Genomic DNA, 288,358 nt, shown 5'->3' with positions numbered 1-288,358 from the left:
AACAGACAACTGACATACCGTTGTCCTTTTCTCTGTTTCACTCGAGAGGCAAAACGGAAACCGAAGGAGATCTACCTCGACGGAAACCCGACAGAGGGCGTAGAACTGCATCTGCCGAATCAGGGATCCGGAAGGCTGCGAGAAGCCGTTCACCACGAGGAACGTTAACTACCCGGAAGAAAAGCTCAGACTCTCTATATTCTAAAATAAAACCCACAAAGACTAAAATTAGCGTGTTGCCTATTCCTCCCGCACCTGTAACACTAGTTTAGTGAAATATGATAATGCAGATACTTTGTGAACTAAATTGGTGGCAGTGAGCAGTCAGTGCTAGGATGTGGAACAGAAAAAGACAGAAGATGATCCTTGGTAAATTCTAGTTATACTTGCCAGTTCTTCTTTGCACCATGAGTGGAGGTAATATCACAGTGTGGTAGCATTGTAGCCCAATACATTTACAGGCGAGTTGAATTATGGCTGAAATAATGCTTTGTCAGGGATCCTCTATTATATCAAGTTCCTGTGATCTAGAAATTACCCCATCAATAGCTGAATTTTCAAAGAAAGCGTCAGAAGTGCCGCTCAGGGTTGCTATTGGTTTTGTTTCCTAAAGGATCTGAAAAAAACCAACAAATGATTCAAGTTGTGACTCTATCTCACTAGGAAGAAGTAGATCTTGCATACAGATTTTATTATCAATTGACAATATCATAAGGCATTCAGTTCTGTAAAATACCTCTCAGCAGCTTCCTAAATGATTTTTAAGCACATTATAAATCAAGGAACCACAATAATTTTGTAGCCATTACATTGGTAGCTAAAACAAAACTTGGTTGAGGGCACTGTTGCCCCTTTCGATGGCCCTGATTGATTGTGCATGGGAGGGATATGAGGATAGTAACCGTAATTTCAAAGCATATATGGTGATACAAAATACTTTTGTGGTGAATGCTGGGATGTTGCACCTGTACCTTCACGTATTTTAAGATAACCTGAGCAGTTGGAATCATTTGTATCTACACCCACAGGAATCGAGAACATATATCGACCACAAGCAGAAAGCATTTGTTCTACTTGACTGGGAGCAATGGCCTGATGTGGTCAAGAGAACTGATATCAAAAGGTCCTATTTAGCAATTTTGAAAGGATCATGTCTTCCAGCCCAGAGACCCCTTATTCAGGAGTGTCAACCTGAATGTACTCATCAGTCAGTGTCATGGCCAGAAGCTCCTGAAAACTCTGGCAAACTAGGGTGGCCTTAAGCACTGTATTGCAGAACTATTGCCCTTGTTCTGTTCAACAGGACCACCCTTCCCCTTCTTTTTTTAGCATGTTGCTGTTTCTTAATGCCTAGTCAGCCACTTCATTGGGATGAAGTGAGCCTTTTGAACCCACTTTTTTTTATCGAGTTTACCACTCTGATCAGAGATACAGTAGCTGGACTGCAGTTGGTCAAACTTTTTGTTTCACAAGCAACCCTCTTTACTCTCATAATCAATAAGGCAGCTTCTCTTTTCAGATTTGCTGTCTGAGTATGAGTGACAGCTATCGCCTGGTGCCTGAAGATAACAGTAAAAACTATCATCAGATTGCTAAAACATATTAGGAGCCTTCAAGTGTGTAAGGTCCCTGATTAGGTATCTCCTCACCCACGTCCTTTAAATCTCAATGATAAAAATCCCATGATTGCAGTTGTGGTCATTCAGTCCAAGAACTGTCTCCCTCTTAGGGTTCTCTCTGTCTCAGCTTTTAGTTTGAGTTGGGTTTGGTGAGCATGCACCAAGTACATCTGTGCCCATAGATGTATAGATTTCCAATATCATTTTGGTAGCTCCAACTCTCTCTGGTCAAGCTGTGTAGCATGGAGATGCTGGTGTACTGAAAGGAGAATTGCTTCACTCTATTGTTACTCGTATCACTTTACGACATTTTTTCAAAGCTCCTAATCAATTTCGTCTTTAAATGTACACCTAGGGAAGTTTCATGTTCTTCCTTAGTGCATTTCAGTACCTCTCGCAGACCCACAATAAAGAGGGTCTTATGCAAAGCCAGATTGGAAAGGAGACCCTACAAGACCCGCTCAACAGCCTCAGGGATGTAAAGATCGTTCCAATCTATACCAATCTAGGCATAACAAAACTGATTAGAGGCTTAAGAAAAAATTATTTATGCTCATAATTTTTTTATTGTAATATTAATTATAAAGAATGATGCACGCTGGATTAAATTACAGTTTCCAAACAGCCAGCCATGTTTTACTGCAAATTATATTTGAGTTGTTGCTTCATCAAGGCTTTTGTACATATTTTTTTTAGTATTTTTTAAAAATGATTTGCCAGCAGGTGAAATAGATTATTCATTCAGATATTATAACTTTTTCTTTTAGACCAGTATTGGCTGTGGCCATTGCTTGTTAAGAATCAAATAACAATGTGTGATCTGCAAGCCCATTTATTATATTGCTCATCACATTGCTCTCGGTGTTGAGACATGTGACGTGCTGGCTAGCTGTTTCTTTATAAAAAATAAAAAAAATGAACACATCTTCCATCCGTTTCATGTTTGTGCCTCTGTAAGTGAGGAAAAACGCTCTGATCAAATTGTTCAATATTTGCTGGAGTTCAAATTTGTACAGATCTCATTGTTCTGTTATGATCAGGCTGCTTTGTTGTTTCTGATCTCTTTTCAGCTTTCAAAATGATAATACATAATAATGAACTGTGGTCTCTATTGATTTCCTCTCCTACTACTTCTACTGATAAGAATTTTCATAGTTCTTCCATATTTAAAAAATAGACAATTATGCAGGCAGAGTAAACAAAGTGTGTGCTGCCTTGCGCGGTTATCCTTATTTGCTCTCCCATTTGACCATCCTATATTGCATGTGTGCATCAGGTTCACTAATAATAATGTAATTGCTATGTTGACAATGTTTTCCTCTTCTTGGTATGTTTCATGTATCATTGCCAGCAAGCAGTTCTAATTCAGCTGGTATATCCACTGTTACTGTCCCCTGCAAGAAGGAACAGTGAGTTGGATATGCTTCTTGCATTCTTCTGTCCATTTGTTCAAGATTTCTTGCCTTGACCTACAGTCATATACCGTTGTTGGGGAAACAGGAGAATGTATTTTTATATGGATCATCATTCATTTTGACTTTTTCATGGAATTAATTCCCATTAACGGAAGGATTTTTCATGTATTCACAACAACACTTCTCCTTTGGTGCTAGATTTGACTACGCATGGATTTTCTTTTTACCAAACACTTCCTTGACTAGCGAGGTCTCTTTTCTCAACATACTACCTGCCTTTGATTAAAAAAAACAAAAAAACGTTATTTCATCCAATAATGTTGGTGTCTTTTAAGTCAGCTGCATTCCAGTAATGGATAATTTCTGTTTTCTAATCAGTTATTTTCCTGCTTTCCATACAGTTCCTACAAATATTGCAGGAATGTGTATTAAACCAACACAAACTTCATAATATAGGGACTCAGTCCGCATATATCATCAGTACGTGTTGATGGGTTTCGGCTAGCTCACAATCCCACATCTAACCTCCAAATTGATCAGGGTAACAGATGTTATCAGCGATATTGAACATGACACTCTGATTCTCAGTGGAAACAGATCTAACCCAACTGTTTAGTCACTCTTGCATGTCCAAGGTAAAAAAAAAATAAGATACTACCATGCATTTTCAAACATTTGTTGAAATGATTGTAAAGAGAGCAGGAGCTGCGATTATTAGAAAGATGAGACATGCTTTTGTAATCAGCCTTATTAGAATGGCAAGGCAAACAATATGAACAATTCAAACATATTAATTGTTGCTAGTGTTTGCTTACTCCTATCTCATCTAATAGTATACTAAAGAGAGCATAGCAGGAGTACCCTCTTCCAGTTCAACTGAGAAAGCGTAACCCCCTTAACTTGGTCTTAGGTGCAAGGAAGCCAGTTGCAGTGCACATGTTGTCTTACTTAGCAGGATGGAGGACTGAGTGGGAAACATCGTTTACAATGCACGAGTTACAACGCGTGTCATTACAACACATTTTTTACAGCGCAAAATCCTTTACAACGCATGTCATTACAACGCATAATCCATTACAACGCATTCCCCAAAGTAACACCCTAGTGGAGTTAGAATAGTAATTGTGTTGTAATGAATTATGCATTGTAATGACATGCGTTGTAACGACATGCGTTGTAATGTATTTTGCGATGTAAAAATGCGTTGTAATGACACGCGTTGTGACAGGTGCGTTGTAAAGTGTCATATTTGGTCAGAGTCAGCCTACTTCTTTGCGATATAACGCAGGGGCATGTGGAAGAGCCATTCTGTGGCATACACTTCTTTAACTTCCTATAGAACGAGAACGAAAAAGAATGATAATATTAACCCTCCCTTGTGGAACTTTTCTAACAAACTCAGGTGGCCAATTTACTTTAGCCATGAGAATGCCATATGAATTTGTCAAATTCTGTCAGAATATTACTTTAATAATACACGATATATCACCCTCGATTTGGATGTCCAAATCATAAAGTCTCTCAGGAGGGCTGAGCACCTGATCAATAGTTTCAACTTGAATATAGTCACTTCTCAATCTTGCCACCAGAAACTCTTGAAGAGTCTGGTGAACTATTGTGACCTCTGCTGGGCTGTCTAAGCAGTGTTTTAGCCCAAATCTTGTTCAGGAGAAGTGTCCTGAGTATTTGTGGCATATTTAGTGGAAATTCCTGCATCTTCTTCTCCTCGTCCCACTCTCTATGACAGTCTTTCTGAAGTGTCCTGAAAGGAACGAGAGGGACATGTATCAGAATACTGATACCTATCAGGCTATTCAATTCTCTCACGGTTATGTAACTTATAGCGTTTTGGCTGTGAACTCCTGTTGGGGAGATCCACTCCGTGTTTTACGATTTTCTTTTTATTATTTTTACACCGCATTTTTTATAAGACTCCGGAGTCTGCTTGGTGGCATTAAAATCAGATTTAGTTTTAAATGGTGGCTTAGCAGGCCTGCTTCCCAAATTATCACTACCTATAGAAGCATAGATTTTAGAAGAAAGAAATTGGTAGCTTGTGTGTTGGCACAGTGCTCTTTAGATACAACCTTGGAACTAAATGTACAGACTACAGGGTGTCAGGGCCCACCAGAGATGGGCATTTAGCACATTCATGCATTAGCAGAAAGTGTTGCAAAAGGAACCATGAGTAAGAGATGTCAACCTAAGGTGTTGAAGCTAAAATGGATATGGATATATTCTCATGTTGTTTTTCTTTAACCATTTGGTATTTTTGCATGTCCATGTTAAACTTGCACCTAGTCTATATTTGCTTTTCTGACTTATTCAGCCTTGTTTTCACATCGGCGACTAAGAAATAGATATTACATGTCTCTTTTCAAAGTCTTCTCTGTCCTTCTCATGATAAAGGCAGGCATCTGCTGAAACTCCCACTGTCTTGAATTTAGGCTCTTGTCACGCGTGTCTTCCAATACAGCTTAGGACTTTAAAAAAAGGCTTATGCGAGAGTACATAGTGGTAGGAGTTAGCATTGCAGATCTCACTATTTCTGTAGGCGGAGTGCTGTCTGATTGCTTATTTTGACATTTTTACTATTTTGCCTTACTAAATATTGATTTTAGAAGATGGTGCTTTGGACAGGCAACTGCCTCCTCTTTGTCTGAGATGTCAAAAGAGCTGTACTAGGCTCTGCGTGACAACCAAAAAGGTAAGAGAGAGATTTCTCCAGGTGAACTGTGGCTGGCGTGACTAAGCAGTTGACCTGCTAATCAGGTCAGACTGCATTAGCACTGCTGAATTATAAGGTGGAGTCGATACATGCGTCTTTTCTGTTGATTTGTTTGTCCTAAAATAGGCACGAGTCGTCAGGTTAGGAGGCAGTGGGTTTAAAGAGGTTGGGTTGGTAGAATGGAGAGGTCCCTGACAGAACACTGGTGTGTGTGTCTCCCACGAAAAGAGGTAGCAGGCCCTAGAAAAGGTGCGGAATTGGGAAGATAGATTCTAACAAAAGGGGGGAGAGAGAGAGTCATTGGATTCAGTCTCCCTAGTTATATGAATAAACAAAGTAGAATCCACTCAAAGTGATGGTGATCCCTAAAGTGATGGGGAACACACAGTGTTGTTTAAATGCCCCTCACACACCAACAGGCCCCTTGGTGTCATGCTTCATCATCGGGGCCTTCGCACCCTTCTACGGGATGCGGCGTGCTACGACTCGCGGATACGCAGGAGCACTTGAAAGTGAACTATGTGAGGGGGTGTGTGTTTACCAAAGTGTGAGTGAGGTGAGGTGAAAAAAAGTGAATAGTTAAAAAATACCTGGCACGTGGGAGGAAAAAAACTTTTAAGTAAATCCCCGGCTGGTATTGTTAAAAGAAGTGCAAGGCGTGGTTATAAGGATACATATTAGGGTATCGTAACCACTATTTAGAGTGCCAACATGTTTCGGAGCTCGGAGGCCCCTTCTTCAGGACAAAGGATAAGCACTTACCCTCCCCTTACTCACATGTAAAATGTAAAAGTGTGTTTAAAAATAATTACAACAATGTGTAATGTTCCTAACTGTGTTTTTATGTTAGTGAATGTAGTTGCGCCCAGTTGGCGATTGAACCTGTGGAGAGAAAAGCACAGATAAACACCTAGATCTGTAATGTACAGACCAGTGGAGAAGAAAAAAAGCTTCTCTGAATACAACAAGGTCAAACCAAAAATAATGGAACCCTGTAAGAAAATAAAAAACACAAATGGACATAGCACAGTACTTACAGACATATATACAAAACACAAAATTACTCTCTGCTCAGATGGAAAGAGAGCAGACAGTAGAAAAGATAAGTCTTACTTAGAGTTCTCAACTATAAGACCTCATGAGCCTATGCGTTTATTGGGGGATCCTTCCTTTCTGCTCAGAAAATGACCTATAAAACATTAATATATGGGGTTCAGTTGGAAAAAAAGGTACCCAATGCACCAAAGCGACAGAAAAACTGCTCCTCTTTATGACCAAAACTCACGGTTACTGCAATGGCTATTCACCTGCCTTCCCTCAACGCGGCTCCGATGAAGTGAGCGTGGATCGCGTCAAATCCCTTATATATACTCTCCCTGGAAGTAATTAGTAATAGTAAATTGATTAATGAGGCCCGGGGGATGCCCAAATACGGAGATCGTAATCCCTGAGGGTCCGGTGTTGCGCCATCGGCTACCACTAACTGACGCGCATGCGCATACTAGCTTTTCAAATGCGCATGTGCGGCACATAAAGCGACCGCGCACGTGTGAAACAGGAGCACTACGCCGCTTGTCAAAGAATGCAAACAAGGAAAAGGGGGTTGTGCCTAGGGCAAGCGCACTGCGACTAATGAAACAATAGCGTGTTTAAGAGTAATAAACTACGATTAAGAACGAAAACAGAATTGTTTTCGTGTTAAATGTAAGAGGGGTTGAAAGGTGCCCTAGTTTATTGAAAAAATCGTAAACGAAATGTACCCGCAATCGGGTTGAAGTTTAAAGGGCAATAAGGCTCATTGATAGCTCACAAGTTGATTTCATAAAAGGGCTCATCATATGCAGAGTAATATGGGGAGCGCGTGGCTTTAGAAACAGAGAGAATAATTCGCTCAGTGAGTTATTTGTCATAGGGGACCCTAGATGTGGTGAAAAAAGGTCCCTGTTAACTAGTGAATAACTTATCTATTTGCATAGATACTGATTGAATAGAGAGAGCAGTGGGAATGACTCAATGGAGGCAATATGACCTAATAAAACCCCAAAATAATGGTTTAAGATGTGGCCCAAAATACGCCAGCTGTCAAATACATTGACCGAATAGAGTTTATCTTAAGAGGTTCCAAGGAATGGAATCATTAAGTCCAGTGGTGTCGGTTCCGAGCCGGAACACCCACCGTTGTTCCTTTTCCAGAAGGCCCGTTTCTGAGGGTAGTTGTTCTATTACCGTCCACTGTAACTCATTCACACAGTGTTGGTGTTCAATGAAGTGGGCTGACATTTTTGTTGTGAGTTTTTTACACCTGATGTTACTTTTGTGCTCATTTAGTCTCACTTTCACAGGTCTTGTGGTCATTCCCACATATTCTTTTCCACATGGGCACGTGATCAAATAAACAACATTCTTGCTGTTGCAATTTGTGAAGACTCGTTGCTCCCACTGTGTCCCATTTGAGAAAGTCAGAATCAGGCTTTTTTTGGTAAGATGGCAATTGTTACAGTTGCCACACGGATGGTGACCATGTATGCCCTGCAGTCTTGGCTGGTCCCTTTTTGGAGGGGGTGGTCTTGTGTGGACGAGCATGTCTCTCAAGTTCTTACCCCTTCTGTGTGCGAAAAGCGGTTTCTCCAATGTTAGGCCGCCACTTGTTAAAGTGCGCCAATGCTTGTTGACCAGTTTTGTAACTTGGTTTGTTACTGGGCTGTACGTGGTGACACAAACTGTTCTTTTTCCTGCATTATCACTCCGTGGATTATCTTCCAGGAGGGCCTCACGGTTATTATTTCTAGCCCTCTTTAACGCTTTTTGGATCACAGTTTCTGGATACTTTCTCTGTCTCCGTTTTATGCTGAGATCCTTGGCCTGAGATTTGTATTTAGCAATGTCACTGCAGTTCCGACGTAAACGTAGGAACTGTCCATAGGGTAGGTTCTCCCTCAGATGACGAGGATGAAAGCTGTCAAATCTGAGGAGACAATTCCTGGCCGTCGGTTTGAAGTGGGTTTCTGTTTTAAGGATGCCTGCTTCATGATAAATATTTAAGTCCAAGAAAACCATACTTTTGTTTGACACCTGGTGTGTAAATTTGAGAAATGCATTCTGGTTGTTAAGCCAGTGAGTGAACTCAGATACCGTGGTCTCATCTCCTTCCCAGATAACCAATATGTCGTCAATATACCTTCGCCAAGTGCGAATCCTCGCCCTGTGTGGATTGTCTGGATGAAGGATTCTTGTGGATTCCAGGTGATGGACATATAGTCCGGCCAGACTCGGGGCAAAAGTACTGCCCATACTAGTCCCATGTTTCTGCCAGAAGAGAGTGCCCTCATACTCGAAAAAGTTTTTTGTGAGGGCCAATGAGATGCACTCCAATACTACATTCCGTGGGGTGTGGTATTCCCAATTCATAGAGTGCAGTACCTCCTCAATAATTTGTAAGGTCTCATCTTTGGTTGGAGTAGGAAGAGGCACTTGCACACGATTGGATAACCAAGAAGGAGTCCGAGTTCTTGATACAGAGGAATCCACGCATTCCATATTTTTACACCATACCCAAGGTGCACAAAAACCTCGAAAACCCTCCAGGTCGCCCCATTGTCTCTGGCATCTCATCTATTTTGGAACCATTGTCCAAGTTTGCCGATGCGTTTCTGAGACCCATTGTACAAGCCACTGACACGTATCTGAGGGATGCAAAAGCAGTACTCCAACTGTTACATAACCAGACTTTTGATCCCACTTCTCAGATGCTCCTCAGCCTAGATCTGGAGAGCCTCTATACGAGTCTCCCACACGATGAGACCTTACAAATTATTGAGGAGGTACTGCACTCTATGAATTGGGAATACCACACCCCACGGAATGTAGTATTGGAGTGCATCTCATTGGCCCTCACAAAAAACTTTTTCGAGTATGAGGGCACTCTCTTCTGGCAGAAACATGGGACTAGTATGGGCAGTACTTTTGCCCCGAGTCTGGCCGGACTATATGTCCATCACCTGGAATCCACAAGAATCCTTCATCCAGACAATCCACACAGGGCGAGGATTCGCACTTGGCGAAGGTATATTGACGACATCTTAGTTATCTGGGAAGGAGATGAGACCACGGTATCTGAGTTCACTCACTGGCTTAACAACCAGAATGCATTTCTCAAATTTACACACCAGGTGTCAAACAAAAGTATGGTTTTCTTGGACTTAAATATTTATCATGAAGCAGGCATCCTTAAAACAGAAACCCACTTCAAACCGACGGCCAGGAATTGTCTCCTCAGATTTGACAGCTTTCATCCGCGTCATCTGAGGGAGAACCTACCCTATGGACAGCTCCTACGTTTACGTCGGAACTGCAGTGACATTGCTAAATACAAATCTCAGGCCAAGGATCTCAGCATAAAACTGAGACAGAGAAAGTATCCAGAAACTGTGATCCAAAAAGCGTTAAAGAGGGCTAGGAATAATAACCGTGAGGCCCTCCTGGAGGATAATCCACGGAGTGATAACGCAGGAAAAAGAACAGTTTGTGTCACCACGTACAGCCCAGTAACAAACCAAGTTACAAAACTGGTCAACAAGCATTGGCGCACTTTAACAAGTGGCGGCCTAACATTGGAGAAACCGCTTTTCGCACACAGAAGGGGTAAGAACTTGAGAGACATGCTCGTCCACACAAGACCACCCCCTCCAAAAAGGGACCAGCCAAGACTGCAGGGCATACATGGTCACCATCCGTGTGGCAACTGTAACAATTGCCATCTTACCAAAAAAAGCCTGATTCTGACTTTCTCAAATGGGACACAGTGGGAGCAACGAGTGTTCAAAAATTGCAACAGCAAGAATGTTGTTTATTTGATCACGTGCCCATGTGGAAAAGAATATGTGGGAATGACCACAAGACCTGTGAAAGTGAGACTAAATGAGCACAAAAGTAACATCAGGTGTAAAAAACTCACAACAAAAATGTCAGCCCACTTCATTGAACACCAACACTGTGTGAATGAGTTACAGTGGACGGTAATAGAACAACTACCCTCAGAAACGGGCCTTCTGGAAAAGGAACAACGGTGGGTGTTCCGGCTCGGAACCGACACCACTGGACTTAATGATTCCATTCCTTGGAACCTCTTAAGATAAACTCTATTCGGTCAATGTATTTGACAGCTGGCGTATTTTGGGCCACATCTTAAACCATTATTTGGGGGTTTTATTAGGTCATATTGCCTCCATTGAGTCATTCCCACTGCTCTCTCTATTCAATCAGTATCTATGCAAATAGATAAGTTATTCACTAGTTAACAGGGACCTTTTTTCACCACATCTAGGGTCCCCTATGACAAATAACTCACTGAGCGAATTATTCTCTCTGTTTCTAAAGCCACGCGCTGCCCATATTACTCTGCATATGATGAGCCCTTTTATGAAATCAACTTGTGAGCTATCAATGAGCCTTATTGCCCTTTAAACTTCAACCCGATTGCGGGTTCATTTCGATTACGATTTTTTCAATAAACTAGGGCACCTTTCAACCCCTCTTACATTTAACACGAAAACAATTCTGTTTTCGTTCTTAATCCTAGTTTATTACTCTTAAACACGCTATTGTTTCATTAGTCGCAGTGCGCTTGCCCTAGGCACAACCCCCTTTTCCTTGTTTGCATTCTTTGACAAGCGGCGTAGTGCTCCTGTTTCACGCGTGCGCGGTCGCTTTATGTGCCGCACATGCGCATTTGAAAAGCTAGTATGCGCATGCGCGTCAGTTAGTGGTAGCCGATGGCACAACACCGGACCCTCAGGGATTACGATCTCCGTATTTGGGCATCCCCCGGGCCTCATTAATCAATTTACTATTACTAATTACTTCCAGGGAGAGTATATATAAGGGATTTGACGCGATCCACGCTCACTTCATCGGAGCCGCGTTGAGGGAAGGCAGGCGAATAGCCATTGCAGTAACCGTGAGTTTTGGTCATAAAGAGGAGCAGTTTTTCTGTCGCTTTGGTGCATTGGGTACCTTTTTTTCCAACTGAACCCCATATATTAATGTTTTATAGGTCATTTTCTGAGCAGAAAGGAAGGATCCCCCAATAAACGCATAGGCTCATGAGGTCTTATAGTTGAGAACTCTAAGTAAGACTTATCTTTTCTACTGTCTGCTCTCTTTCCATCTGAGCAGAGAGTAATTTTGTGTTTTGTATATATGTCTGTAAGTACTGTGCTATGTCCATTTGTGTTTTTTATTTTCTTACAGGGTTCCATTATTTTTGGTTTGACCTTGTTGTATTCAGAGAAGCTTTTTTTCTTCTCCACTGGTCTGTACATTACAGATCTAGGTGTTTATCTGTGCTTTTCTCTCCACAGGTTCAATCGCCAACTGGGCGCAACTACATTCACTAACATAAAAACACAGTTAGGAACATTACACATTGTTGTAATTATTTTTAAACACACTTTTACATTTTACATGTGAGTAAGGGGAGGGTAAGTGCTTATCCTTTGTCCTGAAGAAGGGGCCTCCGAGCTCCGAAACATGTTGGCACTCTAAATAGTGGTTACGATACCCTAATATGTATCCTTATAACCACGCCTTGCACTTCTTTTAACAATACCAGCCGGGGATTTAATTAAAAGTTTTTTTCCACCCACGTGCCAGGTATTTTTTAACTATTCACTTTTTTTCACCTCACCTCACTCATTCTTTGGTAAACACACACCCCCTCACATAGTTCACTTTCAAGTGTTCCTGCGTATCCGCGAGTCGTAGCACGCCGCATCCCGTAGAGGGGTGCGAAGGCCCCGATGATGAAGCATGACACCAAGGGGCCTGTTGGTGTGTGAGGGGCATTTAAACAACGCTGTGTGTTCCCCATCACTTTAGGGATCACCATCACTTTGAGTGAATTGGGAAGATAGGCAGGAGTGGCAGGAGTCTAGCACAGACCCTTTAAAGATGAATACACATGTGAAAGTGGCCCATTGATTCCATCACCCGGGCTTCTTTATCGCCTTTCAGTGTTAACTGACAATCAGCCAAGCGCATGGGGGTCAGTGACCATGTGTAAAAGATTCATGCCTCCTTTCACATGATGTGCTGCATCACAGCGCCTGGAGACACATAATGCACCGCTAGAGTATGGCGTGCAACAAGAGACTAGCTCTACCACATAACCTTTCCTCTCCCAACCCAGTTTTCGTTTGGCCACCAAGTGGTGCAAACATACCAGGACAGTAGCCCAACAATCACTCAAGAGAATCTGAAATGCACTACAGAACATAGGGCTAAAGGCCAAAATCAGCATGACCAGGACGATCAGCCCACCCTACCTTCTAGTGATGCTGAAGATGACAGTCTCTTACAGCTACTCAGAATACTCCTTCCCCAAATGAGAACAACCCTGGCACTAAAGGTAGAATTACCATTCACTTCCCCTGGCCCCAGATGGTTTAAAATATATTAAAAAACACAAGTGAAAACCCAGCAAAATTCAGTATTAGTGGTGATGAGATTGGTGGTGCTGAGTGAAGTAGGAGATGGACTGACAGAACAGAGCGAGTGGCCAAGGCAGGATCCTGTGAATGATGTGGCTTTGGCAGCAGGAAGGGACAGGTTATTGTACAGGGTACTAAAAGTGTATTTAGTCAAGAAAGATTTGACCCAAATCTCTAACTGTTACAGGACAAGGGGAAGTCCCCAGGGGACTTCGTAGACAGACTGAAAGAGATATTTGAGCGATATTCAGGCACATATTGTCCCACAGAATCTACACAAGAAGATGTGGGGTTGAGTTTGTACAGGGGTTGTTGCCAAATGTTCAAAACCCATTACGTTCCCTATGTGCCAGGTGGCAAACTAAGAATGTAGCAAAACTGGTCACAGTGGCCAACCACTGCTTCACCATACAGGACAGAAGGAATCACATTAATAAAAATTGATGTCTTTGTAGATGCAGAACATCAAGCAAACAATAAAAGTGAGGGTGTAGGATACAACGTGGAGAATGGGCATGTTCACTGAACGGAAGGGGTAGAGGTGATCAAATATCTTGTGGATGATCATGCTTCAATTTTGGCCATTTGGGAGATTGAAAGACAGTCAGCCATAATCTCAGGTGTCCCCTCAGAACCCAGCCCTCCCAATTTTACACAGCTTGTTCAAAACGAGTACCCATCTTACTAGGGCAGCCTTGGAGATGCCAACTGCACCAATAATACCTTGATTCACATATATCAGAATGGCCCAATATTACAGTGTTAGACTTACTTGTGCCCATACCACTGACACCGGATGGAACAACACAGTTGTAAAAGCATTCAAGGGGAAGAGAGTCTGGACCAACCACCAGACTAAAATAATTTACTAAAACAATAAAGTTGAAGACAAGTTGCATGTCTCCCTGTTAGAAAAGTAGAGATACGTTTTAAATTCTGCTCTTTGCTGTTAGCACGTAATCCTCTCCTCTCTCCGTGAGAAAGTATCAAGTAGCACCTACCTGGGAAGAGTTTTTGGTTGGACTTGCACCTTATTAGTAAATATATTTTGGTTTCTCTCATTCTTGGGGATTCTTGCTGTCCCTAAAAATGAAAGGACTGGTCAAATTACTCTTCTCTGATGCCTTAATTTCTTAGGATATTAAATAAGCTATGGGACTTCTCTAACCCAGTTGTGATACTCAGTATTCCTTGATCTTAGTGTTTACATATCCTTGGTTAAATACACAAAAACGGCATGAACTTTGGTTTCTTTTCAAATCCTTCTGGCTGTCCTACTGTGTTCCTTCACACATTATGTAAAGAAATTCCCTGTTAGTTATTCAATTATCAACAACTATTTTTCAAGAATCACACTATGCATACAACTATCTTCACATATTTAAACCTTAAAATGTGTTACTTCAATATTCTAAGTTGAGGAATGTCTAAACCTTTATAGGCAAAACCAATCCACAGACAGGTTAAAAAAAAAACATGTTTTGGATGTTTTTTAACACATTCCACTATTACACACTTGTTCATCAAGAGATGGTTTAGAAAATCCTGTCATATATGTTCTTATACCGTTCTACTGACACATATTGTGAGCAATGTTTACCGATCCATCGTAAACATTTGAGACCATGTGAGTTATTTTATTTGAGTAAGTTATTCCTGTTTTACTGATATAGATAGAGAATCAAATTGATATCATTTATTGAGACCCGTTATTTTATTACAGATTCTCTGGCGCTACCATAACCTACACCAAGTCTTCACTATTGACTTTAGGAATACAAGGTAAGACATCCACATGAGGTGTTATTTCTCTAAGATATTCGACAATGTGAACTGTTCCTGATGTACTATTAGGATTTTGGTTGCATTTACAGAATCTATTGACATTTTTGTCTGCTTACCTTCCTTGGTACCTTCTACATTACCATATTTGGGCTTTAAGATAGGTCTTGACTAGTCTCTCATGGGGAGTCTGATTTTGTTCCATTGCCCCGCGGCCATAACCAATAGACCACTTAGTGGTGGTACGGGAATATTGCACTGTTATTTGGGAGTAAGAACACCAGTTGCGTGCTCTGCACTTTTGATGTGGCACCCCTTACTTATATTTACGGTATGGACACAAATAATACTCATAGACTATGAGATTATAGTATTTACATAATTTTTTCCGCTTTTCTTTTATTTCACTTGTCCCCTACTTTCTATATTCACTTTTAAATTATCAGCTTATGGATAAGGGAATGTGAACACATAACAGGTGTATTTTGGGTGACTGACCCTGGTGACGGGATTTGATATACTCCAAGAATCTTTCTTTTGCTACATCATCATCTTTATATCCCATCCCTGATGAAGTCTGCGGTTAACATCACAGCAACAGACGAAACACGTGTTGGCAAGGACTAAAGAGAGAAGCAGTTATGGCAATGACTGTTTGGATGTTCTAATAAAGGACAGTAGATACCACAACCTTAACATCACAAGTGATTTATTCAGTGCTCTGAGAACTTTTTTCAATTTGTTGTGAAAAAGCCTTTTTTCCAACTGAGAAAGATCGGGTGGCTCTCCCTCCTCCTGAGCACCAAAAGACACATGGACATTAGCATTATGGACATTGTGTCCTGCCTTTCCAGGGTCAGGGCTGGGCTGAATAGACCTGGGCTGCATTCAGAGTAGGGGGAGATTTCTTTCACACCTGAATGGGCCTGGTCTGCCATGGGCAATACTGTCTCTGCCTCCTGCCAGGAAGCTGCACCAGAGGGGACGAAATAGGTTTTGGCTGGGCAAAAAGCTTCTCTGCCACAGAGAACAAAGGATTTTAGATTATAACAAGAGGGGCCCAGACTCCAGACTTTTAGATCACTTCTGTGAAACAAGAAGAACCTTTTCCAAGGAGAAGAGCTGGAGAAACTGAGGAGGAATACTGCCCCTGAGCTGTTTTCTGCCTGGGGTTGGCCTGCAGTGGCTACTTTTCACCAGGAAAAGAGAAGGACTTTGCTGTTTGTTGTGCCCCTTCTTGAGGAAGACCTCCAAGGGCTTGAAATTGAGCTTGCCTCCTGTTCTGAAGTCCCCAGTCCTCCCTGAACTCCTTTGCTGGGAGTTCTGACCTGCTGAGATGTGCCTGCCAGTGTTCTGGGCCTCTAGAGGTTGTTTAGGGACAGGAAAGTACAAGAACTGTGAAAATCAACACATCGTCTGTTTCCGACGCATTGTAGACGTTACCAGAAAAATTTTCCGCCGCATCGCTTCTGCCGAAGAAACAACGTAGTGCCTGCTCGCAGCTGAAGTGTTTGCCTTGTGACAAATCTTGTGCAATGATCTCCGGTGTCCGAGGTCCTCACACCGATTCTGACGCAGTCCCTGCTGGAGAAGAACCCACACATCGAGGGGACGCTGTTGAAATCATCACAGCGCATACTGGGTCTTCACGCATCGCATCGTACTGGATTGTCACGCATCGAAGCGTCAAGTTTGTGGCATCGTTGAAGGATGCAGTAAAAAACGACACATCACCTCCCCACGCAGTAAGAAACCGATGCCACTCCTCTCCGGCAAAGACCTGACGCATCACCTCCCCTGAGCAGCAGCAAGGAACCGACACATCACCGTCCCTGAGTGTAAGGAATTGATGCATCACCTTCCCTGCGACCCTTTTTGCTTGCATTTTTCGATGAAATCAAGGTACTTTGTATAAAAGAGTTGCATCTAACATTTTCTTGGAACAGAACTGTTTCTACTGTTTAAGAATCATATTATTAGTACTGTATTGTTGATTTTTGTCGTTTGGTCTTGTTTTGGTTTAGATAAAGATTACTTATTTTTCTAAACTGTTGTGGCGTCTATTTGTAGGGTTTTCAATGTATTACTGTATGCGTTCACAAATACTTTACATACTGCCTCTGAGATAAGCTTTTCTGCTAGTGCCAAGCTACCAAGGTTAATGAGTAGGGGTTATTTTAGAAGTATATCCCAATTACCCTGACTAGTAAGAAGGGTTCCTACTTTGACAAAGGTACCTACCTCTGCCAATTACAACCCCCCATTTCTAACAGGTAGGGATCTACTAAATAGGCATAACAGAATCACTATCTGCAGCAGCGACAGAGCCTTCCTGTATGTTCCACAAGTCAAAAAGGATGAAGTGGTGGCCGTACTTTGTGAGTCAAATCAACAAAATGCAATGTGCGTTTCTGAGGCGTCTGAAATTTATAAGTGCCCTCTACTTTGTGTTATTCACATCCTAATCATGGTTGTATATCATTGATCACAATATTGATTGAACTAGTTAAGGTTAAATTTAATCCAAGGAGAAAGTTACTTTGCATTACAACGTACTTATGCACTGAGGCTTGGAAAGGGGCCTGTTATTGCTGATCTCACAAAAGAAGGAGTTATACAGGCTACTAACAACATTTGCAATGCACATTTATCCTGTTAAAAAAACCGGTAAAGAACAATGTGCACCGATTTTGTTCAAAACAACTGCACAGTCCATAATGTGGGGATTCCCAGTTTCTTAGTAGTGCCCAACTCTGCCACCAACCTCTCTTGCATCCCAGTCACTGTCTGATAGTTCACAGCAGCATATATGTCCTCTGCCTTCTTTTCCATCCCCATCCCTGAAGACAGTCTGCGCCTTTTGGCCTTTAAATTTGTTGGAGCTGAGCTAGCATGGCAAGGACTTCACCACTGAGTTATATAGATTCTCCTTGCATGCACTACCAAACCCTAAAGTGAGATTTGAACATATTTTTCTCGCAAGAAACATCTACACTGGTTTAGTATGAGGACTATCTTTTGATTGCCTTTGCCACTTTATAACAATGGAAGATACATTCTCCCTATGTCTGATCACCAAAGTCGCTAAGAATAGACACACCGGTTCCATAGAGAAACTACAATTTTGTTTCCCATAAGTATGAAATTTAGATCATGAAATCTCTGCTTGAGAGTGTCACATGTGTGCCAATTGGCTTTAAGCCAGCCATACGTTGCTTCATCCCATGACTGTATGCTCAGACATGAGTCCCTTGCTCACTTTGCCACTGGATTCAAGCAAGCCGGGATGAAGAAGGCTGGAATGCCAGAAACCGGTCCTCGGAAGCTTGTTTCCGGCCCAGGGAAGGCATGGCGTGGCAGTTCAGGCAGGACTGTTCCCATGAGGCACAGGGTCAGACTGATTTGCATATGGACATGTATGAACTGGGGTGGCAGAGTGGGCTAAAGAACGGTGGTGGATTAAACCCAGTTCTTTTGACTGGGTGTGAGTGTTTGATTGATTCAGATGCTCCGTCCATCACCACCCCCTTTTGTACCAATGTTAGAGGGATGGCAAGATTAGTGCTGCAGCAGCCAACTTGCATATATCCTTATTTCATTGTTTTGCACAGAACTATTGTCATGTCTCCTGTCAGGCTCACAACAAAGAAAAAGGGATCAAGCCCACCCCTGTCTGAATGTCCAACAGAAATCTACCATGATCTGAAGCTGGGTAAAAGTCCTCTCAGAAGCCATGCTAGAAGGGGCACTATCAAGTCCTGCTGATCAGGAAATATTAATAAGTATGACCCACTATCTTACAAAGAGCAGAGTGAAAATATTACCACCAAGGAATGCAAAGTTATGAGTGTGCAAGTTGAACAACAAGTACATGAATCACCGGAAAAAACAAAAATTGAAATATAATGCTATAGACACAAACCGGCCACAGAAAGGATGAACATGAGTGGATTGAAGAGAAAAGCCCTGTTGTACGAAGCCCATAGACCAATACGAGATGGGACCGTCCGCACGAATCAGGATACACCTATTCAATCGAATAAACTAAAAAGATTGAAATACCAGCAAAAATTGAGGAGGTACAGTGTGAGGATACAGACAGATATACTATTAAAACCCAATACAAAGAACAACTAAGGGTCAACAAATTCCAAAACATTGTTATAGGAAAACTATAGTGGACATGCATGTGGAACCAACTTGACTGGTAGAGTCAACAAACCTGCGGATACGTTTGTCAAAAAAAGAATATACAACCATCTCAGTAGATGAAAGGAAGAGAACAATCAAAATCATAATGATGGTAAGATCCAACTTATCTTTAAACCAGAATATCAGTCCAGTGGTAGGCACAAAACTCTGAATCGGGAAAAGATTTTAAGACTTTTTAAAGCAATCCCATTGCTTGAAAAAATCACAAGTGAAAACATAGAAGCCATTGAATTCCTACCAAATAAAGAAGACAAACAAGAACTGACATTAGTATTCTACCAGGCTATCAGAACGAATCCTTCATGAATAGGAAACATTTCTAAACTGGGGTAAAAAATATCAGCATGGTTGACAGCGGCCCTTCATGGGGTAATACAACCTTGACAGGAAAAGCCTACGAGTGTTAAGGAGAAATCAACTAATCAAAGGGAAACAATAAGATTATGTTCTTGGAATATAAATGGGGTACAAGCCAAAATACAAAATGAACACCTAACTTCTCTGTCAAGTAACTTTCAGATTATACTCCTGCAAGAAACCTGGGCAAACCAATCTCTGATGTTAGAAGGTTTTGCAGAGTATTTCCTACCGGCAAATAAACTAAGCAAATATGGGCGTCCCAGTGGGGGTCTAGCAACTTTTATAGCAAAAGACAAAAATTGGAGTGTGAACAAATAGTCACAAATAACATTAATATCTTAATACTACAATGAGACCAGAAGGAAAAAAATAACTATTATTACTTATAAACGTATATATACATCCTGACGCAAGAAATAGAAAGATTATGGCTACTAACCTTACAAGCATTGTATTACAGCAATAGAATGAAGATCTACATACTGAAATTATTTTTCGGGCAACTTTAATATGAATCTGCTATGGCCATAAACCAGAGACGATGCAATATTACAACAGGATCATCTATGGGCAAAAATCCAACAATGATTACCCCGCTGAATGAAGCCCCAGGAGGAGTAGTCAGAAAAAACCTTTTAAAGGATCTGGAATCCATGGACTTGAGAATATTAAATGGGAAGTTCTCACAGGGGATACCGCCGGTATGGACGTATCATGCACACGGTTAGAAATCAAGAATCGACTGCAAAATAGTACCCCTGAACTTAATCCAGAATATATCATCCTTCCAGATTGCAAAATCAAATGGAAGTGATCACAGCCAACAAATAGTGGAGATAACGCTCCAATGTACAAGATACCAAAAATTTAAAACACTTCCTGGAAAGACTGGAACAGTAAACTATAGGAGACTATACAGGAAAGAAGAATCCAAAGCACCTACCAGTAAATTGGTACTGGTTGTGGAAAGCTTTGAAGGGTATTCTATCACTGTAATTGAAAGCTGGGCATTTTTTATAGAGAAATTAGTTTCCACCTATGCATCGAAACATTATAGCAAACAACAATTTAGCAGTCAAGTTGAAGCAATAAATAGAATTAATCTATCCTTTTCAAACTGCCTCCTAAAAAGGAACTGCAACAGACTACTGAGAAGGTCAAAGAAATAGCCAGTTCCAAATTAAAAAAGTATTAACCTATGGCCTGAGAAGGTTAATTTGGGAAGAAAAAACTCAATTAAAACAAACACTCTGGGCATAAGCACTATAAACAAGTAAAATGAGCAGCTCAAAAGATTTCTGGAAATTGATAAACGGCTTATCTAGAACTAGCAAGACAACTGTAACATCTACTTTAACAGAAGCCATATGGATAGGATGTTTAACAACTCACTTGAATAGTAACCCAGAAGTAAAACAAAACAAAAATACACCTAATTACATAGGAAAAGAATCAAGCATTGGCATTGCCAATAGGTCTCGCTTTTGGGACCTTATAAGTGTTTAGTTATGCAGCACAATATCCTTGGTGCAACAACATCAACTGTTGCATGTCTAAACACTTATAAGGTCCCAAAGGCGATACCTATTGGCTATGCGAATGCTTGTTTTTCAATGGATTTGGTACTTGTCCTGTACAGCAGAGCTTCTTAGGGCATGGACCATTCATGATAGTGTCATGTATGCGAACACTTTCAGATCTGTGGTCCGGGAGGAACTGGTTGGTTGATGTTATGATCACCTCATAAGTTGATGAATTGATTAGTTGAGTAAAGGTCAGGCTATCGATGATGTCAATGATTTCTCTGATGTAGGTGTTTATGGTGTTGTCGGCACACCCATTAAAGGTTGCTTACAACGAACACTCACTCTGTCAAGGAGAGGATGTGCTGGGCACAATCATTGATATCCACAAGGAAAGTGTGAGGGATTTTCTAGGGTCATGGTATTGATATCATAAGATGAAGACAGCTAAATTTGCGAAGAATTATTTCACTTCTGACCTTATCCCTCTTCCTATATAGAATTGCTGGTAATGAGTACCACTGGCTCTTATTGCGCTCTCGCTTCGGCTAAAGGTAAAGGTGCTCACCTTGAGAATGATGCACACACATGGACAGGGCAGGTTTAATACAAAGGAACCCTAGGACTTTGTCTCGAGCCCCCTGAACACATGTGGTGCTGGTGGTATAGCTGGGACCTTGTGCCATCCCCAAACTTCTGAGCGCTGCTTCTGAGAAAAGGCACTCTTGTATGCTTCAAAGTGCAGTGGTTAACCTCACCTCAAATCATCTGTAATGTCTCTGAAGAGAGTGCACTCTTGCGGATTATGGGGACCACTACACTCCAAGTCATTAGGAATACTGTGTCCAGTCTTACATTTTACATCTACAAATCACCAACTTAAAGTGTGTTAGTCTAATTAGTTCAATGGAAGCAAATCACAAAAGCCCCTGACTGGACACAGTAACCATAATGACCTAGAGGGAGGTCGTTACTATGGGGGGAGTTGTCTTTGGTACGCCCAACATTTTACAATCAAATGAGCCATAATAGTACCAAAGAAAAAACACGCACAGATTCTGTATCACAAGATCTAAAACATATCATTTGCTTCACTTAATTTATTTATCTCCCTCAGCCCGCTGTTAACTTGGTGGATCGCCGATCACAACCCTGTGACTGTTGATTCAGAGCTTTATAAAGTGATGTTCACTCAAAAAGGGGGAGAGGAGCTCAGTGGCAGGCGAATCTCACACTGAAAATAAAGAAATGGTGAACAGAATCTCTCTCTGTCTTTCTATCCCAACATTTCACAAGTTTCGATTTCCTAAATTCACCGCCATTCAAGAAATGAATCAAACCTGGGGTGGAGGAGAAACGCGAGTGAAACTTACCTCGTAGCAAATAGCGATGGTTTGGGACAAAGGGAGTAGATTTCCATTAGCCTATCAGAGAAAGGCATGCACCTTTGTGCATCACAGGGAAGGTGCTATAAAGCGCTGCAGTGGGGTTTTATCTGGACATTCGATCGAGAAGACGGAGACAGCTGGAGGAGGGAGGACGTAAAACAATAAAAGTAATAAGAAGAGGTTCTGTAAGTTTATACGTTGTTTATTTGCTTACTGTTTTTGCACAGATGTTTCTTAGAATTGCCAGAGAGACATCCTGTATTAGTCCTGGGTGTTTAATTAACAACGTGAGGCATTCTGGGGTTTGTAGTGCGAGTTCACCTCAAGCATGCCAGTAGGAGGAGGTTGTAGGTTACAGAAGAACCACAACCACCAGTAAGTGGAGGTTCTGTAGCTATTTGAAGCAGGAAAAAGTAGTATCAATATGACATCTCTTTTGACAGTGAGTAAGGAGTATGAATTTGGATGCTTTAGACAATTGATCCTATAGTAATGTATCTGTTACTCTATGTTAAATAGCGAAAAGCAGAGAGACGCACTAGTGTGTTAAAATACGAGATAATGCTGCATTTTTAGGGTGCTTTATGCCTCTTGCTATGCCCGAGGCGCGTTATCCGACGTTACCCCGCAGGGTGGGCGAGTGCTTGGTTGGAGAGAACTGTACTTGCAATGGAATCTATGTGAGGAGAGTTTTGGTGTTACTGTTTGGGGTTGATGACGAGTGGTGCTAGGATCCTGTCTTAACTCACAGCGCCTAACAGTGAGCTGGAGGAAAGAAGCACTTGGGGTGTACACGGGTCAGCAGGTATGAGCTACTCAGGAGGTCCCATAAGATGGTTTTTAGTTAACCACCAACCATCACACACCTCCTGTGCGGAACGCAGCAGTAAGTAAACGTGACCACTCCATGTATTTTTCGGGGGTAAGAGGGGGCTGCTGGGAGGTGGGGGGGGGGTCTGCATTAAAGCCCCCACTGGAGCGAGCTTTGAATCGATGCTGGAACATAGGCACGTGACAGTGTTCTCCTCTGCAACTGGTGATAGGCACGTGCTGAACCTGAAGGGATGGGCTACATTAACTTCACCCCCCATGGCAACCGTATTACATGGAATCTTCCCAGTTATGGTGCTAGGTGAACATTAGATGTGTGTCCTCACAGGACTGAGTGAACTGGCTTAGGACTAATGGGGCCTCTCTGTTTGTACATCCACATCATATTGCTTTGTCTGTTGTTACCAGCACCCGGGTGTATTTTAGGAGACCGCTCCCTTCAGAGGGCAAGGCTAATGCAAGCCCTGCAGTGTCTGGAGGCGGTCATGGAGCCCACAAGCAGAGTAGACTTTGTGAATTCCTGGAGGTGACCTTGTTCTGGTGTCTGGCTCGGAGCGCACTTGGGTTGGGGGCTCTCCTCCGACTTGTGTGCGTAACAGCAAGCTGGTTGCCGGAAAAAGCTAGTGGGTAGCACTTCAAAAACCCACTTACTAAATGTCTCGCCAGAGCAACGCATGCGCTGGATGAGGCGAGATCTAAAAAGGAATCCTGAAAATTAACTAGATGTAACTAAAGATCAAGTATGTAAACCAATTCGAAATAAAACAAAAGATGGAGCCCCAGGCCAAAGTGGATTCCAATGGCTTTATACAAAGTAAACCCTGCTCTTTGGGGAAAATATCTCACAAGAGTTTTTAAGAAAGCAGTTCAGTCTTCATCCATACCAGAATCATGGAGGGGTTTCAATAATATCACCTATCTACAAAAGTGGCAACTGGGCACAGCAAGGCAATTATCGACTATTCACATTACAAGACACAGACGCCAAACTCTTTGCAGGAGTCCTACTGTCAGAGCTATCTAAATGGGCAACTCAGTAGCAGACAATCCTGCCTAATCAATCAAGTTTAATGCAAGGGCTGGGAACAGCGACTAACATACTAGTCCTCTCAATACCCATAGACAAATATATAGCAAAGAAGCAACCACTATATCTTTGTTTTGTGGACTTTAAATCTGCCTTTGTTTGTGTGCACTGGCAAAATCTCATGGAAAAGTTGAAGAAGCAAGGAATACCATCTTCCCTTCTAAACCAATTCAATCATTATATTCTAACATCTGGGTTAGAGTCCGAATAGGCGATGGCTCATGCTTCGCAAGAAAAACAGCAACCTACTTGGGCCCAAAAGAAGGGTGCGTTGTTGCCCCATGCCTTTTTAACTTGTTTTTATCAGACCTAACATAAGCCATTGACGAGGTGAATGCTTACGCTCCTAAATTAGCCAGAAAACACATATCAAATGTATTATATGCAGATGATGTTATCCTATTAAGCCAAACAAAGATAGGGTTACAACGTCAGAAATAGTATATCAAATTATTCCTTGGCAAATGGCATGGTAATAAATGAGACCAAGACCAAAGTAATGGAAGTTACCATTAAAACATTGACAAAATAAAAGCACAAATGTTGTCTCCAAAATTGTCAACCAGAGCAAGTAAAAACATACAAGTACTTTGGTGTACTTATCGTAGATAAGTGATAATTTCAACCACACGATTGATCTACAAAGGAGAAGTAATATCTTATTTACTGCATTTCGATCCCTCCAGAAGTCTTTTGGGGGACCTAGCTATCTTCCACTTTTTAGGTGATAAAAGCAAAATTATTGCCAAGCATAACATACAGTAGTGAAGCATTGCGTGGAAAGGACTATACAACTGTAAACAATGCTCTCACTAAAACCTTCAAGTTACTTTTCCAGCTCCCAAACAATGCATCACCTGCATAAATTTGGCTAGAATTCAGGCTACCTAACCAACTCATTGCTAGGAAAGGCCAATTCATAAAAGTGTGTAAAAATAATAAAAGACACCACAAACCAAATATGCCAATTGTTATGGCAAGAAATACAAATAAACCAGGAATCTCAATTTTGGAAGTATTTACAAGCTGCCTTAGTGCCTTAGATGAGTACCCAGTACATGCTATTTTGGATATGCCAATAACGGGAGAATCTTTTCAAAAGACTATCAAAAAAATAACAAAACAACTATTAATGCAGAAAGACAAAGAATACCTTGCAAAAAGATTGCATGCATGGATAATCATGAACAAGTACAAAATGGCCACGTCACAAACCTTTTTATAAAACCCTTGGTCCACAAAACTAAAAAAATGCTTTTTTTAAAGCACGATTTGACATACTCCCAGGATCATCTCACGCAATGCCATGGCTGAGCACAACAGAACCGATGCCTTGTCGATTATGCAAAAAAGAAGAAGAAAACATTATCCATTGGTGGAGAAGTGTGGCTCACTGGTTAGAGCAGGCAGACCCTGAAGCAGAGGTCAGACCCGGGACCAGGGTTCAATTCCCGACGCGGCAGGGTCTTGAGCTCAAAATGTCCACGGACTCGATAATTCTCGCTTCGGTGCCTGACCTAATCATGGGTTCACACTCTGCAACTCTGGGCATTAAGCTTGCTTAATCTCCACAACGGCCCCCGGCGGCGGGATGCCTGGCTTTCACCTTGGGGATGCCCTGTAGGGGCTATCTCACAGGGAAAAGCCAGGACGGGTTCCCAAGGCAAGCGCTTAGAGACCCCTGGGTGATAAGCGCTATATAAATCCAATATACAATACAATACAATACATTTGCTTTGTATGTTCCCAGAGTTGAAGGAAGAAAGAAAGTGACACTTAAGAGGCATTTTAACACTTGCAGAATTTGATCATGTAGACAAGCACTTATAGCATATGCAAAGAACACATTCTTCAACTTAAAACTACTCAACAAGGGGGGGCGTGGCCAAGATGGCGACGGAGTAAGACGTGCCTGCGAGCTCCTCCGGCACCCCGAGCCTTTCATAGCTTTGTTTAGCGGCACTGGGGTGATTTCAGCCTCGGCTTTGACTCTCCTGGGTTCGCGGAGGTGTCCTGCATTGGTTTGCTCCTTCTCCCGTCGAGCTACGACCTGGGACGGCGGACTTAGCCGAGGTGTTAGTTTGGTGACGCACGAGTACCGGAGCGGCCTACGGGGCTTCGTCTGGGCGACATCGACTCTTCACACGAGGGGACCCGGGACTCTAGCAAGTTACCGAGTGAAGCGCTTGCTTTGCGAGTCCCCCCCACTGGGATTGTGGCGAGCCTGCCTGTGATCCCGGCGTCCTAGCTGGCTGTTGTCGCCGAGCGGAGGTGACGAAGAGGCGCCGGCCTGTCTGGAGGTTTGCTGGACAGCGCAGAAGACTAACGGACGGAGAGGTGGTGCCATCTTGCCTCTCGCCATCTAAGCTGAGGTGTCGCATCATGTCGACGAGGAATCGCCTGAATAAACCGGGGAAGGATGGTCCTGGTAAGGGGGCGTCTGGATCGCCCCCCGGCCCTAGCAAGTCGCCGACCAAAGACGATGCTGATGGCCCGGTCACGAAGGCCTTCCTGATAGAGCTTTTTTCCTCCATCAAGGAGGATATTACGGAGCTGAAAGCACAACTAGCCTCCGACCTCCGTGAGGTCCGCCGAGATGTAGACGGCATAGGCGAGCGTGTAGCGACCTTAGAGGACCACGACTTGGGCCTCAGTGGGGATGTCCATCAGCTACAGCAAGATTTGCTCCAGCTCCGCGAGCAAAATCTGGATCTCCAGACCCAATGCGAGGTCTTGGAAAACCGGTCCCGCCGTAATAATATCCGAATACGAGCGGTGCCGTGGGATGGAGACGGTGGGAACCTACGGGAGTATGTGGAGGCTCTCTTTTTGCAAATTTTGGCGGAGGACGATCGCACTGAAGTCAAGATGGACAGAGTACATCGGGTGGGCCTGCCACGTGGCGCGCGCTCGCCGCCTCCCGACATCTTGGTTTGTGTCCACGACTTTCAGCTGAAGGAGACGATCTTGCGGAAGGCGAGGGATACCAACAACCTGCTTTTTCGTGGGCACAGCCCTCAACTTTTTCAAGACCTGGCGGCTTCCACCTTGGAAAAAGCGACGGGACTTCCGCCCGATCACGGCCTTCCTGAGGGAGCACGGGGGGTCCTACTCCTGGGGTTACCCCTTTCAGCTTATCTTCAGGTGGCAAAATAGACTGGTGCAAGTGCAAACTCTAGCAGCCGCCAGGGAGCTGCTCGGAATGGAGGAAACATCTGCGTCGGCGGACGCCAGCGCCTCTCCAAGAAGACGTCGCCGTTCCCGCTCCCCAGCATGGCAAAGAGTGGGCCGACATGGCGTAGCAGAGGGGCCATTTCCATCGGCAAGCCAGAGTGAAAGGGGAGAAGCTTTAGCCTCGGTGGCCCAAGTGACTGAGTCGAGCCGAGTGGACAGCTCCTCGGCGGCCTAGGCCCCCTCAACAGCGGCCCGTGGGAGCCGGGGGGGCTCTACCATCTCAGGTACTCTGTGGGACAGTTCTCCGCTGGAGGGTTACCCCGACCCTGGACTCGGGGGGGGGGGGGGCATTACCAGGGTCTTCTACCCCCGACCCTTATGGTCATGTCCGACTTTCATTGTTCTCTTTCTAGTTCTCGCTTTTCCTTTTTTAAGTTTTGTTTTTGAGGCTCCTGTGGGTTTAGGTAGGGTTGCTGGGGATGGGTCCCGGTGGTGGTGGCTGGGGACCTGGTGTGGCTGTGGTGTGACTGGTTTGTATCTGGCGGTGGGCTGCATTGATTGGAGCGATGGGGGGGGGTGTTGGACTCGATGTCGCCTGTTACAATAGGCTCCTGGAACGTTAAAGGCCTTAATTCTCCTCAAAAGCGCCAGAAAGTGTGGAAGTATATTCTTGATCATTAGCTGGATGTGGTGGGCCTGCAGGAGACTCATTTGGCCCGTAAAGATGAATCTAGACTTAAGCACAGGCAGTATCCCCTGATTTATAAATCCTCAGCCGCTACTAAGCACCGAGGGGTTGCGCTTTTGTTCCGCTCTTCACTTCAATTTCAGCCTGTGGGGGTGCGGGGGGACAAGGAGGGGCGGTGGTTGATGGTGAAGGGGATGCTCATGGGTAAGCTTTGCACGTGGGTGGTTGTTTATGCGCCAAACACGGGCCAACATGGGTTCCTTGAGGCTCTTCTGAGAGTGGTGGGGGACTTCGGGGAGGGAGCATTGATTGTGATGGGGGATTTCAATTTGGTTTGGGATAAATGTCTTGATTGTTCACATCAACAGAGGACGGAGACGGGTCTCTTTTCCCCGGAGCTGCGCAACACTTTGTTGAGTCTGGGCCTTATTGATAGCTGGCGCTCCCTCCACCCCCGCACTAGGGATTACACGTTCTATTCACAGGTTCACCACACATATTCCCGTCTTGACCACATTTTTGTGCATCAATCTCTACAGGGCGACTTGCGCGATAGCAAAATTTTTCCACTTTCGGTTTCTGATCATAGCCTTTTGGCGATGTGCTTGATCTGGGCCCCAGAGTCGTCCCCTCACCGCAAATTGTATTTCCCGGCATCCCTTACACGGGATGAGGAATCCTGCAAGAAGCTTAGGGCGGCCATTGGCGAGTTCTTTGAGCTTAACAAGATTGGTGACACCTCAGTCTTCACCCAATGGGACGCTTTCAAGGCGACGACACGGGGCACGTGCATTGCATTGAACTCCGCCCTGAACAGACTTCGGTGCGAGGAGAGGGAGGCGCTGGAGGCGGAACTGGCGACGTTGGAAACTGCGCATAAGCAGAATCCTTCTAGAAAGACCCTTCGCCCTCTTGCTGCGGTGCGAGGGAAGCTTAGGGCGCACTATAATAATCGGGCTGAATATACCCTCTTGCGCCTACGGCGCCTCTCCTATGCTCAGGGCAACAAAGTGGGGAAGCACCTAGCACGGCAGCTCCGTGATAAACGTGAGAGGGAATATGTGGGTGGCATTCGGACCCCCTCCGGGGTCGTGGAACACAGGGATGCGGTTAAGGCAGAGCTCTTCGGCGACTTCTATGCCGCATTGTACTCGGCAGATCGCCTAGTGCCGGCCGCTCAGCGAGCATACTTGGAGGCCCTGTCGCTTCCACAGGTTTCCAAGGAATGGAACGAGCTCTTGGAGGCCCCCTTACTAGGGAGGAGGTGCTGTCCGCCATTCGGTCCCTTAAACCCCAAAAGGCCCCGGGCCCGGACGGCTATACGGCATCCTTCTATCAGACGTTCGCGTCCGAGTTGGGGGACCACTTGGTGACTCTTTTCAACAGCATGAGGGAGGCGGGCCATACTACGGGCACTATGGCGGAGGCTATGATCTCGATCATTCCCAAGGCGGGGAAAGACCTCTCTAAATGCGAATCGTACCGGCGCATAGCCCTATTGAATGTTGATGCCAAATTGTATTCCTCTATCTTAGCCACCCGGCTCCAGGACCTTATGCCTGCCCTCATCCATCCGGATCAATCAGGCTTTATAAAGGGTCGCCAGACCCATGATAACACTAGACGGCTAATCCATCTGGTCGAGAAAGCTGAGCGCTTTAAGATTCCAGCTGTTCTGCTAGGCCTTGACGCTGAAAAGGCGTTTGATCGGGTGGACTGGGACTTTCTCTTTGGTACTCTACATGCTTTTGGCTTTTCTCCCAAATTTATAGATATGCTTCGGGCCAATTATCATGGCCCGCGCTCGAGGGTTATGGTGAATGGTCATGTCTCACCCTTTTTTGCACATTCCCAGGGCACGAGGCAGGGCTGCCCCCTATCTCCCTTACTTTTTGCGCTCAGCATTGAGCCTCTTGCCATTAGGGTACGAGAGGACCCGGATATTGTGGGCCTCCCCTTTTCGGGGGAACAGCACAAAATATCTCTGTTTGCTGACGATGTCCTATTGTCGCTAGCTGACCCCGGGACTTCCCTCCCGCGGGTACAGGACGTGCTATCCCAGTTCGAGGCGGTGGCGGGATTTCGGGTGAATCCCGGCAAATCATACATTCGCAACCTCACGCTGCCACCCTCTGAGGTAGCGCGCATTCGACCGCTTACGCCCCTGTCCTGGTCTAGCTCCTCCATACAATATCTCGGGGTCCGGCTGACCTCCTCCATCGCCACCTTGTATGCAGCTAACTTCCCTCCTCTGCTGACTCAGATACAGGCTGAGCTGAATCGCTGGAAGCCTATGTTTATCTCCTGGCTGGGACGCGTGCATGCCGTCAAGATGACGCTGCTCCCCAAGCTGCTTTATCTGTTCCAAGCCCTCCCCATTACCTTGGACGGGGTTTTCTTTCGACGTCTAAAGACTATGGTTCTGCGTTACATCTGGAAGGGGGGCCGTGCTAGACTCTCCTTTCTTACGCTTCGCCGGCCGTTGAGGAAGGGCGGGGCTGGCCTTCCAGACATGCTTCTTTACTACAAAGCGGCACAACTCCGGGTGCTGGCTGAATGGACCCAATTGGAGTCGGAGAAGCACTGGCTGCATATGGATAGGAGTGTGGCGGGTCGTTCTATATGGGACCTGGTTTGGAAGGCGAAGGGGGATCGGCCTCGCAACGCATACATTAGCACCCCTACGAGCACCACTCTGAAGGTCTGGGATTCGGTCTCTAGTGATGAAAGATGGACCTCCTTTCCCTCCCCCTTCACACCTATTCACTTTAACCCAGCGTTTCCGCCGGCTCTTGTTGAGGGGCCCTTTGATGGGTGGAAGGCGGGGGGCTGCCACGCACTTACACATTTGTTCCATGGCTATGAGCCGCTCACCTTCCAAAATTGCATGCGTGACTATGGGGTGCCACCTACTGAGCGTTACCGGCACGCCCAGCTGCTGCATTGGGCATTGTCTCCTGGGGTACGCGACGCCGCGACGAGGCCTTCCACGGATTTCGAATCTTACATCACACGCACATCATCTATGAAGGAGGTGATTTCATTCCTCTATGATTTACTATTAACCACGGCTATCTCACCTCTCCCTAGGTACATGGGTTTGTGGGAGGAGCACCTGGGGCGGGATATCTCCGACGAAGAGTGGTCTCATCTTTGGCGAGATCTGCACAAATTTAATCATTCTATCGATCTGCGAGAAGCACATATGAAGACCATGCTGGATTGGTATCTGTATCCGACCCGGTTGAAAAAGATTTTTCCTTCCGCGTCTGACAGATGTTGGCGGGGCTGTGGTCTCCTGGGGGACTTTCGCCATATCTGGTGGGATTTCCCCATCATACGCCCCTATTGGGAGGAGATTCTGTCTCATATTAGGGAGATCCTGGGCTACCCGATTCCAGATTCCATTGGCTTCGTGCTCCTGGGCCTCCGGGACCCGCTTCTGGAGCACCAAACCAGGGCTGACAAACACATCCTTTGGCTCTGTTTGGGTGCCGCCAAATTGACTCTGGCTGCTGCATGGAAAAAGAGGGAGGCCCCAGCTCTTTCCCTTTGGTTCGCTAGGTTGTGGAAGTTGCTGAGTGTGGATCGTATGGCGGACATTTTCAGAAATAACTTTAAGAACTTTACTTTCAGATGGGGCCCACTGGTCCGCTTTCTCTCTCGAGGGTTGCCGTCAGCGGTTTGCCTGCCCACCATACGCGCCCTACATCTGTTTCAGGTGTGAACTGTGCTTGTGTGAATGGTTGTTATCAGGCTGCCACCAACGGGGGGAGGGAAGCACCGGGGAGGTTGGAGCCTCGGGGGGGGGGGGGGGGTTTGGTTTGTTTTTCTTTTCAGGAGGGGGATGAAGACGTTTGATTTTTCATGATCGTCTTTGCCGCGTTGTCTTCCTTATGGCCGGGCCGCTTGGAGGCGTGCATGGACTTGGTCGACTAAGCCTCTGACTTGGATAGCTTTGCCCGATGCCAGTGCGGGCTTTCCCCTCCGGGTCTTCTCGGGGGGCTTGACATTGTCCCAGGCGGAATTTGAACTCTTTTTTTCCTGCCCTGAGTGATGGCGCTGTACGGCCCTTCATTACTGTTATTGCTGCTCGGCCTTTTGCATTGGCCCCTGCGAGGGCACTTCTTTGTTTTGCAATTCATGTGCTTTCATCCCTTCTCTCTTCTGTTTTTTCTATCTCTCTATCTTCTCAATAAAAATATCTTTAACAAAAAAAAAAACTACTCGAACAAAATAAAACCCTTCATCCCTCTCAATGACCTTAAAGAAGCCACAGAATCCCTGGTTCTGGCCAGATTGGACTACGTGAATGCAACCCTCACAAGCACAGCAAAATCTCACTTAGCTCCCTTCAGATCAAATCTAAATGCAGCTGCCAGGATGGTCACTGGAGTAAAGAAATACAACCAAATATCTCCCTCTCTAAGAGAGCTAAAATGGCTCCCAATTAAAATGCGTTCCAACTTCAGAACTGCTTGTCTCACATACAAAGCTCTTCACACTGGTAAACCTGCCTACCTAGCTTCCAAACTCAATAAGGCAGGCCAGACAAGGATTCTCAGGAGTACTAACACTCTACTTCTCATTCCCCCGAAAATTCGCCATCAAAAAACCTTATCACGCTCATTCTCTGGAAATGTGCCAAAAATTTGGAACTCGAGCCCAGTCCATATCAGGACTAACCCTTTCTTCATAAACTTCAGAAGTCAGCTCAAAGACCTCTTCCTCAACCGAACTCACTACCGCCCAACAAGACCGAGTTCCTCTGTCAGAGGAATCTTGCCCAGTGCAGAATATAACGATTCAGAAAAGGGGGTGGTGATGAACAGAGTGTCTGAATTAAGCAGACCACTCTTACCCAGTCCAAAGATCAGGGCTTGATCCATCACCGTTATTTATCTCAATGCACCATCCCAGCTCAGAACCCGGCTATATGCAAATCAGTCTGTCCCTGGCCCAGTGCATCATGGGAACAGGGCAGACTAAACTACCAAGCCAATTCTTCACCAGAAAGGAGACAAGCTACCGGGGACCGGTTTCTGGCATTTCAGCCTTCTTCGGCCCGGCTTGCTTGAATCCTGATGGTGCAGTGAGAAAGGGACTCATGTCTGAGTATACCCTGCCACACCTATAGTGGCCAAAAACGATTCAGAAAAGGGGGTGGTGATGAACAGAGTGTCTGAATTAAGCAGACCGCTCTTACCCAGTCCAAAGATCAGGGCTTGATCCATCACCGTTATTTATCTCACTGCACCATCCCAGCTCAGAACCCGGCTATATGCAAATCAGTCTGTCCCTGGCCCAGTGCATCATGGGAACAGGGCAGACTAAACTACCAAGCCAATTCTTCACCAGAAAGGAGACAAGCTACCGGGGACCGGTTTCTGGCATTTCAGCCTTCTTCGGCCCGGCTTGCTTGAATCCTGATGGTGCAGTGAGAAAGGGACTCATGTCTGAGTATACCCTGCCACACCTATAGTGGCCAAAAACGATTGTGCAGAATATAGACACTTCAATATGAAAGCATTTACATCACCAGCCTTTTGACTCGCTCCCTTATCCCCCCACCCGGAACAGGATTTGACACAAGAAAATGCTGTTCATTTAAATACTTTGTGTTCGATTGCATCACATTAAATATTGTAAAGCGCCCTGATACCTTCAGGTCTGGCCAGCGCTATAAAAAACTCTTAAATAAATAATAAATAAATAAGATGTCTTAAATCAACTGATATAGAACTGCTTTTGTAAAATTTATAATAATGATAAAAAATAAATAGGACTCCGGTGGTTAGACGTCAGCAATACTGCAGTGAAACTCAAAAAACTATTATTAAAGTGTACAAATGGGACATGTATGATAGGGAAATTGCATAATAAGATTTGCACTTACCAGGTATCAGTGAAAGGGAAGTTTCAGTTCATAAGTGGGATTTTATCAGATATATGACGATCTGTTACTTTTTTAAAATGTCGAATCTCCTACCCAAAAAATGAGTAGCATGTTTTGAGCCCTAAATGCAATTTTTTTAAATATGGACTTGTTGCTTTTATAGGTATTGTTAGACTTGGCATCTTTTGGCGTGTTTCCCCTGAGTTTTTGCTTTCTGACCTCCAGGTTTTGACTGTTTGCGCTGGCTTAGTTTTTCTGCGCACTTTTCTCACTGCGGATCAGTGGTAAAGTGCATTTGCTCCTGTGGGAAAATGTATTGTGGATTGGTGTTTCCATGATTGGACTGTTTGATTTATGTGTCAGTCCCTAGTAAAGTGCACTGCGTGTGCCAGGGCCTGAAAATCAAATGCTGTTGGTGGGCTGCAGCACTGGATTGTGCCACCCACCAAAACAGCCGGTAAATGTAACTCCAGCCTGCCATTTCGGGGCCTGTGTGGATTCTGGTACTGCCATGTCGACTTGGCAAGTGCACCCACTTGCCAGGCCCAAACCTTCCTTTTTTCTTACATGTTAGTCACCCCTAAGCTAGATCCAAGGTACCCCTGTGGGCAGGGTGCAGTGTATGTGAAAGGTAGGACATGCCCTAGTGTGTGTGGCAAGTCCTGATTACTGTCAATTTCGTTTTTCACTATTGCAAGGCTACCTTTCCCCATAGGACAGAATGGGGAGTTTGTTAATAACATATTATAAAGATAACTAGCCCTGGGAACTAGGTTGGAAAATGAAGTTTGGAATTCCTGAACTCAAAATCTAAAGATGCATCTTTTAGTGAAGGTGATTTTTACATTCTGTATTTGAAAATACTACTGTTAGAAAGTAGGTATTTTCTTGCATAGCCATCCAGTGTGCTTTTGCTGAGTTTGTGGATTGACTGTCTGGGTTTTGGATGACAGAGGCTGGGGAGCAGGAGTGGCTCCGGATAGTCTAGGTGTGTCACCAAGGGCTGAATAGATCTGGACTGCATTTAGAGTAGGTGGAGGAGATGTCCTTGCACCTGAATGGGCCTGGTCTGCCCTTGACAATGCCGTCTCCACCTCCTACCAGGAAGCCACACCCGGGAAGGCAGAACTGGTTTTGGCTGGGCACAGACACTCTCTGCCTAAGAGATCAACGGATTTGGGGATATAAATATTGGGGCCCAGACCCCTGAACTTTAGAACTCTTTTGGATCAAGAAGACTGCCAAGAAGAAAAGAGGGAGAAGCTGTGAGGAGAAACTACCACTTTGCTGTGTGCTTTGCTGTGTTGGCCTGCAGTACCTACTTCTGTCTTGGGCAGTGAAAGAATTGGACTGAACTTTCTGCAATCTACTTTTGTGAGTTTCTCCAAGGGCTTGAGGTAGAGCTTGCCCCCTGTTCAAGAAGTCTCAGGAAGAGCAAAGGCTTCAAGCTCTTCTGCCCTCAGCACTGGAAACTGTGTGTTTTGTGCTGCAATAGAAGAAAAGGCAACCCGGTGCTGTCTACTATGCCACTGCCGACTCCGCGTCCTGAAGGCACCGCAGAGGGCACCGCCACAACGCGACTCTGGTCTCACCGATGATGCCTGCTGACGCCGCCACCGAGCCGCTGCTCGCACCGTGACCTATGGGCACCGCACTCCACACCGCCTTGCTTCACGACGACGCCTTGGCCTCCCAAACAATGCCGCTCCATGCCGAAATTGACGCTGCTGCTTGCACCGTGGTTTGAGTGCACTGCGTGGAAAAAGTTACATGACACGCTGCCCTAATCCCGCACTGTAGCCTTGGCCTACCGATGCTGGCACCATCGTCTCCAGTTCGTCAACCGACGACAGCGCTTCAGCAACGACGACACTGCTGCTTGCACCGTAACCTGCCAGCACTGCAACGAGCATCACATTTACTTTGCACCGTGACCCTGGTCTCACAAATGACGCTATCCGACGCCGCCATCGAGCCGCTGCTTGTGCTTGAATCAGGGCTTAAATCGGGATACAAAAACGCAAAAATGAAAGCACCTTTTCGTAGCACAAACTTTGCCAGGATAGACCTGGCTGAATTTTTACATAAAAACATGTAACCCTGTAAATAACTTGCTATCCCTCATTACAAGATGTAGTACTCAAATCTCTGTATTTGCCAGAATATCACACCTGGCAAATACAGAACCACAGCTGAATTTGCTGGATTAGGTATTACCTCCTCCATTCCGTGGGCCTTGTATTGCGCCCTATGGAGTTCAATATTTATGTTATTAGGTCTTGCCTACGCAGCGCACATGCGCTGCATAGGAAAAAGACCTTTAGCCATTGGGACAGCTTTGGGGGCAAAAGCGTGCACACGTTGCATTGCTTCCAAAGGCAACACGTGCACGTCTGGCGATTCCCTTGCGGAAGCAAGCCTTGAAACCATATGGTTCCTGCTCACTCCCGCAAGGGAAACAGGGGCAGGCCCCCTCCTCTCTACCCTCCCCCTGCTGCCTCCTTTCAGCGCACGGCGCTTTACCGACAGGGTAATTTGTACCATTTGGACTGGTGGTGACCATTGTCCACCGCCATCTCAGTATACGATGATTGGTCCTTTATTTCTGACTTTATTTTACCTATTTGCAAGGTTTGCCTATTGGCTTTGACATGATTCTATGTCTCTTTTGCCTCTTTTCGGGCCTAGAGGCCTAAACTAGAGAGACTCCATTTTGTTTCTGCCCTGACTCTCTGAGGTGCTTGTAGGTCAGGGATGTTCTTTTAGTTATAACTTGTTGTTCGCTCTTTGCAAACTTGAAGTAACCGGCTCTTATCATAGGAATGTACTTATTTTCTGTGTTCTAGACGCAACACCAGCTGGCCACTGCGGGTGCGTGGGAAGCACAGAGCTTGGTGCAGGAATCTGCTGGGAGGCGGGCTGCTGGCTGGAAATTTCCATGAGGAGAGACCCTCCCATATTATCAAAGAGAAGTGAAACAGAGGTGTCAGTTAGTCTTCGGAGTTGGAGATGTCAGTTGGTCTTCGGAGTGGGTGAAGTCAGCTGGAAGAGTTGGAACCGTCAGTTGGAGTGCAGTTGGAGCCAGTGGAATGCAAAAGCCATGAGGAACATCAGAAGTTAGCCCGTTAGTGATGGTGGTTTGGTGATGACAAAGAGTCCTGATTCAACCAAAGAGGAACAGAGAGTTGGACTCCTTCTTAATAGGGTGAGGTGTTCTAAGAATGTTCTAATTATACCTGTTCATAATTAATCACTTTTCTTTCAGCTGCCTATTTGCATGCTATAATTAATCACTTTTCTTTCAGCTTCCCATCTGTATCTATGTGTTGGTGATTGCTATTCTATTATTGTGTAATAAAGATTCTTTCTTGTCATTCTATCGTTGTGTAATAAAGAGATTCCAAGGTGTATTAATATAATTTGTAGGTTTTCCTTTGGGAGGGAGCAAGTGGGCTCTTCTTAGCCAGGTGCTGACGTATAGAAGGATGGGTGATTCCCTTCTTACAGGTAACTGATGACGGGAAGGTGTACTGTTTCTAATCAGAGGGTAATGACAAATGTAATTTTTATCTTATGCATTCTGTTGGGAAGGTCGGGACCCTCGTTCATGTGAGGGAAATCAGCTCCCAACGGGAATGTTCAAATTATAGGCTCGCAGAGTTGCGTTGTGTTATATTGTGATTGCCGGAAGGCGTAGTGATATTATGTTGACATTGTGTTGCCGGAAGGCGTAGGGATATTGTATTGAAGAAGTTGTAAGACTATAAATGTGACCAATGCAGTGAGATCACTATAAGATACAGTGTGAATTTCCCCAGATTCTAGTAGTATATCTAATTATATAAGCTTGTCTATTGTCATTTTCCCCATTCTCAGGTAGGTATTTTAGGTGCTGTGCTCTATAGGGCCTGAGAAGGGTGGTGGTAAGTGGCGGCTGGGTGTGCTACAATTGGTAAGCTGATAACTTGGTCTGAAAATCCGGTCGCTACAGGCGCGCATGCTTGTTTCCTATGAGGTTTTCTCCTCTGGGTGAGAAGTGGACGCTTTAGGGCATGAATGCCCAGGAAGTCTGTGAACACCCACAACTTTCAGGTATGTCGAAATTCACAAACCGTTTTTCAACCCCTTGCTATCTTTAAGAACCAGATTTATTCTTTTCTAAGAGCAAGAGCAATTTTTTTTGAGAACATCACTTACATCACCTGACAATTTCACAACACACCGCATGGAAGTGGTACTCTCCGACGTATGCTTGGCCTGTGTATTATTACATTGTATTGTTGACTTTGTCTGCATATTGCTGCCTTTTGCTTAGGCTGTGTTTCGCTTTGCCGCTGTGGTGTCCGGCATTTTGGCAGCGTTTTCAGCGCGTCGCGCTGTTTCTGCGGTCGTTTTGTTGCACTGCCTGTGCGGGGAGCGCAAGTTCGCCTCCCTGGTTCGGGTGCCTAGCGCCCCGCAACTTTTTTCCTGTGGAGTGGGAGTCCGGGGGACTGAGGAGCTGCGCGCGGTGCTCGCACTGCCCTCTCTGTGTGTTTGGTGCAGGCAGTTACCGCGCACGCGTGGCGGCCATTTTCTTTGTTTTTCTTCCGTGTTTCACAGAGTTTAACCGCCCGAGCAGCGTTTCAAGGAAGCTTAAGCCCACAGCCTGCATTTTCTTGTCCCCGGCTTACGCTCTTATTGAAATTGGTTTCATTTGGGCTGTATAACCTTCATAGGCATTGCCTAGAGTGGCCAGTTCGACAGCAAGCTCTCCCTCCACATTTAATATTGTTTCAGTCAGTTGTCTACCTGCATTCCATTGGCTTGCTGTGGGGTTTTTTCCACTCCCCCTGACATTGCTTTTGGCAATTTGACTTTCGAACTTCCTCTAGTGGGTATATATTGTTACACTCTGTGTAGTTATGGGTGATTATTACGAGGAAGAGGGTTACTATGACGATGAAGAGGCCTCTGGTTCTCTGGAGCAGGATTTGGTGGAAGCCCTGGATCAAGGGGTCCAGCACTCTATAAACAAGGTGTTGGTGCGCGTCATTGAACCCTTAAAGCGCCATCTCTCCGATTACGCTTTGAAGCAAGGCTGGTTGCCGTGCTCGTCAGGGTGCCCTTCTAAATCACCCAAGAATCTGCATCAGTCGGATTTTGCTAAGCTGTCCAAAGAGTTGTCTTCTGAACAGGCTTCTGGGAAGTCTTCCAAATCTGCACGCTTGTCGCCTGCTCGCCACACAGATGATGGTGATACCACCTCCACTACTTCATCCTCTGATAGGGATGTTCCGCCTCCTTCTAAAAAGTCTCACAAAGAGCATTTTGTGGATGCGCCATCTCATCCCCAGTTACTCACCTTCGACTCTACCGATATTGTGCACCCAAATTCTACGTCTTGGCTTCCATCTCCTGAGGTGGCGGAGTATGTTCAGGCACATATTCGCCAACCGTTCGAGCAGGATGTTCGCTCCCGCCTAAGGTCGGAATGTCCGCGTCCTGATCTGGCGGACAAGTTAGCTGATACTCCGGATGGTGAAGTACCTCAAGAAATATGCCAAGGACCCCAAAAAGGGCATAGACAGAGCCTGGCGTTCTTGTCAGGATAAGATGTTGGATCTTCTGGGTCCCCTTACGAAGATTCTTGACTTGGGCTTTCGGGCCAAGGAGTCTGCTACTGTCATTGATCCCGACGATTTCATTTGTTGGTCCCAGAGGGCCATCTATCTGTTAGGAAATGCAAATTGTGCAAATTCCTGTGAGCGTCGTCCCTCTATTTTGCTAAAACTGGAACCTGAGCTTGCAGAGTTGGCCTGGTCTGAATCGGGATCTCTGGCTCAGGGCTAGTTGTTTGGGCAACCTTTCTTCAAGGAATTAACCAAGTTCGTGGCCACTTTCAGCGGGCTCGACAAGGCTCAGTCTTGGCTTCGACGGGCCTTCCGCCCGGTTTTTGGAAGGGCCGGACGAAGGGGAAGTTCGTTCGGCCGAGGTTCCAATCAATTCAACCAGGGTGGTTGTCAGTCCCAGAGAGGTGGTGGTCAGGATTCCTCCTACAACGCTAATAAGTCCTCCTTCTATCCCTCCCGCAAAGGGAGAGGACAATTAAAAAAAAGATCACTACGGTGGCAATCAAGGAGGTCGTCACGACTCCTCCAACTCAGGTGAGTTTGATTCTAGCCTCAGAGGTTGTATTGGGGGGCAGGGTAGGGTGTTTTCTCCCAAATTGGCGATTGATCTCGAGCGATGCTTGGGTGTTGGCGACGGTACAGGGTTACAAGATAGAGTTCTAGGGTGGTCCACACCAACCCCATCCTCCTTCGCCCCTAGTTTTTTCCCAACAAGATAAAGAGATAATTTCCACAGAAATCGAGTCTCTTTTGGCCAAGGGGGCCATAGTGCAGACTTCTCGTCATCCTCAGGGTTTCGTCAGCAATGTGTTTCTGGTTTAAAAAAAAGGGGGCGGTTCCAAATTGGTTCTCAATCTCAAGGAGTTCAACCGGGGAGTCGTTTACAGTCACTTCAAGATGGAGGGAATCCATCTTCTGAGGGATCTTCTTCGGGAAGGGGACTGGATGATCTGCCTCAACCTGAAGGATGCTTATTTGTCGATTCCAATTTACAGCCCTCATCGGCGATTCCTCCAATTCCAGTGGCTCAGGGATTGGTTCGAATACAAAGTTCTCCCCTTCGGCCTCTCGTCAGCACCGTGATGCTTCACAAAGCTTCTGAGGCCCGTGGTGGAGTCCTTGTGAGCCCGCGGCATTCGTCTGATCATATATCTCGACGATATTCTCATTTTTGCACAGTGTCCTCTCCTATTGAGGACACATTTGAATTGGTCAATAGATCTGTTACAGTCGCTAGGGTTTCTGGTGAATCCTCAGAAGTATGTTTTCACTCCCTCTCAGTCGATAGACTTCCTCGGTTTTCTAGTCAATTCGGTCTCCAGTCAACTCCTCTTGCCCAATCAGAAGATCAGATCCATCAAGAGGGAATTGAGGTTGGTTTTGTTCAGACAGAGTGTATCATTGAGATCGGTGGCTCGGATTGTCGGTCTACTGGCTTGTTTGATTCAGGCGATTTTCCCGGGTCCTTTGCATTACCGGGCTCTTCAGCGTCTCAAGATCAGACATCTCCAGAAAGGCCTCCGCTATTCAGATCAGGTTCCTCTGTCGGAGGACGCGAGGTGGGAGATGTTATGGTGGTTGGAGCACATGGAGTCTTGGAACGGGCGTGCCCTGTTCGGAAAGTCCCCGGATGTGGTGATGGAATCCAATGCCAGTCTGTGGGGTTGGGGAGCACGTTGCGGTCAGGTTTCAACGGGAGGCCGATGGTCTGGCAAGGAATTGTCTCTCCATATCAATTGCTTGGAGCTTCTGGCAGGCACCTTTGCGATTCGTAGTCTGGCCCCGCAAATGACGAATTGTTGCATACTCCTCCGCATGGACAATGTCTCAGCGGTTCGGTATGTCAACAAGTTGGGGGGGACGAGGTCCAAACTTCTGGCAGGGATTGCGAAGGATTTTTGGCACCTTTGTCTACAGCGTCGGATCACTGTTATTGAAGAATACCTTCTGGGTCGCGACAATCTGATAGCAGATTGGAACTCTCGTCATCTGAGGGATTTCATCGATTGGAGGCTTCATCCTCGTGTGTTCCAGACTCTGTCCCGGATTTGGGGTCTCTGTCAGATCGATCTGTTTGCTTCTCGCCCCAACGCACAGCTTCTCCGGTTTTTCAGTTGGTGTCCGATCCGGAGGCCCTAGCCACGGATGCGTTTCTCCAGGTCTGGCCTCCTCTCCTGTGTTATGCGTTTCCCCCATTTGTGATGATTCCCAGGGTCTTGGCTCGCATGAAGAGTTTCCAGTCGGGGCGCATTCTGATCACTCCTCTCTGGAGGGCTCAGGCTTGGTTCTCGGTTCTTCTGGAGATGAGTTGTTCGACACAGTTCCTTCTTCCCCAGAAATTGAACCTGTTACTGGACCCTCTGCTCAATCCGTATCCCCTTGTACAATCGGGTCAGCTCCTCCTATCCTTCTAGTGGCATGGCTGGTTTCGGGGAATGCTGGCAAATCCCAGGCCTTTCTAGAGACGCTACCAGATTTATCAGCGAGGCTTGGTCCCTCAACACACAAAAACGTTATGCTTCAGCTTGGAAACGGTGGTGTGATTGGTGTTCACTACGGGAGGTGGATCCCGCTTCGGCGGATATCTCTTTGATTGTGAATTTTCTGGCCTCTCTTGCCTCTTCGGGTCTGGCTCATAGGACTGTCAATAATTTTCGTTCTGCCATCTCTGCAGGCCACATCTCTATTGATGGCAAACCTGCTGGGGAACATCCTTTGATTTCTAAATTACTCAGGGGTATACGGCTGGTAAAACCGCCTTGTCCGAAGTATGTGGCTCTATGGGATGTTTCTGTTGTTTTGCGTTTTTTGGAGTCTAGGCCTTACAACTCTTTGCTAACTCGCAAACAGCTCTCGGCTAAGTTGACGATGTTGTTGTGTTTGGTTTCGTGCAAACGTGTCTCAGATGTATGGCCTCTGGACCTTGCTAGTCGTACCTTTTCACCTGAAGGTGAAAAGGTTTCACCTGCACGGTCGCTCCCCTCGCCCTCTGCCTCCCTACGGACGCTTGTGCTCCCTGCAGCCTGAGCCTCTCTGAAGGTACATCGCGCCACTGCCTACCTGCACGGAAAGAGATAGCTCGCAGCGCTCAGTTTCGCTTTTGCCCACTTTAGATATCCATTTAACTACAGTAGCTGCGCACTCGGCGCCAGAATTAATTTGCCTGACATAATATAATTGATTATTGCTGCGCACTGTAGACTTTGCTGTGTAGGGTTAAGAGAAGTGTTTTACGAGTGTTTTACATCGGCTGTGCCCCAGTCTCGTTGCAGGGACAGGGCTGCCATTTTAAGACTTTGTTTACCTCCGTGCCTCCTCCCAGATCCCGCCTCCCAGCTGACCCGCCCACGCTCCGCCCCCCTCCACTATCCATTTATGACCAATGTCCCAACGCGCAGCGTTCACGCGCAGCGACCGCGCCCAACCCGCGCCGAAGGTGCGCCAAAGGTAAGCCCGTCTACGCCCGTCCGCGCCTGGACCGCGCCCAGCGCCAGACCCCCTGCCCCTCGCGCTGCCCAGCCCCCCCGCTTTACCTACGATGCCGCCACCCTCCTAGCCCTTAACCCCGGTCGCGCCCCCAACTGCGTCCAAGCCGCTCCTGGACGCACCCATGGACCTTTCTCCTGCTACTCCTGCAGATTCAGCGGCACCGACAACATCTCCGCTACGACCACAACACAGATTCCCGACCCCAACCACCTAGAATGCATCCTTCTCAACACCCGCTCGGTCCACAGGCACGCCATTGACCTTTGGAACCTACTAGACACCATCTCTCCTGACGTCGCCTTCCTAACGGAAACATGGATGAACGCTTCCTCCGCCCCTGACATCGCCATCGCTATCCCTGATGACTATAAGATCACACGCAAGGACCGCACCGACCATACAGGAGGTGGAATCGCTATCGTCCATAAGAAAACAATCCGCATCTCAACCAGCTCTGATGCCAACCTCGCCAACTCCGAACACCTTCACTTCCAGATCCACATCGACCCCAAGACCACACTCAGAGGCACCCTCCTCTACAGACCACCAGGACCACGCGCAAAATTCAGTGAAGACATCACGGACTTCATCACCCCTCACGCGCTCCCCTCCAAAGATTACATCCTTCTGGGAGACCTCAACTTCCACCTTGAAAAGATCAACGACCGCAACACCGCCACCCTCTTGGACAACCTCGCCAACCTCGGACTTAAACAACTGGTCACTTCCCCCACCCACATCGCAGGTCACACTCTCGACCCCATCTTCACCTCCAGCAACCATGTCTCCTTCAGCCACACTACGGATCTCCTCTGGACTGACCACAGCTGCGTTCACTTCACCTACAACAAGCCGAAACCCATCATCCACCTCCAACCAACTCTACAAAGAAACTGGAACAAAATCACCACAGATCAGATCTCCACATCGCTCCTTCTAACCTCCCCAGCCCTCTCTTCTAACGCCAACGAAGCCGCCTCCAACCTCACCCTTTGGTTATCCAACACCGCCGACACCTTAGCACCACTGAAAAAACGTCAACACAAACTTGGCATCAAGAAGGCCTCATGGTTCAACGACGACCTCAAGAAGTCCAAAAAACTGTGCCGCTCCCTTGAAAAGGCCTGGAAAAAAGACCCATCCACCAGCAACAAGGACGCCTTCAAAAGCGCCATCCGTACTCACCACCAACTGATCCGAAAAGCCAAGAAAACAGCATTCAAAGATCGACTTGACAACAACGCCCACAACAGCAAGGAACTTTTCAACATCGTCAAGGAATTTTCCAACCCCTCGGCCAACTCCAACGACATCACCCCCTCTCAAACCCTCTGCGATTTCCTAGCCTCTTTTTTCCACAACAAGATTGCTGACATCCACAACAGCTTTGACAACCAACCCGGAAGCCAACCCACCCTACCATCAGCTGACCATCTTCCTCCCGTTAACACCCTTAACGCCTGGAACCCAATCTCCACTGAGGACACCATCCGCCTGATGAATTCCATCCACTCTGGATCCCCCACAGACCCATGCCCTCACCACATCTTCAACAAAGCAGACTCCGTCATAGCTCCGCACCTCCGAGACGTTATCAACTGCTCCTTCAACTCCGCTACCTTCCCAGAAGACTGGAAACACGCCGAACTCACCGCCCTTCTGAAAAAACCAACAGCAGACCCCACCGAACTCAAAAACTACCGCCCCATCTCGCTTCTTCCATTCCCGGCCAAAGTCATCGAGAAAGCTGTCAACAACCAACTCGCCGCCTTCCTCGAAGCCAACAAATCACTCGACCCCTCACAATCTGGCTTCCGAGCCAAACACAGCACTGAGACCGCCCTCATCGCAGCAACAGACGACATTCGAACTCTACTGGACAATGGAGACACAGTCGCCCTCATCCTCCTCGACCTCTCTGCAGCCTTCGACACAGTCTGCCACAGCACCCTTTTACAACGCCTCAGAAACATCGGAATCCAAGGAAAGGCACTGGAATGGATCACCTCGTTCCTCTCCGGAAGAACCCAGAGAGTCCGCCTTCCTCCATTCAAGTCCGAGGCCTCTGAAATCATCTGCGGCGTACCACAAGGATCCTCACTCAGTCCCACCCTCTTCAACGTATACATGAGCCCCCTCGCGGCCATAGCCCGCCAACACAACCTCAACATCATCTCTTACGCGGATGACACTCAACTGATCCTATCTCTCACCAAGGACCCCAGCACCGCCAAAACTAACCTACACGAAGGAATGAAAGAAGTCGCCGAATGGATGAAACAAAGCCGTCTGAAACTGAACTCAGACAAAACAGAAGTCCTCATCTTAGGTAAATCCCCCTCTGCATGGGACGACTCCTGGTGGCCGGAAGCCCTCGGAAATGCACCCATCCCGACAGACCACGCACGGAACCTTGGCGTCATCCTGGATTCTTCACTCTCAATGAACAGACAAGTCAGCGCCGTATCCTCTTCCTGCTTTAACATTCTTCGCATGCTCAGAAAAACATTTCGCTGGATCCCCTCCGAAACAAGGAAAACAGTCACCCACGCTCTAGTCACGAGCCGACTGGACTACGGAAACACCCTCTACGCAGGTACCACCGCTAAACTCCAGAAGAAACTACAACAAATCCAAAACGCCTCAGCCAGGCTCATATTAGACATCCCACGCAACGAACACATCTCTGGTCACCTTAAAGACCTCCACTGGCTACCCGTCAATAAGAGGATTACTTTCCGACTGCTTACCCACGCACACAAATCACTCTAAGACATCAGACCAGATTGCCTCAACTCTCGACTGTCCTTCTACACCCCCGCCCGCCAACTTCGCTCTTCCAGCCAAGCCTTCGCCACTGTACCTCGCATCAACAAGACCACCATGGGAGGCAGATCCTTCTCATACCTGGCTGCCAAAACATGGAACTCACTCCCCGCTTACCTTCGCCTCACCCAGAATCACCTAGCGTTCAGAAAGCAGCTTAAAACGTGGATATTTGACAAATAATCCTCTTCCCCTTCCTAAGCGCCTTGAAACCCTCCGGGTATGTAGTGCGCTATATAAATGTTATGACTTGACTTGACTTGACATTTACTATCTCCAGACGCACCAAATGTATTACGTCTTCTGTTACCTATCCCTCTTTTCCTAATAATCCACAACTTTGTGTGGTTCAGTACATTAAGGATTATGAGGTGAGTACTGCTCCTTTTCGACAAGATCTGCATGGTCAATTGTTAATTGCTCTGCAGAAGACATTTAAGCCTGTGACACTGGCTACGTTAGCAAGATGGGTGCGTTGGCTAATGCTTGAGGCAGGCATTGATGTTTCCATATTCGGTGCGCATTCCGCACGGGGAGCTATGGCTTCTAAAGCTTTTTCTATGGGTGTGAGTCTGCTTGACATAATGAAGGCCGCTGACTGGTCCTCTGATTCTGTGTTTAAATCTTTCTATTTTAAACCTATTGTGGATATTGCATCTGTAGTGATGGCGCAGCTTTGAACAAGCATAATCGGAGCCTCCGGTCCTGCCATAGAATTAAAAATTTGCAAACATACGTGACAATAATTTTCAATTCTATTAAGGACACGGAGGCGTAGATTATCCCATCCAATTTGTATGATTGTTTTTCTAAATATGTTGATATCATTGCTTTTTCATGCAATTGTATATTGTGTTTCATTTCACTATGATCCTTGTTGTTTTACCCCCTGTTAGAACCTGGGATGTCAGGTCACCTAGGGTAGCCTGGCCTAGGGGTAAGACATGCAATTCTAGAGGCACAGTGTGAAGGTTGCAAACCACCCACAGTAAATCCACGCAATAACACTTAAAAAGGACACTACACCAATTTTGTTATGAAAATATGAGCTAGTTTATAAAAATAATATCTCTGCTCTTTTTGTCAATTATTTAGCTTGGTTAAGACATTTCATTGCATTACATCTTACAGTAGGATTAAGAATCTCTTCACAGTTGTCAAGTTACTTCACTTTCTGGCTTACTCGCACCACATCACATTTCCTGGTTCTTAATTAGCAATGACTGTATTTAGTTAGATTTAACTTCCTTGGTAAAGCTAAACACAAAGGATGACTTTCTAGAGTTGGCCCCTATGTAGGTACAGGCGAACGTTTTCAGTTCCTCAACTCCAACTTCCCACCTCCCACCTGTAAACAGGGCTATATGGCAACTCCAGTTACTTCTTGCAGTAATTTTCAAAAGTAAAATACCAACCACAGCTGTTCCCCAAAGTTAAACAGGTGATATGCCCACAGCCAGGACGCCCCTTTGCTGGGGCAGCTGTGCGCGGTATAAAAGCCAATAACATAACATAACATAACCTCCCCTTGACATCGACTGTTGATAAGCTCCTAATTCCTCACCAGTCTGTCTAGGTAAGGGCAGTTTTACCTTCGGGCACAAGTCTTCCCCACTCCAAGCCTGGGAAGTGAAACACCACTCTCACCAGTCTGTCTAGGAAATGGCTAGAGGGGACCCCCCCTTCTTCTTAGCCTCACACGGCAAAGTCTTTTCAGAGTCTTCCTCCACGGGGCAGAGGACTGCGCACCGCTGCACTGCAGTCTCCTTCTCCTTTGACACCCCACTATTCCTAGGCTAGGGGTTGGTCAGGCGCCCAGGGTCTCCCTTAAACATCCACAGCGGGGACAAGACAAGGATCCCAAAGGAGCAGTAGAGAAGTGGATTAATTAGGCTGCTTCCCAGTCCAGGAGATCAACCCTTTCACTAGTCTCCCCCCCACCTTCCAAGATAGCCTGTCCTCCAGCTGACTCTCTCAGGTAGACAAAATGGCTGCCCCGCATTCCGCCTTATATAGGCTGACCCTCAGTGGTCCAGAAAGGACCAGAAGGTTCTGGAACGCCCTATACTAGGCTATGGGCAAGTTCTGGGTTTGACAGTTAGGGCAGTTGGTAGTCACCATTTTGTGGTTCCAACTTTTCCTGTCAGAACAGGCCTCTGGGCCTGAGGTGAAAAACTATGAGGGGGAAAAGAACACCTATCCCCTTGACCAACACCTATAAAAAGTTAGTGGACAAAAATTATTAAGAGTATGAGGGGCAAAAAGGGAACAAAATAAATAATAAATAGGAGGGACTACGCAAAAAGCCAGACAGGTCCAACACCCCCCCTTCTGGTTATTACACATTTCTCCTATTATGGAATGGTGTATTGTGACTCTTTATTTCTTTTCAGGTTCTGATCCTAAATGAGGTTATTCCTGTCCCTCCCTTTCATCTGCCTGATGGCTGTCTTGAGTTCCAGTATTTCTTCTGTTGCTGCGAGCATCGCATCCTCCTTTCCAGTGGTCTGCTGTTTCCTGGTGTTGTCCTTTACTCCATGGTTTTGTTTTGGACTGCGACTTTGTTCAATTGACCTGTTATTATGGACTAAGAACGAGGATGTGTTATTCTCTATGGTTCCTTATATAGTGTGGTTACTCTATGGTTTTACCAGGTGATACCCAGAGCATTCATGGGTATTGTAGTTGTATTTTTTCTTACTGTTCTTTGATTGGCTGCTGAGCATTTCTAGTAAAGAAATGAGAAAAGCATAATCTTCGCCTCTGTGTCCTTAATAGAATTGAAAATTCTTGTCACGTATGTTTGCACATTTTTAATTCTATCCTAACAAACCCCAAATAGCCATTAGCTTCCTAGGTGAAAACAGTGAGTGCCTCCGACCTGGGTGATATCAAAGCTACCTACGCGCACAATATCAGAATGCTATAAAGTGATTGCTGCTGGCCCATCACTATCTATCACCGAGTTACATAAACAACTTTTTTGTCTCTGGATGGATGTTCTTTCCATAAAATGATCACCTTTCGAGGGCATCCAAGATAGCATGGTGGCAATTGCAGCTCCAGTATCTTTTAAAGTAACTCTATACAGGACGGTCACAACTGAGTATAAGGAACTTTCGTTCTACGAATCACTACTTGTATGAGTAGTATCTCTTAATCAGATCAGATATCTTGCTAAAAATGATGTGTCACATTCTTCTGCTTTATTGGGAAATAGCTCGCTAATGCTTCTCATGCGGCAAGAACAGTAGAAGGAATCTAATAAGGTGTCTTTATATTTCAGTGTCTTTCTTCGACGTTACTTATGCCTGCCCATCACCCGCTTTCTTTTTTGGCAGCAGGCAAGAGCATGGTACCTCTCCTCGCTAGCTCAGAGAACTGACTTTTACATGTTCTCAATCCTCTCCCACCATTTCTTTTAGCCTGGTTATCCTAATTTAGACTTCAAATTATAAATCAAATAGCTGTACAATATCGGGAAACGACCTTTACATCGCGGTGATTACACAGCGATGCCAAATGTAAAAGGGTAGTTGGTAAACCAAATACTTGTTTTTTCAGCCTTCTTTCACACTCTCCTGTTGTACCCCAGCAATATTGTAAATTGGAACAAGTAAAAAAAAATGCCTTCACACTTTTGAGTCAGCAAAATGAAAAGTAAACACTGTTAAGAACGTTCAACTACTAGCCAGGACATTTGTCTGACATTTGACGGCATATCTCGGAGAAAGCATCAACTGTTGCAAAATCAACACGCAAAGGCGTCTTTACTGATAATCTTAAAAATTAACGTTAAGGTTATGTGGGGTGTGGGCGAGGGCTAACATACTCCTTCACACCTAAGTCCACTGCACTGCCCTGAAAACATGCAACACCCTCGAAATAGTCTCGACCCATTAGTATCAATGGGACCAAAAACAAACCTCCAAAACCACTCGATCTCACTACCTTGGAAACCTAACATATGTGGATTACTGCACCAAAAATAGCCTGCTATGAAAATTATTATTTTATGTCACAGTTTTAACAACAGACACTAAACATAGACAACGAGCTCTATTGAACTCACTTGCCAGGATGCCTTACTTCCGCAGTGCTCGGAAGAAGCGTGGCGTCTCGAGCGTGCGTTGAAACGCATCCAGGGCACGCATTAGGAATAAATCATAGTAAAATAATGTAGGTTTTCCAACAGTACCCCGGAGGCGTAATTTCGGTATCACCCGGGTACTAAGCCCTGTCTGTACCCCGGGGGTACCAGAGGGAGTTAAATTCCGCTTGCAGTCGCGTCTCGAGTTGTTGTCTTGTGACGTGTATGGTCATATGACATTTGCTGCCTGAGCTGCGCTTCCCTGTAGCCCCTATTCTGCTCGAGCTCTGCGGGCGCTTCCCTTCCCACCGCCGACATGCTGACCCTCATCAATAAACTGTTGGACTGGTTCAAGTCCCTATTCTGGAAGGAAGAGATGGAGCTTACGTTGGTGGGGCTTCAGTACAGCGGCAAGACCACCTTCGTCAACGTGATTGCGGTAAATTTAAGGCAGGGTCGCTGCCACCATGATACAGCACAGTTATATTCACAACCCGTGTTCCCGTTTACACTCCCTCGCTTTTCTTCCGTGGGTCTCTGGAATAATGCGTGGTGCAAGAATAGGAGCTCAGCCGCCCTTCCTGTACTAAATCTGATTTTATTTCCCCATGTCCTAAGCTGCTCAATTCCTCCCTCTTCCTGACAATTCTACTTTTTCTGTTCCACCTTTCAAATCGTTCCTGACATCTTGTGCCTTTCTCTGTCATCCTGTTCCCATCTCACCCTTTTCCAATTCCACCTTTCTCTAGGTCTGTGCCTGGGTAGTTCAAATGGTTCATTTTCCCGTTGCATTCTGGTACGCGTAGTTCTGAATTTGTCATTGAGACAGAGGACTACAATTAGCAGAATACAAACAATAAAAGATCCAGAGACGAATAAGCTATTCGGGATTAGACCTAGTCCGCACTGTTGTACAGTATTCTACCCACATATCCACTGTTCTTGTTCCTTTTGCCTATACCCACCATTTACATTGTTACCACGTGCTATGTCTTTCACCGTTTCCATTTCACAGTTCAACTCTTTATTCTATTTATTTCATTCGGCTCCCACCAAACATTTCGCCCTAATTATCCTGGTTTACATTTGTCCTTTCGCACAGGTTTGGACTGGAATGCTCGAGTGCCCCTGTCAGGATGCTTGTATTTACTTACCATCCTTAACTTCTGTTTTTGCTTCCTGTACCTGTTGCTCTTGACCTTCAGTGCCCTTGTTTGGAACGTTTTTATGGCCTCTTTTTGTATTGTTTACATTCTTGGCTTATATCCATCTCCACCTACATATTCTATAGGTGTAGGTACCTTTTTCCGTAGTTATGTGGTGAGTGAAAGCCCAACATCTGACAAAACAGGCTAACTATTCATATAATGATAATTCCAATAGTAAAAGAAAACCTCAGATTTTGAGCTGTCTTTCTCTCTCGGTTAATCTTGGGACGCTGTTTTCGATGTTTGTCCCGTTTCTCCGCAAAGAGGTGAGGCCCTCTTCCCGTCACGAGACCAGGCGAGCAGTCTTGAAATATAGTGAGTTTTGTTTTTTCTGTAGGCCTCTGGGTATTGCGAAAGATTATCTGGGAGGAAGGTGGAAGTGTGAGTGTTGCACTTTTCAAGCTTTGCCTGCTTTGAAAACGAGGGACAGCAGTTTTCACCAAGTCTCGAAATATTGCAAAGTTATTGATTACTTTGCAATGACGCATTGTATGCTACAGACAGTAGAGATGCGCATTACTTTTGCTATTTAAATATTGTGGTCCGTTGTTGCCAGTGGAAGACACTCGCAGTAGAACGTGATAGCATGAAGAATATCTATGTTACTGACCGAAACTCGAGAGCCTAAATGGCATTTTCAGTGAAAGATTGGAACGCAGGCCCGGCTCGAGGAATTTTTATTTGGGTGGGCCAATGGTGCATTCGGGTGGGCCACTCGCGGGGTAGGGAGAGGGGGCAGGCAAGGTCACACGGGGGTCACAGTGGGGTGTTTTAATTTAATAATATATATTTTTTTAATGTAGTTTACCGGGTCCCAGGTCTTCTCTGCTCCTGCCCAGGATGCAAGGAGCCAAGCTCCCTCCCCAATGGTGCATAATTCCAGTGGCCCTGGTTATATCAATATTCCCCAGCAGGCAGCAGTTAATGGCTATGCTGTCTGAACAAATAAACTATGATGTAAACATTTTCAGATTCGCTGGTTTTGATTGAAAGGGCTTTATTTTTTTTCCAAGGAAGGAGTACATGATCAAACATTTGGTCTCTCAGGAAAAACATAACAGTTTCTGTGGTGGCCCTCCGTTGACTGAGGTAACTTAAAAGTTACACTGCAGTGGCACTAGGGCCCAGGAAACTCGCTGCCAACGGCTTCTGCTAACAAAGCCTATACATTAAATGCCACATCTCAAAGAGGCAGGTAAGGTGGAGGTTGGTTTCTGGTTCAATTCGGAGTTTGAGATGGGAGGTTGGTAGAGCAATGAGGATGCCTTGCCAGAATGAGTTGGAGTCGTGCCTGCCATCCACTGCGAGGAGGGAGGGAGCAAAACCCTGTTTATTGCCCCCATCACTTCCTGTTCCAAGGGGAGTGAAAACTCTGGCCCGCACTAGCAGCATCTCCCGTGGTGAGGCCTCACTGTCATACCCTAAGGCAGTGGTCTTCAAACTTTTTTGCACTGAGCCCCCCAAAGCAAAATGTTTTGAAGTCGGGGGCCACATACAATACTTTATTCCAAGGATCGGGAAACTGAAGAGGCAGGGCTGAGCGCAAAGGCAGAGCTTTTGAGATCCTATCATGGATACTTTTTTGTAGCTCATAATCCACAGTAAATGTGAAACATATGATAGGGAAAATCATCAAACAATATCAGAAATTGACAAAAAAACTGTTCTCTCCATCATTTGGTTCTTGTGAGCCCCTCCCACTCCTGGGCCCCAATGCAATTGAACTTTCCGCACTAATGATAGCTGAGGGTCGAAGTAGCCCTTTACCTCATCTGCCTCTTTCACAACGTACCGACCATGGGTATCACTCTAATCTTGAAACAGGTTATCCATCCCTTTTTTGGTTTAACGTAGGGAGGACTCGTCCCAAGGGCATTGGGAAACTTTAAATAAGTACCATTTACATTACACAAACACAAGTTCATATTAATTTATTTTATATATTTTTTTATTTTAGGCACTAGACTATTAAGTGATTTGAGTTGAGCTGACAGGAGGACCTGAACTAGGTTCCAAAGTAGGAAGCTCTTGCCATTAGGACACCACTCCTCCCTTTTAGAAATGAGCTCCAACGTGCTGCCCACACCTTTTCGCAGTAAAGGTGCTCTCATCTCTCTGTGAAACGTCCTTCGCAAAGCTTGACTGGTCACCTTACCTTTTTGCTATATTTGGATATTAAACCAGCATTAATGAGGTGAAATCAATGCCCAGATAGTTTTTACCAAAAGACAAAGTAAAAAAGTAGATGCATAATAAAATGTTCTGTATAACCCCACATAATTTTCCTTTTCTTGCCACATAATTTAGTCAACCCTGCCACATGGTTTGGTCCTCCCCTGCCGCATAATTCCAGTGACCCTGGCTTTAATAGGCCTCTCATGACACTGGACCCTATGCAACTGGTTAAGCAACACACATAAAAGCAGCTGAGGAGCTAATATATGCTTTGTGATGCCAGAGTGCTTTTTACCGCAGGCATGGAACGTGTAGCTCTATAAATACACTAGTTACTATATCCCACTGTGAAAACCAGGATTCAAATCGGCGACTCTCTGGTCAGACACATAAATCTGCAGTAATTGCTTTAGATAACAGAGGTTTATAACGTAAGAGTATATTTTCCCAAAATTCGTTTCATTTGCTTTGTTTTTTCATTTACTGTGTGTGCGCACTTTTTATATATGCAATTATATGAAGATGAAAAATTATATAGTTATTAGCCTATTGTGCTTAGCCTTGGGCCCCGTCTCCTTACTCACTGACAGTGCCCCAGGAAACACTCAGAATTACAGGTGCAAACTTTTTATGCGGTTTAATTTCTGCATATAAAAGAAGACATCCTGTGAACTCACCAGATAAACGTCGACCCTTCCCGGCTATCTTCATTTACAATTCCTTCCTTTCAGACGCAGTTGTGCCTCCCTGGGAATGCAGTTGCAGACCCCCAGGGAGGTGCGCTCCACCGTTTGAAGACCTGTGACCTAAGGCCAGGGCCGAAGCTCCCACCACATGCTGTGTCTGCTGGCTTTGGCCCATTGTCATTCTATATGTGACAATGGGCCGCGATAATCTGTGCTGGGCTGCGCAGAGGCTGCAACAGCCTCTTGACTTCGGATCAGGAGAGCCAGCCTGTACACTTGAGGGGGAGGGAGGACGGCTCACATCAAGCCTAGGGCCAAGGCTCATGTTTGGGTGGGCCAGGCTCATGTTTGGGTGGGCCGGGTGGGCCTGGCCCACCCGGCCCACCCTCTAGAACCGGGCCTGTTGGAACGTTTGGCTATTTTTAATCATCAAACATAAAACGCTTCTACAAATGGTTCACTTATTTTATTCAGTTGTCGCTCATTGTGTACACTTTTTTAAATTTATATTTTTAATTTAAATTCCTTTAATAAACCTCCAGAACATTTATAAACTGATGACCCAGTGAACCCTTACCACTAACCTCCTGAAGTTTATGCCACTCAGTGCATTGTAGTTTGTTTCCGAATCAAATCCAGAAAGGTGTCTGTTTCATTGTTGGATCTGTAATAAGTTGACGAATGCCAGCCTGAAGCCTGTTTTTCCTGGCAAATACAATCTGATTAAATTCGTGTTTGCCTTATCAGATAAGATTTCCCTCTTCTTCTATTCTATACGAGATTATTTCACTTTGATTTAAACTGAATTGGTGGGTTTTCTTCTTTTTTTTAATTTGTGTGGTGGGTGGAGGGGCAGGGAGTGCTGTGCTGGAGACTGTTGTCATGTTGACCTTCAAGTTCAAAGTGTTTTTTTTGTTGTTTTTTTTAGGTTGTTAGACAAACCCCTTAAGCTGAGTGTGTGTGTACATATATTTCACTGGCACCACTAGCTTTCCGTTGAAGTGCTTTTGTTTCTTTAATAACTGTGGCTCCATTAGATGAATCTATACTAAACGTTCCACAAAAGCTTCACTCAGTTCAGATTTTTCATGGAAAGTTTCACACAGATACATCAAACGTTGGCCAGGAAAAGAGGGGGAGGTGGCAGAGCTTGGATTTGCCATCTTAATTCCCATAGGAAACTTTGCTCTCTGATACAGGAAAAAAATCCTGTTCAGAAATACTCCAGATGTGGCAGAAAGTTAGAACTCTACTCAAAGTGTGCTTTTCAGTATTTGTCATATATATCCATTCTGTAGTTCTTGAGAAATGTGTGTTTATAAAGGTGTTTGTGGTGGTTATAAAGGGGTTAATGTCCTAACAAGTTAGCAATATCTAGACAGTTATGTAGTACAGCTCGCCTGTGGTACAGAATCCCTATATTCTGTAGGCAGCTAATTTTATACTTTCAGGTGACCTTTTTTGCCATCTCGACAAGGACTATGATCCTCCCTATTGAGGTTTAATTGAGGAATTAATCTCTCTATTTCTCTCTCTCTCCCTCTCACCCTCCCCACTCATAGCTGTGCATTTATTAGCTCATATATTTTCCAACATAGCACTTGTGATCCCTTCTTCACCAATATTGCTGTTTTGGACGGACCATTTTATGCTGCCTTTCTGGCTACCTGTTAACATTTTATCGGTCCATAATGCCCAGGACCACATCTAAGCAATTTCAGCAATGGTCAGAACATCTCTTAGAGAAGATAGTGTCTGCTTTTGCCACAACCTCTCCCTGTTAACAGGAGATATGCAGGCGAGACTCCACAGCTGAATCCAACTTCAAAGCCTGAATAAAAAAGGCCTTAGATTAAGTCACACCACTGTAAACCTTTTAGGGACTCTGGAGGGACCCCTTCTCCTTCTTGGTTTACGATGAACTTAGCTGAAGTAAATTGTTTTTGTGGGAATGGCACACCTATTACTTGTCTAAGGGCAAAGATGGCTGTGAGATAGCTATCAGCAAATAACTTTCAGCATGCCCATCAGCGCTTTGCTACTAAAATTGCCATTGCCGGCAACTCACCTAGGGAAACGTTTAAGATTGTATCAAGCTTTTCTCATTCTACTACATGTGCACAACCTGCCCCCAACACACATGATTTCTGTGATAGGTGTTCATCCTTCTTTACAGATCAAATAAACAAATGATATGTAACTTTCAAATCTCAATCACTGTCTACTGCTTTGGAATGTTGGGATAATCTTGCTCAGACAGTGAATGGCACCTCACTTGGGGCCTCCCAATAACTATCAAAGTCAGACATTTATCTCAATCACTGTCTACTGCTTTGGAATGTTGGGATAATCTTGCTCAGACTGTGAATGGCACCTCACTTGGGACCTTCCAATAACTATCAAAGTCAGCAGTTAAAGCTGCTTTATTGCCCATCGAATCTTGCTGTTTAGTTGCCCTTTGTCCCTTCAGAGTCTTTGTTCAGTTATCTTTTCCTTCTGTCGCTCAACTCGCGTCACTGTAGAGTACCTCCATAGAATTTTCCACAGTCTTACTTGACTGGAAACATGCTCACAATTTCTTTGCTAAAAAAAATCTCATAAAATATAATTTTTTCAAACTATTGCCCTATCTCACTTCTTCCATTTTAGAAAAGATTATTAAGAATCAGCTCTTTATCTTAAGTCTAATTCTTTTTTCTATTTCCCTATTAGTTCGACGTTTGTGCTAACTACAGCACTGGACTAGCTCTAGTGTCTGCCACTGACAATCTTGGAAGGATTATTGCTCGGGGCTTCTTGACTTCCTTGGTTATCCTGGGTTTATCATCTCCTTTTGGAAGTGTTGCACTCTATTCTTATAGAACAGCTTCAGGGTACAGGAATTGATCAGTCTGCTCTGAAACGGCTAGTGCAATTTCTCTCTGCCAGAACCCAGTCAGTTTGCCCTGCCTCTTTACTCTCCCTCGATATACCCTGAAACAGAGTCTTCACAGTGATCTTCTTTGAGCCCCACTCTCTTTAATGTTTATATGCATCAATTGGCAACCTCGTGCGATCTTTGGCTTTGATGTGCTATTGTATGATGACCTCCTCCCTCTAATGCTCCCTCCATCGTGAAAACCAGTTTTCAGGCATTGTGTGCAGTCTCTTTATGGGTGCACTCTTACCACTTGAAAATCGAATAAGACCAAGGTGCTGGGTAAACAGCCCACCTGTGCTCCAGAGAGTGGTGGCCTACTACTTTAGGTAGGGAGCCTAGCCCTATCTATCCATGACATATCATGCTTATCTTATATCATCATCTTTATTCTCCATCTTAAAAAGTATCTCTAAGTGCTTCAGAGTCCTTCCTCTGGATTGTCGCACATCTATGATTCATGTGCTCATAATCTCTGGTCTGTTCTAGCACAACTACAGAGTACAGAATGTGGCTGCAGGATTAATCCTTGTGTTTTTTAAAAACATTTTTTTTATTTTTTATTATCCTCATTTGCGTGCATGGCTCCAATCTATCCAAACAAAAACTGCCTCAGAGCAGAAAATCAGGCAGTGCCTCTGTACTGTCTCAGCGTCAGCTGGCAGGGATAGCGTAGGAAGGATGGCGACTAAATCCCAACAGTAACTGCTGGCAAGCCATGAAACTCTGACGTAAGGGCTATTTTGTTGGTCAATAGTGCCCGAGGTACCAGGGCCCCAAAAGCACCGCTACGTCCTGTAGCAGAACCAGAAGGTGAGCCATGTCTGCATTAATCATTGGACCTGGGGGAAAAAAAAAACCCTGGCTCAACGTGACCACTCCAGCTGATTCCAAAAGGCTCTCTTTCCCTGATTCCCTCCCCTTGCCAGATCGAGTTTTGAGATCTGGAGGATTGAAGAACGCCATTGATAAAAAGTGGGTGGCAAGGCGTCCTTCCAGTGTCTGCAAATTTCCCTGCGAGCCGCCAGAATGGAATAGAACACCAGGTTAGAGGCAGCGCTGCGGGACTTCCCGCTCAGACCAAAGATGACTAGGCCCAAATCTATGGAGATGTGAAAATCCAGTATCGAGGACAGTTTGTTACTTATGGAATCCCAGAAGGAGGTAATTTGCAGACATTCAAAGAACATGTGAATATCAGACGCCGCCTCCAGACCACATCTTGGGGAAGAGACCGGACCTGTCAGGGAAAATTTTGACAGCATCTGCGGGGAATAGTAAGCCCTATGCATTGTAAATAGATGGTTCCTTCGGAGCCAGGCTGGTTTAACCAAGTCCCACAGCACCCTACATGAAGTTGTCCAGAGTTCTTCCACGTCTTTTCCTGGCATCGACTCAGCCCACAATAGCGTTGGGAGACAAAATTTGCCATCTGCTTCCTCTAAGATCATCTTATACCAAAGCAAGATCTCCTTCTTTACAGGGGGTTTGTCCACCAGACACGCCTCTAATTCACTCCCTCCCCCTATAGGTAAACTGCTGTTCCGTGAAGACTGTGTACGAGATGCCTGAGCCCAACTTGAGATTTGTAAATATTTGAATCTTGAGAGTCTCGGCCCAACTTTGTTGACCAAGTAATTCCATGGAAATAGAGATCCATCAATAAACAAGTCGCCCCAGGATACAATTCCCACCTCTTTAAGTGGTAATGCTAATGCATCTTCCGCCCAGGCTGGGGGCGCAGGTAAATCCCATATTGGAGCTCTGCTTGAGTGATAGCCTAGTTTGATCAAGTGCCTCACTCTGTACCAAGTATTGGCCATCCCCTGTAGTACCTTCAGCTTTATTTTTTTTTAAAATTTAGGGTATCCGAATTTAAACAAGAAACTGCCCTGCCCAACTCCCTCACAGCTCAGCAAGGTGGAAAACATAAGGCCCACGCCTGTCTCAGTAGGTGTTTTCAAAAGCATTCGTGCATGTGATAACTGAAATGCCCATGCGTAAGCCTGGAGGTCTGGGCCCACCAACCCGCCCTTCTCCCTGTGACGCCTTATCTTTTTCCAAGCAATTCTTGGATTCTTGTTGTTCCAAATGAAAGAGGAAATCTCGCTCTGCAGCTTTGAAATTAATTTAGGGTAAAAAAAACAGCGGAATTGAATTAAATAAAAAAGAAACCTCTGGCAGTATAGACATTTTTACAAGATTTACCTTCCCCAAAATGGTAAGAGGGAGGTGTTCCCAAGCTCTCATCAGTTTTCTGCACTGCGCTGCTACTTTAGCAAAGTTTGAGGAGGCTATCAAATTTATATCTTTGTCCATATTAATCCCCAGGTACCGCAAGTTAGCTCTTGATGTTTCTCTGTGGGTTTTTAAGTTGACATTCCATGACATTGACTCAGTTTTGGAGGCATTCACCTCATATTCTGAAACCTTTCCAAATTCCAGGGCTAAATCTATAACCGCTGGGAACGCAGTATTAATGTCTGGGGAAAAGATCATAATATCGTCTGCGTAGAGTGCCACTTTTTTGACCCAATCGCAATAAACACAAGGTTTAATTAGTGTGTTTTCTCTTAATTTCTGCGCGAATGGCTCTATATATGTCGAATAACAGGGGAGACAGGGGACAACCCTGTCTCGTACCCCTCGTTACCCTAAATGGCTCGGATAGGCCCCCATTGATCAGAATTGAGGCTGAAGGGCTTCTGTAGAGCAGATCTATTGCTCTGCGGAACTTGTCCCCCACATTGAATTTCAACAAGGCCGCCGACAGGTATAACCAATTCACCCTGTCGAAGGCCTTGGTGGCGTCCAACGTATGAACCGAGAGGGGCAAAGCTTCCTTCGTCGCCACATCTATGGCGCCTACAAGATCGTAAGTGAGCTCATATAACTGCCTCCCCTTTACAAATCCTTTTTGATTGGGATGCAGTATATCCGGGGCTACCTGACCGAGCCTTTTGGCCAATATTGTCGCAAAAATCTTGTAGTCGGCGGTTAAAATTGATATTGGCCGATACGAGCCACAGTCGGATGGGGGCTTTCCTGGCTTCAAGATAAGTGTTATGGAGGCGTTATCCCAGGAGGCAGGAGGGGCCTCTCCTTCCCTCAATATCCTATTAAACAGAGCCGCCAGGACGGGAGACACCTCTAATAGCAAGTTTTTGTAAATTCCAGACGGTAAGCCGTCAGTTCCAGCAGCCTTACCTCCCTTAGCTCCCCGTATGGCCTGCTCTACCTCAGTCTTAGTTATTTCCTTGTCTAAGAATGTACTCTGTACAACCGATAGAGATGGTAGAGCGATATCTTCTAGCCAGCTCGTAATGCTTTCAGATGTAACACTAAGGTCTTCCTGATATATTGCCTGGAAGAAATCCTTAAAGGTTTCCCTAATGTCAACATCTTTTGTAAAGGTGCCTCTGTCTGTTGTAACCGAGTCAATATGATTTCGCACCCGATCGGATTTTACTTTCCATGCCAGCAACCTACCAGCCCCCTCCCCGTATTGAAAATGAGATAGTTTGCTCGCCTCCCATCTCTGCAAAATGCGCTTATCTAAAACAGATGACAATTTATTTTTCAATTCTACCAATTTTGCGTGTTTCGGGGATAAATCATGGTTGTCGTCAACCCTACAGTTATCAATGTCTGTCTGGGCTGCTGTCATACTCTCTTTGATAGAAGACACCTCTTCCATATACTGCCTTCTTCTGTATACAGTCCTATTCTTTATCATTCCTCTTAATGTACACTTGAAGGCGTCCCAAACAACGCCAAGTGGTGCTGAACCAGTATTAGTTATGAAGAATTCCCGTGCTTCTGATTGTATAAACTCTATATCCTCCGAAGAGGTAAGGAGAGATCTATCAAAAGACCACGTCCTAGTGGGAAGCTTATCCCCCCACTCAAGTTCCAGCTTCATGGCAGAATGAGATGCGAAGGAACATAGCCTACAATCTTAACAGAGTTAACCAGGGCTCGGCTAACTAGGATAAAATCTATCCTCGACCGATGTCGATATTTAAGATTTCTTAACGAAAATCCCTGCCTCTGCCCTGCTCTAACCCTCCAAATGTCGACGTAGCCATATTGGTTCATACACCCAAGTAAACAGTTTCTAGATTTTGAAAGAGCCTGCTGTCTACTTGTTGGGGACTTGTCCAATAGAGGATTCAACACGATGTTAAAGTCGCCAGTAATTATAACTGGCTCTGGGAATTTTAAAAGATGTAAAAATAAAGATTCTAGTGCCGTAGGGTCATCACGATTCGGCCCATAATAGCCGACTCGTAAGATTAATCCTTAACCTATCCTGTCAGGTTTACTTATATACATTTCTTTGGGATCTCAATTCACTGCCTCTCACCAAAAAAGTTGTCTTAAGCTCTCTATTTTACTGACAAATAGAGACCCCAAATGTTTTTTAGGCACTATCCAGACCTATGCATCCAGAATTCTAGTACATGTACCCAATGCAGGACTGTTGAGAGCATACCGCCTGCCATCTTGTCCCTAAGAAATGGAACAACCTCGCTCCACCAATCCAATGCAAAACAGACTATCAACAGTTAAAAAAATAAAATAAATAAAACCTGATGATCTGGCTTTTCTCCTCCGCTGAACTTCATAACACAACCCTCTTACGTATTGTCTAGTGCCAGGACACTCTTTTCTGTATTTTACAAGTTTATTGAACTTAACATACCCTAATATAGCCCCAGATATAATTGATAATTAACATATCTTCCTCTGTCCATTCCAGTCTGCATTAAAGAGGAGTTTCTGCTTAATTTGTAATAGTATTTTAGCCTTAAATACGAAATTGTAAATAATATTGAAAAATGGATGACTAGGTGTGTAATGAAAACCACTATTCTGAAGGTGTTGAAAGATGCTGTTTAATTGAACATAATGAAATACTGATTATTTGTTTTGAGATTGAAAGGATGCATGATTTAAATACTTTAAGTGATTATGAATATCTATGATATCACCTAGCAATGAATGAGAACTTAATAATAGTGAATAATTTGAAATTTAAATGCTGAAAATTCTGGATTGTTGCAAAAGGCTGCATACGTAGTCTATTTAGGGATCTTCAGCCATTATCGAATATACCACCATATTTGGGCTGTGTTCTCAATAGTCTTTCACTTCATTTTTTATGAAAATATTTATGGGAATCTTACTATACTGAATAATATGAAGGTAAAGATAGAAAAATCAGATGCAGTTTTTCTGCTTTTATTTTGTTTGGAGCTAACATACGTTGAATTGATTAAAATCTGGATTGCAACAATTTGTATTGAAATCCTGTCTCTGTAAGCTCCCTTGTTCTATTATTTGCTTTAAAAACTGACAAAAGCTACTCTGGATGTTTTTTATTTTCCTGGATTAAATAGGAAATACAAGATTCTAGTTTACTGCAAAAGGAGTTAGGAACATAGAAAGGAACACATTGAAGTAAATAGAGTAGTTGCTAGAATATTACCTTCCTTTTAATTGTCCCAACTGATCAGTGAGATAGAAATTTTTTTTGTTACAATCTTGCACTTGTTTAATTTTTGCTAATCTCTAAAGTTAATTCAAGGATAAAACATTATCTAACCTCTTTGGTACAGTAACATCTAGGTATTTAACCTTCTCTGAGTTAGCTGCCCAATTATGTTGAATATTGACATTCCGCCCTATAATCTTTAGTCTTTGAAATAATCTTGTAACATGAGATCACGCTAAATTGGTTCTAGCAAGCCACTATACAGGAGACTGAATCACAATCCCAGGTCAGAATTAGAAGATCTTTCACTCATTATTTCACGTTAAAATGGGCACCCGTATGAGAAAGCTACTGGTTGACTTGATTCCAGATCAGTATAGCTGAAAGCTCACTAAATGGGTCAGAAAGTAAGGATGAAGGGGTCACCTCTGTCCCATCCCTCGTGAGATAGAATTGTAATAACTGATGTTTTCATTCACTACTATTTTATCCATAATGTCATGGTACACTGCTCAAAGAGTAGATATCAACTGAGTAGAAAACCCAATGTGTTCTAAAGTAGCTCACAGATATGACCAGTAGACCTGGGCGGGATCCTTTTCAACAGTTTGCAAGGCTGTCATGGTGGGGGGGATATTTAGGGGCTGTGCGTTCCACACATGCAATAAATTGAGCTATATTTTTGTTTGTATCTTGCCTCCGGTAAACACTTGTTGGTCAACCTGAGTTTAGATGATTTAAAATGGGGTGTGTATGAGATGTTAACAATTTTGAGTATATTTTATATTCACAGCTCAATGGGGAAATAGGGCAGTGTGAAGAACAGAGTTCAGTCTTTTGCTGTTTTAGCAGTTTAAGAAATGTGGGTCTCTAGTTGGCAGAGGTAGGTTCCTTTTGACCAAATAGAGACCCTTGCGTCTAGTCAGGGTAAGGGGGATACATTCTTTAGATAACCCCTGCTCTCCCACTTAGTAGCTTGGCACAAGCAGACAGGCTTATCCCAAAGGCAATGTGTAAAGTATTTGTACCAACACTCACAGTAACATTGTGAAAACGCCACAAATGGGCACTACATCAGTTTAGAAAAATAAAATATATTTATCTAAACTAAACAAGACCAAAACTACAAAAATCCAACATACAGAAACTCAGTAGAATGTCTTTAAAAGGTTGTTGAAAAAATAAACTTGTAGATGATCAAATGCGACACACAAAACAACCAAAAGGGGCGCAGAGAAGACGATGCGTGGGTTCTTCCTGTGCTTCAGTTCGATGTGACATGATGGTGCCTTGATGCGTTGCGACTATCCGATGCGTCAAAATGGCGTCTTTGTAGCGATGCGACAACATAGAGGCGATGTGTGCCAGCCCGACTGCCGTGCAGCGAATTTGGTTGATTTCTGAGCTGCGACAGGCCCTGGAACACGCTTCTCTGGTGATGCGACAACACCCTCGGTGACGGAGACACGCTTCTCCCGTGTTGGAGCGGCGATCAACGGTGGCACGCTTCTTCAGCGATGTGACGGCACCCTCTGTGCGGCGGCACGCTTCTCCGGTGATGCAACAGCGGCAGCGGCGTCTTGCTTCCTCAATGATGCAACAGTTACAGGCCCTCCTGGCAGACTGGAACTCCCAGCAGGGAAGTTCAGGGAAGCTGAGGGTGAAGTCCTTTTGTGCTCGGGACTTCAGAAACAGGAGGCCAGTTCTTCTCAGGCCCTTGGAGACTTTTCTTCAGATGGACACAGCAAAGTCCTTCTTCAAGCAGGGGACACAGCACACAGCAAAGTACCTTGGTCCTCTCCTCAGTAGGAACAGCAAACTGCAGGCCAACCCCAGACACACAACAAGGGCAGTACTTCTCCTCAGTCTCTTCAGCTGATCTTCTTTGGCAGGGATTCCTTTTGATCACAAAGTAGTCTCATTTTCAGGGGTCTCAGCTCTCATATTTATACCTCAAAAGTGTTTGTTCTCTATGTGTGAGGAGTCCTGGACCCAGTCAAAACCAGTTCTGGGTGCACTCTGCCAGTGCACATCTTCTTCCTTTGGGAGTGTGGGCCAGGGCCATCAGACACACTGCACGGGGTGGAGCCAGCATTGTGGAAGTCAGGCACAGCCCTATTCAAGCCCATGTGCTACTCCTCCCACTACGCCAAATGCAGATAGCTCTATTCAGCCTAGTGCGGACTCACCCAGCCTTCTGGAGCCCCCGTCACTCTCAAACCAGACAGTCAATCCACAAACAGGCAGAGGCACACAGAAAGGTTGAACAAGAAAATGGCTACTCTCAAAAAGTGCTATAAACACTGAATTTAAAAACCATCCTTCCTAAAAGATGTGTTGTTAAATTCTTAGTTCAGGGATACCAGATTCCACTTTTCTATCTTTCTCCCCATTCTCTCCTATGGACAAGTTAGCCTTTCAATAGTGAAAAACGAAATTGGCAGTGTTTCACAATCAGGACATGTTACCAAAACTAGTACATGTCCTACCTTTCAAATACACTGCACCCTGCCCAAGGGGGTACCTTGGGTCTGCCCTAGGGGTGTCCAACGTGTAAGAAAAGGGAAGGGTAAGGCCTGGCCAGTGTGTACACTGGCCAGGTCAATATGGCAGTTAACAAACTGTGCACAGGCACTGCAGTGGCAGGCCTGAGACACCATCCTACGGCTAATCCTGTGGGTGGCACAATCAGTGCTGCAGACCCACTAGTAGCATTTATATCACCGGCCCTGGCACACTCAGTGCACTTTACTAGGGACCTATGGGTAAATGAAATATGTAATTAATGGATAACCAATCACAATAACAAATGTAACCACAGAGCATTTGCACTTTGGCACTGATCAGCGGAGGCGAAGTGCCCAAAGCATCTAAACCAGCAAAAACGAATTCCAACACAGTGTCAAAATTACATGTGGTAGAGTCAAAAAGTCAAGGGAAAACAACGCCAAGGAGACCAGGTCTAACAGCATGAATTTGTCATTGATTGTTACCATGATTTTGGGGCGGCTGGTTCTAGAAAACAGTCTTGACAAACTTGGAAATTTGCTCTTACTGCAGTGTCGCCCTATATATTTTTGCTGAATTCTGTTTTTGCTTACCTACCATTGTAGCCTGGTTTTTCAGTTTTAAACTGCAAGTTCAACCTACCGAAATATCCCATTTTTGACAGGCCTACACCTTCTTTTAAAATATGAACAAGCCACCCCCAGGTAGGTCTTACTGCTCATTAGGCACTTAGCATGATATTTAAAAGTAGGCTATGTAACAGTTTAATGTTAAACATGTCGCTAAATTAAAATAGCCCTCATGGCCACATGGCTCTTCAATAAGCCCGATTTTGTTCAACATCTATATGGCCCCATTGATCCGATTTTATTAAATCTCATAAGGTGACCGTGGTCAACTATGCAGATGATAGTCCGCTTATTCTTTCGTTGGCAAGCAATCAGCAACTTTCCACCATTTATGATTGCATGAGGGACATTTTCTAGTGGCTCAGCCTAAATTTCCTAAAGTTTAATCGGGATAAGACTGAGCTGCTGTGTTGCTCAGCCCAGACACTCCCAGGTGTTAAGTCCTCCCAATTTCTGGCCTAGGTATTTTGATGGGCCTATTGTTCCTGTTCAGTCGGTTCTGAATAAGGAGTCCTGTTCGATGAAAAACTTTGTATGGAGAATCACATGAAAAAAATAGCAGGCACTTGCTTTGCGCTCCTGAGAACTATGCGGAAGATTCTGCTGGTGCTACCCAATCCCACCAGAGCCTTGGTAGCATGTAGTGTTATTCTTAGTCACCTGGACTACTTTAATGCCCTTTTGTTGGGTGCACCAGAGTAATTATTGCTTTGGCCTTTGAGGGTTCAGGTTCTAGCAACCAAACTTGCCCTTAATAGTCTTAGGAAAGCCTCTACCTCCTTGGCTTTGGGGATTTGAATGGGCTACGCTTAAGCAAATAATTTTGATTTTAGATCTCTTTTGTCTGCATAAGCCAACCTGCTATGTGTGACAAAGTTCCGGAATGCCAGGCAAGGTGGCTGGACCTTTATAGTCTGTGCAGCCAAGCTATGGAATTCACTTCCTCTCTCATTAAGGTCCTTAACCCATCTATTGCAGTTCAGGAAAGCTGTCAAGACCTGGCGCTTTCCTGAGTAATTCCCGAGTTCATGCTGGTTATTTACCTTGGATGCACTAATCCTGATGCTTTCTTCTCTTTCAGGGGCTTTCTATCCCCTCTGTGTTTCTTATGATTAGAGCCCTTTATAAATTTGGTAAATTATAAATAAAATGAAGCTATTTTCACCGTAGAAGGGTTGGCTGTTTCATAGTTAATTATCAGGTTACCAAATTAGTTTAATAAATGATATATCTGGCTAGGGAACAGCTCCAAAGTTCATTTGTATTTCTTTTTGAAATGTTTGATACAAACCCAATTCACTTGTTAAGTCGGATTTGTAATAAATATTGTGGAAAGTTGACTTTTAGACCGTTACCTTTGCTCTGCCAGAAGTCTCTGAAAGCTAAATCTGCATTTTGTTCTCTCACTACTGCCAGCCAGTAATTCAAATCTGAATAATCATGAATAAGGTATGATCTAACGCCCAAGAGAAAACAATAGGCTTTCCTGAATGGGCAGAGATGGCCCATCTGAACTTGACAGAATATGCTTATGGAGCTGTGGGGATCCTTTATAAAATGGTGTCAAACCCTGCTTGAATGTCTCATTCTGCATGAGAGATTGGCTGGAGGGTTTTCATATAATACTCGAGACGTACCTCAAGGAGACCTACCCTCTCACAGCCAAATGTAACCTGTCACTTGGGCAGGGCACTTCTTTTGTCCTCCCAGCCAGACAGGCCCACAATGTAGTTTGGTCTATTTCACAATGAGCCTCTTTTTAACATTACTGTGACCATGCATGTTTGACTGGTCTGTTGTTTTTCATATAATATTTGAGTCACCGATTGGGTGTACTTCAAAGGACAGAAACATGATGCCAAACAGTTGATGTGTATCCACTATTTGGTTGCTGAAACTCAGCTTTGTTTTACCAGATGTCTGTCTTTGAGTTTATCGTGGGTACAAGAGCTGCCTCAAACTGGATTTCAATGTTAAATGTGAGTGGACACTAATATTAACATAGTACACCCCCCACCCCTCTCAGAGCCCGGATTTGTTTGTATTTATATTTATTGAGTGCAACATTCATCCCTAGGGACATCACGTAGCTAGGAAAGCGTTACTATGATTAACTTGACAATTTATAATTGGACTTCAGTCAAAATGGCAGTAAGTGGCTTTGGCTATGTTTTGGGGAACAGCCATGTTTTCAGTTTCTTCCTAAAGGACAAATATTTGTCTGTTACACAAAGGTCTAAGGGTAACTCATTCCAGTGGACGGTCGCCAAATTAGAAAAGGACCGCCCTTCAGCACTAACTTTCTTGATCTGTTTGGTCTTGGCCTGATTGTGATATCTCAGATTCCGTGCGGGCATATACAATTACATTTTATCTCTTAAGATTCGAGGGCCATTCTTATGTAGTGCTCTATGAGCATAGCCCAGGAGCTTGAATTTAGCCCTTTGGCGTACGGGAAGCCAGTGCAGTTCCCTCAGACATTCAGATGCCGAGCTATACTTGCTCTTGTTGCAGACCAATCTAGCATCAGCATTTTGGACCACCTGTAATAGGGAGAAAAGGTAGTCGGGCATGCCCACTTAGAGCTCATTCCTGTGTTGAGTTGAGTGGGGCCAATGCTTTATCCACATTGGGTATTTTCAAGATGGGCCAGAGTGTAGCCCCAGGAACCTTTACTCCACAGGTTAAGGCATCTCCATGTGTCAGTCTCTCTCACTAGCTCATGCCAGACATAAGAGCATCTCCAGGTGTCCACTGCAGAACATGTAATCCTGTTGTCTGAGACTTGAGAAAAGCCTAGAAGACAGGACCTCCTCTCCCTCTTGTACACAGGATAAAGGAGACACCAATGGTCAGAAGGCTGACCTCCTTTTTAAGCTACATGAATACAGCAAGCTGCAAGAAGGCTTTCCAGCAACTGGCTAGCTGTTCAGTGGCAACTAGGCTTTCAATGAACGCCACCTGACACTCTGGGAATCTCTAAGTGCCCCACTTGAGGTCCTGGTGGGCCTTAGAAGTGTACTCCGGTGATGAATTGGGATTTAAAGGACTAAAGTCAGAAGGTAAAATATTTTTGTACCGGACGAACCTGGTTCTGACCCGTGCTCCATCACGGTCATCATCAAATTTTGCCTAGGTCCTGTTCTGCAGATTGTGCTTTTTTGTGCTATTTCCGCTTAAAACTTTTAACAAAGTAATTTTTCTGGTTTCACTTATTAGAGTGTTATCATTTTGATATCTTTTTGTGGCTAAATAGTACTCAATTTGTTTTGGGAGTTTTATTGTATTTCTGCTTCGCGTTATTACTGTTTTGGTATCGCTAACTTTCTTTACACATTGCCTCTAAGGTAAGCGTGTCTGGTCTGTACCATAATTACCACTGGGTGAGCTCAGCCTTATTTAATGGCTTTAGTGGTTCACCCTCACAATAATTGTGATCATTACTTGAGGTGGGTACCTATCCCCCTTAACTAACAATCCAATTTCTTAGACAAGCTGTAGTAAACAATTGCTAATTTGTGTTAAAAGTAGTTGACCTCTGGGTCTGAGGCTTGCCCATTGATTAACGATATTATTGACATCCACTCTTAGGTTTCCATTGGCTCAAAAATGTTATTAACCATTTGTGAGGAATAATGCCTCTATGGGGACCTTAGACTAAAAAAGCTTGAACTGATTTTGCTGAATGGTGTGTTTTACTGTAGGGGTCTGAATAATATGCTTGGAAAGCATTCTTAATCTTGAACAGGGGCTGACGATGCATACCACTAGAGCATATGAGCGTAACCTTTTTATTGTTTATTTAAAAAATATATATATTCTTATCTTTTTTTTGTCTGGCTAACATTTTGCTGCTCTTTTCACTAAGCTTATATAAATATGCCTTATTCGTAATCCACCTCTAAAGTTGAGTTTCTTGTAATCATATTTAAATGTGTCTTTGGATGCATTCTTGTATGTAGCCTGCATTCGTTTCTCAGTATCTTTTACCAGCAGCTGTTGTTGGTTTAAGACTTTCCTCAGTAAGAAATCATGCATCACTTTTCTTCTTTTTTTTTTTTTATACCTGAACCATTTATTATGCATGCTCCTAAATATGATTTTAAAGCATGCCATATCAAAAGGAAATGGTCTTTGCAGATGTTTTATCGAATAACTCTTTTGTCTTTAATTTTAGATGAGAATGGAATTCTTAATGTTGTAGAAGAGAGCAATCAAAAGATCAAGAGCGGGTAGAAAGAATCTACTCGCCCACATTTAAATTTCAAAGAAATCATTGCATAATCCTACCAGTGTCTTAAGAATATGGACACATCCAAATATTGGTCTTTTAAATTTCTAGAAATTTAAAAGCCGTTGATTCTAGAAGATGAGTAACATATTTTTGAAATACATATTTTAAGTAGGACATTAGAAGGTGGTTAATTCAGTAAATATCTAGAAAATGTAAGTGGCTTATTTCTTTGTGTGAAGATTTTACATTTTGTTTTTAGATAATTTGTTTTGTTGTCCTCTACAAGTTTCTATCCAGTTTACTGAAAGTAACATTCCAGTCACCTCCTACTATGATTGATTTCTTCATGGTAAACCACTCAATTTTCAGCTGAACTGTAGAAAGAGGATGATCTTTATTGGAGCCATAAAACTGGTTACTGTTAGGATTTTATTTTGAATTTGTTCTCAGTTATTAGTTTATTTTTGACTGAAGGCTAAAATAATTGAAGCCCAAGGAGTTTTACATTTCTTAATTTTGCTGCAAAAATATAATGTTTACTGTAATAAACCTATGTCCGCATTAGCATCACTAAAAGACTGTACATCTTTGAACCATATAATAGGCAATTAACATTCCAATAAACTATCCTGCATTTTTACCCACCCAATATACCAAGACGAGTCACCATTTTCAAAAGTAACTACCTATTTTTTTCCCACCATTTATTCCCCCACCGCAATGTTCACCCCAGTGCCTTATAACTCTAGTGCCCTTTCCTCTATAGACCCATACCCATTTGCTGGGTAAAACCACAACATTCTACTTTGAGCTGCTATAAACATAAAGGGGTAGCTTGTGACTGCGAGAGCTAACCACAATCATATCACATCTGTGATGTTACATTTCCTAGTATAATTCCTCCTTGCTCTTCATAGTTCGTTAAACTGTGTGGCTGCGCTGTTTCTGTATGTTATGCTCTAATGGTAGCTTTGTGCTTTTAGCAATATATTCCACTACATCCTTCTATGTATTCTAATGCATTTAAAAAATGTACATTGAGCTGACCATGGTTGCACATAGATGATCAAATGTTCTTAACAGAGCTTAGCTACTCCACAAATGACTCTAATACATTTTCAAGTTGGGAGTAAGTCGTTGATGTGGCTAAACCAAACCTCCACCGGCTGACTTTGCCCCTCATACTTTAATCTGTACCTGATGGTGTGCTCCAAATAAGCCTTAGCCTAGGAGTTGGCAAAAAATATTTAATTGCTATTTTCTGTGATTGAAGATTAAAATTCTGAATAAACTCAAATTGTTTTCTCCAGAGAGTAGGCCGAACCATATCCATAATGCTACACACAGGCAGAAACATAGCGCCTGCATTAAAAAAGATGTTCTTTATCCCCACTAAAGTTTACAGTCAAATATATAAAGATTGGTCATCTAATGTGACGGTTGTACGACATTACAACAAATGCTTTTGCCGCACATGCCTTTACCACAGATTCCTTTTATATATATATATATATATATATATATATATATATATATATATATATATATATATACACACACACACATGTATTTGTTTAGAGGAGCAACCCCCACCTAATCCTCCTATTTCTTTTTTTTTTTTTTTAAATACTTTACTAATTACCCGTACCTCTCTAAGCCCCTACCCGACCCTAAGAATAATTTTACAACCAAATAAGATAGTTACCCTTACCACCCAATACCCTTACATTGCTTAACCCCCTTACCATCCTGTACCCCTACCCACCCTTAAAATAAAAAACAAACTCGCCACCCCATGCCCTACTTGCACATAAACCCCAAAATACCCTTACCCTCCCCATAACCCTAAAAATACCCTTACAACTGAATACCATTACCCATTCCAAACCCCTAAAAACACAGTTGCAACCCTATTCTCCTACCCACCCTTACATTGTATGTATACACCCCTCCCACCCAATAACTAGACTTACCATGCGTTGAAAGGTATGCGTTGTAAAAGCACAAAAAAGCATGCGTTGTAAAGGCACTGCATGGCTAGAATCAAGTTATAAAGGATTTTTGATAATTTACTTCCCAAGATGTCTCATTGCTTTTTCCAAAACATCTGATCCCCCACAAGGGATTTGAAATATTTAACATAAGGCAGAAATTGGCCGGCACAATAGGATACAGTGACATCCAGCCTTTTAACACTGTACATAGCAGATCTGTACAGTGATGAGTTGTGCACCTTAGGTAGCTGTTAAAGGTGACAGTGGTGGAAACTGTACATCTAAAAAACTGAAAGGTTAATTATGAAACACACACATTTACTATGTGGATACCAACAACCTATATAACATCCAACAAAGCAGTGGTAGTGATCACTCCCGCCATCTCTGGTTGATTTCTTCATACAACCGTTTTTATACTTGTTCAGCTTAATTGTATCCCTATATTACCAGTCTCTCAAATTCTGAAACTTATCAAGACCATCTCAGACAAAGACATTTAAGTAATTTTAGACTCGACATCCATTGAATTGATTGAACAAAACCCATTCAGACCGCTGTACGCGTTTTCTTTTGAATAATGTTTTCCAATCTCGTAAATGGCTGCTCAAGTTCCACACCCTTCTCTGCTTAATCCAATGAAAATGAGATCTCTCGATCCAGAATGACCGGTGTACTTGGAGGTTGGCCAGTACAGTTAGTGTTTCACCTACTCGTGTTTCCTGCAATAAGCATATAAAGTCTCAACATACACATTAATTTGTCGGACCTAATTCACACAACACACGTACTACTTGACTGGTGAGAAGAGAAGGCTGATCCAAATCACACTTATTTCATTATTATTAAGAGTCCTATCAAATAGATCCTAATAATATTTCAGTCAGGATGGGTTCTCTAAAAGATAGTTCTGGGTTTGCCAAAATTCATGTCTTCTTAACATAAACACATCTTAAAACGGCAAAAATGAATTATTACTGAATTGTCTGCTTGTTTGTAATTTTTTGTTCACTATTAAATCATTATAATTCGGAGTTAGCTGCAAACATGTCATCCAATAACCTTTTCCGGTCTGGCTTTACTGTGAAGCTGTCTTCCAATCCCCCCCCGTTACAAATTGTTTAGTATACGTAAAGAGTGGGCCTTGGCTAAGGAACATTATTCTACAGAAGTCTGTTTGTCCTGTACACAAATCCACTGATGCTTATGCAGTGAGGTGACAAATTATAGCATCATTTTTACCATACAAGAGCTGTGATGGTAACCTCTAATTTCATGCCAGGGTCGATTTCTAGAGTTATACACACACCAATACTCCCAAGGGTCGGAGCTATGCCAGACCTGCACAAATTTCCACTATGTACGACGCCTATTTAATATCTAATTCCTTGTGCGACAAAGTCTGGGATGTGACCCATATACACCCCCTATTCGTGATTAGAGAATCACTTAAACAATTGACAGAAAATGACCCGCACCAAGGTACATGTGTGAAAATTATATTAACTGATTGTTGTAGTTCAGAGTATTCATTGACATTCATTCGGAAACTTCCCACAGATATACAATGTCACAATCTTGATTGTAGGTTTCAGATTTCCTTTATTCAATTTTCATTGCTGCCTTTCCTTAAATGTACTGAACTCTGAAAACAATAGGGTTCTCTGTATTTTAAATCATTAATTCACGTGCTCTCATTGTGGATGACTGTCTTTCGGCTAGCTGTTTGATCACAGTAGGGTTCTGACTATGCTACACCTTCTCTATGCTGAAGTTCTTATTACAGCCAAATTCTGAATGTATCATTCAAATTGTACAATTCCTCTTTCCTACATTTTCTTAGCAATCACCCTGTGAATTTCTCTTTAAAGTGTCATTGTAACAATTTTTTCATTTTTTACAATATGTTACAATAAATGATTTACCTACTGAGGATCGAGACTACTCGAGTCTACAGTTTGTTTATTTAGACCATAGTCTATAAACATTATCATAAATGCATCCATAAATGCAAACCTGTAATCCATACTAATATAAAAATGATGAAAACATGTGCATCTCATTGTACATCCAGCATTTAAAAGGTGCCCGATTAATAATTTGTCTTGTGCCACCCCTGAACTTTTAAACATTATCTTGCAGCAATTTTAGAGACTCCCACGTTGCATTAAATAAAGAATCGCCCTATTTCTCATGCAACATTTAAAAATCTTTTATTTATCAATAGGCTGAGGCCTCGATCTCGAATGATGATCTTATAAGTAACAAAAACAGCCTTTAAAACCTTTTTCCGTTCATATAAACACTACAGCCAATCAAAATGTTTAACCCGCTACATTTTACTTTCAGACCACATGTGCACACTCATAACATGGATTTAGCCCAATCCTCATCATTGCTTTAACTTTTAACCAAAAAATGGGTGGACTGTTTGCTCCCCAAATTTCCATAGATCCTCTCTTGCACTTGTGCTTACAATAGGGCACAACTCCTGCTTGGGAATGGATTGCCCTATCTTCCACTGGTCTGGTACTAATGACAACTTAACACAAAGTTTCCCTCGCATGCATTTGGTTTGAAGGGTCCAATTCAGTTCACTTTTTTCTAGCCCCCTTTTACAGAGGTGTCATATTTTAGGGTTACACTCCCCATTCTATCTTTGCTCAAAAACATTAGCGTACCTTGCATCCCCTTATAACTCCAGGCAGTAAGTTAGCATTCTGCCCTTATTGCCTGGATCACTGTTGATGATGGGGAAAAAAAAGAGCCATTTCACACATTTACCCTTCTCAAGGTTCCAATCCAATATACCACCTAAAGTTAACACTTCCAATCTGTAATTGTGCACAAACAATTGCATTAAAAGCAGACAGTAGGGGGCATAGGAACAGCCCTCCATATTTCCGTCTGAACTGATTTGGGGCCCCATACCAAGAATAATGCGGTTGATTTTACGCTTCTATGTGGTCTCTCCAATTTACCTTAGTATCAAACCATATACAGAGGTATTTATATTTGATTACAACATCCACTTTGTCCTCTCTTAAGCAGCAATTAAAAGATCCCTTTTCTTAACCCAACCCCAATATTTTGGTTTTCTCATAAATTTGTGGCAGGGGGTATGGGTCCTCCCCCTTTTAGGGCATAGGCCGTCTGCTTCGTGCAATGTATTTGGTAAGTCATATAAGAATAAAGAGAACTATTGGGAGGCCAGAACACGTGAAAGCAACTCCTTGTTGATACTGAACCACTTTAGCATATCCCACAATAATTTGCGTTCGACCAAGTCAAAGGCAGCTCAAAAATCAACAAAGTAATTAAATAATCTTCCTCGCAACTCGATTGCCTTCTTTGCTATTGCCCATAAACTAATGCAGTTGTTGTTGAATGGCCTTCCTTAAGACATCTTGCTCGATTGGGATTGCATTACCCAGGACTACCCAGGCCTTCATTAGACCTAACAATACTTTGGAGAATACCCCCTCCCCCCCACCCCACCCCACAACTAACAAACAAATTCAGCGATCATTTTTGAGCTGTATACATTGATCTGACAGGGGTGTGGAATGGAATTTAATAAAATATCTACTTCTCCATGGGACAGGTCGCTTCATAAATCGAGTAGTCCTGTAACAAAATGCACTTGTCCCTTTTGTGCCATGTAGTGCGGTGACATTATAGAAGAGTTCTGATATAGCCTCTCTAATTATGCCAGGGCTCGTACCATAGTAGGGTTTGAATACTAGTCTCCAAATAGGCCTTGCCAGCAGCAGGCAGACAAGTTCTATTTCAATATTTCAGAGCAATATGCACGCAAGCTCAGCAAAACAACACTCTAGCAGTGCTATGGCGGGCACTATAGTGCTTATTTTACCTGCATCTATAATTGCCTCGCTCGTGGCAGTCCCAAAGTTCAAAGGCTTGCTGAGACTGAGTGACGTTTAACTCCCCAGCCAATCACTGGCCAGAGCCCAGTGAAGTCATAGGCTGCTAGCCAATCAGAGGCCTCCAAAGGCTCTCTATTCAGAAAAGGGGGTGGTGATGGACAGAGTATCTGAATTAAACAGAACACTCAACAGATCAGGGCTTGATCCATCACCGTTTTTTAGCTCACTGCACCATCCCAGCTCAGAACCTGGCTACATGCAAATTAGTCTGTCCCTGGCCCAGTGCATCATGGCTTAATTCAGACACTCTGTTCATCACCACCCCCTTTTCTGAATCGTTTTTGGCCACTATAGGTGTGGCAGGGTATGCTCAGACATGAGTCCCTTGCTCACTGTACCATCAGGATTCAAGCAAGCCGGGCCGACGACGGCTGAAATGCCAGAAACCGGTCCCCGGTAGCTTGTCTCCTTTCTGGTGAAGAATTGGCTTGGTAGTTTAGTCTGCCCTGTTCCCATGATGCACTGGGCCAGGGACAGACTGATTTGCATATAGCCAGGCTCTGAGCTGGGATGGTGCAGTGAGCTAAATAACGGTGATGGATCTTTGGACTGGGTAAGAGTGGTCTGCTTAATTCAGACACTCTGTTCATCACCGCCCCCTTTTCTGAATCGTCCATTGGCTCTCGGCTAGCATTTATGACACTCTGTGAGCCCCAGAGTGCCACAGCCTGTTTTATTTCTGTGATTTAATGTCTACTTGTCCGTCGGACAAAATAGACATTAAATCTTCTTGCCTGATGATAGAAAACAACATGGTTCGGGCGTTTGGCGAAATGATTCCACCACCCATGACATGGCCACACATATTACTTTAAATGTAGACAAGGCCCTTCCCTAATCTATAATGGGGTACTGTAAACTGGCAGCCAACGAGTTTGTGCTGTAGGGGGTTGGGCCTACTTGTCCCAAGGACAAAATACACATGAAAACCTGTTGCCCTTGACCCCAAACAATATGTCCCGGGTGTCGGGTTATAGGAATTCCACATCCCTGCGGTCTAAGTTTTGCTCCTTTCAAGCTCTCGACATAAGACACAGAGGCCAGAGCTTTTTGGAAGGTGACATAAACAAGGCTTGCCCACCCATCCAAATAATTGTTTATTATAACTGCAGGTAGATTGTCTAGGCCTGTCGCTTTAGTTAATTTAAGAGACTGGATGGTTTCTTTTATCTTCTGATATGAGAAGTGCAACTCAATATCCACATCACCCTTAGCATTGCTCTTTAAGTTCTCATCTGCATTATTACTTCCATACAATTACTTGGGTGGTTAATCCAGACCTCTTTACCTACAAACACCTCATTTCTCCATTGCATGTTCACATCCCGCACCAGCTGCCAAAACCTCCTAATTTTGTTTGTACCGATCACTTCAAACATATTTTGCAAATTTGTGCCTGCATATTCCACTTTCCTTTCCCTCAACTTATTATTTTGTACCTTTAATTTTAGGCTCCTACAGTCTTTATCAAACCAACTATTTTTCTTAACTCCCTTATCGTTGTCACGTTCCCGAGACCCAGATCCTCCTTTAAGTTTAACCTTCAAGCAGTTTACTACCTGCTCTACCACCTGGCCATACGATACTAGAGCATTGTCCTGGTCTTTGGGCATGCTGAATAACATATTTTCTACCATCAGGTCATTAATCCGTTTTAAACTCTCCTCTGTTATAGGGGTAGTTATACATCGGGGTACTCTACCTGCAGCGCGGCATCTCTATATCTTTGCTCCCCTTGCTCTACTCTAAGTGTTACCTGTAAGGGCCAGTGATCACCGCCCTTCATTTTTAGCACCTCACACCCCTCTACCTCGGGAAAGTGCCAGACATTTACAAAAATATATTCAGTTGGACAGAACTGATTTCCTACCTGAAAACGTCTGGTTCACAGGGCAGTCTGGGTCTACCTGTCTTTTAACACAAAACAGTCCTAGAGACCCTAGGAATTTTACAAGGTTTTCATCCCGCATGGTACCTCCTGATCTAGGGAACACAGCAGAGGGCACCTGTGCGGAAGCTAACAGGTGCCTATACATTTTATTACTGGAGGTTGGATCAAGTTTATGGTTACAGTCCCCTAATATTACCTACTGACTTTCCTTTTCCGTACAGATTGACTTCATGTCTTGTTTTAACAGTCCCAACTGAGCTTTATAATCTACTATGTTACCTGGCTGGGTATATATATGGACTACAATTATTAGGTCTCGGGACCTATCAATGCGCGCAAGCGCATTGAGCGGAGCGAGTATTCAAGTGGTCAAAACGCTCGTGAAACCAAGGGTTTCATTCCTGCGGTTTTGTTGGAGTTCACGTGACCAAACAAGCACGCGCATTCACGGCCGCACAGCACATCAAAGGGCTTCGCCCAGCGTGCGCTCTGCGGCTTCTCCTCCCCTAATTAACCACTCTTGTTTCAATCAGCAGTGAAAGCAAACGCTTTCCCTGCCGCTTGTTATTATGCTTGGAGGCATGGGTTTGAATCTCGCTCTTGCTGCTGTGCCAGAACTTGTTTTCCTTTTCTTTCTTTTGCATTGAATTTCTTGCCTTCTTTGTTCTCCTTTTCTTTCTTTTCGTTTGCTACTTTTTGTATTCCTCAATCTCTTGTGCATGTCTTTCAGTTTGCTTTCTCACCGTTTTTATCTGACATTTTTCACACTCTTTTAGTTTTCACTATCAAGTCTGTCATAGTCACCGTCTCTCGTTCTCCACCACCACTCATCATAACTTTCGCTTTCACAGGTTCCTTTGACTTGTTTCTTCTTTTTGTGACTTGCGGTACTGTTTTTCCTGCCTTTGTAATTTCGATCGTGTTTATGCTATCTAAATTCCCTACGTTTTCGTATTATATAGTTGCTTAACTTGCGATCAACTTTTTTGGTGTTTCATTTCACTATGTAACTTACGATCTATTTTAGGGCTGTCTGAATACACCAGGTTTTCTTATTATTTTGGCGTTTAACTTGCGATGGAGTGTATTGCAGTTTGGTTTCCCTTGTAGCTTGCAATCGAGTTTAGTGACGTCTGATTTTCACACATTTTTTATCTGTTTTATCGTTACTTTTTTTTGTGCCTTCTTCTCCTCTGATTGGCTTCCCTTCTCCTCCCCCTAATTGCTCTCACTGTTGCCACACACATTAGTAGGCAGCCCACCCCCCTCCCTCTCCATATGGTAGCTAGAGTTGCAGGCAGCCCACCCCCTCCCTCTCCAGCGCCTGCCTCCTCTCTGCCCAGCATCGCACCTTTTCCATGTACTTTCATGCCGCTTTGTTATTACAGCCTATTACAGTGTTTTCAAACTTTATTAAGTACTATACATTACTCATTATTATAATTAGTTTAACATTGTGGCTATGCTCTCACATAATGATCACTATAGAACTGTCTACAACTGTCAGACTTCCAGCACATCACTTCGTATTGACTCTTGATTCGTGAAGGAAGCAAAGCTCTATTTTATGTTTTTTACAGACCTAAAACTAGTTAGATTGATGCCTTTTCCCAATCTATGGATGCCATAGACTCGATTAGTCATGCAAAGTTTTTAGGGCAGCCTCCTGTTACTGACATGCTGCTCCCCTGCTGATTCAGGGATGGTTTACCTATCGGTCATCTCATTAAATATTTTTAGGTGCTGCAGCTCTAATCACATTTAAGATGTAAATAAAAGCTGTTCCTCACGGCCGTCTCTGTGCTTTTATTTCACAGTGGGAGGTGCTTACTGGCTGGGCACCTCGAGTCTTTAGAGCCAGCAGGGTTTTTGCTCGCGTCCTTCTATTTGTCTGTGACCCTGGTACTGCTAAGCAGGGCGTCACATTAAATAGTCTGATGGGCCAGAATCGGAAAAGAGGCGGGCCCAGCAAATCAGAGGTCCAACATTTTTGCTTAAACTACAGTTGCACAAAGTGTTTCATCAGTGGCGCATGATACAATTTAAATGCCTAACTGTACATATGTTCCGTTCCCCCTAGATTGCAGACATGCTCCATACACTTTTAAACTGCACAGTGAACGTTGGTGTGAGAACATGAGGCACTAAAAACAGCACACACTGAGCGCCAAAAAATAGCTACGATTGGCAAGAGGCTAGATTTAGTAATATTAGGTGCTCATGCAGCATAAGTCCAGATTCTGCTCGGAAGAGAAAGCTTGCTTGGTTTCACCTCAACAAAAACTTTTGCCAAGGCAATACATGAATGTCTCAATTACAGAGGAAGCAGAGGGCTTCCTAAATAGAACTCGGCAGCTGCCTTTAGCATTTTTTTCAGCAACACCAAAGGATGTTGAGGGAAAGCCCGAATGGCCCATCAACATGGAAAACAGACACCCTTGGAAAACAAGCATTGGCCACGCGGCAGTAAAAGTAACGCCGTGTGGCCGTGAAAGTGATTGTGATCTAAGACAAAGACAGATGGTGGCGCGATCAAAGACAGACAGACAGATGGCGGCGCGCGTGCATGCTTGAGTGCACTCAAGCTTCAGGCCGGTCAGCTATTCGACATACACTTTTTTAACACAATCACAGCACAAACACATTTACAACAATCACTGGCTTTGCCAATAGGTCTCGCAGTAGGAAAGTTGGAGCTATTACAATTGCAAATAACAATGCCTTTTATTTTTGTTTTCATTTTAAAAACATAAAGGGCTTTGTCATTTACAAAACCAATAGCTCCAACTTTCCTACTGTGAGACCTATTGGCAACGCCAGTGCTTGTTTTTCTTTTTGCCCTGGAGCAACTGTAGAAGTCTATCTCACTGTACCTAGTTCCTTTGGTTCCCATAATTCTGAGTACATACAAAGAGACATAAGCATTTTACAACTAGGTGAACATGGCAAAGTCTTGTGGAGTCAACATTTTATGGGCCCGACTATAAAAGTTATTTACACATACAAGTTTGGCTTTTGTGTGCAAAAGTTGGTTGTGCGCTTATAAAAGGGTTTACTCGCATTAAGATTTCCAGGGGAAGAAATCTGCTTACAGGGGCTATAAATAGACTGGGTGTTGTAGTCACAGGCCTTGAATTCTTGCCAGTTTGTGCATATCCACCAAATTACATGTATAAGGGTATTCACAAACTCCTCTTCACCCAGTCAAACCTTGGAAAAAGCTAGACATTTACACCTGATGAGGACTGGTATAACATATTATAGGGTGTAACAGGATCTTCCTCCAGTAAAAAGGCGGGAGGTGTAGGAAAACCAGTGTCCCTATGGGAGGAAAAATAAAAAGTTTTAGAAGAACATCTTTGCTTCTTGTGAACATTTTCTTAGCAAACATGCATGTATATATGCTTTTCACAAATGTGTACTACGTGTATACTTTTCAGGTCTACTTCAGAAAAACTCCAGCAAATTAATCCAAAGCATAAATCTGCACCAAAACAATGTCGTTGAACTGCTTGTGGGCTCTGACGACTTTCTTAAAGAATGGAGACTCTTCATTTTTTTGCCATGTTGCATGATAATTTTGTCCGCATTGAGTTTACACATACAGTGATTATCAATTATTATATTTTTAAAATATTTGGACACATAAAACATGTTTAATAAACGCCTCTAGAGAAAATATATTTAAAGTTGTCTTTAAAATTGCATGCTTTATCAAAACTGCCTTTAACCATCATACCTTTTTAGGTCTTGGCTAGACCGTGTATGTACTGTTTCTAAGAGGCGTGTAGTGTTCTACCTGTGGGCTTCGGCCCGCATGTACACTTTCCATTTGCTTTCTCCATCATTGCTCTCAAATCCTTTGTCCATGTCATGAATGCATCATGCCTCTTCGGAGTCAGGCCCACTCCCCAGAGCATGGACCAAGTACTTATCCACTGACCCCCATTTCGAGAAGGACTTTTTTTCTTTGTCTCATCGGCTGATGAGATTTGATATGAGCCTTATTTATTTATTTTACTGCTGAAATCATTTGGATTACATGATGTCTCAAGTTTTGACACTGAACTGGTTAATCCAAGCCGCCACCTTCCCTAGGTGGGCTACTCTAAGTGTTGCCAGGCAATGTCTGCACCTGTCTTTGTGAAACTTGACACTCTGAAGCTGTTAGCCTTGTTTGGGCTCTTATAAAGCGCTTCAGTAACTTCAGAGCACTAAAATATGAGCCATTCCCGTTGTCTTGTTTAAACCTGCAATTAGCAGTTCTGTTGCCCTAATTGTCTGATTGTCGGTCAAGTGGGTGATTCAATTCCAGTTTTGTTTGAATAATGTACAGTGTGAACTGCTGTTCGTGAAACAGATTTCCACCTTCCTTCCGTCCAAAGACACTTCTCTTCCCTGTTGTGCCATTTTTTTGCTACGGGCTGTAGGCGAGGGCATGCAATCAACGAAAGCAGGCCATAATTGTTCATCATTTCCTGTAAAGCCAAGCTCACAATCAAAACACTGGCAGTGAGGGCTCTACGGTGGCATTTGGTACTGAACAGAAAGAAACCCACATGCCTTTCACAATAAAGCGTTACATCAGTCCGCAGTACAGTTAAGCATTATCCCCCTTTACAGAGCAGTGTCACAAAAGATTGAAGAGGGCAAGTGCCGTCTTTGTGCAGCACACCATTCTACCACTGGTCTTGCTATTCTGAAAAACTATGAAAGTGTGTTTTGGAATTTTATAAAAATGTTCTAGTAAAAAAAGCAAAGAAACTGCAACAGCAGGAATTCCAGTAACAAGCGTACAAGATTTGGACACCGATGGTCAATTGTATGGAATTTATTTCCATTAACAATAATTTTCAGCTCTACATAATTACACTCTACTCAATACCACATAAATGCACCTCACTTAAATTCACTCTGTGCCCCATAGGAAGAGTCCATATAAATACACTCAACACCATGCCACCTAGTTCCCCACAACCTAATTCTGCTCAATGCCACGCAATTCAACTCTACACATTTCCATTCCACACTACATAATTCCACAACACAATTCTACTACACATGACATACATCCAGTCTACACCACAAAATTCCACACCACATAATTCCACTCTACTACAAGCCATTCCACAGCACACAATAACACTCCACATAATTACACTGCATAACAATTAATACTACTCCACATAATTCCAGTACACTCAATACCACATAATTACTATCCACATATTTCCACTGATTACTATGCCACATAATTGTTCCTACATTCAGTTGCATTAAGAAGCACTTTACGAAAATATATAGCCACAAATTGCTATTTTTTTATAAAAAGTGTACATATTTGTAAATTAGAATCACTGTCTTTAAAGCAAACCAATCTTACTGTGTTTCTGTTCCAGCACTTCCTCTAACATTACAGCTTTGTGTTAATGTACAATTAGTGTAATTTTAGACTTTTTATACATTTGAATGGTTATCTTGGAAGCAGGCAGTCTTCTTTTCCACAACCATATTTTGATACTGTAAACTGTTGGCAAAAGGCGTTGTGCTAGCTTATACTGAATCGTCTTGTTCAGTGGACAAAGTAATCTTGACAACTCCTTATTCTTGACTTGAATAATATGCTCTAGTTGTTGGGTTAGGGAGTTCGACATCCCTCTACACTGTTCACCTCTCTCGGTTGGCTGTTTTGTTTTTATTCCTCCTCTAAGTAACACTTGCACTGCAATACATAATGGGCAATGAGAAATTAATATACCAGAGCACTCCACATTAAGTAAATCAATGGTGTTGTCTCCATATATAGTAATAGCCAGACGCATAAAATTAAAAAACATTATTCATAGATTTGTTGTAGAAACGTGTATTGTCGTCCAACAGACAGCCGAAATGTGTTTCGTCACACAAGTGACTACTTCAAGCCTAAATGAAATAATACTGTTGTCAAGATCCCATGGATCAACAGGCCTGGATGGAGAGGCTATTCAGATAAAGCCAAGAATGGCAAGAACAACCCAGGTCCTTAGAACGTGTTCCGCTGTTCCTCACCGTAAACTTATTTTTTGAACGATCTGTATGTCGGACATGTTATAACAAGAGAAGTGGAAAGAAATTCCAATTTAGTCCAAGTAGATTCGCTCGATAGGTTCTTCAAAAAGTGTCAACGTTATCCAAAACTAAGCAAACAAGTATTATCGGTTCTGTAGATTAACCAGTTTGGTCATGATACCGCTAGTGGTGTATCTAGTTGTTATGTATATTGATATGTTGTCTCTTCGAGGAGTGCCTTGATAAGCCTCCTCTTGGCTATGGATCAGCATCCCACTAAAACCTAGCTGCATCAGGTGTCACCGCCTGCCTGTCAGGCTCTTCTCTCAAAGGGATAGGCCGGGATTTCCAGGACACATAAAGAAAGTGCTGCTCTCCGCCTGTACATATGCTTTTTTGTAGATAATTTTAGCCAGGTATCAAAATGAAAAGCTCGACCTATTGGCTTTGCCATTAATTGCTGTACTTGTTTTTTTATTTTTTTTTTGTTACGAGTGCTCCACTTTAGATTTAGTGGAATTAAAATCATAGTGCACGTAGTTGCACTAGTTCCGATTTTTTGTCTTTTAGGACGTTTTTTTGGTTCCTCTGTTTTTATTGTTTTTCACTAATTTGCTCTCTGCAAGTTTTAATAAAAACCTTTAGTTCTCCTAACTAGTTTTCTTTATATTTTATGATGTGATAGATTTGAAGAAAGGTGAAAGGAAACATGCTTTCTGCAGGTTTCGCCTCACTTTTTCACCCACATAGTACTACTAACTGTTGGATTTTTGACCCGGGGAGTGCACTGAGGCTTGCTCACAAGACTTCGGTTCCAGTGTTATGACCCATCACAAAAGGTATGTTGAACTGGATGTGCCCAATTGGCAAGTGTTAACTTTCTTATAAGTGCCTTGTATATGGTACCTTGGGTACCAAAGGCATGTGAAGCAGAGTGTCCACCCAGGGCTGCAGCACTGTTTGAGCCACACTGAGTGTAACACATGACAAAATGGCTCCCAGCCTGCCACTGCAGACTGGAAGGGAAGTGTTTACACTACTGGTTTGACTTTGCCATGTTAACCAAACGGCAACCCACCACACCCTTAAAAATATATGTATGTCTCCCATAAGGAAGGTCTATAGAGCCCTGTGGCAGGGAGCTGTATGTTATTAAGCAAGACCTATAGGTCTGTATATGTCTTAGCTTCAAAACCCTTAATGTTGTCGTTTTGCTGAGAAAACGTTAGTATCCTCATTGGCTAAGACAGGGTTGCCGGCTGGCACCCTATCCTGGTTAATCTCTAAATGGCAAATGACACACAATTGATGGACGGAATGCAGAACAAAACGCCCCCAGTCAAGAGATCTGGGTTAAATCCATCATTCTTTTGCTCACCATACCACCCCAGTTTTGACCTGGCCATATGCAAATCAGTCTTGACCCTGTGCCTCAAGAGAACAGTCCATCCTAAACTGCCAATTCAGGTCCTCCCTGGACCGGAAACAAGCATCCTAGGGCCGGTTTCAGGGTTTTACCCCTCATCAGCCAAGATCGCTTGAATCTAGTGGCACAGTGGGCCCGGGACCCATGTCCAGGCATACCTGGCGCACTTAGGGCGAGAAAGCAAAAGACACACAATTGATGGACGGAATGCGGAACAAATCAAAACATTCAACTCCATTGAAGAGATCTGGGTTAAATCCATCTTTCTTTTGCTCACCATGCCACCCCAGTTTAGACTTGGCCATATGCAAAATCAATCTTGACCCTGTGCCTCATGGGAACAGTCCAAGCCCGGTCCTCCCTGGAGTGGAAACAAGCATCCTAGGACCAGTTTCGGGGTTTTACCACTCATCAGCCAAGATAGCTTGAATCCAGTGGCACTCAATCTGAGCTCAAGCTCTGGCGGCCTGGTAACTGCACAAAGTATCCTCTCTGGCCCCCTAGACCTCCATCCTGTCTGATTTGGTTGCCCAAGCTGGGCTGGGTTTGTCGAACTAACTCTTTCACACCTTTCAAACGTTTACAAACTTTTTGTTGACCAATGCTTGTTTACTGTTGCATATAAAAGTATTTATATCTTCCAAAATACTTCTCTCCGGAACCCTCTGATGGATATCGATGATCAAGGTCTATAAAAATTCATTACAAATACACTCTATTGTTCTAAATTGTTGTCAAGTATCTTTCTTGTTGTGTGGCTTTCTTTTTGTTGTTTGGCGCTGTTAAATTCTTTACACTAAGTTCCTTTGTCAAGCCTTGCTGCTTGAAGCCATGGTTGAGCAAAGGTGATACACACGAGCTTGACTGGACCCAAGACAGTTTTTACGAGTGTATTCCATGATCAAACCCAACAGCCATATCATATAATTAACCTAATTCCTCACAGAAGGGTGTTTAAAATAAATGTATAATACTAATAGTTTTATGATTAGAGTGTAACTGGGTCCTAAAACAATTTCCTAACTTTCGGAGAAGAGCTTCCGCTCTTCCAAATCACCCACAAAATAATAAAGCAGTGTATAGTTACTTAGACCTGAAGAATAGAACTTTATTTTTAACTCTTCCTTCATGGTGTCAAAGTTTCTGAACCATCGTCTTAAAATACCTAGCACACTTCTTGTTTGAAAGCACTAGCTAGCTGTTGTTTTCCGAAACGTCTTATAAAAAAAATAAAAAATAAATCCTTTTCATCCTCTATTCACAGCTGAAAACAGAACTTGTATTTGAACTATTTTTGCTCATGAACTCTTAAGTGATCCTGCTAGTAGGCTTCTTGTACAGAAGCCTATTTGTGAACAAGCTATGTGCATACTGCATGCTAAGTGGAAGCACATGCCACAAGGCACGATTTGGAAATCAATTTGTTGTACCAATTTAGGTGATTTCCTCTGATAATGAAGTCTTTGATTCAGACTTTTTGCCTACGCATCAGCCACCTCCTAATTCGGTCTTTAGAATTTGCTCTGCAACGCCCCGCCCCCCCCCCCCGCCCTCCCCCCTCCCAAAGTATTTCTCAAACTGTTATCATTTTAATTTTTTTAATTACAAGTATGCAACCTCGTTCTTTCTACATTAAATCTATTTGGCAACTTGGTTCTTAAAATGGAGGCACAGAAGAACCAGCGCTTCCTTATGCAGTATTCCTATTCCTACCATTATCTCGGATATTCATTCACTAGTAACGTTGAAGGGTTTCTTTCTGAAAATTCACCGGGACTTGCTTTACGGTTATTTAACTGAGAATTCTTGAAATAGACAAGAAAGGAAGATTTTGTCTGTGTATGTAATTGTTCCTCTTGGGTACTTTCATCCATTTGGCATTTTTGCACACTTGTTTCTTATGTTTGGTCTGGACACTACAATGTTGTTCGAGTTAGTCTCATAATGTGCGTACCCTTAAGAATTATTCCTGTGCATCACATTGAATTGGTTGTTTGTACAGGGTGCTTTATAGGGCTCGCCTGCTGTGCGCATGCGCACAGCTGGAAGCTCTATGGGGGCTTATCCAGTGTTTAACCACCACTGGCGATTCCTTTGAGTGCATGTGCTTTTTAGGTCATTGCGCGAGCGCAAGCCCTAAAAAGCGCGTGCACAATGCCACCAGCCATCTGCCTGCCTGCCTCGCATTACCACATCAAAGGCAGCCGTCCCAGGTCATTTGTCACCTCCTAATTATTTACTGCCTGCCGGCCGTATTTTCAGTTTCGTCTCCTAATCTTCCCGCCCCTTGCTGCAACAACTGTTTATGCTCCGCTTGAAAAGAAACATGGAATGCATGCTGTATCCAGGACCACGAATTCCATGCTTCTTAAGAGGGCTTTTCAGAGTTTTGGTTTAAGTACTGAGTGCACTGTGTAGTAGCTAGCTAAGGCGCAGTTATGTTGCCATGTGCTGTTGCCGTGCCCAGACCACATTCATATATATTTTCTTTCCTTTCTGCACACATTGTTGCGATTTATTTTGCCCTGCTACTTATCATTTTCTAAGCAGACCTTTAAAATTCGTCATTCCTTAAAATATAGTGTAGCTTCGGTATTAATTAAACACCGACAGTTTTAACAAAACCTTCTCCCAATGCAGATGTTAACAAACAAACCTCTCTCATTTACGGTTCGTACTCTTTTCTTTTCTGTGATTTAGTTTTCCTTCCAGAATAACGTCCTACATATTTTTCTGCATGTATCTGTTGGAACAGTAGCAAGCATTTGTCATAATTTATCCAGCATCGTTAAAGGATAGATTTTTTTTGTTTTGAGAGTTGGAATTTCCGTTAAGGCTCCCACCACACAGCTTCACCTACACAGCTCCACCAAGGCACCGACCACACAGCTCCACCGAGGCACCCACCACACAGCTCCACTGATGCACCCACCACACAGCTCCACCGACACAGCTCCACCGATGCACCCACCACCCAACTCCACCTACACAGCTCCACCGATGCACCCACCACACAGCTCCACCGATGCACCCACCACACAGCTCCACCGATGCACCCACCACACAGCTCCACCGAGGCACCCACCACACAGCTCCACCGAGGCACCCACCACACAGCTCCACCGAGGCACCCACCACACAGCTCCACCGAGGCACCCACCACACAGCTCCACAGATGCACCCACCACACAGCTCCACCGATGCACCCACCACACAGCTTCACTGATGCACCCACCTCACAGCTTCACCAATGCACCCACCACACACCTCCACCGATGCACCCCCCACTCACCTCCACCGATGCACCCCCCACACACCTCCACCAATGCACCCCCCACACACCTCCACCGATGCACCCACCACACACCTCCACCGATGCACCCACCACACATGCCCCCACTACACATGCCCCAACCACACAGCTCTACAGATGCCCCCACCACACAGCTCCACCGATGCACCCACCACACAGCTCCACCGATGCACCCACCACACAGCTCCACCGATGCACCCACCACACAGCTCCACCGATGCACCCACCACACAGCTCCACCGATGCACCCACCACACAGCTCCACCTATACAGCTCCACAATGCACCCACCACACAGCTCCACTGATGCACCCACCACACAGCTCCACCGACACAGCTCCACCGATGCACCCACCACACAGCTCCACCGACACAGCTCCACCGATGCACCCACCACACAGCTCCACCGACACAGCTCCACCGATGCACCCACCACACAGCTCCACCGATGCACCCACCACACAGCTCCACCGATGCACCCACCACACAGCTCCACCTACACAGCGGCAGCGATGCACCCATCACACAGCTCCAGCGATGCAGCCACCACACAGCTCCACCGACACAGCCTCCACCGACACAGCTCCACCGATGCACCCACCATACAGCTCCACCGTTGCACCCACCATACAGCTCCACCGTTGCACCCACCACACAGCTCCACCGATGCACCCACCACACAGCTCCGCCGATGCACCCACCACACAGCTCCGCCGAGGTAACCACCACACAGTTCCGCCGAGGCAACCACCACACAGTTCCGCCGAGGCACCCACCACACAGCTTCGCCGAGGCACCCACCACACAGCTTCGCCGATGCACCCACCACACAGCTCCGCCGATGCACCCACCACACAGCTCCGCCGATGCACCCACCACACAGCTCCGCCGATGCACCCACCACACAGCTCCGCCGATGCACCCACCACACAGCTCCGCCGATGCACCCACCACACAGCTCCGCCGATGCACCCACCACACAGCTCCGCCGATGCACCCACCACACAGCTCCGCCGATGCACCCACCACACAGCTCCGCCGATGCACCCACCACACAGCTCCGCCGATGCACCCACCACACAGGTCCGCCGATGCACCCACCACACAGGTCCACCGATGCACCCACCACACAGCTCCACCGATGCACCCACCACACAGCTCCACCGATGCACCCACCTCCACAGATGCACCCACCACCCAGCTCCACAGATGCACCCACCACCAAGCTCCACAGATGCACCCACCACCCAGCTCCACAGATGCACCCACCACCCAGCTCCATCGATGCTCCAACTAAGCTCCACCAATGCACCCACCACACAGCTCCACCAATGCATCCACTAAGCTCCACCGATGCACCCACCACACAGCTCCACCGATGCACCCACCACACAGCTCCACCGATGCACCCACCACACAGCTCCACCGATGCACCCACCACACAGCTCCACCGATGCATCCACCACACAGCTCCACCGATGCATCCACCACACAGCTCCACCGATGCACCCACCACCCAACTCCACCGATGCACCCACCACACAGCTCCACCGATGCACCCACCACACAGCTCCACCTACACAGCTCCACCGATGCACCCACCACACAGCTCCACTGATGCACCCACCACACAGCTCCACTGATGCACCCACCACACAGCTCCACCGAGGCACCCACCACACAGCTCCACCGAGGCACCCACCACACAGCTCCACTGATGCACCCACCACACAGCTCCACTGATGCACCCACCACACAGCTCCACTGATGCACCCACCACACAGCTCCACTGATGCACCCACCACACAGATCCACTGATGCACCCACCACACAGCTCCACCAATGCACCCACCATACAGCTCCACCTACACAGCTCCACCGATGCACCCACCACACAGCTCCACCGATGCACCCACCATACAGCTCCAACTACACAGCTCCAACACAGCTCCGCCGATGCACCCACCACACAGCTTCGCCGAGGCACCCACCACACAGCTTCGCCGATGCACCCACCACACAGCTTCGCCGATGCACCCACCACACAGGTCCGCCGATGCACCCACCACACAGGTCCACCGATGCACCCACCACACAGCTCCACCGATGCACCCACCACACAGCTCCACCGATGCATCCACCACACAGCTCCACCGATGCATCCACCACACAGCTCCACCGATGCATCTACCACACAGCTCCACCGATGCATCCACCACACAGCTCCACCGATGCATCCACCACACAGCTCCACCGATGCACCCACCACCCAACTCCACCGATGCACCCACCACACAGCTCCACCGATGCATCCACCACACAGCTCCACCGATGCATCCACCACACAGCTCCACCGATGCACCCACCACCCAACTCCACCGATGCACCCACCACACAGCTCCACCGATTCACCCACCACACAGCTCCACCGATGCATCCACCACACAGATCCACCGATGCACCCACCACACAGCTCCGCCGTGGCACCCACCACACAGCTCCGCCGTGGCACCCACCACACAGCTCCGCCGTGGCACCCACCATACAGCTCCGCCGTGGCACCCACCATACAGCTCCACCGATGCTCCAACTAAGCTCCACCAATGCACCCACCAAACAGCTACACCGATGCACACACCACTCAGCGCAACCACAGCATCACTGGTTCAAATATGTTCTTTCAATTTTTCAAGCTTTCACGCTTTATTACAAATCACAAAAAGATGTTAATATTTCACTTCTGTTCTTGGATTTTCGTCACAATAAAAAACACTGAACATTATCTTCACACATGTTATTTACAAAAGTTTAAGCTATTGCCATTACAAATTAAATAAATAATTAAGTATTAATTATTTAAAAAAATTAAAAGCCATTGTTATTTGTAATATCAATACATCTAAGTCACGTAAATACAAAACATGTTGCATTGCAAATGCTATAGGTGTCACATTTGCGAAAGTTATAACTATTGGCATTGTAAATGATAAAGCTATTAATTTAGCTATTTAAAAAAAAAAACATAAATAAAAATAATTCATTTATAACACCAATAGCTCAAACTTTCCTAATGCGAGCCCTATTGCATTTCCAATGCTTGTTACGTTTTGTAAGCTTACCCCTTGCATTGATTATGATGTGCCTGTTCCACTGAAAAATAGCAAGACATGCATTCTGTTTTTCATTCTACTCCAGCGAGATAGGGGTGGGTGGACGGGCCCTGGACCTTCTTGCTTCTTTTCTTACCAAACGGTCTCAAACTGTTAGATTGGGTGAGTTTTACTCACTGTCCCCTGGTCTGCGGAGTGCCTCAGGGCTCGTCCCTGAGTCCTACCCTTTTTAATATCTACGTGGCCCTGCTGGCCAGGGTGGTGCAATCCTTTGGACCTGAGGTGTTGTACAATGCGGACGACACACAGATCATGGTATCTATCACCCAAAATTCCATTGATGCAGCGCTCAATTTTAAGAACTGCATGACCGCTGTCTCCACTTGGATGGTTTCAAATTATTTGACACTTAACGGTGAGAGGATGGAGATTCTGATCTTTGGGGACAGGTCGGCCATCTGGTCCAGTAACTGGTGGCCCATTTGCCTGGGTCTTAGCCCCACTCCTGTCTCCCTGGGAAAAAAATTAGGAGTGATGCTTGACACTGGCCTTTCCATGCTTCGCCAGGTATCTAGAACAGTTGACACCTGTTTTGGCCTTATTCGGGTGATTAGAAAGATCTCCCAGTTTCTGTCCGTTGAAGCCCGAAAAAAGGTTGTGGTGGCCTAATTTTAGCCAGACTGGACTATTGTAATGCCCTTTATCTGGGTATAGATAAGGGCCAGTTTTGTCGCCTACAGCTGGTACAAAACGCCGCGACCAGGCTTGTACTGGATCTCCCCAAGCACTCCTTGGCTTCTTCCGCTCTCAGTTCACTGCATTGGCTTACAGTGGACCGTAGAGTCTTGTTTAAGACCCTTTGTCTTACCCGTGATGCTTTTTATGGACAGGGTCCAACGGGTATAAATAAGATCTTCCGCAGGTACGCCCCCGCTAGGAATCTCAGGTCAGCCAATAAAAACCTGTTGGTGGTCCCTAGATTCAAATGGACAAAATTGGGGGGGGGAGAGCCTCTTCTCTTTTGGCGGCCACGGGGGGGGAACGCTCTTCCTTAAAAGTCCTTAAAGACCTGGATGTTCTCTGTGAAGAATGCTGTTTGTGCTTGTTGGCCCGTCTGTACTATAACGCCTTGATGCCCTTGGGCTTAGTTCGCGCTCTATAAATTTTCATTCATTCACTCATTCATTCATTCATTCATTCATTCATTCATTCATGTCTCCCAACAATTCTCTTGACAAAGATGCACACCGATCAATCATTGTGTGAGCATGGGGTTCCATGCTCGCACAACGCATTATAGGTGCACCACACCAGTAGGAGTTAGGTGGGTTTATAGCATTATTCGCAATGTGAATGATGTGTACTTTTCTGGTTGGTTTTGTAAGGAACTAATCAGTTTGTGTGTCGGACAAAAAAAGATATCCGCTTCCACTTACGCCCCCAGTCATGGCGCCTTTGTGTTAAAGTCTGACTGATTGTGTGGTTTTAACTTGTAAGGCATACACTATGTTAGACATAATACCGAGCAACATAAGGGGGGGGGGGGGCGCAAACCCCATGAACACCTGGTTGTGGTAATGGGATCAAGGAAGCAGACTGAGAGCTCGCCTGTAGTCGATGTTTTATTTTTTAGTGCCAAGTGCCATGGACTTGACTAACTCCTAATTTTCTTGTATAGAACCATTGTTTGCCACTTGTAGGCACTTGGTTCATAATGCAATAAGCACTAATAACTTTCTAGGAGTTGAACGTTTTTTTTTATATTGTCATAGTTTTAATACATTAGGCATTTTTTATTTCGTGGCTAATATTTCGCATTTGTTTGGAAAAGATTTGATGTTTTATATGTCTTTGTAGTCTGTCTTTATAAAAGTGCATATTTGTGATTTTTTTTCAGTGTGTCTGAGCTTCTGAGTAGATTACCGTGTTTGGGCTAATGCTTGTGTCTGGATTAGGGTGTTATCAATTGTGGTGTGTGAAACCTTTTTTTTCATACGGACATGAAGGAATGTTTATCTTGTGTGATGGTATCTCTGTGTTTTGTGCGAGGTGTAAAAGGCCAAGCAATGTGTGTTCTGCTTTTCAATACTATTAAATCTTTAATCTAAACATTAAAAAGTCACATTTTATAGAAAATGTCTTGTACTTTATGACCCCCACCACCAGATGGTGGGAATGCAGAGCATCTGAGTGTAGAGATCAAATCAAATTAAAATTACTTTATTCAATTAATACAAAATTAATCATAAAAGTGCAATTATACATTGTAAATAAAAACTTTTAAAAAGGGCAATTCATCAAAATCAGCCAATAAATGATTTTCTGGTTTTCAGACACATACATAACAGGTATTTACAGTGCAATAGGTCTCGATATGACATTATTGGGAGCTATTAGCATTGTTAATGTCCTTTTTTTTCCCTTTGAGAAGAATTAATCAAATCGTGTAATGCAAAATGGCAATAGCTCACTTTGTTGTAACTGAAAAAATCTATTGCATTGTATTTGTACTAGTGTGAGTTTTGTGAGCTGGGGAAGCTGTCTTCATGAACCCCCTTTTTTTAATTAGCTCAAAGTCAGCCGCATCACCAGGATGTTACATCCGTTATAGCCCAGCGAACCTCCTCCAAGTCGAAAAGGTCCCTTTGGCCTTTTCTTCCGGGGCGAAATGGATCCGTCATTTCCCTTTAACAGAAACCCCCACACCTCTTACTTACTCTCAGTTTACACCTTTTATTTTCTTTTTGCATTGAACCTCCCCCTTTCCAACCCTTTCTTCATCTGTTGTCTCCCTCCTCCTTCCTGCTCTATTCTCTTTACCCCGTCTTCTACTCAGGGGCCTAGCGCCCATTTGTGCAGCAGGTACAGTGACACGGCGGCACAGAGGGCATTTTATAATTCAGTCAGAAGCCCCGGGCTATTTCCCTCTTTGCACTAGAACCCATGACACACAGGACACGCTACTGCGCTCTGACGAATGCTTTGCACCTCTGCACGAGTGCCTATCCTCTACTACCTCCACCCCTTGTCTATCTATACCCTTCTGTACGTCTACCTATCCCTAGCATCTGTGTATGCCATTTTTTCTTTCTAACTTGCACACTTTTTTAAAATGTATTTACCTCATTTTGAAAAATCACAAATAAGGAGTTTCACCACCCTCGAGTCTTTTTTTTTTCTTTTTTTGCGTAAATGAGATGGAAAGGCTGTGAACACGCGAGGGAAGAGAACTCAGCAGTTTGGCTATTTGTCTCGGAAAGGACTTTTCTGCAGCGCATGTCCTGTTGCATTTTAGCTTATTTAGCCGATTGTTTATACTTCCGCCAATCCTCCGTCTGGATGGGCATCGAGCTCTTATAGCAGTGTGGAGCTGAGGGAAGATGTGTGTGGGAGTGCGTGAGGGAAACTGGGGCCTTGAAATCTTGAGCTGAGGAAAGGTGTTTGGGGAGACCAAGACCTGGAAATCTGGAGCTGAGGAAAGGTGTGTGGGGGAAGTGTGAGGGAGACTGGGGCCTTGAAAGCTGGAGCTGAGGAAAGGTGTGTGGGGAGATCAAAGCCTGGAAATCTGGAGCTGAGGAAAGGTGTGTGGGGGAAGTGTGAGGGAGACGGGGGGCCTTGAAATCTGGAGCTGAGGAAAGGTGTGTGGGGAGATCAAAGCCTGGAAATCTAGAGCTGAGGAAAGTTGTGTGGGGAAAGTGTGAGGGAGACGGGGGTGTGAAATCTGGAGCTGAGGAGAAGTGCTTGTGGGTAGACCAAAATCTGGAAACCTGTAGCCGAGGAGAGATGCGTGTGGGGGATGCGTGGGGTAGGCGGGATCCCTGAAACCAGGGACTGAGGAGAAGTGCGTGTGGGGGAGTCCAAAATCTGGAAACCTATAGCCTTCGACAGATGTGGGTGTGTAGGGGAAACAGCTGCCTTTAAATCTGCAGCTGAGGGGAGAAGTGCGTGGGGGTCTAAGATCGTTCATAACCCTAATTAACTTGTTTCTGCACATTTATGGATGTTAGAAGTTGATAAAACAAGTGCTTTTTGATGTCCTTGTTACATTATTTTGGTGCTGGTCTAAAGTGATATCCCCTGTTTTCCAAAGAAATTCAAACAATATCCCGCACGTTTTTCCGTGTTTATCTACAGATTTGGACTCCCCCCGAGGACACGTCATTTTTTTTATTTTGAGGCAGGCGTGATATTCTCTTGTGCTGCAAAGATCTACTGGAACCAAATCACTGACTGCGCCGGCTCGGTAACTCATCATTTCCGTGTGATAAAATAAGTGGTAGTAACTCGTGCAGGACTGTCGTTCGCGTTACCGCGCCAACACGCAGTAGACTGCAGGAGCAGGCGCTGTATCCATAAGGTTTCAGTTATTAGAACCTAAGTTATGAGTTAGTTCCCTTTTTATTTTCCCTCAAGCAGTGGAGCATACACCCCTATTAAACTCCCACTCCTTCTGCTTCGCACTAGCATGCCTGTCTCTCTGTTGTACTGATAATAAAACATATGTTTTTGAAAATCTCACTTGAGAGTGGGTTATCTCCAGTGCCCCGGGTGTACTTTGAAGGTACCCACCCCAGCTCCTATCACCTATGGGTGAACCCTTGGAGATGGACTACTCTACAACGACAACGGGAATTATTTTGCGAAACAGGGTAAATTCGCAGACTATGCATCACTCCGTATTGGATTCTTGGCGCTGTTCAGCGTCTTCGTTTATATAAATCGTCTGTGCGCCCCTTTCTGTTCTTAGTCTGAGGGGTTTTAGAAGTCCAGCAGCAGGTCCAGATTCTGTCAAATATATCGAATTACAGGCCTGAGGGACAGGCGGCATCAGCAGACACGTGTAGGCGCTATTATTAGTAAAAAGTGCTTACCGAGCAACAGGGATCGCCGCTCGATGCTGTTTGGGAGTGCCTTCAGACTTTCTTATCTTTAGGGGGGGCCATCTGTTTCTAATTAGCATGGCCGCGCTAAGGCCATGCTAATTAGAAACAGATGGCCCCACCTAAAGATACCAAAGTGCTTCACGACAGCCGTGAAGTAGACGACCCAGTCTAGATGGGTCGTCCAAAAGGGAGAAAGGGCAGTGACCAAAAAGCATCCTTTTCAATGGGAAGCCAGCGTTTAGCATAAACCCTGACGCGATCCAATGAAAAGGATGGACGGGCCTTCAGGCAGCATGCGTAAAAAATAAAGGGCCGGGCGACATTGCCTAAAACTATGCTTACGTAAAAGTGGGATTCAGAACCTTTTCAGTTGATTAGAATAATATTTGCAGAAAAAGAAAATATGCAAATCAGTCTGTCGTGAGGTATCGTCACATGGGCAACAAGGAAGATCATTTGCGGAGAAAATACCAGCAGGGTGGCCCAACATGCAAGAAATACAATTAAGACGAAACCTTAACAAGATACATCTGTGCCGTGGTGTTTTTACAAATTCCAAATAGGAGGGTATCCCCTCAACCTGCAAAGGGCCTTCATTGTATTCCCTGATGGTTGGTTTATTACGGTATACATCTGTTCTCCTCTCATAAGCAGCAGTTATAAAACAGGTCTTTAAAAGCTTTTTTGGGGACTGAACCACATTTTTCTGGGTAAACAAACTCCCTAAGTCTAGAGTATGTAAGGTGTCTTTCACATACTTTAACCATTGGATGTCCTCTTCATGTTCAAGGGAGAAGCAATCCTGCATTATTTGCTGGGTAAGTGACACAGTGTCATTGCACCATATTGAGTGCCATAAAAGAATTGGTGCAACGTTTATCAGACCCGTAATATAGGGGATACTTGGCTCTTCGTGTAATTTAAAGTTGGAACAGCTAATAGGGAGTCACATCATCGATTTCCTGAATGAATCCTCTATCATTTGTATCCCCTTTGCATTAACATGGCCCCACACTCCTGCACCATACGTAGCTACTGCACAGGATTTTGTCCCATAAACCTTTCCTAAAATATTTGGGTTTCTTGTTTCCAGGTTTTTTGAGAATGAACGTTTAGCGTTTGTACTTTTTTCAAGCATGGTCCCACGATTCTCTACCATACGCCTCCATGATGCCCTATATTCAAAAGTTACCCTAGATATGGATAAGACTCTGTCTGTACCACTTTACAACTTGAGATAAAAAAGGACGGTAGCTTACTCTACTTTTGACCTGCGTTTAAAACAAATGACTTAGATTAATTTGTAACCCTTTCATAAACTCTACATAGGTGTTTAATAATTTCTGAAGGGATCTTCCCGTTCACGCAATTAAAACCGCATCGTCTGCATATAATTAAATTGGGATGCGCAACTACTTTATTCTGAGCACATCTATGGATGATTCTAGCAATTTAGACTCTACCCCATTTGTATACAGCAAGAACAAAAAAGGAGCGAGGAAGCACCCTTGACGAACTCCTCTCGTAACTGGAAACCATCTGGTGCACTCTCCCTGTAACCTGTACCTTACACACACTTCGGCTCTCGTATACACTTGTCTTATGAAGGTAATCACTGCCTGGTCTACTCCCATTTCCCTCATAATCCTCAATAACTGTGGGTGAGATACGCAATCAAAAGCCATGCTCAGGTCCATGAAGGCCAGATATAAATTACCTTACTTAGCCTGGGTGTACTTTGCTATAAGCAAATTCAAATTTTGCATGCCACTACCTTTTTTAAAGCTGTACTGTGCCAGGATCAAGATTTTATTTTCAGTGCACATTCCTCCAATCTATTTTTTAGCACTCTGCCCAAAAGTTTTGCTTCGCTATCAAGGAGAGAAATTGGTCTATAGTTTCTAGGGTCTTCCTTATCTCCTTTTTAAAAGAATTGGTACTAAAATGGCTTTATGCCAGGATGCGGTAGGTCCCTCTTTTGCTATAGCATTAAAAGTGTTAGTAAGCAAGGGGCCTCAAAGGTCAGGGCTCTTCTTCCATTAATCCGGGACGCACTCGTGGAGCGTTAAAGAAAATTCCTAAAATGCGCCACCCACGAGTCCTCATCCACGTGCCTGTCCAAGGTAGGCTCGGAGTTCGCTTTTAAAAATGGAGCATTGATCGCTGACCTAAAATCCCTTGCATTATTTGTGATAGATGCTACAAGTAATTTTTCCCAGGCTTCTTCTTTCAGTGTCTTTAGTCTGTTCTTCTTCACCATAGAGTAAATTAGGCAGGTTTGTTTCGTAAGTAGGTTTTTTTTTTTGGTACAGACTTGATCAGTCTAGGTCAGAAAGTGCTTTAGTGCAATCCTGATCGAACCATTTCGGTCCCTTAGATTTGTGTCCCATCACTCTTAAAGAGATTCTTTTTCACTTCCCCCAAAATTCTTTAGAAGGCCTCAATAGTAGACCCTGAGTCATGATTTGGGTCAAGACATATTGCTATTTCATTCTTTCTATTTGTAACTACCTGAGGAATAAGAACACTCATCAATGCCCCCGCCCCCTCACTTAAGTTGTATCCCATTCTTTCTTGCTTTCATATGTGAACAGCTAAGGCCATCAACACCTGGCCAGTTCATATGCCAGGTTAAAGCCCCATGCTACCTAAAACCCCCAAATTTAGCTTTCCTATTGTTAAAAGTTCCTCCCAGTCTAGCTGAAGCTATTATAAAATCTATTGAGGAACTATGTGAGGAGGAGAAAAATGTTTCTTGCGGGAAACCATTGGATTCCGATCGAAGGTTCATGACCTCCAAATCTTTTATAAAAAATAAGTTTGTTTAGGACATTCCCATAGAGATTATGAGTGAAGTGAATATTTGGGCCTCCGTCCTCACCTAGGAAACCACAGATTGGGGTTAAGGCAAAGGGACAAGGTTGTACATTAAAATCTCCTATCCAGAGCAACATCGGATCTTTCTTACTTAAACAAATTATCCTGTTCATGTTTTCCTCTACTATTGCAACAACTTTATACATTTCACTCTCAATTAATTATTATAAAAATTGATCAATAACCTGATGTTGCCTTCGGGACTTTTAAGAAGTAACATAATAAAATATTGACATTCATTATAAAAGGATAACATTTCAAATCTCAGGGTGTTCTTTAAAAATGTGTGATCTGACCTATATCAGTCTATGCTGACAGGACCACCTACCCTGGTCTCATTCAGACATATTAGGTCATAGGCGCAAATGTAATTTAACCAATCCAGGTCCAACAGTTTCTGTCCCAATCCTGCAATGTTCCATGTAATTGCTGTGAAGGTATCCATATCCTTTGGGGGAGAAACTTTAACAACACAGCTTTCCCGGGATGCAGACCCCGCTATATTCTGAGCTTCCTCCCTAATACACAGTCAATCACAAACCTCCATATCCATCAATGCCATAAAACAATTTGAAGTAGGTAGTAAAGGGGTCATTTTTCCACTGTAGTGAGAGTGTGACTGAAACCCCGCTCCTTTGAAGATGGAGTCTTGGGCCCTATTTCCAGTTATGCCTGGGTGGTGCAATAGTGGTTTATAAAAGAAACCAAGGGGTAGAGCTAATATTTGTGTTTATTCTGAGGGATTATTGGGTAACAATTGTAATACATTTTTTGCCATAGCCGGGGATTGCAACGTTAAAACCACGCAGTCCCCTGCAATAGATTTCGATTCCTTCCCAAGCCAAGATACTGCACGCACCATTAAGATATTACAATAATCCTCTACCTGGCCATTCGCGGTTTTATTAATCCAATGACGTGCCTTATTGATTAGTTGGATGGTGATTTCTCTTTGGTCTTTTCTTAGGGTTGGGATGTTTGCCAGAATGACTACATAGGGACAAGCAGCTGGTGGGAGGTCTAGCCTTGTCCCTTCGTCCAACCTTTTTAAAAGGTTAGGGCCCCCCCCCCCGCCCCTAATAGCTAAAGTCTCCTGAGCCATAGCCCTTTGGTTCGAATGAGGAAAAAGGCACTTTCTCAGGGGCCAGGGGAGACGAACAACATTGCCCCAAGTAGGCGCTTGGGTTACTAAGGGCACGCTATGAGTTTGGTGGGTTGCTGAATGAATTATTTTACTACTAGCTCCTTCTGCATGATTTTGTGACTGCCCTTGGCCGTTTTCCATAGTCGCGCCCTCTCCCAATGGCATACATCTTAATGTTGGTAATTACTTTATTGATTTTTCAATTAATTCTAAGCGCCGGGTTATAGGAGCTAAAAGTTCCTTGAATTTTTCCAGAAGCACATCCATATTCGGGGCCATACATGGGGCAACTATTCTCATTTTTTCCATGTTACCACCTGCTACACTTTCTGATACGATTTGCATTTTTCGTGGTCTCTTTGAAATACTTATTGATGGGTTTTTCGAGGGGCCCCTTTTTCTCTTTTGCACCAGTACCACATCCCTTGAAATTAGTGCCTCTAATTTTGGAGTACAAGTGCTTGCAGTGGAGGGAGGTGGAAAAGAAGGGATCATCACACCAGTGTTTGTCCCCAGCAAGGTTAGTACCCGACTCTCACCGGTCAAACTAGATGGTATATCTTTATTTAATACCCTATCAGCACCCAATGATAGTCTCTTCTCCGCTCGGTCAATTTCTAAGTCAATCGCGGAAGAAGCCTTTGCTAAAAAGCTATCCAGACAAGTGCCTCTTCTGTCGGTATTTGCGTTGTTTTCTTTCTCCCCAAACTAGCGACGTTCTTTTTTTACCATCTTGAAGCTTATACCAAACGTTAGAGGGGACAACCCAGCCCAGGCTCCGACGGATGATGACGGGCCCTGCCCCTGACCGGGTACGTCCCAAGCAGCAGGAGCCCCGCAATGTTCTATGTGCGCAGGAAAAGCTTTTCTGCACCTCCTAGGGCATTGATCTCTGGGCGCTGAAGTCCCCCGGGCAGGTTGACTGGCTGGGGATGCGGTAATTGGGGCTTCCGTTCAACGGGAGCCCTGCAATGTTATATGCGCCTCCGGGATTGGGGAAAAGCTAGTCTGCGTCTCCTGGCGCGTTGATCTCTGGGCACTGAAGTTCCCCTTTCTAATAAATAAAAAAGTTAACACATATGTCTGGCTTATACAAATGGAAATCACATAGGGTGGTGCCAAATTACCTGCCACCTGAAAGTTAAGCTCTGTCTTACCTAAAAAGAAACATTAATTAAATATCCTTAATCACAATGTGGCTATTTTGTTGAAAGCATTTACTCAGGCTGTAAATGTAAGTTTGGTATCTGGCCTATGTTATATACTCTTATGTTATATACTCTTATATAGCGCTCGAATCACCCTGGGGCATCTCGGTGCTGCCTAGAGACACATCACTGATAACGAAACTGAGCTGAAGTGGAGTTTAGTACAGTTTAGTTGTTTTCTGAAAGTTCCATACGACGGTATATCCCTCAGAAGTTTAGGCAGACTGTTCCAGTACTTAGGGGCCAAATAGGAGAAAGCCATCCCTCCTGTACGTTTGAGACGGATGCGAGGAATGTGGAGCAGCATCGCGGAGCCAGATCTCAACAGACGTCCAGGAATATATTTGTTCAGTTTCTTTTGTAGATACTGCGGGCCCCGGCCGTTTAAAGCATTAAAGGACAGACAACAAATTTTAAAGATGGATCTTTTATTAATCGATGGCCAATGTAGGGCTTTTAACAAAGGCAGTGAGGGGGAGCCTGCAGGCATATTTAAGATCATTCTGGCGGCGGTGTTTTGAATGACCTGTAATATGTTTAGAAGTGTTACCCACGCCTCAGCCAATAGGGCATTCCTGTAGTCTAAACGACTGATCACCATCACTTGGACCAATGTTCTGTGATGGTCTATTGGTATATAAGGGAGGATTTTTCGAAGTAGTCGGAGGCTGTAATAGAAAGAACCAGTGATGGCTGCTACGTGGTCCTGCATTGATAGTTAGCAATCTCATTTTACACCCAGGTTTTTGACACTCTGCTTTAGGACAGGAAGGAGACCCAGCTGCGCAGGCCACCATTCATTGGACCATACAGCCGAATAACATTACTTCTGTTTTTCCGGGGTTCACCTAGAGGCAGTTTTGTCATCCAGTTAGATATTTCTAGTATGCCTTTGGAAAAACTGAATCGATCTGATTCTGGGTTTGGGCCAATGTTAAACAGCAGCTGGGTGCCATCAGCGTAGGAGATTGCTTCAAAACCCAATGCTTCAACTGCCTTAGCCAATGGAGCCATATAAATGTTAAAAAGGGTTGGGCTGAGGCAACAGTCCTGAGGGACACCCTTGTCCAGTGCTATTTTGTCCAAATGAAAAGGGCCCATGATAACTGTTTGGGATCGGTCTGTCAAAGTTTTGAAGCCATTTGAGGGCTAAACCCTGGATGCCATAGGATGTTAACCTCTCTGCGAGCCTGGTATGGGAGATGTTATCAAAGGCAGCGGAGAGGTCAAGAAGAATCGGTATGGCTGATCCTCCCGCATCTACAGTCCTCCTCAGGGAATCCGTTACGGCTAGCAGGGCAGTCTCCGTGCTGAAGCCCGGGCGGAACCCTGATTGCAAGGGGTCCAGGATGGTATTGGTTTCCAGGTAGCTACTTAGTTGTCTGTTGACAATGCTTTCTAGCATTTTGGCCAACAGTGGGAGCAGGGAGATGGGCCGGTAATTGCCAAGATCTTGTGGATTTGCCTCTTTGGTTTTTTTTAGGATAGGACGGACAAGCGCTTCCTTCTAAGATGTGGAGATTATACCCGATTGGATAGAGTGATTGAATATTTTTTGAATAGCAGGGGAACAACTGTGGGACAGAAATGACCTAATTTTAGGAGGGCAGGGGTCTATAGGGGAGCCTGATTTGGCCACACTTAGTGCTTTGGTTATTTCTTCAAGTGAGGCAGGGGCAAAACAGTCAAGTGAGCAAGCTAACCTGTTTGTGGATCTTTCAAGGCAGGGTTCGCGGGTGAGTCATATCAGGAGGAGGGAAGTTTGAATAGATGCTTGAAATTTTCTCCTGAAAAAAAGCGGCTAGGGAATCACAAAGTTCCTGGGATTCTATGGGCGTTTGCTTGCATACTTCAGGTGATACAAAGTCCCTAACAATATCGCAGAGAGCTTTGGAGGAGTTACTGGCACTCTCAATTTAACTCAGAATATAAAGGGCTCTTGCCGACTTTAGGTTCCGGTGGTAGCCGGCTAGAGCTTGTTTGTATATATGTCTGTTTTGGGAGGACTTACTCGCTCGCCAGCGTCTCTCTAACTGTTTGCAGGAAGATTTTTCCTGCCTGAGTTCTGTGGAGTACCATTGTGCTGAGCTTCGATTAGCGACTGGTCTAGAACTGTTGCTTGTAGGAATAATCATGTCTAAGGATTTCACAAAAACCTTGTTAAAGGAGGCCAGCATGGTAGATACATCTTGGTCATGTGTTGGTGACTCTACCAAGAATACTGTGTTGAAGGCCTCTGGCGTTATCTTATGCCAGGGCCTGCGGGGTAATTGTGTCCTGGCTGCAGTATGTGTGCTAGATTTAGGGCCGATGTTGGGGGTAGAGAACTTGATCATGGAGTCCAGGTATGGGGCCACGGGGGGTTGCATACAAGCTGGTCAATATTGGAGAAAATTAAATCCAAGGTATGGCCCGCCAAATGCGTTGGGCCATTTACGCTTTGAGAGAGGCCTAGCTGCTCCAGATCTGCGAGGAGTTTATTAGTGTTGTATGTGATATGCAATGGAGGTTAAAATCGCCCAACATCAGAAATTTGTTAGACGCAAGGACGTGAATCGCTATATAGTCTACTAATTTGTCCACAAAATCAGCTCTTGGGCCAGGGGGCCGGTAGACTAAGGCTCCTAACCAGCTTTCCGTGGGGGATATGATCACTTTAAAGATGCCTATTTCAAGGCTCTCGTTTATTAGCGTGGATAGCCAGGATATGCTTAGATGATTTTTGAAAGCGATGGCTATACCACCTCCTGTTTTTCCCACCCGATCGAGATGGATGAATTTTTGTAATTCTCTGGAATGGCAACGTTGATGATAGGATGGTTTGAAGGATTTAGCCATGTTTCCGTAAGGAAACAAATCTCTGGGGAGTGAGAGGTGATCATATCCCAGATTTTGAAAGGGTGTTTGGCAAGAGAGCGCACATTGCATAGAATGTAGGAGGCCGGCAGCCTCTGAGGCATGTAGCAGCTTAGTGCCTACTCGGCTGAGTGAGAGGGGTGATTGCGGCGATAAAATTAAAAAGTGAGCAAAATTGCCAAATTATATTCGATTTTTAAAAGTACATAGGTACAAAATCACACACAGCTCCCGGCATCCGCCTCAGTAGAGGCTTTGAGGGAGCATTGGGGCAGCTAGAAATGTAGGCCCTATTTTAACCTGAAAGCCACACTTACTAGCTTGATGACCTAAGAATAATCTCCATTGTATTCAACAACCTTACTGACAAGTGGAAATAATTGTATTACTTAACCAGTGTTCAAACCAACCATTTGACATTGACCAATGAGTGCACCCCAGTTAAAATGTCTTCCTCTATCAAGAGAAAATTAATAAGAAAAAACTATTTGATAAATGGGGGTGTCTTTTTGGTATTTTTATGTCTCACCCATCCTCTTCTTCATCTGCCTGCCCTGCATTACCATATTTTGGCACAGTTGAGGGAAACTGATGATAGTTTTACTTACATCTGACTGATCATGAAGCATCAGTTTGGATGGACACAGATGCAATCCTCTTGGGGTTTCTATCTGCAGACATAAACATGCCAAACCATCCTAGTAATGGCTAGAATATTCCTGCGCAGGCATAGATTGATGCAGCCTTTTCAGCCTGTAGGCACGTCACAGGGATTCTCATATTTGTCCCATGAGTTCATGAAGCCCATCATTTAGGTTGTATCTACTTGAATTCAAGTTTGTCTGTGTTATCGCAGTAAAGGAAGCTGTTGTACCTTGTGCTAATCCTGACAACCCTTATGGTGATTTTAGTGGTCTTTGATAACCATATTCTCTCAAAGTGATAGCTGTGGAGAGCAGCCTTCAGGCTTAGTGTGAAGGAGTGTAAAGCAGTTTGTTTTTACCACATTTAGTCAATAGTGTAGATTAGCTGAAAAAGTACTACACAATGTATATGAAAAATAAGTATGTTTATTACACAACACATTCACTAGCACATTGGTATATATCCTAGCTGGCAATATCAAAAATACACATGAGAATACTAACGAGAAATCAGGTAAGTAGCACAAATATACAGTTATTTTTGGGTGAAGAAACCATATACTAAAGAAGTGGAATGCAAACCAAAAGACTTGGAGAACCTTGAAGAACCATGAACTACCCAAAGTAAGAACCCAGGAACCCCACAGAGGCTGTGTGTAGAGTGGGAACACAGCCTCCTGCCCAATGGAAGTTAATTCAGAAGTCGCTGTTGCAGTTTTAAAGAAGAACGTCCCATCCCAGAGAATCCTGAAGAAACCCTTTGGAGGACGGAAGGTTGAAGAGCCACCCCACCTGTGGATGCCCCAGGAACTAGTTTACCTACACCAGGGAAGCTGGAGTGCATAGAGGTAAAGTGATGTTGGAACCTCCCATAGACGACAAGGGAAGACTTGGGAAGAAAGGACTCTGGAGAAGTTACTGAAGATGTCCGGTGGAATCCAAGGGTGGATTCTTGAAGAGCACAACCTGCAAGCAGAGGGGGCAGAGTCCATGCCACTCTAACCTGACTAGGAAGCACGGAAGTACAATGCCCACCCTTGGGAGTGACTTTAGGAGATGTACAGAGGACCTTGTTGCTGCAGCTGTGGGAACCAGTCGATGCTGAGGAAGTCCAGGAGCCGTACAGTTCTTGTTCCATGTTGGATGTCTGTCTAGGTGGTTAGTGTTTGGCGGGAGCACCAACAAGCCTTAGGTAGCCGCAACTGGCGTGGAAGACAGTTGTTTGGACCAGCAAGGTCCAAGAGACTCACCAAGTGCAGGAGAGTCGGAGCAGGCCACGTGCAAGCAGGGGAACCCACCAATGCAGAAGACTACCCGGAGAGGACCCACAGGCCGAAGTCACAGTAGCCGCATGAGGACCTCAGCCAGCTCCCAAAATATTGAGGTGCATGGGATGCAGTGTGGATGAGGATCTTCGAAGGATGAGGTGCTGGATGCTGGGGCTTCTTGTAGCCCGAAGATCTCTGGAGTGCAGTGCCAACAAGCCTTTGCAACAGCAATTCGAGGCTATGCACAGGGGTTTGGCCCCCGCGACTCTGATGAGGGATACTGTCCTCCAAATTGCAGGAAAGATGGGTGAGACCCCTGGAGAGCAACATAACTACCACCTGTGTTGCTGGGCCTCGGAAAGTCCATAGGACAACAGGAGGAGAGACAGGTCAGCTTCATTGTTGTGCCTGCAGATGCAGGGTTGTGACTCCTTCACGCCAAGTGAGATTTCTTCGGATATCCTTGATGCCACAGCTGTTCTGGAGAACCTGAGCGAAGCTCATATGAGGCAGAAGACTGGAAGAAGAGCAAGACCAGGTGCAGCAGGAGTCTTCCTTGATGCAGTATCTGTTCCAGTCGAAGCCTAACGAAGTCCAAGTGTCCAGACTGTCGAAGAGTGCCTTGGTTTCAGAGGTGAGTCTTGTTCCAAGACGAATCTGGGGATTAAATACCCAAGGCAAGCGAGGTAATGAGTCTGGGATCCCTCCCAGAGGAGTATGGGATCTTTCCCAGAGGAGGGGCTGGACAGAGGGGAGGATGCTCCCCTGAACGTTTGTACAGTTTTGTGCCAGAGTAGGAATAAAGGGTTCCTGAACTGGTTCCAACCAGAGTATGAAAGAAGGGCACAAGTTGTGCCTTTCAATGCAGTCTGGTGGCGCTGGAAAGCGCCCCTCCCCAGCCCAATACACTAAGTCCTGTCTGGGAGGTGGTAACACCGCCCTATGACCGGAAACCTATTGTTCTACCTTCCCTTGCTTGAGCTTGGCTCCGCAGCAGGAGGGCAGAACAGTGTCTGTGGTCGGCAGCAGCACTAGCTTGCTGGCAGACCCTGAAAGGCTGTAACCAGGAGTACAAGGGGCTCCCCAGTACATGGGATCATACCTTCAACACCGAAACCAGTGTTTGGGTATGACTCCAACATGTTTGATACCAAACATGACCAGGTCCCGCGCAGCCATTATATAGTTAGACATCTCATAATAACTGATGTTAACCATATGTCTTAAAATGGCTGACTGCACTTACAAGCCCTGGAGAATCGGCTCAGAGGTGTGTAGGGGTGTCCTGCTTATGCACCCTGAGCTCAGGACTGAAGGGCCTTCCATAGGGGGGACTTATAGGTTTTAAGTGCAGTGACATCAGATGTAAGGAAACCTGGGCACCACCCCACTCAGGCTGCAATGGCCTCCCATTGATGGCACAATATATGCTGCAGCCCCGGTGTACCTATTCCCTGGGCACCTTAGTACCATATACTGAGGATTTATAAGGGTACACCAGAAGCCAGTTGTGAAGGTACACATGTACTTACAGAAGCCATTTCGGGAGAGAGAGCACAGATGCTGGCGTCCTGGTTAGCAGGATCCCAGCAAACTACAGTCAAAACATACTGACACCAGGCAAAAAGTGGGGGTAACCATGAAATCAGGTCCTACCTTCCAACAGACAGTGAAGAACCTTATGGCCCTAAGTGGTGGCTCATCATTAGTGGACTACTTCAGTTCCTTAATATCGGGACACCTGAATCCTGAAGCATTGCCAGAGAGGGATACTACCTTGCGCTACCATGGTGTTCAAAGGGCCAGCGGTGGCTCTCCACTGTCTTGCCATGCTGTTGTAACTTTCATTATTCGGCTGTGCCTCAGTTGAAGATCCGCTTCTTACTCCTCTTGCCTCAGTCTCCATACATTTCAGTGTCCGTCCTGGGACCAGAAGCACTGGTTCTGTATTCCACTACCCCTCCATTATCTAATGTGGAGCTGACACCAGCTAGGGCGCCACACATGATGTGCTACATGATAACCATGAGACAATCTTAGGTTGAGGGTGACTCTCCTGTCCGCTTTCCTTTCAGGATGAAAGAGGCCCTCTTCAGCTCTGACTCCAATCCAATGCTCTTCAAAGACTTGAGCTTGTTTCTCATAATGAAGACAACAATGAGGAACTGGGCAACTTGCTGCCAGATCATTATTCTGATGCTGGTTTATAGCTGACTTGTAAAGTGGCAGTGTCTTAGACAGTTCCCCAGAAACAGAGTTAAATTAACCCATAGGGGCCCAAAATTAGGAAAGTGCATAGTTTGCTTTGGTGGAATGCAGAGCCCGAGAGGTGTTGGATTTACATAGGAAACGTAGGCTAATCTTTTGATCAAGATCCTGCAACTTGGTGTTTGGACATTGAAACCCTTGTTTCCATTTGGTGAAACCCTGACTGAGTACCTCATGGCCATTTAATCCAGATCTTGCTCTGCTGGCCCCAGTGAGTCATCTCATTTCCTGGTGATCTAGAACTGCACCAAGTGATTCAACCTTCTTGAGAAAGCATCCAAATCCAGAAATCCTTATAGTTCAATATTGTGCAAGTAAAATTGAATCTGAAAGAGACACGATAGTGATAGATTCCTTACCTTAGAATATCTCCAGGCGTCAGACTGGATCCGGAAAATTTTCAGCGGCTCCGCGTCCGTTGTCTGCGTCGTTAGCGCCGGAATGACGTCGTCGGAATACTTTGACGCCGCCCATGCGCGCTGACGTCAGTTCTTCTTTTTTCCGCGCCAGCTAGCGCAGATCCGGAGAAGCTCTACCCCTTAGTCTTTTTTTACTAAACTTTTTGATCATTTCTCTACTCAAGTCTTTGACTCCAACCGTGCCGGTAGGGATGCCCGGGTTTAAACCCTGTTCCAAGTGCGACCGACTGATGTCGGTTACCGACCCTCATCGCCGGTGCCTCTAGTGTTTAGGCCTCGACCACGACTACCGCACCTGCTCCGATGGGCACCGCTACCGACGGCATTTGGAGATTTCTATTTCCATGAACAGGACCCATCTGTTGAACCTGTACTACAGGAGATGGGTGACAAGGGTGATTGGGAGGGGTCTGAGGACCCTCTGGTACGGGAGTGCCAGTCACCACAGGACTCTACATATGAGATTGGGAAGGCCAGTGGAATTGACACTTCGCCAGACACTGGATTTGTCTCCCCTCCAACCGTGGCTACGGAGGAGGGGGCTGCTTATAGTGTAGTATTGACTTGGGCGGCCAAGGCCTTAAACCTTGAGCTCCTTGTCGCGGCCGTGAGGACTAACCTCCTTGAGCTCCCTGTCGCGGCCGTGAGGACTAACCTCCTCACTGAGGTCCTTAAACCGCAGGCAAGCTCCAGTGAGCCTCTGCTGCAGTTTAATGAGGCCTTGTGTGACGTTCTCGTGGGTACTTGGTCCAAGCCCGCCACAGGTCCGCCTGCGGATAGGAACGTGGCCAGACGCTACCACCCGGCCCCGGGCGACCCTTGCTTTTTGTCCGCCCACCCCACCCCAGAGAGCCTTGTCATCCAGGCCTCCACTTCCCAGACCGCATTCCCGACGGCTCCGCCCGATCGGGAATCCAAGAGGTAGGAGCAGTTCGGGAAGAAGGTGTTCTCGTCCCTGAGTTTGGGACTGCGGTCAGTCAATACCGCATGCCTCTTGGGCCGCTACACCCACACCCTGTGGGACGCGGTCGCGGACATGCTGGCACAATGTCCGGGGGAGGTCCGGGCAAAACTCAACCAAACCCTTGCGGAGGGTCGAGATGCAGCGCGGTATTCCATCCGGTGTGGGCTGGATACCACGGACTCACTGGGCAGGGCGATGGCAACGACGGTGGCGGTTCGACGCCACGCCTGGTTGAGGTCCGCCAACTTTTCGGCCGATGTCGAGGCCAGTCTCCTGGACATGCCGTTTGATGGCCGTCGCCTCTTTGGCGACAAGGCAGACCATGCGCTTGAGCGATTTAAGGACTCCAGGGCTACGGCCAAGTCCTTGGGCCTCTCGGCCGCACGCCAGCAAACGGGTGCCTTTCGCTCCATTCGTGGCCAAGGAAGGGGCGCCCCCACACGTGCTGCCAGCCACACGCCGCAGAATGTTCAACAGTGCAGTGGCGGCCGTGGAAACCGCCGTGGCGGCGGTCGGGGACAGCGGCGCGGCCAGTCCACACCTTCCCCCGCAGCACCTGCCTCAAAACCCTCCTAGTCCATGCTATCAGGCCCATGTGACGCCAGTGGGGTGCAGGGTTCGCCATCACCTCTTCCACTGGCGCACCGTCACGTCGGACAGGTGGGTGCTGCAAATCGTCTGAAGGGGCTACTCCTCCCCTTCGAGGCGACCCCTCCAGCCATGCCACCGCAATTCCACACACCTTCCCCCGCAGCACCTGCCTCAAAACCCTCCTAGTCCATGCTATCAGGCCCATGTGACGCCAGTGGGGTGCAGGGTTCGCCATCACCTCTTCCACTGGCGCACCGTCACGTCGGACAGGTGGGTGCTGCAAATCGTCTGAAGGGGCTACTCCTCCCCTTCGAGCCGACCCCTCCAGCCATGCCACCGCAATTCCACAGCGTGTCGGGGATAACTTGCAACTTCTGCAAGAGGAAGTCACGGCCCTCTTGGCGAAGGGGGCCATCGAGCGCGTTCCTGGGCCAGAAGTAGGGTGTGGTTGTTACTCCCATACTTTCTGGTACCCAAGAAGGGCAAAGGGGGGCCTACGCCCTATCTTAGACCTACGGAACGTCAACGGCTTCCTCCGGAAGGAGACGTTCAAGATGCTGACTCTGGCTCAGGTCTTAGCTGCCCTGGACCCAGGAGACTGGATGGTAGCTTTGGACTTGCAGGACGCTTATTTTCACATCCCCGTCCTGCTGGCCCACCGGCGTTACCTCAGGTTCATGGTAGGCCACGAGCACTTTCAATTTACCGTGCTCCCCTTCGGCCTTACCAGCGCCCCACCGGTGTTCACCAAAGTGATGGTGGTGGTCGCAGCCCATCTGCGCAGGTTAGGGGTTTCAGTCTTCCCCTACCTTGACAACTGGTTGTTGAAGGCGTCAGCCACCTCCAGAGTACGGCCGATCTCCTGCATCTGCTGGGGTTCTCCATCAACGTGCCGAAGTCACACCTGTGTCCCTCTCAGAAGCTCCTCTTCATCTGAGCGGTTCTGGACTCAGAGCAGTTTCGGGTTTATCCACCCGAACAGCGGGTTCGGGATATTCAGGCTCTGATTCCGATCTTTCAGCCTTTATCCCGGGTCTCGGTCGCTGCGGCTACTGGGGCTCATGGCCTCCTGCATCTTTCTGGTGCAACGCGCCCGGTGGCGGATGCGGGCTCTGCAGTGGGACCTGAAGTTTCAGTGGGCCCAGCATCAGGGCAACTTGCCCGACCATGTCTTGATCTCGGAGGGCACTGCAAAACAGCTGCAGTGGTGGCTCACGGACCGCAATTGGGTCAGTAGCAGATCCCTCTCCCTACCCCATCCGGAGCACCTAGTTGTGACGGACGCGTCCCTCCTGGGTTGGGGGGGCCACATGGGAGAGGCGAAGATCAGAGGTCTCTGGTCTCCGGTGGTGTCCCAGCTCCACATCAACCTTCTGGAGCTGCAGGAGATCAGACTTGCACTGAAGGCATTCCTCCCCTCTGTCCGGGGGAGTGTAGTGCAGATGTTCACGGACAACACCACCGCCATGTGGTACTGCAACAAACAGGGCGGGGTGGGGTGTGGACTCTATGCCAGGAGGCTCTGCGCCTCTGGCAATGGCTGGAACATCAGGGCGTGACCCTGGTGGTTCAACACCTGTCAGGTTCCTTGAACGCCAGGGCGGACTAACTCAGCCGTCGGTGCATGATGGATCACGAATGGCGTCTGAACTCGGACATAGCGCAAGGCCTCTTTCAGCAGTGGGGAGAGCCTTGGTTAGATCTATTCGCCACAGAAGAGCGCGCAATGTCATCAGTTCTGCGCGTTGGAGTTTCCAAGGTGGCACTCGCTCGGAGACGCTTTTCGTCGCGAGTGGAGTTGCAGTCTATTGTACGCCTTTCTGCCTATCGCGAGTGGAGTTGCAGTCTATTGTACGCCTTTCCGCCTATACCATTTCTGCCCAGAGTGCTGAAGAAGATCAGGCACGACCGGGCCCAGGTTATCCTTGTGGCTCCGTACTGGGCACGAAGATACTGGTATCCCGAGCTACTCAGCATGTCAGTCGATCCCCCGATTCACCTGCCTCTTCGGGAGGACCTTCTGTCGCAGCAGCAGGGGACGGTCCTCCACCCGAAACCTGTTCAGTCTCCACCCACAAGCTTGGAGATTGAGCGGCGACAGTTGAGGCCATTTGACTTGCCTCCCGAAGTCTGTAATGTCATTTTGGCAGCCAGGCGACCCTCCACAAAGTCGGTATACGCCTGCAGGTGGAACAGATTTGTGGCATGGTGCACAGCAAAGGCTGTGAATCCACTCTCTGCACCCCTTTCTGAGGTTCTCCTCTTCCTTCTTTCTCTTGCCCAGCAGGGCTCTGCTCTGGGCACTATCAAGGGCTACCTTTCTGCCCTTTCCGCATTCTTAAGGCTCCCTGATCAGCCTTCCTTGTTCAAGTCCCCGATTTGTAAATAGGTTTTTGAAGGGCATCACGCACATGTTCCCTCCTGTTCCTTTCGTGATGCCCCAATGGGACTTGAATCTTGTACTTACCTACCTAATGTGTGCTCCCTTTGAGCCGCTCCATAACTGTCCTCTCCTTCTTCTTACCTTGAAGACTGCTTTCCTGGTTGCCATCACCTCTGCCAGGAGAGTGAGTGAGCTCCAGCCTCTTTATTCTACACCTCCTTTCCTCTCGGTTCATCCGGACAAGGTTGTGTTGCGGACGAGACCCTCTTTCCTGCCCAAGGTTGCCACTGCCTTCCACATCGGGTCGTCCATTACCTTGCCCACCTTCTTTCCGCCTCAGCATCCCTCGAAAGAGGAAGAGGGGCTCCACCGTCTGGAACCAAAAGGTGCGCTCTCTTACTATCTGGAACGCACACGCCAGTTCCGGGTGGATGACCAACTCTTTGTTGGTTACGTGGGCGCTAAGAAGGGAAAGGTGGTGCACAAGCGGACCATCTCGCGGTGGATCATCTTGTGTATCCAGGCGTGTTACTCCTTGGCAAAGAAGGAACCCCCTGTGGGACTACGGGCTCATTCTACCCGGGCCACGGCGACTACCACTGCCCGGGCCGAGGAGTGCCCTTGCAGGATATTTGCCAGGCAGCTACGTGGCCCTCGCTGCACACGTTTGCAAAAATATTTACAACAAGGGGTGGTGAGGGACAGAGTCTCTGAATTAAGCAGAAAGCTCTCACCCAGTCAAGAGATCAGGGCTAGATCCAACACCGTTTTTTAGCTCACTGCACCATCCCAGTTTCAGAACCTGGCAGTATGCAAATTAGTCTGTTCCTGTCCCAGTGCATGATGGGAACAGGGCAAACCAAACTACAAAAGCCAATTCTTACACTGGGAAGGAAACAAGCTCCCGGGGACCTGTTTCTGGCATTACAGCCGTCTTCGGCCCGGTTTGCTTGAATCCTGATGGTGCAATGAGCAAGGGTCTCACATCTGAGAATACCCTTCCACGCTTAGGGTGGACAAAAATATTTACAACAAGGGGTGGTGAGGGACAGAGTCTCTGAATTAAGCAGAAAGCTCTCACCCAGTCAAGAGATCAGGGCTAGATCCAACACCGTTTTTTAGCTCACTGCACCATCCCAGTTTCAGAACCTGGCTGTATGCAAATTAGTCTGTTCCTGTCCCAGTGCATGATGGGAACAGGGCAAACCAAACTACAAAAGCCAATTCTTACACTGGGAAGGAAACAAGCTCCCGGGGACCGGTTTCTGGCATTACAGCCGTCTTCGGCCCGGTTTGCTTGAATCCTGATGGTGCAATGAGCAAGGGTCTCACATCTGAGAATACCCTTCCACGCTTAGGGTGGATAAAAATATTTACAACAAGGGGTGGTGAGGGACAGAGTCTCTGAATTAAGCAGAAAGCTGGGATGGGGCAGTGAGATAAATAACGGTGATGGATCAAGCCCTGATCTTTGGACTGGGTAAGAGTGGTCTGTTTAACTCAGACACTCTGTTCATCACCACCCCCTTTTCTAAATCGTTTTTGGCCACTATAGGTGTGGCAGGGTATACTCAGACATGAGTCCCTTTCTCACTGCTCCATCAGGATTCAAGCAAGCCGGGCCGAAGAAGGCTGAAATGCCAGAAACCGGTCCCCGGTAGCTTGTCTCCTTTCTGGTGAAGAATTGGCTTGGTAGTTTAGTCTGCCCTGTTCCCATGATGCACTGGGCCAGGGACAGACTGATTTGCATATAGCCAGATTCTGAGCTGGGATGGGGCAGTGAGATAAATAACGGTGATGGATCAAGCCCTGATCTTTGGACTGGGTAAGAGTGGTCTGTTTAACTCAGACACTCTGTTCATCACCACCCCCTTTTCTAAATCGTTTTTGGCCACTATAGGTGTGGCAGGGTATACTCAGACATGAGTCCCTTTCTCACTGCTCCATCAGGATTCAAGCAAGCCGGGCCGAAGAAGGCTGAACTGCCAGAAACCGGTCCCCGGTAGCTTGTCTCCTTTCTGGTGAAGAATTGGCTTGGTAGTTTAGTCTGCCCTGTTCCCATGATGCACTGGGCCAGGGACAGACTGATTTGCATATAGCCAGGTTCTGAGCTGGGATGGGGCAGTGAGATAAATAACGGTGATGGATCAAGCCCTGATCTTTGGACTGGGTAAGAGTGGTCTGTTTAACTCAGACACTCTGTTCATCACCACCCCCTTTTCTAAATCGTTTTTGGCCACTATAGGTGTGGCAGGGTATACTCAGACATGAGTCCCTTTCTCACTGCTCCATCAGGATTCAAGCAAGCCGGGCCGAAGAAGGCTGAAATGCCAGAAACCGGTCCCCGGTAGCTTGTCTCCTTTCTGGTGAAGAATTGGCTTGGTAGTTTAGTCTGCCCTGTTCCCATGATGCACTGGGCCAGGGACAGACTGATTTGCATATAGCCAGGTTCTGAGCTGGGATGGGGCAGTGAGATAAATAACGGTGATGGATCAAGCCCTGATCTTTGGACAGGGTAAGAGTGGTCTGTTTAACTCAGACACTCTGTTCATCACCACCCCCTTTTCTAAATCGTTTTTGGCCACTATAGGTGTGGCAGGGTATACTCAGACATGAGTCCCTTTCTCACTGCTCCATCAGGATTCAAGCAAGCCGGGCCGAAGAAGGCTGAAATGCCAGAAACCGGTCCCCGGTAGCTTGTCTCCTTTCTGGTGAAGAATTGGCTTGGTAGTTTAGTCTGCCCTGTTCCCATGATGCACTGGGCCAGGGACAGACTGATTTGCATATAGCCAGGTTCTGAGCTGGGATGGGGCAGTGAGATAAATAACGGTGATGGATCAAGCCCTGATCTTTGGACAGGGTAAGAGTGGTCTGTTTAACTCAGACACTCTGTTCATCACCACCCCCTTTTCTAATTCGCACACGTTTGCAAGACATTGTTGCCTGGACAGCCAAGTCCGAAGGGATGGCTTCTTTGGCCGTTCTGTCCTCCAGGACTTTCTGGTGTGATTATTGGTTCGCAGACCCACCACCGGGGTTGGTATTGCTGGGGTATCTATTCTAAGGTAAGGAATCTATCACTAACGTGTCACTTTCAGACTACTTGTTTAACGATATATCTGTAAGAGACATTAGTTAGTGATAGATTCCTTACCGACCCACCCATCCTCCACGTTCTGCGAACCGATGTCTAGGGTTAAGGTCATCCCCTTTCAGGGCCCTAGTTTCATGGCATCCGTGTTGGTTCTATCATGGCTCTGCGTATCTGGCGCAGAAAGGTTGTGTATCAAAACTGACGTCAGCGCGCATGGGCGGCGTCTAAGTACTCCGTCATTCCGGCGCTAACAACGCCGACGACGGACGTGGACGACGCCTGCCGGCACGCAGGGGTATTGCTACGCAAAATTTTCCGGATACAGTCTGACGCCTGGGGATATCCTAAGGTAAGGAATCTATCACAAACTAATGTCTTTTACAGATATATCGTTACACAAGTAGTAACTTGTGCTTCAAATGCACTTGCCACTCCACCGTTGGACAATGAGACTAAGAGAATGAATGGACAATATGGCTAAGCATTCACTTTGGCTAGGCTTGGCACCCTGATATTTTTTTTCTTCCGGTAACTGGGTCAAACAGCTACATTGCAAGCTTTGAGTGTGCATTGATAGTTACAATCCTGGTTATGAAATACATATTCATAAACTAAATAGAATGAAGTCTACATACTAAGTGATGAGTACATTAACTGTAGCCAGTAGACTGGGCGCAATGTATGCACCCTGGCCAGTGATATGTAGCAATCGGTGGTAGTTGTCATGCTTAGGCTCATCCCCATGTGTTATTAGTAGAACATTAGTCCCAGTCCAATGTTTTAGCAATGGGAAATAATGAACAGGACAAAGTAGTGATAACAGGAGAAACTGAGCCTAACTAGTGTGTCCTTTGACACAGAGCTTAATAAGTGTGAATATAGCTTACAGTTTCAGAGCTTCTTGCTTTGGATACTGTATCAGTGGTGAGAGGTGCACACCCCGCCCCGAACTCCGCAATACCCCCTCATCTATGCATACAATTGGTGTCTTCTCCGTCCTCAGCTCTGTGGTGTTTACAGTATCTGGCAAGTCTGTGCCTGATTGCAACTTAAATCGTGCAAAATGGCGTCCAAGTTGGCTGCTATAGGGATTTTGCAAAGGCCTAACGTGTCTTCTTTAGGAAATGCAATACTCTCCGCCTTGGCCCAGACCAACACAGAGCGTCCCCAAGCTAGCGAGTAGGCTTGGCACCCTAATCCTTGAGTGCCACTTGAGTTGCTATCTCCATGCCGCTTGGGACATGGCGAGTGATTTTGCCCACCCTGCTTGAGGCTTTCCAGAACTCTATAATCCAGGCTTTGCAAGACGTCAAAGTTGTAAAGAATATTTTGATATTGTCCTGGAAACTACATATTGTATTGCTTGGGATGCGGGTAACAGAGTTGTGAACTGGTCCCACCTTTGGATGCCCGTGCCACTCAGTTTTTCAATGACTACCAGGCGTCTCTAATGGATGAGTCCTTTGATGAAGCCAGGCTGTTTGGTGAGCTCTTTAAAGAAAGCAGGGCTATAACACTTTCACAGGGGCCACTTTTTCCCAGGCTCACCCATCCCACCAGCAGCATCTGAAAGTTTGAGAATACTCAAGGGATCTTGCATACCACCAGAGGCAGCCCTCACAGCCCTTCATGCAGCCAGCTAAGCCCTTTCATGCCTCCATGGGCAGAGTGATGGTTCAGGACAAATCCATCAGCAAAAGTAGCAGTCCTCCTTCTTTCCTTTACCTGCTGCCACCACCAAGCTGTTTTTAGGTCCTTGTCGGGTTGCCATCTGAGAACATTAGGTGGAAGGATTCCTTATTGCTTTTCTGGCAGGTGCATGATTACTTCAGGCCAGTGAATACTTCAGAATGTTTTTACTGAACTTGATTGTGAAGGAAAGGTTACGTTCCCTCAGATGCCAGTCTGTTAATCCCAGCCCATGTTTTAGCGCTCTTGAGCAGAGCGCTGTGATTAAAGCACATTGTCTTTATTGGATAGATATGGATTTAGTTCTGATTCATCTCCTTTTTTGATTTTTGGTTTTTATAGGATGTTTCTGGGAACATTTACTTGTTAAGATTTTAGTGCATATTCTTTCTGGTATGGTGATGGCTTGTTTCTTTTATTTTTATTGTAGTCTGGACAGTTCACAGAAGACATGATTCCAACTGTTGGCTTTAATATGAGAAAAATAACAAAAGGAAATGTTACCATAAAGGTAAGATTACTTTGCATTTCATAACAATTTTTTATATATTCATGAACAAGTTAAACTTGTTTTGTCTTGAAAATCAATTGTGTTATCAATGCACTTTAAATACTCCGCTATAATGGAATGTGTATCTCTTTAGTTTCTCCCCCGCCCCCCCCCCCCCCGACCCCCCCCAAACACTTTTTGGCCACACCCACAAGACATTGAAGAGTTGGAGAGAAATAAATATGAATAAGGTGGGACCAGTCTCCGTCACAGCTGTGCAGAACCGTGTGTGCACTGTGCTGTACTCTTAAAATTGATAAATTAACACGGAAGTTCATACTGTCAGGGCTCACGTTGATGCCTTATTTGGGTGCATAACTTAAACAGAGAAGCTGAAGCAGAAGGAAGTGAAAGTGATTACCTTTTATAGGCACTACACTTATACCTTTAGTAATTCAATTGTGGTGGTACATTTATGTTTTTATATTATGTTTGTGGACCCGAGGGCCTAAATGCTTTGATGGTTTTGCCTTTATGTGCGTGTAATGTATAACATTGACAGTTCTACTTTAAGTGAATTTATATTTGATACATTTTAAACCTCCATATGCTGTCCATTAACACACATATCTGTACATGCAGTTGTAAGAAGGTTATAACTAGGCCCTGAATAACTGTACACCTCATGCCTGTGGTGCATGGGCTGCAAGGAAATGAGTGGTCTGCGGTCAGAAAACGAGAACAGAACGGCATTAGTCATCGTTTCCACCATTATGCCGTATTCTATAGAGGGTGAAACAGCATGAACATATCGGACCAAAATCCACACAGTACGGTTACGGAAGGGTTAACTTCAACTTGTTGGTGTCTGTTTGATTTGAAATGCGTCGCTCATAAGAACATACGTATTGTCTGCCGATTAGTTATTTCCCTCACTCTATGAACCCACACTTTAGTCATGAGAGAGAGACTATATGAATGAATGAATGAATGAATGAATGAATGAATGAATATAGGAATGAAAATAGTCCACCACACTCCTTAGTAGTATGGTGGCTGCTTGTTTTAACACAAGGAAGAGCAGTAACCCAGTAGAGTAAAGGAGGCAGAAAAAGTACAGGTTACTCCCCCTTGTGACTCCAGTCCTAAAACGTACTTCTTTTAGACTCCTGGTATTTGAGACTGACAGGCTGTGGTATGATAATGTATCTCCAGCCCCAAATAGATTAAAAAGAATCCAGCATATGCAATTTAAGTTCACCTAGTCACTAACACTGTTAAACCCTTGGTCCATTTACTCCTTTTTAGCAGGGGTAAGGTTCCTGTGTTCTCCCTTTTAAAAATGTGCTGATCCCTAATTGGCATATTTAACTGTCCTTTAAGGCCATATTATATGGTACAGAAATACACCCATCGCAAGAATGTCACTGGACTGCAATGGACTACAGCACCAATTGGATCATCCATTGCAGTGACAGAGAAAACCGAACTTCAGGCCTACCCTATGTAGTCTAACTGCACCAGCCTAAAACCTGCTTTTTATCAGGTGGCAAACCGTGCCTTTAAAAATGAATACGTCTGCCCTAAGTAAATCTTGTCACCCACAAGGTAGAGTGCCTGTTATTTAAAAGTGGAGCATGTGCAAAGTTAAAATAGTCTTGTTACCCTAATGACTAGGCTTCCAAAGCTATTTTCACTGGCAGGGCTGAAGCTGAATTCTAGAAAATATGAAAATATAGATGATAAACTTTCACCTGTAACTTTTGACTGGAAATTACTATAAAAGCCATTCAGAGACTGTTTCATAATAATTACATTCTCAATTTAATAATTAAGTTGGGTAAACACATTTTTAGAAAAAGCAACTTTATAAAAATTATCTTATCCCTTCCTCAAGCACTTGGGGTGTAATTTGCATTAGCTCTCCAACAGCTGCCCAGCTAGTGTTTGGTATAGGTATAAAGGGGTCCCAGACCAAGCATACAATCATTTATTCTTAATCACACAATTAAGTTGAATTGATCCAAAACAGATGAGGGTGCATAGTGTTTTTATTCTCACTGCACCATTAACCATTCAATGATGGAAGAATCAATAATAATACACACAAAATTAAATGCGCCCACAAGGAGAAGGGGAAAGTGCAAGGAAAAAACACACTTCTGATAGTTATACATCACTACTCAGATTCCATATGCATAAGTCCACAAGTCAAATCATAATTGCCATTGATCCACACAAGAGGTCAAATAAAATATGCATATATCAACAAAACTTTTGGAAAAAGAGACTCCTAGGTTGCTGAATCTATCAAGCTAATATTAGGAGTTCTTGGTTGTAGATAAAATGTCTACGTTTCGACCCATAAATTGTAGGACAGTAATCCCTTACTGCGCGGGTCTTCGTCAGGACGTGGGGGGAAGGGTAGGGGGTGAGTGGGGCTGATTCCTAAACATAATAGAAGGAAAAAAGAACTAATTACTTGAAATGGTCTGTAAAAGTCCCAAAGCAGTGAATAAACGGAAAAGGTTTGTTACATAAAGGATTAAAGGGTTTAAATTAGATTGGATTAAGTTAAGGGTCGAGGGTTATACTGAGGCATGTAGAGCATAGTCGGAGTTACCTGTTTAAAAAGACAAAAAGCGGCCCGAAAAAACGTGGTCCATAACAGGGCTGTGGCTTTGTCGGTTGTTATTTGCTGGGGCTTCGTTATCCGTATCTAAGGACATTAATAAATTAAATTAGGCGCCAAAAACTCATATGCTGAGGACATCGTTATGGCTTTATGTAACAAACCTTTTCCGTTTATTCACTGCTTTGGGACTTTTACAGACCATTTCAAGTAATTAGTTCTTTTTTTCCTTCTATTATGTTTAGGAATCAGCTCCACTCACCCCCTACCTTTCCCCCCACGTCCTGACGAAGACTCGCGCTGTAAGGGATTACTGTCCTACAATTTATGGGTCGAAACGTAGACATTTATCTACAACCAAGAACTCCTAATATTAGCTTGATAGATTCAGCAACCTAGGAGTCTCTTTTTCCAAAAGTTTTGTTGATATATGCATATTTTATTTGACCTCTTGTGTGGATCAATGGCAATTATGATTTGACTTGTGGACTTATGCATATGGAATCTGAGTAGTGATGTATAACTATCAGAAGTGTGTTTTTTCCTTGCACTTTCCCCTTCTCCTTGTGGGCGCATTTAATTTTGTGTGTATTATTATTGATTCTTCCATCATTGAATGGTTAATGGTGCAGTGAGAATAAAAACACTATGCACCCTCATCTGTTTTGGATCAATTCAACTTAATTGTGTGATTAAGAATAAATGATTGTATGCTTGGTCTGGGACCCCTTTATACCTATACCGACTACTTACCCAGGTCCCACTGACTACATGGGTTCAACCCAACTATTTACAACCTACTTCGAGCAGACGCTGGTCTGCGAGGTTCTCTTTTCTCTAAATTTAAACCTTCCCAATCCTTTTTTCCTTTTTTTCTTAACTCCTGTACCATAATTAGTTTTCACTCAACCAATATGGTTGATAAGGAGGTCCTTTCTTATACTGTGGATTACATTAAGCAATTTTTGTCAGATTCAGCCAACACTTTTTTGTCCCCAACCATACCTGCCATTGACTTTCCCTCAACGACAAAGTCAGTAAGTTGGAACGTTTAGAAAAAAAACTTATCTGAACGAAACTTCATGGACATTTTCTAGCACAATGCTTGCAATCTAACATCACCCCTGTAGGCTTACAGGTGAAAGTTGAACCTGCAATCTTTATTGATATACCTAAGTTCCGTGAAGGCTTCAGTTTTGTCGCGAACAACTGTTCGCGACATTGGATGGTCCTCGGCATCGAAACAGCTAGTGAACAAATTGCAATTCTAACCAAGGAGATAGCGGATTTGAAGGCCGAAATAACCGGGGACTCCACCCTTACCAACTCCAAAGAGGCCCTGACCAAACTGGTGGCGACTCTCCAGGAATTCGAAACAACTACAATAAAAAAGAAACTTGAGAAACTAGCACGTGACGTGAAATTCTATGACCAAAAAAGAACATATCCCTATCTGCAGGATGAGTATTACAGACAAGACAGCCAAGGGAGATTCACCAACCGTGGCCGTGGGTCTTTCAGGGGGAGACGAAACTTCACGACATTTTCAGATTCTTCGTATAGCTCAGGTGAAGATTCAGAACGAGCAGGCCCAAGTGGTGCTCACGGATATCAGGACTCGTACGGACAATCCTACCAACCCATTCCTTTTTTAGGACAGGGAGGATGGAGACCCCCACGGGGCAGAGGGAACAACTGGAACAGGGGTACCGGCAGGGGCCAATCCAACCTGGGGCAAGAGTGGGACTCCGGGAGAGGCACGGAACAGGTGAACTTCCCCCAGGAGGAACACAGAGAAAGACCAACCCGCAGGAAGAACTACAGATGGTAGAGAAAGCCTCCCCTGTGATAAACATTTCGAAATACACCCTAAAGGATGATGAAATCAAAGTGCTGAGCCGCGGCCTATCCTTTGTGCCGACTTCTACACCTGATGCTTTCAACACCATAGTAGAACTTCATAAGTTCTTTAGGAAAATAAGACTCAGATATTTCTTCAAGGACAAACCTTCCCAACAGTCTTCATCAGCAACCAATCTGAGGGTACCATCCACATTTGTACCATCAACTTAAGCCATGAGTCAGCGCATCCTGGCATATGAAAGTCTTGTGCTACGGGATGTGAAGAAAATTTTGGATGAGAAGAAATTTGTTAAGTACAACACCAGCAGAGCTGAGAAACTTGCGCTAAAATCTATAAAAAACAACATGGAAGAATGTGGTGTACTGCATAACATGCCCCTGTGATTTGATATATGTGGGACAGACACAACAACGAGCCAAAGTGCGTTTTTTGCAGCACTGCAGCCGTGTAAGGTGTAAGGTTGTAGGAGCCCCCTTAGTTGACCATTGTAATGAGAAAAATCACCCCCCGGAAAGTTTGAGGTGGATTGTTTTGGAACAGGTCAAATTAGGCCCAAGGGGTGGCAGCATAGAACCAATTCTTAATGTCAGGGAGATTAAATGGATCCGATTTTTTGACTCAGTACGCATGGGTTTGAACGAGTCCGAGAGCAGTTTTGCGCAAATGGCTATCCTCTAAAATGATTAACCATCATGCAGTAAGCTCGCGCGAACCCGGTGACACTGTTTTCTGTATATGTTTTCAATAAGCCTCTGTGCTGTTTCTTCATGGGTCAATTTAACTTTTTGGGTATATGACGGGCACCTGACCACCATACTCGGTAGGTTCGTGCCTTCACAAAGAATGCTGCAGCATGTAATGTTATTCACAAGTTAAATTGAATTTCTCTGATATGTCGGGCGCCTGACCACCATATTTGGCAGGTTCGCGCCTTTATAATGAATACTGTATTGCATTGTGCTATTTGATGTAACTCTGAGACCTTACTGATGTTTTTTAAAAAATTTTGTGACTTCTCCCCTTTTTACTATTCACAAAATCTCTGTTTTTCTCCCCCTTTAATTGTCAAATCGTGCGCCTGACCACCATGCTTGGTAGGTCCGCGCCTTTAGAAGGATCCTTCAGCATGTGTTTTACCTGATACATTTTTGCAGTTCTTTGTGGCCAATTAATTCTTAGGTTCCATAGTGCGTTTTGACTGCTCCGTTTAGGCAGGTCTGCGCGACTTATTTCTAGCTGAAACTTTGCTCACAAGTACGACAATCGTACATTCCATCTAACCTAGCGAGGTTCTCAATTTCCCCCTTTAATAAGTCTCGCTACCTTGGGAGTCTTTTTTCATTTTTTGGATATCAATTTTTGGATATGTGACAGCAGCCGCGGTTTTTGCTTTCCCGGTTACCACAACAACGGGAGTCTTTATTCACCGAGGCTTGTTAACCTACCTAGTTACCGGGGCAACACTTCCTGGTTGCAGCACACGCGGCGAGACGCTGGCCCGCACACTCCGCGAATAGATTAATCTTTTCTGGTAAGTCCGCTACAGGCGATATCTGCCGTCTTTGTAATCGGCTGCTGATGCAAAACCTATCAGTTCACTTACCCTGACCCCTTGCCCTTACAGATTTGCTGAGCGATCCTTTCACTTTACGGACAATTTTGAAACATCCGCGTTTCTGGAAAAGGAGCTGGCAACTATCTACCCCTATTTTCCACTATCCCGCTGTGGCGAGGTAGGCTATTTAACTTGTCCACATTGTAATCGGCCATAACAATGTTCTCAGCATATGAGTTTCACTTATCCTGACCCCTTGCCCTTACAGATTTGCTGAGTGATCCTTTCACTTTACGGACAATTTTGAAACATCTGCGTTTCTGGAAAAGGAGCTGGCAACTATATACCCCTATTTCCACTATCCCGCTGTGGCGAGGTAGGCTATATTTAATTTGTCCACATTGTACACGGCCATAACGATGTCCTCAGCATATGAGTTTTTGGCGCCTAATTTAATTTATTAATGTCCTTAGATACGGATAACGAAGCCCCAGCAAATAACAACCGACAAAGCCACAGCCCTGTTATGGACCACGTTTTTTCGGGCCGCTTTTTGTCTTTTTAAACGGGTAACTCCGACTATGCTCTACATGCCTCAGTATAACCCTCGACCCTTAACTTAATCCAATCTAATTTAAACCCTTTAATCCTTTATGTAACGAACCTTTTCCGTTTATTCACTGCTTTGGGACTTTTACAGACCATTTCAAGTAATTAGTTCTTTTTTCCTTCTATTATGTTTAGGAATCAGCCCCACTCACCCCCTACCCTTCCCCCCACGTCCTGACGAAGACCCGCGCAGTAAGGGATTACTGTCCTACAATTTATGGGTCGAAACGTAGACATTTATCTACAACCAAGAACTCCTAATATTAGCTTGATAGATTCAGCAACCTAGGAGTCTCTTTTTCCAAAAGTTTTGTTGATATATGCATATTTTATTTGACCTCTTGTGTGGATCAATGGCAATTATGATTTGACTTGTGGACTTATGCATATGGAATCTGAGTAGTGATGTATAACTATCAGAAGTGTGTTTTTTCCTTGCACTTTCCCCTTCTCCTTGTGGGCGCATTTAATTTTGTGTGTATTATTATTGATTCTTCCATCATTGAATGGTTAATGGTGCAGTGAGAATAAAAACACTATGCACCCTCATCTGTTTTGGATCAATTCAACTTAATTGTGTGATTAAGAATAAATGATTGTATGCTTGGTCTGGGACCCCTTTATACCTATACCGACTACTTACCCAGGTCCCACTGACTACATGGGTTCAACCCAACTATTTACAACAGCTAGTGTTTGGCCTTAATGAGGTGTGAAACCTGCACTGCTCCCAGAGCAAGAATAATGGCCTCAGAGTGGAGAGGTGTTTTTTTCCTCTTTCAGGAAGACCAGTAGGGATGGCCCAGGAAGATCATTAACTTGTGAAGGGCCCTACCTGTTCAAGATGAGGCCTGGAGAAGACCACTCTTTGTACCCTCAGTCAGGTTGGTACCAAACTCAGTAGGAGGGAAGTTACTCTCTGAACCAGTTTTGAGTGACCGTAGAGGAGGCATCTGCTCATTTTCCTCGCCACATCTGTCATCTGCATAGCAGTGGAGCTCAAAAAAGAGACTAAATCCCATGGTGCTTGGGCAAAGGTGCCCAAAGTATAAGGCTGACCTGATGACTTATCTAGGAGTGAGATTTGAACTTTTACCGCTCATCTTTTCCTGCCAAAACAACGGCTTCAGTGGGACCTCACTCAATGCCTGTCCGACTTCAGTGAGGCCTTCCTGAATGCAGCCTCCGGCCTTGCCCAGCTGAGGGATTTTGATCTCCATTTTGCAGACTTCAGAAAGTAAAATTCCTTACCAGGGCATCTCACTTGGTGTATCAGACCTCTGGATCCATCGCAGTCAGCTTCAAAAGGCACCAATGTTCTGATCTACTGCGACCATAGACTACCATTGGTTCTTAGTTTTTGTTGGAGCTATTTTCACCTAAAAACTCATGATTCTCTTTTTCTGATTTGGTTTAAGATTTCTATTGTTTTGTGTGTTAAATGTATTACTGCTTTGGTACTCCATGACTGCTTTATACACTGCCCTAATTTGAGCCTGTCTGCTCTAAGCCATAGCTACCAGGCGATTGAATTGAGCTCTGGTAAATTGAGTGACTTTGGGGTTCATCTCAACATGTTAGTGACATTATTACTCGCCTTGGGACACTGCCCACCCTATTTTAAGTCAGAGATTGCAGTACAGCTTGCTTACAAAAGGTTTTACAACAGAGCCATCTATTCCTGTGAGCTTCCTCATTTAGATGAATCCTCCCACAATTGTAGCCTGTAATATAATTTTATTCAATGTTTACTGCTTTTAATATTAATTATTCCAACAACGTATCAAGTTTTGTGAGCAAAATGTATATCTTTACACTGATGTTCATCTTGTGCAGATGATGGGCTCATTTCCAAATTATAAGAGCTATATCACTTACAATACAGAGTTTTCCATTTCCAGTCAGTGAAAGGCTCACTGATCAGATTGGCCAGCGTACATTCTTCATTAGCCAAAGAGCTTGGGGGCCTTACTTCAAAATGACCACTAGTGCCACTTATACTGTGTAGGAACCTTACTTGAGTCTCTGCAATTGGTTTTCAGATGCCAAGGTTATTCTTTCCTCTGCTTCTATGTGCAGTTTTATGTGTGCTTCCATTCCTACCATAACTGGACTGATGTCTTGGTTGCTGAAAGTGAGTGATCTATTAGAATGTAGGTACATGGCGTGGAGAGTATGGTAGGGCTGGAGACGGAGGGAGGCTGCATTCCTGACAGGACCTACCTGCTGTTGCTATAGCTTATGATCTAACATGAAATAAAGAACTTAATATCTCTTACATGAATAATTCAATGTCTTGTATGAAGAGCCCTGCCTTTCAACTACAACTCAATTCTCTGACTGTGGGAACTCCCACAATGTTCCTTTCAGCAGCCTATATTTCAAGGTCTGGGCCCTTCAAAAGGTACCATTGTTCTTCAGTCATATTCTGGCACTAGGGAGGAATGCTTCATCAATTGTACAATATGTGACTATTGAAGCTGTTTTTTTACTGTATGACAGGCAAAATGGGCTGGAAATCCCAAACGATCCAGTTTTGGTCTGTGCTATGCTACCTCATGACAGTGGCTTTTAGGGATCTACTGTCTTGGAGAACCAACTGCCCTTAGCCAACAGGGGTTGTTTTTGAGCATTTATAAATGGACAGAAGCGGTGCATGAACTAACACAAATTGGCATAGACCAATGAATCCCCCGTTCCTCTACCACCGTCTGGCGGTAGGGAACTCTAGAAGTGGTGGAGCTTAACCATTACCTCGGGTTATACTGAGTGACTGCAGCAAGCATAGGCACGTTCCCACCCTTTCCACTTATCCACCTTCTTTGATTTTTCTAGCCTTACCTTTCAGAATAGATTCTCCATCGCCCGATCAAATTAATGAGTCTAAGATACTTAGAAATCGAGATGAGAAAATGAAAAGCTCCTCACACAAACCTCACAACCCTTAAGCAGTGGTACTATCCCTTGGCTAAACATATTTTTTTGCTCGCGCATTTGAGCTGTCACTAAGGTTTTAGTGTCAGACGCAAAAAGGAATGCCTAGTGTTAAACTAATATTAGAAGCTCCGGTTAGGACATCAGTTATATATCATGGAAATAGATAAGAACACTGTTGATAAAAACCATCACCTATTTTTAGCAAAGATTAAATATCTGCTAAAGCAGCAGCTGCCCAGTGGGGCAAAGGCAATGATGCCTTTGTCCCACTCAGTAGAATTGTGTGCCACAAACACACCAAGAATTTACCATTCTGATTTCAGATGTGGTGTTTCCTTGTAATACTCCCTCCTCCAAACTAAGAAAAAAAGATTTCTCTGAATGTACTTTTGTGGCATATCTTACTTATTCATGTGAAGCAAAGAAAATAGTAGCCCTAGTTTTTAAAAGACGTGATGCTGTACAATTAAAGAGCACATTGCTCAAAAAATGACTTATAATAAATGTAATAAACCATAACATAAGTGTTAAGATACCAAGAAAAAGGTAAATCTGTGAAGACAAGAAAGTAGATCGTTTTTAATGATCATGAGCACACAAAATGTTGCTTTCACCCTTTCTTTTCCTGTAGATGGGATTTGGGTAGGTTTAGGGCTTAGCAAGCTGAGAAATTAAAGTTGGACCGAGAAGCATCAGCAGGGGAAATGAGGGCTGGTCCAGTGCCGTAAACACCCCACACGTGCTTGATGATGCAGTCCCAAAAATGTCGGGCATCAGGTCTCGGGAAATCTACTCGCCCACTCGTTATGGTGAGTCACATTTTATCAGGGTTAGCTATTTATAGGGCCTACTGGCCCGGTCTGGCGAGCGAGCTCCAGCTGACAAAGAACAGGCATTCTAATCAGTCAGCTAGTGATTGAGCAATAAAGATGCCTTCAAATCATTTTTTTATCTTGTCAAATGTGTTGGGTAATTTAAGAGGTCAAAAGCCAATTTAGGCCATTTAACAAATGCTGCTTATTTTATCCTGGAGATTGGCGTTTAAATTTGTTTTTCCTCTGGCAACGAAATTACAGAACTTTGTTAGGTGAACTGTCTGACAATTGTGTTGGACACTCCGCATTTAACTAGCTTGTAAATGAACTGTACATATAATTTAAAATCTATTTCAGTAGGTACCAAAAAAAATCTTTAAAATTAAAATTCTGAAGTGAGATTGAAACCATAATTTTTATAAGATCAAAACAAGTCTGTATAATTTACTTGGTGATGTGCAAATGCTAAATATTTTCTGAAACCAGTTTTCCACACTATAGGCCTAATTAGGATGTCGGTGCGAAAGCCACTAATTGCAGGCCGAAGTCTTTCTGACCGACATCCTTGCTTTGACTTCTAACCGGAATTAAAACCAGCAGGTCATTCCAGGTGGCTTCCAACTGGCTCAAGGAGCCCTTCGGCCAGTCTGAAACCAAAGCATAATCCCTTATGGACGGCGTTTCCGCTGCGGGTTTATGATGCAGGTTTCCTACAGGCTTTCCAGGTTGGGCTTTCCGACATGGAAAATCTGTCAGGAAGCGACTTTGGGGGCCCCTAGCTGGGCCCCTTTCCTTGCACCAAAGTGCTGGCCACACAGTGCAGGGATTTACAGTGACTCCCATTTCTCTACGGGAGCTTGTGCTGCGTCCGGTTTCCGACTGTCGCACAAGCTCTCCCAGGGAAATGGCAGTCTGCGACCGCACCATGTGCAGTCGCATCGTAGCTGTGCATATCCATCTCTGGTTATTTTGAGTACTCCTCTGTGTTGCCCTAATTTTAAAAAATCAAAGCACTAGTTCTCCTACTTTCTCTGCCATTTCATTGCTGCTTATCAGTGTTGAAAGTACTGTAGCAAGTGGTTTAATTTGATTGTGCAAAAAGGGTAAGGTGTTAAATTGATTTCAACCCTTCACGTTTAAAGCCATTCTGAGAGCTTTCAGCCCCTAACTCATCTCTCATGGTGCTTTTGCTCCATGTGAATTTTACCATTCCTAACAGGGTAACAAAGTCGAATTCCACTTAGGGCTCAGCCCTCCAGTACTACTCTTTATAGCCTCTATTAAATCACACCATTAACTAGTGGACCTGACTATCTTCTACATTGGCCTTCATGTAATTACTACCTTTAGTAGCTTAAATTTTGACTTGTGAGAAGAATGCTGTTTTAAAGAATTTGCCTTTGTCCGTTATGAAGTCGATTAGCCTTTTCTTTCTGTCTAATTTAGACTTGAGTTGGCGTGTGTTATTGAAAATGAAGAGCCTACTTTGTTAGATCCCTCTAGCCACATACTGAGATAAATGGAGATTGTTAGATTCTGTTTGCAAAATTGTTCAGAAGCTTAAATATAACAGGGCTATTGAAAACTTTCATTTCATATGACCTGAAGTAGGGCCCTCTGACCTCTTGCCACCTCATATCCAGCATTGTAAGGTAAATTATCTCATTGGGTTAAAGTTGGCCATTTGATCAGTGCCCAAAAGGATGGTTCTGCCAATTGAGGAAATGCCCTTATTGCTGATTCAAGCAAAATGTACATTGCCTTTCACTGAAAATGTCTTTTTCATATTTAGGTATGGGACATTGGAGGGCAGCCACGGTTTAGGAGCATGTGGGAGCGTTACTGTCGAGGCGTCAACGCTGTTGTGTAAGTCTTCATTTGTTTATTTAGGTTGCTTCCTATTTTTCAATGTAAGTTTTTCTTGTGCTACATTGTGTTGTATCTTCTATAGTGCTGCTAGTATAACATTTTAAATACTCTTGGCTAGAATTAAGAAGTTGTGCACAGCATCTCAAGTATTTTCTGCATTGTCCGCTTTAATATTTTATAGTTCTGCTAAAATATATGCTTTTGTGTAGGCAAAAGCGAAGTGCACATCCAGACTTTTAACTGAGTATCCCTCCATTTTCATTGTTTTTGCTTGTTGGATTATCTTTTATGTCATGCTTTCTTTGGCCCCTGTGCCTCTCCTGTCCTCATTCCTCATAACTTTACTTACCTTGTAACTGGTCATTAAATGTATTCCCTTGATTCCTGTTACTACTTCGTTAATTATCAGTTTAATTTCTTCACAATAGCCAAAGAGGCCTTCATAGTCCTAAAGTAATTTTGTTAAAATGAAGGCACTTAAATTTAATTTAAGTTAATCCCTGATTAACTCGCTGAAAATTTTCTCGGGGACGCAACATGACCAGCCAACATGCATTACTGTCTTTGGTTAATTTACAAATTATAGTACTTTCAAATTTCTCCCGGACCATAAATTTTCACTGCTTATTTTGTGTGCGGCTCTCCACCATAATATTTTCCATTCAGTTTGATTAAACGCCATCTTTAACTGATTGTGTCTTAGAACAATGCATGACAGCTCTTAAGTTAAGAAGGAACAAAGATGCAAAATACAGCAAAGTATCACTCCTACTCTGTTCTCACCTTCTGAATTATTGGGAAAAGGTGTCAGTCAGCTGCATGAAAATTAAAAGGTAACTTTCCCACTCTGAAGCTGGCTTCTACCTTTGAACTGGAATGGAGTCTATAATGGTGGTGACTGTTATGGGGTAATTGAGACTCTACGTTATGTTTGTGTTTCTATAGTTGGTTTTTCTGGATCTTTTCGCAGCTTGTGACAACAATGATCATCCTCTGCTGTGTCTATGTGAACTCTGAATTTGAGGATTACTATGTCAAAAGCGTGGCGAATGTCACATTGGCCACACTAGCAGTTCCCCTTCTCTATTTACAGTTAAGGGAAGTGACATATTTCAGACGGTAGAGCATATGCTAGGTCACCAGACAGGCATCCTTGACCGATGGCCCCTTAGGCTTAGGGCCATCAGTTAAAGTAAACTCAGACCGTCCACACTATAACAGGTGGATGTTCTTTTTTCCTGTGTCCTGGGTACAGCAAAGGACAGCCTGGCTGTCCGGAACAAGAAAGCATGTCTGGGATAGTTCCTTTTAATTTCCCAGTAACAAACTCCTGCTAAGGGAAATATAAACATGTTTGAGCTGGTGCAATAATCTACGAGTCCTCATAAAAAAGTTTCAGCTTCTTTCATCGGAGCGGCAGTGATGGAAGCTGAGCTGAAGGCGAAGAGATCTCCATCTACCTAGCACAGGTCTCAAATTATGTTAGTAGGTCTTCTTAATGAGTTACAAAAGATATCTGGTTTCTTATCTATAATTTTTAAGAACTGTACAGATGCCTGCAGTTAAAATCGAAGAAACCCGTCTTTTCGTACATATCCGCGATGCTTTCTGGCTGACATTCATTGCTTATTCCACCTCTGAGACAGAAAGCTACCTCCTCCATGCATCAGAATAGAGATATCTACAAGTAGATCCCTGTCAGGAGAGTCACACTTTGTTGAAAGTAACGTTTTAGTGAACAGCACACTGCTTGCGGGCCAGAGTTTATAATTGGGAAAAGTGTGACTTCAAGACCCAGAATTATGTTATTGCTGCCTAAATGTCAGAACTATTTACAACAAGGGGTGGTGAGGGACAGAGTCTCTGAATTAAGCAGAAAGCTCTCACCCAGTCAAGAGATCAGGGCTAGATCCAACACCGTTTTTTAGCTCACTGCACCATCCCAGTTTCAGAACCTGGCTGTATGCAAATTAGTCAGTTCCTGTCCCAGTGCATGATGGGAACAGGGCAAACCAAACTACAAAAGCCAATTCTTACACTGGGAAGGAAACAAGCTCCCGGGGACCGGTTTCTGGCATTACAGCCGTCTTCGGCCCGGTTTGCTTGAATCCTGATGGTGCAATGAGCAAGGGTCTCACATCTGAGAATACCCTTCCACGCTTAGGGTGGACAAAAATATTTACAACAAGGGGTGGTGAGGGACAGAGTCTCTGAATTAAGCAGAAAGCTCTCACCCAGTCAAGAGATCAGGGCTAGATCCAACACCGGTAGCTTGTCTCCTTTCTGGTGAAGAATTGGCTTGGTAGGTGTGGCAGGGTATACTCAGACATGAGTCCCTTTCTCACTGCACCATCAGGATTCAAGCAAGCCGGGCCGAAGACGGCTGAAATGCCAGAAACTGGTCCCCGGTAGCTTGTCTCCTTTCTGGTGAAGAATTGGCTTGGTAGTTTAGTCTGCCCTGTTCCCATGATGCACTGGGCCAGGGTCAGACTGATTTGCATATAGCCAGGTTCTGAGCTGGGATGGTGCAGTGAGATAAATAACGGTGATGGATCAAGCCCTGATCTTTGGACTGGGTAAGAGTGGTCTGCTTAATTCAGACACTCTGTTCATCACCACCCCCTTTTCTGAATCGTTTTTGGCCACTATAGGTGTGGCAGGGTATACTCAGACATGAGTCCCTTTCTCACTGCACCATCAGGATTCAAGCAAGCCGGGCCGAAGACGGCTGAAATGCCAGAAACCGGTCCCCGGTAGCTTGTCTCCTTTCTGGTGAAGAATTGGCTTGGTAGTTTAGTCTGCCCTGTTCCCATGATGCACTGGGCCAGGGTCAGACTGATTTGCATATAGCCAGGTTCTGAGCAGGGATGGTGCAGTGAGATAAATAACGGTGATGGATCAAGCCCTGATCTTTGGACTGGGTAAGAGTGGTCTGCTTAATTCAGACACTCTGTTCATCACCACCCCCTTTTCTGAATCGTAAATGTCAGAACTGGCTGGATATTACGCTGGCGACGCCTGGCATGTTAGGAGCTGTAATAGGACAAGTTACAAAATAGTCTTGCACCCTGAACTGCTTCGAGGCACAGGAAAGGTTTATGTGTGGTGTTACTTTCTGTGTTTTATTCGTTTTGGAACTTAGCATCTGGCGTATATATTGTGTGCTAGATGAATTGCAGACAGTAAAATGCTTTGTGGCAGCATAATACGTTTTACACAGTAAACGTTTTAACAGCAATTGGGAACCTTGCGCAACAGTGCTAATCCTAGTTAGATTTGGCTAGACAACGCAGCTGTCATTACCTTATGTGATCAACCTAAAAAACAGATTGTAGACATTCTACAGAGAGGGACTTAAGCTCCACCCTAGCAAGTTAGTGAATAGGAGTACATGTTTTAATTGGTTTTGTTTTCGTTTAAGCAGACTTTGTGTGCTTCCACAGAAAAAGTGCATCCCCCCACACAGGTATGCTTATATTGTTTGTTTACCCAGCTGCCTCAGCCAGCAGAAGTATGGATGCCTAAAGAAAGCTCACGAACACGCATTAAGTATCAGACTTACAATGGAAAGGAGCTTGAACTTTAAAGGGCCCACACACGGCACTGTTAAATTGTCTTAGAAAGGTTGATGACTTATAGTATTAGTTTTTTAGGTCTCGGCTAAGCGCGCGGAAGCGCGTTCTCGACAGAGACCTTTTGTCGGCGTGTCTGCTTTCCAGGAGACAATCCTGGCCGCGCGCATCTCCTTGGAGGCGATTTGAAACTGGCCCGCGCACAAGTACGAGCGCTCAATTGACTTTGTTGCAAGTTTCTTGCAATGCGCGTTTAGAGTGCGGTTAAACGTGTAACTTTCAGTTTCTTTTAAGCAGCGTGTTTCATGGCATGATTGAAAATGCTCCATATCGTAAGGTGTTCACACGCATGCGCATACACAGAGACACACACACACACACGAGCGCCCATGCACGCACCCACACATACAGAGAACCCACCCCCGCCGTCGCACACACACACACACACATACACACACATGCACACACACACGCACACACACACACACACACACACACACACAAGTGCACCAAGCGCTTCCCCCCCGGCCCACTTACCGCCACTCCGGATTTCAGCCGCCACCGCGGGGCTCTCCCTCGGGCATGGGAGCCCCGCATCACCAGCACTACTTTTCTCCGTGGGCGCGCGCACAGGCTTCCAAAGCCGGAAGTCCCGCCCCACGGAAGGTTTTGGTTTCGCTCACGTCTGAATCGCTGGGGGCGTGTGGTGAGTACCCTTCATTTCGCCAAGGATATTGTTGCTTGTTTTTATTCTAGTTCTAGCACCGCCAGGCCCATGTAGACTGCCTTGACAGGTCGCACACAAAAGCCTTCCTCATTCACACACTCATCAGCCAGGCTCCAGTGCAGACAGGACTCTGTGAGCGTCTCGAAAGCAAATCGCGTTTAGGAGTTGGAGATTCCTGTATAATTAAAGGCCTCCTCTCAGTGTCCCCAGGAGGCCCCTATCTGTGCATATTTTAATAGAAAGCCTGGGCTGGAGCGGCGTGGGCTCTGTTTGCAACGAGCTTGGAAAGTTCTTGACTGTGATAATTAATACTTTGGGGCACACTGCCTGGCATATTCAAGGCTCTCGTAGAGCAGCTGCTTCCTAACAGGAACATCCAGACTCCTGGGGCTCGTATCGGTGACTGACAACCCCAGGCCACGCAGCCAGCTCCCACTGGCAGAAAGGAACTCATGCTCTCCTACAAAGTGGTAGTTTTCCAAAGAGCACAAGTCGTAGATGTGCTCCTGGGCACTGGTTACCACACGCTCGGAGCCGTTCCTGATGAGGTAAGCTAGAAGCAGCAGAGACTGGAAGAGAAGAGTGGGGAGAGAGCATGAGAAGCAGTACACACCAGCAGGAGGTCTGTACAAACTGCATTAACAGCAGCGCAGAGAGGCGCTCATTGGCACATACCACCCCCACATAAAGCTGTTTCGTCCGGCACTCATTCTTTCAGGCCACGCTTTAAGGGAGATTGGCTACAGCCATAGGGGCCACTGGTCGCACTACGGCTTGGTTCAGGTGCAGGAAAGCACAACCGAATGACAAACTATGCCCCCGCCACCCCGTCAATATGAGATTTTAATTTAAAAAAAACAAAAGAATAGACCACCACTGCAATATTTCATTCTTCCTTAGAAATTTCGCCTTGCGGATCCTTTTGTGGAAAACCTTTTCCCCCCCCTACCCTTCCTTATTTTCTGCCAGCATGCTGCCTCTCATGAGAAATAATCCTAAAACACAGTGCCTCTGCCCCCCTGATTGTGCTCGTTTTTCTTGCCTTCTGCCCCCTGATTGTGCTCGTTTTTCTTGCCTTCTGCCCCCTGATTGCGCTCGTTTTTCTTGCCTTCTGCCCCCTGATAGCACGCGTTTTTCTTGCCTCTGCTCCCCTAATTGTGCCATTTTTCTTGCCTCTGCCCCCCTTATAGTGCTATTGGCAATGTAAATGGCAATGACATTTATTTTTTTTGTAGGTGGCTCTATGTGTGGGTGGCTCTGTGTAGGGTGTAGCTATTGGGATTGTAAATGACAATGCCATTTATTTAACGATTATTAAGGATTTAAGAAAATAAAAAAGGAATGTCATGAGCAATACCAATAGCTCTACCTTTAATGATGCCGAGACCATTGCATTGTAAATGCCTTTTTTTTTTCGGCACCAACACAGATCCCCTTGACTGTCCATCATTAACTTGGAATTTTAGAGTGCAGTTCTGTGTTTGATATCAGTTTGGTATGTTCAAAGGTGCAGTAATCTACATGCAATTTTAGGGCTGCCTACAGAGCTCCGCTGTTGCAGGACCACTTGCAAACAACAAAAAGCATTGGCATAGCTAATAGGTCTCGCCTTTGGGAGCTTATAAGTGTTTAGCCATGCAACAGTTGATGTTGTTGCACCAAGGATATTGTGCAGCATAACTGAATAGGTACCAAAAGCGAGACCTATTGGCTACATATTGCTATTTTTACTGCAGATTCCGCATGCTGTGGTGTTTGACAAATGATCCAAGCAATATCTGTTTCATGTACACAGCGCAGCTTCCTTCATCTTAATAAACCTCTCCGAGGAAGGTTTAGGAAAGTGAATGAACAGCGCGCAGAGAAGCTCAAGGAGAGAGTAGTGTCCGGTCTTGGTAATATGTGAGTGGAGGTATTGAGCCTGCAGTAGAATGCTGAGTGCGACATTCTGCTGTAGGAGTAAGTCATCCCAATGATGACGTGTAAATATTGGTGTGTGAGAAATAGAAATGAGATGTAAAGATAGGCAGCATGGCAGTTACTTGCAGTGAGGTTGGGAGAAGACCTGGTAGTTAATTATGGTAGGGGTTGGGTGAAGGTCCTATCAGAGCTATGATGTGCCTTTGGTCCTAACTTCTGAACAAAAACAGATGCTATTTTACATTAGTGTTTCGTACATCACATTTCAGGTTCTGTATTCAGCATTCATTATATTGTACCATGTGCTCATCATTTTTGTGGATAGTAATCTACTTGTACACGCTTTCTAATGGCATTGTGCATGGAAAAAGCATTGGCAAATTCAATGATGAAATTCTGCAGTATATTGCCTCAACTTGGTGGACAAAGATAAAACTGAGTAAGAGGCATGACCGGAAATGACCAATGTTACATTTAGGCTATGCCAGGACCACAAACTACTGCCAAAAAATGTTGGGATATACCAAAGATTTAAATACATGTTGCAGCTCAAACAAAGTCATGAGCAACACAGCCAGACACTACATGAGTGAGCGCACACAGCTGTGCCCATCCCAAACCCACATTAGCATCTACCAAAGGATGTTCAATGCATGAATTATATGCTTGGCCTATAAAACTGTTAGGGCAAGTTAACCAAGCTAGGTAAATGCTCGCGATATGACCCCAAATTACCAATATCTTTCGTGCTTAAGTAATTGGACACTTAACACGGTAATGAGAAATATACATGCATCGCACCGCGGGTCACTACAACCTCCAAAAAGGTTCTCCGCATTTCAACGTAAACCCCCAGTCCGGCCTGTGCCCTGGAAATTCTCCTTCTGGATAGCTGGCAAGTACGCCCGATAGAAGTGTAAGCCGACGCCATGCCGAAAACCAAATGTAAAACTCGGCGCCGTTGAACACCCCAGAGTTATGACGTTAGACCTCTGGGAAAAGAATCGCTACCTCCTCCGTGATGTAAAAGTGGTCGCCATGTCAGAATGTCTAGAGAATCATTACTGCACGTGTAGAAAATAGTAACGAGTAAAAATTATGAAGACAAAACCGTATAACTGCGCACATTTGGAAAGATGGAGCGTCGTGATATTGTTAAAAATAATGCCCTTCCATTGAGCAGCAAAATACAAAAAATATATTTGTTTAGTTCCGTTCCATTGAGCAACAACATACAAAACATGTATGTGGCCCAGTAATTATGCCAAAACAAAACCCTTGTGTCCAAATTGTGGTTAATACAAGAGTTTAACTCCATAACCAAAAGGAAAAGGTAGTATACTTGGTATAAACAAGATTTTGCTGTTTGCAAGCTGATGAAAGTGAAACTGCTAAAAAAAAAAGTGATCGCATGGCATGAAGCGGACGAAGAGGGAGTGGGAGAAGAGAGGGGGTAGGGAAGGGGATGCACGCGAGAAAGGCAGATGGCAGCTGTGCGCGTCACGCTCGTTTGTGTGCCTAACAGCAAGCTGGTAGCCGGAAAAAGCCTGTAGCCTGTGGGTAGCACTTTGAAAACCCGCTTACTAAATGTCTCGCCAGAGCAGCGTATGCACTGGCTCAGGCGTGACCCAAAAAAGGGCTACCTTGCACAATGTGGGACTGGCTGCTTGAGAGTGGTTGGATGCAGTGTTTGGCTGCAGAAATTCACCAGTTATAGTTCTCTCAAGTAGCTGTAATTTGTGCCCTGAATTAACTATAACTTGCACCCTCGCCCTGCACTTCTAATTATCTCCCATATTATATCACTCATGACATGTTCTCTGACCTAATTGTTAACACAACTGTAACATCTCAAATGACATAATTGGTGACAACACTGTGGATGGTGAGCGCATGTTCTAGGTAATTTTTGGGTGCAAGTTAGAGTTCCTTGAGATAAGTATAACTGTGAATTTCAGTGAATTTTTTTTTTTTGTTTAAAACGTCATGCTTTAACTGACATTTTCACAATATCTACAATGTCCCTTTACCCTTTTTTTTAGTTAAAACACACAGACACACATAACCTTTTTCCTCCTTCTGCCTATCTATCTGTATTCAGAAGTCTTTTACACATCACACATCTGTTTCTTGTAAATGGTTTATCTGTTTTTAATGCAACTTTGAAGTTCGTCATACATTCTATTTAAATGCACCAACTACTGAAAAGAGAGATTCCATTACAGCATTGAATATAATGTAAAATCAAAAGGAAAGCCCACTGTCTCTTTCGTTTCTTGGCACTAGTGACAGACCTACATGAAACTGCTGTCCCCTTTATGTCCACACCCATTGATCCCATTGTGTAAACGTTCTTGTGTGAAAATGTAGTGCACTGTATGAGTCCTGTTCTGCAATGTATTTTGGTTTGAAAGAAAATGTGTACTTAATAGGAACAAATGTTTCTATTAAATGTTTAATGAAATGTAGATTGCACTTTTTGGTGCTTTTGCCGTATTACTCTCTGCAGCACTGTATAGCCCCCATGCCACGCTATAGGTCTCCTCATATGGCTTAATACGGTATTGTAGCTATTGGACAATTTTAACTTCCTACAAAGGTCATGAGGCAAGAGCTGCAAACCCATGGTTATGTGTAACATTTTCGTTATTTGAATTACAGTCCATAATATCATTGTGATATATTGTGCTTTTGAGTTGTGCCAAGAGAAACAATCTTGTCTTTGTGTAGACAAGCAACAGCTCGGTCGATGTGAGTGAAGATAAGAACTGTATTTACTAAGCTATTGCCTATACATCCATATCACAGATTTGTCATACAAATACATGGAGCAAAAGCCACATATTTTTCAGATACCGCTGCTTCTTTCAATCAATTTATCCTCTTATAGCCTCCTTCTTTATAATTGTGGGATGTGTCCTGCTTTTCTCATAAAGCAATTCTGAATTATGACGAAGATACCTTTAGGAAACTCTGTAATGAGCACCTAGCAGATCTAGATGAGTTCCACGTTTCAAAACTGCTGTTACAGTTGCGTAACTAATTGTATTTGTAATCTTACTTATGGATTGTTGATCCATTTTTGACATAGGCTTGACTTTACAGCTCTCAATGGAAATATATGAAGATTGCACTTTTGTCACTGATGAAATATTTGTAAGATCCCGTCTTGCTTTTGACTCGTCCTCCACTTCTTGTTATTCTAATTGAGTATGTGGTGTTCGAATGTATGGCTAGGCTTAATTATCCGTATGATTTTATAATGTGCATATAGCAGTATTTTATTTTGACATTTATAAATCTTCATCTGTTTCTCATAACATGAAAAGGAATTTGTATTTCAATTTGTAGGTATATGGTAGATGCAGCTGACTTGGAGAAAGTTGAAGCTTCCAAAAATGAACTCCACAATTTGCTTGACAAGCCTCAGCTGCATGGAATTCCAGTGAGTGCATTTGGTATCTTACCATGGTAATTATGGAATGTCTGAGAAGTTACAAAATGTATTTTAACTCCTACTCTTTTTAATGGTGTCCATGAGGATAGGTAATTTCTGTACATGGGGGTTTTACAGAGTTACCATAAACAAGAAATATCCTCATCTCCATCCATAGTCCTAGACCACAAATGTTCCAAGTATGTTGCTTTGCAGTTACTGCAGGCCAGCTGTACTCTGAAACTTTAAAAGGGTTTCTATCCATGAATATTATTTAGTTATTCAAAGATATTAGCGTTACTTTGTAAAGCACCAGCAAATCACATGAGGATCAGAAATGGTTTAGAAGTAGACACCTATAAGAAGATATGTGTGACTTAGTTTATTGATCAGATTATTTAAAGACCTGGTGAAGGGCAAACCGTTTTCCTTGCTAAAATTCAGCTGTTTTTTTTTATTTCCTACAGTTATTTTGGATTAATTAGAATGAAAGCTATTTATAATGTAAAAGGTTGCATTAATTCTCATGTAACATAAACACTGTAGATTAGCAATTATTTACATATATGCATTTCAGTTTTGGTGAATTTCCTATTGGCCCCTCTGTAGTTATCATTGTGTGTTGCTCCTAATTTGTTATCTTAAGCAATAATCATGTGTCGATATTTTTATATCCTGCTAACCTGATGATATTGGCCATCAACCATGCTAATACCCCTACTATTATTCTCTTTATCAAGCTAGCGCCTAGATTTTATTTTCTTCAGCTGCTATAGGAAATTAAGCATAGCCTTCCTAGTTAGAATATTGTTTGTCACTTATTCCTAAACAGCTTCCTCTCAGTATTGAGTCTCTTATGCCATTCAACCTGATATCAAGAAGTTTTATTAGTCGTGCATTGCATTCGAATGGAACCACTGCAGGCTTGGTCTTAGTCACTGACATCTGAACCAGAAATCAGTTTGTGATTCTATATGCATTATACTATTTGCTAGTTGGTCATATTGTGTTGAGTAATAATAATAATAATAATAATAATAATCCACATTTGTAAAGTGCAAACAATCACCCTTAAGGGTCTCTAGGCGCTGGGGGCCGTCGGGAAGATTAAGCAAGCTATTGCCCAGAGTCGCATGGTGCTGGGCTAACCTGCCACCGGAGTAGGGGGATCGAACCGTGATTCCCAGATTCCAGCGTCAGTCGCCCTGGCTGCGGCGCCACACCTCTCTGAGTGTGTACAATGGCTGAAGTGAGTCCCCTAGTGAGCTGCTCTAGCATTAACTATTTTTTTTCTAGTTAAAAATGTTGCTAACTCTAACACACTTGCTTTGGGAACAAAATGTACATCTTTGATCAAATGGTCATGCATCTTGGTTATATCATCATCCTTTGTTTCATATATGCTTTGTCTTAGAGAGAAATTAATCCATTTGTTAGCCTGCTGACTTTTAATGTCATCATCATAACGTTTGCTGGTAATCTATTCAAGATAGGGCCCTACCAGTTTAGTCAAAGTTAAAAGATTATTCTGTTACAGGATTACTTAAAATCAAAGCAAACATTACAAAAATAAAAGAAGAAAATACAAAAAAAACACAATGCAAATGAGAAATATCCCAGTCGCTAAGAAGTCTTCTTTCAAAGAAGAGAAGAACATAGCCTGATGGTTAATAATACAACAAATACACTGATTTATTACAGCAGCAGTCAAAAGGCTCTATGCAGCTTAAATGTAACCGATACAAATGAAGAAATTCAATGTCTTCCATAAATTAAGAAAAAGAGCAGCCCCTTATCCATCATTATTCGAGGAGATAATGAAAGCAGTTCTTTTACCAGTGAGTATAAGGGCCACGCATGGAGTCAAGAGAAGGTTATGCCAAACAGGGCCAACATCCTGGTGTTCAGAGCTATAGGCTTTGGACTTTGAGCTTGGAGTGTGTTACTTTTTAAGCACTAGTGTTACTTTTTTAAGCATTGATGAAGCAATCACCAGAAACTTTATAAATCTTGCAGTTAATTATCTCGAGGCTCCTTTCAAACATTCTATTGCAGCAGTGTTACAGGCCCTGATGTTCAATGGCCTGAAGATTGGTAAGAGCCAATAGTTTCTAAGCGGAGACAAATCGGGGCACAGGCATAGAACGTGTGAAAGTGGTTCCTGTCTGAAACCACATCCCCTACGTGAATCCTCCTGGAAACCAGTCAGATGACCGTACTTATACACTTTAAGTGGGATTAGGCCAAAGCGAAACTGGAAGCTTGACACTCAGATTAATTGGAAGTGATCAAAACGCTGAAAGCGTCATTAATTGATATAGAGCAGTTTTTAGGTCGGCAATCTTTTTTTTGAAGTGATGATGTTTGTATCATCTTGGACTGATAATAACCTTGCTTCATCCGTAGCTTCGAGAGACTTTTCGGGGTTAACGCGGCCTGCATACGGTCTCTAGTAGCAGGTAGATCCATAGCTTCCTGGAAGAGCGTGTTAAGATTGATTGCTGATCTTGCGCTATGTCCCACAAGAGTCTTTCCCAGGATCCCTGCTTGGCCATGACATGCAAGGGTCACAACAAAATAAATCTGGCGTTTAGGACCTATTTTTGACTGGCCAGATTAAACTCCAGGTGGATCTGAGCCTGTACTGTACAGGCGGGTAGGTTGAAGAGATGCCTATAGCATTTACATTGGGCCCAATCCAGCCAGCTTAAGACACACAATTGATGGACGGAATGCAGAACAAATCAAAACATTCACCTCCAGTCGAGATCTGGTTAAATCCATCATTCTTTTGCTCACCATGCCACCCCAGTTTAGATCTGACCAAATAGAAATCAGTCTTGACCCTGTGCCTCATGGGAACAGTCCAGCCGAACTGCCAAGCCAGGTCCTCCCTGGACCGGAAACAAGCATCTTACGACCGGTGTCGGGGTTTCACCCAGGATAGCTTGATTCCAGCGGTGCAGTGAGCCCAGGACCCACGTCTGAACATACCTGGGGCACTTAGGGCGAGAAAGCAAAAGACACACAATTGATGGACGGAATGCAGAACAAATCAAAACATTCACCCCCAGTCAAGAGATCTGGGTGAAATCCATTATTCTTTTGCTCACCACGCCACCCCAGTTTAGGCCTGGCTATATACAAATCAGTCTTGACACTGTGCCTCTTGGGAACATTCCAGCCCGAACTGTCAAGCCAGGTCCTCCTTGGACCGGAAACGAGCATCCTAGGACCGGTTTCGGGCTTGAAATAGGATTTAAGTAGACAAATGCTCTATATGCATGTGTAGGCATCAATTTGTATTCAATAATATTATGAATTTCCCTCAGATTCTGGCATAAGAGGTTCTTAAGAAGGCGCTGGAAGGCGAAAGTAAGAGCATTAGCTGATGTAGCCAAAGACCCAATATGAGGAGTTTGTAGGCCACGTTCATTTAGCTAGACCCCCGGGTACTTTATGATGGGCATTCCTTCGCCTTCATGGCCAATTTACAAACCATGCTCCGTTTTTTTAATGCACTTTTTACCGATAATTAAGATCTTAATTTTTTTATGTTGATGTTGAGTTTGTTTATTTTGCAATACTCTGCCAAGCATGTCAACGCTTTTTTGAGCCCAATTACAGTTTGGTCCAGAAGTACTGTTTTTTCAGCGCTTTGGAGCACATGCATCCTCTTCCCTACAAGTTTAGGCGGCAAGCACTTTGCACTGCTGAGATGGTCATTCAAGACTGCCAAATATAGATTAAAAAGTAAAGGGGCAAAAATACAATGTTGCTGATGAAGCCCATTTGCGTTGACCTGTGCGTTTGTATAAAGACACCTAATGGCTAACAATGGTCCCGATGGAATACCTAATGCTGTCGGTTTGGCCCAAAGCAAGCCTCTGTCTACTTTATCAAAGGCTGTGGCAAAGTAAATAAATGCTCTTTCAAGTTGTCAGGTCCCTTTTTTTGTTGCTTTATTGAACAAAACCAACACATATAGTAAATTAATCTTAGTGCCCTGACTTTTTTGAAATCTAGTCTATTTAGCAGGAATTATTTTATTATCTTGTGCCCAGGCCTCAAAACCCTTATGGAGAATCTTTGCATAGCATTTCCCCTCTGCATCCAAAAGGGCAATAAGTCTACATTTCCTAACTTATCCAGAGCCATCTGATTTTGAAATGGGAGTTGGAGGGACCCTCACCAGCTCTCCAGCACCAGGATGTTTAATAAACATGTGTTAAACAGAGGGGTCAAATGGGTCTGACATTTATCAATTGCTACCTTAAAAAAGCACGCCGGAAAGGCAGTTGGGACCTGGAACACCTGCAGGGCGGGTCATTGATATGGCATTCAGGACTATATCGTCCTTAATTTCATTCAAAGGACCACCTAAAGGGCTAGGCATGCCATCGGAGTGCAGTGGCTGAGAGTCCACAGGGGCAGAAGTTTGATCGACATACAGAGAAGATCCAACCTGCCACGGAGATGTTAAACAGCTCCTCTTGTTTTTATTTCCCGAACTCTGTATAGACCATGAGCCAGAATTCTTTTTGAGTCTCTTGCTTTTATTGCCGAGAAGACCGCTTTTCATTGTATGTCCAGGTCACGCTGTCTTTTCTCATAGACACATTGCCCATAATTCTTGTGCACTGATTTAATGTCTTCTCTCCGGGCCATATGTGTTGGATCCTTGCGCGCTGCCCTTATACTTCTAATGATCCTTCTTTTAAGCACTGTAAGTTCATGATTATTAATCAGCTCAAGGCATGAGCTGCAGAAGGAACATGGGGGAGGCTGATGAATTACTAAAGATTTTAAAAACCATTAGTAAAGTTTGACCAAGTTTCTATTGAGATAGGAGGCATTTTTGCATCAGCCAGCAAATAGGTCAGTAAGAACTTTACTAACAGTGGTTCTAGCCTGACAGCCCAGCTTATCCGTTTAATAGGTTCCAACTCTGCTTGCTCTCTCTGCCAGATTTCCTTATGTAAAGGAGCAGTCTCCAAATGTAGAGAGCCTAATATGGTTAGATTGCTTATTAAGTTGTGATCTATTTTAAAATTCGAGGTCCGATGAAAGTAGTTGATCGTAACCCACAAATAATCAAGTGCTGCAAGTCTTTCACGTGACGTGTGTGTGGTGGCAATTCCGTGGTCAGTGACACCTACCATTCAGAGAGTACAGCCCCATCATATGAAGAGCAGAGGACAGCTGGTTGATGAGCATAGAGCTTCTCCTAGATGAGGAGGGTTCAAGTAAAGGAATGTTCCATATTTTATCTTCAACATCCAGCCACTCTTGGTTATTCGTCGTCATCATCATATTGGAGTTGAAGTCCCCCAGCTACTATCCAGGTGGATTTTAAATGAGCGTGCCTTAGCAGTGTCAACGAGAAATCTTATTCCTTTTTTTCTCTCTCCAGACCAGGATATATATATTTTTTTATTTTTGCATAGACCAATTAGTTTGGGTGATTCACAATGAATTCATGTTTCATAATGATGAGAGCTCCATTTAGTTCAGCCAAGGTCGAAATGGTAACGCCCAAATGATTGTGCACATATATTGAGACACCCCCAGATGTCCGGCCACCCTTTGGTAGCGCTTATTGCAAGAGGATAATACTCTGTGTAATCCAGCCAGGGATTTGAACAAAATTGCCATGTCTCTTGCAAGCAGAATACATTTAAAGTGCATAAATAATCCTGCTGTTCTAGGGAGGAAGTTTCTATTATAGCCCCTGATGTTCCGTAAGCTAATTATTAACAGTGATGATGCTTTATCTGGATGTATTCTAGGGCAGATGAGGGGTCACTCTTGCAAGTATAGCCTCAATAGACATCAAGATGCTCATAAAGCTACAAACTCTGCTGCTGGAACCAAGGATTGTATGTATAACTAGGACATTTCCGAAGGAGATAGTAAACAGTTGACTAGAAGTGTCATGCAGAATGTTGTTTTCGGAATAGACCAAATTTGAAGCATTATTGCTCCCGATTGACTGGAGTTCATTGGGAACAAAAATTGGGGGATATTTGACTTCAATCTGTTTGACAGTCCTTATACCCCAGTGGTCCAATCTTTCCTTTTCTGCGTATACGAGCCTAAGTATTATTGAAAAATCGACTTTCTGTTCTTGTATTGCATTCATCACTTGGTCCTTCTCTGAAGGCAATCTAGTCAGTGTCTTTACTAGCAATATTGGTTAGGCTTGGGACCGCGACAAATACCTTTAGAACGTTGCTCCTCTTTAATATATCCTGCCTGCCCTGTGAGTCATACTCTGGGTATAGCAAGACACTTTCTCATTCGCTCTCTTCAGATATCGCTGGATTGAACCTAGGAGAAGAGTCCAAAGACCCCACATTGACAACTTATCTGAGGATTCGATGCACCCACCTGATCTCTTTTCCTATGTTCCGGGTCTACTAACTTGATGGAGGCTTGCATTTGTGGTGGAAGGAACAATTCAACAACGATCCTTGTGGGTCCAAACGATCCAGCGGCAGGGGGAGGCAGAAGCAGTGGCTTTTCATGCTCACACACCGTTAATAACAGGTGCCCGTCCATTGGTATCAAGAGCAAGTGGTTGGGAATGCAATTCAATCTTCATCAGTAATACTTTTTGTGGAAATTCACAGCATAAATCAAGATTCTAGGAAGTCCACGGCTGTGGCACAGTATTATAGATTGTTGTTTCTGGTCCTGAGGAGAACCCCCCAAGTGGGTGGGGTTTAAAACGCGTAGACCTTTTTGTTTTTCCACTATCAATCAATTGCTTATGTATTTTGATTAAGACTGTGGGTGCACTGTCAATGGTTTGATTTAGAAAAAGTGGTGCACACCTTTTTTAATATCACAAGCAGAGTTTGTTTAGTGGTTCGGCCTTTCTTCAAAAACCTAGATTGGCTGTTTAGGACATTTTGTTGTTTGTTTGTGTGGTGACTGGAATATTTGTGAGTGGATGTTTGAATATTCGAATGGGTTATGATTGGAAGCAATAGTATGTAGTAAATATTTATTTGTCTTGCATTTTTTTGTATGTATATCCCCCAGATGTGTTTCTAAAAAAGAAAAAATCCTTTTTGAATATTGAAAATAAAAGCAAGTAATACGCGCATTGGTGCTTGGTTTGGTTGTCCTTGCACTATTTATTCCGTAGGTAAGAAGAATTTCATCAGTATTGGCATTTTCTTTGGTTGTTGATCTCTTTTCTTATGGATGATTTCTTTTCCTATGGCTTTTTTTCATGGAGGGAATGATCATTGACTACAAGATGTACATTAGGGTTCGAGATAAAGGATGCACCATCTGACGCCTTGCCTTGGTATCTAGAATGTGCAAAAACCTTAAACGGAGCAATCTTGCTCTTTAAGGATATATAATCTAACTCAGGGAGAAAACCTGTGGTTTCATCACTTTTTTTCATAGGAGACAATGGAAGTTTATTCACTGATAGAGCTTCCTAAGGGGGATGAAAATCAGGATTCCCAGGTGGCTTTTCTTGTAATGCTGACTCCAGGAAGTGAGCATCAGTTTCCCTAAGGGGATGCAGTATAATTGGTCCCAAAGATGACCGGTCCTTACTAGTAATTTCTGAACTTGAAACAACTATAGAATTTCTGGGATTAGCTGGGAGTTCATCCCGTATGATCAGGCTTTCGTATTCAAATGAAATCATAAAAGAGGAGAGTTCTTATTTAAAAGGCATGCTTCAATATTGTCTACCTTCACAGATGAAGCTTTTTTGATCTCTTTAGAAGGAATTAAAGCTGGCCTTGAGGTTTTCACCATCTTGGGGTGCAGCGGGGCCGGCAAGCTTGTGTTGTGGACTGACCTTTCGCCGAAATCATAGTCTATAATACCGGTATGCTCATCAGTCCCTCCAGGCTCTCATTCCTCATTGTATTCTAGCCCGCCAGTTTTCATTAATGTTGCCACATCACTAGTCTGTAGTTGCAGCACATCAAGCACGGGAGAGGTTGACAGATAATACTCCACCAGATTTAAACAAGCATTGGCATAGCCAAAAGGTCTCGCCTTTGGGACCTTATAAGTGTTAAGTTATGCAGCACAATATCCTTGGTGCAACAAATCAACTGTTGCATGGCTAAGCATGTATAAGGTCCCAAAGGCGAGACCTATTGGCTATGCCTGTGCTGCTTCAGTCCATTGAAACTGAACTAGAAGGATGAAAAGCAAGAATGCTTTTAGAATATTAGGACACACTGTGGCAATAAAACTAAACGGGACATTGTAATGCAGTTAGTTTCCTTGAATGATTCCCAGGTGCGCTATGACAGGGACTATATTCGTAAGACTGAATCCTTGGTTGTATATCTGAACACCTCACTAATGACAGGGAACACTTCACAGTCACCTTATTCTGAATGACTGAATGACTGATTACTGTTGAACTGATTAGTAAGACAGGCAAATATGCAGGCTTAGCCACTCACGGATTCTTTAATGTATGAGAAACAGCACTTCTTAATTATAAACTACGTGACGGAAATGCATTTAAGGGCGCTCACCAACTAGCTGCCGGTTTCCCTCTTCGTGGCGCGTACCGGCCAATGTGCAGAATTTGGTTTTAATTTCTGCAGAAACCTTTGAGTTGGATGTCTTGTGATGAGTCAGGAGTTTGATCTTGGGCAGTTTGTCCCCAGTGGTCAACAGCTAATTGCCTGAATGAAACTGATGTTTCCGAATGGGTTCATTCATGCTGTAACTCAGATGCTGAGCAGCTGCTAGTGAAGAGATTGCCAAAATGTCAGAGCGCTTCCTGCCGTTTCTGGGTTAACGTGCACTCATCCTGAGGCTACAATGTCCATGCGGAACTGTGTCATGTAAAGTGGCAATAAATCCACCTCCAAAAGAGGCCGTGGTGTTCAGTACTTTTGCTATAATCGCGGCTCCCGCGCTTTACTTTTAACATTAAAAGTGAAGCGCTGGTACCGCGATTATAGCAAAAGTAAAGAAATAGAAATAAACATCTATTTCTTTAGTTTTGCTATAATCTCTGCCCCCGCGCTTTACTTTTAACATTAAAAGTGAAGCGTGGGTGCTGTGATTATAGCGAAAGTAAAGAAATAGATGTTTTTTTCAATTTCTTTACTTTTGCTATAATCGCGGCACCTGTGCTTTACTTAAAAGTAAAGCGCGGGTGCCGCGATAATAGCAAAAGTAAAGAAATAGCAAAAGTAAAGAAATATCAAAAGTAAAGAAATAGAAAAAAACATTATCTCCTTACTTTTGCTATAATTGCGGCAAGTGAAGCGCTGGTGCCTCGATTATAGCAAAAGTAAAGAAACCGATTTTTTTTCTATTTCCTTTCTTTTGCTATAAACGCGGCACCCGCACTTTACTTTTAACATTTTACTTTTAACATTGAAGGGCGGGTGCCTCGATTATAGCAAAAGTAAAGAAATAGAAAAAAAATTGATATCTTTACTTTTGCTACAATCGCGGCACCGGCGCTTTACTTAAAGGTAAAGCGCTGGTGCCGCGATTGTAGCAGAAGTAAACAACAAGCAAATGGTGCAACAGATGGTGGCTGCGCGTGTGCACGCACGCAAGCTTCAGGCCACCAAAAGCTTGATGGTGGCACTTTAAAAAGCTGCTTACAAAATGTCTCTCCAAGCAGCGCATGCGCTGGCTTAGGCGAGACCTAAAAAGGTAATTATCTCTTCCTCCTTGTATGTGGTTTTGTTTTTGCTTTTCTACCCCTTTCATTAGTGATACTTAGTAATGTGGTGCTACGGGTGCGCATGGCCAAGCCATCTTTTTGAGAGTGCAGAAGCGCTTGTCTAGAGTTATTCCACCAATCAATAGAGAGCTGCCTGCTCCAAGCAAACAAATTATCACAGGCACTGGCAAGCTGCAGGTTGCTGAAGACCTTCGGTGTTTTTTTTAGGCGATTGGTACTTAATACACTTTAGGACACTTGAGACCAAAACGGCGCGGGGTAGCAATTGGGGGCGCAAGCAGCACTAACCTTTGAGCCGGCTGCTTCCATACCTCCAATGCTCAACCACACTTCAGCTCATGTAAGGCGGCTGACATGCTCCTACTCTGATTAATTGCTCCTGGCCACCCGCTCTCCTTTCCTCAACATATACTAATCCTGCTTTACTTGCCATATACCTAAGTTTCCTGCAGGCTGGGAAAAAATAAGGGGGGTGGGGAATAAGTGTTTTACCAGTTTAGCTCCCATAGAAAAATGTGCCTACAAATATAGCAAGAAAACGCTAAATGGATTTATACCAAACTTGGTATGAAAGTAGAAACTTGCTCAAAGTGCTCTGTTTTTGATTCATGCAAATTTACTCAGCAGTTTAGGAGTATAAGCGCTAGGTTAAAGTGTTAAAACTCCTGCTGCCTGTATGATGCAGATGTGATTCTAACTGATAGTATGAGTTACAAATGTAACTAGTAATCAAAAGTTGGTCATAGTATTCCTGTGCATTTGAAAGGAAGAGTATGTCTATGTCAGTCGTGGGCAATGGTGTTTTGTCCCTAAGTGGACACACCAGTTTTATTTGTAGTTATGATATATTGATTGCATATTCCCAGTTTGCTACATTTCAGTTTGCTTTGAAATATGTTTTATAACAGTGGTTCTTAACCTTTTGAAGACCCCTACTGGGAAATTACTGGAAGCTGGGAATCCTGGCCTAAGCACTTTTTGTGATTTGAACTGTATACAATCATTCATCAAAAACATTTTGCTTTTGTTTTTAAAATGATTTTCCTTTTTAAATGTTGCTTTCTCTTTGTTTTTCAATTCATTTTAATTGGCAGTGTTTTCCAACAAAATGATTAAAATAGTTGGTTTTACACCAAACCCCACAAATATCTTTTAAAACAAATGTACATCACATAAGTATATTAATAATTTTGTTGCTATGTATAGTAATATATCTGTATCAAATTGCTACATCTAATTATTTCCTGTCAAACCAATTTGACTGTAATCACATTAACTATTATCAGACCAAAGATTGAGGACTGCATCTTGCTCCTCACCGTTGTTCCTTTGAGTACTACCCCCAATCGACGTGACAAATGTAGCACGTCTTCCTTTAAGATTGCAATGATTATCAGTAGTTTGTGAAAAATTAAGTCCTATAACTTTCATTACAGGTTTTGAGGCTCTGTTTTTGGTCCTGTATTTAAGACATGACTCAGTGCTGTTCAACCTATTACAACTTTACCAATAAAGAATGTTCCACATCTAGATGTAAACCATTGATATGGGGTCTATGGACAGGCTCTGTAAAAAGGGCATGCACTAGGGATAGATTTTAAAACGTGCTTTTTGTGGGCACTCCGTAAGAGTGAAGAGTCAAGACCTTTGTACAGATCATAATATTATTCCAGGAATTACATTCGCTAATTGAATAATACTAGTACTGACTGGTAAGATTCTATTTTTTATCACTTGTATAAGTTTGCTACTGATGATTGCCATACGAATTGTACCACATCTTTTTCTCTGGCACATTGTAAAGTTCTGCAAAAAGCGACAAAATAACACACAAAATAGTACACTCCAAAAATAATGGCCCAACCACACTTCCATCTGAACTGCTGGTTCTTTGGCTCGAAGAGTTCTAACTCACCTTAAAAAAAAAAGTTTCTAAAAAAACCTGTTGCTTTCTATGCTACAAGCATATGCTAGAATCGTTTTAAAAGAACATGAATAAAAGGTTGCTGCCTAAGCAGCGGTGAAGGAGTGGAGGGTTGACAGAGAATATGTTTGCAAAATTTAAAAAAATTAAGTTGCTGTTGATGGCCATCTTGGAACAGTAAAAACATGTGTATTCAAAATACTATTGCAAGATGGCAGCAAACAGCGTGGCTGCTGTGCACTCTCCATAAGAAGTGAGTGGCAAGGGAGCTATTCTCATTATGCAGATAGTGCTTATCTGTAGTTACAGAATGGCTGCGTGGCATGCACTAAAAATGGAATATATCTTCTGAAACTGCACTTTTTCGATGCAGAGTAAAACTCGGACACTCTCACTGCATGACCTCTTTAAAACCAGAGGTTATCAAATGGGATGAGCCAGATATTGGCAACTAAACGTTTTGATGAAGAGGTCAGACCCATTGCACCATTGTTCGTATGCTATTCTGTGAGCTGAGCCACATGTAAATTGTGCTTTGTCTTACAATGACTAAGCCAAATTGGCCATTGTGCCAATCTGGCATGTTTGCAGTAGGTTGCAAGCTAGTGAGCCTGCATTCAAAGAAGCAAGTGCTGCATTGACCCAGCCACGCTTAAGGTGATCAAATGTCCCAGTTGTACCAATATAAATTTTCAGGGACTGTCTCTGCGTTCCAGCTCTTTATGCTGAAAAAATATATGTCCCAGGCTATCGAGAAAGGGTTGGGGGAGGATGCACAATAATTCAATTTTGAGCATGCTCCCATTCCTGCAGGGCGCTATTCATACCAAGAACATCTCTTAAATTCTTTAAAGATGCAGCTGTCATGCTAAATTTGAACAAAAAATATTTTATTTTAAATAGAAAAATTGTTTTCTTAAAATTAACTATTACTTACTCCTCTAGTGGTGTAAATCTAATAGTAACTTTTCGGCCATAAATTAATTTGTAGAAATCTCCACCACCTCATTTGAACGGGTGAAGACTGATAAGTCTGGACGTAAAACTACACATGGAAATGGTCAATTTCATCTTTGTGAAGATGTATTCCTAGGTATAGGTGTAGATCTTCACGTAAAAAGATGTACTTATACAAGAACAAATCGCTGCTATCCTTGTTGCTCTGGGTCTCCTGAGCTTGAGGGACTAGACATGTATATTTTGTATGGGTTCAGGGTGCCCAAGGGGAATTAACGCAGTGCACTTGGGACATTTTAGAAAAAGAACTGAAAGTGAAATGCTGGTTTAGCCTACCTGTCTTTTGGTCATGGGCATCACCCACAGGGCTGTATAAATCCTTGTTTTCTAGGCCTTAATATGGGGTGATCACACATGGGTGAGTTGTCGATAGGTTTGCTCAGCTTCTCTCCCCTACCTCCCCCCGAGCCTGCCAATTGATGGTCCATTGAGGCTCGGCTAATAAGACTATTGTGTGACTGTCTGGAGGGAATTTACAAAGTCTGTCCGCTACACTCAGTGTTGTGACACTGTCACTGGTTAGAGGCGGCAGACCCGAGAGCAGAGGACGGCCCGGGACCAGGGTTCGATTCCCGGCGCGGCAGGTTTCCGGACCAGGGTCAGCGGACTCGATAATTCTCTCGCCTCGGTGCCCACTCTGATCAGCGATCACACTCGGCAACTCTGGGCATTAGCTTGCCTCATCTTCACTAACGGCCCCACCAGACCGCCGGGGATGCCTGGTCTCACCCTGGAGATACCCATTAAGGGACCATCTCTCAGGGAAGCCAGGAAGGGTTTCGCAGCGGTCGAAGCGCCTTGGGACCCTCCGGGTAAGTAGTGCGCTATATAAATGCCTATACATTACATTACATACATTACATTAAGACTAGCTGCAGGCAGGAAAATGCCAATTGATTAAAAGTGTCATTTTCAAAATTGTGATAATAAATTCAACTTTACAATTAAAGAGGGTTTATGTTTACAATGTTATAGGTACCATACGTGATATATCTTCCTCCTATCAATCAGGAATTACAGCATGTTAAATGTAATAACGAATCTTCAGTGTTATCCTATATGAGGGGTAGATCTCATAGTAGTCAAAAACGTAGTTATCTGTCAGGACATGTAAAACTAAAAACTACATGTCCTACCTTCTAATTACACAGCACTCTGCCCTATAGGCTACATAGGGCCTCCCTTAGGGGTTACTTGTATGTAATAAAAGGTCAGTTAAATGCTTGGCAAGGTGTTTTAAATGCCAAGTGGACATGGCAGTGTGACACTGCATTCAAGCTGCAATGGTAGCCCCGGGGTAAGTTTTAGAGTACTAATTACGTGGGTGGCACAATAAGTGCTGTAGGCCTACTAGTGCAAAAACAACAGTTGATTGACAGAATGCAGAACAATGTCGTACAGAATGCAGAACAATGTCGTACATTCACCCCAGTCAAGACATCTGGGCCTAAATCCATCGTTTTTTTTGCTCTCCACACCACTCCAGTTCAGACATGGCCATATGCAAATCAGCCTTGACCCTGTGCCTCAAGGTACAGACCAGCCCGAACCGCCAAGCCATGTCTTTCCTGGACCGGAATCAAGCATCCTAGGACCGGTTTCGGTTTCTGATGATCAGCCGTCATCAGCCAGGATAGCTTGACTCCAGTGGTGTGGAGAGCATTTAATTTTCATGCCCTAGGTATATGATATACCATTCTACAAGGGACTTATAAGTAAATTAAATATGTCAAACAGGTGTAAACCAATTATACCATGTTTAATGGAGCGAGCACAAGCCCTTTAGCACTAGTTAGCAGTGTCCTAAGGCCCACAAAAATGAATTCAGCAAAAAGTGGGAGGAGGAAGGCAAAATGCTTGGGGATGACCTTGTAGAGAGGGCTATTTCCAACAAAGTTGCAATAAGATGTTGTATCTGCACTAATACATACCCCTGCATGTGCTGAAAAAATCATAGTTTGTGTGAGTGCACAAAGAGACCAAATAGGTACCTTTGCAACCATTAAAGCCGATTTATTTATCCATTAATTTTATATATAAAGTTCCGGCATAGAGTTGGGCAAACACATGGGCAATGCAAAGGTTACACCCTCACTGCTCTACCAGTCTACAAAGACTCTCTCTGCCGCATGACTATAATGTGTTTTTTTCTAAATGCCTCACTGCCCTGAAGGGTGTAGCCCTTTTGAAAACTAATGGGAGCTGAGAATCCCGCCACAGGTATGGGTTATGATCGCAGACCATTCAAAGGTGAATTCTTGAAGGTATCCGAATGTATCAAAATGAAGTTTCTTCTGGACATTGTGTGTAACTCTCTGATTTTGTTAAAGGGTACTTGTACAAGACCAGAACGCTTGAGATTACTCTGTCACCTTAAAGCAGTGATAATCAAAGTACGGACCAGGAGCCACACGCGGCCCCCCAGCAGCACAGGTTGCTATTTACTTGCTGAAATCTAATATTCAGAATTTTTTTTAAACAAATGGGCAAGCATTTATTTGCAGGTTAACTGAAATTATGAAGTAACTAAGGTGGGTTCCTGCTCCACTTAACTTTAGAACCAGCCATTATTTTTAGCCATCTTGCAACAAACATGTAAAAATAGGATTGTTAATTCAAAAATCCAGAAAGTGTATTTCATTAACATGCAGGAGTGTTTGAAAATACTACTGCATTGAGGTATTTTTTTTTGGGGATAGTTTTCCAACATGAATTTAGAAAAATTCATGCTTTCCGAAAACACACTAACAACAATGCCAATAGTGAACTTAGAGGCAAGTCAGCTGTCATGTGCACTCTCTGGGGGATCTTGGTTGCTATTATATATTTTCTCTACTGGCGGTCGCCAGTAGATAGTTCTAGTTAGGACCTATTATGCATAGGAAATCCGCAACATTCTATTTGGAATAACTTTGGTGCCGGTTGACCAATCTGCGTCAAATTTTCCAAACTTTTGGCCAGCTCCGGTCCGCTCCTATCCTGAAAGTTTCACGATGATTCATCGAGCGGGGGCTGAGGAAAAAGGGGGTCCCAAAACACGTTTTACCCATGCAATTTCCCATAGGACCTTTAGCCACAGCTACAGCCCGAACTGCTGAACGGAATTACACCAAATTTGGCAAAGAGGTAGTCCTAGGTTCGGACCCGTGCCTTTTGCTTATTTGGTGTAACTCCCTTCAGTAGTTCTTGAGAAAATGACAGTTAAAAGTACATATATCTATGGGCGTGGTGGATCTGTGTAATATCCGCAGCTTACAAGCACCCTGCTGTGCACGAGCTGAATGCTAATTGGCTTACAACTGTCAAAATCAGGAAGTGTTGGCAGCCATCTTGGTAGAACCGAGGCACAAGAAAACAAAACCAAACACCGCAAAAGACAAAAAGGGGGCAAGGTAGACACACCCTGACCCCCTAGGCCTGCTCAGGGGGTCCCACAAGGACCCGCAGGGCCAAAAAAATTTTTTTTTTTTTTTAAATCCCGCAATGCGCGTAGGAACCGCACATCCTAGCGATAGAAAAAAAAGGAAACAAGGTCTCCTGCGGTAAATAAGGTAATTTGCCCCCGGGGGGCCAAATCCCAGGGGCATTATTAAAAAAAAAGTGTGGGCGGGTCCCAATCGCCCCCACACTGCCCAGGGCTCTTAGTTAATGTATGCAGGGGGCTCACGAGCCCCCCCGTAGCCCCGGGGACTACCACCCCCGGGGCTCTAATTTAATGTATGCGAGGGGCTCCCTGGGCGTCCCGGCAGTCCCTGGGGGCTGCCACCCCGGGGCTTTTTTAGAATGGGTGGGGGGGGGGGGCTCTCAGGGTCTCCCCTAGCCCCTGGGACACGGCCCCCCCCTGCAGCCCCGGGGACCGCCACCCCAGGGCTTTTCTTAAAATAAAAAAACCTGTGTGGGGAGGGCTTGAGCACTCCCCCACACGCCCCGGGGACCGCCACCTCCCCGGGGCACTACATTTTTAATTTGGGGGTCCGTTATGGACCCCCAAGCTCCAGGGACCACCATCCCCCGGGGCTTCTCAAATGATGGGAGGGGGCCGCGTGGCCCCCCTCCTGGAGCTCTCAAGGGCCCTGGGGACCGCCACCCGGGGCCGGCTCCTGCAGTGTCCCGGGGTACCCACCCCAAGACACTGCCGTTGGCAATGGCAGGGTGGGAGCCTCGCGGCTCCCACCCTGCCATTGCAAACTGGTTTCCTATATGGAAGAGAGAGCAGGGAAACCTGCTCTCTCTTCCAAATAGGAAAGCAGATTACTTTTCCACAGGGGGAGCAGCATGTTAACTCCTCCCCCATGTGGAAAAGCAATGCCGGCTCCCACAGGACGCGGGGAGCTGGCTGGGACCGTGGGGGGCTAGTAGTGGCCCTTGGAAGGGGGCCACCCGGCCCCCCTCCCAAAAAAAAAAATAAAAAAAATTAAAAAATGGCCCCGGGGAATGGGGTCCCCGGGGCCACAACTGGCCTTAGGAGGGGAGCAAGGTAGCCCCCTCCAAAATAATAATAATAATAATTTTAAAAAAATGGGCCATGCCCCGGGGATGGGGTCCCTAGGGCAAATTCCGGTCTTGGGCGGGGGGGTCACTCGGCCCCCTTCCCATATATTTTTTTTCTTTTTGTAATTAGAAATTGTGGGCAGGCCCTGGGGGATGGGGTCCCCAGGGCTAAAAAAAAATTGAAAAAGAAGGGGGGCTACACAGCCCCCCTAGTTAAAAAAAAAAAACTGTATCGTGGCCATAGGCCATGCCCCTCATTGCACCATTCTGCAAACGAGCCCCCTGGCACATTTGCAGAGGGGGAACAAATTCCCCTTGAATACTGGGGGTCCCTGGGGGCCAACTAGCCTACCAGGTACCTCCAGTATGCCCCAAGGAGCTCCGTTGCAGAGAGGTGTTCTGAGGCCACGCCCCTTTTTACACCTCTCTCCAACGCAGCTCTGTGGCGCTTACTGGAGGTAGCTGGTGAGCTAGTTGCACCCCAGGGACCCTCCGTATTCAAGGGGACTTAACCCCCCAGCTTAAAATGCACCTCGAGTGCGTTTGCACTGTGGTGAAGGGAGGGGGCGGGGCCTGAGTTCACATGTGTGCAAACACGCCCTGTGGCACAGTTTAAGTTGGGGAATTAATTCCTTGACAATACGGAGGGTCCCTGGGGGGCCACTAGCCTACCAGGTACCTCCAGTAAGCGCCACAGAGCTGCTTTACAGAGTGTTGTAAAAAGGGGCGTGACCTGAAAACCTCTGCAACACAGCCTCCTGGCGCATACTGGAGGTACCTGGTGGGCTAATTGGCCCCACGGACCCACAGGATTGGGGAGGAATTAATTCTCTAACTTAAAACGCGCCACAGGGTGTGCTTTCAGACATATCACCTCTGGCCACGCCCCCTTCCTTCACCACTGTGCAAACGCGCCCTGTGGAGCGCTTTAAGTTGGGGAAATAATTCTCTTAGAATACTGAGGGTCCCTGAGGACCAAATAGCCCAACAGGTATCTCCAGTATGTGCCAGGGAACTGCGTTGCAGACAGGTGTTCAAAGGCCACTCCCCTTTTTACACCTCGTTGCAACGCAGCTCTGTGGCGCTTACTGGAGGTAGCTGGTGGGCTAGTTGCACCACAGGGACCCTCCGTATTCAAGGGGACTTAATTCCCCAACTTAAAATGCGCCACAGGGTGCGTTTGCACAGTGGTGAAGGGAGGGGAGAGGCCTGACGTGATATGTGCAAACACGCCCTGTGCCGCATTTTAAGTTGGTGATAAATTCCACTTCAAATCTGAGGGACCATGGGGGCCAAGTAGCCCACCAGGTGCTTCCAGTAAGCGCCACTGCACTGCGTAGCAGAGAGGTGGTGCAGGCTGTGCCCCTTTTTACATCTTTCGGCTACGCAGCTCTGTGGCGCTTACTGGATGTACTACGAATTCTGATTTACTCACCTGTTATCAGGAGAGAACTCGGTGCAGCATCTTTGAGCCCAGTACTGATCCTCAAAAGTAATTCTAACCATACTTACCAGTAACTTGAATTTCCTTCCATAGGCTAACATTGACCGGTTTCACATGGAAATTCTTCTAAGTGTTGAGTTTTGCAACTTTTAAATATTCACCTAAAATCATCCGAACAACTATTTCCGATTTACTCACCTGTTATCGGGAGATAACCCAGTGGTGCATCTTTTAGCCCAGCACAGACCCTGAAAAGTAATTCTAACCATACTTATCAGTAACTTGTATTTCCTTCTTTAGAAATCCATTGTATGGGTTTCACCAGAAAAGTTTCAAAGTGTCTATTTTCACAAACTACAAATATTCCTAAAAAATCGCCTGTATGACTTAAACGCATTCTTTCAACTGTTTACAGGAGATGCACCCGTGCTGGATCCAAGTAAGAAAATAAACGATAACACTACTTACCTGCTAAGTGAATTTCCGTCCATAAAGTAACATTGATTGGATTCACTTGGAAATTCTTCTAAATGTCGAGTTTTGGAACTTTAAAATATTGACCTAAAATCAGCCGACCAACGAATTTCAATGTACTCACCTGTTATCAGGAGAGACCTCAGTGCTGCATCTTTGAGCCCTGTACTGATCCAGAAAAGTAAACATACTTAAAGTAACTTGAATTTCCTTCCATAGACTAACATTGACTGGTTTCACTTGGAAATTCTTTTAAGTGTGGAGTTTTGGAACTTTTAAATATTCACCTAAAATCTGAATAACAAATTCCGATTTACTCACCTGTTATCAGGATCAAACTCAGTGCTGCATTTTTTAGCCCAGCAATGACCCTGAAGAGTAATTGTAACCATACTTACCAGTAACTTGTATCTCCTTCCATAGGAATCCATTGTCTGGTTTTCACCAGAAAAGTTTGTCTATTTTCACAAACTACAAATATTCCTTAAAAATCACCTGTATGACTTGAACGCATACTTTCAACTGTTCTACACACACATCTTAACACTTACCTATAGATTCACTCATACATGCTAACAAAGATCAATAGAACACTATTAAATATACTTATACACCTACATCAACATTACACACCAGGACACATCCTATTTAGGTATGCAGACATTCTACTCACTTATGCAAACAATTGATCATACTTATATTTACTAAGCTAAGCTACACACTTAAACAAACACCACTTTCTTTATTCATATAGATAGTAAGTCATACTTAGTGTGTTATAAAATCACTATTACAAGTATACAGTTATCCATACGTTACTCATACATTCAGAGTCTTATGTATGCTTATTTATATACAACAACTGTCACATACACTGCCTTTTATATTTCTAATTTGTTGGACACACCCATAAGCAAATTCACTCACTCAAACTACTGTTTCCACATACAGTCTTAACCTCATATATCTACTAAATCAACTATTTACACATCTTTGGGCAGTCACACACCTCCCACCCAACCACACACACATTCATTCACTATCCCATACAAATACTCACTTAACTAATTAACCACATGGATGCGGCACATCTTCATCTCCTGTGCTGAAGGTCAATGGAAACTGGTGTGGTCATGACGAGCTGAGCTCGTCATGAGTATCGAAGGGGTTGTTAACTAATATAGACTTTCACATAGCTAGTAACCAACTTATGTAGTAGTTTACACAACAAGAGATAGAGGGATACAGGTATTCACACAGTTTGATCACTATCCCATATATTTAGTGAGACACTTTAAATTCGTCATTTAGACAGTCCATCACATTGCTATTAAATCCTCCATTCAGACACATATAAATCTACTCAGTCTTCAAGGCAGATTATTTATATATATATATATATATATATATATATTACACTTATTTAAATATCGAATCAGACCACATTCACTGGATGATGTCATTTGAGATTTCATCAGTGTTGTCACTGACCATGTCATGAATGATGTAATATGTGACATCTTCAGTAGTGGATTCCGGGCGCGCGAGTTATAGTTAGTACAACTAACTATAACGCGGGAATTTCAATGGTTTTGTACGAGTGAAATATCCAACTAACTATAACACCCCTAAAACCTATGGTTTTTTCAGTGAATTTCCAAGGTTTTTTAAATGCTAATTCCTAACTATAACATGTATAACATGTATGAAACCTATGTTTTTTTCAGTGATATATATATATATATATATATATATATATATATATATATATATATATATCTCGTTTTTTGTGGACGCCGTATGGATGCTGGCGTTGGGAGTGGAATCAGGATATATATATATCCAGATACATTGTAGATCTCTCCACTAAACACCCTGGGGGACTAAATAGCGGTGAGGAATTAGCATGTCATCTGGGTAAATAAGACTATAGGAATATGAAATTCTCTTAGGAGATCTAGTACATTAACTGTCAGTCCAGCAATTATGTGTACATTCTGTCTATAGTACTTTAATTAGTTCACTGCAATACCGTATTTCCCTAGCCATGATCTCGACTTTGAATTTGAATTTGAATTCGATTATGATTTTGATTGTGATACCCCTTTGCAGATTATGACAGGCTACCAGAGGTTTGTAAATATGTAGATATGTATATGATAATATGTGTACATATATGAATAGAATTAGCCAGTGTGGAAATATGACTTGATGTGAGAAATCTCTAGTGATAATAACTAGTCACCGGATGTCATTTGATATCATAAGGGAATGTACTTCATATCAGTCGTACCATGATTTTCCGATGTATATACTAGTATCCAGAATCGACTGTAATCTAAGTCCGTGGAGCTTCCATCTGGCCAACCTAGTTCTATTGTTGATACATGCATACCCCGGAGGTTGTCTTTCAACTCTTCGTCTTTCCTTTGTCAGCCTATTGTTTTGAATAAGTGTTCTTCAGTTACATACTCTATGGAATGAATTATTCTTCTTCTTTTATGTCTTGATGAACTTCCATGATGCACTTTGGATCAATTCCATATGAAGTATGCCACTACTCTTTCTATGTGCCTGTTGATTTGCTTTATGAATTGCACTGTTTGTTTATCTGTAAATATGACATTGTACATTATAATATAGCACACTAGCCGATCCACGGCTTTATTTAAACGTGAAAACACACACAAATGAATTGGATAAGACCCCCATAGGATAGAACACCGTTCCAATATGGCGCCCATAGAGGCAATAGGGGTATAGTCCTATGTTTATGTCAATGTTCATGAACTTGTTTATTTAATGGGATGTCTGAAATTGACGAGTGACACACTGACGAAGGCTCACGCTGAAACGCGTCTGTGCTTATCTGTTCCCTTTAATTAAAAGTCTGGTTGACTCTTGGATTACGAGTGCTGCCTCTTTCTTGTGAAACGAAGAAGGGTTTTGAGCGACTATATATATATATATATATATATATATATATATATATATATATATATATATATATATATATATATATATATATATATATATATATATACATAAACATACATTATAAGCCAACACAGGACAAGGTTTTGTCCATCGCACATTCCTATCTCCTGTATTTCAAGGTCCTCTTGTATGTAAAAATGGAGAAAAAGTAAGCAAATTGAAAAATAATGCTTAAAATCACACAGTTTGTTCAAGGGGCGAGCTGGGGTTGAATCAGGCGTTCTGGTGGTTCATGTAACATTTTGTTGTGATTGTTAATGACAATGTGGTCAGACTGCCATCTACTGGTTAGTTAGATTTGTGAGTTGGAATCATAAATCGTAAGCATTATTGTTATAAGTTGTGTTGCCTGGTAAAATTGTGTGTTTTAACACGATATACAATACCATATGTTTTATTTAAGACATTTTTTCTTTTCATTTCTTTTTTTTTTTGTAACGTGTTTCAGTTCTACCCTTGTGCGGGAAGCATTTCTCCATTGACAACGCTCACAGGTTGAATGCATAACACTCTTGCACCTGATGCCAACGATGCCTGAAATGTACCTCCAATGGCTGCTGTTATGTTGTCTACAGGAAGTGATTATGGGGTGGATCACTTGATTGTAAAACTATTTTAAAATGTGAATCTAAATTACGATTTGCTATTTAAAATAAGAGTTGTTTTTGGTTAAAAGGTTCGACCTAGTAAAATAGACATCTTAGAAATCTTTGGCCCTACTAAGTATTTGAAAATTAATCTGTTGTGTTAGAGTTGCTTTTCCAAGAATATATATATATAGTTTTTTTTTATTATGTCAACCTGGCATTTGGTTTTTAGGTGAAATAATCATTCAGTTCTGTTCACCATCGATCTCTGCTGTCATCAGGAATCCCTTTGACATATATAGGCTATTCGTTTTTAGGTCTCGCTGAGTCAGCGCACATACGCTGCTCGGAGAGCCATTTAGGAGGGGCTTTGGGAAGTGCTCCCAAAGCGGCGACCAGCTTGCAAGAACGCGCAACAAGCATGCGCGCAAGCCTTGCGTATTTTAGTGCGTCATCGGGATCACTTTCGCTTTCACAGCGATTGTGATCGCGATTACTTTCTCTTTCACGGCTGCATGGCGTTACTATTACTGCTGCGAGGCCAATGCTTATTTCCCCCACTTCGACCACTGCTTAAAGCCCTAGTTCTACTCAAAAACATATTTAGAGTGGGCACACGGCCAAATAATGCCAAACCTATTCATTATAAATAATTAGGACTCCCGGCCGAACTCCAACTGATAACTTGTGTCTGTTCACATAAAAAGCAGAGGCGTTGCACGTTTCTTTGCAGACAAAACAAAATGGAGAGGCGTGTACTTAATTAAGAGTCACTTTCTCCTTCAGGACATTGTGACCTCACAGGAAATCACGGACACACTCCTGTCCTCCAGGTTGCAATGTCTTTTATTGGATCAACAATAATAGACGTAGGAAGATTGCAAATTACATGTACATTAAATACCTGCAGCACACATGTCTTTCTTCAAATATAAATAGCGAAGACTGGGAATTTTGCATTTAGAAGCATGCAGTGATTCACTGCCACCTAGCGGAGAATTCTTGGACTACAGCAGATGTAATAATTCACAATATATGATGATGCCATCTACAACCAGACGGCTCCAACACAAGATTCGTCAAATGACTTAGCCCGCAAGAAGCTGATAAAGTTCACATAGAGACCTACCTGGAGCGGAGGACAAGAAGAAGGTGCTGGTGGAAAAGCAGGAAACCACAAAGAACGGCTTCCTCCCCGTTTCCCTTCTATACTATATAGCAGAGAGGCCCCCTAACGCTGGGAAAGATGCCTTGCGTAGTTCGTGTGTGACAGATCGAACTAGACGTTGATAGCAAAGCCAAGTCTTAGAGTATCGCTGTCCCTGTGGCACGCGTAGGCCGGAGGCAATGCCTCCATGCAAGGAGCCTTTTTGCTTTTTTTGGTCCACCCTTTCATTTTTACTTTCTTGCTCGAAGACTAGTGAACCGACTGAATATTTGTGCTGGTGCCGCAAAAAATATACTGAAAAATAAACTACTGTGAAACATGGGAGCCAGTGCAAGCTTTGGGTACTTTAGTCCCAGCCAGAGCTATGGAAGCGAGAGCCCATCCCTTGCACTACAGGAAAGGATGTGTGAAGCACTTCCCAGAGGTCACAAGAGCGCCCCACAAGTCTAATGAGATACTAACCACAGCCAGGTATCACTAGTGTAGGCTAGTCTTTGGTAAGTATAACAGACTCCATGATACGCCTTCACGTGCCTCGGTGTGGTTACTGACATAACCAGTACGGGTTGCAAATTTCTAGGCCAATACTCCTGCTGCAACAACAGGGAGATAAAAAAAAAGTCTGCTCCATACTGCTGAAGACAGCACTGAGGGGAGAGAGGCAGAACCAGCAAGTTCTCAAATGATACTACAGTGGTCAGCAACTGGCACTGCAGCAGCACAAGGGTGACGCCCACTTACTTTGTGAAGTGTGCTAAGAGCAAGGCTATAATGTGGCTGGCTAGTGGCCAGAAGGGCAGGGAGCTGTAACCGCTGATAGCTTGATCTTATAATGGAAGTCACTAGGTGGGTAGGGAAGGTCGGATAATTGGATATTTAGTCCATATACCAACTCTTGTTACATAACCGGGCTCTCTGACATCTATAGTTCATTGTTTCCTATAACCTGCGGGGTCGAGAGCAAAGGCCTTTTCAGTTTTCTTGCTAGGGCTAAAACAAGACCCAAACTGAAACCGTAATCGGTCCTGGCTTAAATGTGCAAACCAGCAGCACAAGGCAGCAGACTAGACTAGCTGCTCTGAAAGCATTCACTAGCCTGCAGCCTACCAGGGAAACTCCAGAGTGGCAGAATAACCCCTGCACTGTGCCCACTCCAGAGTACATGCTACATTTCCCCACTGCATTCCTTGGAATAAACAAGCCAACATGCATTTGTGTTTGTAGTGGTCATTTGTTGGCCGCAGTTTTATTAGGCATACATGGATATACTTTGTCATTATTTGCATGCCCTGGACATAAATCATCAACGTAGATCTGTCATTTGCGTCATAAATCATATACATTGGTCATACGTAATCTCTGTCATAAATCATATGTCCATCACCAATTAGCAAATTGGACTGACAGTTCATTGCTTAGCTCATTTGGAAGCTTGTCTTGTTTCTTGTCCCTTCTGGGTCATCCCTTTGCACGGTTGGGTTTTCGCTCTCTTTGCGTGGGGGTGTAGCTTCTGTCCCCGGAGTTAGGCCACTACTCGCTACCTTGTTGGACTCTTTTGTGCCCTGCCATCCGGCGTGGGCTGGGCTGCGAGCGCCGTCTCCGTTTGCTACCTCCTTTCTGTAGGCCAAATCGCCCAGCCGTGAGGCAACCCAAAGTGAGTGGTCCTACACACTCCCCTTAGGCCAACTCACCCAGCCGTGAGGCATCCGAAGGTGAGTGTTCCTATTCCGGCACACCACCCTTCGGTGTGCCTCCTTACCAGCCATTATCCCTGTAGCGCTCCGCCACTCCGTCAGGGAGGCTTGCGTCTTCCTACGGCTCCCCCCCCCCCCATTCCACATGTCTTGTACCTGTAACCTGCTCGAGCCCTGGCACCCCACGGGTTGCTCTATAGTACATGCCTGCCTTCCTCTGCCAGGTGTACTCCATCTCGCCCACAGACCAGGAGGTTTCCCGGTCCTGGCCGTCTCTTGCGGCCCAATATTTGTCTATTCAGCCCAGCTAACTTAGACGACCGCCATCGGAACCAGGTATGTTATTTGTTGACCGGACCCCCGTCCTGGTTGCTCCTACTCCCTCCCCCCAGGTCATAGGTGGGGGCAGGGTATATTAGCCCAGCCTCGAGACATACTGCAGTCTAATGTCTGAAGCCTGGTACTTGCTTCCTGGCAGCGCCCATTGTGCCTGGCTGGGCTGCCTGGCCCTAGCCCCGGGGTGCTTTGTAGCTAGGTGTATCAAGCAGAGGGGCTTACCCCCGCTGAGTGACAGTATCCGCTAGTTTGCCTTGCTCCTAAACCTTTCACACCATGGCCTGGTAATTTAGGCACTGGAGGGGTCTGCCCCCCTTTCCCTCGTTTTCACCTCTCTGAGGCTTTAGCTGTAGGCTGAGGACCTTAAGCTACCCTCCAGCTGTGCCACTGTAGCGTGCCCCGCGTAGCTTAGCTCATCTCCGGCATTGTTGAGATCTTGCTTGGCTTAAGCCAGTAGCCGGCCAGTGTCCTCACCGCCGCTATGCTGTCGGTATGCCTGGGTGTACACCCTGTTCTTCCCTCAGCGCTGTAACCTCTAATAGGTCTGCGTGATTCTGGGCCTGAACCGAATCCTCTTGCCCGGTCCTTAACCCACGGGCCATAAACCGTAAGCTTGACCAATATCTATTTTGAAGGCAGGGAATGATTCCCGTTTTAACAGCTACCTCGTGGTCTCTTTCTTCCCTCTTGTGCCGGCCCCTGTTGTACTGTGCTACATCGTTCTGGGACTTATGGATTGCCGTTACCACAGAATACAGCAAAAGGGGGTAATTGCTCCTTAGCTCCTCTACCCTCATATGTTTCTGTGGGGTGCCCCTTTTTCCCTAGCGGGCCCCATAGCTGCCCGTGGTCCTGGATTGTTGAGGCAGAGCTGGGCCCTTCGCCGCACTTGCCTCTCTCCCTAGAGGGTGGTATTCACTGCAAGATCACACGGTGTGCACGCCATTAGCTGGAAACTCCTACACAGAGCCAGCAGGGTTTCAGCTAACTGTTAGGAGGTTCTGCTCAGCCTATGTCCATCACGGGATATAAGTGACCCGGTCACCAAGACATTGGCTGCAGCCTCGGAAGCTTTGTTTTTTGGCGTTAGCGGGTGAAGGCCATACATTTTAAAGTGCCTCGGGTTGTGTTTGGCACTAAGCCCAGTCCCCTCTTCACAGGTTGAAAAGTTTAGTTGCTTTGCAGGTCTGATGAAACTTTTAATTTCGCAGTCTATTTTTTAAAATTATTTTTTATTTATATTTGACAAAAATCAGTGGGCAATGAGTCAATGCGATATAAGCCATTGTATGCAAGGCAGTGACCCAAATCAGTCCGGCGCCCAGTAGTGCACACCCATTGTTCCTTAGTGTGAATGCTATATTATAGACCTGACAACTCACACAATGCCACCATGTGTCACACAATTTCGGCTCACTTCACACACAAAATCACACGGTAGCATGTGAAAAGTGGGGAGGCACAGGGTGCATCCAGTCAATTTATGTTTCCATAATAATTTTTTATTCAAGGTGTTTTCCGTGAATACACCTAATTTTTTATCATTATAGATAGCGTGGGGATGGCAAAATTATGTCAGATCAGGTAACGTTGGCAACAAGAAACCTACAATCAATTACATATACACATATGTGTAGGAAAAGCCTCTTTAGACAGCAGAAAATATAGTTATTGCAAAGATTTCAATTAATTTCCAGTCAAAATGTGATTTTTTTTTTTTTTATTATTGTATTCATTACGAAGCTGAATGCCCAGTTCTTTGTACTAAACTCTTTAACAAAGGGTTTTTAATTAACCACATTGTCAACTAGAAATCCAGAACAATGCCTGAAAATTATGGTTTCTATGGTTGAGTCTTTTGTCAGCAAAAATTAAGCATCGTTTCCAGCAAGCTCTCCTCTTAAGCAGGCTGTCTAGGAATTCCTTTAAAAGTTCAATATTCCTTGACCAAACTGCGAATCCGACTGGCAATATAACTACTGTTACAAATAACTACAACTGTCTAGAAAAGAACACCCTGACCCATCCGTGTCTTCACCTGTGGCTACTGTTTGACAGAGGATATATCTGCCTTTTGATAATCTTTCTCTGTCGACTAAATCTATGGCATGTATCAGGGTCATGTTAAAGAGAAAGTAGGAAAGCCAATATGTCTCATCTTTGCAAGATCTGTTGACTGTCAGTTTTTTTTAGCCATGATGTAAAGAAGCACGGCTGCTGTGGAGCCTGACAAAGTAAAAAAAAACAACCACTATTATGCGGTCAATGCTGGCTCAGTCAAAGCCCTTTTTAAAAAAAAAAAAAATGTAAACTTTCAACCATGTCCCAGAGCAGCCTCTCTGATCTACAACATGACTTACACAATTGACAGAGGCAAAAAGCAGAGCTATTTTGCTTTGTCATTTTGTTAAATGGCATATTGTTCAGCAGCACGGCTGAAAGTTAAAAATAAATAGCACTAGTTGTCCCATGCTGCACAACAGCCACGTTGCTGTACAACATGACTTTACAAAAAAACACGGACAAGGCCAGTAGGTCGTATAGGCGAGACCTGTTGACTTTGCCAGTGCTTGTTTTTTTCTTCTAACCATTATGTAATGATAGTGTAGAACAACCGGGCTGTAACTGAAACACGTCTGATGTTTGTCCCAGTAGTGTGTTCCACCTGTAACTCAACGGCCTTAGGTTCTCCCGGGCCATCCATGAAAAGTTACCCAGTTCAGGATTTTTTGGCTTGTTATTTTGGGACAATTTTAAAATTGGGAAAATTACGTAATGGGGGAAATTGGCAGCTCTGACAGCTAGTTGCCCTTTGTGGTGTGGAACCTGTACTTCTGTTCCTTGCAGTATACATATTGGCCTACAAGTTTTCGTAGGCAAAGTGCAGAGTGAAAATCTGCTAAATTTGTGGTTGCCTAGAGCAAGGCCTCTCTCTCCCATAGGCTACCATTGGAACCTCCTTGGATTGTATTGTAATAGCATTTATATAGCACTTACTACCCTTGACAAGGCGTCTAAGCACTTTTTTGGCAAGTAGCATGCTACTCGGGGACCCTTAAAGGATTAGTGGTTAATTAGTATAGTGAAAAAAATAAGGAAATTTGAGTAGTGGATATGTTGGTCCGTTATTTTCGATTGAAAAGGATATCAGAGGGGAAAAGGTTTGCATTTATACAGCACTTGCTACCTCTGATGAGTTGTTGAAATGCTTTTTCCGCGAGTAGCATTCTACTCCTGAACCCATAAAGGATTAGTGGTGAATTAGTATAGTGGAATATGAAATTAATTTGAGTAGTGGACATGTTAGTCTGTTGTTTGGATTGAAAAGGATGGTGGAGGGATGCTTTGGAGCTCATAACAGTAGGAGGAGGCTTGGGATGAGTAAAAGGGAAGTGGAAGGGTTTAGAAAGGCTTGTTTTGGGGGATCGGAATAGTAGAAGAGGTATGAGATGATGCAAGGAGGAGTGAAGTAGGGAAGAGTCTAGAAAGGGTTATTGTGGGGATCATAGTAGTGGTATGAGGTTTGGGATGAGAGCGTGGAGGTAGAGGATATATTGATAGAGGTATAGGGTGAGAAATAGGGTAGTGCATTGGATATGCTGAACTAGAAGAAAAGTAATATATATAGATCCATAAGTACATGGAAGATATACAGTTGCCAGTAGGTAGTTATAGTTAGGACCTAGTTTCCATAGGAAACCCACAACATTCTATTTGGAATAACTTTGGCGCTGGTGGACGAATCTTCGTGAATTTCTCCAAGAAAATGGCCTGCTCGTTTTCCCTCCTTCCCTGAATTGGGTGATTCGTTAAGCAGGGGCCGAGAAAAAAGGGGGGTCCCAAAACGTGTTTTGCCCATGCAATTTTCCATAGGGACATTTAGCCAGGGCTACAGCTCGAATGGCTGAACGGAATAACACGAAATTTGGCAGAGAGGTAGAGTTCTGTTCGCAGATTGTGCTTTTTGTTAAATGGTGTAAATCCGTTCAGTAGTTTCTGAGAAATTTGCAAATAAAATCATAGCGATATCTGGAGACCTAGTTCAGTACGCGTACTGAAATCTGTTTAATTACGAGCGCGAGCTGCATGCTGATTGGCTGTGAACTGTCTGTCAACACTCGAAACCAGGCAGTGTTGCCGGCCATCTTGTGCCTCGCTAGAACGAGTCACAAGAAAACAGTAAACAAAGTTGAGAAATAAGGGAAGGGGGTAGGGTAGAGACATTCTGACCCTCTAGGCTTGCTCAGGGGGTCGTACATGGATGTTATGTGTTTATTTTTATTTTTTATTTTTTAAAGAAAAATTGCGGCGTACGTGTATGGAAATACGCACAATTACGAGCAGGAGCTGCATGCTGATTGGCTGTCAATACTCCAAACCAGGAAGTGTTGGCAGCCATCTTGTTTGTCGCGAAAACAGAGTCACAAGAAAACAGTGAAACAAAGTTGGGAAATAAGGAAACGGGGCAGGGTGGAAAGATTCTGAGTCTATAGTCTTGGTCAGGGGGTGGTACATGGATCTTTAGGCTCAATTTTTATTTAAAAAAAAATAAAAAAATTGCGGGGTACTAGTGCAGTACTTGTACGCGGTGGAAAAGGTGAAAAAAACCTAGAAGTCTGTTTTATTCATTAGGTCCCGGGGGGGGGGGGGGGCAAATTACAGGGGCAATTTTTTGCATAATGGTGTTGTAAGGTGCCCTGAGCACTGGGGATCGGCACTCCTCTGGTTTTATTTTGAAGTATGCCGGGGGGGGGGGGGGTTACGGTCCTACTCTCCGCAGTCTCAGTGAGCGCCACCCCTCGGGTCTGTTAAAAAAAAATATATATATGTTTTGAGCTCTCTCTCTCTCTCTCCGTACACGTCGTGGGGAACGCCACATTTCTGGGGCAGTGATATGTAAAATGATCTTCCAACTCCGGGTACCTGCATTGTCTGGAGTTTTTTATTAATGTTGGGAGGGTGGGCTTGATAATACGTCCTTGTAAATTCCCATAGAAGCCTATGTTCTGGTGTTAACATGGGCTTCTATGGGAAATAACAAGGCCGTATTATCATGATCATTATCGCCCTATTATCGGCAGTTTCTTGCCAATAAAACGGCGATAATTGTAACACCGGTCTTTGATAATATGCACCTAAGTTTACTGGTCAAAAAAAGAGCATTGAGCCATATTATCTACAAAAGGCGATACATTATCGTTGTTTTTATGTGCAGGAAACTGCCAATAAAGCGGCAATAATGGGCTTGATAATATGCCCTTGTGAATAACCATAGGAGCCCAGGTTAACATCAGAACTTGGGCTGCTATGGGAATTTACAAGGGCCTATGTTTTTTTTTATTAATGTTGGGAGGGTGGGCTTGATATTACGTCCTTGTTAATTGCCAATGAAGCCTATGTTCTGGTGTTAGCATGGGCTTCTATGGGAAATAACAAGGCCGTATTATCATGGTCATTATCGCCGTTTTATCGGCAGTTTCTTGCCAATAAAACGGCGATAATTGCAACACCGGTCTTTGATAATATGCACCTAAGTTTACTAATCAAAAAAAGAGCAATGAGCCATATTATCCACAAAAGGCGATACATTATCGTCGTTTTTATTGGCAGGAAGCTGCAGATAAAGCTGCGATAATGGGCTTGATAATATGCCCTTGTGAATAACCATAGGAGCCCAAGTTAATACCAGAACCTGAGCTGCTATGGGAAGTTACAAGGGCCTAATATCAAGCACATTGTCTCCGCTTTATTGGCAGTTTCCTGTCTATAAAAGCGGTGATAACGTATTGCCTTTTGTTGATAATATGATCCTTCAATTCTATGATAGTATGTAAAGCTTTCCTTTTTTTTTGGTGCAGCAGTTGTACTCTCTTCGCATGCTCAGCGTCGTTTCGAAGCCCACGTTTTCTTTTTCTTCAAGTTCAACAAGCAAACCTTTCTTTGTATCAGTTAGTAAATCTGTTGCTTTCTTTTCCCGGTTCGTGTGTGTCATCCGCTGCTGTACCTTTGTACAGTATTAATAGTCATATTTTTAATATATTTATTTGAAAGGTAGTGCTGAGGCGCCAAACGTTGATTACGTACTTCGTCCATCGCCATTTTTGTAGTTTCTTACCGTTGTTTTTATTATATCTGTTAGTTAGAACTCAGTAGTTTTCAATCCTAGTATTGAATATCTTACTATAGTATTTCAACATTATTTTTATTGTGGGACGTCATACCCCTCCCCCACAAAATAAAAGAAGTATTTAGTTTTTTTAATTAACTTTTATTAAACAATAAATATAAACGAAACTCAATTATAACTATATTAGAACTGGAAAAATAACTTAAACAATGTTATAAACAAATTGTGAAATGGATTCCAAAAGGTGTCCAATTGGTAATCTGCAAAAGAAAATTAGAGTTTAGAATTATGTAGATGTGAGTAAATGAGCTGAAGCATTACGGGTCATATTATCAAGAACGGCGATAAAATTATCGCCGTTTCAGCGGCAGGAAACTGCCGCTAAAGTGGCGATAATGCGCTTGATAATATGCTGTTGTGAATTTCCATAACAGTCCAGGTTCTGGTGTAAACCTGGGCTACTATGTGAATTCAGAAGGGCATATTATCAAGCCCATTATCACCGCTTTAGCGGCAGTTTCCTGCCGCTGAAACAGCAATTATTCTATCGCCGTTCTTGATACTATGTCCCTACAAGTTTTGGTAACTCTACGGTTTTACGTGTGCAGTGTGACTCGTACATTCCAGTTCTGTTATAGTGCAGCGTTCAAGTGGTGTCTATATGGAAGTGCCTACTGCTTTACTGACGCCCGTTATGGCGACTTATTTCTAATGCATTCCTAAGAAGTCTTTGTACATCTAGGCCTCTGTGCTTCCTGTTGTATAAACTTTGCGGGTAAACATTTCAGGCAGTTGGTGTCACAACTTATTGTGAACAATTCTTCTACACATCCAAGACAGCAGTATCTAAGTTTAAGAGAGTAAGAGAAATGATGTCACAGAGAGTGAGAGAGAGAAAGAGAGAGAGAGAAAACCACATTAAAACTGTGTCACAGAGTCTGGAGTTGAGATTTTCTATTGAAAAGTGAGATGTAGATTTACTAGGTCCTTGCATCAGTTTACCCATGTTAAAAGTGACTCAAAAGTGGAGTAATAAGGTTGTGGATCTGTTTGTCAGACTGTTGTAACCTATCTGTTGTCATTGCTCAGAGGTACTTATAGAGAAGGTGCTGTACATAGCACTCTGGGTCATGATATCAAGCCTGGGCGAAAATAATCTCGCCACTTTATCGGCAGGAAAGTGTCGCTAAAGTGCCGATAATGGGTTTGATAATATGCTCTATGGAATTCCAATCGAAGCTCATGTTAGATGTCCTTCACATCTAACATGAGCTTCGATTGGAATTGAATAGAGCATATTATCAAACCTATTATAGCCACTTTAGCGTCAGTTTGCTGCAGATAAAGTGGCGATAATTTTGTCCCCAAGGCTTGATAATATGGCCCTCTCTCGTTTCACAAATAAAGCTAACACTACAGTTTTACGAGTGCAGTGTACCTGGTACATTTTACTTGTTATAGTGCTGCGTTCAAGTGGTGTCTATATGGAAGTGCCTACTGCGTTACTAACGCCCGTTATGCCAAATTATTTCGAATGCATTCCTATTAAGGATTTGTTGATCTAGGCCTCTGTGCTTACCGTTGTATAAACCTTGCGGCCAAACACTTCAGGCAGTTGGATTGACATCTTGATTTCAACAATTCTTCTACACGTCCAAGGAGACAGCAGTGTCTAACTTTAAGAGCGAAAGAGAAATTATGTCACAGAGAGTGAGAGAGAGAAAGAGAGCGAAAACATTAAAACTGTGTCGCAGAGTCTAGAGTTGAGATTTTTTATTGAAAAGTGAGATGTAGATTTACTAGCTCCTTGCATCAGTTTACCCATGTTAAAAGTTACTCAAAAGTGGCGTAATAAGGTAGTGGATCTGTTTGTCAGACTGTTGTAAGCTATCTGTTGTCACTGCTCGGAGGTAATTATCGATTTTGCAGAGAAGCTGCTGTACAGTACGCACTCTGGGCCATAATATGAAGCCTGGGCGACAAAATGGGTTTGATAATATGCTCTATGGAATTCCAATCGAAGCTCATGTATTATGTCCTTCACATCTAACATGAGCTTCGGTTGGAATTCCATAGAGCATATTATCAAACCCATTATCGCCACTTTAGCGGCACTTTCCTGCCGATAAAGTGGCGATAATTTAGTCGTCTAGGCATGATAATATGGCCCTCTCTCGTTTCACAAATAAAGCTAACACTACAGTTTTACGAGTGCAGTGTACCTTGTATATTTCAGTTGTTATAGTGCCGCGTTCAAGTGGTGTCTATATGGAAGTGCCTACTGCGTTACTGACTCCCGTTATGCCGACTTATTTCTAATGCGTTCCTATGAAGGCTTTGTAGATCTAGGTTGCTGTGCTTACCTTGTATAAAGAGTGCGGCCACCAGAGTTAACTATTCGACTTAATCTCTGCTTTTGTACGTCCAAGTATATTCAATAAGTTGCAGAGAATTCCATTACTTTTGCTCGATAGGCCGTGGTTGCTTTTGAACGATGAATGCTGAAGGAAACAAAAGGACATTTTGATTAGTCATCGTAAACTGAGTTGCGTAACTATCAAAAGTGAATTTTAATATGGGTTCTTAATATTCCGTAGTTAAGACTATTGCAGCTTCAGCAAACAAAGGAAGATCAATAAGTTAATAGAGGCCTGGGACGGCCTAGTGACGCAGAAAAAAAAATACTATCATGGACGCCCAATTAATAATAGAGGCCTAAGCACGTGGCGTAGTACAGAAATACGAAACAGAAATTTATGCACGCATAATTTTTAAGATTAGAGGAGTATAGGACCTCGTGACTTATATTATAATATTTCAAATATGTAAGTACAATTTAAAACCATTGAGGGGTGGGAAAGCCATATGAAGGATAAAAAAATAGCATTATGCATATACAATTTACAGTGGAGGCTGATGTTGTGACTTCTTCTCTTACCTATGCTTCTGTCGTCTTTTGTCGTGTCTTGAAAGGATGCGGTTTCGCTGATCTGGGGTGTTTTCGACAGTCTGTCTGTCACCGCAGCAGAAGCAGGCAAAAGAGAGCGTGCTCACATCAGTGCCCGCATTATATGGGAACCGCGGGGGCTCACCAAACCAAGCCCAGGGCCGTCATTGATAGCGTTTTCGCAGTCTGCAAGAATGATGGCCCTTGGGGACATGCCATTGGGTAATGTATTGGTTTGCAAGCTAAATGATAGCAAGCATGCTAGGTGGTGGCATGTCGGTAGTGTGGGCGGGCGTGCACCACGCATGTTCAAGTATGAGTGTGTGCACTAACAATTAACAACAGAGAGAGATGGGGGTGGTGTTATAATGTACGCAGAGGCAGGCCCAGAATCGGATCTGCAATGAGTCCGCACTTCTAATCATTCTCCTTAGCGCTCCCTGAGCTCTGATTTGTCACCGAGAGGGTGATCGCACCATAGTTTGTACAGCTTATCATACTCCGCGTGTACCCGCGCATACGGTACGAATATGCTTTGACGTTACGCGTCGCAATAAAGGTTCGGTGTGACGTCATGTACGGCTTTCTGTATGCGAAAGGGGGCAATGTTTCTACTTGGTCTAAAACATGTATGTATTTAATGTACATACTAAGGGCAGACATTTGGGATAAGTATGAATTTTTTTAATACTTGTAATAATCATTTATTACTTTTAAAAAATTACACAAATCGCAGTAGAACATCATGCGTACTCGTATTGAAAGAGCTGCGCAAGCGCATCATAAGCGTACGCAAAGCCATGTGATTTTAAAAGGAGAGATTTGATTGGTTCATAACTTATCCTATTGCGACTGTTAAAAGTTCCGTCCCATAATAATTATTCGACTTTGACTTTCTAAGAAGAAGCATTTGTTCTGAGAGTCTTATCAAAAAGAAGGAAGATCACCATAATAAGAGCAATGGAGTCATCTTCCAGCAGTTCTTAAGAGGGAGATTTCATTCCTGAAGAACATCCAAAGAAGAGGAAAGAAGCTCTAATTTGGAAGTTTTTCACTTTTCCAGAAGGTCAAAAAAAGGTTAATGCTCCAAAAGTAACCTGTAAAATTTGCGAAACAACTCTTTCAAGGGGTGATCCATGTAAAAAATACTCCTTTGGCACAGCAAATATGGTGCGACACGTGAAGAATTTGCATCCCAAGAACTTTGCTCGAGCTGCAAGACGGAGGTTGTATGAGAACCCACCTGCTCTGCACCAAGCACATCAACTGCGGCAGCAGCATTTTCAGCAAGCAGTCCACACCCACATATTGATTCTGACTTTGCTAAAGTTAAATTCTATGCATTTATTGCTATCAACTTTTGTGTTATGGGGAACAGTCTATAGACTTGATCAAACGCAGGATGCAGGATCATTGCTGCCCTCGACATTAGTTGTTCTTTTTTCATTCTTTTGTTCTGTTTAGAATTTGTTGAGAACACAAAAAAATACAAAACAAAAAAAAAAGTTATTTTTAGAACTACCTTCACTGGTCAAAGAAAGAACTATATTTCTATGTTAGTGTGTAAAAGTTTGTCAGAATGAATGTGTAGTTTATAAAGGAATGAATTAATATGTTACTAGTATATGGAGAATGTGAAAGTGCAGAACTAGAAGGAACTGCTACAGCATAAATCTATAATGTGTTTATCTATAGTATACTGTAGTATGTCCGAAAAACTTGAATGTATCATATGTACATAAATATGTTACAAGTCTGTGTTTCAATTTGCGCTTCTGGTGAAAGTGCCTGGGTGAATTTGTATGTGTTAGGGGCGGATTTACAATCCCCTTGTGCCTCTTTTACACGGCCGTTGGGTCACTTTTGTGACACAGCGGTGGTGCAAAAGTTGTGCCATGGTGTGTGCTATTAACAATGTGACGCATCTGGAGGGTGTATTACATTGTAAAGCGCTGCACCAGAAGAAGCTTCCTTGTGTAGAAGGGGGTGCAGCAAGGCCTTCTAAAAGTGACTGAGTGAAATGTATAACATTTTATTTCGTGACTTTTGAGCTTATACTGCGTCAAAACATGAAGCAGGTGTAAGGATTGATACAGCATTGTGAGCATAGGGCCCCAAGAGAATTGCTGGAGCTGTGTTATAAGTGCAACCAACGTCAAGCAATAATAGTTTTAATATTTTATAATAAGAATATGAAATATAATCTTAAAAATAAAATAAATATAAATATTTATATTAAAAATATAAGAAATTAGTATAAAAAAAAAGACATAATAATTAATACATTTATAAATTATCATTTACAAAACCTAGGAAATTCACTGAAAAAACCATAGGTTTCACACACGTTATAGTAAGGAATTAGCATTTAAAAAACCTTGAAAATTCATTGAAAAAACCATAGGTTTCACATGTTATAGTTAGCTGAACATTACTCTCGTACAAAACCTTTGAAATTCCTCTGCTATAGTTAGCTCAGCTAACTATAACTTGCGTGTTAGAAATGGGACCCTGGCTGGCCAAGACTCGCGTCAAGGTCAGTCAGGGATCACCATTCCTAAGGTCAGGGCAAGGGAGTCACACACCAAGGCAACCCCTACTCGCCCTCTAGGTAACGTGGCGCGAGCAGTCTAGGCTAAACTTGGAGGCGGTATGAGTTAAGTATTTGCGCATGCACCCCAGCAACAACACCCAAGGCCCACCACAAAGGAAACTCCACACAAGGTTATATAAAAATAGCCTTTGTATTACACCAAAACACATTAGATAAAACACACACTTTACAATGTGCCAGAGGCACGGGCAGAATTTACAGGGGGATATTTACAAGACAGGGCCACCTGGACCAATGTCAGGAATCAGAAGTAGCACTTTCAGAAATAGCACTTAGTACATAGAATATAAATTTACTTTAGCACAAAATAGCCCACAACCAGTAATCACTGGTAACCAGGACCTCACTAGCACCACCTGTACTAGGGAGAAAACAACCACCTACATATCACCATACCTGTAGGGGTGTAACAACATAACACATGATGCAATGCATACATTCAGCGGTGTAAAAGAACAAAGCACATGACGCATAAAAACACATTCAGAGGTGCAGAAACACCACAGTAGCGCAAAATCCACATTTACCACTACCTGTGGCAGTCCCTGTGTCCAAATGTCAGGGGCCTAAACGTGGCAGCTGCCCACAAAGTGCTGGGCAACTGTGAAGTGAGGAGGATGTGGCCACACGCTGGAGCCTCGCAGGCTCTGGCCAAAAGAATTTCCCCTAGAGCCTCTCTGGGCTCTTAAACAACAATAGCGCCAAAATGATGGGGGGAGCCTTGCAGGCTCTACAGAACCAAAATGCCCCCCTGAGCCCCACTGGGCTCTGTTCACAATGCCTGGAGCCTCTTTCAGGGCTCCGAACACGAAAATGGGGGCGTAGTTGGAGTCCCCCTCCTGGGGACTCAGAGAACCAGGTAATGCCCACACGAGCCTCCCTTAGGCTCGAAAACGAAGGAAATGCCACCTGGAGCCTCGGGGTTCCTAAGGACCAATGCGCCCGTTGCTGGAGCCTCTCTTAGGCTCTAAGGAATGCCTTGGGTTGGGGGGAGCCTCGAGAACTGGAGCAGCACTCACCGGGACTTTTGCTGGTGCTGCGCGTCTCTCCTAAGCGGCGGCTCCTTTCCTCAGCTGCGGGCGGCCTCCGGTGATCCTCTGTTCTGTTCACCAGGGGCCAGGCGGGCCCTCCCGTTCCCCGGGGGGGGCCCACTCGATCCAGCGCTGGTGTCTCGGGCTTCCCTGCAGCTTCCCCCAGCTGGGCCAATCCCAGCGCGGCTCAAGGGCGGGACTTCCGGGTTGCTCCAGACCTGGCAACGTCCTGCTGCAGTTTGCCTGGCTTCCTGCCTCGGGTGTCCGCCAATGACAGCGCGGCCCCGAGCAGGGAGGCGGGCACTTCCGGGTCGCACTTGGCAGTGGCCCGGCAACGTTCAAAAACACTCCTGGGCTGCGGCGGTGATTTCAACACGGAGTGGGCTCCCGTGTTAATGAAATATCCAGCGAGGTGGGCACTCGCTGTGGGGGTCAACAAACCCGTGGGCAATATGCCGAAATCGGCAAAAACGGGTCCAATGCCGGGTGGGCACCGGCCTTTACAAATAAAGCGCTCCCCAGCGCTACAGCCAAAATAAAGCGCTCTTAAGCGCTAGAAGCAGAACGAAGCGCTCCCAGGTGCCCTCAGGGAGATAAAGCGCTCCCAGCGCTGGCAGACAGAATAAAGCGCTTCCAGGCGCTTCAGGGGAAGCACAAGTTCAGCAAAGTCCAGGCAAAGTCCTCCTAGGCAGGCAGAGGGGCAAAGCTGGGCCCAGAGCCAGCTCACTGGGTCTCCAGGCAGGGAGACAGTCCAAGTGGCGGTCCTCTGGCCCAGCAACAGCAGCAGCAGCCCCCTCAGGCAGGATCCTGGAAGAGAACAATTTCAGTGGGGACACAGCCCCATTTTTATACACCAAATCCTTTGTCTAAGGTGCAGGGTGGGGGAGAAACCAGTTGCAGCTGGTTCTTGAGTACCCTTGATGGCCCAACCACCCCTTTCTTTCACTGGCAGGGCTAGGGTCATCAGTCACACCACAGGGGGGCGGAGCCAGCATTGTGTGGGGAAAACCCAGCCCATCCAGGACACAGGTACACTCCTCCCACACATCACTCATGCTAATCTCCCACTCACCACCGGGCAGACCCATCCAGCCTTCCTGGAGCCAGGCTCACCAGCCAGCTCCAGCCAATCGCACGCCAGGCATATTTTACATTAATATGCCAAGTCCTAGAAGTGGCACTTCTACATATGACACACTCATGCAACACACACCATTGCGAAGCATTCACTCTCACGAGTTCGCACATATCAGATTCGAACCTGTACACCCCACGCATCAGGAACTACCAGGGACACATACATTCCCCATGCATTCCTATGGGAGGGCAGGCCTATCTCATCACATGCACTCAGAGTGCGCACGCACTTTCCACTGGGACACAGTGAAAGTGCGCAGAACCCAAAAATCACCATCACCAGGTCACCATTACAAGCAAAAAGTCTAAGGGTGAACCTGCCATAAGGGCCAAGTCCAACATTGCACGTCCGCAATGCACTGCTGATGACGTCACATATTACATCACTCATGACATGGTCAGTGACATCACTCATGACATCACTGATGACATCTCAAAAGACATCTTAAATGACATCCCTGATGACATCACTGATGACATCATCGTTGTGGCACACCTCCTCTTACTGTAATATAACCTTTGATACACACGATCAAAAATAGAAACTAAAATTTTTCACAAAAATGGAGATATCAATTCCAGTTAGAACAACCTATTGAGTAATCCCAAAATCTACATACACATCCACTCATTCACCAACAGTTCTATATAGTCACTCAGACATGTACTGACTCATCATATGTACTCATACACCTATGTATCCTGTTATACACCGACACTCATCTATAGAGTTAGTCACATACGTACTCACACATGCAAATAAACGATCAAATATCCATTTACTTGCATATACAGCTATACACCCACCACTACACTAACTTCTACAGAATCGTAGACATACTTTCTTTCTTAAACAATCACTTATAGAAACACATACTTATTCCTACAGGAAGTCTTAGAATCTGTCGCTCTCAGATATACTCACTTATATACATCAATACTCACATATACTAGTTTAAAACATATGTAGTTACTCCTAAAGATACTGTTGAGACAGTCATTCACTCACTAAGACACCCATACACACACTCATCCACCCATACAGTCCTGCGCACATGCTGTCTTCAAAGCACATACAAACAGTGAGTCAGTCATTCATGCATCTGTGCACTAAGTAATACTCCCCACCAAACCGTACAAACACTCATTTTGGTACTCAAAAAATCAACTAATAACCCATATACACACTCATGTAGCTGCTCACCAACTCATGCCGCCACTTTTATACAAAGTGAGACACTGATACAGATATTTAAATATTTAAAGATTACTCGCTAGTACAACTATTCACTGTGATATACTTAATAGGTCGGTTATACAATCAATTAAAAAAAAAACATCCATTTAGACACTTATTTACCCATTTATTCTTCCATCGACCTTTAGATATACATATATAAAAAAAAAATATTTTTCAGAAAGACACACATTCACTGTATGATGTCATCAGGGATGTCATGTGTGATGTAAGATGTGACGTCATCAGCAGTGCATTGCAGGCGCGCAAGTTATAGTTAGCTGAGTTAACTATAACGGAGGAATTTCAGTGGTTCTGTATGAGAGAAATGTTCAGCTAACTATAACATGTGAAACCTATGGTTTATTCAATGAATTTGCAAGGTTTTTTAAATGCTAATTCCTAACTATAACGTGTGTGAAACCTATGGTTTTTTCAGTGAATATATGTGTGAATATATATATATATATATATATATATATATATATATATATATATATATATATATATAAATATATAAATCCAACACGATCCTTCCAAGCCTGAGAGCGCTCGACAGTGTGTGCTCAACCCGAGAGCTGGATCGAAGCCCCAAAATTAATTTTAGAACAAAGGGGGCGGCACAACTGGATACTATATTAAGCTTTTATTCACACAAACACTCCACCAACGCGTTTCAGCCTCACGGCTTTTCTCACGGTCAGTGAGTCCTTTTTTGCTTTTGGTTTAAATACTGCCCCATATTGGCCCTTAAGTGGCATCATGGGATATGTAGTTTCACAAGCAAATGTATTGCAAACAATAAAATAAAATGAATTAAAATTAAAACAAAGGACTGGTGTGCTGTAATTGTCTGAGTATAGTACTCTAAGCATCTTAAGTTATTATCACTTAGGGCTTATTACTTTACAGTCCATAATGCTGTGATTTTTGGGGTATAGTACCCTTGTTACAGTTCATCAAAGTTCATGCTGGGTAATCTCTCACTCCAGATGTATGTGGAGGTCTTCTCCAAAGTTCATGCCTCTGGGATGTTTGGTTCGGAATTGAATTATGAGACGGGATTCCATTTGTCTTAAGAGACGCACTGTGTCTCCTCCTCTTTCAAGTTTTGTCAGCATCCTTAGTCCATAGAAACTCATGGCTCGCCAATCCCCATTTTGGCAAGATTTCAAGTGTTTGGCTGTGGCATACAGTAGATTAGAATTTTTGACAGCCCGGATGTGCTCCAAGATTCTTTTCTTTAACATACATGTTGTCGAACCTATGTATTTCATGCCGCATTTACATTCAATTGCATAAACTACATTTTTGGATGTACATGTAATGTATTGCTTGATTGGCATATATTTTCCGTTGGGTTCCATCACATTCTTCATTTTTTTGCCTATCTTACAGGCTTTACACGAGGTACAAGGTTTAAAGCCCGCATTCTGTTCCATCCACCATTTTGGTTGTTCTTGCATCTGGAAGTGGCTTTTTACTAGCAAATTTTGCAGCGAAGTGTTCTTTTTATATGTGATGGAAGGGTATTTTCCAGCTGATGTCCCAATGTCCGGATCGCTGGTTATTAAATGCCAATATTTTTTCAATTTCTTTGCAATCAGCCCACACTCCTTATTGTAAGTGGTTATGAATCTCGGAGGATCCTTATCTTGTGGGGATTTTTCTTTTTCAATTAGTGTTTCTGCTCTGCTGATTTTGTCGGCTTTCTTTTTACAGTTGGTTAATACATAGTGTTTGTACCCTCTGGTTTGGAATCTGAGTTTACTTTCCTGGATTTTATTCTCCGCGTCTTCTACTTTCGAGCAATTTCTCTTGAGTCGGACATATTCGCCGTACGGAATGCTTCTTAGCAAAGATTTTGGGTGAAAACTGGTCCCATGGAGGACACTGTTAGTGGCTGTCTTTTTGCGGAATAACGTGGTTTCCAGTTTTCCTTCTGATACATAGACTTTAGTGTCCAAAAAGTCTATCTCCTTTCTGTTGGTTGCACATGTGAACTGAAGGCCCATCTCATTTTGGTTCAGTTTGATGAAGAACTCTTGAAACTGTGTATTAGTCCCATTCCAAATAAGGAAAAGGTCATCAATGTATCTGACCCATAATGTAATTCGGTCAAGCTCTTCTTGTTCAAAGTTATTCCATACTAGCATTTTCTCCCAATAGCCCATGGTGATATTGGCATAATTGGGAGAGAAAGAAATTCCCATGGCCGTGCCGCATTCTTGTTTATACAGCTCGCTGTTAAATAGAAATACGTTATTTGTCAGGCATAGCTCTATCATTTTTAGGAGCATATTTGTGTGTTGCAGTTCCTTGATGTTACGTTGATTTAGAAAGTATTTGCACGCTTTTAAGCCTATGTCATGCCTGATTGAAGTATATAGTGACACGGCATCAATTGTCACTAGGAGATAGTTGGGATTCCATGGTATATCCATTAGGATTCTCAGAAAGTCTCCGGTGTCCTTAAGATATGATGGCATGCTTTGGGCAATCGGAGCGAGAAAATTGTCCACATACCTTGAGACTTTTTCATACAATGAATCACATGAGGACACAATTGGTCTTCCAGGTGGGTGAATGAGTGTCTTATGGATTTTTGGTGTAATTACACCAGAATGTACTAACAACACTACAGAAGAAGCAACGGAAGATAACATCACCACTACCATTGAACAAATCTCTGATTTAAGAGAAACATTTGAGGCAATGTTTAATCCTGATGGCAACATCATAACGGATTCCCAAATGTTGGAGCAAATGAATATTCAAACCAACTTGAGTAAAAATACAGGATTGAAAAACAAATCTCGATACTGTCCAGTCCTGTCGCCTGGCAATAAAATCGACCTGTTCTCGGATGCCATGATGGAAGAGCTTGACAATCTCATCAAAGTCAAAGATAATAAGAGACAAAACCTATCCATCAAAGAAAGAAAGGCACTTCAAAACTTAATGGACAACCCCGGCATAACGATCAAACCCGCCGACAAAGGGGGAAATATCGTTATCCTTGAGACTAAGGATTACATCCAAGAAGCTGAACGCCAACTTAATGTCCAACAACATTACAGCAAGTTGAAAATGAATCCTATAGGGAAAATGATGTCCGACTTGAAGGAACAATTAATACTCTGGCAGGCAAAAGGACTGATCAATGAAGAAGAGCGAAAATACATGACCATGGAGCATCCGGTCACTCCATGTGTGTATTTTTTACCAAAAATCCATAAGACACTCATTCACCCACCTGGAGCCATTATATAGGAGTAACAAAAGTATTGATGAATTTAGGAATTATGAGAGTCTTGTAAATATGGGACAAGAGCTATAATGATTTTCTTGTAAATATCGGTGCTGCACTTATTCATGATAAAAATGAGATTGGGGATACACCCCCACATAACCACTGTAAATATTTTGCACGAAGATGTAAATAACGAAGTTCTATGGTATCAATCATTCTATATGAATAGTGTATATATGGTAGTCTAAATAATTATTTCAGTCAACTGTCGAACACACTTTTTTTATATTTGCACGGTGCACTTTATTTGTCGCCATTTTGGAACAGGAAGAGAGAAATGAGTAAATGCACACTCAGTAATGGCCGCCATGTAAACAAACCATGTACCATCTTCTATGTCTACTAACAGCAAGGGCGGACTGTTTAAAATGGCGAAAATGTTTGTTCACAAACGACACTGACGAAGCCTTGAGCGAAACGCGTCTGTCGGGGGTGTAGGGGGTTCGGAAACAAAATAAAAAAGAATAACACCTCATCCGAGTGCTGGCCGTTTTTTCTGGTACAGAATACTAGAATTGTGGGATGATATATATATATATATTTTGTAATTCAATAGTGAAGCAATTGTAAATAGTTATGCTAAAAGATTTACTTATTCTATTAGTAATAATCACATTTGTTAAGCAGAACTACCAAATATCTAAAATTTTTTAAACATAATTATTCTACACATCTATACAAAGCAATACACGTATATAGGTACAGATTTATAGTACAAGTAAATGCTTATATACAGAGGGATATGTTGTATATTTGTTTGTGTATGGTGGTTATGTGGTGGAAGAGCCAATTCTTTAGTAGTTTTCTGAAGATAAGGTGGTTATCCGTTGGGGGATAAATAGTTCCATAGTTTGGCAGCTTTAAAGAGAAGGATGTGCCACCCATGTTTTTTTCTGGCATGTTGGGATTTTGGGGCGCGGTGCCCCTCTAGAGTGGAGGTTACTTTGTTGAATGGGTTTGGTCATTTTATTCCTGATGAAGAGCAAACTATTCCATATATCATTTTGTGGGGGATAAAGAGCAACTTGAACGTGGATCTTCTGGCAACTGGTAACCAATGTAGGGCTTTCAAGCAGGGGGGATGTAGTATTGCATGTTTTTATGTCTGACAGCCGAGTTCTGGGTCCGTTGTAGTCTTTTCATGGTCATAAAAAGTGATCTGTGGTAGCAGCTTTTGGCTTAATGGAGTTTGGACAGAACAATGTAGATGGTAGCCTGGACCTTGTGTGGAAATCTTAAATGGGGGAAGATGCGTCGCAGAGTTTTTACTGTAGCAAAGCTTGGGGCATTCATTGATCGCTTGGAGTCCATGGTCATTCTAAGGTTTTCACTTCCGTCGATATTTAGGTGGTGTTCCATAATGTTTCCAATCGCCACATTTCCGTTTTGGAAGCATTCAATTTGGGATGGCTCAATGCCATCCAATGATCCATGGCTTTGAGGCTACTAAAAATTGGTAACTTTCTATTGTCTTTGGGGCATTTCAATTGAAGTAGTATTTGTGTCATCTGCATAATTATAGCACATGAGGTAAAATTGATTGATTAGTGCCGGTAATGACTTCATGTAGAAGTTTAAAAGCATGGGCGAGATCATAGAGCCTTGAGGGGACCCCTGCTTTTGTGAAGTATGGTTTGGACGAGAAAGGGGGGGCTATGGATGACATAAGTTCTTTTACGGAGGTACCCTCTATGCCCGGTTCATACATTTTTTATATCCTGGTCAACCGTGTCAAAGGCATTTGAGAGTCCAAGAGAAGTAGAGAGAAGTAGAGCTGCAATCCCCGTTGCCGTCAACTGTGTTCTTCAGATCATCCCAGATGGTAAGGAGGGCAGATTCTATGTCTCTTCCTAGACTGAATCCTGTTTGGAAGTCTGAAAGTATGGCATTATCTTCAATGAATTGCGACATCTTCGGTGAATGCTGCTCTTTTTATCAGTCTGCCCAGGAAAAGTCCATTCATAACTGGTCTGTAGGTGTCAGGGTTCAGCTGGTCCAAGTTTGTTTTCTTCAGTAATGGGCATGTGTATGACTTTTTGAGTTCTTCTGGAAATATTCCGATAGTTAAGGAATTGTTGATGATTCGTCTTGCTGGAGTTGCAGCAGAAGAATTGTGGTGGACACTGGTCAGAAGGTCTGCCAGCAGGCCTGCTTGCTTTGACCAGTTCCATAAATTCATTGTGTGAAATGTGTTGGAAGGAACGGAGAGGCTGGGTTAGAGTTTTCTTGGATTGTTGTTTAGGAAAAAGGTAGGTTCTGATGCCTTGTCTTTGTTTTAAATTTGAGTAACACTTTGTATCTTCCAATTTGGGACAGATAGAAAATTGGAGTCTGGTGTCTCTGCACTCACAATATAAAAACAATATAAAAACACATCTTTTAGTAAAGTTGGTTTTTAAATCGCAGTTCTGAAAAAATGCCACAAAATTCTAAAACCAAAGCAGTTGGTGGTCGTTTCTTTTTGTTTTTTACTTTATTTCACAAGATCATTCTACTTAATAAACATGACCTGTAAATCAATTAAAGCATATTATCATCCTGGCATGCAGTACTCAGTATTTTGTCACAGAGAGTGATACCAAAATAATTGAAAACCTATACAAACTATTTTCTCATAACAAATTAAATCACATCAGTAAACAAGATTACACAAATCAAATAGAGTCAATCAGTATTCAACCAGTCCAAAGTTGTAAGCCAGAGCGACTTCTCTAAACGCTCTTGGTGCCAGTTATGGGTTCCAAAGACATCAAATATGGAAAATGAAAGAAAAAAATGCTCCTGATAGGACATCCTTAGTCAACCTCCATATTAGTGTTGGTTGGACACGGAGACCCCAAAATAATAGTCTTTGCGTTTCGAACCATGATCGTTATAGGTTCGCCTCGGGAACAGGCCTGGGTGATTTCTTAGGTACTCTCATATGATGATTAGGTAGAGCCTCTTTTAACAGTTCCCATATTTATTTATTTTTATGTGGTTTAGCGCTGTGAAGTAGCAGAGCTTCAGTCGTTGGTTAAGACTGTGCTTAAATTCTTCATGGGAGAATCTTTTAATTTGAAGAAATTAGGCTAGTGGCTTTAAACATAGCCTGCTGATTCTTCTAACTTGTTCGGAAAGTCAACCCCAAAACAGGAAGCACTTCTGAACCTTCAATCGATCACCGCAATACCCCTCAGCGCTTCTGGACTGGTAGTATGGGAAGAATTGAAGCACAGTTATCATCTAGGACTGCAGTTCTGCTACCATCCAACTCTACATCCAAATTAAAAAATACGGATATCGCTGTCTGTTTCAAAATACTGAGTAATGTAGGCCAACATGGGAATATGCTTTAATTGATTTACAGGTCCTGTTTATTATGTAGAATGATCTTGTGGAGAAAACAAACCATATGGGCCCAACCACTGTTTGTTGTTTTCCACTTTTAGAAAGTTAGCATTTTCTTTCTTATCCCCTATGTGCCTCTCTCTGTCTGTAGAATACATGTCTGGGTTGGATGACAGTTGGGCTATATGGATTCCTCTAGACAGTAACACACAAAGTGAGCTGAAGTTTGCCCTGCATATCCTGATGGCCCATCACCAGGCTGATGGGTCTTCCTGAGCTAGAGTGGTGGGAGGAGCTGACACTTGCACCTGAATAGGAGTGTGCCTGTCCCCACACAAAGAGCTGTATACCCTCTGCAGTGTCTGGAGCCAATGCCAGCAAGGTTAGGGTTGTGTGCACCACAAAGGCCTTCCTTTGAAGTCTCCCCACTTCAAAGTCCAAAATGGGTATAAGTACTGGACCTCTGACACCATATACTCTGATCACATTCTGAGCACGTTCTTCCAGGAAGAAGAGCTGTTGTTCTGCCAGTAGGGACTGCATCTTTGCTGCTTTCGTTGCTGTGTTGGCCTGCTGCTTCTTGCCTGGGAGCGAGAGGACTGGACTTTGCTCTCTACATCCTGCTTTCTAAGGTTCACCAAGGGTTTGACTGATCTTGCCTCCTGTTGCTGAAGTTTCAAGGACATCAAAGATTTCCCCTGCTTCTTGCTATTAGCACCTGGGCTCCTCTGCAGTAAGTTCGGACCAGCCAAGTAGTACCAGACTCAGTCCTAGGAGTTGGATTTGGTGCTGCAATCAAGAAACTGACACATCAACTCCAAAGCGTCAGTTCGGAACCAGTGCATCCCTGCGAAACTGGCAGATCATCGCGGCCTGCACCGAAGACGTGGACTCTGATCGGTTAGTGCATGACACAATGACCTCTACTTGAACATAGTCCCGACTTTGTCGCTGCGCCTCCAAAGAATCACCACAGCGTGAGTCTCAACAACGTGCCACTGATGTCTGTGGTGCACTGTCTCAACTCAGACACGTCCCTAACCTCTGTGTAAATCTTGATCGGCGCATTGCCTTTTGTCCAGTGGTTCAAAGTCGATGCCAAAAAACGATGCTTCACACTCACAACATTGGTGCCTCATTAACACCACATCACCGTCAAGAACCGAGGTCTCACTAGCACTCTGTGGTAAATATTTGATTTACCGTCCTAATTTCTATGCAGGTAAGTACTTAATCAATAATAACTCAATCGGAAATAAAGAGGCAGAGTCCGTGGTGTTAGAGTTCTTAGGGGTTTTATTCCTTAAAAAGGAATGGTCAGACCGGATATCATGTTCCTACCACCACTGGGGTGTAGGAAGGGATAGAGCAATATTTTATTGACAATACATAGCTTATATACTTAAGTCACATTATAGAAACCAATACAGTAGGCGTAACAGCTGAGAGAAACAAGATAACAGCATCCACGTGTTAGTAATACGTAATTAGAAGGCGTGAACTAGGCGTGAACATAGAGGTGTGTGCTAGAAACGTCACAGGTAGGTGTCACAAGTGGGTGGCACAAAGCAGAATCTTGTAATGTCAGCAGAAATCTGAGGCCTGGATGCGCGCGCAGCTGCATGACGTGTGATTGACGTGAAACTGGAGGGTGCAGGGGACTTGACATTTACACTGGCGAAAAGAGACAGAAGTCTGGCATGTCAGATCAACTCGTACCTCTATCATATCTGATATCTGATGTTTGGGAACCATATTATCTAAACGGAAAAGGTCTCTGGGGCAGAAGCTATTCTATACTGACTGTGAGTGCGTGTATAAACGCCTAAGTGTCTGCATGAGAATGCGAGGGGCATGGGCCTACCATGGTAACAGAGGCTATGAATTACTTGCACGGAGACAGTGAGGCCGGGCCCTTTGCTCTGCAGCTGGGGGGATGTTTACTTAAACTAGTAGGCAGGAATGCATTTTCGAGGAGCGGAACAGATAATTCGAAGGTTGAATACAGTCTTGGCAGGCAGCAGGCTGAGCTAAGCGCCGTGAGCCGCACAGGGAGTAAGGCAGAGGTCACGGGTACAGAGACAGCCTGGGCTGAGGCTTTCGGAGTCAGAAAGCAGGAAAAAAGGCTCGATGGCACAATTCAGGGCCTACTTTGCCAGAGCTGAAAAACGTGTAAAGTACACCACAAAAAGACGTTGGCATAGCATACTTAGAAACGGAATATTCAACCCATTCAGGGTGGGTCTGAAAGAGGACATATTAACGTTGGACGCAAATGTATTTGCGTCTTCATAGCTGGCACAGGAGGGAAGTTACATGCACTTTAAGCTGGTACATGGAGACGGTGGGGTACACGTTAGGAAACATTACTTGACCATAAAATTTATATTTCCTCATTCCCTCCTTGTTCCCTACGGACCCTTCATGATATATCGATCCTCATGAATCGATCAGTCTGTTCTTGTAACATCATTTGCTCTTCTTTCTTCCTCTCACGTTTTGAGAGAAAACTGGAATGTTCAATGCATGACGTGGCACACAGTCCACATATCGCTGGCCCACACTGTAGGCACAGGCAGCAACTGAATACTATAACAAGGGCAATGCCTAGGAAGGATAGGATCTTCCATCCCCAAGCGGTTAACGTTGTCCAGAACCAACCGGACCAAGTCCAGGTGCCTGGATTCTGATGTATCTGACTTGCAATTTTATGAAGACGTGTAATAGCTTGGTATACCGTTGGCGCGTTTTCTGGAATGAAAACACAGCAACTTGACCCGATGACCTTACAAGCTCCGCCTCTATCTGCCAAGATGACGTCAATAACAAGACGATTCTGAAGAACAACAACCCGCATGGCGGACTGCTCCTCTGTTAAGTTACCTAGGGCGGAGGCAGTTTCATTCACTACTGCTTCAAGTGTTCTAGTTAATCTGCGTATTAGTTTACTATTTTGGACGGGGCCTGTGAAGAAAAAGAATCCTTTATTGAAATCTGTGTATTGCTCCCATGCCGTTTCAGTGTAGTCGACAATCGGGAGATCTCTTCGGAGTCTATTCTTTACTAGATTTGTATTTCTGTGATAATCAGGAGGGGCTAGAAAAACAGGTGGCAGAAGGAATGCAATATAACAGGTACCATCCCAATCTGGAGGCAAGCGTATGTATGCGGTATGGCCACAAACAAAGTAGGAATGACGAGTAGCTTTAAAGGAAGATTTGCCTTGGTCACTGAATTCGACCACAGTAGTACATTTACTATGACCTAAGTGTACTGAACCCTTCTTACTGACACATAAATCACCAGTGACTGGTAATACTGACATAGCAGGGAGAACTGGTGCAGCTTCGGATTCAACAGTAAGAATCATAAGGTTAATTGTATAATTACCTAATCCATATACTTCATTTTCTAGATCAGTTCCTATTCTAATGGGAAGTCCCTTCTTGTCAGGGTAACAGGCATTAAGCAGAACTAGGTTCAAGTTTCCCCAAACCCAGCTCCCTTTAAAAACAGCGACATCAGGATCTAAGGAATTAATTATTCTAAACCATGCACCACAGGAGCCATTGTGAGTGAACGGGTACGGAAAGAGGGGCAGAACTCCCTTGTATTTCTGGTAGGGAGGGAGTCGGCCACATATCCAACAGTTTGTAGCATTGTTAGTCTGATGGGAGTGATGTAACATACTAATGAAGGTGTTGTTGCGCAGCGCGAGTCTGTAAGATAGTTCGTGGGGAGGTAATTCACTAAAAGAATGTTCGGCAGTGACATTGTAAGCAGATTGTTCACGCTTGAAAATAGGGTAGTATATGGGAAGCAATATACTCGCAACAATAATCAGAAGACTTAGAAAAAACATAATCAATAACGTCACTATACAGTGACTGCGCAGTGATTTACAATATGTACGTTTCTTGAGTTGTCTCTCTCTCTCTCTATCTTGATCTAGGGGATACATGTCAGAAACTATTTAACCGATTCACCTAGGGGAGGACTTAAACAATTAAACTGTCTGACTTGCTAGATCGAAGTTTCATGCGGTACTCCTCTTGAGGAGTTTTCTCTTGTTTCGGAACTTTAAAGTCACTAGGTTCGATGCAGTCTTTGGAGGGGGTGGACGAGTCTGTTTCTGGCATCAGTTCATTGCATTTTTTTATATGACTCGTATGGATCCACCCCTTTCGGCCTTCCACCTTGATAGCGGTCCGTGTTGTAAGAAGGACGGTCTTCGGCTCTTTCCAGCGGGGCTCCAGCGGACTTTTCCTGTCGAAGTTCCTAATTAGGACTGTGTCACCGGGACGGACATCATGCGGCTTTACGTCAGTGTTGTCCGGGAAGGCTGCGGCAACCTGTGAACGACATGATTGGAGTGCAGACATCAAGGAGGCAAGGTAATCTGTCAGCATATTACAATCAACATCGGTAATTTTCTTAGGTATGGGCGTCCCCCACATATTCGGTGGTCTGCCAAAGACCACTTCATACGGGGATAGTCCTGTTCTCGAATGGGCGACCATTCTCATATAGAACAATGCAACTGGCAGGGCGACTATCCAGTCGACCCCTTTCTCTTTACAAACTTTAGCAAGGCGGGTCTTTAGTGTCTGGTTATGCCTTTCTACAAGGCCAGCGGCTTCGGGATGTCGGACACAATGGAATCTCCACTGATATCCTAGCAGCAAGGAAACCTGTTTCATGAGTTCGGATGAGAATGGCTGTCCGTTATCTGAGTACACGACACGAGGCAAGCCGTATCGTGGGAAGAATTCTCGAACCAGCTGCCTGGCAGTGGTCGGAGCAGTGTAATCTGGGACTGGATATGCTTCGGTCCAACGGGAAAGTGCACAAACAATTACGAGGACATATTTGAATCCTCGACAACGATCCATCTGGATATAATCCATCTGGAGGACTTCAAAAGGGTGATCGGGAGGATGAAATCCACCTTGCTCTACAGGGACGCTTTTACCTGGATTGAACTGACAACAGATCATGCAAGTACGCACTTTCTGTTTTGCTGCTGCTCGTAAGTGTTTGTTGTACCAGAGATTCTGTAAACTGTCTAACATCGCTTTCTCTCCTAGATGTGCTGGACTATGTGCTGTATTTATTATGACTTGAACCATAGAGTCGGGGAGAAACCATGTAAATTTTCCCTTCGTCATCCAACCTTGATCTGTCTGGATCCCTCCTAGTTCAGTCCATTTCTTTATTTCATCTGTAGTAGCATGTGTCTGAATATCGATTACATCTAGTGTGGGATCCCTAACTGTCATACAATGTGTCGGTACTATTGTCTTTGTCATATCAGTTATCTGGGTATTAGTCAATGCTGTATGTTTTGCTGTCTGGTCTGCCAGGTCGTTACCCCGGGAAACAGAATCTGTAACTTTAGTATGTGCTTTACACTTCATGACGGATATGCCTGAAGGCAGATGTATTGCTTCTAACAGTGCTTGAATGAGGGGACCGTGTTGGATCTTGGCACCATGAGAGGTCAAGAAACCTCGTTCTTGCCATAACATTCCGAAGTCGTGTACGACTCCGAAAGCATAACGGGAATCAGTGTATATGTTAACATTTCTGTTCTTGGCTAGTATGCAGGCTCGGGTCAGAGCAATAAGCTCTGCCGCTTGAGCGGACAGCGTGTCAATACGATATGTTTCTTTAACTTCAGTTTCAGTGGTCACTGCATACGCGGCCACTAATTCTCCTGTACTTGTTCTCATACATGAACCATCCACGTAAAGTGTCAGGTCTGGATTTGTCAATGGAACATCTGTTAAGTCTCGTCGGGGCTTTGTTACTGCATCAATGATCTCTATACAATCATGCGGGGCTGGAATAGCGTTAATTCATAACCTGTCAGTCGTGCTATAGTCAAGTGTTGAGTCTGAGTTCTGTTTAAAAGAACCTCTACAGAATGTGGAACTTGTACTGTTAATTGATGTCCTAAAACAATTGAGTCGCTCTGTCTGATTGCTAGTGCTGTTGCTGCTACTGACTTTAAGCACGCAGGGAGTGCCTGGGCTACTGAATCCAATGTACTTGAAAAATAAGCGCAAGGCTTATGTGAACCTGCTTGGTCTTGAGTGAGGGCAGACAACGCTGTACCATCACGTTCTGTAACAAAAAGTGTAAAAGGTTTGCTGTAACATGGTGTTGCTAAAACTGGTGCTTGGCATAAAGCTTTCTTTAATTCCTCAAAGGCCTGTGTATGTTCCTGAGTCCAAGGAAGGGCAGTCGAAGTCGCTGCCTCCTGTGTTGTTAACTGAATGAGTGGTTTAGCTAGAAATGCATACTGAGGAATCCATTGTCTGCAGTACGAGGTGAGGCCTATAAAGGCCCGCACTTCCTTTTGTGTCTGGGGTTGTGGCATATTTACAATTAACTGGATGCGATCAGGAGTGAGCTGTCTCCCCACTTTGGACAGCAAGTGACCCAAGTACACAACTTGCTGAACACAGAATTGTAACTTCGAAGGAGACACCTTGTGTCCCTTGTCGGCCAGAAAATGTAAAACTGTCAGTGATGCTTGTTCACATTCGGGTTCGCTTCGTGCGGTGATCAGTAGATCATCGACGTATTGCAGTAAGGCGGTGTTAACCGGCATTTGAATACAATCAAGTTGTCTTTTCAGTGCTTGACTATAGATGCTGGGGCTTTCTGTGAATCCTTGAGGTGCGCGTGAAAATTTGAAACTTCGTCCATTTAAACTGAAACCGAAGAGGTATTGGCTCTCTGGATCAATAGGCACACTGAAGAAGGCGTTCTTGAGGTCAATTACAGTAAAGAACGTGGCTTCAGAATCAATAGCAGTCAATAGGGATGAGATGTCGGGAACCACAGGGTACTGTGGTACAATGCATTTATTCAGTTCTCGTAAATCAATCACCAGCCGATATACTGGCGGTGCATTGGGATCAGTACGTTTAAGAATCGGAATGATAGGGGAATTACAGATATTGGAGTCGGTCTCTACGACCACTCCTTGGGCAATGAGCTCTTCAATGATTTCCAGTAAAGCCACTACAGCATCGGGTGGTAACTTGTATTGTCTGATTCGGGGTAAAACAACACCTGGCTTCAGTGTAACACGGTATGGTGTAATGTGCATGCAGCCTACATCGGTTGGGCCTTGCGCCCACAAGTGATCTGGTACATTTTTCAATCTGACATCAAACTCTCGTAATACATAGTGACCCTTGAAATCTCGCAAAAAGAGTCTAACTCCTTCCGGAGAACAACATATCACTGCTCCTAGAGCCTTCAATGTTTTGATACCTAACAGATTTTCTGGACATGATTTTGTAAGTAACAAGTCTGTAACACGTGATAACGGACCCACAGCCAGGGGGACTGGTTCTGATACCTCATTTACAATAGGCTGTCCTGAAAAACCAAGGGAAACATTCTGTGAGCCTGAGAGGGGTGCCCCTGGGACTTCGTCATGGCTGATTGTTGTGCGGCTTGCCCCTGTGTCAATTAAAAACTTTCTGTCTTTTCCCAATACTTGACTGTGTACATAAGGACCCTCTTGATCTACGGGAATCTCAATAAGAGGCAAGCCAAACTCCCTCTCTAGGCTGTTTCATGTGTATCGTGGATAATCGGGGTAATCAGATTGTGCATCCTGGTACATTTGTTGTGAAACTTGCTGAGTCGCTGCAATGGGCTGTGGCTGTGGTACCGCTACTGTCTGTGCTGCATGTGGTGAAACATGCCTAGGCTGTGTATTCTGCATGGGCTGTATATTCTGTGAAGTCTGTTGCTGGACCTGGTCTTGTCTAGGCGGATGCGGTCTTTCCTTAGTTTTACCTGTTGCTATATTATGTTTCAGAACTGGACATTCATGTACGTAGTGACCTGGCTGCTTGCAATAGTTGCATGTCCCTTTAACGGGAGCTGCTGTATTTCCTGTCTGGGCCGTACCCTTTCTCTGGCCGTCGGCTGGAACTGACTGGGCCACTAACATTTTCATTTTCGTGTCTTTCATGCGTTTCTGTTCATGATCCTGTTCTTCTCTAATTCTGTTCTGATGGTATTGTAACATCTGTAACATCTGGGATGGCGTATTTGCTTGCCATGTACTCTCAACCTTGTATACACGGGCTTTAACTGCTGCCAGAGAATTCTCGACTAACTTTGATACAAAAAGATGCGGGTACGACTCACTACTTGGTTTAAGGCCACTATTAATAATGAAACATTTCTCGAATCTTGAATAGAAGTCACTAGTATCTTCATCGTGTTTCTGTTTACAGGCTGAGATAGCGTCCCAGTCTTCCTTTCTAGTTGTCAGTAATCTTGGCAGAACCTGTACTATCAAACCTGGTAATGCTTTAGTTTTCTCCCCAAGGCCTAGCCCTGGGGTACGAAGTTTTTCCTCGTCTTCTATTTCTGCCCATACAATCTTTTTGTCTCCCACCTCCCATTCTCGTTCCTTAAGTTTCTCGTAGATGCCGGTGGGCAGCAGTACCTTTAACATTTTCATGATATCTGCATATGTGTAATCTCCCATCAGTAACATGTCTTTAAGTTCTCTGTGAAAACCTGCAGGGTCTTTATCATGACAGGGTACTAGTTTCTTCATTTCCAATAGTTCTAACTTGGTCAGAGGTGTGTGTACATACACACGTTTCAAGGTATGATCGGTACCCATAACTGGATGTACTTCTCGTAAGGGGTTCTGACTTTCAATACCATGCAGACGCTCCATATGGTACATTTTTCTTTCTGGGGGCGGAGCGGGAACATATTCGGAGCTTAAGAAAGTGTTGTATCTGTGCCGTTGTTCTAGAATTATTTGTATTAACTTGGTACTTAGACCTCTCCATCTATCCATGAGTAGTGCTTCTAATGTATCGTGTAAGGGACCTGGATCAGAATGTTGGTTTCTGTATAACGTGAGGAGGTGCTGAATAATGTATACACCTGCTAATTTCTGCTCGTCTGGGGATAGGTTCAGGAATGTCTGTGCTACTGTGTCATCATTGTATATGTTCGGATTGTCAGCCCATAGTACTGCTGACCGGGCTAGTTCTTGTTCATCCATAGAATTGAGTACATGGTACCCCATTCGTTCTCGAAGCATTTTATCAGTCTCTTGGAACTGATGTTCAGGAGAATTCGGTTTTGATATGCCAGAGAGAAAAACTCTCTTGCTTTCTGGACGAATGCCTTTCCTAAGATAAGTTCCCTTACCTACATACGCTATCGTATCCGTAGTCTTTTCTGGTTCTTCAGGTTCTTCTTCCTCCTCGGAGGAGGAGGCATTCTCTTTCTCTTTTTCGTGTATTTCTATCACTGCTTTTCTTATTTTCCTGTACATACTGGCTATGCAACCCCCTTTATCATGTTTTCCTTCGGATATATTTTGACCCCACTTGTTTAGTGCCTCTAATTCATCTTGTTCTGTCTCAGGCCTGTCTCGTTCTCTTATTAAACAATTTATGAAAAAACGTAGTATATATGCTTGAGTGTCAACTTTCTGATGTGCCATGGCCTCCTTAATACTTTCAGGGTCTTCCCCAGTCTGGACAAAATGATATATTCTATCTAGGTGCTCTTTCATTCCTGAGAATAATATTAGGTAATCTGTAGCTTGTCGCAAACGTAGTGATGCTATCAACATTCTATCGTCTTTGCCGGGTACTGGATCATATCGGCAAACTGAAAGCGGTGCTTTGAGTCTGTCAAGACGGGGTGATTGGAGCGTGTTCTGCATGTCCCTAAGGTGTAATCTGTGTGTTGCTGGCGGGGTCTGGTAACCCCCTGTTGCACCTCCTGCGGCAGAGGCTTGGGCATTATCCCTCTGTGGAGTCTGTATGTGTACTTGAACTTGTCTCTTAGTAGGATCAGGTAAAAACGGATTTGGTATATTAATTTTAGATGCGGGAAGTGGTGGAGGTGGGGGAACGGCAGGCTGTCGGACGGGGGAACCTTGTTGCGGTAATGGCGGGATATGGTCTGGAGGCGGGTTGCCATCTCCGTCACCGTCAGTAGGCGGGACGTGGGCACCTAGATTGGTGTAAGCGGGTGCTACATCGTTTAGATAGGAATTCAGAAATATGTCCTTAGTAGTCCTGTGATTTACTTTAGTTGGAACCAATGGTGGCGGCAGGTCTTTCGGTATTTCTGAAGTGGCTTCAGGCGAACCCTCGGCCACAAGATACATACCATTTACAAGATTGTTTCGTGCGCGGTCTACTTGTTCTGATTTTACTCGGATCCCTTCAGTAACTAATTCGTTTTCTCGGACTTTATCCGGTGCTTCTCTAAGTCTGTCTTCTCTACGGAGTGCTTTTTCAGCACGTTTATGTGATTCCTTACGCCAAAATTCTATGGCGTCTTTCTGAGATTGCCTGGCTTTCTTTTTCCATAGTGCTTCCTCTACCTTCATGATGCACTCAGCATCCCATGTTCCGGTAACAGGCCATCTGTGTCTCTCGTCTAGATGCTTAGTATAATCGGCCCATAAATCTAGATACAGTATGGCATCTAAGCCATGTTTCTGATACATGAAATTTCCAGGAGTGTCCCTAGGGGGGATAGGAATTTCTTCCTCTAGTATCCCTTTCCTAGTTCCTATCTGCTTTAACTTATTGAAAAACGGCATCTTGTTTACTTAGTACTGAATGCTCAATCCTTGCTACTTAACTCTGAACACAGCTAGTTATACAAGAACACAATAATACACATAAAAACAGTCACTCATACCACGACATTACTCACATGAAAGACATTCGAGACCTATATGACTACTGCCCTATACTGGATGTACTGCGAAACAGCACAGATACACTGCTAAGAACAGTGCAAGAACTAGAATAACTGATATACTGCTAAACAGTACAGATACACTGTCTAAAACAGTGCAGACCGAATTTGTGTACCCAAACCCGTCTTTACCGGATACATAATAATGCACCCGTCTAGATACGTCCCAGCAATGGTACTCACCGGGAAGCACGGAAACAGAAGGCCTCGGAAAACTCGACTGGACTGGACCGGACTGGACTCGACTCGACACGTGGATACTTCGGAAACTGGTGGGCCTCTTGACACCTCGGACCTTGCTTCTTTCGGCTAGGCTCTGGTCGGGATCCTCCGCACTCCTCACCGCCTCGTCTGGGTGCTGATCGCAGTCTTCGTCACCTCCGTGGGCCAGAGGGAGATACAGGAAATCCTGCCAGTACGCGTAGTTCCGTCTAACTGATGGCAGGGGACAGAGCTTGCAACGCACCAACCGGCGCGTGGGGTGGGGGAGGGGTCCCTATTCGGGCGCCAGAATAATGTGGTAAATATTTGATTTACCGTCCTAATTTCTATGCAGGTAAGTACTTAATCAATAATAACTCAATCGGAAAGAAAGAGGCAGAGTCCGTGGTGTTAGAGTTCTTAGGGGTTTTATTCCTTAAAAAGGAATGGTCAGACCGGATATCATGTTCCTACCACCACTGGGGTGTAGGAAGGGATAGAGCAATATTTTATTGACAATACATAGCTTATATACTTAAGTCACATTATAGAAACCAATACAGTAGGCGTAACAGCTGAGAGAAACAAGATAACAGCATCCACGTGTTAGTAATACGTAATTAGAAGGCGTGAACTAGGCGTGAACATAGAGGTGTGTGCTAGAAACGTCACAGGTAGGTGTCACAAGTGGGTGGCACAAAGCAGAATCTTGTAATGTCAGCAGAAATCTGAGGCCTGGATGCGCGCGCAGCTGCATGACGTGTGATTGACGTGAAACTGGAGGGTGCAGGGGACTTGACATTTACACTCGCGAAAAGAGACAGAAGTCTGGCATGTCAGATCAACTCGTTCCTCTATCATATCTGATATCTGATGTTTGGGAACCATATTATCTAAACGGAAAAGGTCTCTGGGGCAGAAGCTATTCTATACTGACTGTGAGTGCGTGTATAAACGCCTAAGTGTCTGCATGAGAATGCGAGGGGCATGGGCCTACCATGGTAACAGAGGCTATGAATTACTTGCACGGAGACAGTGAGGCCGGGCCCTTTGCTCTGCAGCTGGGGGGATGTTTACTTAAACTAGTAGGCAGGAATGCATTTTCGAGGAGCGGAACAGATAATTTGAAGGTTGAATACAGTCTTGGCAGGCAGCAGGCTGAGCTAAGCGCCGTGAGCCGCACAGGGAGTAAGGCAGAGGTCACGGGTACAGAGACAGCCTGGGCTGAGGCTTTCGGAGTCAGAAAGCAGGAAAAAAGGCTCGATGGCACAATTCAGGGCCTACTTTGCCAGAGCTGAAAAACGTGTAAAGTACACCACAAAAAGACGTTGGCATAGCATACTTAGAAACGGAATATTCAACCCATTCAGGGTGGGTCTGAAAGAGGACATATTAACGTTGGACGCAAATGTATTTGCGTCTTCATAGCTGGCACAGGAGGGAAGTTACATGCACTTTAAGCTGGTACATGGAGACGGTGGGGTACACGTTAGGGAACATTACTTGACCATAAAATTTATATTTCCTCAACTCGACACATCACCTCCTCTGAGCAAAGCATCGTTCAGGAGCAGCAACGCTTTAATTGCCCTGCACTGCCTTATGAAACTGACGCCTCACCTGTATCCGCAACACCACACCTCCTCTGTGTTGAGGTTCCGTGACAATTGTAAGTGGTGTTTTCGACTCGCACGAATATGGTCGAGTCTGGTATCCATGAACCGCAAATGACGAGTTTAGTGGGTGTACGCAGTTTCGCTGTGCCAATCTAAACCGTTCGTCTCTTACGTGGGTTTTTCTATCTGTACCCACGGGTTCCATCTTAGATACGGCATCCATTTTGTTTCTTGCCCTCAAGTAGCCAGCGAACGGACGTTGTCCGTTTCGCGACCCTGGGATTCCCAAGATATCTGCGGAAGACACATGTCCTTTGAAAGTGTCTTTATGACGAGGGGGATGATACTGTAAGGCAGATGGCCCCGCTCAAGGCTCATCTTGCTGTGCCGGTTTATTGTCTCAGCCGTGCATCTCATTAGGCACGTCCCTTTGATGCCTGTAGCTCGTGTTTCCCGATTACTCCCCTTTTACACCCTTTCCAATCTCCCCACTGTCTCCATCTTCCTCTGCACCTGTTCTTGTTCCTTCTTCGATCTGTTTTACTGCTGATTGGAATGTACTAATGGTGGGAAGATGGGTTTTTACAGTTGGGAACCGCCAAATGTTTCCGCACTTATGTTCCGGACCTTGAATGTATCAAAGCGACCAAAGCGACCCCTCTTGGGGATAATTATGGGAACCAAGTCGTAAACCTTTGTGTACCATGTAAACCTATGGGAGAATCGTGTATAAAAGGAGTGATCCACAGAACCAATTTGAAGCAGTCTCCCCGAACTACACTCGTTGTACTTCCTGTGACTTCTGTGTTTCCCTGCAGTAAATAAACCTTGAATCTTTGACGCCGAAGGAAGTGTCCCGTGTCTCTGTCATTCGTACGCCGGAGCAGGTTACCCACGAAGGTTTCAGGTGTTGTCCCCTGGCACCGCTGGGCCTTAAAAAACCCAGTCCTTCAGTTGGCGCCCAATGTGGGGCTGCATCAGTGGTACCGGTCCAAGCCCGACGATCGTGAGGAACTTCGTGTGAAATCTCTGAGGGAAGGTGCACTCCGCTTCATCGATCCTGTTGTCGAAACAAGTGGCCCGAAGACTTTTCCCGCGAAGATTCCCGCCTCCTGACGGCTGCGACGGACTGCTGCCCTGACTGTAGACCTGTTTTGGCGCCTGGCGTAGACCTTGGTATAGCGAGACGATTGACGGGCCTTCCTGGTGACGCCATCGATCTTTGAGTTAAGTATTTGTGGGTCGCTCCCAGAGTTCTTGGTTGTGGTTGCTTAGTTGTTGCATGGTTCCATTGCATTTGTGGTTCTTGGTACTTTGTTGTGATATTTGACGACTGCAGCCGCCAAAAACCGAGGGTTTTTGCTCTTTGCAGGGACTTGGTAAATCCCGTAACCCTTGACGTTTGTGAAACTCGGCTAGTGTGCAAGATGCCTGGCCGTAGTACTTTGTTTAGTTGTTTCAGACGTTGTGGTACGGATTCCCGACTGGAGGACTCGTGTCCGATACCTCCGGTTGGAACTCCCACTTATGAGCTCTACAGCAAACACGGGCTAGGCCCGATTACTTTTAATGATTACTGGATTCGTTATACTAAAAAAGATGGTGTCCTTAGTTGGCCACCTCATGGTAGCTTTGAGACCCCGATCTTAGATTATCTAGAGGCTAAATTGTTCGAGAAAAAGTCAAGGCCGGCCATGTTTGATGCCTTTCGGTTGTGGCGTAAAGAAGCCCGACAGAAAGAGATCAGACAGACTAAACGTAATCAGAGAGATGGTGTTGCTACCATTGTAAAGAAAGCAGAGCAGTTTCAGCGTGATAAGGAGGATAAGGAAAAGGAAGTGTTTGATAGGCTACAGCGTATGTCCATAGATAAGTGCTATCCTGCTTTGCCAACGGAGTCGGATAAAAAGGACGAATCAGTTGAGGATCCTTTAATGTCTTATCTTATGAAGTCACCACCTCCGTACGTGCAGGGTACCGCAGCTCCTGTGTTCCCCCCTGTACCTGTTCCTCAACCTGTTCCTCAACCTGCACCCGTTCTTCCGACTGTTCCCGCTCCTTTGCCTATTGCTATTCCTACTGCTCCTCTGCTTCCACATACTCCTGCTCCCGCTACTGCTCCTGCTTTACTTACTCCTGTTGCTTCTTCTGTCTCTACTCCTTCTCTTGTTAGTCCCTTGTGCTATACTTCTCCATCTACTCGTAGTCGTACTCCTCCTGTTGCGGCTAGTTTTTTTCATTCTCTCGGACCCGTTTTTGGGTCCGCTGGTTCAGATGGTCCTCAGAGACGTAGTCAGCTTCCCGGTAACAGGGAACGTGCTTCGCTATATAATATGGCGATGGGTTGGATGACGCACCCTCTTAGAAATCCTCCACGTGTTGTACTTGATACGTTTTGCCAATTCAATGTACCGACACAAAGATACGTGTTCGAAGAAATGTGCAAGGTTCTGCGCGACCAGATATCGGCCGATGCACCTGACGAGGTGTTGACCGCTTTGTCTGATCTACAGCTTCAGTTCTCGAATGGACTGATAGTGGATACTAATGTTCGACGTGCTGTTGAGCGGTTGTTATCTTTCCGTCCCGCTCCTATACCTTAAGCTTTGTTTGTTGAGGATGTTGAGAGGCAGTTAGATGCGTCCGGTCAGTTTCCTATGCGTGAAGTTCCACCAGTGTGGATGCCAGGTGATGCTGCTCAAATTCCACCTATCCTGCCACATTTCCAGAGAGTATGGATACATCTCCCATGGAAACGATCAGAAGTTTTGCAGGTGAAGCAATCTTTGCCTGACCCTCGCAAAAATCCTGCAGGGTATTATAAAGAATTGTCGCAGCTTGTAGACGCTACGATAATGAATCTTGCCGATATCGACATGCTGTTCGGCAATGTCGTACCGCAACCGGTATGGGCTAAGATTCGGCACGAAGATCACGCAAACGAATTAGGTGGTGATTGGGCTACTCTTACTGCGGCCGACACGCGACAAGTTGGCGGGGCTAAGCCTGAACAGCTCATTGCTGCTCTCCCTCAAAGAATAATTACCTTAATGAAAACACTTATGCCAGCAATGAGGGGGAACTGGGACAAATTGTCAGCCTGTAGACAGAAGAAAGACGAGAGTGTCTCTGATTTCTTTACGAGATTTGAGGAGGCATTCATCGATCAAAGTGGTCAGGATATGGGCACTGAGGGTGGTCAGCGGTTGTTTGTGGACAAATTTGTCTCTAACTTATTGCCCGATTTGAGCAATAAATTAAAAAATTCTGAGAGTGCGTGGGCCGTTTCTACCTCGGCTCAAATATTGGCTACAGCACAGTATTATGAGAACAGAGAAAAAGAGAACGACCGCGCTGATAAAAAGACGAAAGAACTCAAAACTAAAGTGTTGTTACAGCAGGCGTATCCCCCGCGCTCGAATCAGAATGCTTCGCAGCAAAATAGACCGCAGTCGCAATCAAATAGGTCACAACCTCGAAATGACTCCTCTTCCCAAAGATCTTCGTTAGGGTACAATCAGTGTGCCTATTGTAGACAGGAGGGTCATTTAAAATTCAACTGTCCCGTTCTAAACGATCGTAACAGCGGTAACTCATCTAGAGGAGGTCGTGGTGGGTCGCAGCAGACATCACGCGGTAGGGGCCGTGGTGCTCAAAATGACCGTTCAGACAACTCCTCAAATTCCAATAATTGTTTCGATCAACGTGGATCATCGCAAGGACGATCTGCGCAGTACAATGTAGACGATTATTACGTCGATCAGGGAACTGACGACAGCAATTACTAGGACAGCCATAGACTAGGAGAGGGAGTGGTATCAGTTCCGGTTGATCAGAGAGGGCCTTACGTCGCAGTTGCTACATCGGGCGTCGTTGAGCCTTTTCTGTTGGACACTGGTGCAGCGAAAAGTTCCATAATGCATTCGAAACTCCCTGGCGCACCTTTGTCTGGCTTAACAAATGTTTCCGTTGGATTCTCTGGCGCCCATGTTAGCAATCCAGTTTCGTGCCCTTTGCCCCTTACAATTGGGCCTCGTGAGCTTCAAGCTCCGTTGATTTTGACTACGGGTTGTGGTGAAAATCTTTTGGGCCTGGATTTGCTAAAACGTTTGTATGCAACTCTGTATTGTTCTCCTGCGGGTGTTAAGCTTACTTTAGGAGAGAGGGTTGTCTCTCCTATGTACTTGTCTCTCGATAAGCTTCCACCGGAATTGAGTTCTCTTCCTGCATCTTTGTGGGCAACAGGTCCCAATGATGTGGGCCTGCTTGACATCTCCCCTTACGTTGTTCAGTTGAAATCTAATGTACGGTTGCCGCGTATTCCCCAGTATCGAATCTCTCTTGATGGTGAACGAGCACTGTTAGCGATCATCTATGATTTGATCGAGAAAGACGTTATTGAAGAAACACGGGGAAACGTGTGCAACAGCCCTGTACTGCCCATTCTAAAACGTACTGATCCTTCGAAACCACCTGTTTATCGTTTTGTTATCGATTTACGGGAGGTAAATAAAATTGTGATTCCTCAGTTCCCTGTTGTGCCTGACATCACGGCGCTACTGACTCTGATTCCAGCTTCTGCATCTTGGTTTTCGGTGATCGATTTGAAGAATGCGTTTTTCAGCATTCCAATTGCAGAAGAAAGCAGAGACCTTTTCGGTTTCTCGCTTGGTGGACGTAGCTTCCGGTTTAAACGCGCTCCTCAGGGCTACTGTGAGAGTCCATCGATTTACAGTCAAGCCTTGAAGGGTCAACTGGATGCGTTTACGTTGCCGGCTGGTGCGGCCTTAATCCAATATGTCGATGACTTGTTGGTGGCTGCAGATACTCAGGACATTTGCAAAATTGCTACGGTGTCGTTGCTGCAACATCTCTGTGACTTACATCACAAGGTGTCACCTTCTAAACTCCAGTATTGTTGTCAAGAAGTAACCTATCTAGGTCACTTATTGTCAAAGGAGGGAAGACGGTTGACCCCAGAGAGAATTGCGGCAATTGCACGAATGACTGTGCCAACAACCCAACGAGATGCGCGTGCCTTTTTAGGTATCACGTCGTATTGCAGGCAATGGATTCCAAATTTTTCATTGCTAGCGAAACCATTGGTGGCTCTTACGTGCAAGGATGTTTCAACTCCTTTACCATGGACGGAAGAATGTCAAAAAAAATTTTCTGAATTACGTGACTCATTGTGTTCGGCTCCTGTGTTGGGTACTCCTGACTATAGCAAGCCGTTTACACTATATGTTCACGAGAGGGAAGGTTGTGCTTTGAGTGTCTTAACGCAACCTTTTGGTGGTAAGCAACGTCCATGTGCATATTTTTCCTCGACCTTGGACCCGGTAGCTAGAGCATTGCCGAGTTGTTTGAGAGCAACAGCGGCAGCTGCGGTGTCCATCCGACAATCAGCAGGATTGGTCATGGATAATATGCTTACGGTGATGGTTCCGCATGCAGTCGACACTCTTTTGAATCGTACGAAAACTCAGCACTTGACGAGTGCGAGGTTGTCTGGGTACGAGTTGACGCTGTTGGCAAGCCACATTCAGATAAAACGTTGTAATGTCCTGAACCCGGCGACTTTGTTACCCATTAGCACAGAGTCAGATGTGGATGGTTCATGTTTTAAATTGCCGAATGGTGATGTGACTACTGCGTATGCTGTTGTGACTTTGAATACTGTTGTGGAAACTGCGAGATTGAATCAGAACTCTGCCCAGGCTGCAGAGCTGATCGCTCTAACTAGAGCGTGTGTGTTAGCGAAAGGGAAACGTGTGAATGTGTTTACCGACAGCCAATATGCGTTTGGCGTCGCTCATAACTTTGGACGGTTGTGGAGAGAGAGAGGTTTTATGACATCGCATGGTACGAAGATTCAGCATGGACAACTAGTGAATGATCTTTTGGATGCACTTACGTTGCCTAAGCAGGTAGCCATTGTTAAATGTAGTGCGCATCGTAAGGTGACGGACGATGTTGGTCGTGGTAATGCCTTTGCGGATGAAATTGCTAAGGAGACTGCCCGGAATCTTAGCACTAGAATGTATGTGATGAGTTCGGTTAGGTGGCCTACAGAGACTAGTATGTGTGAGGACACTATCGAAAGTGTGAAAGCAATTCAGAATGAGGCCACCGAGACTGAAAAGACGAAGTGGAAAGAAAGTACGGGAAAGTTGGATGTGAATGGTTGTTGGGTTGATTTGTCGGAACATAAGAGATGGATGTTACCGGATGCGTATGTGCTGGCTGTTGTGACAATGGCGCATGGGTTAGCACATATTAGCGTGAAAGGTATTTGTAAGTTGCTGTCCCCTGTGTGGAAGAATGATGGTATCACGAAATGTGCTGAACGTTTGGTTAAGAATTGTATGGTATGTATGTTGTACAATCCTGGAAAGGGGACCCCAACTCCTCCTGGACACTTTGCCCCCCCCTCATGTCCTTTTGAGGTGATCCAATTAGACTTCATCCATATGGAGAGATGCAACAACCTGAAATACGTTTTAGTTGTGGTTTGTGCGTTCTCCCGATGGATTGAAGCCTACCCTCTTAAAGACAACACTGCCCTGTCGACTGCGAAAATCCTACTGAAGGAATATTTTCCTCGGTATGGAATGCCTCGGATTGTATGGTCGGATAACGGAAGTGAGTTTGTGGGGAGTGTGATGAAGAGTGTGTGTAAGGGCCTTGGAATTAATCAAAAATTCCATAGCGCCAATCATCCCCAGTCAGCTGGTTTGGTTGAAGGGTATAATGGCACCCTTAAACTGAAGCTAGCGAAGATTCAGGCTACGACTGGTCTTTCGTGGCCTGATGCTTTACCCTTAGCTTTATTGTCAACTAGGGCAACCGTACACTCCCGAGTAGGGCTTAGCCCCTATGAAATAGTGTTTGGTCGTCCTGCGAATGTGTGGGGGGTCCCTAGACCGGGTGTGTTCTCCAGTCTTGAATACCCAATGTTGATTGACTATCTTCATGATATGACTGCTAAACTGAGGTTAATTCACCAACAGGTTTACGAAGCATTGCCGACGCAGACGGAGGGTCCAGGCCACCAGCTCCAGCCCGGAGACTGGGTGGTAACCAGAAATTTTGCCTATAAGAAGAACTTGGAACCCCGGTTTACTGGACCCTACCAGGTCCTCCTTGCCACGAGAACTGCCGTTCGTTTAGAAGGACGGAAAAATTGGGTGCATGCCACCCATACGAAGAAAGTTCCTATTCCTTTACCGGCAGACTCGTGGGTGAGGAGGGGCATTGCTTCAGCTGAATCCGAAGGATTGCCGGCGTTTGTACCTTTCAGCGACGCACAACCTGTCGGAGAATCCTCAGTGCAGCAGAAAGACACTGTTGAACATTTGTCGTCAAAAGACTCGAGACCAGAACATTCGGCTGATCAACAGGACTTTGTTCTCTCATCGGATCCCTTGTTTGATGAACATACACGTCCTGGGAAAACTCGATACTTTTTGCGTTCCAGCACTAAGGACAAATAAAATATTCCGTTCTGCCCCTTGACAATTGCATTATCCCGTTTTCCACGATCAGTCTGAACACCCGTATCATTGTAATTATTTTGTATATATATATATATTGAGTTTCGTTCCACATGTATTTTTGCTTCCACAGCTGAGACATTTTACGTATACATTGTGAATAAAGGCCGTAGGGCCGCGCGTGTACTTCCTTCTGGTTAGCAGATCTTGACGCTAGGTTAAAGACCGTCGGTTCCTGGGAACTCCTAGGGATTGACTACTGCTACACAGAACAAAGTGCATCAAGAAACGTTGCGGACGGTCATAGGGGATGGCGTTTTCAAAGCTGATGGACTTGGAAGAAGCTCAGGCGCAAAGGTTCAAGTTACAACAACTTACTCGTACCAAATGTTTTATGTTTCAAATATTCGTACTGCTTCTGATTGTTTCTGCACTATTGGCGGGTGGGGTGTATTACCTGATGTCGTACTTCTTACCTTCTGCCATACCTACTCCCACTTCTGACCCTAAACTTACCTCCACTGCATCTCCTCATTCTTTTCATATCTTACCCGAACACGAGCAGGCTAGACGTGCAGAATTCCGCAATAATTCCTTTATTCAGCTCCTTCATCAGCACCAGTTAGTGGTTAATACTACTAATTGTTGGGTGTGTGGACTAATGCCACATACCACGGATAAGGGAATTCCATATCTGGTCTTACCGTATAGTTCCCAGGGTTCAGCTCGAGCATTCCAAACAATGTTTCGAAGCGCACTAGATTCTTACCCCAGTCGAGAGTCTCGTTCTCCCTACTTTGGCCTTGGCTCGTATCATAAGCCTTTGTCTATAGCGATAGAAGATTTAGATAGAGATATCTATGAGCCGTCGCTCATCCCAGAGGAAGAGGTACAAGCCTATAGGGTCCTGAGTAAGGTTGAGTATAGTGCGCTCACGAGTGATAAACAGCTCAAAAGCTCGCCTCCGATATGGGTCGTACCCCACATTGGTAATTTTTGTCTAATGGGTCGTGGCCGAAGATCGAAAGCCCGACTTGGAGAGAGTGCTTGCACCGAGAATTACATTCTGCCGATGGTCTCGTCCCCTGTGTTTCTGGCTGCCAAGGGTACGTACTTTGTCTGCCATGATCGTGCGTATGCATGGTTGCCCTCTGACTTTATGGGCTCATGTTTTATCGCAAATCTGTTGCCTCCGACGTTCACTGTAGACGCAGACTATCACAAAACTAGAGTTGTGAGAGGCGTAATTAGCGAAGAGGATACTGCCGGTCAAGAGGCAGGAGACTTTTTCAAGGGTTTCCTCCCGTTTTGGGGGCCTATGGTTAATAGTAGGAACCTGAGACAGTTGACTCGAGTGGTAGAATCGACAGCTAATATTACTGCCAGTGCCCTTGGTAATATCACCACAGAACTTCAGGCGGATAGACTTATGACGTTACAAAACCGTATGGTTTTAGACGTGATCTTAGCAGATCGAGGTGGGGTATGTAAGGTGATCCATTCGAGCTGCTGTATTTTCATTCCAGATAACGCTCCGACTGTCTATCAAGCCATCTCAAAGTTGCATAAAATCTCTGAATCCATACACGTGGATGTAGGGGATTGGACGCTACTTGGGTGGTTTTGGGGCCTGATGTCGACTTGGGGTTGGAAGATTCTGATGATTATCGGAGTTGTTGTGGCGTTCCTGTTCACGTGTTGCCTTTGTGTGCAGTGTGGTCCTGCCTTATGTGGCCTTTGTGCTACAACGTGTATAAGACAGCCGCCTGTTACCAAAGGAGCTCAGTTGGACAGAGCTATGTTACAGCAACATCTAGATGGTCTGATGAATATCGAGTATGATTCTGACTAGTGCTTGCCTACATGAGGGCAAAAGGAGCGTCTGAGGTTCCGTGACAATTGTAAGTGGTGTTTTCGACTCGCACGAATATGGTCGAGTCTGGTATCTATGAACCGCAAATGACGAGTTTAGTGGGTGTACGCAGTTTCGCTGTGCCAATCTAAACCGTTCGTCTCTTACGTGGGTTTTTCTATCTGTACCCACGGGTTCTATCTTAGATACGGCATCCATTTTGTTTCTTGCCCTCAAGTAGCCAGCGAACGGACGTTGTCCGTTTTGCGACCCTGGGATTCCCAAGATATCTGCGGAAGACACATGTCCTTTGAAAGTGTCTTTATGACGAGGGGGATGATACTGTAAGGCAGATGGCCCCGCTCGAGGCTCATCTTGCCGTGCCGGTTTATTGTCTCAGCCGTGCATCTCATTAGGCACGTCCCTTTGATGCCTGTAGCTCGTGTTTCCCGATACCTTCCCTTTTACACCCTTTCCAATCTCCCCACTGTCTCCATCTTCCTCTGCACCTGTTCTTGTTCCTTCTTCGATCTGTTTTACTGCTGATTGGAATGTACTAATGGTGGGAAGATGGGTTTTTACAGTTGGGAACCGCCAAATGTTTCCGCACTTATGTTCCGGACCTTGAATGTATCAAAGCGACCAAAGCGACCCCTCTTGGGGATAATTATGGGAACCAAGTCGTAAACCTTTGTGTACCATGTAAACCTATGGGAGAATCGTGTATAAAAGGAGCGATCCACAGAACCAATTTGAAGCAGTCTCCCCGAACTACACTCGTTGTACTTCCTGTGACTTCTGTGTTTCCCTGCAGTAAATAAACCTTGAATCTTTGACGCCGAAGGAAGTGTCCCGTGTCTGTCATTCGTACGCCGGAGCAGGTTACCCACGAAGGTTTCAGGTGTTGTCCCCTGGCACCGCTGGGCCTTAAAAAACCCAGTCCTTCAGTGTGACGCATCGTCTTAGATCTTCGACACATCCAATGTATTGTAAGGTACCTGTCTGCGTAATTACTATACATGGCCCGCTTTCCATTGTGGTCGGACTGAACTATGGATTTGTCCCTGTCAAATGTGACCAGATAGCCTCAGTTGGAGCTATAGACTTCTAAGGACTGCATTTTAATTTATTCTTTGGAAATTCATATCTTGACGTATATGTGTTGGATTTTTGTCGTTTAGGTCTTGTTTTACTCAGATACATTTGGGCTATTGTTCTAAAGTGGTTTGGGGTACTTTGATGGTATTTTCACTGTAACTGTGCACAAATACTTTACACATTGCCTCTTTAGTTTAGCTAGACTTCTCGGAGCCAAGTTACCAGAGGGTGAGCACAGGTAAACTTAGTATGTACTTAACTTACCCTGACTAGGATTGTGGGTCCCTACTTGGACAGGGTGCAAACTACTGCCAACTAGAAACACTATTTCTAACATGAAAGAACAAGAAAACAAAAATAAACTCTATATGAGCTGTAGCAGCAGAAGGACACTAATAAAGAAATTAATCAGTACTTGGTCCATGCTCCAGGGAAGGAAGAAACACACGAAGAAAAAGTGAAACCAGTGTTCGCTAACTAATTGGGAGCAAGTAAATAAGAGTGACAATAAAGCCATCCAAAGGTAAGTAATGGCAGTCTCGGAGCCTATTATTTTTAAGTGTTATAATTTCTCGCAAGCGACAGTGCAAGACTTAAAAAGGAAAATTGAAATCATTGTTTGTGTGGCAGGCTTAGTTAGCTCTGTGCATTTTAACCAACAGAAAAAAGGCAGAAGGTAACAAAAGTAACTGATCGGTGACTTGCCTCTTATGAATGCCTTGTCACTTCTTAATAATTACCCTAAGGTCAGGGCACAGAACACTCCAGATCAACTGTATAGATATTATTTCAACAAAGCCAAGGATTAGCATAAAGAATAATGCAATTAATAAGGTATGTAGACTTAGTACCTTTTGTTTAATTCACCAACTGACATTTCGCTCCCCGCACTGCAATGCCCAATTAACCCCTTCACTGCTAGGCCTCTCCCCCTGTTCTAAGCCATTTCTGGTCTATTTGGGGTCGTTCGCGCTTAGGCCCCTGTAACGTTTTGACTACATAAGGTATCCACACCAAATTTGCGTCCTTTTCTTCCAACATCATGGGGATTCTAAAGGTATCCAAGGTTTGTGAATTCCCCTGGAGGGGACCAAGAACTTAGCCTCAATACAACTAAATTCTTTTTTTTTGTGGGGTGAGAAAGGACTAGAGATGAAAGCGTCTGTTTTTTCCCTGCAAATGGTATCCACAAAGGGGCTGTGGCGCTGAAATCACCATTTTCCCAGCTTTCTGGGACAAGTAGACTTTTGTCAGAAAACCAAAATTGTTTACACATTTTTGGCATCTTTCTGGGACATAGACTATTTTTGCTATTTTTTGTGTTTTAAACCTCCTTCCAGTTAATGGTTGAAATGGGGATGAAAGCAATAATGGATCATGGAAAGCTATACATTTTTTAAAGTAGACACAATTCTAAATTCAGCAAGGGGTCATTTGTGTAGATCCTTCAGGTTTTGTTATAGAAACTAACAGTTGAATAGAGGAAAAATTGAAAATTAGTTGAAAATAACAGTCATTAGTGTCAACGTTTTCACCTTTTTAATTATGACAGCGGTTTGAAAACAGTATACCGTTAAATCCGCTGGGCCTTTCTGGTTGTGGGGATATATAGGACTTGTAGGTTCACCAAGAACCTGACGAACCCAGAGCCAATAACTGAGCAGCGTCTTGCAATGGTTTTTTATTATGTACCGGGTATATAGCAATTAATTTGGGAAAATATATACATGGAAAAATCAGTATGAAAGACACCTATGTATTTCTGAAATTGGAACAAAATATAGAGTTTAGAAACCTGGGGTTTTGGCCCCGGGCTCGCCGTTATCTAGAGAAATCTACCAAACCCACACATTTCTGAAAACTAGACACCCTGGGGAGTCCAATGAGGTATGACTCGCGTGGATCCCCCAACGTTTCACTACTCAGAATCCCCTGCAAACCTCAAATTTACCTGAAAAAGACACATTTTCCTCATTTTTGTGTGAAATCACTGTGGCGGCACAAATGTCCTACCCCACAGTGTTCTCAGTGTCCCGAGTAAAATGATACCTGCAATCCCTAGTACCCTGGCCAGGGAGCAGAAAGACTGTTGTGCCCAAAACTATATGGGGGGAGTAAAGGTCTTTGCCCAAGGGGCTGCTCCCCCCTCCCTGGTGCTAGTGGGTGGATCCCTGCTTGGGGATCGCCCTCCTGGGGTGATCCCAAGTAGGATCCACCAGGGAAGGGTAGTATTGGAAAGGGGAGATTCTCCCCTTTCCAATGATACCTCTCCCAAGTGTTTTGGTGTTAGGGGGGGCTGAGAGCCCCACTAGCACTGAATCGCTAATTCGTTTTCAATCTAATGAGGACAACGCGCCATGCACGCGATTGTCATTACATTGAAAACCAGGGAAGGGCCTTGGGAGGTTGGGAAAAACCCCACCTCCCGAGGAACCAAAAAAAATATGGAAATCCCTCTGCTGTTTACAGCAGAGGGATTATGTGCCCCTGTCTCATGACGGAATGGTTCCATCATGAGCACCAGTGCTCCTGTGCTCATGACAGGACCATTCCGTCATGAGCACCGAAGTGGTTAAATAGCGCTGCAGTTAGAGGTGGTGAAATGCTTATGGGCAGGGTAGGTGGGAGGCCCCTCCTTTAAAAAATTAAGCAAAAAAGCTAATCATTGCAGGACAAAGACCGGTGCTGAGAGCGTCGATGTTTGCCCCGCGATGAAATAGCTGCAAATCAGTAAATAGAATGTTAGCCAATACAGCTAAAGTTCATGCTCCAAAGGGCGAGGGGCAATGTATATGGATTTTTTTTTTTTAAAACAAGGTCTAAATAATCACAATGAGTTTGAACAAATCTACACCGTACAGTGATAATTAAGTGATATGATATTCATTATTCCAGGTGTAGCTCTTATTTTCTTTTTTTAAATGGCAGCAATCATAGTAAAATTGTCAATATTTTACACTTCGCGCCTTATCTTCGAGCATGTAATTCCACAGTGTTTTGGGAGAGTTGCACTCAGTAATTGGATCTAGAATTCAGTTTTACAGTAGTGAAATGAGAGATTTTAGCTAGTGCATTGTACTAGCGTCGGATCTTCAAGCTAACTTTGCTTGTAAATTCTCTCACAATGGAAAATCTGATTCCAGTTCCCAAGCTGAGAAATCAGTTCTTATTATTTCTATAGAAATGAGCAGGAACTCAATAGTTGAGAGACTGTGCTCCCTTGAAGTCTAAAACCCCAATTATGAGTTGAGCAAAATTCCAGTTTAGAATTTCCCTTTGCTCAATCATGAGTGGACTGTTATTCCTGCATCTGGATGTACCAAGTGTGAGAGCAACATACTTTATTTTACCAGCTGAAAAATCAGGGCGGAAAAAAACACTTTGTAAAAGGTCCACATTGCAGCCCAGACCTGTTCCCTGGCCCCACCCTAGTCAAAAGCAAGATGGGAGCATGTAATGCTCCCCTGTAGGGCTCATAGGATTCGCTTCAATAGTGTGCATGACAATCATAGTCTTTGCCATGTTTTGGCATGTAGTGTACAACCTCAGCATGCTAGACAGATCCTCCCGGAAGCCAAAAAAATATGGCCCATGTTTGCATGAGAACACTCAAATTCTGTTTGTAGCTGATTTTTCTGCCATACCAACACCAAACAGAAATTGTTCTGGTCTCTCTGCCCTCAACTTAAGAAGAAAGACATTAAATACAGAGTATTGAAACCTGCTACCATGCGCATCACTTTTAGGGTTAAACATCTGAATACCATGAACTAAATGTTCTGGAGTCCTTTTTTGATGCCTTAGACAACACTAACATGGAGGCTGCTCCTTTTGTGGCTCCCTTGATCTCCTCGTCGCCACCCCGATATGGCACAACCCAAAGGGATGCCTCCACTTCTTTGGATGAACTTAAATGTTTGTACTCAGTCATGCAAGAAATTGTTGCAAATCGCCTGACTGCGATCCAGAAAGTCTTTCCACCCAAGTGAGAAATTGAGCTCTCCCCTTAAGCTTTGTTGGGAACCTGACAGCACACAGTGGTGCTTGAACCAGCATGTTGTTTTAGAACCTTGAATCATATTTGTGCAACTAGGCACCCTTTTGCCCCCTTTTGTTCTTGCCTTATTATTGTATAATACTGCTGGGGGTAGATAATGCATATCACCTGGTGTATTGTGTATTGTTCCTAAGTTATTGCTGATGATGTTCTTCCTCAGGGACGGGAGGCTAGGGGATTGCATAACAGAGGCTTGATATGGTGAGTTAGATTACAGCTCTATGTATTGTGGTGATCTGCCCTCAATCTTGCTTTCCTGGGCTATCTCCCCTTCCAGTATGTTCATCCCAGCCCTATGGACCACATTGGGTTTCCCTCATTGGCGAGATTCCCCTCTTCCCTTGCTCCACTCGCACACCTTTTACAGGTTTATTTCTGGGACCTCCTGGGTCCATTTATGTTCCAGGAATCTATTCTTGTCCTAGACACCGGCTTTTCCACTTCTACTATGCGTTTCTGGTAGTTATTACTCTCCAACCATCTTTATCCTTTCCTAAACCCCTTTCGGAGCACCCCACTAACTCTACCTTTCTTAGTATCCCACTCTTGAGGAGCCTCTTGCCTTCTGGTCAACTTCCCCTTTGGGATTTGTCATTGCGGCACTACAGCCTATATCGGTCTAATGATGTATCCTCTGCCACAAAAACCCCTGAAGGTAATTTTCCTCAATGTACATAGCTTGACACATTTCATCAAACAGAAGAAAATTCTCGCCTTTTTGGGCCAACACAAATATAACATTGCCCTCCTTTAAAAAACCCACTTGACCATGGCGGAGAGCGCTATGGCGGGACTGGGTGGGCCAGGTCCTCCATGTTGGCTTGCTTCTCATTCCACATCATTGGGGTGGCGGGAGGGGGTCGGGCTGAGGCAGGTGATCTACCTAGGGAATGAGGCATTGCTATCCTTCTCCATAAACCTCTCTTGTATAGAATCCTCCATATTTGGTCAGACACTGATGGTAGCTAAGCATTTTCAAAGCTCTCAATACAGAGGACGACTGTAAATGTGGACTCTGTGAATGGCCCTTAGACATCTAAATCTGGGTTTCTTCTTAAGATCGATAAGTTACTGACATCATTTGGCACCTCGTGAGTCATCTTGGGAGGGACTAGAACATGACGCTTGACCCTTTTTTTCGGAAAGATCTGGCAGGGCGGAAACTGACGTGATGGGGAAAGGCATGCCCTGTGAAACCTAATGCATGATCATTTTTGTGAGATACTTGGACTCTTGCACCCACGAGCTAGAGACACTGCCTTCACCTCTTGCTCCCATAACATTTGAGCTCTCATTGACTACTTCCTTTGTACCCCTTTAGTGAACCAACACTTAACAGATGTAAATATTACCCCCTGCGGGATCTGTAATCATGACCTTGTAGGGCTGCACTTACACGTGGATTTACATACACCCCTGTGAGGACCTTAGTGCCCCAATATCTCCCATTAGAAGGACCCAGAGACAAAGCATCACCTAGCAGAAAATTTAGAAAGTTATTTGGAGGTTAATAGGGGTTCGTTGAACTCAGTGCAGATGTTGGGGGGAGGTGGGGGTTTAGGGAAGACTGTGCTTCATGGTAAGCTGATGAGAGCCAACGCTGGCCAAACAAAGGCTTTCATATGGCAGATGAAAGCCTGGATCGGGTCCCTGACTTCTGCCTAATCTTCCTCTCCGGACCCGTCTGTTAGAAATGGGGGTCTCTAGTTAGCAGAGGTATGTACATTTGTCCAAGTAGGGACCCTTGCTTCTAGTCAGGGTAAGGGGAATAGACACTTTCGATAACTCCTGCTCACCCACCTTGGTAGCTTGGCAGGAGCAGAAAAGCTTATCCCTAAGGCAATGTGTAAAGTATTTGTACTCAAAACACACAGTAATACAGTCAGAACACCACAAATGGACAACACACCAGTATAGAAAAATAAGGTATCTTTATCTAAACCAAACATGACCAAAACAACAAAATCCAACATACAGGTTGTAAAATATGACTTTTAGAACACTTTTCTCAAAAATAAAGCTTTTAGAAAAGAAATAGCTCCACCAGGAGCTATTACGACGGGTGACCGCAATAAATCCAAAGTACGGCGCTGACTGTAAGGTACGCGGCATCAGGCAAGGAGTCAAATGGATCCCCAAACCAACAGTACCTTGGAAAACGAAGTCTATGATGATGCAGAGTGTCGTGGAGTCGAGGCCTCAGTGTCAAGGACGACTCCCTGGCTGCCATGGGGGGGCAAGACGTTGACTCCATCAGGAGGCGACGTGTTGCATCCATGGCAGGGAAAGTCAGTTGTGTCGGCGGTGAGGTGATGCAAAGTCAGCAAGTTCGTGAAGTCACCCTCTGCCTATTATCGGCGCCAGGAGTGACTAATTTGGGGTGAGTGCTGGCGTCGGTAAGGCCGATAACTTCGGGCATCATAGGATGTTGGAACTGCAGTGCAGGCAGGGCGGTGCATCATGCGCTTCACAAGCGGTGCCCCTGGCCTTGGTGTAGGTCGCAGTATCGCTGACGGCGGCGGAGATGGTTTTCTTTGCTTTGAATCACCAACCACCAATTCTCCGGGCCCAGAGAAACTGGAATTGGCACCCTTTTGAATGCAGCAGTCCACTCAGAACTTCAGATGCTGGTCAGTGGGTTGCAGGTAAAGTCTTTGTATCCCTGACAAAAGGACTACTTTTCCATTGATTGATATGTTTATTTTGTATTGTATGTAATAAGAAAAATCTTTTTAAATTTGTATCTTGTATTGTATGTGTATAATGATCATGACATTTTGGCATCAAACTGCCAGTTTTTAATAAAATCGAAACAAATATTTTAACACTTTTGTGTTGAGGTATATATTTCAGGTTCCACTTTAAATGTATGATAAGGTTTAGAGTCTAATAGCAGCGGTTTGCACAGAAAGGAAAATCTTTTTGTTTACGTTCTGTACTTCCCAGTCCTTTCTGGCACAAGGGAAACTCTCTCTTTTTGTAAAGATAAAGTTTGTATCCCTGAGACAGAACACGAGGCCAACACACACAGGCCCTTGGAGATTTTTCTTCAAGCAGGTGTCTATGCAAAGTTCCAGTCTTTGTCCTTTCCTTGGCAGAAGCAGCAACATCACGCCAACGGCCAACGGCATACATCAAAAACTCTTCACCTTGGCAAGGACTCCTCTAGAGGCCAGAAGTGATCTAAAATCAATTTTTTCTTTGTTCTTTTGTGGCCAGGGTCTCGAAGACCAGTCCAAACAGTTTTTTTTTCCTCTCTGGTGCAGCACGACCACAGTAGGTGGAGACCGAGCTCTGTACAAGGGAGACATGCTCTATTCAGGTGCAAGGAAAACGCCTACTACTACTCTAAATGCAGCCAAGGTCTATTCAGCTCAGCTCTGAATCATCCAGGAAAGGCTGGGCACACATCAACCCCCCCAGGGATAGTCTACAGCGAATGCACATCCCCAGACACTCGAAAACCAGACACTCAATACACAAACCAGCAGAGGCTCACAGAATGGGTAAATAAGAAAATGCCTACTTTCTGAAAGTAGCATTTTCAAACACACAGTTTAAAAACCATCTTCACTAAAGGTGTGTTATTAAATTCTGAGTTTAGAGAGCCCAAACTCCATTTCTCTATCTTGTCCCAGTGGGAAGTTGTATCTGTAAGATGTTATAAAGTTTCTCCCAGTATTTCACTATCAGGACATGTCACTCACATCAGTACATGCCCTACCTTTCACATACATTGCACTCTCCCTTGGGGGTACCTTGGGCCTACCTGAGCGGTATCCCACATGTGAGGAAAGGTTAGGGCATTGCCAGGTCAACATGGAAGTTAAACTGCGCGCAGACACTTCAGTGGCAGGTCTGAGTTACAGTTGCAGGGATACTTATGTGGGTGGCATAATCAGTGCTGCAGGCCCATTAGTAGCATTTGATTTGTAGGCCATGGGCACACTTAGTGCACTATACTAGGAACTTACCAGTGCATCAGATATGCCAGTCATGGATAACCAATTGTAATAACAAATTGTAAATGGAGATCTTGCTCTTTGACACTAATCAGCAGTGGCAAAGTGTCCAAAGCATCTAAGCCAACTAAAAACAAAATCCAGCACAGCATCAAAAATACAGGAGGTACAGTCAAAAAGTCAGGGGAAACCACACCAAGGATGCCAAGAATAACACTGTCACTTCTCCAGGAGCTTTTACTGGCTAAAGACCGGTTGAACACACTCTGTACCACAGAGCCTGAGAAATACCTCTTCCACATACGACCGACATTATGAAGGGGTGAAAAGCCGGGTAGGCTGTTGGCTTACCAACTTTGCCACAAAGATTCTTCTAGGACAATCCCTGCTAACTGAGACTTGGAGGCTCGCCTCATCACTCATCCAAGCGCAATTGTGGTAGAATTTCAGAAATAATATGAATGCCTATACACAGCTGGAATGCTCCTGGCCCGAACGTAGAATCCCCCTTTTTTAATGCCCTACAACTACCAAAGCTGATGCCCGCCCAATCTGCGCATCTGGAGGGAGCGATCAAAGCAGAGTAAATCACGTCAGCAATTGATGCTATGTCCACTGGGAAAGCTCCCGGTGAGGACATCCTTCCAACTGAATTTATAAAGCCAGAAACCCCCAGGCCATCCCCATCTTAGTGTCAGTTTATCAGAAGGCCCTAGACAACGGGCACCTCCCCGCTGAGTTCCTCAGGGCTCGAATTTCAATGCTTCCCAAACCAGGGAAGTACCCCTCAGCTCTAGCTGTTGTGCAATTTCTTTGATAAACGTGTACGTTAAGATTTTAGCAGAAGTTTTGGCGATGTGTTCTAATAATGGGATCACAACTCTAATGCACTCCTTCCAGGTGGGCTTTGCCCATTTTTGGGTGAGGTACAAGGTGAAATAGCAGGTTTTCCTCTCTTTGGATGCCAAAAAGACTTTTGACTGTTGATTGTGGTTGCGTCGATCGGACCATGGAGAGGATGGGCATAGGTCACAACTTTCTTACACTAACCCACTAACCAGGGGCATGTTCTGTGATCCTACTGCATCTGTGTCATGTGGGGGGTTTTCCTCCCTGTATTTTGACATCCCCTGCGACACCGGGTAAGGGTGTCCCCAGTTGTTGTTCCTGTTGGCTGTGGAGGTTCTGGCGCAGGTGTCTCCAACCAGTAGTTGGTGAACTGCTGTAGCTCTCCAGCTACCTCTGAGTAGCTCAACTGTGTGCATCCCAGCTTATTAAATTAAAAAGGTTTTGCTTGGTTGAATTACTATACACATACAAAAATTTAAATTATAAAGCACTAATAATATTAGCAGCTGTCAATTCTTTTTATTGAACACAAGTAGCTCTCAGTACAGAAAATGTTGTAGAGTATTCACACCACAGCGGGTGAGGTTATGGCCCTTTATTGCACGGATGACGTTCTCTCGACATAGACTCTTCGGCCTCTGCAGCGGCTCTTTTGCTACTGGGCTCCTTTTCACAGTATTCTGGCTGAAATACAAGGCCCTAATGCCAGGCACCACAAGATCCTTTGTGTAGCCTACCATTCAAGTGGCTTCTATCCTGTTTAAAATACCTCAGACGCATATTAATCTAGGTCTAGAAGAAAGGGTTGTGGACAATGTGCAATCCATTTTGGATCGCATGGAGTGCGATTTTAAAAGGTGGTCCGGTCTGAACCTGTCCCTGTGGGAGTACTGTTCATGTTATCAAGATGAATGTCCATCCCAAATTTAACTACATCTTTGGAATGCTGCCTTTCGATGTGGTCAGTAGAACACATACGTCCGGGATTTTGATGCACTTCACGCTACTCTACACACACGGATATCAGGATGCAGCTCAAGTGCATGCATTAGACTTAGTTGCATGAACATGCCAAAGCTTCAGATTGGGAAAGTATCACAGCAACAATGACACGTGTACACAGAAATGAGAAAATGGGTAATTCTTAACCAGTGACATATCCTATTTGTTACCTTTCTCTAAATCTTTTCTCCCCAAAGTTACACGCTTGACACACCTGTGAAACATCTCGTTATAAAACAATAACGAAGATGTACAAGTAAATCAGACTTAAAATGCATATAAAAATCATTTGCAGAAGTAATGTGATTGCTGCTACAAAGGTCCTGATGAAAGCCTAGGACCCATTAGGGCGACGAAGGCCGAAACATGTTGACCACGTAAGTGTAAAAGTAAGGGCAGTTGGCACATCCTGAAAACCTCACCACTGCATCTTTAATCTTACTCCTATATTCTCTATTCCCATTAAAGTTCCCATTTAAGGTATATGAGGTAATGTTATATTATTTCACTGCGCCAATCCCACCATTATCCTCTCAAAGATGGAGGCGTTACTCCCCTGGGGAAGTGAGTCCCCAGGTGCGGAGCTCAAAGATAATGCCACCCAATACTACAACATAGTGGTGAATACTTACACCACCAGTGGTAATTACTGGTTAAGGGTTTTGGGACAATACTCAAGGGACCCTGGCTTTCTATACCAGTGCAGTTCACTCTCCTTTTGATTAATAATGGGATACTCTACTGGCAGACTAATAAAAGATTACGGGAAGCTCAACTCAACTATAGGCTTTTTAAGATCCTCCACCTTTGGCAGTGGTCACCAGCAACTTTACACAATGCCAGTCTTAGTGCAGATTCACAGTGTTGGAAATGCTGCTTAACACACAGGAATGTAGTTCATATTGAATGGGAATGTGACCGGTTGAGAACCTTCTGGTCGCAGGTTTGGGACCATATGAGGAAAGATCTTGGGGTGGACAGGCCTTTGACCTCCCGGCTAGTGCTTTTGCATGATACTTCTAACCTCCCCTCTGTGACTCAACAAGTTAATAAATGGCTCTCTTCTGTCCGAGGGGGGCCAAATTGGCAATTGTATGACTCTGGAAATAGACTCTAATTCACACACTATAGACCCGGTTGGACAACATGTATGACATGGTATGCTTTGAGCACATTATTTATAAGCTAAATGACAAATTGAAGATATTTGAAGAGGCTTGGGGCTCTTTTATAAAAGATTGAAGAGCCAAACACACCCATACATTTGAGGCATCTATGGTGTATCTCTTCTTCCTTCATGTTCCATGCATATTGCTGTGTTCCAATCCCAGGCCCCCTCCTCCTGAGGTTCCCCAGATTTTGATCCTTTTTGTTGTTGGCTTTTGTTAAGGAAAGAGCTGCGGACCGAAGTCCATCTTATTTCATATTTTCCTGTGTGGGTGTTCGCTTCCTTTTCTCCACCCCCATTGTGGTAACAGTTCTCCTTCTCCCTTCCCCTCTTGATGATTGTGTTCTCCCCCCACCCGCTGTTTAGGTTGATAAGTAGTATTTATTGCCTACTTGTCCATTTCCTAGGTTTGTTCTCAGAGATTAATGCTCCACTGTTCTTGATACTTCTCTTAGTTTTTGTGCGTCCTCCATAGAGGCCTGGTAAACAGATGGATTGTTAGTTTCCTTGCCCTGCATGATGATTTGACTGTGTATCGGTTATTGCATCTCTTGTTCTAGTAGTAGAGAAACTCAGTAGAGAATTGCTACACAAATAAAGCCACCACCCAAATTGAAGGAGGGCCAGTTTTTAAATTCAGCTGCTGCCAAAATTAGGGGCAGTTAACCTTTGGGGCAAAGATGTTTATGACCTATAATTCTTTCACAAAAGGGAGTGATGGCTGTGCACTGCTGAAGTTAAATGGTAGGTAGACTGGTATATCGTGCTCCTAGGATTACTCCCCGCTCGGGAGTATAATATGAAACAACACGGGATAGCACCGTCACTAGTTGTATGGGTGTCTCCTAGGGCACTGATTCAGGTGCTGGAAACGTCCAGCAAACGATTATCAATAAAGTTTTTCAAAAAAGTTTTTCTTTGAAGAGGTTTCTTGTATATATCCGAAGTATTTTATTCATACTTCTACAAGGATACACTGTTTGTTGAATTTCTCATAACTATTCAATTCTTCATATAATCAATCACAACAATCCTTCCAATGCATTTCGGCACTTGGCCTTCATCAGGGAAGTCTGGAATGCAATATATATATATAAATATAAATATATATATATATATATATATAACTCCTCTGTGTCACACAGGTACTAGTATTTCAACAAAAGTCAATTACGCAAAACGGATACTTTTGGTCAATATTGTAACAACTTTAATGTTAATGATACATGCCTGTTGTAACTCATATTCCACGAATAGTAAATCAATAGTTCATATAACTAACCATTAAATCACGGATATCTAAAAACTAAACTCAACATTACATAATGTAAGTAAAGCAGGAACTCGACATTTTATCATGTAAATTAAGCAAAAACTGATGATGTGCGTATCTTAAACATGCGTGCTGATGTCCGATAACCCATTCTTATGATACCCGCTAGGAAACAAACAGTGTTTGGGTTAAAGCTTACGTTAGCTGCAAAAATACCACATTAAACGGGATGTATCAAAGTTTGTGGTAGCTCAGAGATATAGTTGCCCTATGTTAGTTGCAATTCTTACCGTGTGCAGTTCGAGGCTGCTTCCTAGAACGGAGCTGCCGCCATGGTCAGTCACGCGGGAAAACCGGCGTGTGACGTGTATAGTGGAAAAAGGGGCGTGATTCTAACAGTAACGTTTATCGCGGGAAGGTTAAACGTAAACATAGGTCTTAAAGGGGCCTCGCTGGATACCTCATACATTGTACCTCGAGATTAGGTGGGTATGATATAACATATCGACTATTAGAAACATCTCTAAAGCAGATAATCATGAAATAGCTCCTAACATAACAATGCAAGTGAACATTATATTACACTCATTGAATAAACTTGACTGAGTTAATTCTATACATGCTGAGGGCTACGTGGTTACATGAGTATAAAACAAATATAAAACAAATATATAATTCTTTCACCCCATTTTTGAGTCTGGTGATGGACTATTTCTGTTCATGGTTTTCTGAGATGATATTTATTCTGGTGCGCTTAGATATTAACCATCTCTTTTCTTTTACCCGTAGCATCTGAAGACATTACATCATTAGCCCTATCTGTTTTCATGGTCTATGCTTCACAATAACTATTTTTGATTCTTTGAGGGGCTATGTCTGCTTTTAATTTAGCGCAGTAATCTAGCATTTTTCCCCTTTCTACAGGGAGGTTTAGAACGTTGATTTTTAAGGATGTCATTTTAATATCGGTTGGCATATGTCAAATAGGATACATATATAATGTAAAACAAACTGTACAGTGTTGACAATACAAACATATATACACATATTTCACAAATACATACATATATATATACACGTATATTGCACAAAGAATCTCTGACACCTACAAACAATATCTACATCTATACACACCCAAATTCCTTAATATTTCAAAGTCAATATCAACATGTTTTAACAAACCAGAGACATCCCATGTCTATGAATAAAAAAATAAGTGTAATTATTTAAGAACCCCCCCAGGCATGTCTGCCCAAAGACCTCCTAGCTAGTCAATCATAACCAAAAAATACTAAGTATAGTACACAGTCAAAATGATATGAATACAATGAAAAACGTGAGAGATAGGTGGAAACCAATGATACCCGGGCTGAGTCATGCAGATATCCCAGGTATTTATAGACAAAAAGATGAGCAGAGTAATGCTATAATGCATATACGCGAAAATGGACAGGCCCTTCACCATGTGGGCCTAGTTAGAGAATAACATAGGTCTTGTAATGAACTGTGACCTGGAAAAAGACAGAGAGGACCACAAAATACACCAGTGAATCAAGGTAGGTTGTATGTATGATGAAACGTACCAGCTAAAAATGTCAAACGCCCATGTCAATTATAAAGGAATGCACCAAAGTTCATGGCGCAATTCCACATTTATTGCCGAAATGTGTCTTCTGCAGAGAGAGAAGACAGTGGATCTATAAATTACAATCCATACATGATAGATAGTGATTATTACAAATATTTCTGAATAAAATATAAAGTATGTTGTCCCTACCTGCCTGCACAGGACTGTTTAAATTGGCAGTCCTAAACATGAAGAATGATATAGATGAGTTGCCAAATGGTGAAGAATTGAAATAAGACATATAGGTGCTGTTGTCCGATTGAAGCGAATGGCATCAGTATGCAAAACACAATAAGAGATGCACCACGTAGTGGAGATTATCCACCCATCCGTATGCACCTAGAAAAAATATAGTGCTTCAAAAATCACGATGAAATAGACCCGGTGTATTCTCAAATCAACGCTTGGTACATAAAAGTGGACTGTCCCGATGCCTGACTCCTGCCGATGGCTAAAGATAGCGCTCGCACTGGGTAGTGACCACATTAATTGCATGTACATTAAAACCCCACAAGGCGCACAAAATATAGCCCATAGTAGGCTAGGAGTTGTGTTAGTAAAACCATAACAACGTGTTTCACAGAACACACTGTCACATTAATACATTTTATGGTATAAATTGATGACAGTGACCTCGGTGTGGGATGAATCCGAACGATTTCCCCCCAAAAAGGCATATGGGGCACCAGGTATAAAAGAAAACCTCCACTACGTGCCAACAACATTAGCATCATCCCAGCCCATTTATGCATGGGCCAAGAGCCTTAATGTTTCTTTACCGCCACAGACCCTGAGAAGCTATCGGTATGATATACATATGGTAATAAATGTAAGCAAGCATTTGCAATGCAATAGGTCTCGCATTAATTAAGTTTGAGCTATTGGCATTGCTAAATATTGCAACACCAATTGCAGCAAAAGTATAAATTGTAGGCCAAAAAAATGTGTATTTATTTTTGTAGCACTGATGGCATGCTGCGCTTTAGATGAATATGTGTAAAAGTAAAGTGCGCCATACTGCGCTTTCTACAATAGTTAATTGTGGATGCGTTAACAATTGATGTGTACACTGATGGCTGGTGGTGTGTGTGCGAGCCTGTAGAAATTGTGCACTGATGGCTGGTGGTGTGTGTGCCTGGTGGAAGTGTGCATTGATGGCTGGTGGTGTGTGTGCCTGGTGGAAGGGTGCACTGACGGCTGGTGGTGTGTGTGTGTGTGCCTGGTGAAAACGTGCACTGACGGCTGGTGGTGTGTGTGTGTGCCTGGTGAAAGCGTGCACTGACGGCTGGTGGTGTGTGTGCCTGGTGAAACCGTGCACTGACGGCTGGTTGTGTTTGTGCCCTGTGAAAGCATGCACTGATGACGGATGGCGTCTGTTGAAATTGTGCACTGACATTGTGGTTGTGTGTGTGGTTGTTGTGTGTGTGGTTGTTGTGTGTGTGTGTGTGGTTGTGGTGTGTGTGTGTGTGTGTGTGGTTGTGGTGTGTGTGTGTGGTTGTGTGTGGTTGTGTGTGGTTGTGTGTGTGGTTGTGGTGTGTGTGTGTGTGGTTGTGTGTGTGTGGTTGGTGTGTGTGGTTATTGTGTGTGTGTGTGGTTGTGTGTGTGGGGTTGTTGTGGTTGTGTGTGTAGTTGTGTGTGTGGTTGTTGTGTGTAGTTGTGCGTGTGGCTGTGAGTGTGGTTGTGGGTGTCATGTGGGTGTTGTGTAGTTTTGTGTGTGGTTTTGTGTGTGGTGGTGTGTGTGGTTGTGTGTGTGGATGTGGTTGTGTGTGTGTATCGGTGTGGGTGTTGATGTGTGGTTGTGTGTGTGTGGTTGTGGGTGTTGATGTGTGGTTGTGGTTGTGTGTGTGGTTGTGTGGTTGTGGGTCTGTGGTGGTTGTGTGTGTGGATGTGGTTGTGTGTGTGGTTGTGTGTGGTTGTGGTTGTGTGTGGTTGGGTGTGTGTGCGGGTGTGGTTGTGGTTGTGTGTGTGGTTGTGGTTGTGGGTGTGTATGTGTGTGTGTGTGTGTGGTTGTGTGTGTAGTTGTGTGTGTGGCTGTGAGTGTGGTTGTGGGTATTGTGTGGTTGTGGGTATTGTGTGGTTGTGGGTATTGTGTGGTTGTGGGTATTGTGTGGTTGTGGGTATTGTGTGGTTGTGTGTGTGTGGTTGTGTGTGTGTGGTTGTTGTGTGTGTTGTTGTGTGGTTGTGTGTGTGTGTGGGGTTGTGTGTGGGTGTGGTTGTGGGTGGGGTGTGGTTGTGGGTGTGGGTCTGTGGTGGTTGTGTGTGTGGATGTGGTTGTGTGTGTGGTTGTGTGTGGTTGTGTGTGGTTGGGTGTGTGTGCGGCTGTGGGTGTGTATGTGGTTGTGGGTGTGTATGTGTGTGTGTGTGTGTGTGTGGTTGTGTGTGTGGCTGTGAGTGTGGTTGTGGGTATTGTGTGGTTGTGTGTTGTTGTGTGTGTTGTTGTGTGTGTTGTTGTGTGTGTTGTTGTGTGTGGTTGTGTGTGTGGGGTTGTGTGTGGTTGTGTGTGTGTGTGGGGTTGTGTGTGTGTGGGTGGGTGGGGTGTGGGTGTGGGTGTGGTTGTGGGTGTGGCTGTGGCTGTGGGTGTGGTTGTGGCTGTGGTTGTGTGCTGTGTGTGGTTGGGTGTCGTGTGTGGGTGTTGTGGTTGTGTGTGGGTGTGTGTGGTTGTGTGTGTGGTTGTGTGTGGGTGTAGTTGTGTGTGTGGCTGTGTGTGGGTGTAGTTGTGTGTGTGGCTGTGTGTGTAGTTGTGTGTGTGGCTGTGTGTGTGGCTGTGTGTGTAGTTGTGTGTGTGTGGCTGTGTGTGTGGTTGTGTGTGTGGCTGTGTGTGTGGTTGTGTGTGTGGCTGTGAGTGTGGTTGTGGGTATTGTGTGGTTATGTGTGTGGCTGTGTGTGTGGTTGTGTGTGTGGCTGTGAGTGTGGTTGTGGGTATTGTGTGGTTATGTGTGGTTATGTGTGGTTGTGTGTGTGGTGGTTATGTGTGGTTATGTGTGGTTGTGTGTGTGGTGGTTGTGTGTGTGGTGGTTGTGTGTGTGTGTGGCTGTGTGTGTGGCTGTGTGTGTGGCTGTGTGTGTGGCTGTGTGTGTGGCTGTGTGTGTGGCTGTGTGTGTGGCTGTGTGTGTGGTTGTGGGTATTGTGTGGTTATGTGTGGTTATGTGTGGTTGTGTGTGTGGTGGTTATGTGTGGTTATGTGTGGTTGTGTGTGTGGTGGTTGTGTGTGTGGTGGTTGTGTGTGTGTGTGGGTGTTGTGTGTGTGGGTGTTGTGTGTGTGTGGGTGTTGTGTGTGTGTGGGTGTTGTGTGTGGGTGTTGTGTGTGTGTGTGTTGTGTGTGTGTGTGGGTGTTGTGCGTGTGGCTGTGCGTGTGGTTGTGCCTGTGGTTGTGCCTGTGGTTGTGCATGTGTGTGTGTGGTTGTGTGTGTGTGTGTGTGGTTGTGTGTGTAGTTGTTGTGCGTGTGGCTGTGAGTGTGGTTGTGGGTGTTGATGTGTGGTTGGGTGTTTTTTGTGTGGTTGGGTGTTTTGTGTGTGGTTGGGTGTCGTGTGTGGGTGTTGTGGTTGTGTGTGGTTGTGTGTGTGTAGTTGTGTGTGTGGCTGTGTGTGTAGTTGTGTGTGTAGTTGTGTGTGTGGCTGTGTGTGTGGCTGTGTGTGTAGTTGTGTGTGTGTGGCTGTGTGTGTGGTTGTGTGTGTGGTTGTGAGTGTGGCTGTGTGTGTGGCTGTGTGTGTGGTTGTGTGTGTGGCTGTGAGTGTGGTTGTGGGTATTGTGTGGTTATGTGTGGTTGTGTGTGTGGTGGTTATGTGTGGTTGTGTGTGTGGTGGTTGTGTGTGTGGTGGTTGTGTGTGTGTGTGGCTGTGTGTGTGGTTGTGTGTGTGGCTGTGAGTGTGGTTGTGGGTATTGTGTGGTTATGTGTGGTTATGTGTGTTTGTGTGTGTGGTGGTTATGTGTGGTTGTGTGTGTGTGTGGGGGTGTTGTGTGTGTGTGGGGGTGTTGTGTGTGTGTGTGTGGGGGTGTTGTGTGTGTGTGTGTGGGGGTGTTGTGTGTGTGTGGGTGGTGTGTGTGTGTGGGGGTGTTGTGTGTGTGTGTGGGTGTTGTGGGTGTTGTGCGTGTGGCTGTGCGTGTGGTTGTGCCTGTGGTTGAGCCTGTGGTTGTGCCTGTGGTTGTGCCTGTGGTTGTGCATGTGTGTGTGTGGTTGTGTGTGTGTGGTTGTGTGTGTAGTTGTTGTGCGTGTGGCTGTGAGTGTGGTTGTGGGTGTTGATGTGTGGTTGGGTGTTTTGTGTGTGGTTGGGTGTTTTGTGTGTGGTTGGGTGTTGTGTGTGTGTGGGTGTTGTGTGTGTGGGTGTTGTGTGTGTGGGTGTTGTGTGTGTGGGTGTGTGCGGTTGTGTGGGTGTGGTTGTGTGTGTGGTTGTGGGTGTGGTTGTGGGTGTGGTTGTGTGTGTGGTTGTGTGTGTGTGTGGTTGTGGTTGTGTGTGGTTGGGTGTGTGTGGCTGTGCGTGTGGTTGTGGGTGTTGATGTGTGGTTGGGTGTGGTTGTGGGTGTGTGTGGCTGTGGGTGTGGTTGGGGGTGTGGTTGCGTGTGGTTTTATGTGGTTGTTGTGTGTGTGGGTGTTGTGTGTGTGGGTGTTGTGTGTGTGTGTGGGTGTTTGTGTGTGTGTGTGGGTGTTTGTGTGGGTGTTGTGGGTGTTGTGTGTTTGGTTGTTTGTGTGTTTGGTTGTGTGTGTTTGGTTGTGTGTGTTTGGTTGTGTGTGGATGTGGTTGTGTGTGTGGTGGTTGTGTGTGGATGTGGTTGTGTGTGTGGATGTGGTTGTGTGTGTGGATGTGGTTGTGGGTGTGTATGTGTGGTTGTGTGTGTGGTTGTGGGTGTGTGGATGCGCGCGTGTGGATGCGCGCGTGTGGATGCGCGCGTGTGGATGCGCGCGTGTGGATGCGCGCGTGTGGATGCGCGCGTGTGGATGCGCGCGTGTGGATGCGCGCGTGTGGATTCGCGCGTGTGGATGCGCGCGTGTGGTTGCGCGTGTGTGGTTGCGCGTGTGTGGTTGCGCGCGTGTGGTTGCACGTGTGGTTGTTGTGCGTGTGGTGGTTGTGGTGTGTGTGGTTGGTGTGGTGTGTGTGTGGTTGTGTGTGTAGTTGTTCTGCGTGTGGCTGTGAGTGTGGTTGTGGGTGTTGATGTGTGGTTGTGTGTGTGGTTGGGTGTTGTGTGTGTGGTTGGGTGTTGTGTGTGTGGTTGGGTGGTGTGTGTGTGGTTGGGTGGTGTGTGTGTGGTTGGGTGTTGTGTGTGTGGGTGTGTGTGGTTGTTTGGGTGTGGTTGTGTGTGTGGTTGTGTGTGTGTGTGTGGTTGTGTGTGGTTGTGGTTGTGTGTGGTTTTATGTGTGTGTGTGTGTGTGGTTGTGTGTGTAGTTGTGTGTGTGGCTGTGAGTGTGGTTGTGGGTATTGTGTGGTTGTGGGTATTGTGTGGTTGTGTGTGTTGTTGTGTGTGTTGTTGTGTGTGGTTGTGTGTGTGGGGTTGTGTGTGGTTGTGGGTGGGGTTGTGGTTGTGGGTGTGGTTGTGGGTGTGGCTGTGGCTGTGGTTGTGGGTGTGGTTGTGGCTGTGGTTGTGTGCTGTGTGTGGTTGGGTGTCGTGTGTGGGTGTTGTGGTTGTGTGTGTGTTTGTGTGTGTGTGTAGTTGTGTGTGTGGCTGTGTGTGTAGTTGTGTGTGTGGCTGTGTGTGTGGCTGTGTGTGGCTGTGTGTGTAGTTGTGTGTGTGTGGCTGTGTGTGTGGTTGTGTGTGTGGCTGTGTGTGTGGTTGTGTGTGTGAGTGTGGTTGTGGGTATTGTGTGGTTATGTGTGGTTGTGTGTGTGGTGGTTATGTGTGGTTGTGTGTGTGGTGGTTGTGTGTGTGGTGGTTGTGTGTGTGTGTGTGGCTGTGTGTGTGGCTGTGTGTGTGGCTGTGTGTGTGGCTGTGTGTGTGGCTGTGTGTGTGGCTGTGTGTGTGGCTGTGTGTGTGGCTGTGAGTGTGGTTGTGGGTATTGTGTGGTTATGTGTGGTTATGTGTGGTTGTGTGTGTGGTGGTTATGTGTGGTTATGTGTGGTTGTGTGTGTGGTGGTTGTGTGTGTGGTGGTTGTGTGTGTGGTGGTTGTGTGTGTGTGTGGGGGTGTTGTGTGTGTGTGTGGGGGTGTGTGTGTGGGGGTGTTGTGTGTGTGTGTGTGTGTGGGTGTTGTGTGTGTGTGTGTGTGGGTGTTGTGGGTGTGTGTGTGTGGGTGTTGTGGGTGTGTGTGTTGTGTGTGTGTGTGGGTGTTGTGCGTGTGGCTGTGCGTGTGGTTGTGCCTGTGGTTGTGCCTGTGGTTGTGCTTGTGTGTGTGTGTGGTTGTGTGTGTAGTTGTTGTGCGTGTGGCTGTGAGTGTGGTTGTGGGTGTTGATGTGTGGTTGGGTGTTTTGTGTGTGGTTGGGTGTTTTGTGTGTGGTTGGGTGTCGTGTGTGGGTGTTGTGGTTGTGTGTGGTTGTGTGTGTGTAGTTGTGTGTGTGGCTGTGTGTGTAGTTGTGTGTGTGGCTGTGTGTGTGGCTGTGTGTGTGGTTGTGTGTGTGGCTGTGAGTGTGGTTGTGGGTATTGTGTGGTTATGTGTGGTTGTGTGTGTGGTGGTTATGTGTGGTTATGTGTGGTTGTGTGTGTGGTGGTTGTGTGTGTGGTGGTTGTGTGTGTGTGGTGGTTGTGTGTGTGGTTGTGTGTGTGGCTGTGAGTGTGGTTGTGGGTATTGTGTGGTTATGTGTGGTTATGTGTGTTTGTGTGTGTGGTGGTTATGTGTGGCTGTGTGTGTGGTGGTTGTGTGTGTGGTGGTTGTGTGTGTGTGTGGGTGTTGTGTGTGTGTGTGTGGGTGTTGTGTGTGTGTGTGTGGGTGTTGTGTGTGTGTGTGGGGGTGTTGTGTGTGTGTGGGGGTGTTGTGTGTGTGTGTGTGTGTGGGTGTTGTGTGTGTGTGTGGGGGGGTGTTGTGTGTGTGTGTGGGTGTTGTGTGTGTGTGTGGGTGTTGTGTGTTGTGTGTGTGTGTGTGTGTGTGTGTTGTGTGTGTGGGTGTTGTGCGTGTGGCTGTGCGTGTGGTTGTGCCTGTGGTTGTGCCTGTGGTTGTGCCTGTGGTTGTGCCTGTGGTTGTGCCTGTGGTTGTGCCTGTGGTTGTGCATGTGTGTGTGTGGTTGTGTGTGTGTGGTTGTGTGTGTGTGGTTGTGTGTGTGTGGTTGTGTGTGTGTGGTTGTGTGTGTAGTTGTTGTGTGTGTGTGGTTGTGTGTGTAGTTGTTGTGCGTGTGGCTGTGAGTGTGGTTGTGGGTGTTGATGTGTGGTTGGGTGTTTTGTGTGTGGTTGGGTGTTTTGTGTGTGGTTGGGTGTTTTGTGTGTGGTTGGGTGTTTTGTGTGTGGTTGGGTGTTGTGTGTGTGTGGGTGTTGTGTGTGTGTTGTGTGTGGGTGTTGTGTGTGGGTGTTGTGTGTGTGGGTGTTGTGTGTGGGTGTGTGCGGTTGTGTGGGTGTGGTTGTGTGTGTGGTTGTGGGTGTGGTTGTGTGTGTGGTTGTGTGTGTGTGTGGTTGGGTGTGTGTGGCTGTGCGTGTGGTTGTGTGTGTTGATGTGTGGTTGGGTGTGGTTGTGGGTGTGTGTGGCTGTGGGTGTGGTTGGGGGTGTGGTTGTGTGTGGTTTTATGTGGTTGTTGTGTGTGTGGTTGTTGTGGGTGTTGTGTGTGTGGGTGTTGTGTGTGTGTGTGGGTGTTTGTGTGTGTGTGTGGGTGTTTGTGTGGGTGTTGTGTGTTTGGTTGTTTGTGTGTTTGGTTGTGTGTGTTTGGTTGTGTGTGTTTGGTTGTGTGTGTGGTGGTTGTGTGTGGATGTGGTTGTGTGTGTGGTGGTTGTGTGTGGATGTGGTTGTGTGTGTGGATGTGGTTGTGTGTGTGGATGTGGTTGTGTGTGTGGATGTGGTTGTGTGTGGTTGTGGGTGGTTGTGGGTGTGTGGTTGTGTGTGTAGTTGTTCGTGTGGCTGTGAGTGTGGTTGTGGGTGTTGATGTGTGGTTGTGTGTGTGGTTGTGGGTGTGTGGTTGTGGGTGTGTGGATGCGCGCGTGTGGATGCGCGCGTGTGGTTGCGCGCGTGTGGTTGCGCGTGTGTGGTTGCGCGTGTGTGGTTGCGCGTGTGTGGTTGCGCGTGTGTGGTTGCGCGTGTGGTGGTTGCGGTGTGTGTGGTTGGTGTGTGTGTGGTTGTGTGTGTAGTTGTTCTGCGTGTGGCTGTGAGTGTGGTTGTGGGTGTTGATGTGTGGTTGTGTGTGTGGTTGGGTGTTGTGTGTGTGGTTGGGTGTTGTGTGTGTGGTTGGGTGGTGTGTGTGTGGTTGGGTGGTGTGTGTGTGGTTGGGTGGTGTGTGTGTGGTTGGGTGTTGTGTGTGTGGGTGTGTGTGGTTGTTTGGGTGTGGTTGTGTGTGTGTGTGTGTGTGGTTGTGTGTGGTTGTGGTTGTGTGTGGTTTTATGTGGTTGTTGTGTGTGTGGTTGTTGTGGGTGTTGTGTGTGTGGGTGATGTGGGTGTTGTGTGTTGGTTGTTTGTGTGTTTGTTTGTGTGTGTGTGGTGGTTGTGTGTGTGTGGATGTGGTTGTGTGTGGATGTGGTTGTTTGTGTGGATGTGGTTGTGTGTGGGTGGATGTGGTTTTGTGTGTGGGTGTGTTGGTGTGGTTGTGGGTGTGTCGTTGTGGGTGTGGTTGTGTGGTTGTGGGTGTGGTTGTGTGGTTGTGCGTGTGTGGATGCGTGTGTGGTTGCGCGTGTGTGGATGCGTGTGTGGTTGCGCGTGTGTGGTTGCGCGTGTGTGGTTGCGCGTGTGTGGTTGCGCGTGTGTGGTTGCGCGTGTGTGGTTGCGCGTGTGTGGTTGCGCGTGTGGTTGCGCGTGTGGTTGCGCGTGTGTGGTTGCGCGTGTGTGGTTGCGCGTGTGTGGTTGCGCGTGTGTGGTTGCGCGTGTGTGGTTGCGCGTGTGTGGTTGCGCGTGTGGTGGTTGTGGTGTGTGTGGTTGTTGTGTGTGTGGTGGTTGTGTGTGGGTGTGGTTGTGTGTGGGTGTGTGTGGTGTATGTGGGTGTGGTTGTGTGTGTGTGGTTGTGGGTGTGGTTGTGCATGTGGTTGTGTGTTTGGTTGGGTGTGTGGTTGTGTGGGTGTGGTTGTGCTGTGGGTGTGATTGTGCTGTGGTTGTGTGTGGGTATGGTTGTGTGGGTATGGTTGTGTGTGGTTGTGGGTATTTGTGTGTGTGGTGGTTGTGTGTATGTGGGTGTGGTGGTTGTGTGTATGTGGGTGTGGTGGTTGTGTGTATGTGGGTGTGGTGGTTGTGTGTATGTGGGTGTGGTGGTTGTGTGTATGTGGGTGTGGTGGTTGTGTGTATGTGGGTGTGGTGGTTGTGTGTATGTGGGTGTGGTGGTTGTGTGTATGTGGGTGTGGTGGTTGTGTGTATGTGGGTGTGGTGGTTGTGTGTATGTGGGTGTGGTGGTTGTGTGTGGTGGGTGTGCGGGTGGTTGTGTGTGTGGTTGTATGTGTTGTTGGGGTTGTATGTGTGGTTGGGGTTGTATGTGTTGTTGGGGTTGTATGTGTGGTTGGGGTTGTATGTGTGGTTTGTTGTGGGTGGGTGTGTGTGGTTGTGGTTTGTGTGGTTGTGGGTGTGGGTGGGTGTGGTTGTGGGTGTGCATGTGTGGTTGGCTGTGTAGTTGTGTGTGTGGTTGTGGGTGTGTGGCTGTGGTGGTGTGTGGTTGTGGTGGTGTGTGGGTGTGTGTGTGGTGGGTGTGTGGTTGTGTGTTGGAACCGGCCTCATGGCGTGGTCCCACTCCCCCCGCCTGGCAGGCCCTGGCCAACATCGCCCCTGCCCTCCGGGCTGAAGAGACCCTCTCCAACCCTGCATGAGGGGCGCCACCATGGGCGACCCCCGCTCTTCCCCCACCAGGACATAGCGACTCCGACTTGCCCACACTACGGGCCCGATACCTCTCCTGGACCACCCTCACAGGCCTCGACTCCATCTTGGGCCTCCCTCGTCCAGACCTCGTGGCCTCGGCCCGACCCCGGCTGCGGCCCCAACGCAGCCCCGACATCGAGGCACCAAGATCCGCCCAGGTGGTAAATCGGCCACTGGCACCGCACGGAGGACGAGAGTTTCGATGAGCCTCACGCCACCTTCGGACGCCGGGTTTCGATCGCCCTCCTGCCTCCCAGGGCGCTGGCTCCACCCCCCTGCTGAGTGTCTGGTCGCTCTCATCCCGGCCCCTCTGGCCCCCAGGTGCGAGGGTCCGGACATCAAAGGACTTCAGACATATATCTGGGGCAGCCCTGGAATGGGTCGGCAGTTGTATCCTGGAGTCGAGAGACACCGAGAAGAACTCATTTGAGACCTGCTGGCGCTGCCGCGGTCCATCCTCGCTGAACTATCGTCGGAGACCTGCTGGCGCTGCCGCGGTCCAACCTAGCTGAAACCACCTTTGGAGCCCTGCTGGCGCTGCCGCGGCCCAACCTCGCTGAAGCCCTCTTTGGGAGACCTGCTGTGGCTGCCGCGGTCCAACCTCGCTGAAACCATCTTCGGAGACCTGCTGGCGCTGCCGCGGTCCAACCTCGCTGAAACCATCTTCGGAGACCTGCTGCCGCGGTCCAACCTCGCTGAGAACATCTCCGGAGCCCTGCTGGTGCTGCCGCGGCACGACTCTAAGTAACCCCCCGGCTAGAGGATTGAGAGCTGAGCGCATGGTATCCCCGTACCCGACTGGTACCAAGACTGTCCCGCTACCCTATTCCCCCAGCTACCAAAGACTTTGAGGATCCCTTGATCCCCTTGTATTGTATTGCTAAAGATAACCTGCCTAAGTTACTGATAAAGACTTTGAGAACCTATCCTTGTGTGGTGTCCGTCTGTAGTGGCGTAGTGTGCGACCTGTACGATCCTAAGGGAGGAACCTCACTCGGAGGCCTCTCGACCGCGCTCAGCCAGTTCCCAGGGGAGGGTTGAAACTCGGGGTGGTCTGGCAGGGAGCCCTTGCCCTCCCCCTTCGAGTCACCTTTCTAACATTGGTGGCAGGCGGTGCGATCCGAGCCGACGCAGATCGTACAGAGAACTACTCAACCACTACTAACGGAAACACACGACCATGACTACCAAGGAAACCAGACCGACCGCAGAATTCCAGATAGAACGGCTGGAAGACTACAGCCACAAAGAATTAAAACAATTCTGCAAAGACCTGGGCATAACTACCACTGGACTAAGCACCCAAGACGATTTCAAGCAGGCCCTGCAAACTTGGGTAGACACAGGTGTAACGCCACCCTAGAACGAAGTTATCACAATCCCAGATACCCAGTCAGAAGCCATCGCAACTCCAGCGGAGGAAAGAAATGCCAACATGAACATGGGCCTCTCCCACGAAGACGCCCGAGAGCGAGAGAAAAGCCGGCTCCACGAGTTGGAGCTGGCCCGACTCCGGCTGGTTGGAGAACAACAGTTGGCCGAGAAAAAGATAGCCCTTGAGCAATTACGGCTACAAGGGGACCTCGAGGAGAAAAGAAGGCAAAGGGATTTAGAGGAGAAGAGGCTGGCGTACGAGCATGAGCGGGGGTTTTAAAGAACTCGAGATCCAAGCCAAAAGCGGGGTGGCCAGTGCCTCCGAGAGCCGGAGCCCACCTCCTCCTGCAGACACCAAGGTCCACATCCCCAAGGATGTCGTCAGAGAATACAACAAAAACGACGACATACAACAATGGTTTAAAGCATACGAAGTAGTTGTGTGGTTGTTGTGTGGTTGTTGTGTGGTTGTTGTGTGGTTGTTGTGTGGTTGGTTGTGTGTGTGTGGTTGTGTTTGTGGTCGTGCATGTGGCTGTGGGTGTGTAAGTGTGTGGTTGTGCGTGTGTGGTTGTGCGTGTGTGGTTGTGCGTGTGTGGTTGTGCGTGTGTGGTTGTGCGTGTGTGGTTGTGCGCGTGTGGTTGTGCGCGTGTGGTTATGTGTGTGTGGTTATGTGTGTGTGGTTATGTGTGTGTGGTTGTGCGGGTGTGTGGGTGTGGTTGTGTGGTGTGTGTGGTTGTGCGTGTGTGTGTGTGTGGGGGGGGTATGGTTGTGCATGTGGTTGTGTGTGTGTGGTGGTTGTGTGGGGGTGGTTGTGTGGGGGTCGTTGTGTGGGGGTGGTTTTGTAGGTGTGGTTGTGCGTGTGGCTGTGGGTGTGTGGCTGTGGGTGTGTGGCTGTGGGTGTGTGGCTGTGGGTGTGTGGCTGTGTGGTGTGGTGCGTGTGATTGTGTGTGGTTGTTTGGTGCGGTGCCTGTGATTGTGTGTGGTTGTGCATGTGGTTGTTGTGTGTGTTAGTGAGTGTGGGTGTGGTTGTGTGTGGTTGTGGGTGTGGGGGTGGTTGTTGTGGGTGTTAAAGAACTCGAGATCAAAGCCAAAAGCGGGGTGGCCGGTGCCTCCGAGAGCCGGAGCCCACCTCCTCCTGCAGACACCAAGGTCCACATCCCCAAGGATGTCGTCAGAGAATACTACAAAAACGACGACATACAACAATGGTTTAAAGCATACGAAGTAGTTGTGTGGTTGTGTGGTTGTTGTGTGGTTGGTTGTGTGTGTGGTTGTGTTTGTGGTTGTGCATGTGGCTGTGGGTGTGTAAGTGTGTGGTTGTGCGTGTGTTGTTGTGCGTGTGTTGTTGTGCGTGTGTGGTTGTGCGTGTGTGGTTGTGCGTGTGTGGTTGTTGTGCGCGTGTGGTTATGTGTGTGGTTGTGTGGGTGTGTGGGTGTGGTTGTGCGTGTGGCTGTGGGTGTGGCTGTGGGTGTGTGGCTGTGGTTGTGTGTGTGTGGCTGTGTGGTGTGGTGCGTGTGATTGTGTGTGGCTGTGTGGTGCGTGTGATTGTGTGTGGTTGTTTGGTGTGGTGCCTGTGATTGTGTGTGGTTGTGCATGTGGTTGTTGTGTGTGTTAGTGGGTGTGGTTGTGCATGTGGTTGTTGTGTGTGTTAGTGGGTGTGGTTGTGTGTGTGGTTGTGTGTGTGGTTGTGTGTGGTTGTGGGTGTGGTTGTGTGTGGTTTTGTGGTTGTGTGTGGTTGTTGTGGTTGTGGTTGTGTGTGTGGTTGTGTGGGTGTGGTTGTGCGTGTGGTTGTGCATGTGGCTGTGGTTGTGGGTGGGTATGTTTGTTTGTGGGTGTGTGTTTGTGTGGTTGTGGTTGTGCGTGTGGTTGGGCGATTGTGTGTGGCATTGTGTGGTTGTTTGGTTGTGGTTGTGTGTGTGTGGTTCTGTGTGTGTGGTTTTGTGTGTGTGTGTGGTAGTGTGTGTGTGGTTGTGTGTGGTGGTGTGGTGGTGTGGTTGTGTGGGTGTGGTTGTGTGTGTTGTGGTTGTGTGTGTTGTGGCTGTGGGTGTGTGGCTGTGGGTGTGTATATGTGGTTGTGTGGGGGGTCGGGTGTGGGTGTGTGTGTGGTGTTATGGTTGTGTGTGTGGGTGTGGTGTTATGGTTGTGTGGGTGTGGTTGTGTGTGTGGATGTGGTTGTGGGTGGTTGTGGGTGTGTATGTGTGGTTGCGCGCGTGTGGTTGCGCGCGTGTGGATGCGCGCGTGTGGATGCGCGCGTGTGGATGCGCGCGTGTGGATGCGCGCGTGTGGATGCGCGCGTGTGGATGCGCGCGTGTGGATGCGCGCGTGTGGATGCGCGCGTGTGGTTGCGCGTGTGTGGTTGCGCGTGTGGTTGTTGTGCGTGTGGTGGTTGTGGTGTGTGTGGTTGGTGTGGTGTGTGTGTGGTTGTGTGTGTAGTTGTTCTGCGTGTGGCTGTGACTGTGGTTGTGGGTGTTGTTTGTGTGGTTGGGTGTTGTTTGTGTGGTTGGGTGGTGTGTGTGTGGTTGGGTGGTGTGTGTGTGGTTGGGTGTTGTGTGTGTGGGTGTGTGTGGTTGTTTGGGTGTGGTTGTGTGTGTGGTTGTGTGTGTGTGTGTGTGGTTGTGGTTGTGTGTGGTTTTATGTGGTTGTTGTGTGTGTGGTTGTTGTGGGTGTTGTGTGTGTGGGTGATGTGGGTGTTGTGTGTTGGTTGTTTGTGTGTTTGTTTGTGTGTGTGTGGTGGTTGTGTGTGTGTGGATGTGGTTGTGTGTGGATGTGGTTGTTTGTGTGGATGTGGTTGTGTGTGGGTGGATGTGGTTTTGTGTGTGGGTGTGTTGGTGTGGTTGTGGGTGTGTCGTTGTGGGTGTGGTTGTGTGGTTGTGGGTGTGGTTGTGTGGTTGTGCGTGTGTGGATGCGTGTGTGGTTGCGCGTGTGTGGATGCGTGTGGATGCGTGTGTGGTTGCGCGTGTGTGGTTGCGCGTGTGTGGTTGCGCGTGTGTGGTTGCGCGTGTGTGGTTGCGCGTGTGTGGTTGCGCGTGTGTGGTTGCGCGTGTGTGGTTGCGCGTGTGGTGGTTGTGGTGTGTGTGGTTGTTGTGTGTGTGGTAGTTGTTGTGTGTGTGGTGGTTGTTGTGTGTGTGGTGGTTGTTGTGTGTGTGGTGGTTGTGGGTGCGGTTGTGTCTGGGTGTGTGGTGGTTGTGTGGGTGTGGTTGGGTGTGGTGGTGTGGTTGTGTGTGGTGTATGTGGGTGTGGTTGTGTGTGTGTGGTTGTGGGTGTGGTTGTGCATGTGGTTGTGTGTGTGTGGCTGTGTGTGTGGGTGTGTGTGTGGTTGGGTGTGTGGTTGTGTGGGTGTGGTTGTGCTGTGGGTGTGATTGTGCTGTGGTTGTGTGTGGGTATGGTTGTGTGTGGGTATGGTTGTGTGTGGTTGTGTGTATTTGTGTGTGTGGTGGTTGTGTGTATGTGGGTGTGGTGGTTGTGTGTATGTGGGTGTGGTGGTTGTGTGTATGTGGGTGTGGTGGTTGTGTGTATGTGGGTGTGGTGGTTGTGTGTATGTGGGTGTGGTGGTTGTGTGTATGTGGGTGTGGTTGTGTGTGTGGTGGGTGTGGTGGTTGTGTGTGGTGGGTGTGCGGGTGGTTGTGTGAGTGGTTGTATGTGTTGTTGGGGTTGTATGTGTGGTTGGGGTTGTATGTGTGGTTTGTTGTGGTTGGTTGTGGTTGTGGGTGTGTGTGGTTGTGGTTTGTGTGGTTGTGGGTGTGGGTGGTTGTGGGTGTGCATGTGTGGTTGGCTGTGTAGTTGTGTGTGTGGTTGTGGGTGTGTGGCTGTGGTGGTGTGTGGTTGTGGTGGTGTGTGGGTGTGTGTGTGGTGGGTGTGTGGTTGTGTGTTGGAACCGGCCTCATGGCGTGGTCCCACTCCCCCCGCCTGGCAGGCCCTGGCCAACATCGCCCCTGCCCTCCGGGCTGAAGAGACCCTCTCCAACCCTGCATGAGGGCCGCCACCATGGGCGACCCCCGCTCTTCCCCCACCAGGACATAGCGACTCCGACTTGCCCACACTACGGGCCCGATACCTCTCCTGGACCACCCTCACAGGCCTCGACTCCATCTTGGGCCTCCCTCGTCCAGACCTCGTGGCCTCGGCCCGACCCCGGCCGCGGCCCCAACGCAGCCCCGACATCGAGGCACCAAGATCCGCCCAGGTGGTAAATCGGCCACTGGCACCGCACGGAGGACGAGAGTTTCGATGAGCCTCACGCCACCTTCGGACGCCGGGTTTTGATCGCCCTCCTGCCTCCCAGGGCGCTGGCTCCACCCCCCTGCTGAGTGTCTGGTCGCTCTCGTCCCGGCCCCTCTGGCCCCCAGGTGCGAGGGTTCGGACATCAAAGGACTTCAGACATATATCTGGGGCAGCCCTGGAATGGGTCGGCAGTTGTATCCTGGAGTCGAGAGACAACGAGAAGAACTCATTTGAGACCTGCTGGCGCTGCCGCGGTCCATCCTCGCTGAACTATCGTCGGAGACCTGCTGGCGCTGCCGCGGTCCAACCTAGCTGAAACCACCTTTGGAGCCCTGCTGGCGCTGCCGCGGCCCAACCTCACTGAAGCCCTCTTTGGGAGACCTGCTGTGGCTGCCGCGGTCCAACCTCGCTGAAACCATCTTCGGAGACCTGCTGGCGCTGCCGCGGTCCAACCTCGCTGAAACCATCTTCGGAGACCTGCTGCCGCGGTCCAACCTCGCTGAGAACATCTCCGGAGCCCTGCTGGTGCTGCCGCGGCACGACTCTAAGTAACCCCCCGGCTAGAGGATTGAGAGCTGAGCGCATGGTATCCCCGTACCCGACTGGTACCAAGACTGTCCCGCTACCCTATTCCCCCAGCTACCAAAGACTTTGAGGATCCCTTGATCCCCTTGTATTGTATTGCTAAAGATAACCTGCCTAAGTTACTGATAAAGACTTTGAGAACCTATCCTTGTGTGGTGTCCGTCTGTAGTGGCGTAGTGTGCGACCTGTACGATCCTAAGGGAGGAACCTCACTCGGAGGCCTCTCGACCGCGCTCAGCCAGTTCCCAGGGGAGGGTTGAAACTCGGGGTGGTCTGGCAGGGAGCCCTTGCCCTCCCCCTTCGAGTCACCTTTCTAACATTGGTGGCAGGCGGTGCGATCCGAGCCGACGCAGATCGTACAGAGAACTACTCAACCACTACTAACGGAAACACACGACCATGACTACCAAGGAAACCAGACCGACCTCAGAATTCCAGATAGAACGGCTGGAAGACTACAGCCACAAAGAATTAAAACAATTCTGCAAAGACCTGGGCATAACTACCACTGGACTAAGCACCCAAGACGATTTCAAGCAGGCCCTGCAAACTTGGGTAGACACAGGTGTAACGCCACCCTAGAACGAAGTTATCACAATCCCAGATACCCAGTCAGAAGCCATCGCAACTCCAGCGGAGGAAAGAAATGCCAACATGAACATGGGCCTCTCCCACGAAGACGCCCGAGAGCGAGAGAAAAGCCGGCTCCACGAGTTGGAGCTGGCCCGACTCCGGCTGGTTGGAGAACTACAGTTGGCCGAGAAAAAGATAGCCCTTGAGCAATTACGGCTACAAGGGGACCTCGAGGAGAAAAGAAGGCAAAGGGATTTAGAGGAGAAGAGGCTGGCGTACGAGCATGAGCGGGGGTTTTAAAGAACTCGAGATCCAAGCCAAAAGCGGGGTGGCCAGTGCCTCCGAGAGCCGGAGCCCACCTCCTCCTGCAGACACCAAGGTCCACATCCCCAAGGATGTCGTCAGAGAATACTACAAAAACGACGACATACAACAATGGTTTAAAGCATACGAAGTAGTTGTGTGGTTGTTGTGTGGTTGTTGTGTGGTTGTTGTGTGGTTGTTGTGTGGTTGGTTGTGTGTGTGTGGTTGTGTTTGTGGTCGTGCATGTGGCTGTGGGTGTGTAAGTGTGTGGTTGTGCGTGTGTGGTTGTGCGTGTGTGGTTGTGCGTGTGTGGTTGTGCGTGTGTGGTTGTGCGCGTGTGGTTATGTGTGTGTGGTTATGTGTGTGTGGTTATGTGTGTGTGGTTATGTGTGTGTGGTTGTGCGGGTGTGTGGGTGTGGTTGTGTGGTGTGTGTGGTTGTGCGTGTGTGTGTGTGTGTGTGGGGGGGGTATGGTTGTGCATGTGGTTGTGTGTGTGTGGTGGTTGTGTGGGGGTGGTTGTGTGGGGGTCGTTGTGTGGGGGTCGTTGTGTGGGGGTGGTTGTGTGGGGGTGGTTTTGTAGGTGTGGTTGTGCGTGTGGTTGTGCGTGTGGCTGTGGGTGTGTGGCTGTGGGTGTGTGGCTGTGTGGTGTGGTGCGTGTGATTGTGTGTGGTTGTTTGGTGTGGTGCCTGTGATTGTGTGTGGTTGTGCATGTGGTTGTTGTGTGTGTTAGTGAGTGTGGGTGTGGTTGTGTGTGTGGTTGTGGGTGTGGGGGTGGTTGTTGTGGGTGTTAAAGAACTCGAGATCAAAGCCAAAAGCGGGGTGGCCGGTGCCTCCGAGAGCCGGAGCCCACCTCCTCCTGCAGACACCAAGGTCCACATCCCCAAGGATGTCGTCAGAGAATACTACAAAAACGACGACATACAACAATGGTTTAAAGCATACGAAGTAGTTGTGTGGTTGTTGTGTGGTTGGTTGTGTGTGTGGTTGTGTTTGTGGTTGTGCATGTGGCTGTGGGTGTGTAAGTGTGTGGTTGTGCGTGTGTGGTTGTGCGTGTGTGTTTGTGCGTGTGTGGTTGTTGTGCGCGTGTGGTTATGTGTGTGGTTGTGTGGGTGTGTGGGTGTGGTTGTGCGTGTGGCTGTGGGTGTGTGGCTGTGGGTGTGTGGCTGTGGTTGTGTGTGTGTGGCTGTGTGGTGTGGTGCGTGTGATTGTGTGTGGCTGTGTGGTGCGTGTGATTGTGTGTGGTTGTTTGGTGTGGTGCCTGTGATTGTGTGTGGTTGTGCATGTGGTTGTTGTGTGTGTTAGTGGGTGTGGTTGTGTGTGTGGTTGTGTGTGTGGTTGTGTGTGGTTGTGGGTGTGGTTGTGTGTGGTTTTGTGGTTGTGTGTGGTTGTTGCGGTTGTGGTTGTGTGTGTGGTTGTGTGGGTGTGGTTGTGCATATGGTTGTGCGTGTGGTTGTGCATGTGGCTGTGGTTGTGGGTGGGTATGTTTGTTTGTGGGTGTGTGTTTGTGTGGTTGTGGTTGTGCGTGTGGTTGGGCGATTGTGTGTGGCATTGTGTGGTTGTTTGGTTGTGGTTGTGTGTGTGTGGTTCTGTGTGTGTGGTTGTGTGTGTGTGTGTGTGGTTGTGTGTGTGTGTGTGGTTGTGTGTGTGTGGTTGTGTGTGTGTGGTTGTGTGTGGTGGTGTGGTGGTTGTGGTTGTGTGTGTTGTGGTTGTGTGTGTTGTGGCTGTGGGTGTGTATGTGTGGTTGTGTGGGGGGTCGGGTGTGGGTGTGTGTGTGGGTGTGGTGTTATGGTTGTGTGTGTGGGTGTGGTGTTATGGTTGTGTGTGTGGGTGTGGTTGTGTGGGTGTGGTTGTTGGTTATGTGTGGTTATATCATAGCATAACCATTAAACCTGGACGTTTTAACTCATAAAAAGTTCATACAAACTGATGATAGGGCCTTTTACTGGCTTCACAAACACTGCCTCCTGCATGTGGCAGAGCTTCTTCGGTTTGGTATCCTCAGTGCAAAACCTATTAGCATTTTGCAGGATGCCTTAATTTTATTTCTTATAAAATGCAAAGAATCTTTTAGAAATCCAAACTTCTGTTAACTATTTCAGGGAAGGATAATAAAACATGCATTTACATTGCGGCCAGCCTTCATGTAATCCTCGGCTGCTCTCTAGGTAAACAAACCCCACGCTCGTACTATAGCCACCGGGTTGAGCGCACTGAAAGAACAAGCACTGGCAAAAGTAGCTAGTTAAGTGGGTACCCGCTAAAATATAGCTCCCATGTTAATAATGCTGGGGGGTGGTGGGGCAGGTTGTCGCGGCCCTAAAAGTGATCGTGTGAAAGCGAAGGAAAATAAAACGCTGACATCGAAAGTGTTATGCTATGGCGGGCGCGAGGAAGAGCGGAGAGGGAGGGAGGGGGGGGGCGGGCGGGGTACATGTTACAAGAGGACACACATTCATTTTTGTTAGGCACAGGGAGATTAAGTGATTTGCCCAGAATCACAGGATGTTCAGCGTCCTTTATTGTTCCAAAATAGAACACATCCATTTTGGAGGGGTATCCAAGTGAAATGAGGAGCCCAGTAGCAAGTTGCAGCTGCTGAGTCCTCCAAAAAGAAGGCAAAATTAAACCCAAACCTTCAGGATTGCCATCACTGTCACACATCCTGTTTTGATAATATTCACCGTCACATAGCCAGGTATTCTCACTAACAGCACTTTAGGTTTTTGGTCGTGTAGATTTGCTGTTCTAATTTCAATACTAAAGTGCATTTCATAATATCTGTGGTGGTAACATGCAGAACAAAGCATGACTGTCGATCCCTTGAAAGTAAATAAAACTACTTGATGCCCTGCGGTGCTGGAAGGGGTTGAGGAGGTTGTTTTTTTTAATCTGACTTCAATCGCTTTTCTGTTTAATGTTTACTTATAAGCCATTGTAGGCAATGTGGGGGAATGGACGCCACACTGCTTCAAGGAGAGCTATAAATAAATAAAACGTTAGGGTAAACTGCAGCGCTTGTAGCAGACTTACAGAATCCTTCGGATGGCAAATGGTGATCACTTTCGCGGCCACTTTGATGTTCTCACTGGCCGCGCAGCTCACTGAGAACATCAAAGCAGCCGCGAAAGGGATCACGCAGGCTGACAAATGGTGCGCGCGCCCGGCGCACATGCACTGTACTGTAAACTGCAGCACTTGTAGCAGACTTACAGAATCCTTCGGATAGCAAATGGTGATCACTTTCGTGGCTGCTTTGATGTTCTCAGTGGCCGCGCGGCTCACTGAGAACATCAAAGCGACCATGAAAGTGATCACTCAGGTTGACAAATGGTGCGCGCGCCCGGCGCACATGCACTGTACCCGATCCGCCTGCAGCCTTTGGGAGCACTTTCAAAAGCCCCTTACTAAATATCTTGCATAGCATCGCTTAGGCGATAGCTAGGCGAGACCTAAAAAGAAGGTGCAACTGCATAAGCACTCTGACAATATCTGCATGATTATAGAATCTTATTTGACCTGGTAGTCTTTGGTTGATTATGCACACATACTCACTTTGTGTATGATAAGCTGCTGAAGGTTATTTTATAATAGAATGGTAAATGCTTGAACAGGGGTCTCCAACCAGTCGATTGTGAGCTGGCAGTAGCTCGCAGACACCTTCAGACTAGCTCCCAGCCTTGAGTTCATTTTTAAATACGCACAGGTTCGCATTTTACTTTTAAAGTTATGGGAAGGCTGTGCTTATTTTACATTCTCATCATCCAACTGCTGATATTGGGTCTGATAATGAGCAGCGCTCAGATTTATGACCCGGGTTGGGGCACAGAGGTGAAGAACTGAAACCCTGAGGTATTTAACTCTTTAATAAGCGTTCTTGTCAATACTGTGACATATTTATAACTGAGAAATAGTTTGGTTTTTTGAAGTGAAGAAATACATTTCTATGAAAAATTAAGTTCTAATTTTTTCTTCCACTGTCAATGACGCCAATTTCATCTTAATGTTTTATGAAGCATGTTTCTACATATTTAAATTCCTCCCATTTATACAAATGGCTGTATTTTTCTGTTTTAAATATGGCAACGTGCCTACAGGCAACTGAAAGCAAGATTGCTGCTATTTGTGAATGTGGCACATGGAAATGGGAGAACATTTAAATGGTGAGTTTTATGTAATGCATATAAACATAAAGTTCACTCTTCAGTTTAATTTTCTCCCATTTAAAAGTGTCGCCTTTACACACAATAGGAATCTTGCTTCCAATGTTTGGTAGACACTGTGGCATATTTCTAATGGAAAAATACAGCCATTATGTTAAGTTGGAGAAAATGAATGTGCAGATAAATGTTACATATTATAAAAAATTTTGCAGAACATTTTTCTGCATTTTTAATTTCTCCCTTTTAAAAAATATGTGTATGTTTGTGTTATGCATGTAACAGTGCCACATATGGCAAATGGTAGTCCTGTGCCCCAAGTACAATCTAAACAGGCTCTTAGATACCATATATATCCCATTCATATGCACACATGTTCTTACCTTCCCTAAGAAAACACGCTCACTGTCCAACATGGCAGCCCTGTCACAGTGCCCGTAATCAAAGTATTTTGTTCAAACCATATTATCTGGCTCTATGGACATTAGGCTTAAAGTCAATGAAACTGGGCATGGGGGTGTCTGGTAACAATGTGCAAGCTGCTTGATCTTCAGTAGCTCACAATGATTTCCACTCCACTGATCAGAAGTAGCTCCCACTACAGAAAAGGTTGAAGACCCCTATCTATTCCAAAAGAAATTATAATTGTTGAGTTGGAAATCTGCACTTGTTGAGGGTTTTATTTGCTTCTTTAACTGGTCTTTTAGCGCTAGATATGCAGCCCCTAACACATCTCTTCTTAGATATTGGTTGGCATTCTGACAGTGAAAAGACCCTAATTTGCAGTTTTCCTGAAAATGTTGTCATTCCTTGCAAGTAGATGCAGATATAAAATGATCTTGAAATGACACAAAACAAGTTGAAACATTGTTTAAAGTAAGGCAATAATGCATATTCTAAGGAAACAGGAATCTTGGAAGCAAGCTTTGAGCCTGCTAATGTCCTATCACCTTGTGTGAATTTGAGAATGTATGAAACATTGAGCTTTCGATCTTGAATTCATCAATGTAAGTTATTTTTTTATTTTTTTTAATGAAACTACTGGAGGTTTGTTTGTATCCCCAAAAATGAAGTCGTTTTGATTTTGCTTAACGTGTGTTGACAATTTACAATTAATGTGTGATTATTCCGTATTGCAGAAGTTACTGATTAACTTTTGTCATCTGATTATGAGACACTTCTTTCCTCCTCTATTTTCCAGCCATATGTCATTAGTTTCCTCATTTTCGAATTAGCTGAAACTGACTGCACCAACACATAGGCTATGCTTTTCTCAGTAGCAATTATCTTGCCTGTCAAAAGCAATACTGTATTATTGCATTTTCGTTGCTGTTAAAGCACAGTGTGATTTCTGAGACTTGCAGAATTTCCCACTGTGCAAATTCTGTTAAATTTGTTGGGTTTACAGTGCATTTGTCTGTTTTATTTTTTAATTAAATTGGAATGGTCCTACAATAGATTTCGGAGTGATATCTCCTAATAGATGTATTACATAGATGTATTCTCTCATGACTTGAAAGAGCTGTCAATCCAAAACAGGTTGTTTGTGGTCAGAATTTGTGACTGATAGGAGCACTCACAGGACCAGAGTCACCAACTGGCTCCACGAGATTATCATTTGGGGCTAGTGAATGGGAATTGGGGTTGGGGGTTCCAGCTACAACAGCACACTATATTTACAGAACCTAAAAGCAAAAGAAAATTAAGATTGTTGTGGAATCCTAATGACTTTCCGCCTTGAAATGGGCACTCTCCCTTATAAATGAGGTGAAGAAAAAACGATCTGTGCCTCTTTGGATGGAAAAATGTAGATCTGGGCTGCCAGTAAGCCAATAACACTAAGGCAAACGTTAGCCAATAGGGCAAAATATGTTTCTGCTGTCTTGCGCTCTTTGGAATGATGTCTTCAATTCCTCCACCCACCCACAAGATTTCCTTTGGTCATTTGACTCCTACTGGATTGCAAGGTCCTCCTAACTTCTGGGTGTATCACTTTCTTCAGATTCATTGTCACTATGCTTGCGCATCAGGGTAGGAGAGAACCAGGAGTGGAACTTCTGCATAAGTTGCCATTCTAGACTGAGTTGCTTTGCAGCTGTAATTTGGGGGAACGTGGAAAGACTTAACAGCTTATCTAGGACCTGGGGGAGTCTTATGCTACCTGGAAGACCTGCAAAAGGTCCAGCAGTCTGGAAGGATCTGCATGAGAACAACTCAGAGGTCTGAGACTGCCTGGGATCTGTATCCATATGTTTTCATAGCCCAACTGCTGAGGAGGAAGTAGGAACTTCAGCCTTGATGAGAATGTTCTTCTTCAGAAGCGTAGGTCTGCTTTGTGCCCAACTCATCCCTTCTCATGTAGATGCCTGTATATCTCTTTTTTCTACCCAAGAGTGATCACCAGCCTGTCGGTCTTACCATAGCTGGGATGAGGTCCAGTTCCACTGTCTTGAGGAAGTTGTTTTTGGTCTGGGACCATTTAAAACCTTTTTCTAACTTATACTGTTGCAAAAATAAGAATCATGTATGGTCTAGCATGAATTTGAAAGTTACATCTTGTTTTTGTCTAGTAGACCCCAAGCCACAGCTCCTAAATGTTGTCATCTCACGAATACTACAGAGCTCTCCCACATAATTCACTTGTTCTTAGCAAAATGTGTAGGGATCAATTGGACAGCACCTACCTGGTGAACCTGTGCCTTGGATAAAGACTATTATGGTTTGTGTCAGAGTTGTTTGGGTAGTGTATTTTTGGTCTTAATATTTAAGGAATGTCAGCTTTTAGTGTAGCCAAAGGTTATTTTTGTGGGTGACACATTTTATTCAAACTTGTGCCCTGTATCTCTATCCCATCTTTATATCCCTTTAGAAAGAGTTTAGCCTTGACTAAAAACTAGAGTCCCAAATACTTCCTTGAGGTGACCCCAACCAAGCCTTATAGGGCAGCATTTGACAGAAGACCATTTTTAACAGAATATTGTCTGTCACAGAGGATGCAGGGATCTTTATTTTGTGTATATATAAAGTACTTTCCTTTTATTAAGTATAGTGCTGACGTGATACTAATGTTGTTAAGCATAATTTACTTGATGATATTAAATGTGAGTCTCTCCCACTTCACCTCCTGGAGCTAGTCTCAGCTGCTCACTCTTGCTGTGGAGAGTGGCAACAACATAAAGAGAGTAACCTGGCTATCCTCTTTAACTGCATTATTACTGTGGCATTGAGGCACCAGTAGTAAATGAAGGTACCCTCACAGAGTACGGCAAGTTGACTACGGAGTGCCACTGGCTTTACCTACACTTCTGTAATATTGAGATTAATATTTTTGGTTGTCAGTTTTTCCTCAGATATTTTGTTTAATCATTGAAGCTAGGGCTCTCGCTTGTAGCATGGAGTGAATACACCACTTAATAGTGGAGCCAGTTTGTTATCATAAGAATGCCATTCCATTCCAATGTGAAAAAGCAAATTAGTTCAATGTCTCAGTGTATTATAGTACTAGTAGTAATAATAACAACAATAATAATGTATTTGCATGTATAACTTAATTACAGAGTTAACTACACACTGTAAATAGCAGGTTTTCCTAATGGTAAGAAACATGTTCCAGTATGTAATTTAGCATTGACAGTATCATCTCAGTTGTTTGCACTGTGTTCATGAGAAACAGTTGTATGTTTCTCTTTTTGGGTAGGTTCATGTTTTCCAGCTTGGACAGTAAAACTATTCATTGCACATTTGGAAAATACCTCTTTTTGTATGAGCCCCATTTCCCCCAGTTTCCCTTAATAGTGTTTTGTTGTTTGGGTGTCTCATTTATTATAAATATACACTATAAACAATAATTTGCTGTTGAGTTTTTATTGTGTTGTATTTCTTACTTAAAACAGTACCAAAACAGTTGGTACACGTGTTCCTTTGATTAGGCCACCACATAATCTACTTTACTACAGCAAATAACATTACAAGCAAATGTGGAAAGTTCTTGAACTGTTTATAATAAAGTTCAAAACCTATTTCTCCAGACCGGAAATATGTTCAAACAATATGCAGCGCTTTCATTCTTGAACCCTCTTATAAGCTATGTTACAACTATGATAACAAAAGGGCACTGCACTAATCCCATTATGATAGCTCTTGTCACCTCTAGTTTATATAATTAAAGTGACATAGGAGTTTCTAGGTGTATTCTAACCAAAATAAAGTCTTAATTTTCAAAGGCTTTCTGTCAAAAGTACAAGTATCAAAACTAAGGATCAAAAGTAATTCATAGCGTAACTCTCATATAAATGTAATATTTTATGCAAAGATTTTACCTACAGTTTACTATATCTCTCTCACTTCACAGATTCTAGAAATGTGTTTTGATATGTTGGATCATTAGCATTTCTTGTTGAATGTTTGTTTTATTAGTAATTTTATTTTGAATATAGTATTTCATTTTTCTTAGGTGTTAGTCCTGGGAAACAAAAGAGATCTTCCGAACGCCTTGGATGAAAAGCAGCTAATTGAAAAATTGTAAGTATCATGCGCTCGAAACTGTATTCATTTCCTCAAGATAATGGATTGGTAGAAACATTTGGTATTACATCACATTAAATAAGTGACTCTAATTCAAGAGACCAGCATCTACATCATAAATCATGATTTTCAACAAGTGTCTTGAGATCTGGTTACTGCTTCCAAGCCACTATGGGTTCACTTAGCCTTGTATGTGTCCAAGTAAGATAAAGTTAGTATTACATAATTAAGGTACACTAAATTACTGGCGGGTGCAAGTAGGTAGTTATAGTTAGGCCCAAAGTTTCCATAGGAATTTTTTTTTGTTTTGCCAATAACTTTGGTGCTGCTTGATGAATCCTCAACAAATTTTAAGAAACGTCCCCCATTTGGTTCAGCTGTTCTGTTGAAAGTTTCAGGTTGATCCATCTATTGGTGACCGAGAAAAAAAGGGGGTGTCAAAACACGTTTCCTCCATGTTCTGTCTATGGGGATTGTTCCTTTTTTGTAACACAACTACAGCCCGAACTGCTAAAAGGAATTGCACCAAATTTGGCAGAAAGCTAGATGCTGGTCCAGAAAATGTGCTTATTGTGATTCGGTGTAAATCTGTTTAGTAGTTTTTGAGATATTTCACTTAAAAAAAAATATAGATATCTGTGACCGGAGTCCTTGCAGTGGACTCTCGGATCCTACTAAAGTTTGATTGGCTGCCAGCACTCTTCAGCCAGGAAGTGTTGGCAGCTGTGTTGGGACTCGACTTGAAGCAGAGTATCACAAAAAAGTAAAATGTAAAGAAAAGGGGCCAAGGTAAGAATACCCTGACCCCACCAGATAAGGTGAGAGGGGTCCCACAGGGATCCTGCCGAGGGTTTGAAAGTTTTTTTTTTTTAATTTCATTTTAAATTTTGCCACACATTTGCAGGTGGGTCTGCGGCAACATTTTTTCTAATAGATGTGCAGACTCCCATACTTCTTTTATATATGAAGCCCCCTGGTGGGCCAAATCCCAGAGACATGTTTTATAATAAATAATGAGGAGGGTGGCCATGCAGAACCCCAGCATCCTGGGGACAGCTACATCCCTGAGGGATAACAAGTAAAATGATGCAGGAGACCCACACAGTCTCCCCGCAGTCCCGGTCACCGCCACCTTCCCTGAGCTATTGATAAAAATTGGTGTGGGTGAGGCCCATATGTACTCCGTTGCAACCCCGGGGACCGCCACCTCCCGGTCTAATGTTGTATTAATGCAGGGGGTCCGCACGGCCCCCAACCACAGTTCCGGAGCCTGCCAATGCCCCGGGGCAATGAATAATTAAAATGCATGGGGGCCTTCTAGGCCCACCCCCCGGCAGCCCTGGGGACCGCCACTTCTCTTGGGCAATAAATAATAAGAAAGGTGGGGGACCATTGTGGACCCCCAGCCCTGGGGACCACCACCTCCCTGGAACTATATCCTGTAATGGAGGGTGGGGGCGTGGCCACCTACCTTGAAACAAAGATGGCCTTGGGGACATTAATCCCCCAGGGCCGGCTCCTGCATTGTCCCTGGGTGCCCACCCCTAGGACATTGCTGTTTGTTATGGCTTGGCGGGAGCTTTGCCACTCCTTCCAAGCCATAGCAAACCTTGCTCTGCTTCAAGTAAGCAAGAGCAGAATAAATGCTCTTGCTTAATAGAAGTGGAGCATAATTGCTTTTGTACAGAGGGAGCTGCATGTTCAGCTGCTCCCAGCTGCTCCATCGGTCCAAAAGCAATGCTGGCTCCCGCAAGACGCGGGGAGCTGGTGGGGACAGCGGGGCCTTGAGGCTCACTCTGCGGGGGCCTTGAGGCTTCCCCCGCTGTCCCCAAAATTGACAGTGGGGGCCCCGGGTTGGGACTAGGGCATCCTGAATTGAGGCCGGCCCCGGGGGATAGGGGCCACTGGGCTGAATTCAGGCCACAAGGGGGAGGCGCTTGGTCTCTCTCCCTGTTAGTTTTTTTAACAAAAATGAAGGCCAGGAGATGGGGTCCTGAGGTCTCAAATTATGCCAAGGAAGCCCTCCCTAAAAAATGTAAATAACAAAATGTGGGACCGACAACTTGCCGGAGTCCCTGCCCACTTTCTCCATTACTCTGCAAACGTGCCTCCTGGTGCACTGTTGGTTGGGGGATGACGTCCCCTTGGATCCTGAGGGTCCTTGGAGTCCAGGAACCCCTTCTGTTACCTCCATTAAGTCCCAGGCAGCGGGTGGGACTCACTGGAGGTAGCATGAGGGATAATGGAAATTTGGCCCCCAAGGACTCACAATAGTAAAGTAGACTAAATCCCCCAACCAGTAGTGCACCAGGAGGCGTGTTTACAGAGTGGTGGAAAAAGGGATGGCCTCCAAAGCAGTCTCAGCAATCCCACTGTGTTGGACTTACTGGAGGTAATAGGAGGGCTTGTTCGCCCCCAAGGACCTTCAGCAGCCAAGATGACTTAATTCCCCAACCAGTAAGGTGCCAGGAGCCGTGTTTGCAGCTCAGTATAGAAAGGAGTAATGGCCTCCGAAGAACTCTTAGCAATCGAACAGTGTGGGACTTACTGAGGGAGTTGTTGGTCCTTGGGGGCCAGCTAACCCTCCAGTGTGAGTACCTGTGTGGGTGTTTAAGTGGTTTTGAGGGTCTGTAAGTGGGTGTGTGAGTGGCTGCGTGGGTGGGTGTGTGAAAGCTGTGTGGGTCTGTGAATGGTTGTGAGGGTCTGGAAGTGGTTGTCTGGGTGTGATTGAGTGTGAGTAGATGTGTGGATCTGTGAGTGAGAGTTAATATTTGTTTAATCGGGGATCCGGGAAGGTCCTATGAAGATTTTTTTGTTAAAAAAAGGTTTTTGGACAATCTCTTGCCCTCACAGACCCCCCCATTAGTCCCATGGACCTCTACCCTGGACCCATCTATCAATGTTTTACTTTATTTTCCCCACTGGGAACATAGTCCGATGAACAAAATGGCAGCTACAACATTCCTCTGTTTGGCCAGCCAATCACGGCTTTGCTATTGGCACGTGAATTCGTAAATCAAAGGCGTATCTGAGGAGAATCCTCAGAGAAGCCTTGTCACTAGATATACAAATTTGGATTTCAATTAATATCTTGAAAACGACTGAGCAGAATTACAGCAAATAACAAAAACGAGTCTTTCTGGACCAAAATTGGAAATTTTGTGAAGATTCATCAAACGACGCCAAAGATTTAGGCAAGTCAAAAAGGCTTTTCCTATGGAAACATGGCCCTCTCTATCACTTCTTACTGGCAACCGCTAGTAGGCAGATATATATACTGCTAATAATGTAATGTGTCTGGCAGTAGTGCAAATGTGCTTCCTGATTTGTAAATGGGGGTTTGATGGTATGCAAATGAACCCCACAAATCACCAAACGCTGTTTTAACCCTTTAAGTGCTGCCGTCGGCCAACGGTCGTCGCGAGCACTACCTTTCCAGTGCTGCACACGACCGTTGGCCGACGGGCCAGCACCCGTTATTCGAACGTTCAGTACTGGGCGCTGAACGTTCGACGCTCTTAAGGAGTTAATACTTAGTGTAAGCTACCAAAGAGGTGTAACACCAAACTGAAGATCACAAACCGAATTGTAACACTGTAACTGAAACGCCTAATTGCACTGTGTAGTATTATGTTTTGTGTGCTATTAAAGTACTTCCTTGTCGACTGGACAATACTTAGTTGAGTCTGAAGCAAGTCCACCATTCAATATTAAACCCTCCTTTATTCTTGGAGTGCGTTGAACCCTCCTGCTATTTACCATTTCCACACCTTTATTTAGGAAAACAGGTGACCGAAAGGTCCTGTATACCCACACTCCTTTTTCTAACCTCTTAAACCCACTTTCGCCAGCAGGATTGTCTCAAATGAAACCACTAGTTAGTTTTAAAATGACTTGGCCATTCCGGCATGACACCAAGCCCAAATTCATACCTGCAAGAGGCATTGAATACTTCCTCATAAAATCGTATAACTCTTGTTGCCTCTTGATGAAACATTAGCTTCTACTGTTAGACCTCAACTGCGGATGACAAAAATCAGACCACCAGCTGAATAACAATATCATGTATACTGCATTCCCTGAGAGCCTCACTGCCATGCTGCAAAGACACTGAAACTAGGTGGCCATACTTTGGCTGAGTTTGACGCAGCATGAACACACAAACTCACCAAGTCGTACTTTGGCTTCTAGTAGATTCTGGAGTCAAGTCCGCAAGACCTGTTGAGTCCAGGGGTAAACGTACCTAGAAACACTTTCAGCTCATCATATACCTCACATGATCCTGTAATATGTACCTGTACACGTAATTAATCGTAGAGCATTCAGTCCGACCAAAGATGGAGGGCAGGCATTGGGGAGTACTGGTTTGCAGCTGTGGAACACATGGAATTATTTCTTTTCTGGAACTGCCAGAAAAGAGAACTGTTCTCTCACTGCTTTCCAATTGAATCTTGAGTTACATCTACAGCACTCTGAATTAACTAAAAGAAGAAAAAATTGAAAACCTTAAACTGTGTGCTCAGTTTTTTGTGTTTTGAGCGGTAAGTTTTCTCAGTGCTATATTTACTCTTGTGATTTTTTGAGATTGGCTACCTATAAAAACAGATCATTCTTTAGTATCTATCGTTTGTTTGGAGATTGAAACTGGTTTCATGTGAAATTGCTCATAGCCGGGCGCTGTACTGTATTTTTTCGATAGTTACATCTTTTCCAGTTCTAGTTCACAAAATGTCCAGACACTGTCCTTTGGTCTAGGTTACAACGTAATGCAGGTTATGCGTACAGACATCCTTGATTACTGCTGGGTCCTTTCTGTAGTCTTTGTAATGGACAGATTCCCAGCGACGGCTCCTCCACTATGGTGTAGGAGCATTGCCCGCGGAGGCAGACACAATTTATTTAATGATTTTATTTTTTGCCTGTCCGAGTCTTGTGGACGGGGCCACAGCACTTGAGGAGGAGGAGGAGTGCTGAGCACTGGTGTCAGTGCACATGACGGTTTGGCCTGCCGTCTTAGGGCAACCAAACAGTCATGGACACCAACATCTCTTCAACCCAGCTGGCTTGCTGTGTGGAGAAATGAGCAGGCACAGGCTCCCAGCTCCCCATGGAGCGCAAAACCAGTGCGCTCCGTCCAATCCAGACGTTGCTCTCCTGGTGAGAGCAGCGTTGCGATTGGCCGCAGGAGAGTCTGGGAGCCTGTGGCCAGAGGAGGAGAAGAGCAGGGAGGAGAAGAGCGCCAAGCATCAGGTCAGCAGCTTTTTTTTTCTTTGTTTGTGGCCCAGCATTTTTAAGGGACACGAGCCTCCGCTTCCCATTATAGCATTATTCGTGAGTGCAATCAGTAGTATGTATGCCTGATACAAAAAACAGCAACATACTATGTTTCTAAGATGGTACATTTTGAAACACAAATTATTACTGATCAAATTAACTTTTTTTTTTGTTATCTAGAAACCTTTCAGCGATTCAAGATCGGGAAATCTGCTGCTATTCTATTTCATGTAAAGAGAAAGACAACATAGGTAGGTATAATGTTGCAGTACGCATTCTCCTTTTGGATTATTAAAATGTTAATTATTCCCTCCCTTGCTCGTAAGAAATGATCCTGTCTCATCCTTTTCATGTGACTTTGCTTCTTGCTCACGCTTAGGGTGTGCTTTATTTCATGATCTTCTCAATAATAGCTCCAGTTCAGGAGGGATGGGGAGTTTCTGCTGTGTTTCCAGTAAATGCCTAGAATTTAAGTATTTCATTTATCGTTTACGGCTCTGTTGTCTCCTTTTGTCATTATGCTACCAGTAGGAGAAGTCTCGAGTCTTACAACTCAGTGGACATTAATGGTTATAAGCAGACACGCTGATGCACGTCCTTTCTGCCCTTAATAAAGGGTGATAACGGAAAAAAGCAATATAGTTGTTGTGCAGTTGAATCCAGCATTTTAATCTACAATGGTGAAGGCTGAACAGTGTTACAGATACAGTTAATTGTCGTGGCATGTCACTTCATTCTTTTATCCAAATTGATGAGGAACTAAATTTGCTTTGTGGAGAAAAATATGATGAAGGCAGAAACATTCCTGATGTTGCATTAAAATTTGCGGTAGTGGCTAACGGGTCTTTTTTTCCAGGTTTCCATTGCAAGTAAACGTTCTAACCGATTGCTTTTTCCGATGAAGCCTGCACATTCATTGTGCAAGCCCATTGTAACACTACTTGAATAATTTATACACAATCTTTTACCTATGAAAAATACATTTGTTCGTAGCTAAATCTGCCCATGCTGTCAATAGACCGTGTAAGGCTTTACAAAACTGTTTCTAAATAATGAACCTAAACCCCCAGTGAAACGGACTCCGTTTGGAGCATCTGCCGCTCCCCACTGCCACTGCAAGCGGCCGGTGTACCTACCTCAACATATGTACCTGTGGCTGTACAGTAGTGAACACTGAACCTCAAGAAAGGTTTCTAACCTAGAGCTTGCCCAGTTAATGGAATACACAACAGCAATAGAGAGTAGAACTACAACAAAAGGCCGAAATTCGATTCAAATAATACAAACCTTAGATTTCTTAATACACAATGATTTTGATTCAAGTCCCAATTGCCACATCATCTAACTCACTCACTCACTACTTTGCACAGAAAGAACAGTCTCAGGAGTCGGAAAAAGTTGCTTTTGTTTCCTCACTAATCCTTCAATTTATGCGGACTCTAGAGTTTATGCGGGGTTGTGGTTAAAAGAGCAACTTCTACGAACCAGTGTTGACTTGGCACCTGGTACATTTTCTTGGTTATCAGTTGTAAGAGAGTTGGGCAGCAAACCGAAGATGAATCCTTGTCACTGGAGATTGCCAGCAGCTGAACTGCTCAAAGGAAGGCAATCATTAGGGCACTCAACAATATCAGTAGGTATAAGGAACCTAGGTGCCAAATTTTAAAAGGGCAGTAAAACATAAAACAGCACACCTTGGCGAGTTATTCCAAAAATGCTTGTTGCCCTGAGAGGTTATGCCTTATGAATGTTTTGTCAAATCTTCAGAAGTCTTTCTCGTGAAAGAAAAAATAAGGGCTTTATAGTTCATGAGGTCAGGGAATTAACCGGATACTCTTGATATTACCAAGACTTGTTCAGTAATCTGTGATCGAAACATTCCTTACTAAGGGAGGTGTTCGTCAATGAATGAACGTATAAGAAGATAACTAATTGGGTTGCTCTGCATAGCAATAGAAGGGTAAAATATGTGGGGTGAATCAAAGCTTTTTAAAGTTGCTTCAGTGAGTGAAAAAATCTCATTCTCATTCGCATTAGTGTGGTGTATAGGCCATTTCCCAAAGGAAGTAGGTTTAAAACAATAGAGTCAGTACCAGATGTGCTTAAAAAATAAGCTGCTGGCGAACTTATTTGTATTTGTGTGACTGGGCTTTTTCGGTATTTTTTGTGATTAATTCTTCTTGGATAACGTTTGTTATTCATGGCAGTCTGAGTTGTTCCTTAATCACGTTTAGCCTTCTGCTAAAAACTAACTTGACACAGTTTCCTGCAGCTTCAGTTTTGTGACGAGAGGTTTTTTTTTTCCTTTTAGGTACCAGGCAGTACTTTAATAACACTGATTCTATGTACATTTTTTCAGACTTTTCTCTTCTAGGATAGGATCTGCAAAAAATACTTTTATAGTTTCCCACTCTTGCCAAATCTCTTCCCAGACTCATTATCAGGAGATTACATGTGGCTTGGGCTGCCAATATTGAAAGGTTTCTCTAGGCCAGTGGTTGATAACCTGTGGAGCCTACTCAGTTGGTCCGCAACTACTTGGAAAATTAGATAATATCAACAAATTAAGAAACTGTAAACAAAAACCAATAACAATTGAAAATTTTAAATTGTTCTATAAATGTGACCGAATTTAAACATTGATGGTTACAAATGAAATTAGCATATTTCCGATTGATTCGTGGAAGCATGTTTCAAATAGAATATAGTATGGACAATCAGTGGTCTAAATTGGGTGTAGAAAAGTTCCAACCTTCCCATTGAAATTAAAATGTTAGTCATATTTGTGAATTAAATAAAATATTACATTATTGGTGTATTTATTCGAAGAATGGGTGTGGCTGTATTTTTATGTATTGTTTTACAGTTCAACCAGTGTAGGGTATCCGGTTTTCTTTTTATTATCCTTGTTTACTCGGCTATAGACCTTTTCCAAAATTATTGTTTTACAGTTCAAATCATTGAAAATGCTTAGGCCGCATGCCCTGGCTTTCATTAATGACTCAGCATGGGTTCACTGAATCCAATAAGTGCTGGACCGTAATGAGAGGTTTACTAGCAAAAATGTCTTATGATGTGGGGGCGTGGTCTCGCCAGCAGCAAGATGGTCGCGCGCTGAGCGAGCTCTGCTGGCCGAGCCGCCTAATCCTGCCGAATCCATCATCAGCAGGAGGCATTGAGACACCAAAATGCTTCCAGAGACCGTGCTCTTTTGCTGAGACACCGGGAATGCCACGGAGAGACGACACCGGGGGGGACCGCCGCACTGTGGCCTAGCCAGCTGCCCATCCATCTTGCGGCGTCTGAGGGCCTGTGCCTGCCCATCCCTACTGCTGGGACGCTTTCATGCTGTGATTGAAGGGGCTGTCCGCCCTGTGCGGTTCCCTACCGGGACCGGTGTGGTGACCTGCTGGGGCTGTTCTGTGCCGGGACGAGGGTGTCCCTCTTTGGTAGCTGGACTGCAGCCATTGGGCCGGGTGCGTGCGGGCTGTCACCGGTCCTGCACCTGCTGAGATCCTGAAAGACCTACCAATCCGGCCTGCTGCCTCTGGATACTGCTAGCGTGAGGGTTGCTGATTCTAGCTGTGGCCTCACTGGACTCACAGCACTCCGCCCAAGTAAGGTTGCTGTGCGCAATGGCCTTCTCTTCTACACCGCTGCGGCGTGGGCACCGACTGCGCCTCCGGACTCGGCGGCCTGTTTCTACTGTAGCATCCTGCCTCTCTCCTCGACCTGCCCTGCGCTGGAGTTGTGCTGCTGCCTGCCCTTGGCCCACCACTGACTGCTGTCCCGGCCCGCCTGGACGGGGGGGTGGGGGGGGCTGTGCCTGGGGACTTCCTCCCTCTTAAGGCCTGGTCCCACTGTGCATGGGACCGCGCTGGTGGTGGGTCACTCCAGTGTCCCATGCCTGATCTCACTCCTGCGGCTCCGCTGAGTCATTGGTTGTGTCCGGCTGTGCCATGCTGCTGGGAATACCTGTGGCAATATTACCTGCGTCATCATCGCCCTACGCCTGTGGCCTTCTCTGCACCTGGCTCCAGTTAGAGGTGAGAGTCTCGGATGCTGAAGACGCCGGAGCGCAGAAGCTCCTTAAAATGGACAAAATCCTTGAAGTTATATGCTCTAAGAACGAGGACTTAAAGGCTCGCTCCCGAAGGAACATATTCTGGTCGTTGGCCTGCCGGAATCCACTGCGACCAGAAAAATGGAGGATTATCTCTAGACCCTGCTCTGCAAGCTTTTCGGTTCGGTCCTGTCCACCCATTTCATTGTCGAACGGGTGCACAGATCACTTGGCCCTCGGACCCCCTCCTTCCCCAGGGCCCCGGCGTGGCCCATCATCACCCGCTTGTTGAACTACCAGGACCGTGAATCCATTCTGCACAGAGCCCAGGAGCTGGGCGAGATCAACCATCAGGGAGACACGCCGTCATTCTAGACCGACTTCACCCTGTCCGTCCAGGTGGCCTGCAGGGATTTTCTCCCTGCCAAGTGTCTCCTGCAACAGCTCTACATCATGTACGCGATGCTCTACTCCTCCAAACTCCACTTCAACTTTGGGGAGAAACCTAAATTCTTCACCGACCTGAAGGCTGCCCTCATCTTCGCGAAACAACTGCAGAAATCCGCACCACGAAGCTGCCGCCCTGATTCTGGAGACTGCTGCACAAGTGACAATGACTTAGCCCTCCATTCCCGGTTCTGTATCATTGCTAATCATGTTGCATGTCGTTCTCCCAACACGCTGTATTTGATTTAATGTCTCATACTTTCTCTTATTGCACATAAAAACTTGTAATCTTTGTATGCCATGGTGACCCTCAATGGGCGGTCATGCGCTGCACTTCAGGGATAGTGGTCCCTGGGTCAGTTGACACATCTTGCTCGTTCTGTTGGCAATAAAAAAACATTCCTGTGATCGCAATCTTTAACCTTTAAGTCGCCTCCCTCTGAGTTATACCATGCTCAGCCACCCTGCATACTCTGCAAGGGGCAATAGCTCGGCCCACCCACGCCGCTGGGATGATTCCCATTCCTGTATCTAATTCTCCAAGCTTGGGTTCCCTGGGAGGGGGGGGGGGGGTTCAAGTGCTCAACCTAATTGTTGCTTTGGAGTAGGTGGAGGGTGGGTTGTTTTTCTTGAAGGATTCCGTAACTGGTGCCTCCTGCATGAGGCTTGCATTGTTCTTAGTTCTGTTCTGATTTCGGCATGTAACTGTGTTTGCATTCCACTATGGATTGTACCTTAATGCAATTACTTTCTCCATGGACCACAGAGACTACGGCACTTACCGTCTCTCATTTGCCACATGACTGACACCCCATTTTGGAACTGGAATATTAGGGGTCTAAATGACCATCGTAAGGCAAGCCTTAAGCATTCACTGCTATCAGACACAAAGTTGGAGTTTGTTTTCTTCAGGAGACACACCTCCTTCCTGCTTCTTAATCTAGGCTACAATCTCTATGCTGGGGTGAATCCTATACCACATTCTACTCCAACTATTCATGCGGCGTCTCCATCCTCTTATGGTGAGGCCTTCCTTGGCATGGCACCCACACCGTCATTGACACAGGCTATGTGATCCTTGCGGGCCTACATTTCAATCAGCTGCTGATATTAGCAGCCCTCTATAGCCCTAATACTGACAACCCCGACTTCTTCACACACGTCTGGCAACTCCTATCCTCTCTGGAGCCTCATTCCCTGATTTGGAGGGGGCAACTTTAACATAGCACCCTCGCAGGCACTAGATCACTCGGGAGTCCGCATCCACCACCCACAGGCCACTACCCTCCTCCACTCAGTTATGGCTGACTGCTCCCTAGTGGGCGCCTGACGGCATGCACACCCTGGCAAGTGCAAGGGAACCTGCGTAGCTGGCTCGCGTGGGTCCTGGTCCCGCCTCAACCTCTGGATCACTACCCATGATTTTTTCTTCTTGGACCACTTCCGTGGACCACATAGCCTGCACTTTGTCCTACCATGCCCCTGTGCCCCTATGTTTGCGGCTTCCACTCACACTCCACCGCATGTTTGCATAGTACCTCCCTCCTAATGCCCTTCGCGATGCTGCCTTCTGCAAGCACATCCGCGGTTCCATCATTGCCTATTTTGAGCACAATGCGGGCTCTGTCGAGTCGCCCTCAACCCTCTAGGAGGCCTTCAAGGTCGTGATGTAGGGGGAATGTATTGCCAAACAATCTGGGGTGTTGAAGTCTATCAAGGGCACCCACTAGCATCTGGAAAAAGATATTAAAGCTCTAGACCTTAAACAATCCAAGACCCCAGCCCTGCCGCACTTGCCTCTATCAGAGCCAAGCTTACTGGCTTCCACGAGGACGATGATAAAAAGGTCCCATTCCATGGTAGAGAAGCCTGCGCTCAACATTATGGCAAGGGTTTTCGACCCGGCAGGACCCTGGCAAATCTCCTCCAGCAGCCACATGACTCTTCTTATATTACAGCACTAAGCAACGAGGCCGCGGGGAGGAGTACCCCTCCCACTGACATTAATGCTAGGATTTCTGCCTTTTATTCCAGACTATATACTGCTGGAACTGCTGCCCCGTGGGAGATTATGGACCAATACTTTGACTCAGTAGAACAGTTGTGGCTTGGTAACGGATACCTGGACAAACCATTTACTCATGAGGAAATCACTAGTTATTACAGGACTCCCGGGTGACAAAGACCCCCTGTTCAGACGGGCTCACCCCTGCATTTTATAAGGAACACACACCCCTTCTTGACCCACAGCTGGCTGAAATGCATAATGAATCTCTTGAATCTGTCAGATTCCCCTCATCTCTCCATGAGGCCATGCTCACCCTTCTCTTGAAGCCGGGCAAACCCCACGAGAGTTGCGACTCATACCACCCTCTATCACTAATAAATACTGATTACAAAATGTACGTTAAATTGCTGGCCAACCTTCTCCTCCCGCTCATTCCTCTAATTGCTCGCCCTGACCAGTTAGGATTTATTCCGGGGCGTGCTACCTCGCACAATCTGCGTTATATCTTCTCAGTCCTTCACTAGATTAATCCCACCCTACTGGCCGTGGCCACCCTTTTGGACGCCATTAAGGCTTTTGACACTCTAGAGTGGCCTTTTCTTTTTTTATCTCCTTCCTCGATTGGGCTTCAGTCCAAACTTCGTGCTCAAGATCCAATTACTATACACACTCCCGATAGCATGCATCAGGATAAATGGACAGATTACGAACCCTATACCATCTGAAGGTTCACCAGGCAGGGTTGCCCCTTCTCCCCCATGTCATTTGCTTTCGCTTTTGGGCTTCATACCCACCTTCAATGTACACGGACAACGTCATAATATCTATCTGTGAGCCTCAGGAGAATCTTGCGCCCATGCCAGGGAGGTTGTCCGCTTCGCCTGTCTCTCCTGAGTCCAGGTCAGCTGGAGCAAATCCATTCTTTTCCCACTCACTGATGCTACTAAGCCTTTCACTGCAGACTACCCATTTAATTTGCTGTCCGGCCCCACCAGGTACCTGGGCATCTGGTTAAGCAGCGATGTGGATGGACTGTGGAGGTCTAATTTTGCCAGGACAAAGGACTGGCTTGAGACCAAGATACGCGTGTGGTAAAACTCCCCCTATCTCTAGCCTGGCGCATCGCCATTGCTAAAATGGTTGTGTTCCCCAAAGTCCTACATCTCTTTTTAAATATACCCATTCCTGTCATGTCGCAATTCTTCCCAAAATTATGCTCCAGCATTATCACACTGATTTGGGCTGGGCACCAGCCCAGAATCGCTTACGACATACTAGCACTACCCTTGGTCGGGGCGGTATGAGGGCCCCTGATTTCAAACTCTACGAGCTGTGCGCCCAAGCCAACTTTCTACATTTCTGGATTCATCCAACACCTTTCCAGCCTCATGTGGCGGTCGAGGTGGATCTACCCTCTCAGTGGCCACTTCAGACTGCACTATGTTTACCGCACAAGGTCCCCCGAGGTGATATTGACACGGCCAAGTGCATACGCTGGGCCTGGGATGGGCTGCATAGATATACTAGTGCAGGTGCGCTCTATGCGCCATCTATACAACTTGCCAGCAACCTGTCATTCCCCCCGCTGCAGACAGCAGGTATGTCTTGCTGCGCCGCTAACCTGGGTATTCAGACCATTGCAGACATTTACCCCAACAATCATTTCTTCACACTTCCCGATAACACTGCTCCACTCGACAAGCTACTCTATTACCAGATCAGAGCAACATGTAGAAGTGATACACCCACTTTTCCACTTGCCCCCCAGCGCCTCGCTTGAATATGTTCACTCTTCCAGCTCTCCGCGAACATTAGTCGCGAGGCTACACGCTCTAACACTAGCTGCTTCCTCCAAAAACACTGAGCGCGCCCGTAACGCATGGGGTGCAGACCTGGAAAGAGACCTCTTCCCCTGAGCAGTGGCAATACTGCTGCAACCAAATTAAGCACCTCTCCCCCAACTATTGCCTGTGGCTAATTTATTTTAAATGTCTAAACAGACTCTACCGCACCCATACAAGATGGGCCTGATGGACAGTGACAGCTGCGCGTGTTGCTCGGCCCCTGGCCTGGTTGTGTCCCAGAGTTTCCATGTTCTGGCTGGAGGTGTGCACCGTAATGAGCAAAATCATACTTGAGCGCATTGCCCATGATCCCCTACTATGCATCCTGGGTCATGTTAAATATATTTCAGATGCTAACCTGAAAACTGACCACAATGCTCCTCTTGCTTGCCAAGCACCAGATGGCCATTCACTGGGGTTGTAAACCAGCACCTCAGGTCAGATGCTGTTTGGACGACGCAGCCCATGCCAGTCACTCCTAGGCGAATTCTGGGATTTGATGCCAGCGGCAAGCAGACCTCCAGACATTTGGGGCCCTCTTATTTCCTACCTCCACTGATTGGCCACCCCGGACTAACCTGCAATGGACCCCCCTACCACTGACACTCAGATTGCCAGCGATGACCCCGTAGACTCAAACCTCACTACCTGACTGACCACCCACGCCCCTCTTTAGTGCAATGAACACAGCTCCTAAGTTAAATTGTAATACTATGATCGCTCTTAACTGTCAATTACTCTGTAGTTTTGATTCCATCTGTAAGTAGAACCATTATTATATTAATTGATGGAGTGATAAAATGTAACCTGCCATAATTTTCAATAAAGGTTTTGAAAAATAAAAAAAAAGTCTTATGATACTGAATCACCCTTTATGCCAGAGTTAAAGCCTTGAAATATCCTATGGATTTACTTGAAAAACTGATTTATTTTAAGTCATTGATTTTTCTTTTAACTAAATGCATGGATGAATTAGCGGTGGCCTTCTGTATCAAGCACATGTCAAGATGCATAAAAGATAGCATGCAAGTCTTTGTAATGCTGTACAATATCGAGAAAATGTGATGCTGTTAGTTTTAGCATTTGATAGTATTTCCAAATGTAGTTATTTCAAGAAGTTGTACATAAAATGCATAACATTATCATTATTTAAGTGTTTAGTGACCTATCATTTTATATGTTCAATTGATGAGTTTGTCATTGCTTTTTTCAGTATGGATCTGAAAGTGGCCTCTGCTTTTCGTTTTAATGACAATAAAATATCCTAGTGTTCTTTTGTTTGTACTTTTATGTTATGCTGTAATTTGTGTTTTGAGTGAGAGAGCTTGATCCACTAGAATATCAGACATTTGGCTGGGACTTTTAGTCCGAATTAATCAGTTGAAGCAGTTTTTTTCTAGCCACAGTGTATGTTTTAGTATCTTTGTTAGAAATTAGGTTACTGGTTGCCTGTGGTGTGAGCATTGGTCAAGCAGCAACCACAGTCATAGTCAGGGTAAGGCGCAAGCAAACCCCAAATTAACCTGTGCTTTTCAGTTGAAATGGAGCCAGAAAGCACAAAGCGCCATCAAGGGATATCTGGCCGTGCCAGCCTGGGATTAAGTCACAAGTTCAAGCTGACCGCAATGGAGCATGGGCCAGCTACAGGGACCTAGTTAGACTTGCTGAACACAGTACCTTAAATCCTGTTTGCGGAGCACTGCGTGGATCCGAGTCGAAGAAGCGCTACCCAGCCGAAGCGATGCGTCTGTTCTAAGATGCAGCGAGGATGCGGTGTGAGGTCCTTTTGCGTCATCATCGAAGATACCATCAACGGGGTTTGCGTGCAAAGTGCAGGTGTCGAAAATGTGATGCACAGCTGGTGATACGTCGGTTCAAAATAGCTGCGAGGCTGTGATGTGGAGGCCGGCGTCGTTTGATGAGCAATGTGAGGACCTCGGCTGGAGATGCACCGCACCGTCAGCGATGCATCGATTTTGAGGACTGTGAGGGTGATGCAGGCCTTCTGCGCTGGGCCCAATCCACGCAGCAGCTGCAATGCATCAGTTCTGCGCAAGGATGAGCTGCGCAGGAAAGGAAATGCGTTAGTTCTGCTAGGGGATGCGCCACTCAGCAGAGAGGATCTGTCGGTACCGCTGGTTAGACCTTAGGCCCACTTTCAAGGATCCAGGACTGGGGTAGCACCACTTGGCGAGGTAGACTCAAAGATGGCAGAATTTAGAGGCAAGTATGTTGGAAGCCTGTTATGTCCCTGAGGCTTCAGATCAAGAGGCCAGCCAATTAGCCCTGGGAGTTACTCTGGGTTCAAGCGATGCTGGTCCGGTCCTTACCCGGTCAAGAGGGCAGCAGGCAGCTGGTCAGCACAGCAAAGCAGGAGGCAAGCAAAGTGGCAGTCCTTTCAGCAGCACAGCCGTCCTTCTTTCTGTCCGAGTAGCCGCAGGTCCAGAAATGTACTGAAGTGTTGGTGTCTGAGTTCTTTTTTTATACACAGTTGTGCCTTTGAAGTTTGGAGAAACCTATAGAGACATGCCTTTGAAGCGCACAGATGCCCTTTTTTACCTGCCCTGCCTCCAGGCTAACTACATGTGGTATGCAGCCCTTTGTGTGAAGACAGGACACAGCCTATTCAAGTGTAAGTAAGGCTGGCCCCAGCTTCTCCCTTTCATCCTGTCAGTGATATCCCATTCGGTCACACCTAAGCTGCCATTGTGTGTGGCTGTCTAGGGGGAATACACAAAGCCCAACTGCCAACTACAACAGTCATGTGACCAGTGACTGACTGCCGGCACCAAATGGCTTCGGCAGGTAAATGCCAACTTTCTAAAAAATAACAGGAACAAATGATGGACGGAATGCTGAACAATGCAAACATTCACCCTGTCACAAAGATCGAGGTTTAATCCATTGTTCTTTTGCTCACCATGCCGGCCAAGTTTGAACCCAGCAATATGCAAATCAGTCTTGACTCTGCTTCTCAGGGGAACAGTCCAGCCCGAACTGCCAAGCCAGGTCCTTCCTGGACCAGAAATCCGCATCCTGGGACCATCACTCGTCATCAGCCAGGCTAGCTTGAATCTAGTGGTGCTGTGAGCACGGGAACCATATTGGGGCATACCCTTCTGGCTTAAGGCCACAAAAGGAACAAATGATAGACAGAAGGCTTAACAATTCAAACATTCACCCTGAGGCACAAAGATCTGATCCATTGCTTTATTTGCATATGGCTGGCATTTGTAACCCCAAGTGGGATGGGTATGCCTATATGCGGGTCCTGTGCTCTCCATACCACTGGAGTCAAGCTAGCCTGATTGATGAGTGGGGTAATACCCTGAAACCGGTCACAGAATGCTTGTTTCCAGTCCAGAGAGGACCTCCCTTTGTGTGACTGTCTAGAGTAAATGAAGAAACAGCCCAACTGTCGCCCTCCCTCAGACGTGGATTCCTCAGGCAGGCAGGGGCAAAGAATGGTAAAGTAGGAAAATGCCCACTTTCTAAAAGTGGCATTTTCAAACACACAATTTAAAAAACAACTTCACTAAAATATATATCTTTACATTTTGAGTTCAGGGACCCCAAACTCCAAATCTCTTTCGCTTCCCAATTGGAAGTTACAATTGTAAGAGGTAACATGGCAGCTCCAATGACAAGCTATGGGAGAGATATAGCCCTTGTATGTAATAGTATGTAATTGTATGTAATGGTGAAATACCAGCAATTTCGTTTTTCACTATCAGACCATGTAAAACACACCAGTACATGTCCTACCTTTCAAATACACTGCGTCCCTGCCCATAGGGGTACCTTGGGCCTACCTTAGGCGTGTCTTACATGTAGTAAAACAGAAGGTTTGGGCCTGCCGGGTGGGTGCACTTGCCAGGTCGACATGGCAGTGTAAAACTGCCCACAGACACGGCTGAGGCCGGTCTGAGACATGATTACAGGGCTACTGATGTGGGTGGCACAATCAGTGCTGCAGGCCCACTAGTAGCATTTTATTTACAGGCTCTGGCTACACCTGGGGCATTTACTAGGGACTTACTTGTAAACTAAATATGCCAATCATAGAAAAACCAATTACCGAAACATTTTACACAGGGAGCACTTGCACTTTAGCACTGGACAGCAGTGGTAAAGTGCCCATATTCCTGAAACCAGAAAAAATGAAATGCAGCACACTTTCAAAAACAAGAGGTCAGAAGCAAAAAAGACAGGAAAACACATCAAAGATCCCAGAGCTAACAAGTATTCATTTAGCACTATCTGCAAAACTGAAAAATGTTCTGCTGCTGCAGTGAGTTTAACAATTTAGGACTGATGCGGTATTGACTAAACCGTCTCTTCCAGTTGGTCAGTAGGTGCATCAGAGTGCACGCCTTCCAGAAAGAGATGATGCGTTCGTAACTTATTTAAGTCTGATTACAAGGGGCAGACGTTTACATTGACAGGGGACAGATAAATACACTAAAAAATTAAATGACCTGCACAGATAATAAGATGTTTCGATGTTTGTGGAGAAAGGAAATCTACAAAACCAATTGAAAAGAAATATTAATGAAGTGCATGCTACTGTAATAGTAATCGTGTTTTAAATGGACATACAAACAGCTTTGCTTACCTGTAACTTGAGAATTAGAGTAGTAGGGAAGGAAGTGTAAAATTATCACATGTGGGTCATATATAATCCTGTAACTGGAAAGAGCAACCTTAAGTCCTTTTTTGTTGAATGGATTACGTTTACCACTACAAGCCGGCCCCACCCCCCTCATCATTCAAAGAATGACTATAGACAATGTACGCAGGAGCAAGGTATTGTCATCCTCCAACTATTTTCATCCCATTGTTCATATCTTCTTAAACCGATTGTTTGTCCTAACCCTGGACGTGGGGGGTGGAAGTCTTGGGCAGGGAGGTTCAGCGCATATTCACCCCATTGGTTTAAGTTTGTACAATATACAGGGTCGTTTTGGGGTTTCACGCTAAGATCATAGAAAGGGTCCTGGCTCCAAACGCCCTTCTTGAGCCTATACACAGGTTAACTGAATAAAGTCTTTAAGAGTATGTACCTGTACAGTTGTGTTTTGTTTCTCTATGTAATACGATGTGTAATTGTATTTCAGACATCACATTACAGTGGCTTATTCAGCACTCCAAATCAAGGCACTACTGAAGAGGTGTTCATGTTTCATCCCCACGCTCATCCACCCTGGGTATAACACTGGCAAAAAGGGAATGGAGTTTGGACACTACCAGGACTCATACTTCAGCAGATTCTGTTCAAATTAACTTCAGCCTTATGTGTCCTTTTTAAATGTCCATCTTTGTCAAAGTTCTCTTATCGCCTTAAAATGACAGAAAACATTCTGTGCTGGAGTTTTCCAGTAAGTGTATGCATGTGTGGTGATATGTAGTGTTTTGTCGTCAGACGCTGAAAACACATAATAGCAATCCCGTATAGCTTACCAAATATGTTATTGCAGAGATGATGTAAATAGCCATATGCACAGAGACCTATTATTTTGCTGTTTTAAATTAACCGCCAACTTGGAGATGCTTATATTTGAGAACATGGGAGGTTACATTTGTATTTAGAGTAAATATGGATACATGCTATTTAATAGTTGCCTTACTTTAATAACCACATACTTTGTATGAAAAATAAATTGGGTCAGTGTGGAATCTGTTATTTCTTTTCATATTGTTAGCACTTGCAAAGCCAGACTTACATTGCTTCTATTACAATAAAAGTTTACATTTTCTCACGGCCTTCAGATTTGATGCGGAAGTCGTTGCATGGATTGGTTGGGGCGGCTTTCATTGCTGGTTATGAAAGTATACTTTATTGCCAAATTAAATTTAGGAAAGCCAATCCACCCCACTGTGGCATTGTAGGGCGGGGGCCAGTTCTCCTTTTCGCTCTGCACTTGACATGTTACCTGTCTGCATCTCCCCATACATACAGCTGTGAGGCCACAGAACATGGCCACGACTCATCCGGTCTTCCTGCCTGGGCTAGCGGGGAAGGATGCTCAAAGGGATTTAAAGACGTGCTACCTTTTGCATCCTAAACAGTATTTCGGTTTGCTCACTTTTTAAGGTACTATGATCATGTAATCTGTTGGTAAGAAATGCACCAATCACTGCACACTGGGGTGACCTAGCCAATCCGATGTTAATTAATACCGGTTGGTGGCTGTAAGCACAATGCAGCTGAGACCGTGATTGTGTGAGTTGGGGAGAGGTTGAAGGAGGATCTTGCTTTTGGGGGAGGGGGCCTGTAACTAAATGGAAATGATGAATATGTTATTTGAAATATTCACAACTACTGGGAATGTATTTGATTTTCATTTAGCAAAGTGTGGTTCTTCCCCTATGTTTAGGTCGTGGCATGTTTGCCCCCTCTATCTTAGCGTTCAGATGCACTCGACATGGAAACTGCCATACGGTATGAAATCCTGTTTATTTTATGAAGTTAATTTCAAAGTCTTGGATACATCGCGGGCCCCTACTTGACTCGACGGTGGATGACAGGCACTTGCCTTTCTATTCAGATGCATGTACAACTCACATTTATGTTCCAGGCTGCAGGTCTATTCCTGTTATTTTCTGTTTCGTATTTTAAACTGGTACTTCAAAGCGATGCGAGCTAATTAACTCTCCGGGAAAAATATGGAAGCTTGCTTATTGAAATATTTAGATTTTTCCCCAGAACGTAGTGTTACCATAATATTTCCTGGTAAGTTGTGACCTAGGATGTTCTCAAGTACGTTAGTCATTTTTCACACTTTATTTACAGATGCGCATTTTAGTACTTGCAGACCAAATTTCCCACTAACTCGATATTTCCCTACATAAGGAATTGTACATTTTATGGCAGAATGACTCCCAAACCACTTCACAGACGTAGTACAGCCAAAAGCGCTCTTCAGCAACGTTGTAAGTAATACAACATACCTGTCATGTGCTGACCCCCCCCCCCGCCCCCCCCATTCTGTTTTGCTGTGCCTAGTTAGAAAGTCGCACATGCACCATTCGAATGCTTCAATGATCTTAAGATTTGAAACCCAGTGTTACGCGAGGAAGGGCAATATTGTCAGGGGCATACCTTCCATTTCTTAGAAGTGTCCACACAGACTAAACAGCGCACACACGCCGACTTTGACCAAAAAAGAAAAGGATGCCCTAATTTAGGCCAAAATGAGCGATGTAACAACCGGAGGCATCATTTTATTTGTTCCCTGTTTTGGAAGTACTGCTTTTGACATAATCATGAATTCAAGTCCCCGAAGAAATAACTAAACTCATCATTCTGTTATTTTAAACGTATTCTGTTCCTTTTCCCACACGCACGAGCATGATCACAGGTAAATGTAAATATGGACACCCTTCGCCTGATTTTTAGTTTGCCCGCAGCATCTTTTTATTCCCATGTCCGAAATCCTGTTACTGTACTTTTGGGTTGTGAACATTACATGACCTTGCAGCAGCAAGTATGCTTTGAACAAAATTGAAATGAATGTATGTATCCATCTGTGTTTCTAAGTTGATGCGCCCTTTATTGAAGTCATTTACTCCGATGTGTTTTCCACACTGATCCTCTTCTTCCTCTTAGCTGGAACCTTTCACGCTATTTTTGTCTGCACAATCAATCGTGTAAGAAATGATCACCTTAAAGTGGACTCGTTTACAGATGGTGTAATCTGTTGTGTAACATACGCCACATTTAACTGTATGCTTTACAGATGTAAGGCCGTTGTTGTTTTTCTACGTGTACACCGATGTGAAAGATTGCAATAAAAAGGAACTGATTCAGTTTAATAAAGGGTTATTGCACTGCCTCATAGTTAGTCCATATATATATATATGTTTTTTTTTTACTGCACAAGCATTCACTCAGACGTTTTATCATGGGTTACATTATAACCAAACTATTGGAACATTTAGTGTGATTGCCATGCAGGGCTTTAAATCCAGGTCAACGATTAAAATATAAAAATGAAAGAAACTTGGTTAAAAAAAACACAACAAAAAAAACAATCATTTTCTGAAGTCATTTGGAAGAAAGCCGTGCACCCTGCTGAGAGCAAGACTTCTTAGTTGGGTCCTAGGCAATGAATGCTTTTTCAGAATGGCCCGCCTCCCCAAGCAGCAGTGTGATATCTTGAGGTGAAGTATCTGCTCTTTGGTGAGTTACAAAGGGTTTTAAATGAAGCTGCCAGTCTTGCACAGCCTTTCACAGCGGGTCAGTGGTTGACTGTTTCCGATGTAGCATCTTTCTCCTCTGCTGATCCAAGCATGTTTTCCTCCATTACTTTTGGATGTCCGGTGAAGTCTGTAAGCTGCCTTCCAATAGCCCTCACAAGGCTCCAGGAATACTTTCCCTTCTCTCCATATATGCTAGTCATGGCGAACCAATATGTCTGCGGAGCCTGATTAATTAACTGCCAACAAAATAAAGTGCCCAGAGGGCTCAATTTAAAGACGTTTTCAAGAACAGAAGACCATGTGAATTCCGTCAATATGTTCAAACTTGGATTATTTATTTATTTAACTGCTGTTCCAAAGATCAGTTTGTACAGTTGTATCGTTTTCTATTCTTGAGAAGTTGTTGTTTTCAATGAAACTATTTTGAACTGTTGTTTAGCATGCAGTTCCTTTTAGACTAATCATAGCAGGGATATGTAAAATAAGGTTTAGAGCCATCACAAATGCATTATCATGACTACAGTTCTCTGTAATAGGACGTCTCCAGGGGGATGCTTTTGTGTTGCCTCACTCCATTTTTAGGTCTACCGAGAGACAGCTTTAGCTATTTTGTCAGCCTCATCTACTATAAAAAAAGCTAAAAGATATATAGCTATATAAAGATATATACATGGGCAGAGGAGCTTTGAGGCGGCCTTGGTCATCTATTGGTCTGTTCATCTGTCATTCATAGTTTGCTTCAGCCTACCACAGCATGAGGAAAGGGAAATAGGTCAGTCCATTTCCCCCTTTGGCTCTGTTGTACTGTGAGTGACAGTGTTTTGCCTGATCACATATGCACGTTCTTCTAAACCAGAAGCGCACATCCATGCCAGGATTAGTGGGTCAATACTTTACGTTGGCAATACTGTTTTTCTTTCCATTAATTATCCATTTTTATTTCTTTGAAATCCTCTTTGTGTTAAAAATATGTCCTAAACACACCTGCCTAATAGAAAGCATCCACAATGTTCTATTGAATTTATATTGCGATGGCTATTTTTTCTTTTTCTTTTTATTAAATCGCCTCTTTTTTGCAAGGATGTGGCTGCCACTTGTCAGTAGTGGCATGTTTTCTTTTTCAATTTTTTCAGTTTTGTGACATGCTTGTAAAAAAGAAAAAAAGAATCAAATAAATATTGTGCCAGATAGTCGTCACTAGGACTATTGGCTTTGCCATTTCTTAGTAGCCCTCGGCATGTGTCATTTTCCTAGACTGTATTGTGGACACCCAGCAAGGCTAACCTCGCATTCTAAGAATCAATGGAATTGGTGGTCTTTTTATTACTTACATTTTCACTTTGTTTACTCCATTTGAACGTACAGCAACACATAGATTACCTGCTACCACACTTTAAAATCCTACAAAAATGCAAGAGGCTGGGTGGGGACAAAGATATGGCCTCTGGCATCTCAGACAAATTAGAGGGTTTGTGCACAGGGTGGTGTCAGCAGAGGTGTAATGAGGCAGGGAGATGCAACCAAATGAGTGCCCGATGCACTATTGTAGCTATTTATCAAAGAAGTTAGCCATTAATGGAAGTGGGTGCAGCATTGGTGTGTATGCTGATATGGAAACCACAGACACTCATTCAGTGCAATTTTGAACTAGGCCAATCCTAGAGAATTGCACAGCTATGTTTACTGCTTACAGAGTATCAAAGCATGCACACTCGCTTTTCTCTGTAAACACAAATGTAGTGCAGTGCCAATTTCCCGACAGTACTGCTGTGCAAACAAGTACGGTATATTGCTGTGGACATCATTAAGAATAGCATCGAATGTGGCTGCACCTTTTTTCTATAGCCTGTTGAACATAACATTGTACACTGGGTTTTCCAAAATAAGTAATATCTGCACAGTTAATGCACTATGGTTTGAACTCTACATATAGTTGAGATCCAATCACACAGGCACAGTCTGACTGTTGTGAGACAATTAGCTATATTCAATAAAGCATAAAAGAAATGTATGATTTGTTGAAAATGTTATGACTCAGTGAGGCTGCGCTGTATACTATAGAAATGGATTTAGTCTGCATTGGTGCCATTACTAACAAGTCCTGCTTTCCAGAATCATTTGGTGGCTGTGTCGTAATGCAGTGTGGTTGGCCTGATCAATTCAAGCGGACTGCATTTGCTAAGCATTTCTAAATATGCCGTTACTGCTAAGGCCCCAAAATGCAACATGAAGACATCAACATTTTTGCCTTGCAAATTGACCCATTTGGGTGATGTGGATAGCTGCAGTATTCGAGGCTTGGATGTAGCCACCAAGCAGGGAAACCTACTACACCTACGCATTTCTGAAAACAAGACACTGAGGAAATCCCAGGGTAATATGACGTGTGAATTCCATGATGGTTTCTTACCCACAGTGCCCGGCTAAAATCATCCATGTGCCTCACATTTCTGTGAAGGAACGTTTTGCCACCAGCACCACACACGTGGGATACCATTTATCGCTGGAAAATAGTGTTAGCACTGGATGGTATGAATTGTGTAGATCCCTGCAGTTACTAGGACTTCCCTCGCAGAAATGTGAGAAAAATGCATTATTGTAGCCAATATTTGATGTATACAGGGCATACTCAACGTGTAATCTAGAAAAGCCACACCACCCTGGATTAATCTGGAGTGTTTTCCCCTTTTGAGCAGTACCCCTCCTACACTGATTGGTGCTCTGGAAGGAAGGGTTATACCCCCTGAACACTAATAAAACTGAAAGCAGTCGCTGGCTGCGCTCAGTTTCAACTGTGCGTTGTCTGTACTTTGACAGTCGCACAGTGGAAAAAAACACATATGTGGACATGAGGGGAGCTGCCCTCTTATCCTGACTTTTTTTTTTTTTTATTCTTCTGGTTCTTACTCCAGTAGGGTTTTCTGCCTTCGTGTGGGGGACAAACTGTGCATGTCCACGGCACTGCATTTGTGTTGGACTTGAAAGTTTCATCAACAGCATTCCAGCAGTTAACACTGTACAGTGGCACTTGATGAAAGGAAGAATATTGAGAGCATTACCAGTCTGTGTATCTTCCTTATCACAGTCCTTTGTATTATGAGGGTATACCAAGCATCAAGTCTGTACCCTACATCTCTCAGAAATCCCCTACAAGTTATGCAAGACTCATAATCTTGTACTGTCTGAAAACCTGTCAGCTCATCGAAGACGGTCCCTGTACTTCCATTTTTCGAATGGGGAAAGTGCCCACATGCAGGAGGGCAGCATTACCACTAAGTAGAAAGGCACAGAAGCACCTGAAACCAGAAAACAATTTCTGGGACACAAGTGTGTACCAGCAGATATAGCTATCGAGCCCAGAAAACAACTGCTGTGGCGCAAGGTTGTACCAACAGATATAGGTATCCAGCCTGCTTAAGTGAAAACGCGTAAGCCATACCCACTGATGAGGACAGGAGACCTCCGTAAGAAAAGCATATTATCCTTGAGCGTGTGATCAGGAAGGGAGCCAATGAAACCAGGTCATCGGGACTGAGACCTAGCAAATCAAAATAAAGAAAAATACCTTCATAAAAAACATCCCTTGTCTACAATTCCATTGTATACATCTGAAAAAATAAAACTATGGGAAACAAGAAAACAAGGTCCCACAGAACACAAATTTAGCAGGACAAGGGTCAGATTAAAACTCGATTCATAGTATATTATTGAGTCAGTGGCATCTGCTGTGTGAGTCAGTTTGCCTTTCCAGATCGTTTTGCAACTGTCCTAAACAGGAAACAAACCCACATACAAATTCCTCACCCATTAAAGGAAGGCAAGTGCACTTATGAACCCACCCAAGAGTAGCAAAGTTGGCGTGATAGCTGGCTTCCTTGCAGGAGGAGCTCAGTAGCTAGAAAAAAAGAGATCTCCCTGCCTAAAAGCCTTGTTAATCAAGGCCGTAATTTGAAAAATGAAAGGCATTTTGCTCTATTGCTTGTAGATCCCAGTTAAAATATTGCATATCAATGCGATGTTAAAGGCCGCAAGATGCAATAAACTTATTTACCTTTTTCTTTCATATTGTAAAAGTTTTGCACAAGCTAGTGGTAACCTAGAATTCAATATAAGACTCATGTAACCAATGTTGCAAGCATGAAAGTGAGCAGGGTTTATCCAGAAACCAATTTAATGACAAGTAGGCCCTACACAGACCTCTGCGGGAAATGCTCAAACATCTGAACTAACCCACACATCCTAGCAAGTAGTGTGCCACTGAGTGAAGAGAACAAAGAACAGAGTACCCTTCAGGAAGAACAAACAAAATACCTTCTCGGGTGGTATCGGAAACTAGGGGAATGTATTGTAGTTCCTTTAGTAACTCGTGTTGCAATACGGTAAATCATTAAAACTTTGCTTGATACTAAATCGAAAAATTATCTCAGCATGTTATGATTTTGATTGAGCAGCCTGATGACTGGACAAAACAACACATTACGTGTAAGTACTTAATCAACCTTCTGACCTATAGATACGTTAGTGATTAGGTCACTGGCGCCTCTAGTCATGAGAAGGCTAATCTGAAATATATTTAATCCACACTAGCCTTTGCGCTTGTGTAGCAAGCCCTGTTCAATTTACTCTTGAACCCTGGAAGGTCATTGGACATTAATCACAGGTACAGAGCATAAAAACATTATAGATGGGAAGGGGAAGGTGTTATGCGTGTCATCAAATAGGCATGCACAGAAAAGGTTTGAGTAGTTAAGCTGTCACCCAGAAGTGGACCAACCTCGTGTACAATATTATGTATGCCCTTACATGGATTTCGCCTGATCTTATCACCAGTGCAGGATTATGGGTGTTTAGGAGGGAGCCATTCATTATCCAACCACACTTGGCATCAAGCTTCTTTCCATACAAATACCCACCCGGCTCACATCTACATTACCCACTGAGCATTCAGTCCCCTCTACATACTAAAAATGAACTACCTGGCATCATGCCACTCTCCCCATGCACTCTTTGCTACACCCTCCAACAATATTAAAACAAAACTCCCTGACGCCCAGTCCTCCTCCTGTGCCACCCTCTGTTCCCTCCCTGTTGAAAGCTGCACTCTCCTCTCAGATTAAGTGTGCTAGGCTGGTAACATGCGCACTGTCACTGTGAGACCACCATGTTTTTCCAAACTCGTAGATGAGAGGGAAAGTGGCTCTTGACTGAGTAAAAAATCAATCTGTGTCTCCTGCCACCCTCTGGTATGTGGAGACATAAGAAAGGCAGAAAGCGACAGGAAAACCCACCACCTACCATTCCGGTGTCTCGCTTGGGTCATTGGAGAGGCCGGTTAACACAGAGGAAGAGAGCACTCCATTTTACCGTCTTTCAACCGTATGAAGCAACTTTCCCATGGTTGCTAGCTCATCATAAAGAATATCTGGATGCAGAATCCGGAATTCAATCTAATGGTTCTCCATGACAGTCATAAACAAGTTAATATTACAGAATCAAGACTTTTCGAAGAGGCCCAGGGTCATATGTTTCAATCACAACAGGAGGGGCATCCAACCATCACACAAGGTCCCAGCACATATGAACTGTGAGTCTTGTTACCTACCTTACTGTTTTTACTATGCCATGGTATCCCCATTCCTGCGAACATTGATCAAATAAACCATACCATAGTACCCCTGGACGCCAATGATGGTTTAAATGTGAGAATATTTTGGTTGGTGGGAGAGAGGAAGACCATCCTGCTTCCAGCACTTTCAAAGCCTTCAACAACAACCACTAAGAAGTTGGGAGGTGAATCTACACAGCAGGTCAGAGCTTCCAATTTGTTTAAAACACCAGCACAAACCTTTGGCCATGTATAATGAAAAAACAGACTTGGCCTATAGCTCCTCATCAGCTGCCTCTATTTATCTTCATGCTAAAAATGAGGTAATCTTGGTGAAGACCAGATGTGGGAGGAAATGAACAGGCACCACCAACACACAATAAAAATATTCGAAAAAGAATGGAGTGTACTAATGGACAGTATACAACCTCCAAATGGCACCGTCAGCTAGAAGAAAGAGCCCTAAGCAATTAATGTCAGAGAATACTATAAAGGAATGTAATGCCACCTGGTTATCTGAATGCATGGCTTGAAAGATCCTGATAAAGAACATAGAAAACCACTTGTTTTTTGTTGGAAACTAAAGAGTACTGCAGAAGCAGAACCTCTCTGAAGCACAGCTAACCAAAATGAGGAATACAAATCCGCATCCGATACAAAGTTTAGCCTAAGAAAACAAAAGCAAGACATGCGATTGAATTAATGACTTGCACAGTTGCATGCTTCTTAGACATGACTTGTCCTGATGATTTTAATAATTTGACGAGGAAGAGTGACAGTGGGAAGGGCCAGATAGGTTTGTGCAGATATATTTCCCACCATGAGCCCTGCCTCTTCTCCCATTAGCTTCCACAAATAAAGATATAGGTTTTGAATTGAACCTGGTCAAAGCATGACATTGCTCTCCCTTGCTGTAGGACAATTGGTGTCAAATAGAAAGCAGACAAAGGACTTCTCTGCTGGTGGTCCTGGCTAAAGGATTCATCAATATTTTAGGTAAGGCAGATTGATGAGTAATGAAAAACTATTGGGTATACTTAACCTACTTTTCAATATGCTACTCCACCATCAGTTATAATTCTAGTTCTCCTATTATAAAATATTTGACATATTACCAATAGGGGCGATTTCTGTCCAGACTCAGTTATCAATTGGTTAGAAATGTTAACCTCTTAGAGCAACTAAATCATTTTCAACTTTCTTCTGTCATACTCTGCCTTGATTGAATCATTGTTAATATTTTAGGTACCTCTCCTGACAGTTTATCTGCTTTATGTGGTTAACATGCCTATTCTGTACTACTCATTTAGCATCTGAAATGTAATATAAAATGTCACATCTTAATAACGGATGCAGGGTTAAGCAATCTTCTTGCCTATTTTGTTTTTTCGCTTTTCAGTGTAAAGGTATTGTTTGATAGTTGTGAGGTAACATACCAAATGTGTACAATAAATACTTAATCTTTAAAGATCTATAATCATTATGTCAAATTTGTTATAGGAATCCTTTTAGGTAAAAAGAACATGCCCAAGCCATCATCACCATCCTTTGGATATGACACTTTTGGGGAGCAGGGCATTGAACCCCTGCTGTTTTGAGCCCAAATCATTGTTTCAGTTGTCTTGTGCTATCCTCTTTTCGACCCAAGATTAAGTTCTGGTTTGGGGTTTACAAAAAAGTTGTGAATTTATTTTTCTTTGTTGAACAAATGAATTGAAATGTGGGCAACGTGGTTATAACTGGAACATTCAAGACATTCAAACTAGGAGTATTTCCATTCCCAATTAAACATCCTTGTAAATCTCTTCAACTTTAGAAGGGGTGCATTTTGAAGTTGTTGAAGGCAGTGTTTACAATTATTTTTAAAAAAAGGGGTGAGGGTCCTCTATAAATTAATGCTTATTCGCTCCTTAAATGTGCTGGTACTCTTTCATTAAAGATATTGCACTGGTGCTGAGCAGTACAGATACTCTCCCTTTTAAATTAAAGAAGTTCAGGGACTCGGTAAAAGAGAGTACCTGACCATTTAAAGCACTGGTTGAAGAGCAAATGCAACTAAAATATGTTGAAAGATGTGTAGGATTGTTAACTGATAATAGAACACATTCTTGGCGCTTTTAAATTGCAAATTACAGCTGTGGATTCAGAAATGTTTTCTCCTCATAATAAAATATCCAGTCTTGTACATTTAGTAAACTTAACACAAGTCAACCATGCACAGCTTAAGCTCATTAAAGGTTTCTATGTTCAATATAGTTGGAGCCACAGCTTTTGGCTCTCAATTTTCAACACTTGCACTCTAAGAAATCTGGAAAATTGAAAAAAATAAGTCACTCAGGTTGATTTTCTTTCTAGCTTCCCTGACTGTATCGGACGTGCAACAGAACGTTGAAAAGCATGTCCTGATAGATACTGAGGAATATCCAACCTGGCAAGTACATTAATGTAATCAATCCCATGAAATTGAGGGGGTAGTGAGAATAATCCCAGGAGCAAGCACCACACATGCGTAGCAAGATCCCCCAGGTGAGCTCCCACGTGTATATGAATAGGATGTAGAGTGGAAGACGCCACCGCGTGCTCCAGCCACGCTTCAGGTAGAGGTGGAAGTACAACTTCTCAACCACAAAGCTGCAGCTGCCATATATGAAGAAAGACCAGAGGGATGTATGGCCGCTCAGGTTCCCCTTTGGTGTCTCAAGCAGGTTGAAAATGGAAGTGAAGATGATTTCATCCAGTAGGCCGTGCATGCCAAAAAAGGTGAAGCGGATGGGGTCAGGAAGCCCAGGACAAGCAGTGGCAGGTGTTGGGCTAGGGTAGCCATCCCTCCCGTCCACTGGCGTAGAAGTAGCTTTAACAGGTGGTAAATTGCTCTCCTCCCTTTCTACTGCAAGAATACCAACATTTTCATTTATTGTATGGAGTGGAAAATCCAACTTATTGTACTCAGAAAAATAGTTGCCCATGTCAATGGCGGCATCGTTGTGTGGCAAATCCATTATTTTCTCACTAATAGTGTTTGGTAGGGCTTGTTTTGCCTGACCCACAGCACATACTAAATCCAATTTATCACCATTTACAGGTGCTGATAAATACTCGTTCCCAGATAGTCCTTCCCTTTTTATCTCATCATTGCTGTATCTCATGTCCTGCTTCCCCTGATATTTGCATTTAACCTGGAACAATTGTTTATTACTTTCCCTCCGATTTTTACCAAGTTGTAAATCACCCCTCTGATTCGTAGCTGTTGGTAAATTTCTATATCTCAGATTCTTAGTAGGCATCAGCTCTCCTTTCTCACTTTTGGTAGGCGATACAGTTCCCTTTTTGTACATTGCCGGCTGCAAGCACAGCTGCCCCATATTTTTTTCAGATAGTAGATCCCACCCATCTTGTTTTACGGCAGGGAGAAAACCACCCTCCTTATATTTCTTAGGCATTAAATTCCACCTTCCCTGGTTCACAGCAGGTGGTTGTAAACCCCCCTCCTCATAGTTTTTAGGTAATGCACACTGCTCCTCATATGTGTCCATGGTTGATAAAAGCCCTTGGTGGTTCGTGTTAGTTGGTATGTTCCAATCTACTGAGTTATTAGCCGTTGCTGGGGGGCCCTTCTCATGATTTGTTGCAGGTTGATCTCCTTTTGAGTTCATGGCAGACCGTACAGCCCTTTTTCCCCCGTTCTGGAGTGATGAACCTCCATTCTGGCCCTCCTCGGGTGGCACATCTCTTTTCTGATCCATGACTGTAAGCGAGACCCCATTTCCCCTGTTCTTGTGTGACGAATGCCCACCTCTGTTGGTAGCTAACTGTAAACCCCCCTTTCCCTGGTCATTGCTCGCTCTCTTCTGGGGCCGCTTGGGATATTTTCTTTTCTGGTCTATGGCTGGCTGTGAGCCCGAGTTGTTCACGTTATTTGGCGGCGGGTCTTCCTTCGGGTCCAAACCTCTGGTGCGCACTTCAGCCCCTTGGCCCCCGAGCTGCGGCCGCTCTCCAGGGCTGTAGTGCAGCTGCAGGAACCGCTTGAGGAAGACCTGCGAGTGGTAGACCGACATGCCGTACTGCAGCGCCACGTACAGGGCCCCCACCGACTCCTCCCCGCCCGGCGCCCCCAGCAGCAGCTGCAGGCCCAGGTACACCGCGGGGAAGAGGAGGAAGCGCGCGGCCAGGGCGCCCTGCCCGCGCAGGTACACGCGCTCCAGGGTGAAGTGGCCGAGCGAGTGCAGCAGGCACCGGGCAGGGGACGAGAAGCCCAGCATCCGGCGGTCCGGGGCGCCGTGCAGCAGCCGCAGGCAGGAGGAGGCCAGCACGTCCAGGGTGATGCCGTGCATACCGTAGAAGTAGAGCCGCATCCAGGCGGGCAGCGGCGCGCGGGCCCCGGCCGAAGGGGCTCCGGGGCTCAGCCCTGCCCCCGGCAGCCGCGGAGGCGACCTCGAGACCCCGCTCTGTCCCGGCGCCCGGGCGCTCCGGTGCCTCCGCCTCATGACGCTGCCGGTGCGGGCTGGAAGCTGCGGCAGCCCCTCGCAGCCTCCTCTCCCTCGTAGGGCACTCCGACGAATGCCCCTTACCTCTGGGGACAGAAGGAGCGCGGAGAGCCCCTCACTGGCCGACTGCCAGTGTCACCGGGACACCGCTTCACCGCAGGCTCTCCTTGTGATTTTTTTTCTTCCTTTTCTTTATTTTGTGAATAAATGCCGCAGCCTGGTTCCCGCGCTCCGGTTCCGGCTAGGTCCGGAGGCCAATGCACGTTCTGTCCTGTGCCTGCCCTTACAGAGTGTTCTTCAGACCGGCCTCTTCTCACTCAGTGTGCATGCATTTCAGCACAGAGCTGTCCAAGGTCCATCACACCCTCTAGTGCGCCTTCCTTATTTAGCCTGCACCTCCACCCACACTAGCATCACAAGCACAGATACTTTCTCATTTTTTTGCTAGAAATTCCTAATAGGGTTTTTTTTAAACTCATATGCATTTTTACATAAGTTACCTTTTTGTGGGAGTAAAGACACAAGTTTCATATTTGCTGTTGCATCCAATTTCTCGTGATCACCAATGAACGTCAATAAATGCAGTGTGCTTGCAAAACATTTTTAACACACAATGAGATAAGATGAAAATACAGCGCACTAGATACCTCGCTTACATAGATTTTTAAAGCATTTAATTTGAATAATACCAGTGTAATGAAATAGAAAATGTGTGACGCAAATTTTGTAGGTTGTAAAGAAGGGGTTACCCAATCGACCAAAAATCATTACACCACCTCATAATATATGCAGTATGGGCTTTTTTTAAACATCATTAGAGATCTCTTTTCCTATTTCCAAACAACGTTCTCAGTGAAGCTGTTAATCACAAGCCACATAATATCGACAATTTTAGAGAGAACATGTTTATCCAAATGAACAGTGTGTGCTTGCAAATCAATCTAATGACATTTACCTGTCACCAACGTTAATTGACTTCGTCTTAAGATCGCCCCAAAAGTCATTTTATGGTTCAATACATTTAATTAATTTTCATGTGTAATTGACATACAGATTAATGAACAAGGCAGATTTTAAAAATGAACATGGCCCACTTCCCTCCTGACAACCAAGCATACACATGCGTGCTGTAGGCTGGTGTCTGTCCTCAATCCAATTTCTTTGATTGTTTTTTCATGTCCTTCCTATTGTGCTGTAGGTCTAGTTGGTTCCAATACTTTGTAGTGCTCTCAGCATCCTTTGGAAAGTCAGTTATTCACAGTCTTCTGAAAGTAGTGCAGTATTGTGCGGGCCCCACTAACACACAAACACTCCCTCTGTACCTTACACAGTTTGGAAAATATTTTCTGTGCCTATATTGTACCATAATTTGTGGTAGCAACCCTGCATGACGATGTTACTGCTTTTCCCCCACTTGGCCAGGAGGAGCTGTTTAGCTTTCTGTAGCACTAGGTCTATGAGCACCTCTACTATGGCACCATTTCAAATCAAATAATCTTTGGGTGATTCTATGCACACCTATTTATCTATATTTCTATTATATTACCAATCTTTTCTGATCTGTGTGCCGCATCTAAAAATGAGTGCACCTAGGCACTCTAAATAAACATGGATAGGGGCCTGCAGGCAAAAAATGGGTGCTGGGCTTTAGATGCGCACTACTTATATGGGGTTTCGGACCCTGCTGATATTTACCAGTCTTTGACCAAATTAAATAGTTTCTATTTGCAATTTATTTTCAATTATATTCTTTCTTTTTTTGCAAAGTTCAAAAAATGAAATATATTCATAACAATTTAAACAGTTCAGTTTACATATATTGTGTGTCTTTCCAATTTACAACAAATTCTTTCAATAGTGGATGTCTTTGGCCCAATGCATTTCGGGACTATTAGACGTAGTCCCTTCGTCAGGGGAAACACTGAAAAAAATATATACAAAACAAGCACATGAATCCATATCTTTCGTTTCAATATTATTGATATACAACTTTTATCAAAGAATGAGGTTTTTTTTGGAAGAAATAGTGTGAAGATTATAAAAATAGAGTAGCCTTTTCCCATAGAACACCCTTCTGTGAAAAACAACAACATCTATAATCCTAATGAACTTACTCCAATGTGACGCTGTATTCCAGTATGGATGATAGATACAAGCAACCCTTATCCTGTAATTGTAAGTATACGTCATAAGTAACCTATTTTTTCCAAAAAAACCTCATTCTTTGATAAAAGTTGTATATCAATAATATTGAAACGAAAGATATGGATTCACATGCTTGTTTTGTATATATTTTTATCAGTGTTTCCCCTGACGAAGGGATTCTGTCTAAAAGTCCCGAAATGCATTGGACATCCACTATTGAAAGAATTTGTTGTAAATTGGAAAGACACACAATATAGGTAAACTGAACTGTTTAATTTGTTATGAATATATTTCATTTTTTGAACTTTGCAAAAAAAGAGAATATAATTGAAAATAAATTGCAAATAAAAACTGTTTAATTTGGTCAAAGATTGGTAAATATCAGCAGGGTCAGAAAACCCATATAAGTAGTGCGCATCTAAAGTCCAGCAAACATTTTTTACTGCAGACCATTTCAAATCAGGCATCCATTCCAATTGCATACTACTTGGGATTAATCTATACTAATATAATAAAGAGAGAGCCCAAACCTTTGAGGCGGGTAATCTCAGGAACCACAGCACCAATCACAACACCCAATACAGCGTTGGAAAGAGCAGTTGCAGCAGAAGGACATAGGCTATGCAGACGCCCACCATATACATTTAAAAGGTAAAAGAACCGTGCCAGCAAAGTAGTCCCTTGTGGGTGTGTCTGCGTTTAGCTGTGGGCGTGTGCTGGGGGCGTGACAAACGCTGGGGGCGTGTGGTACGTTCCGCCCTTGATGCCATGTCTCATATCGTGTGTTAATCCCACCCTGTTCCCTTTAAATACCCCTGCACCCCATAATCATAACCCACCCTTACTCCTTAACATACCCCAACACCCTTAAACACTAACCCATCTTAACCCTATAAATATACCCTGTACCCCAAAACCCAAACCTAGCCCTGAACCCTATAAATACCCCTGTACCTCAAAACCCAAACCTAGCCCTGAACCCTTAAAATACCCCTGTACCCCAAAACCCAAACCTACCCCATAACCCTAAAAATACCCCTGTACCCCAAAACCCAAACTTAGCCCTGAACCCTAATAACCCTGTACCCCAAAACCCAAACCTAGCCCTGAACCCTAAAAATAACCCTGTACCCCAAAACCCAAACCTACCCCTGAACCCTAAAATACCCCAAAACCCAAACCTAGCCCTGAACCCTAAAAATACCCCTGTACCCCAAAACCCAAACCTAGCCTGAACCCTTAAAATACCCCTGCACCCCAAAACCCAAACCTACCCCTGAACCCTAAAAATTCCCCTGTACCCCAAAACCCATACCTATCCCTAAACCCTAAAACTACCCCTGTACCCCATAACCCAAAACTATATCTGAACCCTTAAAATACCCAAACACCCCAAAACATATACCTCAGTACCACAAAACAGATACCCCTATACCCATATTTACCTTATCCAAACATTAAAAAAAAAACATGCTTTTACCAGTCATGCATGTACAACGAATTTCGTTGTAAATGTATGCGTGGTAAAAGCATATAAAATGTAATGCCATGCGTTATAATGGCATTGAGAAGTCATGGTACTTTCGTAATGAAAGTATGCGGAGTGATGGTATGCGGAAAGAAAGTTGCGAAATAATGGGTGTTTACCCTCTCCCGTGAAGTACATTGGTGGCACGGCGGCCCACATCTAGAGCAACATACCCATATTTTTTCACCACCCATTTGAAAAATGCACAGGTCTCTCTCAATGATGGCCAGCACCGACATACACTTTTAGACACACCTCCCGCCACAAGTTCTAGAATTGCGAACTTTAGAGCTGGGGTGCTTCGTTCGAATCTCGGCATCAGCTCAACATCCTGTGATTCCAGGCAAATCGCTTTGTCTCCCCGTGCCTACCACAAATGAATGTGTTCTTCTGTAATGTAAATTGTGCTCATGCCATGTTGTTGAGTTCGAGCTATATAATATTGCAACGAAAAATAAAGTAGGGAAACTCGAGTTCACACACTACTGAACGTGCACTCTTAAGTGCATCAGCAGTGCACTGTGAATAGGAGCGTTTCACAAGCCTGTCACTGATAAGAAATGCTATCAAAACGAAATCCTACAAAACAATATACTATTGGCCGGCAGCAATTCATACCCGGACAACGTCGGGACGGGCTGCTAGTAGGATATATATTCTGTCATTATTTTCAAGACGTTAACAATTTCCACAGCAACAGCAGGTGAGATATGGAGCACACCCCTTAACTATCCCCTGTCAGTGTTCTTCCCCAATCCTATCTAGAGCATTTAATCATTAGGCCCCAGTGCCATTTTAGAAGTATTTGTATTAACTGCCTCTCACCCCTGTGTGTGTATCACCCGTTTTAAACTAGTATTTGTAGTTTCCCACTCGTATTCAGTAAATTGCTTCTGCATTTCCGTCTCCTAATCCTTCTGGTAGGCTCTCTCCTTTAACTGTCCATCCTTCATCAATATCTTATACATCCAAGAGATTAAAGAGTCGTCTGTTACATTGAGGAGCAGTTTTCCTCTAGGAGTAAGCGAGCAATAAGCTGCCTTCCTAATATGAGTGGGTGAAATCAAATGTCACACTTACCTGTTTTTTTCTTGCAGGGTCAATCCACAGCCTTGTTTAACTTGCTCTAAAGATTTTATTTTCTACTTGATAAATTGGTTCCCTGTATTCATCATGCATTTTTCCAGTATTTAAAGGTATCCCTGTTAAGACTGGGAGCAAAATCTAGGTTCCCAGAGAGAATAAAGGATAGTTTGTTACCAGGGAGTCATTGATAATTCAGGAGTATTTCATGTTTACTCATCTAGCTCTCGCTCTCAATGAGGACTCCGAGTGCCCAAGTCCTAAAATGGCAGCCCCAACATTTCTCTTTCAAGTTGTGGCCAGCCAATCACAGTCCTTGGTTCCCCGGGACCAGTCTCTGTCTCGCTAATTATCAATACATTTTGAAGGTTAATTTCTCTAAAACGGCTGAATCGTTTACACCACATCACAGAGTGAATGCCTTCTAGGTAAAGATCAAGCTTTCTGCCAAATTTGGTGTAATTCAGTATAGCCGTTGTAACTGTAGCATTGACTAACATTCCTTTGGAAATCTCAGCCTTCACTTGATGGATCATCCTGAAACTTTCCAGCAAGGAGCTGACGTGTTGGAAACTTTTTTGACAACAGTTTAATGAAGATTTGTTAAATGGCACGAAAGTTATTAGCAAACTAAAAATCTATTTCCTATGGAAACTAAGTACTAACTAAAACTACCCAGTGGCTACTGCCACTGGGTTAAATACATAATATATATATGTAGGTGTACATTCATTGAAATATCCAAAGGTTAAAGTGACATTATAGTTAGGGGAAATTGTCAGTTAAAAGATACAATTTTGAGCACACAAAACCACTAAAATTCACCAGTTACAGTTATTTCAAGTAACTAAAACATATGCCCTAATGTAACTATAACTCTCATCGCCACTATGCACAGTTGTGTCATCAATGATGTCATTGCAAATGTTGCAGCAATATTATCAATGATATAATAGAACATGTCTTGAGAGAGGGTGCAAGATATAGTAA

At 44.7% G+C, this 288,358-nt stretch overlaps 2 protein-coding genes across 2 annotated transcripts; one reads left to right on the top strand and one right to left on the bottom strand.

The window, feature by feature from the left end:
- Positions 1-50,431: 50,431 nt before the first annotated feature.
- Positions 50,432-272,156, top strand: LOC147750729 (ADP-ribosylation factor-like protein 8B-A). The gene is made up of 7 exons (XM_086967418.1): positions 50,432-50,643; positions 118,505-118,585; positions 130,769-130,842; positions 140,416-140,509; positions 250,615-250,682; positions 256,140-256,210; positions 269,439-272,156. Exons 1-7 carry the CDS (start codon positions 50,521-50,523, stop codon positions 269,486-269,488), a joined length of 561 nt encoding a protein of 186 aa, XP_086823544.1. The 5' UTR covers positions 50,432-50,520; the 3' UTR covers positions 269,489-272,156.
- Positions 272,157-279,996: 7,840 nt separating this feature from the next.
- Positions 279,997-282,886, bottom strand: TMEM229A (transmembrane protein 229A). The gene has a single exon (XM_086967417.1). It carries the CDS (start codon positions 282,610-282,612, stop codon positions 280,480-280,482), a length of 2,133 nt encoding a protein of 710 aa, XP_086823543.1. The 5' UTR covers positions 282,613-282,886; the 3' UTR covers positions 279,997-280,479.
- Between the last annotated feature and the right edge of the window lie 5,472 nt (positions 282,887-288,358).

This window comes from Lissotriton vulgaris, chromosome 1_1 (assembly GCF_964263255.1).
Source record: "Lissotriton vulgaris chromosome 1_1, aLisVul1.2, whole genome shotgun sequence".
Taxonomy (NCBI): domain Eukaryota; kingdom Metazoa; phylum Chordata; class Amphibia; order Caudata; family Salamandridae; genus Lissotriton; species Lissotriton vulgaris.
The sequence above is the reverse complement of the archived record's forward strand: the minus strand, read 5'-3'. Positions and strand labels throughout refer to the sequence as shown.

Excerpts from the sequence above, each read along its gene's own strand:
- LOC147750729 (XM_086967418.1), top strand. The coding sequence starts at position 50,521 with ATGCTGACCCTCATCAATAAACTGTTGGACTGGTTCAAGTCCCTATTC. Across the intron at positions 250,683-256,139 it reads AAGCAGCTAATTGAAAAATT|AAACCTTTCAGCGATTCAAG; the intron begins GTAAGTATCATG and ends TTTGTTATCTAG. Across the intron at positions 256,211-269,438 it reads TAAAGAGAAAGACAACATAG|ACATCACATTACAGTGGCTT; the intron begins GTAGGTATAATG and ends ATTGTATTTCAG.
- TMEM229A (XM_086967417.1), bottom strand. The coding sequence starts at position 282,612 with ATGAGGCGGAGGCACCGGAGCGCCCGGGCGCCGGGACAGAGCGGGGTC.